This window comes from Dermacentor andersoni, chromosome 4, assembly GCF_023375885.2.
Source record: "Dermacentor andersoni chromosome 4, qqDerAnde1_hic_scaffold, whole genome shotgun sequence".
In the NCBI taxonomy this organism is placed as follows: domain Eukaryota; kingdom Metazoa; phylum Arthropoda; class Arachnida; order Ixodida; family Ixodidae; genus Dermacentor; species Dermacentor andersoni.
The window spans coordinates 53,581,632-53,843,626 of record NC_092817.1 but is presented as its reverse complement, the minus strand read 5'-3'; the positions used below and the strand labels follow the sequence as shown (position 1 = coordinate 53,843,626).

Genomic DNA, 261,995 nt, shown 5'->3' with positions numbered 1-261,995 from the left:
AAACAGAAAGAAAAAACAAATTTTTATATATATATCAGCGCAAATTTTCGCCATTACCCGGGAAGGAACCAATAACTAGAGCCCGTATTCACAGAAAGCTCTTGCGCTCGAATTGTTACAACCGAGCAACCGAGCCAATCCTGATGCTAGACATATTAGAGAAGGCGGCCAGCCAATGGCAAAAAAGTTATGAACGAAAAGCTTTGTGAATATTACCCTCGGGGTGGTTCGAATATAGATAAATTTGTGAATTGAATCAAATAAGAATAGTTGATAAAGCAACGTTCGAATAGCGATCTAATGCCGAATGTTTTCTTAACAAAGTATAAACGTTTGCTGGAGTCAAATTAACAAAAGAAAGAAAAGATTCATTTACCTTACGTGATACCTACATTGAACTGCATGTCACGTCAACTGAGAGGCTTGGAAACAACGCAAAGGTAAACGTATCTGGCGCACCAATGGTCCCGACAGTAATGAGCTCAAGACAACTTGTCTCTGTCTTTCTCGCCGTAGACCGCAACAACAGTTGGTTGTAATCCCTTGCAGTATTCGAACTTAAACAAATATTCGACAACCTCGAATAGCGAATTCTCGAATCGAATACGAATCGAACAACAAAGGCTGTTATATTCGTATTCCAAATTTCGAATATTCGCACACCCCTGCTAGTAATAGGCAATCCTGGCTCATGGGCATTTAAAAGCGACTCTTACTAATCGGCTGCCAAAGCCGCCTTCGCCATCGGAGTCCCCCGAATATTGTCGGTCACCCGACAAGTGCAGCTCCAGGAGTCCCATCAACGCGCTGGACGCGGCCAAACCAAGGGCGCCATAGTTGATCCCAGGAAGGCCGTCGGAGCCGAAGAATGGCGGCATCAGCAGCGCCTCCGGCACGGACAGCGTGTGTCCCTCCGAACTGAACGTCACCTCGGTGCTCATCGGTAACGCGTGCGACGGCGACGTCCTGTTCAGCTGGCAAGACCTGATCGTTGACGCCGCTGTGGCCCAAGCGAGAAGAGCGTTGGCGCTGGTTATGTTCTCAGAGTAGTCCTGCAGGCAATCTGGAGGTAAACGATCGGTCTCCTTTTAGCGTTCACATTTCCCAGCAGTGCGACGCAGGAGAAGCGCCTACGTTAAAGGTGCTGCGCCCACTCTGCTTCCCTCCGCCCTCCGAAAAGACAGGACATTCGTAAAAAAAAAAATGCTAAATTCGGATCGAATACGAATATTCGAAGAAAACACCTTCGAATATCGTATCAAATATCGAATAGTTTTTTTCTTAATTCTAAGCCAAGTAAAATATAAAGGTTACGTCGAGTCCATTTGATAAAGAGGAGATTTGTTTACATTATCTGATACATGTAATGCCGTTAACAGCTGAACGCCCGGTCTCCTGCGGAGCTTGTAAATAACGTATTCATTAGTGATCTTATCTACAGTGCACTATGACAATGACTGTGACGCGATAAAGAAAGAGAATACCATCAGATGCACGAAGAGTGTTGTGTTCGATGAAGTGCAATACGTACTACTCTACCACACATCGTTTTACGAGGACACGAACATGGTGAGGTTGGCCAAAGGATAACTTACCTTGCATCTATTGCGACTACAAATTTGCGGGCAGTCTAAAGTCGAGTAATCTTTACTGTACGAATGGAAATTATTGAACAGAAGTATGCTCCTTAAGTTCGGTCAAGAAACGGTTCTTCTTCGCAACAGTTGCTGCACTAGCAGCAGATACATTAGTCCCTACTCACATCAATCTTTCTCCCTGTAGACTCAAGAAAGAATCGTTATTTGTTATATACAAAAAGAAACGAGTATTCGAAAATTTTGAATAGTGAATTCTCGAAACAAATACGAATTGAATAGCCCGCGCTATTCGACTCGCATTCGAAATTTCAAATATTTGCACACGCTTATACCCGAGAAGGTAACCGTAAATGCTTCACGTTTCTCGCAGACACGGGGAGCAGCCTTTGCCGTTCTTCAGGGTGAAGCAGAAATAACTGTTGCAGCGCCTAGGGAAGGTGTGCTCAGCACTTACAAGTCATGCGCAATCATGCACACACAGCGCAGTGTCACAAAAGCAGTGCTGTCGTCGCACTGCAGCACGTTGCAGAGGTGTGCTAGCAGAGAAAAACGATGACGGAGTCGCTTTCGCGACGAAGGAACACCAATGCGCGCACACGGAGGTCGCAAACGAACAATGATGATTGGTTGGCGTATGAGAAACAAAAATGCACGCCTGCTACGAAGGGACGAGTGGGCGACAACTGTCGCCGACTGAGTATACTACCAGTCTCTGCAGACCTTTCTATAAACATTTCTGTAGACATGTCACTGACTATGCAACTTCACTTCGCTTGACGGCTGCCGGACCAAATCCGAGCCCATTCCGAATTTTTTTGCGAAGCATTCTTGACGAGTTCAACCCAGTTTACTGTAACGGGTATATGGCCGTTTTCGTGTGCCGATCCCTAAGATAGTACAGTCTAAATGTGTGGGCCGATTCTGAAGGTAACGCAGTCTAAAATGAGGGCCCCACTGGGCATGTGTGTCCCAGGGGCCATTGGGTGTGCGCCACTGGGTAGGTGTCGCTCTTCAATGAATCTCTTCGGCGCCGACTTGGGACACTGGGTCCCATAACAACAACATAAAACACCACGCGCTGCACTCCTCATCAGTTTGCAACACCTCGCAAAAGCATTAACCGTTCGCTGAAAAACAGTTAGACGATTCGTAGAAAACATTCTCTACCAAAACGTGAGTCTATTTCATTACGTAGATGCCAAATGGAGTTGAGTGTGCTCATCTATTTAACAGCGGAGCTCTGGTGTCAAGCAGAGGGGCAGGTTCCGGAGCTCACCGCCAGCGGGCGCGCCGAAGGTAGAAGCATATCTTCCCAGCGATCGATTTAGGCACCACTGGCCTCCCTGAAGCCCTTGAGGACCCGATCGGAAGATTGGTGGAAGAAAACTAGGGAAACAACAAACAACAGAGACGTACAAAAACTAAGTTCGCAATAGGGGGTCAGCAAATTTGGTTATGGAATTTCATAGTGGTTTTTTTTCCTTCTCTTTTTTCTTTTTTAACCTAGGTAGGATATTAGGCAGTATAATAGCAGGAGCTTGGTGGCGCAACCCATCGCCCCGTTCCAAAGGGGACGCTGATAACATCCATCCATCCATCCATCCATCCATCCATCCATCCATCCATCCATCCATCCATCCATCCATCCATCCGGAGACAACGGAGGTGTACAAAAACTAAGCCCACAGTAGAGATTCAGAACCTGGGATTATAAAATTAATCGTGTTTTTTTTTGTCTTTTTTTGCTTTTTTACCACAGGTAAGACATCAAGCAATATTATTAAGCAATATATATTAAGCAAGAGGTTGATGGCGCAACCCACCGCAACAGGGAAGCTCGTAACATTCACCCATACATCCATACATCCATCCATCCGTCCGTCCATCCATCCATCCATCCATCCATCCATCCATCCATCCATCCATCCATCCATCCATCCATCCATCCATCAATCAATCCATCCATCCATCCATCCATCCATCCATCTGGGGCCCCGCCGATATGAGAGGGGACCAATCAGAGGGCACACCGGGGGAGGGGAGAGGAGAGGGGTACAGGAGCAGGTGTTTCGCCGGCGCCAGCCCTTTCGCCCCATGCATTCCGCTCGGCGCGAGCGGCAGCGCCGACGTCGCGCAAATCCCGAGCTTCGAGAGCGAGAAGCGCAAGCAAAGGGCCAGCGGAGGAAAGCCGCTACCGCCGAGGATCGAGAACGGGAAGCGCAAGCCAAGAGGCAGTGGAGGCAAGCCAACCCGCACTTTCAAGAGAAGGCAACTGAAGCCAAGCGCCAGCAGAGGCAAGCTAACCCCCAACTTCGAAAGTATAGAAGGCCGAGCAGAGACATCGACGCAGAGATACTCCTCCCACGGAGGTTGTCAGTGGACGGTTCAAGAGAGAATTCGTCGACCGTGGGTGCGGCCACAGCTGCAAGGTGTGCGATAGACTGTGGTTTGATCACAACCTCGTGCATCTGAAGAGTGCTCAATCCGGAACAGAAGCTCGAATCTGGCAACATGATGACAACTAGCCAAAATAATTTCATGAAAATCACGCTAAACGCGAGTTCAAACTTGCGAAAATGACCACCAGCTTCGCTGTTTTGACAGCTTTCACTGCGCGGAACTTGCTTTACTTTTGTTTCATACGTTGACCTGTATTATTGTTATTACACTGTATACTATTAGCAGCTAAGCTTTCACAACTCACTATGGCATCAAATGAGTACTTTTTGTAGAAGACTTCAATGTTGAGCAGCACACCTATACTACTCGCCACAAATATAACGAAATGACTATCTTCTGAATTTGTTTTACTCGCACGAGAAATATTTAGTTTGTTATAAGTAACAATTTAACACCATGAAATCTAAAGCCGCCGACTTTTTTGTTTATTCTTTTCGTCTTCGGATCCCACCACTGTTGGCAATCGTTTCTCGAGGGAAAGGAAGCTCCGACCGAAATATACACGTTAATATTTTCAATGCCGCTGTTAGCAGGTGCGATGAAATTGACCTTTATTTTAAACAGATATTCCAAATAAGTTGCCGCACAGACCGGATATAGCGGGAAAATAACATCCATTGGCATGGCGTTAATCGACCATAAATATGCATGTGTGGTACCGGCTTGGAAAAAAGTAGCATAGTTAGCATCTAAACAAGCGAACATGTGCGTACACCATGCTGTGCCACCAAACTATCCTTTTTCTTTTACGTAATATAATAATTGGTAGGACAAGAGCAATCGCGTATTGTTTATCACATAATTTCCAGACAGCCACTGAGGTTGGTAGCTAATAGCACGCTCTTAACTGCGTGATTTGCTTCGGTAGTGGGAACCACATAAGTCAAGGACGTGGTTTTTCCGAGGGGAAAAAGAAAATTAGGCTACATGTTACACTCCTGTAACACGTGAAGGCGAAAGCCTGCTGGCACATTTGGTAATGCGCCGTCTCGCATCGTCGCGTTGCTGCTTTCGCAGTTCGACTTCTTCGGCTCGTTTTCGACGCTCAGCTGCGGCTTCGCGCACTCGTATAGCGGGGTAAGACTCAAGCCAACGCCGTTTCTCTTCGACTTTACGTTACACCCTCCCAGCAGGGAATGGAAACTTATGCTGTTCTGTGCGTTGAATCGTTGATTTCAATGAATATGTATGCACTGTTGGATTCACTTTGCTGAACACTTGTAGCCTCAGCCTTACAGGGGTATGAGGCATTGAGAAGGTCACGTGTTTATTTTTTTGTGCCATTCGACTAGATGCCGCGTTTCTGTACGTTTTATGCTTCATTTCAATGTATGCACTGTACGCTCCACTTTGATAAGTGCTTGTAGCCTCTGCATTACGAGAGGTATGAGCCGTTGCATTTTTTTGCTTGCTTGTGGGGGTATGAGCCATTGCTGATGATGATAGTTTTTGCACCATTGGACCGGACGATGCGTTTTTTTTTTTTTTGAGAGCCATCGGGGGTATGAGCCACTTAAGGCTTTCGCCTTAAAAAAAGAAGGTAGCGGCAGGTTCATATCGTATACAACACAGACATGTCTTTTTATCAGACATGTCTGTGTTGTATACGATAAGTGACATCCTTGCTTTGCGCATGCTATGTTAAAATTTAAGCATTTGTCGTCGACATTCCCCACGCTTAACGTTACGAAGTATTTGATTCTGCGTAATTATCTTTCATGAATCGGTCGCGAACGCCTGTGTCGTTATACATACAGTAAACGCACTGGTGAGTCATGCGTTAAAATTTGTTTTATTAGCAACTGCAGTCTCCTTTCCCGTCTCCAATATTGAAAGCTCAGTGGAAAAGAGTCAGCGACGTAGTACAGGAGTCAGCAACGTCATCGAAACAGCGCACCATCAGATAGAGCGCCTGACAGTGTCACTGCGCCGCAATCTGGGTACCCAAATCGTCAGATGCCGTAAAGATAATCGTGTAGCACGTTTCGCTAAAATCGACTCTTCTTTAACTTTCTTTCTGTTTGTTGAAGAAAAATTCAGTATAAATTTCCTTGGGAGACACAGCTAAAGGGTGCGGAAATACGTGGTTTTATGTGGTTTACCGATGTTCCTTGAATCGTAATCAGTTTTGTTGTTTTGTTAGTTGCCATGGCAACTAACACTAGTTTCAGCGCACTAAAGTTAGCAAGAGCTTGTGAAAAGAAACTGCTAATTTTATCACCGCGTCTTTTTTTTTTTTTTAGCAGCGAGGCTGTATATCACTAGGGTTCCGTGCATTTTTGTTCTCCGTGAACAAAAACTATCATCATCAATGGCTCGTACCCCCGTAATCATGTAACGACTCTAATCGCTCATAGCCCCGTAAGGTAGAGCCTATAAGCACTCAGCAGTAGGAAGTGAACAGTGCTTACATTCTTTGGAATCACGCGTACAGCATACAGAACAGCATGTTGACAACTGTCATTATTAATGGCTCATACCCCCGTAAGGCAGAGGCTACAAGCACTCAGCAAAATGCAGCGAACAGTGCATACATTCTTTGTTTTGTTTTGAAAACACATATGCATTTGACAGCGAAGGGGAAGCGAGGAGCAGGCTGCCAACTGCCACCGGAAGAGGCGCAACGCCTGCCTATATACTCTTCAGAAAGGAGGGGACAGAAACAGAAAATCACTCGTAGAACATACAGAACAGCATACGTTTCAATATAGGTCAAATTAAAAAAAAAAAAAGACATTTGAAGCACATTATTGATAAGGCGCTCGTGATAGCAATGCGAAGCACGTAGCGCTTCCCGCAACGTTTTCCGGTAAAGATCCCCTTCACATTTGACACGCTATGGCGTTCTGCAGCTGATCACGCCGTCACAGGAGCAATTCCTAGCCTGGGGGGCCGCACTTCAATGCCCGCAAAATGCAAAAAGGCTTGCGTACTTAGGTTTAGGTCCACATTACCAAACATTAGACATTAGATGGCCAAATAATCTGGAGGCTCTCGTTGCTCATTGTACAGTTTCGGGGATGTGAAACCCACTTTTTTGTATTAATAACATTGGTTTTAATCTTCGTTTACGCGACCTTAAGATATGAATCAATGCGCATCCGCTCGGCTTTCCATTCTGCCGATGATCGACCGAGTCGAAAGGCAAGCAGCTACAGCGATACACTTGACTATAATGACTGCGTCGGAGTTGAGTGCGCTTACCAAGCTCTTGCGAGAGATGGTAGTCTGTAACGCGCGCTTTCTTGGTCAGTGCCAGGCGAATACTGATCTTCTGGCTCACGCTCATCCAGCTGCTTGCGTCGACCAAGGAGAGAGTTGAGCGCAGGATGATGTTGATCATGGCTGAGGCCTCGCGCGTCGCGGCACCTCCGGCCGCCCCGACGCTATCCAGGAAGCGTCTGGATAGTGCGTAGCGCAGCAGTCGCTCCAGCGTGGTGTAGCAGTAGTAGTGCCGCAGCTCCATTGGCTCCAGGAGGGTCGGCTCGGCGATGGGAACGATGCGACGCAGCACCGACCACTGCACGTACCTGCGACCGGCCCAGGAATGCACGACAGAACGTTATAAAACCCTCAAGACAAACACTTCATCGATCTAGGCGTCTACTTTAGCCCACTAAGAAACGTTTTTCTTACGCCAAATGTGTGTGCCGAAACGCTTCACAAAGCACTTGTCTTATGTCCTATAGAGTTTACTTCGAAAACGTTGTCCGCTGTTGATACTTCCGTTGGCTTGCAATCGCACATAGGCAGGCAAGCAAGTCGTACCACACTGTGCGCTGAACTGGAGAGTCTGTGGAAATTTGTTTATGTTTGCCAATATAGCTTGACTATGCATAATCTTCTAATTAGATGAACTTGCGCGAAGGTATACACTGAAAGCCAATTGTTTGCTGTAGCGTGGACGCATGATACGAAGAACCCAAAACGGACGCAGAAAGTCAGGATTGAAGCGACATGTGTCTACGCGGCAAGGAGAAGCTAGCAGTGGTGCTACAGGGACTACTTGAAAAAACAATCAAGGATAGGTGCGATGCTACATCACTCGCACGACGTTTTGTCTCTCACCTCGCAGCTAATACATGCATAATAAGTCTTATGAAGCTCACGTTATTAGAGTCAAAGTATGTCCGCCTCGCCTAGGAACTCGCATGCAAAAATACCACGTTTGTTACGCTCAATACTTCTTTATAAAAAATCTGTATGGCTTAAGAAAAAAACACGCTTTATATAGGCAACGATGACAGCGACAGCAGTCGTCAAGGAAGAACAGACATTGCGAGCAAAAACATCGCTCCGCTTTAGATCACCATTTCTCACCTGTTCAGCTGCGTCGTGCTGAACTTTGAGAGAATCTCTTCGACCAGCTGGATAATGTGGATCGACGCGACCACTATGCAGTCCTCGACGTCGAACTGGATGTCCAGCGTCTCGCCGAGGTAGAGGAACATGTCGGCCACGGTCACATTGGCCGCGAAGAAGCCTCCTTTTCCGAGCTGGAACGCTCTTCTCACGGGCAACCAGGTGAAGCGGTGAAGCAGGCTCACCAGGAACGCGTCGACGCGGATGATGTCGCGGAGCACTGCTGCGGGAATTTCCTTCCCCTTCACTAGCTCGAACGCCCTCTTGATGAAGTGGGCGCTGCCCGTCAGGTCTTCGATGAAGGGCGCGTGCGTGTGGACGTCGACCTTCTCGAACACGAACGTCCAGTTGGCGCCGCTGCACTGGGCGACGGCGTCACTCCGGCCTCGTCCGACGTTGAAGATCGTCTCGAAGCCGTAGTGGACGTTCAGGTGCACAATGTGCTTCAGCGGGTGCTCGCCCGACTCGTCATCATCGTCCAGGGTGACGCCCTCGATGCGCATGAACTCCCTGAGCGCCTCCACGTTGCGCTTCGGCTGCATGCAGGTCCAGTACAGGTCGACCGCCTTCGCCTCCGAGGGGCTGGTAGCCACGGAGTGCGGGAGCTCGTCCAGGACGCGGCTCATGAGCGCGACGATGCGGTGCCGGTGTTCCGCCTTGACGGTGTACTCGTGCGGCAGCCGCAAGCTCCAGCGCTTGCAGACGAACTGGTAGAAGTCCGAACAGGGTTCCTGGTCGTAGGAGAGTGCGTCCTGGAAGATGCTGGAGAACTGTTCGCAGCTGGGCGACGTGCAGACGAGCGACGGCGCGGTCGCTTGCGTTGGCCGGCCGCTCACCTTTGCCGGCTTGGTCGCGCTGTCGTTCTCGGCCTTGAGCAGGGCTCCGGCCTTGTGCCGGTAAGAAACTTCGAGCACGTGCCACATGGCGTAGATGGCGATCGAAAGGACCATGCTGGCGACGAGTGAGACGATCATGCTTCGCCTGACGCCACCCTGTGTGTAGGCGAAGCTTGCTAAATGCGCGGCTACGTAGAGTAGTGAACGAAAAGATATGATATTTTGCTTTTGCATCCTGCTAGGCAAGCTGCTCAGATCATTGGAGCTGCGTTATGCCAAACCGCTAGCTTTTAGGGCAATGGTTTCTTGAACACGCACTACCATCGTACTTTGTTCACACCGCATATAGCCCAACCACCGGCCGTGTACGTAATCTGGGTATTCCAAGAATCCATGACAAGGAAACCGTAATAACCACCAATATTATAAATACGTACGCGCTGGTTAGATAAACGTTAATGATAGGCGGGCGTTTAGCTGAACAAAAGGTTTGGCGTGCTACTACAGGATTGATATACCGGGTGTTTCAGCGAACGCTTTCAAAAAATTTGAAGGTTTGCCTGTGACAGATAGCACAATTCTGATACATGAGCTGGTCTACTGAAAGAGGCGGACATCACTTGCACAAACAAATTAAATGCATAAGAATAATTTACAGAAATTCACTAATTAAGTTTTAACTAGTTATCTTATAGCACATGTTGCAATTTACAAATTCCAGCCGGGGTGTTGGCAAGGCGGATCCACCTGAAACGATTTCTCAAGATGACACCAGTTTGGCGATATTAATTTCCGAATATTTCAGAGAAATGTATTAGCGTCCCAGTTAATTTTATGCTTCAATGAATAAAACAACGTTTTGTTAAGAAACTAAGTAACGACAGTGCGCTTTCGCCGCAAGTTTGACGGCGAATATCTCGCAAATGGTGTCATCCACACAATCCTTTTCAAACAGACATGCCTTGCAGTCTCAGTAGCTAGAATTTCTAAAGTGCAATATGTACCACAACGTTACATTAGAACACAATTAGTTAGAACATAATTAGTGAATTTTCGGTAATTAGTCGATTATGCATTTCAAATTTTTTGTGCATGTCCGCTTCTTCGAGTAGACCAGCTCATGGACTATAATTGCGCTACCTGCCGCAGGCAACTTTCTTTTTTTTTAAGTGAAAGGGTTCGCTGGAACACCCTGTACAACAAGAGATCAAAGGACGAACGATAAAGAAAGAAAAAAAGCACAGTGATGACCATGAAATGAACAAGGTGGAAAGTGGAGCTTTATGCGTGACACCGTCAATTGCCAAAATGTTATGCATTTCTGTAGTGCAAACAAAGGGACAGAGATGGATAACATTTTGTTTATTGACGGTGCCGTAGAGGTCCACTTTCCACCTTGTTCATGTCATGGTGCTCATCCCTGTCCCTTTCTGAATTTTTGTGAAAGTGGATGCGCGTGCGTTTCTTTTCTTCTTCTACTTCTTTTCTCGAGCTCGAGCACGCACTTGACCGAGGACGGGAAGGGGAAGGGCTACGCCCCTGTAAGTCACTAACAGTTTATCTTGAAGTTCATTATCTTTTATCTTATCATTCTATCTCATTGGGATAATATAGAGAAGAAAAAAAAAAACACGCACACACAATTAAGCTTGGAGCACATTAGCAATTTCCCTGTCTGCTAAAGAGTTAGCATTTCTAAGTTTATGTGATACACGTGTGGAATAAGGTTAGGCGCTCTGGTTGCTAATCTGCAAATGCGATGTTTCTTGGCATGCATGTGCAGTGAACCATTTGTCTGGTACTAAAACGGTCAGGAGCTTTTGAATAAGCTGTCGTGAATTAGCGACAAAGTTTATGTGATGTCACTTTTGCGCGCGTCCACAGCCCGCTACGTCTACTGCGTAATCGATCATCAACAAACCCAAATCTCCACCTCAGTAAATCAGTGTTCTTTTTTTTCCCTTAGACAGTACAGATTTTGGTCAACAAAGCTAAGACCATGAGACTACATCTGTCGTCTTTAGCACGCGAGCTCTACGATGAGGAGGAGATACTTTGTGTCTGCTTAAGTTACTCCAAAAAGACTAATTACATAAAATGTGTTAAAATTAACTTTTTGGTTACTAGCTTGAGGTCAGTTGCTTACATGAAAAACTTGTAGGGCGTGACAATTTGTGGTATAACTATTTTTTAGGAATCCAAGAAATCGCTCGCAATTTGATATATTCATCATGGAAATTGAAGGACAAATGCAGGCAGTTTCGAGACTGAGCGCGTCTCGATGTGCGTCAAACGGCAACGTGCGGGGCGAAGTTTGAATCATGGCATGGCCGCGGCTAATCCTGACCCGACACACAACCAAGACACAGCGGCACATGCTTGCCAGACAAAGAGTGCCGTATCAGTGTAGGGATGGTCGATTAATTTTTACAGCGAATCTGTATACCTTACCGTCCAAAGAAATTTTCGTGACGTTGGGGCAAGCAAAAAAAATCTCCCCATACGTGGGCCGATCCTGGAGACAGTGCAATGCCAAGCCGACCCACGGGGGAGGTGAAGCAGGCGTTAAGCACTCCCCATACGTGGGCCGATCCCGGAGATCATGCAATGACGGTCCGACCCGCGGCAGAGGTGAAGCAGGCGTTAAGCACTCCCCATACGTGGGCCGATCCCGGAGATAGTGAAATGCCTGCCCGTTCCGCGGTGGACGGTGAAGCAGGAGTTAAGCCGTGGGCCGATCCCGGAGATAGTCTACTGCCGGGCGGACTCGTGGCGGAGGTGAAGCAGGCTAAAGCACTCCCTCTACGTGGGCCCCGGAAGATGGTGCAATGCCGAGCCGACCCGCGGCGGAGGTTTAAATTAAAATTAAATTATGGGGATTTACGTGCCAAAACCACTTTCTGATTATGAGGCATGCCGTAGTGGAGGACTCCAAAAATTTCGACCACCTGGGGTTCTTTAACGTGCACCTAAATCTAAGTACGCGGGTATTTTCGCATTTCGCGCCCATCGAGATGCGGCCGCCGTGGCCGGGATTCGATCCCGCGACCTTGTGCTCAGCAGCCTAACACCATAGCCACTGAGCAACCACGGCGGGTCGCGGCAAAGGTGAAGCAGGCGTTAAGCACTCCCCGTATGTGGACCGATCCCGGAGGTAGTGCAATGATTGCCCGACCCGTGGCGGAGGTGCAGCAGGCGTTTAGCACTCCCCATCGTGGGCCCCCGAAAATGGTGTATTGCCGAGCCGACCCGCGGCGGAGGTGAAGCAGGCGTTAAGAACTCCCCACACGTGGGTCGATGCCGAAGATAGTGCAATGCCAGGCCGACCCGCGGCGGAGGTGCAGTTCGCCATCAAGGGGCCCACATACACAGCTTCGCTGGTAATCCTTCACAGAGTGGAAGGGCACTGAACTTTTTTTGTTCTATTAAGGGTCAATCATTCATCCTTTTAGCCTATAATCGAATAATGGCTTTCGATTCAGAGTTTTTCATCGATTAGTTGATTAATCGAAGTTTTTGATAGGCACTTTGAAAAGTTTTGAACACAGTTATCTACTTTTGTAGCAGCCTGTTCTGAAGTTTGATCGGTGTTACCAAGTTAGAAATACAAGTATATAAAGTTTGATGAAGAATAATACAGACTAAATAGAGTTTGCACTACTGGCATTTGAAAAGATAAACAATGTATGTTACAAAATGGCACTTTGAGCAGAATTAAACAAGAGACATGACACTAGTGAAGCCCCGTACACTACAGTTAAACAAGAAATAAGAAAAACGGCAAAAGTTAAAGGCGAAGTCCAACTAAATTATGCAAGAAATTGCAAAATGCGCAGACGAAAAGAAAATTGTTGGTTTAGGATTTTAAGCCACCTGCTCTTTTCTACAGAGCAAAGGAATGTCTATTGGCAGCGACGTTTGGGTGAAACGGGCACCTGTGAATGGCCAGATAACGAGCACGAGAGAAGTGACGCTCGGAAGCTACAGATTTGCTGGAATCGACGTGAACTCCATCGCTATATGTCAAATACATGCTCCAAACCGGCGCGAATGCTATGCCACGTATTTAGTGGACTGGGATTGACACGACGATCTGCGACTGGGTTGCTATAGTATGCTTTGGATTGCGAGGGCATTTCAAGACTCCGGCTTTGGGCGGCGTGGTGGCGTGTGGGGGAAGAGAGGGGAAGAGGCGCTCGGCTCGGCATCACTCGGGACTAGCAATAACAGTCGGCAGTCGCTGTACCACAGGCCCACAGTCACTGCCAGTGCTCCGCATTTGTAGTACGATTTCAAACTTTCCGCGCCACCTATGTCTAACTCTCGAAAATGATTAATCGAACATGTCTAATCGATTAACTCGATCAAATGAACGGTGGACATCGATGAAGATTAATTGAATTGCGGGATACGTTTAATTGATTAATCGTTCATCGGTATTACCAACCCTATTGGCGGCAAGGACTTACGGAGTCGCCATCAGTCGGAAGCCTCTCGCTTGCGTAGTATGAGGGATAACGCGGCGCGCGCTCCTCGTAGGTTTGGCTGTCGGCGCTCAATGAAAACACCACGCAGGAGCCCTCCTGGACATTTCTGTAAGTACTCTCGAAATGACAGAAGTATTTTACCGCCAAAATAATGATGTTGGGCCAACGGAAAGCACAAAACGATTTGCGGACGCTATCTCTTTGCCGAATACGTACTGTGTGTGCACTCTGTGCGCGGTCGCCGCGATGGAGTCGTCCGAACCGGTTTATTGCGTGAACGGTAGTCAAACACCGAGTGAACTATGTGAAATGTGTTATTATAGTGGGCTATCTGCATAACGAACTGGAGCACAGAAACTGATGCAGCTTCAATGCAGCGATCGCACGGGTTCGCAGAGACCGACTGCGCATGCATGTGTGCGCACAATGTTTCGCTTTCGCTGCGAGCGCGTTTTTGCACCGTGCCGTGAACTTAGGCCGCAGCATATAAACAGTTGACACTACACAAGTCACCACTGTTGCGCGGAAGCTATCAGATCTGTTTAAAAATGATTTCATTATAACTACGGACTTCGACTCCTACGGCGACCTGCAATGTGCGGTCGAGGTAATTCAATCTCTTTTTTTTTTTTTCTTCTAGATTCTTTGACGTTTAAATATCATTATTTCTCAAGTTGCACCACACTGTATGTTTATCGGTATTCTCAGTGAGCAATTTCCTGCTGCTTCTTTTTCTTAATCCAGTAAATTCATAGTTTGGTGCTGACACAAACATGAGCATATGCCATGATTGTTTTAATGATCATCTTGCCGTTCCCTATCCCTTGCAATAAACTTACTAGTAGCTAACATCAAGAAGTTCATCTTTTCTGCGCTCCCGGCGCACTCAGTTTCAATATTGCCGGGATTTACAGTTGATATTTGATGATAAATGTCTCGAATTAGATGCGACTCTCAAGTTAAAAAAATAAAAAGTGGGTATGCCATAAATTGTGCCACCCTACAAATCTTCCATATAAACAACTGCCCTCAAGTTCCAAGAAAAAAATGTTAATTAAAAATGTTGTTAACCATGCAGTCTTTTCGGAGTAACTTAAGCAGCGGCAAAGTATTTCCGCCTCGCCGTAGAGTTCGTGTGCGGAGACGGCAGGTCTCTGACGGTCATAGCTCTTTCATAAAAAATCTGTATCGCCTAAAAAAAAGCATCATTTTACTGGAGTCTGCCTCGCGTGCCTGTCACGGTGCACTAGTAGTAATTATTAATGATAATATTGATACTAGAAATTGTTTAGCAGACAGTCTACTAAACGGAAAACTTTTATCCACGATTACGCCCTAATGCGAAATTTCAGCTCAACTCTATACTTGTTTTCACTTCGAGATACATTGGCTGGCGCGGACAGTCTGTCTCGTGCGGCACGTTGCAACGGAGCGAAGTTTGGCGCGACTGCCTCGCTTATCGGGCGATCACTAGAGGCAGCGCGTGGGTGACGCGCGGGCGCGATTGGCAGCAGCCGCCGCACACAGACCTCCGCTCGTGCAGCGCTTTTTCAGACAGACGACGCGCGCTACTCTGGCGCCATCTCGGAGCCATCGTCGTCGCAAAGCCCGTCTTGCGCAGCGCTACGCTTTTTTTCTGACGCTTTCGCCTTGCCCTCCTCCTCCACTTTCCTCCTCCTGCTCTCTTCGCTATCGCCGTTTTTCATCTCCTGCTGCGCTCCGTGTTTTCATCGTTCGCTGTGCTCGTTCGCTCGGTTACGAGGGACAACGCTGACACTCGCCGCAGGAACGGGGGCCTAAGAGCTGCGCTTAAAAAAAAAAAGAAACAAGAATTTAAAGCTGCCAAAAGAAGAGGTAAAGAAAAGAAACAGTTTTTACTAGGTGAATGAAATGAAACTTAAAAGAAGTGCTAATCTCAAGTTAGCGCAGCAATGTTTTTTGTCACGAACAGCATAGCACATGGCCAGGCAAAACACCCACGTGGCTACACAGGTCCAGAGTCAAGGACCCGAGAAAAAGGATAATCGAGACAGTGAGAGAGGGCGCGTCGTACCTCTTCGTTGTCATCAGGTTGACACGGATGGTGTTCCTCGCCAGCCACTCCCCCGATCCCAGTCTGGCTGAGGCGCCTAAGAGAGTCATTCGAGGGCGGTGCCGGCAGACGGGCGCTCTGGAACTCCGCCGGTTTCGACAACGTGTCTCCGCCGATCCACGCGTTCATGGCTCGTCGCGTTGCTCTTCTTCTTCCTTCTTCTTCGTGGTCTCGTTCCCAATCCTTACTTAAACAGGCTTCTGGCCCAAGAGCAGGTGCTAAGAGAAAAAAATATGAGAAGAAATATAAAGCATGATTTCCGTAAAGAATTATGGCTGAAAATTTAAATCAATAATGTTACAGTACTAAATTAAAGGCATGCACTGCTGGCAGCGAGGCACTGATACCAGAATAATTTCTAGAAACACATGAATCTGAAATGAATGAGTAAACGAATGAATAACATATCTTTATTGACAATGCTGGCACTTTAGCCTATGCTGGGGTCAGGAAAATTAAGGTATAGAAATAGGTGGAAAGGGAAGGGTAACTGGCTTAGCACATTTCAATGGTCAGTCAATGGCCAGCGCATACTTTACAGCGTAATGTGAGAAACAAAGCCCATATATGCTAGCGTTTTCACACGCTGAAGCGAATCTGCAGTTTTGGATAGTTCAGCAAACAAATGACTAATTTATTGATTGCTGCAGAAATTAGGTTCGAACTACAAAAATAGATTTTTTTTTTTTTTGTACTGATGTAGCCCCCATGACCGGTGCAATAAAGGTGCCAAGTTGTTCGGGAATGGTGTTCGGACTTTCTGTGGTTAAATTGTAATAGTACGCTTTCGCATTAGTAGCTCAGATACACGCGTTAGCTGCATCGAAAGTGATGTTGAAAACATCGATTCGTTGCACCTCACCAACGAGGAACAGGGCCGGCGGTGGAAACCTACACCTATAAGCCTGTGAAGCTTACTAGCTCATCTTACACTTGCAGTTACAGAGCTTATTGCTGTATAGTTCATCGGCTGTGAAGAGATATATTTTTCTAGATACACTCTTCTCTTCAGCCTGAGACATTTTCTGCGCACGAAAGTAAGGCTCCGCATCACCGCAGGACATGGGTTTGATCCCAAATGGCAGTGATGGGTGAAGTTTTGTCTTTGTTTGCTATATGATGACAATTTGTGGCCCCATTTGGTAGTTGTCCTTGTCTGGACGCCACGCAGTGAATCCTATCGTTGTGGCACTTTCTCTCACGTTCTGGGAACGTACGTGAGCAACGCGACTATGGTTGCGCGTTGCATACAGTTTCATGCAAGAAATCTAGCTCTATGAAGCGTTATGCAATTATTGGTACGATATACCCAAGCAGGTTACAAAAAGAAATTCTGGAGTGGCAGCCCTCGCAGATTCTTACCAGCAGAGGTGAAGCCAGCGTTTGCCCCTACTTCACCCTTGAAAGCGTGCTGAACTACATGGAGAACAGTCGCAGTTCAACTACTGTTGATCTGTTATATAGTTTAGACTAATTGGAAAATAATGGATTTTTGTTTCGGTGTAATATATATTCATGGGCTGAATAGTGGCTCCCTGATCTCCCATACTTTCAAGCTTAATCCTAAAACCAGTGACACAGACAGGCACATCGAGAAGCATCTGTACGTCAAAACTGGCCTTGTGAAAGTAATTGGAAGTGACTAAAAAAAAAAAAAAAAACGCTTCTTGTTCTCAGCCAAATGGCAACGTTATACGATTCCCCTCGTAAGATGGAGGTCGCCGGCTTCACCTTTAGGACATCGTCTCGACCACGGCCTACTGTTCTCCACTCGAGAAGTTTTTTTAAACATCCTTGGATATACTGATCAAAGGCCTTAGGCGTAGCGCTCCCCACAGAGTTTCATACAATAATTGTATAAAACTCTACGGCGCTCCCGACACAGGACAAAAGAAAGCGACACACACGCGCGCGCGCACACGCGCGTATACAAAAATCACGTCCTGAGGAGGTCGTGATTTTCGGTGAAGCCGGCCACTTCCATGTTACCAGGGAAATCGATTAACGCTGGCATTTGGCGGACAATAGGAAGCGTTTTCTTCTCACTTCCAATTACTTTCACAAAGCCAATTTTGCCGTACAGATGCTTCTCAACATGTCTGTCTGTGACGCAGGTTTTAGGATGAAGCTTGAAAGTCTTGGCAGCTCGTATATGGGAGATCGGGATGTCGCTACTCAGCCTATGGCAACATTTTAGCTCAAAACAACATTCCATTATTTTCCAATTAGTTTAAAATTTATAGTAACAGATCAAGAGCAGTTGAATCGTTGAAGTGTGGCTGTTCTCCGTATAGCTCAGCACGCTTTCAATAGTGAAGTAGGGGCAAGTGCTTCACCTCTGCTGGTAAGAACCTACGAGGGCTGCCACTCCAGAATTTCTTTTTATAACCTCCTTAGTCATGGGCCACGCGATGGCCCCGCGGGTCGAGTCGCTACAAGCTATGTGCGTGTATATGATCGAGCGCGCAAATGCTGTTCATTTCTGTACACTTCCTTCTAAGCAAATGCGGCAAATGTTGTTCGCGTGCAAAAGCTCATACCGAAACCAGAAGCAGAAAACAATTGTAACACGTTATATGCTATGACTAATATGCACTGTCACAATAATAGTATTTTTGTCACTTTAAAGTATGTTAAGTAGAAACATTACTTGATTTTTAAATCAGCTAACAACATAGAGTTTCTAAATAAATATAAAACTCTATGGCTAACGACCATCATCACCAACGTAGAAAATTAAAAATGGACGCGCCCAGTTTCTCAGTACGTGAAACCTGTGGTGCAGCTGTGAAAATAGAATGATTTAAAATCTTAATTTCGTAATAATTTGTGCCTCGCTTACGAGCCGTAGTGCAGCCTTTGCCTGCAATACTGTTGTTCTCGAGTTGGGCAACGTACTGTTGGGGAGCTGCTTAACTGAAGGGTAGAAGCCAATCATCGGCAGTGGTATTAGCCCGCAGCCACTGCAGTATGCCTCGGAACTCCGTAAGGTGGGCGTTTAACGTTCGTGCATGGCAACCGACTCGAGAACAGTGGCTGTACGCCTTGCGGTGTGTTCAACCCGAAGAAAAAGAGCGCATCCAAAAGTTTGTGTTCACTAAGGATGCCAAAGCATCAATGGTTAGTGAAGCATCGTGACGTGTTGTTTGGCTGCTAAACTGACGTGTTGACTGTCTTTACGAATATATTTGTTGATGCACACCTCTCCCTTTTTGTTCTTCATTGCTCCTCAAATGTTTCTAATAAAGATGCTGGCAGAACCCATCTAACGGTAAATGTTGACGTTAACGCGATTAGCGTAGCAATGTATCGATTGCCACCGCACACACACGAAGTGGCAATTTCACTGCCAACCACAATGCCAAATAATACCACGACACAGTATGTCTTGTGATCGCTGCACCCTAGTTAAAGCTCAGTAGTATACCTGTATCATGGCTACACATCCCTTGTGTCACGTTGGCACACCATCTCTGGGGGACTGGCCAAGAATGGGCACATACCGGTGTCACATAGGTAGCGCCGAATTCGTCTATTTGGGCACATACCCAATGACCCAAGTTGTCTACTAGGCCAGACAGTAGCCAGCAGAAAATTATACCTAGTGGCCTAAGCTATAGTAGACAACTTGGGTCACTGGGTATGTTAAAGAGGCTAGATACAGACAGACACATAGACATTCCCCCCAAGAATGCCAATTGTATTAACAAATATGACAGCCAGCTTGGTAGGTTATCATTGCTGCCCACACTAAGGTGCACCAATGCTTTGCACTGCTGGTAAGCCAACTGCACCTTTTTTCTCTCTGCTCACGTTTGCATGATTGTTTTCTCAAATGTCTGTGGCACATGGTCACGTATAAGAGTGGCTATGAGCAGGGTGCTTAAGAGAAACAGACATTACCCATTTTAAAAAGTTATGGTTGCTATGTTTTCTTTTTGTATCTAATAGATCGGCAGACTTCTGCTCAGAAAATGCATCAGTGAACTTCGTGGCGTGCCCTACCACGACATCCACTTCGGTCGAAATGAGCATAACAGGCCCGTCTTAAAACATCCGGAACTTACAGTTCACTCTTTTGACTTCAATGTCTCACATCAAGGGGATTTTGCAGTGTTGGCAGCCGACGACTACCCCAATGTCGGCGTTGACGTCATGAAAACAGAGTATTCCGGTGAACAGCACTGAATGTGTTTGCATAAACATTTTGCTTCCATTGATGAAAGCATTTGATGACCAAACACTTTTCAGTGCAGGCGGCAAAACGATACACGAGTTCTTCGCAGTCATGGAGAGGCAGTTCACTCCAAAAGAATGGAGCTTCATTGAGCAGCCAGGCACCGAGAGTGACTTGCTTAGACGTTTTTGTCGACTTTGGGCAAGTACATTTTTTTTTTCCAACTACGAAACACACTTGGCAGAATGTCCTTGAGCTTTTTTTTACAGTGCTTGAAGGAGAGCTTTGTCAAGGCTACAGGCGCTGGACTGACTATTGATCTGCAGCGGTTGAATTTCAATTGCCCAACAAAAGACCTCAAGCAGGGCATAATGACAAGTGACACGAAGCTGTATTTTGACAACCAGCTGCTTAACGACTGGATATTTCAAGAGACAATGCTTGATCATGACCACTGCGTCTGTACAGCCCTCAACGTAAGTTCTGCCCTGCACCCCACTGTATTTTGTCTTGGTATCTCGGGAATTGCAAGTGATATAGTGAAACCATAAATAAAAATGAACTGTCCTCCTGTTCATACATAGCTGGCAGCTACGAAGGCTAGGGAGCTGTCTCACTGCTCGCATTACTGACTGAAAAGTAATGAGTCACACATTGAAATGTACATTGGGGGGAGGTATTCCGTGAGTGTCCGCCTAATGAACATGTTCATGTTGTCTGCTGCTGAAATTTTGATTGGCTGTGGGCACCTGCCCAGCCAATCAGCACTTCCGCAGCCTACTAAATGGACATATTTCTGAGATTGAAGCCATTACAGATCTGAACGTATTTACCACCGAATGAGCAGAGTGACGCGGTTCTCAGACTAGTGGCCACTGCTCGCGCTCATGACCACAAAATTGTACATTGCATGCTGGAAGCACAAAGATGCAAATACATATGACATAACGCTACAAGTTGCAATATATGCAGTAGTTATTCCATAGAAAAATCCAGAGTATATGCATGATATAGATCAGCTTATTGCCATATATAGAATTCTGCATGTACTGCATTTTCTCAGCTTAACACTCACCTTCTTGCATGCTTTCTAGCAAGGCACAATGATGTGGTGCTTGCATGTCATGCAATTTACTTTTGCATGAGTGCATAAAGATGGCTGCTGTCTTTTGTGCAGACTGTAGTGCACTAATTATAACAAGAACAAAGTAAAATGTCAATCTGTAGGCTAACCAGTACATGAGAGAATTATTCTGTCAGCCAGCTTTGGAGATTGACTTAAAGAAAAGAATTGAGGACAAAATTACATAATATACAGAAGGCTAATCTAATGCTCAGCAGCCTGGGAAAAACATAATAGTTTGTGCTTATACTACTGCAGAAGTACATAGTGAAAGATTATATTTATCTACATGCACTAGCTGTGCCCAGCCCCGGCAGCAAGAAAAGGCTACAAGAACAGGCCAAGGATGCACTTGGTAGGCACTCTGAACTCATGAACAGCAGCTTACCTTGGATAGCAAAATGTTGGGTACAGTGCACTCTCAACTCTTTTCAAGGTGTAGAAAACTCAAGAACTTACCAAAACTTTTGCTTGGCAGGAGTGTACTGTATATATGGGAAATTATACAATGGTCCCCCAACTGTCTGGCTTAACATTCAGTTTGCTTTAATACTGTATTTTAACAGTACACACCTATGTGGCTGATTGCTAAAAGCTGACCAAACATCCTGGAAGGAAGCCATGAACTGTGCAAGGAGCCGTGAATGAAAAAAGAAAGATGGGAACATTATGAAGCAAGAGTTGTTGATATTCTAATTCAGAATAAGAGAAAGAAGTCCAGTTGGGCAGGCCATGCATAAAACAAAGTAACTGGTGGCACATTTGTGTTCACAGACTGGACCAATAGTTGTATGTCATCTGTGGACCATGTGATCAAGCAATACCTATTCCTACTGTGCTTGTCTCGTCCTAGCGGAGAAATTCATAATGTTGCTGTAACTTAAAGCCCCCAATTTTGGATCGCAAGAAAAATATCTCGGGAACTTTGAGTTTGGTTTGAGAGCAAGACCCACTCACCTGTACTGTCCGACATCCTTTTGTCATGTGAATGCTCACACCCTAGTCATCGCACAATCTATGGTCTGCCATGTAAACCTAACTTTGAAGTAACGGAATTGATGTTTATAGATAGGAGCAGCAATTTGGGACAGCAGAATAAGATGGACTGGTGAGGTTATGAAGTTTGCTGGCATAGGGCACGGCTGGTGGTGGTAGGTTTGTTGACAGAGGCCTTTGTGTTGCAGTGATAATAATGACACGATCGTGCTTGCAGTTTGGAAACGAGACCACTTCACCAGATTGCAAGCACTTCACCGTGCTGACCTTCGATGAACTTACCAGTGGAAGTCATCCTTTGGGTTCTTCAAATGACTTTGACTGGACCCAGTTCGTAGAAAAGTCAGAATTTCCAAGCTGAACCAAAAGAATATTACACTATTAAATATCCTGCGCACAGTTTATTCTTCATGTAAATAAAAGCATTTTCAGAAATTTACAGTCACCTTGACGCGTCAGACAGCCGCAGTGCTAGTCGAGTAGGCGTCATTTAGTAAAAAAAGATGTGTAAACACCTTTCTGTCCAGTTTGCACGTTTTGTTCACCAGGTACTTAGAAAAGTGCAAACATTCTCTGACAGAAACACAATATCATCACTCGGAATGTCGTCACACACTGAAAGCTGCACAGCAGTGCACCCAAATATTTCTTTGATCAGCAAGGATTTCCAGTAGATTTTCTGTGCGCTCTTCACATTGGAAATACACGAGCAGATCTCAATATGATGACACTGCTTGAATGTTTCATTTCTTTTTCTGCAGCGCATTCAAGCGTGACGCTATACAAACTATATGCCTGGCACACAAAACATGATCGCATGCAAAACAAGCAAATGCTCTACCATATTCAATGGACAAGCAAATCACTTGTAAAGAATAACAACCTCTGGCCATGGGAGGCAGAAGCCAAAAGATAACGCTACAGCATCATTAGTTCTCTCTTGTTCTTTAAGGTGTCCCAGTGACTAGGCTAGCACATCTCTCTCTATGGGCATTTGCGGCGAAAAATAAAAAAATAAGCAACCCCCACAGAGAGGAAGAGTACCCGCAGAAAGCATCAAGTACATTGATACAGATGGCCAGCGATGAACATGCCATCCTATTTTACGTGAAAGGTGTGACCTTGCAGTCCTTTGAACACAACAGTTATTTCCTTGGCAACTTGCATATGTTGTACACAGTACCCTAACAGTTTCATAAACACATGATAGCACGTATTTACACAACCTAGGCATGGCAAGCACGGCCACTATGGTAACGTAACTACACGTGCGGTACGCCATGATGGACGCACACATTCGTGGCAACGCCTACCAACTGATGCATACACACAGATGCCAACCACCCAAAGGTGTGATCTGTTCGACCTACATTGCTACGGTCTGTAGTTCACGCGCGCACAAATTTTCCAGTACGAGTACCCTCGCACAGCCCTGCAATGATGATACTTGTACAAAGGCTCTGTTGAAGTCACAGGAGGGACGAGTTTCCAATGTGCATAACATTTTCGGAAGAAACATCAGAGTGTCCCAGTCTTGTGACCCACAGGCGAGGCAATTTAGCCGCCTTATAGGCGTTTCTTTCTTCTCCTGGAGAGAACTTGGTATCCGACACCATTTAAGACAGGCTTTCCACAAAGGCGGCGGGAAAGATTCCCTCACTAGAAGTTGATCCCAGCAGCCGCCCTTGCCACCAGTCGTTGTTGACCTTGCAGGTCACCTGGACTTTGTCTCCGGGGCGCAAGGTGAGTTCATCCGCGTGCTGGGCTTCAAATGCAAATGCAGCTCGGTAGATGTCCACACCCTGTTTACAGAAAACACAGGACATGCTGCTTCATAACACAGTCATCAGGCAGAAGCAATAAGAAATAGGTAGAATACTGAATAACCTGATGAGCACACTGAGCAACTGCAGTAAGTTGAAAAAGTTCCACTCTTGGAGGGATTTTGTTGTTGATGGTGACATGCAGTCGGGAGATGGCATTTCTTGTACACTAGTGACTTGCTAGTGCACGCTGCTTGGGTATGGATGGTGTATGTTTTGTAAAACAAGGAACTTGGCAACAACATTTCTAAAGTGACTAGCTTTATCTGGCTCTTTCGCCGTTTTTGTGGTTGGCGGCGGTCGATGGTCGGACTTTAAAAAAAAAAAATTATGGGGTTTTACATGCTAAAACCACGATCTGATTATGAAGCATGCCATAGTGGGGGACGCCGGAAATTTGGACCACCTGGGGTTCTTTAACATGCACCTATATCTAAGTACACGGGTGTTTTCGCATTTCACTCCCATCGAAATGCGGCTGGTAAAATGTGGCCGCCGTGGCCGGGGTTCAACCCTGCGACCCCGTGCGTAGCAGCCCAACACCACAGCCACCAAACAATCATGGCGAGTGATGGTTGGACTTTCGATACAAAGGTGCTGAGGGAAAGGGCGTGCGCTCGCATGCAACTGAGTTGTGGAGAAGGGCAAGGCTGTCATGTGAGACCTCTAGTGCAACAGAGCTGAAAGAATGGGCAAGAGGGAGGGGATGGACGGGGGAGGGGACTGTTGCTTGTTCGCTGGGGCTATTCGCTTATGTTGACAATCATCGTCGACAGTTCCTGCACATTTTATTTAGTTATTAACACTCTGACAAAAATGAACCACAATGATGTGCACAGGCATCTCTTGGTTGATAGCGCTCCATATGCATGAATGGTTTCATATGGCCATCTGCCAGGAGAGTACTCTAGTGCTGCTATGTGCATTACTTGCTTGGAGTGCTTGCGACATGTATGCAGGTTGCAGTACAAGTTCATAATATATTTACTTTGCGTTTTCCTCAGGTAAATTACTTTAGCACTGACACTAAATTATGATGAATTTTTTTCAGCTTACCTGAAGCTGCTATGTATGAGCAGGAAATTGACCACTATTTTTAGTGCCCCTTTCATTAGTACAGTTTCACAACTCTGAAAAATTTCTTACCCTCATGCAAAAATTTTCCTTTAATGCTCAGGCTTTCACTGAAAATTCTCCATATGAAACTAACTTGACAACAACCCATATACTGTATTTTCACGATTCTAACATGTACATGATTGTAAGGCACAGGTAAGTTACGTGCAGAAATTAAGAAAATGTAATTTGATCCAAATTCTACCTTGCAGATATAAAAAAAATTAAGTTTGACACCACGTACCTGACACGACAAGTTTTATTTGATGCACACAACCGTCCCACCATTGACACAACTAGCATTACAAGTCTGTGTCGGATTCCGGCGAATATTCCTTGTCACTCAGCTGACCACTTGCTTCCATTCAGGGCATTAGAAATGCTCAACTTCTTGAATGAATGTGACACCATTGCTCACAGGAGTGCCTTCCACATTCCTTAAATCCACTTCATGAGGTCTGCCAGCACTGGCCTTTCATTCCCCCAGTCAGCGTCAATGCGTGTTCACCTCCAAGCAGCCAATCATTGTATGCCACATGTACCCTGTCCTTGGCAGGTTTATTACCACACGTCTAACACACGTCTAACAGATGATTGCGAGGTTGCTGTGGCAGGCCACAAGCTTCTCCTTAACATGGTTAGAGTGTACTAGAAACTTTTTTGCATGGTCTGATCATGCCTCTCTGACACATTCTGTGTCACCTGTAGCATCACCACTACAGTCGCTAACAATTGAAGATTACACTATGGGTGAAATGTGTCACACATTGCAGTGGAGGAGGGGGGAGGCATGGTTGGGTGTTTGACCAGACACACGCTCCAGACCGGCCATGAGTAGAGCTACTGTTTACTAGAAGCATTCAATAGTTAGCGACGATGACAACGTCGCTGCTACAAGCCACACAGCGCGCCACACGTGATAAGGCACGAGGCATGTCGGTTGGCGCACTAGCCATATATTCTGGTTCATTGGAACACGGTCATTGACGTGACACCTGAATGAATCAAGAACTAGCACGGCACGCACACCCAGGTCTGCAACGGGCCTCTTCCCCCACACGTCTATCCAGTTGATCATCAGATCAACATCTATCCACCCTTTCAGATGCATCCGCACTAACACATCTTTTGGAAATGTGACACCTGCTGGCAATGTTTCCTATTTGAAGATTAGGTAGGGCTTCAGCTTGTGCCAATCGACCAAGCAGCACAGCAGTGCTGTCACTCTGGTCTTTTTCTTCCCAGAAGAAAGTACTTACACTTGCTTCGTGCTTTGTGCTTCCGCCATGTAGTTTGACAGCATGTAAAAAAAAACACTGGCATCTGCTCTGCATTTCCGATCATGCCGATTGGGTAGCCGTGGAAATGTCAGAACTTAGTTACAAGCATCTGGAAGGCAACCAGCTTTTCTTCATACACCTCCGGTAGTTTCTGAAAAATGCTTGTTTTTTTGGTGCAGTGAAAATTCCTTATGCTTCATGAAGTTGGCGATCCAGCTCCTGCTAGCTTTAAAACGAGAACAAGAGATGTTCAAGTTGATCGCAAGCAGAAACTCCTTAACTTTCATCATTTGTGAAGTGACTGGCAGTTGGATAAGTCATTGCTCCTTGATGAAATCTGTGAGGTAGTCTTCAAGTTCCAGAAAATGTTGCTGCTTCGGACTGGTAAATCTCTTGCAGGAAGCCATGCATGAAAAGATGGCATTGCTTTGTTTCCGCCAATCGCCCACAAGTCTCCGGGACACCTAAAACACGCGATGTCGCTTGGTTTCCTTCCTTCTTCTCGACAAGTCAAATGACTTCTTGCTTAAGGGATGCCTCATAGTGCAACTCCTTTGAAGCCATTGCGACTAAATCAAATGATGAGAGAGACGAGCCAGGAGTGGCAGCGGCGACAGCACAGGCACATATATGAGGGCGAAAAAATTTACTTGCTTGATGTTGATTGGGCTGTCCCGTCTAAATGTTTAGGGAGAGTTAACATCCATGGCGATGCTACTAGATATTTTGCAGCCGGTTTTTTTACATTTTCTGAAACCATTCTTACTTTTGCGCCAGACTAATGCACACACGAATGAGAGCTATTTTCAGAGGAAAAAAGTGCATATTAGAATCATGTAGATATGGTACACAAACTACTCCATGCCTCTTCAAGCTGTCCCTGGAACACTTTATATGCACGCATGTGCATAGCTCAGTAAAGCAAAGGTAGAAAAAGTAGTCACTGCAATGTTTTGGTACTAAACAAGGAACACACCACGAAAAAACATGAAGTTCCAGTCTGAAAAGCATTCAGGCTGCTCCATGAGGAATGGTAAAGTACCTTTGTGGAGGGGCTCTTTGATATTGGTTGCACAAAGGAAGCCGGGAACTGCCCTCTTTTGTCTCCGTTTTCTCCATACAGCCAGTCCTTGTTGATTCGAGAAAGCACGACCACCGTGTCTCCTTCCTGCAAACCAGATTGTGTCACTTGGCAGCTTCTTTGGACGACAAACACAAGTGAAAGCAATGTGAAAGCAATACGTACCGAGAATCCCAAATCGCCATCTTGTTCTGCATTAAAGCTGTACAGTGCAATTGCTGGGCACCCTAGAAAAAATAAAGGAACGTCATACACACAGTTCCCACTTATGTACACAGTCAAATTGAAGTCTGGGTGGTTAACATGCTCAAACCACAATGTGATTATGAGGCTACACCACAGAGGACAATTCCGGACTAATTTTGACCACCTGGGGTTCCTTAATGTGCACCTAAATCTAAGTACATAAGCATTTTTTGCATTTCGCCTTGACTGAAATGCAGTCACCATGGCTGAGATTGAACCTGCAATCTCGCACTCAGCAACATGAAACCGTTAACTACTAAGCTACCACTGCGGGTCTACGCATACAGCTTCAGATCTCAACGAAGCAAAGGATGCTTTAAAGAAGCACCCCAATACTTTTTGAACAAGGTAAGAAAATTATGCATAGACAATGCTGACATGCAAGCCACTCACATGCCTGCCAACCTGTGAGTGTTTAATTTGGTAAAAATCCCGCGGATAGAACACCATGGGTAGTGAGGCACGTAGCACACATTTTAAGAAGTTATTCCTGAGCCCACGCCTTTCATGGAATACATACACACTTTATTAATGATTATTATTTAATGATGAACCTTCGGCACAAATATTTCATACAACTTCACACAATATTTGCAAAACCGTAGGAAAGCCCAAATTCATAAACATTACGCAAAATTTGGAAGAGTTGGCAGGTATGCAAATATTATTCTGCAGCGGGGAACCTACAATTTTGCATTACACTGATTACAACACATTTTCTCTCTCCTGCAACATTAGAAAACACCCCGTTTATTTTACGCTTTGAGATTTGTTAGTGATGACATTTCGTGAAGCACAATGACCTATAGATGCCAGCCATTAGGCATGGACATGCACACCAGGCTGTAAATTTTCAAATCCTCTTACAGACAAAAATATTGTACTCTTGTTCAAAGCAAGTGCACTTAATCTCCACCACCACCACCATCTGTCGACCCGGCCTACACAGAGGCTGTGGGTTTGCGATAGGGCAGCTGACAGCAAAGTTGTGATGAGTGAACTCTGGCGGCAAGCATGTGATTAGAAAATGCCGAGTGCTATCACGGCCATTTTCTTCAGCCAGTTCTAGCGGCCCATGCAAAAGATGGCTGCCACCTACAAGCGCTGCAGATTCTAGTCTATAGGCAAATGTGACTCGGTACCCCAGACAATCCCAGCTCCAAATTGTTGGATGAGCATTGGCACAAGAGAATGCAGAAGATCTGGAACAATTCCGGAGAGAGGTGTCTTGCATAAGATGTTTGTTCACTGACATTTCACATAAACAGTGTCAGCCTGTATCAGTGGGAAACACTACTTGCCTGATGGCTGGGCTTCGGGCTCCAGGAATGCAAGAGGAAAACGGCCCCTCCTTCCATGGGCTTCTCCAAGGGCCCAGTCGCCGTCCAAGACACCGAGGAGGCGCACGACATCCCCTTGCCGAATGTTCAGCTCCTGACTGGACTCTGCCTCGAAGTCGTACAGAGCTCGGCGGTATGCCACTGAAACACCCTGTGAAAAGAACACCAGAGAGGGGAAAAAGCACCCAAGCAGGTTTAGCGAACAAGTGCGTGGTCAACACTAAAACTAAATAAGCCATTTTTAGGGGTGTTTTATTAACGAAATTTCGTAATCGAATGCAAATATTAAGCAGAAACGCCCTTCGAATATCAGGTTGAATACAAAACAGTTTCTCTGTTTCAAGTGAAGTGAAATACATATTTAGCGTATTGTGGAGTCCATGTTGTAAAAAGAATATTGATACACACGATGCTGTTCGAAACCGCCGCTTCCTTGCAGTAGAATAACTTGTACAGTCAAAACTCGCTTATTCAACAATTGCTAAAGGTGCAGGCATTATTTAATGGCAGCAAACTTTTCTAAACACGAATGTATTTGGCGGTGCACCAGTTAACTTCAATGACCCTTGGAACGCGCAGAGCGCCAGAAATACAGTAAACTTACGTTGAGTCGACTCCAGTCACAGAGAAAGAAATATTTGAGGAGAGGAACTTGCTAGGTTGCGACAGCACGTGCGGTCGGGCGAGGAGGAAATGACCGCAGCACGCCCGACACGTCATCTGTAGTGCTACAGTGAAAACTGCGTTTATATGTTCTTCTATAGATGTGACACACAAAAATCGCGATATCGTCTGATATATTGCCTCTTCAGAGAGCGCGCCACACGTATTTTGCCTTATCAGCGAGCGGACTCACGACAGAGGGCATGTCAGCCAAGTGCCCGATGCCGCGACTTTATTGGGACGCCCAAGTGAGTGCTGTTTCCCCTCCTCATCAAGTCTTGCTTAGCGACTGTTTAATTCGATCCCGACCGAAGGTCCTAGCCAGTGTCCATACATTTCTATGGGCCGAAACTTCCGTTATTTTGATCTCAAAATTGGCCTTTGCCAAATAGTTCTAACTTGATTGGTCAGCTTCGCCCCAATACAGCTGGTGAAGCATGCACAATTTATTGAGGTGAAGCATGCTAAGAATGAAAAATTCAGTGTCCTTCCACTCTGTGAAGAAAGATGACCAGCGAAGCTGTGAGTGTGGGCCCCTTAATGGCGAACCGCACCTCCGCCGCAGGTTGGCCCGGCATTACACTGTCTTCGGGATCGGCCTATGTATGGGGAGTGCTTAATGCCTGCTTCACCTCCGCCGCAGGTAGGCCCAACATTGTACTAAAATCGGCCCACATATGGCAAGTGTTTAACGCCTGCTTCGCCTCTGCCGCATGTCGGCCCAGCATTGCACTATCTTCGGGATCGGCACATGTATGAAAAATTGTTGATCTATGTCCACGGAGACGAGATCTGCCAGAACCTAGCCATAAAGAGCTTTGCTGCAAAAGAGCCAGTCACGGGACACAGTACGAGTTTCTTAATTATACAGCTGCACACACGCTGTCTCCGGTAACAGTATGAGTGCCTAGATGCCTAATAAACATACTGGCGCCCACTCAGAGCTGTTTCTGACATTGTTGTGGTGCTTCGAGCCCTTGTTTCGCCTGCCGTGAATTTCATATGAAACTGTCCGCAGGACATAGTACACGCTCCTTAAGTATACATGAGCACGCACTGTGCGCCAGGAAGCAAAGAAAAACCATCTGTGTTTTGGGAAAGTTAGCGAAGAAGAAGACGGCAAAATGAAAAAAAAAAAAAAAAGACAGTTGAGGGGATGTTTAAGGGGGGAGGTTGGGATCAGATGTAACTTTTTTTTTCTTTGACCTAGAGCAGCGAAATTTGGCAGCCACACTCGAAAGTGTCTCAAATAAAGAAATGTGCAGTTTCATTACGATACCTTGACTAGTTTTCAAGTTATAAAAAGTTACACATGTTCTGCTTGTGGAAAACCTGGCACTTTCAAGAAACATGCCAGGGAGCTGCCTGTAGTTTTAATCTTTACTCAAAAGAGCACTACAGGTTACAACAGTTCAAAAGCTTTTTAACCGTTTTGTTTTTTTTACACAGAACATCATGTTCACCTTCACTAATTGTACCAGAACTTGTCGTTCACAAATTAGCATTCAGAAGGAAAACTAAGCCCTCAGCAAGATTCTGAAGACTGTCATACCCTCAAGCACACTTCAGGGTATACATAAAAACAAACAGGATCAAAATTGGTCCAGGCATTCCCTTGCTACCTTTTCCACAGACAATGCAGAATTCCCAAAACACACTTTTGAGAAAACGTCTCCCAAAGCTTTTGGAGAAGTTCACATCTCTCAAAATGCACCAGGATTGTAGTTTTTGCTATCTTTGCTTACAGGTGGTCCTTTGGGTCTCTGCCCTTTGATATCGTGCACACGAGACGATTTTCTGGCTCATTGACGGCCGATGCTCAATGTGCTTATTCGCACAGGTTGAAGTGCTGACGCGCAAAGTACCTAGCTGCGCAGTCCGAGGTGCCGACGCGCGAAATGCCTAGACGTGGGCTCGAGGAGTCGACACTTGATGTGCTTAGTCGCGCAGTCCGAGGTGCTGAAGCACGAAGTACTTAGCCATGCAATCCGAGGTGCCAATGTGCGAAATGCCTAGTCATGGGCTCAAGGAGCTGACATTCGATGTGTTTAGTCGCGCAGTCCGAGGTGCTGACGCATGAAATTACTACCCGCGGGCTCGAGGAGTCGACACTTGATGTGCTTAGCCGCGCAGTCTGAGGTGACGACGCGCAAAATGCCTAGACGCGAGCTCGAGGAGTCAACGCTCTATGTAATCAGACGCGCAGTCGGAGGTGCCGATGCACAAAATGCTTAGGCAAGGGTCCCAGATGTCCGCACGCGATGTGCTTGATCGCCAAGTCAGACTCCTATGTGGGAAATGCTTAGCTGCGGGTCTGAGGATTGCGTGTGCGATGTGCTTAGTCACGAATTCTGAAACAGCGATTTCTGAAAGGCTCAGCCACGTGTCCGAGTATTCTGCGTGTAAATCGTGCTCACGATCTCTGCGTCGCCGATGCTTGGTATGCTTAGCCGCAGGTCTGAGATGTCCACCCACAAACATAGGGATCAGCCACACTACTGCAATGTACGCATAGCACCCGTTTTGGCATGTCAAGATTATGGCGAGTGGAGACTTCCAGACTCGCGAGGTGCAAAGAGCCGAGCAGATGACGCGAGCACCGGACCAATGGCAAACCGCGCTGGAATCACGAGGTGGGCGCGGCCAATCGCAGACTCCGGCATGACCTTCAATCATTTGCTTTTTGTGTGCTTGTTTCTGTATGGAGGAGGTAGCTGAAGTGGCAAATGTGAAGACGGAGAAATGCGCTTTCCGATGACACCAACATGGCAGCGCTCGGTTGCATCGTTCCGGAGATATTGTGGCTTGAAAAATGCTGTTCTTTCTTGACTTCCACGAAATTTTTCACCACCTTGGCTGATAAAACAAATTTTTTAGAGCACTTCTACGTGGTTTACAGTGTCAATATTTCAAAATCAGACAGAAAAGGAGTTACAAAAACTGAAAATAAATGAGAAGAAAGGGGGTCAACCGAGGGGCCCGATTTTGATTAGTCATATCATAAGAAGCCAACAAACACTGACACCAAGGACAACATCGGGGAAATTACTTGTGCTTAATAAATGAAATAAAGAAATGATAAATTAATGGAAATTAAAGTGGATGAAAGAACAACTTGCCGCAGGTGGGAACCAAACCCACGAAGGTTGTGGGTTCGGTTCCCACCTGCGGCAAGTTGTTTTTTCATCCACTTTAATTTCCATTCATTCCAATCCTTTGTTAAATACGCCGTCGAGCTACACTGGTCTTTCTCACGGCGTGCGTAGCTGCGCAAATGGTGGTGCTGCACAAGCAGCAACTCACCATTGCACTTCTCTCACTGCAACAGCCTGTGCGGAGGCTCTTTCTCTATGGCAGGGTAAAAGGAAGATTATCTAGGAAGTTTGGAAGCAGTGCGACTCTGGATACACTAGTTCATTCATTTATTGGAAAATTTTTAGATTGTTTAAAAAGTACTTCCTTTTCATACTTCACATTCTCGCTTCAAACTTGATATCGCAAAGTCATGAAAAGTAGTACACTGTCCATCGTTATGAATAGCCGACCAGCTCCTGTTAGGGTCGCACTGGCCACACCAGCAATGCAACCTACATTTTCCATGGGACTTCTCCTTGGAGGAACCAGTACGTCCAGGCAGCTCTTGGGTACCAGGCCTTCCTCATTGCCGCAGCGACCTCGGTACCAATCGGCACCCTCTTCAGAAAGGAGGGCAACGAGGTCATGAACCTAGAAAATTAAGCATTGCAACATAAGAAGTCAATTCAGATGAGAAAACAAAAGAACTAGCGAAATCACAATGCAGTTTCTCACAATAACCAGGTACTGCTATCAAGTAGAGTAACAACCTAAGTGATATACGGTTAAACCTCAATATAACATGCTCTGATATAACGAAATTCTTGATATAACAAAGTGTGTTTATACACAATATCAATATAATAAAATTTCACTTGCAGTGGCAAAGGAATACCGAGACAATAAATGGAAACTTCTGCAGAGACAGATGGTCAAATTAAAAGTGGATGCTTGCAGATGCACCTCTCAAACAGCGTGCACATGATCAAAAGTGACCACCGAAGCGGAGCAGCGTCGTGTTTCATATAAAGATCCTATCAAGCCCCCGTGATGTATGTTTTAGTGCAAGCGAAAAGGTGGGAGAGGGAGCTGAGAAGGATGGTGCTTGATGAGCACCATCTCCCTGTATGAGCAAGAGGAAAGGGCAGGAGGGGAGCTAGCTCGCAGCAACGCAAACAAGTGTGCACAAGGGAAAGGGGAGGAAGTGGGGGAGGGGGCAGGCTGGCAGGTCTTTTCTTTTCTAGGGTGGCTGAGGGCATACACAGCCCATGCATACACAGCTTGCGTGTCCTGTTTTAGAGGTACTTTACAGCTTGCGCAAAGAGGCGTGGCGCCACATGCATTGTCTCCCCGCATGTTCAGTACTGGAGGTTGCGCAATGTCAGGTTTCCGAGACACGTTGAAGCGACAGGCAGACGAAGCATTCAGTTCCTGCTGCAATCTTTTCATGATAGCACTGTCCTACTGCTGGCGACACTGTCAGCCGAGGGGGCGGAGTGGATGCAGAAAAATGGCTGGTCTCGCCTCGTACTACCAATGTAAAGATACCGTTGAATCTCAAATACAACAAAATGAATTTTTTTTTCCATTCTAGTTCGCCTTTTCCAACTGCCCGATTATTAAAAATTTTTGGCCCCTTCCGTGTAGGAAAAATTAATCGGCAACTGTAATCATTTGCATAAAAAGTCGAATTTCAGCACAATGAAATTTCAATATAATGCAGCAAATTTCCAATTCTACCAACTTCGTTATACTGAGGTTTAACTGTATCTCTTACGCTGTACTTGCACACTTCCCAACACATCAGCCTACATAACAAGCAAAGATTCCAGAAAGAAAAGCTATCAAATCTTTGTATGCTGCACTTATGTTTAATCCCATTGCCTACATCATCCATGCCTCAATATACATGCTTTGCACTTTGCACGCACTGACTTGCAACATCCGAGAATACCACATTTTCAGTACTTATCATGCCTCTGTTTTGCCACACCACACTCAACGCCGCGAGAAAAGCAGAGGGAAAAAAGGAAAAGTTCTATGTGTGTAACCACATGTACAGTGGAAATTCACACTTTTATAAAATCAGTCAAGCACGATTTTATCCCAAGGCAAAAGCAGATGCAATCCCAATGTAAATCCCAAGGCAAAGCTATATTTTCACCATCGCTGCTTCCACTGCTGCTCTCCAATAAAATGTAGCACGGCTTGAAAGCAATTAGAAGCAGTTTTAAAGGGCCCCTCACCAGGCCACATAGCAAATTTGGTTATAAGCTGGAAGTTGTGACTTGCCTCTCGGGAGTATGCTACTGCAAGAATTTTTCAAATTGGTTCATTAATAGCCCTGATGGAAATATTTCAGTACCGCGAACTCATGATTTGAAGAGGCGAGCGTCACCGCCAACAAGGACACTCTCTCCACTTGCCCCGTCTAGCCTCCACAAGTGAAATTCCTTCCCTACGTTCTCCCATAGCAGAGCTGGAGGATCGTGTGAACGATACATCATGGGCCCTGCCTTTTTTCTTTTCTTTTTCCTCTCTTGCTTTATTGCTGTGCAGCGCACTTTCACTGATGGTTGTGCATGCGAGCTATTGCATTTGTCTCACTTTGCGCAGTGCACGATTTTGCGTGCTGTGCACGAGAATGCCTGACAGCGGCATAAGTCAGTGCTACACAAACACTGAGGCAGAAGCAAGCAGATCACAGAGCATGACCGTGTGCCGAAACACGGTAGAAAATGAAAGTTTCGCTCTCAGCATGCACGATGACATGGGAACAAGCAGACAAAATGAAAGTACACCTCTCGCTGTTTTGTGAAGTAAAACAAGAATATGCAGACATTCGGGTTGTGTGTTTTATTATTTCTCTAAACTTTAATTTGTCCATTAAAGCAACAGATTACACAAATGACAGATGTTGCCTTTACTAACTCTCAAGGTGTCATGTGTCACTATGAGCGATGTCACAGCATACACATGTACGTAGGTGCACTTGCTATCTATCTAGCCCGCGAGGAGAAGTGCAAACAGCATTTAGTCTGAAATTTCAGCTCTTTCTGCAGCATGTAGCAATTTAATTCTTAGCATACATGATTGTGAGCGCGCATTGTAAGCACTGCGCTTGTCAGCTCAAAATGTTCACACCTGGTGAGAGGCCCTTTAAGAGGGCGCTACAACACTTCTTTAACAAGGTAAGGAAACATTCACACACTGTAGGCAATGGTGCCATGAGCATGCAAGTCAAATATTACAGACCCGTGAAGCAAGACAAACTTATTTCAGTACTGCCGGTCTAGGTTCAGACTATAGGCAGGAGTGGGTTACAATTATTGTTTTCATACGTACAAATCAGAAGACTGTACGGCAAAGTTACAAAACATATATATATATAATACAAGGAAAAGTTCTGTAGGTCTGGTGCATAGGTAGCTGAAAAAACGAAGGAGCACACTTACGAAAATTGCATTTTTAATGGTTTAACGTTTCGGCCGTCGCACGGCCTTCGTCAGAATCACGAAGGCCGTGCCACGGCCGAAACGTTAAACCATTAAAAATGCGATTTTTGTAAGTGTGCTCCTTCGTTTCTTCAACTAACTACACATATATATATATATATATATATATATATATATATATATATATATATATATATATATATATATATATATATATATATATAATGAGATGCAAAAATTAACATCAAGGTTTATGTAGCACATGAGAGTTATATGTTATCGAATTGAAAGCATGTAAATAAAATGATGTTGTCGGGCATTCAACTATAGCTGCTGGAAGTGAATTCCAATTGGTTATATTTCTTGGGAAAAAGGAATATCGGAATAAGTTGGTGTTACATGAAAGCTCAGTTACCTTTTCAGTGTGATAGGAGTGAGTGGGCCATCGGTTTACGTCGCTTTAATATGTATCCTTCATTATGCCTAATTGTCTGTGGTAAAGGAGATAAAAAAGTTTCATTCTCTCATGGTGTCGCCTAACTTCTAGTTTTTCAAGTTTAGCATTTTCTAAGAGAGCTGTAGGTGATGCTTGCCAACTGTATTTGTTATAAACAAATCTAAACCGATTTCCTCTGTATTTTTTTCAATATTGAAACGCTTCTTTTTGTGTATGGATTCCATACAGCTGCGGAGTATTCTAGTAGTGGCTGAATAAAGGTTTTGTATTCTAGAAGCTTAATTTCTTGTGTAGACTGACCCAAACACCTCCTGAAGTATCCTAGTTTTTTCATCGCCTTCTTTTGGATATAGTCAATGTGGTCGTTCATGTAAGATTGTTAGAAATGATGACTCCCAAATACTTATACTTGGTTAGTACTGTTAAAGGTTGATTATCAAAGCTCTACGAGAAATTTATGGGATACTTTTTGCGAGTAATAGTCATTGCGACGGTTTTTCTTTTTGTTAATGGTGATCTGCCACTCTGAATCCCTATATGTACTCGATCCAGAGGTGCGTTTAGTAAAACCTGGTCATTAGGTGCCCTGAACCCCATGTATGTATTCGATCCAGAGGTATGTTTAGTAAAACCTAGTCATTAGGTGAAGTAATTTCCTGATATGTAATGCAATCATCGGCAAAGAGCCGTATCTTGACAAGTATGTTCTGAATAATGTCATTAATGTACACGAGGAAAAAGAGAGGACTAATGATGGCTCCTTGTGGAATGCCTGAAAGTACTGAAATACCTAAACAAGAAAGGGGGTTAACCGAGGGGCCCGATTTTTTTGGCTTCTTATGATATGAAAGTACTCAAATGGCACGTGAATTTACACCGCCAATGGACACACAACTTACCATCTATGTATGTGATAGGTAAGATTCTATCCAAGCTAGTAAGGTGATGTTTTTCAGCATTGGTTTTAGCTTCAATGATAGTTTTCGATGAGAAACATGGCCTTTTCAAAATCTAGAAATATAATGTCAATCTGGTTATGTCTGTCTAGGGCAGCTGCTATATCATGGATAGTCTCGATGAGCTCAGCTATTGAGTAACCATGGTGAAAACCAAGCTAGAAGCAACATATTAGGCTTTCATTTTCAAGAAAAGCAGATATATGTTTAAAAATTATGTGCTCCAAGAGCTTTGCACATGTGCATAATAAAGACATCAGTCTATATGATGACACATCTGAAGGTGCGCTGGCTTTAGGCATTGGGGCGATTTTCATGCATTTCTAGTCGCTCGGAAACTCCCCATTAAACAGCGATTTCTTAAATTGCAAAACAAATATTTTGAGCACCATTCTACATAATGTGTTAAAAATACATTAGGTATACCATCTATACCTGGTGATTTCTTGACACCTATTTTAAGAACGGCATAAGTATGCTTTCTTCAAGGATACATAATTCATTAATAGCTCCTACGTTATCAAACTTCTGAATTCTGGTGTACGGCCATCATCGACAGAAAATACAGAAACAAAATAAGTATTAAGTGCTTCGGGAATTACTGTGTTATCTATCACAGGGATACCATCGATGGAAAGAGTAGGGGTGGATTTCTTTTTTGGCAAAATATGTCGCTATAACTTATCGGGTGATGACATAAGGAAATTTTTTAGGTGAATGCTTTTATAAGAACCATTGGCCTTTCTTATGGTACCCTTTAATTGTTCCCATAATTCCAATATTTTATCTGAACCGCCGGAACACGGACACAATTTGAGCTGTGTCCTTACTTTGTTTAGTTTGCACCAATGGCATGCAGTCTCCTTAGTCATCCTTGGATTATGTGTATGCTGTAATTTAAGTTTGTGTGGAACAAAGTTTTTACACAAGTTAATACAAGATTCTTAAAAAGAACGCCACATATATTCAACAGAATATGCATCCGGTTCACACAATGAGCTAAAGAAAGAAAATGAAGTATCTAAAGCATCTAATATATCGACGTCACTAGCACGTGAGAACACAGGAACAATACATTCCTTTTTTTTTTTTGTCAACCTCGATCGGACTTTCACTTCCAGATTTAAGCACAACAGTTTATGGTCCGAGATTCCTTTGAATATATCAATGTTCGGGTCGCGGTCAAGTATACTGCTGCTTACAAGAAAAAGATTCAAAATTTATTGGCTGTCATTTTGTATTCACATAGGTGCTTTTATTACCTGTGTTAAGCCATGTCAAAAAACAATGTCTATAAGTGGTTCAGCGGAACTAGAAAGTGCTTCAGGAAAATCGCCATCCCAGTTCACTGATGGAATGTCAAAGTCACTAGTAAGCCATTAGGCAATTCTTCATGACCATGAATTTCCCTAGCGAAAGCTCACACATGCGTGCACACATCTCCAATCGTCCAGCAAAATGGAAAGCGGCAGTTGTTTACTCATCCCACCCTTTCTGTCAATGCTTCTTTTTTGCTCTCCGATGCCTATGTCATAGAGGGACAAACAGCCTCGAAGACAACCGTGGAAGATTATTTGGAGGACAACCTTGAAGGGTTACTATAAGTGCACCAGGGAAAGAAGAAAAGTAAAAAAGGAGCAATAGGTAGGGTACTTCTATAGGAACCACCTCAGCAGGGAGGAAGCATGTTGAGGGGAAATGGAGAAAGCAAACATTTCACTCTTTGTGTCTCAGTTATTTTTAAATCTTTTTGCAGGAATACTATATTCAATGAAATGCGTTGCATTCACTCTAGTGTAGTATCAGTTTTGAAGGAAAGGCGCTGTAGTCAAGAAATCTGCATTCAGGTAAGAATTCAAAGAAACCGAGCATATGGCTGTGAAGCAACATGGGAAGGTGAAATTTATGGACAACCCTGCACCTGATGGAATAAATTTATTGAATCTGGCAAGAGTAATATAGGAGAAAATAGAATACAGCAGATTTCCGTTCATTTGACTCCAGTTAATATGATCCCGATTGAAGGTCCCGGTCGGCGTCCGTGTATTTCCATAGGCCCAAACTTTTGTTACTTTGATCCTAAAATTGACCTTTGCTGGATAATTAGAACTTGACCAATTAACACGCATGTGTCCGACTCTTATGGTGATCCCAACAGCAACCCCTCTAGTGGCGGTGTTCACCTCGGCAAAGCTTAGGGGACAGTGAATGCGTTGAGGACACATTAAAAGAACCTCCAATGGAAAATGCTTATTTTCGGCCTGTCCAAGGAGGATTTTCACACAATAGCCATAGCTCACAATGTTAGATTATATGCGTAACAGTATTTACCCGATTCTAACGTGTGCTTTTTTTTTTTCTTTGTAATAATTGGGCTGAATATTGCCAGCGCAATTAATCGGACCCGAAACCAAATCTGCCTCCGCGGTGTTTGTGTGCTTTGTCGCATAACACAAATGTATTGCAGCGATGCCGACTAAAATAATTGCGTGGCGCAGCTGGCTTTAAGTGGCCGCCAATTTGCAAAGCACAGATTAGACCCCTACCCATTTTTCGTGCTAAAAAATCAGGTGCGCATTAGATTTCTACTCTGTTTCGGAGCTTTAATGTTATTCCTACATTAGGTTTCTACTTCAGACTAAAAAAACAGTGGGTGCGCATTTATATCCGCGGGCGCGTTAAGTAGAGCAAATACTGCCAAATGATTGGCGTTGTGTTTTAGCACTTTTTCTGCACCTTGTTCAATTACACCCACTGGATAATTAAATCAATTTCGTCAGTCCTGTCAGGGTCAAATTAACAGAAGTCGACTGTAGTACTTGCTTCATGCTTTGCACTTGCTCTCTGCTATTTCCAGCATTACTCAACCTAAAAAAAAGAAAAATCCATGTGACTATGTTATTAATCTAGCAGTTGTTCCAAGCCTATGCAATTTTCGTATGAACTCAACTTATGACTATAGTTTCTTTGCAAAGAGAGAGTCTTGAAGCTTTAGATCAAGAGAATAGATGTAAGCGACAACTGCAGCTCTTGAGCAAGGCCAGAATTCAGAAAACTAGTGTAATTTAGCTAAGATGACAGCAGAAATTGTTGTTGTACAGGCTCAGACAGTTTCCTTATCGTCAAAAGCATACTGATCAGCTTGTGGAACTAATAGAAAGAACCGCAATTTATTGCACCAATAAAACGTTTCAAGGTGGCTAAAAAACTGCTGTGGTTGAAGATGTTCCAAACAACCTGGTAGTATTCCATATGACGTTACAGATTGTCTCGATAGCATAAGAAAAAACCATGAAGAAGAACCTGGAAAAAAGCACGTAGAAGCTTCTGAAAATATGTTAGAAGGCAGAGCACCACAGCCATCATAAATGCTTTTTTGAATTTTTCAGTACTTAACGATGATGATGATGAAGATGATTAGATATGATTAACTGGTTTTATATGGCGCAGCATCCAATTCAACTATAACATACCACAGGTACTTGCATAATATTGTTGATGGCTGCAAAGTGTTCTTTAAGGGGGTGTTGCCCTACTGCAGATAAAACTGACACTTGCCTTTAGCGAGAGCTGTCCAGGTGCAGATGCCTGGTAGTCGTGCCTTGCTACAGCTGCTCCTGAAAGGTCCTGCATAATACAATTGGAGAGCGCGAATAAGATTGGTAGAAAAGGGGGTCCTGCCACACCTTTCAAGAAATGTGCAGAAAGTGTTCTAATGTTAAAGGACATGACCTCAGAAATACCATATTTACTCATGTGATCCCCACAATTTCTTTTATGGGGTGTAGGTCTCAAAAGAGGTGGGCTGTTGGATACTCACTGAAGAACAAAACCGCGCTCTGACTGCTATGCAGAATAGGGCAACAACTGGCGGCCAACTATGAACACACATACAGTTGCTGACCGACTTTTCGGACACAGACAATGCCACGAGAATGCCCGAACAATCAGGCAGTCCTAAAGAAGAGATTGCAACAGTAAAATTAATTTTGTTGTGTTTTAGAGCACTAGCACAGTAGAAAATTCGTTCACAAGCTATTGCTCAGCGGTGTGCTCCATTAAAACAAAAATTCACTTGAAAGCTCGTGATGGTCGAGACCATGAGTGAGTTTCACGTTCCCTCATTGAGCAGCATGATTTGTGCTGTGGGCCACAGTAAAGTGCAAATATTGTGCACACAGCCTTGACTATGTGACACTGTCAGTTTCGGCTGAGCTGTGCAAAATTACTATGGAACATTATTAACTTTATGTGCACATGCAAGCTTAAGGGGGGGACGTGGCTTTGAAAATTAACTTCCTTATTTCTTCATGGATCTTGATGAAAATTGGCACAAATGTTTAGAATGTCTCCCTGATGCTCCCATAGAAGTTTCAGAGCGATACTTTGAGAAAATTCTGTTGAATTTTATTGAGCAGAATTTTTCTCCCTCAAGCTTTCTGGAGGGCCTGGCAAGCTTAGAGAATGCAATAGAAGGCTCGTTGAGTATTGACTGCATAGCTAAATGTGTGCTGAAGGTCGTGACAGTCCTGCTTTTCTTTTTTCACAACACAAATTTTTTGGAGCGTCATTTTTTATGTTACCTTCACATCAAGCATACGTTCGAGGTAGATGAACAGCCACATCATAAATTTATAAAAAGTCAAGAAAGCGACACTGTCACGGCCTACACTAGCCCAAGGAGAGGGACAAAAAGAACGGAGTTAAAATATGCTAAACGGTAACAAAGAAATCAGCTCCAGAAACTAAGCAGAAAAGAAAAAAAAAAAGACAGTTTTGAGAAAACAGCTCTCAAACTTTCATTTTCTCTTCACTTCTCTAAAAGGCCCCAAATTTGCATTCTTTGGGGTGTTTTGTGATGTGGGGCTTGTTGTACATGTGGCCTCTGGTCTGGTGTGCCTTTGTTCCCCCCCACCCCCCCCCCCTTCTTTTTTTGTATGGCATCTTTTGCTGCTGCTCTACAAAGAGTGTGGTGCCTGGGTTTCATACCAAGTAAGGTGCAGAACTCTGTGTGGGCATGAATATAGCTCCAGTGTTGTACCTGCAGGCTGCCTCGTTGGTAGCAGTCTCCAGTACAATCAGCGAGCAATATTTTTCTTTTGGTAGAATCGACCATGTTAGTGAATGAAGGTTCCGAGTCTCAGCAGCCTTCCAACAGCGAGGCATTTTTTTCTTTTGGTGAAATTGACCATGTTAGTGAATGAAGGCTCCGAGTCTTAGAAGCCTTTTAAGAGGAAGCTCTAGCTAGGGTCCAACTGTTATGCGGCCTATTCAAATACATGTAAAACGCAAAATTGTTTTTATGAGATAACCCCTGGACTGATTTTAATGAAATTTGTTGCATTTGAAAGAGAAAGTTAAATTCTAGTGACTGTTGGAAGCGGAATTTCAATTTAGGGCTTGAATTTTCTTTAAAAAATTTTCAAATATATGACCATTTGAAAAAAATAGAAGCACGAAGTTTACAAATTCATAGCTCTGCATCAAGAACTGATATCGTGGTTCTGTAAACGGCATCTATTAGATCATTCAAAGCAGACAAATTCGATATGTCATTTACATCTTACGTGAATTCGTTACGTTGGTTACAAGGGTTCTGCGAAAGTTGTATTTCCCTATTACTAAATTTTTTTATATTCATCTGTAACATATCAATTTTGTCCGCTTTAGATGTACTATTAGATGCAATTCACAGAATTGTATTATAATTTTTCGTTGCTGAGTTACAAAGTTGTAAACTTGATAGTTTCATATTTTGAAAGTGTTCAATTTTTGCCAATTTTTAATAAAAAATTGACGACCTAACTCAAAAATTCGAAACCAACAGTCACTAAATTTTAAGTTTTTCTTTTAAATTCAACAAACCTCGTCAACTCTGGTGCAGTGGTTCCAGAGAAAAACGAATTCTCCTTTTACATGTATTTAGATAGGAGCACCCGAGCTAAAGCTTCCCCTTAAGTCATCTTCCCTTGACAGTGGCTGTGGAAATCAGGATCAGAGAGCCAGTGATAGATATGCAGCTGCTAGGTGCTTTCCAGCTTGTACTTTTGTATGATGCCTAGATCACTTCTGCAGCCAGATGTCTGTGCCAGCCAAAAGGGCCTAGTGAACTGAGCTCATGATGAGGTTCTCTTTATGAAGGGGTGGTATGACATCATGTTGTCACAATATCTCGTAACAATATCTAATAGAGTGAATGCGTAATGTGCTTGGTTGCGGGTCCAAGGTGCCAACACCTTATATGCCTAGCCGCAGATACAAGGAGTCAACGATCGACGTGCTTAATCATGCAGTCTGAGGTGCCGATGCGCAAAATGCCTAGTCGCGGGCTCGAGAAGTCAACACTTGATGTGCTTAGTCGTGCAGTCCGAGGTGCCAACACACAAAATTACTGGCCACGGGCTCGAGGAGTTGGCACTCAATGTGCTTAGCCGCGCAGTCCGAGGTGCCGATGCGCGAAATGCCTAGATGCGAGCATGAGGAGTCAACGCTTGATGTACTTAGTTGTGCAGTCGGAGGCACCAATGCACAGAATTCTTAGGCAAGGGTCTGAGATGTCCGCGCGTGATGTGCTTGATCACCGAATCGTAGACTCCTGTACGCGAAATGCTTAGCCACGGGTCCGAGGATTGCATGCACAATGTGCTTGGTCACGAATTTCAAAACACCGAGTGCTGAAAGGCTTAGCCACGTGTCAGAGAATTCCGCAAGTGATTCTTGGTCCCATGCGATGTCTGCATTGCTGATGCTCAGTATGCTTAGCTGCGGGTCTGAGACGTTCACAAACGTAGGGTTTGGCCACACTACTGCGATGTCTGTTAAGTGCCCGTTTTGACACGTCGAGATTACGGCAAGTGGAGACGGCCAGATTCGTGAGGTGCAAAGAGCCGAGCAGACGGCGCGATCGCCGGACCAATGGCAAACCGTGCTGGACCCATATGGCGGGCGCGGCGAATCGCAACCTCCGGCACAACCTTCAATCATTCTTCTGTGTGCTTGTTTCTGTATGGAGGAGATAGCTGAAGCAGCAGATTTGAAGACCAAGACAGCGGTGCTCGGTTGCGCCATTCCGGAGATATTGCGACCTGAAGAACGCTGTTCTTTCTTAATTTCCGTGAAATCTTTTTGCCACCTTAGCTGATAAAACAGAATTTTTTATAGCACTTCTATGTGGTTTACAGTGATGATATTTCGGAATAAGATAGAAAAAGAGTTATAGAAACTGAAAATGTGATTTTAAAAAAAGAAATTAATATTTTGGCTATTTTTCGCAATGCAAAAGCTGTGTACCCCCATAAGCTATTTTGTCTAGCAAATGTACACATGAACTTGGTAGGCATCCGCTGTAGTTGCCGACTGATGGACCACAATGCAAACACTGCCTCACGCACATGGCCGTCAGTCCAGCCCGTGATCTTACACCTGATCACTGATATGCTCTACGACATTTTAAAGGCAAACTTCCTGCAACGGTCTGCCACCCGTCTTACGCACTGGCTAAGCCTAACCAGTGCCGCTTCATCAGAGTCAGCAACAAAAGTTGTGGCCTGGTCCAACCTCAGTTACTCCATCACATCTCTGGCACTTCAATACGGGATACCATGGCGGTGATAACGCCACTGTCGTCAGTATGACTAACACCATCCAGTAGTAGCTAGTGGAAATTAGCCAGCATGTTGCCTTGTGTGTGATGCTCAGTGAAGCCCTCTCTTTTCCCCAATAGTTTTCACTCCAGCCTGAGGTGCTCAGACAAGGGCAGGCCTAACACGAGTAAATATGGCACTTTTCAACAAAAAGTTTTCATATGCAATGTTGTACAGTCGAACCCACTTATAACGATACCAGTTTTAACAATATATCAGTTACAACTATGAGAAGCTGCTGCACCGTCAACCTTTGCATGTCTTCCATGGTGATAATAACCCGCTTACTACAATGTTTGATGCTGCATTATCGGTTAGAAAGATGAAGTTTGGCTGCTGGGTGTCCGAGCCGAAAGGTAGGGAAATGTGAAATCCTTGAAAAGTAAAAAAAGAGAGAGAAATTCGAGCTGCTGCATGATGGGCCACTGCTCCAACAACTGTGCACTGATTTTCTAGCCATCTTCACACTCCTCCCTACTGTCGCCCTTCTCCCCCTCTGAACACGAATGGGCTGCACACACAGCTCGGCTGTGCCTACAGCTCTACGCCGCCCCACCCTCTGAAACACGAATGGACCACGCCAACTGCGCGGCTCGCAGGTTGCTTGCATGTTGCTCGCTGGCTCCTAATTCTGCTTTCTGCAAACAGCTTAATCGCTCGCATTGGTCTTCGTTATTTGTGACGAAATCATTGCTGGCCACGCAGTTTCTCGCCGCCAAAACGGAACATGGCTGATCCGCCCGCTGATCATCGGCAATGTACGACGTTGTCGGTGAAAAGAAAGTGCACGGCTGTAGGTTTGGAAACTAAGTGCTTCTAACCGATGAGGTGGTCGTCGCGACCGTGCTTGCATCAGATAGCGATGGCAGCAATGACGCGGCAGAGCAGGCTGCCTAATGAGGCGATCGTCACAAACGTGCTTGCATCAGATAGCGACAGCGACGACGGCAGCGATGACACAGTAGGGCAGGCTGCCTCAACGTTGTCCTCACAGGAGGTCCGGCAGATGATTCAGTCGCTCAGGGGCTTCGTTTTCGCGAGGAACCTTCCGCTGCACTACGTGGGGCACCTGGATGCTTTGGAGAAGGATGTCGGCAAGCTTCGCGTAAAGCATGCAAGGCTGAGGGACCTAGGGACTTGCAAACCAGTGAAAAGCTTGTCGAAATGCTTGTGGCGATCTCGCCTCAGCATTTCTTCTGGATTGCTCAAGCTGACAGGCTGCCACGGCAGCACTCTTTCAAGCTTTAAAAGTCCCCTTTTGGTGCCACCAATACGATGCCTCGGCAGTACTCGCATATCGCTTGCCACCCGTAACGCCTTTTTGCAGTTGTTATAGCAGTGTCATTCTTTAATGTCGACAGCCGCGGCTTGTTACACGCGATCAGAGCGCCCAGGAAGCAGTTAAACAAGTGAACACCATCAGCAGCCAGATGGAGGAAGGTGGTGGGGAGGGGCACTGGCCTCCCCGCCATTATAGTTTTCTCACAACAGCTCTGCCATCCCCCTATTTTGTTTTTTCATGCAACCCGGTTATAACAATTATTGGTTATAACAATGGAATTTTCGTGGCACCTGAATATTTTTATCAATAGGTTCGACTATACAAGTTAGTGGCAGAGAAATGCTCCCCTGACATCCCGTTCTAGCTCGCATTGTTCTGGTCATTATCACACTGACATGGAATGGCCACCACACTCCGTTTCATGCAAGCAGGCAACGCTGTGGAGGCCACGCAGATAAAAAAAACTCACTCCACAGGTTTCGTTGTGCGGTTCTTTTTTATCTGCAAAACTTTCTCCAGAATAACTACTTCCTATACCACAACTACAACATTAAGTACATTGAATCATGCACTATCTTTGCTATTTCGTGCTTCCTGTACACAACATACTATGTTTTGGTTCTAAGAAAAAGCAGTGCGTTGTGGTCGCTGGTCGCAGGAATGAGTCACACCACTCGTTTGGTGCTGAAAGGTTCAGATTTGCAATGCCCTCCATGTAATATAATTAAGTCATATGTTGCAACATTAAAAGTACGAAACTTAATGTTACGTCAAATTACATAAGCATACATAACACTTTTTTTTTTATACATGAACACTACTTTTTGTTTGCAAAGGCGAACAGTGACAGCCTTCCTCGCACTGCCTGTCATGTGTGAAACGGAGAATAAGATTTACCTGTCATGCCACCCAATATTGCGGACCATTATTTATACAATTTGATGGCACCCCTGACTGAACAGCTAAGGGGCTTCTCCACTTTCGCTGCTGTCTAAGGCACACCTTAGTTGCAGTATCTACGATAAACTACTGCGAATTCGACTCTTGTTAACTTCAAAAATCATATAATCTAAACTTGCCATCCAGTTCCAGCAAACATATGCATTATTCACTTGCATCAAATTCTGATTAATTTGCAGGAATTCGGCTGTGCACTGCTTAATTTAGACAAGCCACAGAGCATGGCGAGCACTGAACAAAGCAAGTGTGCAATGCAAAAGCAGCGCTAGCGCCCAAATAAAATTCAGCAGAGAGGTATGCACCACTACAGCTGTCATTTGGAATTGTGTGTGCACTGCGCATGAAAGTGCCAAAGCTGTGCGCAATGTCAACAGTTGAAGCTGTCCTTTCACCTAGATGCAAGGTTACAAATGCATGAACTTGCTAGATGTGTTCGTCTGTCTTTGGTTGGAGACCCATGAACCCGAAAAGTGCCTCTATTGCCATCAGACTAGAATGTTTGTGTGATGGCAAACTCCACCACCAATGAGCCACTTTGCACGAACAGTTAGTGGCGAACTTCCTGCAACCGCTTGCCGCCAGCGGCCACATTGCCAGGTCTAACCAGCTCTGCTTTATCGGGTTTCTGCAACGAAAGTAACCATTTGGTGCCAGGTCAATGCGGGCCTATTCGCAGTGGCCATACGGCAGTTGGAAAGCCGAAGAACTACCCCACCAAGTAAATCGAAGGCAGAATAGCTACAATCTGAATAGCACTAAATTTGATTGTGGCTGCCGTTTTTGTGACATCGAGCGTGGATCATGCCCAAAAGCCAAGCAAGAGCATGGCGCCCAAAATTTCAATTACCGTTACACTTTTGTTCTACAGAGAATCTGGCAGTGCTGCAGAAAAGCCCAAATACAGAAGAATTTCGTTCACATTTTTAAAAAAAACATGAGAAAAAACATACTAAGTGGGAAAACGTATGATCCAAAGCAACTAAAAAATTTGACAGACTCCACTCTTGTTGACATCTACATAATGCAAAGCATTGTGTGGATCGTTGCGGCAAAAGGCGCCGAAGCGCGCCAAACTGGTGGTGCTTGGGTGGCCCGAGACGCATCTTGTTTTCCTATTGCATGGTGTTTTAAAGTGGCAGCGGGAAACCAAAACGAAATCCGGGTGATGCCGGATGCTGCTGAAGTGAAATGCGATGGCCACATCGCGCTGCCTACAGCAGGGAACGGCAGCGCGTTTGGATTATCACCTACTAAAAGCATGCGCCACGAAGCTCTGTGGAAGAGATGAATGAAGATGCTTATCGCAATAGGACTGGCGGTGATAGCTGTGCATGCTGCGTGCAACGACTCCGGAGATTTGCTGGCACTGAAATGAGAAACTTGGTACGCGCAGGCGTTCTCACGGGACACGGGCGGGCAAGTATTGCGGTGAAGCTGCCACGGTGGGCAGCTATATACTGTTTTCGATGGCGCGCACCTCGCACATTTTCTTGTTTACATGGGATCTAATGGCCGGAAAATGTATCATACTATTGCAGTTTGGCAACATACTGAATGTTGGTGCCGAAAAATTGTGTTTTCCAGAAACGTATGAATCAGTAAAAAATGAGCACAACTCTATTTGGTCAGTTCTCAATTGCAAACGTTGGCACCGGGAAAACATACGTAATGGGAATGTATCAACAAGTTTCTACTGTAACTGAGTGGATCTTAAAAATTTACATGACCAAAAAAAATTGGCCAGCAACTGTAATGCCCTACTCTGTCTTGGCAGGGATGGCTCCACAACACCACCACGCCATCTTTGTACTGTCCAGCCTTTCACATGCTTGCAATGAACATTGCAATGAATTGATGTCTGCATTTTTTCACCTGCTGAGCGCTATCCTCTTCCAAAGGTGGTGCCGGTGGTGGGTGCATTGGTGGAGGTGGAGACCACTCCTCCGTCGGAGAGCTGCAGAAAGGAAATAATCTTAAGAACCATGTGCAATCTTTATTAAAAATGTTGTTACGCCCATTCTGCTGTTATTTTGCTTTCATCAGCATAATCACTCCCTACCAGCCACGGTAGCCAGTAGATGTGGCATTGCACTAGTCAGCTCGAGGTCACGGGTTCAATCCCAGCATCGACAGCTTATTCAATGCCATCACATACAACTTCTGTTGCAGCAGCCTGCAAAAGTGTTACAGCTCATCAGAGATGTTTTACAGTTGCCGCACAACCTTTGTGCAAAGCTACTGCAAGCCATGACATCCATGGTGGCATTAAAGACGTTTTCAACAGAACATATGAAAAATGGTGCTTCATCCACTGCTCATCTTATGACTTGGCTTCGCTACTGATGTAAGCTTTTTACAGTAATGCTGGAGGCATGGACAATAATGCCATTAAATAGTCGTATTTTGTTTGTTGAGGGGGTTACATTTGCGATCTAAAAGAAAAGTCACACGAAAGTTAGAGCCAGGTTTGACAGGCAAAAAAAACCAATTCAGTTATTTCTCAATGCCCCTTGCAGGTTTTTTGCCCACTTGTCAATCTAGTACAGTCGATTCCCATTAATTCGACTCTGACAGGACTGACGAAATTGACTGAATCATCTGGCGGGTCAAATTAAATAAGAAGCAGAAAAAAACACCAAAACACATTGTCGATTCATTCGTCAGTATTTGCCCGATTCTAACACACCACCGAATCAAATGCAGGCCTACTTTCTATGTCTCCAAAGTAGAAAGGTAACCTAGAAATTACGTTAAAGCTCCTAAACAAAGTAGAAACCTTATGTGAACTTGATTTGTTAGCAATAAAAATCGGCAAGAGTCTGATTTGTGTTACACTGCAGCGGCCTGTTTCCTAAAGTCCACTTCGCCGCAGTATGATAGTGTTATGCGGTAAAGCATACAAACCAGCTTAGACACAGTCAGTAGCCCAACATTTTCTAGCTTTTTAGACCAAGTTTCTGGTAAAATAAAATACTGCTTAATAAGCATAAATATTCTTTAGAAATTGGATACTGCTGCTGGCACCACAAGCTCATGATGCTTGCTTTTTGTACAGCGTTCTGCTGTGCGAAAATACAACTACCAGTGGTAACAAAGGTGTAATTTCCACTTCCATGACAATAATCTGAGTACATTATTTACCACTGTGAAAAAAAAAATTAAATAGAGAAGTTAAACCCCTAGAAAAAAAGCATTTGTTTGTACAAAACACTTTCATGACAACTATTACCACCAAAGCTGATGGCTCTCGCGCATCAAATGGATACGAGTGAAAGAAACTGGTCATAAAGGGAGCCCCATGGCTACATGCTTTACTCTTTCTTGCACTGTGCCTCACTGCACCGAAAATTGGCCAACTGCTACAGCCATTCTTTAAAACTGATAGTGATGGTAGCACCAACTAGCCCAGCACCAAGTTTTATTGCTACAGCCATGTTCCCAGTTCGCTGATTCTAGCGTGGACAGAGCAGTGACAAGCTCCAGAAGAAACAGAAATACAATTTTAACAACAGAATGTGTGACATTCTAGATTGCACAGGACACAGCACAGCGCATTCAAATCCCATGCCTCGGCAATACCATGGTTAGTGTCCAGACAGTTTTCGACAGTCTGAGGCCACTATCCACTCCATGGCATCCCCTGCAGCTACTGCTACTCGTTTTTGCTAAATTAATGTGACTTGCGGTGATGCAAGGCTTGTTAAATGGCGATTTTTGTATTCAGGGGGTTAATAACTAAAACAACTCGCTGCTTGTTCACCTGAAAAAAAAAAAAAAAACGTTCCAGCTTCCACTTCAAGAAAGAAAAGGAATTGTGTGTGCTGGTGTATTTTTCCCATGAACATTATTTTCATGCTGCATTATAGTCAAGAAACTAAAACGCTTATAGTATGTTGGGCAGAATTTACGTCAACATTATGAGCAACACCTGTTTTTGCACCGAGGCAATGCGTTAGACGGACCCCACAGAATAAAATACGTAACACAGTAAGAGTTTTGTCAAAACAAATACAAGAAAAAACATATTGAATTCTGGCATTTTACATATTAAAACCATGATCTGGCAATGAAGCACAGCATAGCAGGGGACTGCACATTAATTTTGAACACATCTTTAACATACATCTAAATCTAAGAACAGTAAAACTTTGTTAATTTGACACTTGTTAATTTGGCAAATTAAATCATTCGGACTTGTCCTTTGGTCCCGGCAGGCGTATGCATTATTTTTTGCATTGAAGCTCTCGTTAATTCGGACGTATTTGGCCGCAGATAGGTTGATTCGGACAATTGTTGGTGCTCAGCGAGCCCTGGAGTGCTGCAAATGTGCAACACAAAAGAGCGAAAATGGCATTAGCATCCACCAAAACGAAGTGGCAAAGTCCGCATCGCCATAGGCGTCAGTGGAAATCATATGTGAATGACAGCAACACCACAAAAGCTTTGTGCCTAGTTGTGCCTCTAAAACCTTGGGTTTACCGCCACGCATAACACTGCGCTGGCCATGTACAGTGCTCACGGAATGAAATAGGACACGGAGCATTTAGTAGAGCCCTACATATGTGCAAAGTACGCGAGAGCACCATGTCATGTCGCTAGGAATTTGGTCACCAAACGTGACGACGACTCCGGTGTACGCGTTCGCGCCAAAATTACATCGATGTGACACGAACTGCAGCCGGTTGAAACGAAAGTATGCGCACTACTTAGCCCTAAATTGACGCGTTTCATTCAGTGAGCACTGTACCTTCATGACTGCATAGTCGCCATCCATGATCGCATCAATAGCGGCCGCGGTTTCGTCCGCAGTGGTTGCAGCTTTTGTTTTGGCAAACTTTTGAGGATGAAGAGCATTGGATACATCATGATGAACGGCGACCAGCTCACTGGTGAAAAAATCGGGATGTATGAGTGGTAGTAAAGTAGTCTGCCTCAGATGAAGAGCCGTGCCACGGCTGCACTGTGAAGGAAGTCACGTGGCCTTTGTTGCTGCGAGGGCTAATCAGCCACGAGATGACAAGAATGGAAGCTTCCGCACCATTTTCGTACAAAATAGAGACAGGATTGGCTCATTCATTCCGTAAATAAAGCAAATAAAAGCATGTTGACGTGGTAAGCATTTATTTATTGTTTCTTTGATACCCTTGATAATTCGACATTCGGTTAATTAGGACATATCTTTTTTGGTCCCGTGAAATCCAGATTAACGAGGTCTTACTGTACCAAAGCGTTTTTGCATTTTGCCCCCATCAAAATAGAGACATCACAGCCGGAATCGAACCTGTGACCTCAAGCTCAGCCCCAACGCCATAACCACTAAGCTACCACGGCGGGTGAATTTGAGGGGACCTAAATGTGATTTGCCTTACCAAAACATCAACTTAGAGTGAACTGGTTTTATGAGAAACTAAAAGCAAACGCCCACAAACTGCCCAGCTTATTTCTAGAATCAACCATTAGAGTCCATCTCAAGGGAACTTACTGCATCACCAAAGGTCACTCAGTAGGGGCGCAGTGGCGGTAAGCTGCTAACCTGTCATCCTGGGTGGCCTTGTTGGCTTCAGGAAAGCTCCAAGGGTCGCACGGAGCAGGCAGGCTTGCCTCCTGGGACAAGCTGGGCAGGGATGTGTTCCGGGGAAAGTTCCAGGCATCATCCTGCGCTGCATCACCAGCACCCCCCTCGTGGTGGGACATTCCCCAGAAAGTCGTTTGCGAGTGGGGCAGGCCACGTGCTCCAGACCATGGCACATCCTTCAACAAAGCAAGAATCCCACAGATCTCGAGTATCTGTTGATTACTCTTTGTGCCATTTATTCACAAGTGCATCAAAGGTGCACTAAAGAGAAACACAAGTCAGTTTAGACAGATGAATTATTGTTTCACATCTCTATTTTCAATAGTTTCCATGCAAGAGATTGATTGCTAGAAGAGAAAATGAAGGCCGAAACTTCATTTCCTTTCGCACTGAAACCTGAGGCATGAGAAAATGCCATAGAAGCTGAAAATGTCACGGCAACATGGTGCAGGAACTTCAAGGCAGCATCGCTACCCATGTGCAGTTTTTGAGTCTTTTGTAGCTTACTAAGCCTGTTCTCGCAGTGACAGCAGCTTTTTTTCAGTATTTTAAAAGCATAATTTTGTAATACACAGCTTATCTTGGTATCTTTATCTTTAGTGTGCCTTACCATATGGCAAGGTTTTATATCCCGATGCTGTGCAGGGAACAACACGACGAAGATTACGCACGAATCTGTGTTGCTGGTTGACACAGCTCATAGATCCAAAACGCAACTTCAAGCTCACACATCACACTCCAAACACAGTTTCTCTCAAGAATGATATGTGCCTCGAGAAAGGCCCAGATCTAAAACTTCCATTTCCTTTCTTGGAGGCCACGAGCAGCAAGAGCTACACAGACGCAGTTCCTATAGAAACAAGGATGTTTGGTCTGCCAGTCCCAGTGCTCCTTTGTGAAAAACAGCATACAACTTTTGCAACACTCTCTCCAACACAGCCGGGCTGGTCGAGGCTTCTCACAAGCTTTCCTTGTTCCATGGTTTTAAAATAACAGCTACTAAGGAACTGCCATTTGCTGCACCAGATAGTGATCCAGTATTCTCAGAAAGAAACGGTGTCCTCGAGCACTACAGTCAACAGTTTGCTCTCTAGTAAACAGGCCCGAGCAAACATTCCCTTGTGAGACGTACCTGCAATGGGGGCACATCCAAGTCAAGTAGCGACACAGAACCTCCATTGCTAACAGCTGGGCCACCACCTGACGCTGCGCTGCTGGCACCAGACGAGCCACTGTTTACCGAACAGGTCGGTGATGCTGGCGGAGAATCAAAGCTGATCAGCAGCGCCCCATTGTCTTTGCCTGCAGCACCAGAGAGAGCCACACGATGGGGTGGCACGGGGGGTGCAGGTGCTGCACCTTTGCGAAATGAGCTTCTGGCTGCACCTGCCGCAGGCTGCTTCGGTGCAGGCCCTTTCTTTGCTTGCGCACCCTTTTGCTGTCCTTTTCCTGTTGAGCCAAAGAGGTTCAGCTGGCCACGTACAAATCCAGTCCGCCGGGAGAACAGGCTCGAAGACGTCCCATTGGGCACCGTAGTCCAAGAGGAGTCTTTCTTCGCTGACGAACCGAAAAATGCATCAATCTCTGCTGCTGCAGTGTTGCTCTGCGAGAGATAAGGATGCCAGTGTTTAGACGGTGAACTGTTAGCTTAAGCTGAATTGTGGTCAACTAAGTATGTTTGATTAACAAGATTTTCTAATAGATTCAAATATGTTACAAAAACATGGGCTCTTGATACTGAATCAAATGCCAAACAGCTTTCTCAATTCTCAAAATGGGGAAACAAACATGGACAGGAAGTAAGGTAAGAAAATGTTTACTTCTCTGAAAACATGTAAGGCAACTGTGCAGCCTACCGCAGAAGTGTCTTGTACACAGAAATCAAACCAAGGAAGAAGATTGGCTGCTCTCGCAGCTCAAGCAGTGTGCCTGAAGCTAAAAGAGCCCCTGCAAGTAGATATGTGATCCCTGCAATGTGCTGATCAATTGCAAACTGCATGCACCGGTCTTAAGAAAAATCAAAGTTTTTTCTCAGTTCCCATGATCTGTAATCGTCTGTGAGAAATGAGACAAGGACAGGATGAAGTAGTGCATGGAGAGTGGAATACTGAACTGTGATTGAAGAAAAAGAAGATACAAAGGCTAATGCTAGTACATTGAACCCCGTACGAATCGTTTGTGCAATGACTCAAAGCTGATAATGTGTACAATTGTTTTCAAAACTAGGCACATTCATGCCTACCTGGTTACAACAGTGTGCATGCTGTACTTACACCAATGTGAGATTCATTGTGCGCAGAGTTCCTTTGTGAATGGAAGCCACCAACCTTAGGTGGTGCTGAAAAAGAAAAATATTACATACTGTACATCAAGCATCTGAATAAAGAAGATAAAAAACAGCACTGAGGCTTAGCAACAGGACTCTAACGAAATGTGAAATAACCAAACATATGATCAAGGCAACCCGAATCCAGTATCTTATGCTGAATCATATTGTAAATCACAACATACAATAGGCCACACAACATAATGAATCATACACTGGGTTTCTTGGGTTACATTCTTGCCAAACAAGATCTGGTATGTGAATATGTATGGTGCAACTCAAATAGACAACCAAAAATACTATGGTCAGCCATACACTGCTAGCAGCCTCTACATGTGGTGTCGTTCTTGTGTACTGCGTTACTTCACCAATGCTTTCAAAGCTCATATTACGGTCAATGTTTGCACATTTTTCTGACCAAATTTTGCTTTTAGTTCTACAAGAACATCGGAAGTTTTAATTGTAAAGTGCCATACTGAGCCACAGCATCTCCATTTGGTTCCCTGTTGGATTCTCTGTGGAGCTTTGGCTACGGATTGTGCATGTTTTCTGTGCTACAAAACACTATACATAATGGGATGGAAAAAAAATTGCGTGGTTCTTCACACTGTTAGTTTGACTGAAGAAGACTGGCATTAAACGAAGATGTGACAGCGAGCTCGCGACGACAGCGAGCCCATCCTCTTCCATACACAAATTGATACATGCGCTTGTTTATTAAATTATGTTGTCTATTTATGTGTACATGCACATGTTTAAGTATCACATATAAGACGTTCAGTTCACGGTTCATGCATGTGCCATTCGTTGCACTTATTTCATGACATATAGCTCTCATTGATGAGCCACTCCTGCAGGCTATATACCAGTTTTATCTCCAAAGATGTGAGAGGTTTCTATAGTGGGTAATTGTGAAAAGACTAACTGCATGAACTGGTTAATGAGAGTAAAAAAGAAAACTAATGAAAAGATAACAGGAAGACAAGGCCGAAAAAGTAACTTTAACGAATGGCTTATGCAACAAATGGCAAGGTAAGAGGGTAACAGTGGGGCACTCACGAGGTCGTGGAGGTGGCTTCTTCTTGGGTGTATGGACGACCTTTGGCCGAATAACTGTGGGCCGGCTTGGTGCAACGCCATTTTTCCGCTCATTCTAGAATGTTCAAATAGTCAGTGTTTATTTCCTCTTAAGCTGTGCATATGCAGGTAGTACTTTCTGCCAGGTGACAACAGGGCAACAGGGTTTAAGTGAAAAAATAGGTTAATCAAGGGGCAAAAGTAAGAAAGCAGGGACCGCCATATTTACACGCATAAGATCAGCATTTCTGATCCCCACTAAGGCCAATCAACACAGAGTGTGGTCAAAGCATAAAGCATGGGCAAGTATACCAGCAACGAAGTCAGAAAACTTGTTTCAAGATTTTACTTGCCAAAAGCACAATCTGATTATAAGGCACGCAATTGTAGGGAACTCTATTAATAAATTCGGCCACCTGGGGCTTTTTGCCGTATACTAGCACTTTTACATTATGCTTCCATCGGAATGCATGAGGCCGCTATGGCCAACATCAAACTCACAAACTCGTGCTCAGCAGCACGACACCATAGCAACTGAGTTACCACGACAGATAGCACCAAAGTCAAGTGTGCTGGAAAACGATACAAAGTGGTACATCTGAACTGAGTTCTACTTGCACTGAGTAAAGCCCAATAAAAAGTGTCCTTGCGACAGTACCTTTAAATCATAGAACTATGATAAACAGCGGTATCTTAAAGGTCTACTAAACTTGTGAAACGTATCATAAAAGTATGATATGTTAGCAACAAAAATTACATGCCTGTATATATGACATCCCCAACAACACTTTTTCAATAGACCAATCTACACACAGCACTGCAGCTCCCACAGAGGTGAACAAGGAATAAGATCTTTACTATACACAAATGAAATAATCATGCCAGTCAGTGAAAAAAACAAAAACAGCTTTTTAATGAGATGGCAAATTTATCTTGCTTTGAAGTTAACTTGCAGCCAAACAAAGTAGAAAAGAAGTACCTCGTGCTAAAAAAAAAAAAATTTAAATTAAATTATGGGGTTTTACGTGCCAAAACCACTTTCTGATTATGAGGCACGCCGTAGTGGAGGACTCCGGAAGTCTCGGTCACCTACCTCGTGCTACCAATTGCATTCGCATTTCGATGACTGTTGGCATCTGTAGCTCTGCCACTTACAGGATGTAACGACAGTGATCATGATGTCAACATGTTCATTCACTTCTTATTGCCAGAAGAAATGCACTTAATTGCACATAAAGGTACTTGTACGCAGTGTTAGAACATTAAAAATTAGCTTCGCACATGAATTGTTACCCGAAAGTGACATTTGTGGGTTTGTTGAAAAAAAAAAAAAATTTAACAGGAGTCACAAAAGAAGGACTCTATATTAACATGCTTTTACGTCTTATGACTTCAAAGGCACACCTTGTTGCATTTTAAGTGCAGCCTGTAAGACAGTACTGCAGAGGTGACCACTATGGTTTGTGCACCAGCGGACGCAGTGGACGTAGCCTCGGACGGTCACTTTTGGCGATGTCACTTTCAGTGCACAATTATTCATTAGTTAAGCAAATCCAGATGAGCTGATTGGCTGGTTGAGCGCTGTCATGTCAAGGGGATGGAATTGCCAAAAGTGACTGTCCAAGAATACGTCCCCTGATGGATGCAATGTCTTGGAAGCATTCAGCGTATTTAGAAACACCGAGTACAGAATGGTTTCTGAGCAAGAGTTGGCGACACACTGAGATGCTTTCATTTGACAAGCACACATGACATCAGTCGTGCTTTGTCTCACTCAAGTGCCGCTTTCCAATACAGAAGTTCGGAACCAGTACGTCATGAATTCATGGCAACCAGCTAGAATAGTTTAATGTATCCCAGACAAGTACAACTGTAAATAAAAACTTGCTTTGAAAAATGATGCAGTTCACCAAATTCCTTGAGCCTCTTTTTATTTATTTATTATTTCACGACCAAGGAAAGGGACCTTAACGGAAAATTTTTCAGAAAATGGCTTACCTTGTTATTGTTGCTATCTCTTTGAGCTAGTGGCGGCGCTTGAGCTTGTGCACTGAAATGAATCCAGAATGAAAATCAGCGTAAGCTAATGTATTACGGCCTTATAAAGAAAGGGTCCAGGCGATATAGCATGGATGAATGAGAAGTATTTTCCAGAGGCAAATAACGCCGTTTGCTAACCAGACTACCTTACCTAGCTTTCGGCACTGGTGGTGGCGGCGCAGGGCGGAGCGGTTTTGTGGCCATAGGCACACATAGGGTCGGAGCTGCGACGAGGAAAAAACGGCCAGAGAACTTTAGTGACGAGAACACCTTGATTGCTCGTTGGCGAGCGTTCATAAGCAGGCCATCGCACACACTATTCACTGCGTACCAAACTGCTGACTCTATCTTTATCTATGCGGAAGGCTGACGGACAGTGATAAGTTAAACGAACGGAAACAAGACCTACCAGAAGCCAATTTAATTGCGCGAGTTGTGCTCTGGGCGCGATAACAGAGCCTGCCGGCAGCTGACTCGAACGTACTACGACGATAAGATCATGCAGAAAAAAAATCGAAAAGAAAACGGTCATATGCGCCTGAAACTTACGAATGAGACACTCTAACGGACGGCGCGACCTAACGTTATAGTAGCCAACACCTGTCGCGCTACACAGGGTGACATCAGCCACCAAGGACGCACATGTTGGCAGAATGAGGTCAAAAAGAGACACTAAGGCAACTGTACTTTCGAAAATGAACGTAGCAAAAGTCAATAATATTACATTCTGCTGATTTACGTGGACGACTCCCTTGGTTTACAGCAACTGACCAGACGCGCCTGGTCAGCAGTGTCAGTTGAGAGGCGATGTGTGATACCGTCGGTAAAATCGAACTCACCTGATAGCGTTCTGTATACAACGAGTCGAACAGCGAAGTGAACACGCCAAACAATCACTAACACAAGTTAGTAATTGACGACTCTTAAGTACGAGAGTGCTCCACCAACGGTCAGAAACTCACGCACCTACGCCATTATTAAAGGGGCACGCTGGTAGCGCCGCCTGCGCATAAGAATCACCCGAGTTCTGCGTCCAATACGCGAATTTTGCGAACTCTCAGTCAACAGCAGAAATAGCTCATTATGACGTTTCACGATAAAATAGTTATAAAAGAAAGGCGCTCTACATACATCATGCACAGTGGCGACAGCGCAGTTTATTCGGGGCCCCAGGACGTATAGGTAAAGCCCCTCAATTTTTACGTATAGGGCCTCCATTTTAATGGCATATTCGACTTGCTTCTACCGCGCTTCAACTTGCAGTGATGCGGGACTCACTCGAGATCGGACAGAGAAAGCTGGGGGATGGGGGAGAAGGACTTGCAAACACTGATTCTTTCCGCTAGAAGTGGCTAGATTGAATTAAAGACTTTAACAAACGTTTAGCTAGAACCGCAGTGTAGTTTCACGGTGAAAAACAGCGTATGTGGACATTTGACAAGATCGACTGACCCACTAAAAAAAGAAAGCGATCGACGAGGGCGAACACCTGTATGATTATTCACAATAATTAATTTGCAACTAAAATTAATTGATAGACACCATGAGTGCTTGTACGAACGACCATGTATATGATATACCGTGTGTTCCAGCTTACATTAGCCAATTACGCTGTTCAATGATATATATATAAAGAACATATTATGCTAGATAGAAACCAACAGTGTTCAGTTGCCAGAGCTCTCACAACAGCAATGCAATAGGCCATAAATTCGTATCTTGCGCCATGTTTTTAAATCTTTTTGTTTCGTTGAACAGCTTGGCTAACGTTAACTGATACACCCAATATAAGCTATACAATTACTTTAGTTGAGCGTGACAAACAAAAAGTAGGGGAAGGAAGCACCGATATCACAATCAACAGTTTCTGATGCGTTTTGTAATTCTCTCTTAAGCTTCTCGTTTTATTATAAGTTTTCACGTATACACGACACGTTAGGATCGTGTTGTTCCTAACAAAGTGAACATTTTATAGCGAAGCTGTTAAGGTCTACTTTCCCCACTATCGTGTCCGCGTGTAGAAAAAAAGATCCGAAGATAGTGCAATGCTGGGCCGAGCCGCGGTGGAGGCGAAGCAGGCGTTAAACACTCCCCATGCGTGAGCCGATCCCGAAGATAGTGCAATGCCGGGCCGACCCGCGGCGGAAGTACAGGTAGCCATTAAGAGGCCCCCATACACAGCTTCGCTCGTCATCCTACTTCACAGAGTGGAAGGGCACTGAGTTTTTTTACACCATTGTATGAGAAAGTGGGCTACTACGAACTATTTGTTCGTCCTCTCTTAATTTCCATATGTTTACAGATATTACATTTTGCCCCAGATTCTTGCCTATACGTTTCTGTTTTCCACTAATGACTTTTTCTTACGCTTTTTCTGTATTATTATGATACCCCCTCTCGGGTGAAACGCGCTCGCAGTGTCAGCTGCTTTATTGCATAGCTATTGCTGCAGCCGCTTTTACGTATATAGAGGTCACGTACTATCAGTGTACATGCTAGCTTTGAGCAACTGCTATAACTGTCGCAATCATTAGAACAACGTGCGTCGACGCCCCATGTAAATAGGGACAAGACGTGTGTAAACTGTGCACAGGATTCAACAATCATCTACCGTGTTTTATCTAATTACGCAGGGTTGATTCAAAACGTGCAGTACTGGTGTGAACGCACACCGAGTGCATTGAGCATCGCAGGAAAGCTTCCTAGAACATTTGGCCTAGTGACGCTGTCTGAGCTAGTTTATTGTAAAAAGACAACGAAACCGGAAAAAAAAGGAGGGCGAAAAGAAAAAGAAAAGGAGGGGGGAGGGAGCTTAAAGTCGCATTGAGCACATTTACACTGTGAAAATGGCAAAGTGATGTCGAAGGCCACCAGTCATCACGACCACACAACATATATTGCAGTAGATTATTATTGAAGGGGCATATGCTACGTGAGCGATCCCGAAAAAAAAAAAAATAATGGATAAATTGAGATGACATGAACATCATCACACGGCTGTGTGGGTCAGTGGACTTGGTGCTCTGCTCCTGAGTACAAAAATTGACATTGATGAAATGAAAAAAAAAATCGTATAGTTAAGTATGGCTTCATCCTAAAAAGCCTGCCTGGCGGACATTAATCAGCCTTCCTGTACACAGAAATCTATCTAGCCACCAGCGTCGCTTTTTGGAAGTCGAATCGCACGGTTCATATATACTGCTGGTTTACAACTCGTTGGCATATACAGGGTGTCCCACGTGACTTTAGGCTCCTAACCTTAAAAAATATGCGAATGCCACGTAGCTGGACAGAACAAAGGGAAATGTTGTTGCCGTCTCTTGAAGATGCTCAGACTATGTATTTTTTTTTCGCCTAATTACATAATTAGTCTTAATTAAATAATCAGCTTCTCAAATATTATAATGAGACGAAAAGTGTCAATGAAGAAATTGTAGAGCAACATGAAAAACTCCCGATAAAGCTTTCTGTTGCTCAATGCGTGCCACGTAAAAGTGCTTTTCCGAGCGTGAAAGAAGTCCGCGAATACACGCAAAAATTGCCGCGCGACTGGCCGCTCGAGGCACTTTGCAGGTACTTGCGAGCTTCTTTCATATAAAAAACACAATGAGAACAACACCGTAAATTAAAAAGAAAAAAAAATAGAAAATAAATAAATAAATGCTATGGTTGGGAGTGGAGAACAATCAGCCTAACATGGTAATCGATTAGATTCAATAAGATAATTTTGGACTGCCAGAGAGCGGTATTTATTATGACAGAAAAGCGGAGAGGTCGGCCTGAATCAATGCTCTGACCTGCTACTCGGCGTTGGGGGAAGGGGGAAAGGGTGTAGAACGAAAGAATAGAGAAGACGTTGATTATGAGGTCGAAGATGGTGGTGAAAATCTTGCACGCTCCAAGACTCTTCAGTCTCTTGTCCAGTCCGCTCTCATACAAAAATTTGTTGAGAGCTTTCAGACTATCAGGCTGGTGACGAGGATCAGGAGAAGGTCCCAATATAACATTTTCAGTTAATGATCCAACGGCACATTTTGGCAAGATATCTGTCAGCAAACATTTGTGTGGCTGAAACAAAAAATAGAGGCTCAGAAAGACAGAATTACAGGCACGCATTAATCTGAGCAAATATTAATTGCTAAGCCGAATTTGCACTAATCCTTTTCTTATTGCAGAAAAATGTCTACAAGAGAATAATAAATTATCTATTGTCTCCGCTTCGGAACAGAAATAGGACGAACATGTGGGGACCAGACCAGACCTGTGTTGAAAAGCATTTTAACGTAGGCATACGGCAGCGCAGCCTCGGGATGGACACCTTGACTTTTCGTGTTCGGCAAAAATTTGTGCCAGGAGTATAAAGGATGTCAGTAATCCACATGTAGAGTTAGTGATTGCGGCGCCTGACAATGCCTGCATAATGACGCTCCTATGAAATCTAGCAGCAGTGACATAAGCAGACAAAGGACAATAGGGAAGAATTGGGCTGCTTATAGGTACCTTGGAGACAATCTGCAATTTCATTTATAAGTAGTCCTTTATGGCCAGGTACCTAATTTAAAGGCAAACTTCTCAAGTATCCGGGTACCAATTAGTGAAACGCGTCCTAATTACACAAGAGTCACGAGAAGCGGCAAGGGATGATCACAAAGATAAGGAATCGGTGACTACCCCGGCTGCGTCGTTGATGAACTTAATTTGCATACAGACAGCACAACTGCCGTGAATTCGGCTAGAAAGATGGGTATGATATCTGGCACCCGAAGAGAAAACGTCCTGTCATGAATTGGGCAAAATAAACCTACACCTGACTTTCTTCACATTGCGAAGCATCTGTCGCCATTACGATGCTTGTTTCAAGGCTCTACAGATGATATTGTAATAGATCGTCTAGAATAAGATGGGGTAGTTATTGTTCATTATTAGCAACATATCATCGAAAGGAGTATCTGCGCCAGGGGGGGGGTGGTGGTGGTGGTGGTGGTGGTGGTGGTGGTGGTGGTGGTGGTGGTGGTGGTGGTGATGATGATGAAGAAGAAGAAGAAGAAGAAGAAGAAGAAGAAGAAGAAGAAGAAGAAGAAGATGATGATGATGATGATGATGATGATGATGATGATGATGATGCCTCTCAATTAATGGCACAAACCCACTATGGGGGACAGTCCATGAATCGGGTGGTAATATGACTAAAAAATAAAATAAACTAGTTAACAAATAAATAAGCCACACAGAAAAAGCAAAATAAATCAATAATACAAGATGAGAAATAAACTGCTAATGAATGAGAGAAAGTAGTGATTAATATGATAGTCAGCCTTGCCCTGATAGGAGTAGCAACAAAAACTTATTACTGAAATACATAAAGTAAAGGATATACTGAAACGTGAACAAGTTAAATTTTGAATGTTAATATTAATAAGATTTTAACTGTGAATTTGTGTTCTTATTTTTTGAATGTTCTAAATTGAAGTAGAAGTAAATCAATTATGGAAACTGCGAAATATTAATAAGGTAGTCTTTTTGTGTCACAGAAAACCACAAATGGCTAGGCAAACGTTCCTGTGGCTCTATCCTAATACCGCTGCTCCAAGGGAGAGTATAACAGTACTGCTTAAAGGCAGTCCTAGATTTCGAAGCGGAACTTCTAGACATCGTTTTCAATGAGGAGAAAGCCGCCGACACGACAATAAGAAAAATGATTCTTGGATTTTGGCTCATTGCAGAGGCAGCATAAAGGGGATACCGCCAGACCACATCTGTGCAAGTAAAAATTAAGTGTTGGATTACGGCAATGCAACCTTGTAAATGATACTTCGAATTGCCGGTTAGGACACCATTGTTGGTTCCAAGAATAACTTAGGTACATAAAATCTGTAGGTTTTGCTAATGACAGGGCTTTGTTGTCTTCAGTTAAAGAAGATTGCCTATATCTGGCTGCAGTCATGTGCGCAGTTGCCGGCAGCACAGATATCACCGCACCTGTTAAAGAAACTCGTGCTAAAGAATCGGCTATTTCATTGATATTAATGTCTCGGTGGCCTGGGACCCATACTAAATGAACTAAACTTAAGCGGGGCGGAGCTAATGTATAAAACGTGTTCAATGCTGTCGAATCTGTAGATGCATTAAGCGCGCTGCATACAGATAATCTGTGACGATAATAAATTTGTAGTATAATTTTGTAGTATATTTTGTAGTAATAGCTTTTGTACGTCATTGAGGAACAAGGACCACCACCTTTTCGTCATCCTCTCGGTGAGCGGACACCTGATTAAGTGTCAAAAGAGACAAAAATGCGAAGACTGTGCGATGTAAAAAAAAAAAAAAAAATCCACCGCACATTTTGCAATCGGTCAAATAAATGCTTTACAACTAACGGCGAAGCGTACAATCTTATCATTTTCATCCTATGCAAACCGTAATCTCATGGAATGTGTATGTTTATCCACCACAAAGGTTGCAACTTTTCTGTGACGGAATTTTCACGTTTATGCGCGGCGTCGTTTACACGCTGTGCCGAAATGCAAACTCAAATTCAGGCGAATGCACAGTGAGAGACGTATATGCGCTTCAGTGTTTCTACTTAATTATGGCACAGAGGTACTACTTTGCAGTAGTTTCACGTTTTAATACCCCGTTTACTAACATACCCGCTTTGTTCCAGCAGAACCTCAGAACGCGTCGTCTAGCAATGTGTCGATTTTGTTGCAACGAAACGGTGGCGATATCTATCGCCTCAGCGGTGGGGGGGCACACCTTTCAGCCAAGCGGCAATATCGCGATAGTAATATTATAGAGTGCACACTGTTCAACCTTCGTCTAACAATTAAAGCTCATTCTCGGAAGGGAAAATAAGTAACACTGCATTTTGCATTTCCATTTTGTGTATGGAAATGCAAAACATGGAGCTATACTTTTAAAGAACACATGCTTCTGCTCAAACACATATCCGTATTTCTCGCTCGAAAAACAGATGTATCGCGCCGCAACACAGTTCGAAATTGTTTTTACCTACACACGACTCGTGTCATGAAGGCTGCTCCGGCAACAAGCTAGCTATGCATGCCCCCATCGTATGCTCACAGGTCATCGATATATGCTCCGTCTGAATTTAATGTACACAAACCGCCAGCGGGCACAGTCGGTTCTTTTCAAAACGCATATAACAGCATATTGGTTCCTAGATTTGCGCGACTTGTACGTGTCCTGTTCATTCGATGCCATGTTGTTCCATATATAGCGCGCTAATTGTAATATGTACAAGTTGACCTTCCGTATATCGCCAACGGTGAGGTCTTTGAGAACGTGTAACGGTAGCCTGCACTGCTGCCAGGTGTGTCTGGTGTAGCAACTTGCTGAGGTGCTGCAGGCACAATCGGTGACCTCTTCTCGCCGTGCATACACCATCAGTGCAGTGTTGTAAGGTCATTAAAGACGAATACGAAAGGGAACAGACCACAGACAGGGTGAGTCCTTACGCCTTTGTTCTTGTCAGTGCACTGATAGCACATTCCTCGTATATACAGGAGCGCTGTGCCGAAGTCGCGCCACTGAGCAACGAAGGGTGAGCTGAACGTCACGCGGGTCCTAAATATATACAAAAACTGCTGCAGGCAGTACTCCTCTGGATGCAGGAGCTTCGCGCGCGAAAGAAACACACAGGGAGCAGGCGCGTGAAACTCGCAGCAGCAGACACACGTGACAACTCACATGAACACCGAGAAAGAAAGAAAATAAACGCAGCGTATGCTATTTACAGTGGATAATCAGTCCCAAACATAGAAATAATATGAAAAAACGACCGTTATCGCGAAAACACGGAGGAAGGTGGAAACAAAGACGAGCCCATGTGTTGAGAGCACACGCGCGTCGGACCTAGACCTCCGGCGCCGTCTGGTTCCGCTTGGTAAGCGGCCCGATGGCCTCCTTGAGATAGAGGTAGTCCCAGCACCACGTATTGTACGCCAGCAGCACGATCAGCGCGCAGCCGATCTTCATGGCGATGCCTGGCAGGACGAACTCGTTCTCGAGAAGGTCTCCGTAGTCGGTGACGTACTCGCTCACGGGCGTCGCAGTGGATGCCATGAAGCCGAAGTAGCAGCTGAAGGTGAACGGCATGAGCAGGTACAGCGGGTGCACCTTGAGCGCGTCTGAAATGTGGCAGATGAGCGGTGCGAAGATCACGATGTTGTTCAGCGAGTTGTTGATCTCGGCCAGCAGCAGGGCGACGAACGCGACCAGCAGCTGCAGGTGGAAGGCCGACGTGATCGCGTGGTGCGGCAGCAGCCAGTCGAAGGACTGCTGCAGGTTGTAGTGCGCGGTGAGCTTGGCCACGCACACACCGGCGCCCATGGTGATGACGAAGGCCCACGAGATCTTCATGACGGCGTGTTGCGCCGTCTCGCCGTGGAAGCGACGTCGCGACCGGCCGCGCCCATAGTAGTAGAGACTGGGCACCGCGTGCAGGACAAAAGCCAAGAAGAAGATGCACGCCGTCTCGTTAAAGGTGGACTCCGCAGCCTCGATATTCAGCGCTTCGGCGTAGTGGTGCGAGCCGACGATGGCCGCGGCCATGCAAAGGAAGGTGATGATGGTAGCCATCTCGGTGAAGCTGACTGCTCCCAGCTCGGCAAAGTGCCGGTAGATGATGTCCTCGAAGGCCCGCTTGGAGATGTGGTCACTGGACACCACGTCGCTCGCGTAGCACACGGACAGCACGAACCACAGCAGGAACGAGCAGAGCACCGTCAGGGGCAGGTGGCACTGAACCCACTGGTAGATGGTGATGCGGCGGTAGTTGTACATCTGCTCCAGGAAGGCCTTGACGAACAGGTTGCCGCCGCAGCCGACCACGGAGCCCATGCTTCCCAGCACGGCGGAGTACGATATGCCGATGAGCAGGCCCTTCTTGACGGTGAAGAACTCGCTCAGGATGCGTATCACGTCCGGCATGACGACGCCGCCTTCGATGAGGTAGCGGGCCTCCATGATGGGCGTGCCGATGCCCGCAGTGCGGCGGACGTAGCGCGTGCGCAGCTCGAGCAGGTGGAATAGCCGGTTGTCCTGGATGTGCTGCAACGCCTCCATGGCGATGGGCAGCACGATGGCCGCGGTGCGCACGGCATTGGTCCACATCGAAACCAGTATGGTGGTGATGACGAAGCCGCCGATGATGAAGCCCGACTTGCCGCCGAACACCAGCAGCGACGTCAGGATGACTCGTTTGTGCAGGTTCGTCGCTTCGACTCCGTGCACGATGAGGGCGTACCTGAAAGGAGAGGGGCCGGTGTTAATTGCCTGTGTGTGTGTGTGTGTAAACTTGCTTACAAAACGCCCTTTGAATAAATGGCGGAACTGGGAATATAGTTCATCGCCTTTCCCCCTGTAGACTGAGACCTCTCAGCTTTGCAATAATTTCAGTTAGGAAAAAAAAAAAAAGAAAGCAGGAAGAACCCCATACGAGCCCATAAACATTGCGTACGTGATACACAGAAACTTGCAGATGAAACTTTTATTATACTCTGGTTATATTTAACTTTGTTATTACAGGTCTTGTGAAAGGCGCTCAAACAATTATTTTCTTGTTGACACAACTCAACTTACTGTAAAAGGGGACCAACTTGAACATAACGTATCGATAGCAACGCCACGTATTTCTTGCTGAATTATGTAAAGCTGAATATTCTTATTTACTAAGAAAACAAAATTAAGGAGTTGGTTTTAGTAAGTTGCGTAAATCATATTCTGCAACATGTTTTTGGACAGCAATTACTCTAATCACGTCTGCCAACTTTTTCAATTACACATGTGTGATCTTGTGGGGCAAAACACAAAGCGGCAAGAGAACATAACTTGCGTGTTGAGCCCTTGTAGACGCCAGTACTTTCAATATCAGCATTACAAAACTTCCTCGGAGAAGAGGCTACAAGAGCGCAGTCATATAGACTGAAGCAGCGTATATGATAGGAACGTGGCTGAGGGTGCTGAACGAAGTAAATGTGATCCAATTCACAGAAGACAAGCGGTGCGTACCCGACATACAGCAGCATCGTTTCGGAGGTGTAATACTCCAGAAGCTCGGAAGTTGAGTAATTGAGAAACGCTGGGGCCAGAATTATCGGGAGGAACGACACGATGGCTGGTGGGATGGACTGTGGCAAAAGAAAAGAAAAAAAATAATTAGAAGAAGCAAGCTTATGATGCTCTTGGGCCGGACAACTTTCCGAAGTTCGGCTTGTATAGAAGTTTTTCTTGCCTTACTGTCCGTGAATAAGCTACCTGCACATCGATTTGCAGCGCCCTCAGTAGTACCTCTTATGCTAGCACAACCCGACTATCTGACTTGCTACTGCAGCTAGATTGCAGACTTCTCGCACCAGGCGCTGACCAATCGTCATGGTGAACATGCTATAGCGAACATATTAAGGAAAACGGCGGGCGATGAAGATTGGCTACGATTACTTTTGTTACATGTCGTTGAGACAGCGCTGTTGTACGCGAACGATTGAAATCCCAGCAATTCACACAGGAAAGCAAATAAAATATTTTCCATCGCATGCGTAATTCACAATTTTATGCGGAACAAAATGTAGTGCCGCCATTGGTCTCCGGACTTTTGCTCGCGGGTGTACATTTACGACCGCGAAGGATACCTTCCTGCGTGAAAAGCATGTGATCCCTATGGCTTTGGACTCGTATTCACAAAATTTCAGGCACGTAACTGCTTTCCACACTTAGTCATTGCAGAGTCGGATGCAGCGTTAACATGGCGATCGCTATCATGACTGACTGATACTCAAACGCTGGCTATAGTGACAACGCTCTCACGCAAGAGAGAAAGAAAATGAACTTTAATTACAAGGATAGCTTAGTGGGTCTAAGCAGGAGTGATGATCAGTGGTGAGGATCATGAACGAAATAAATAAAAGTACACACTCGTAACCTGCTGGTCAAGTCATCGGCACGAAATTCCATAGATGCGTAAAAATTAGCGCGCACACGTAAACAGGGAGTCAGGCATACACGACACGACAGCACTGTTTTTCGTGCCTCAGAGATGCACCAACAAGCACAAGTGTTTAACCCATTAAAGTTTGTAGTTTGCAGGGTATCCGCATACCGACAATATCAGTTTGCAGGGTATCTTTCATGCATCTAATGAGGTAACGCCACGTCACTTGCGTTTCTGTCTAACTATCGCGAGACCGGGAGAAATGCTTGTTAATGTATGGTCCCCCGACGGCCATTTACACTGCTGTACAGTGAGTCGTTTCTCGCAGTTCCAGCATTTGGGTTACTATGAAACCGGTGCGTGTGCCGTAACCTTCGATTCGGCAGATGCGATGCTATGGGCGTGTACCTGGAATAGCCAGAGCAAGACTACGTAGAGGACGATGAAAGCGCAGTGGCTGTCGGCCGAGCGTTGCCACAGCAGCGGCGTCAGGCAGACCGGGATGAAGTACATGGCGAAGGCGCGCACGTAGAAGCCGATGGTCATGAAGCGGTCGGGCAGTCTGTGCCGCACCAGGTCCGTCAACGAGAGGTCCTCCGGACTCGCAATGTGCTCTATCATGGTTCTGCTTCTCGGCCGTCACTGAAGTTCCCCGACTCGTGAATCTCGGAAGGATGTTGCACCTGCGTGAGCGTGGGACACATGCGCGTCAGCTATTACAGCAAAGCTGTTCAGAGCGCGTTGTAACGCTTTTCGTGCGGCGCGACTCCCGTGATGAAAGGCCAAAGTGTCGTGCGGAGGCGTGGTCGGTACCGAATGTCAGTCAAACAGCCCGAAACGCAGCCTGCTTCGAAGCTGCCGTATGCGACCAGAACGTGAGAACGCGCACCTATTGCACAGTTGCCACACGGCGCACTTTCAATCGTGATCGAGCTCGATCGGCATTGAATTTCTCGGTCGCGACTGGCCCATTTACGCAAGCTGTGGGAGGGAGCCAATCGCGGTCAAGGATTTCGATCCGGATTGGGCTCGATCGCAATCGAAAGTGGCCATGTGACGTCGTGTAAGCGTGTAAGGTCGGGTACACAGCCCTACCAGGCCGTCGGAATGCGCAACCAGACTCCGGCGTCGGTTAAACTTGCGCAGCATGCATTGTACCTCGCCTAGCTCGCCCTGCTTACTCGCCCCAGCTTCTGTACTTCTACGATTCACTGTACGTACATAACAGAGAATGCAGAAGTACTGCTCGGACATTGTGAGGAACTTGAAAAGCCTTGAAAATAAAGTAAAGCGTTAGCGAAGTCTTGGGTAGATTTCAGAGAGTGTAAGGACAGACCACTAGAACTTCCGAAAAGTGGGACAACTCCCTCATGCAGCTTCACTGCCTTTGATGTACAAGTTGCTCGGATTGGCGTACATCTGCGAATTTATGAAGGTATAAAGGTTGTTCGTGTGTGTAGTTTTACCAAAGAAGCTAGCAAACTACTAAATAAACGAGCAAGAAACGACGATCAAACAGTAATCCGAGCAAGTATCTGACACTTGGCAATCAGAATAAACATCTCGAAGCTTCTATAGCGGCGTCAGATCATTGTGAAACTGCATATCAATCCGAGAAGTCATTTTTTTGTCGAGGAATGCTTACACTCATGCAGCTGTGTTCGTAAGAGGATGCTTTAGCTTGGGGAAAACGACATATTCTCTATTTTAAAAAGGTGCAATACTTCAAAAATACTCTCATTACATGACAACTGAACAAATTTGCATGCAATATTTTACTTTAAAAAAGAAGGGTCCAGTTATAACTAGTATAAAAGCAGAATCCGTGCAAATATCCCCCCCCCCCCCCCCCCAAAAAAAAATTATGAGGTTTTACGTGCCAAAACCACTTTCTGATTATGAGGCACGCCGTAGTGGAGGACTACGGAAATTTCGACCACCTGAGATTCTTTATTGTTCACTTAAATCTAATAAGTACACGGGTGTTTTGGCATTTCACCTCCATCGAAATGCGGCCGCCGTGGCTGGAATTCGAGCCCGCGACCTCGTGCTCAGCAGCCCAACGCCATAGCCACTTAGCAACCACGGAGGGTTGCAAATATTCCACAAAATTGACGAAAATTCTAAATATCCATAAAAGTGCGTAACCTAACACTACCTAACACTATCTAACTTAACCTAACCTAACCTAGTACCATAATAACTCCGTCACACACAAAAATAATAATATATCGCAGTTCTTAAAACATCACTGCTGTTATAAGTGATGTAGAGGTCTTTATTGGTTTCTGCGTTCGCACAAATCTAGATTTCTGTGTGTGGAGAGAGAAAGCGAATGGAGGCCAAGCGCTGTCGAATGCCACTGAGGACAAAAGACGTCGACGTTGACGAAGGTTCGCGCTAACTTTTTTCTTGCCGACCTACGAGAATCCGCAGCATATGAAACGGAGGTGTTCGATAGCTCACCTCACAGTGATAATGCCTCGTGTGTGCTGCCGTGATAGTCGTAGAAACCAAACGTAGAACTTGGGCATTAGCCGTCAATTAGGAGCGTCCTCGGCTGTAGCAGCGTGCCGTGTCTCGCGCCTTGAGCTGCGCGTTCTTCTTCTTCTTCTTTTACTCGTTTGCTACTGTCTGAAATGCTTTACGCTAGTGATGACAATGATGATTCCAGAGATTGGCTCATACCCACAGACCACAAAGAGACTTCGGCCGAGAGCCACCAGAAATGAGTACTGGTGTAATATGAATGTTGAATGTCAAAGCCAGAGTATATTATCATAATTATTTAGGTTTTTATTTTACGTTTCTAAGGTAAACCGCAATATTATAGTATGTGCACTTCTTATTCTTGTTTGTTGATGTATACAGAATGTCCCAACTATTATGCACCAATATTTAAAAATATGCAAATCCCACCTAGCTGGGCAGAACCACGGTAATGTTGTTTGAATTCCACCTACTTACATAACTAGTCTTCGATTCCGATTACACACCTCAGTCGTATATAGCATGCATGCTCGAGGGGGAAACAATCTGTAATAAAGAGTAACTGCCACTTAGACGCCACTTTTGCCACCAGTAAAAAAAAATTCGCCGATAAATTACGATGCTCCCTAATGCGAAATTTGAGCGCAGCTGAATACGTGTTTTCATTTCATGATATATTGGCTGGCGCTGACAATCTGTCTCGTGTGGCACGTTGCAAACGGAGCGAAGTGTGGTGCGATTGCCTCGCCAATCACGACACGTAGGCACGATTCACAGCAGCCGCCACAGACAAACTCCGCTCATGCAGCGCTTTGTTTCCATACAGACGACGCGCACTACTCTGACGCCATCTCGTAGCCATCGTCCCCGCAAAGCCCGTTGTGCGCTGTGCTACGCTTTTCTCACGCTTTCGCCATACCCTCCTCCTCCGCCTTCCGCCTCATGGTTCCGCTGCAGCCTCCTCTTGCACTTTCCTCCTCGCGCTCTCTTCGCTATCCCCGTCTTTCATCTTCCGCTGTCGCTCCGCCTTCCCTCTCATCTTACACTGTGTTAGTTCGCTCGGTTACGAGGTAGGACGCCGAAGCCGACACTCGCCGCAGGAACGGGCGCCTAAAATCTGCGCTTCTAAAATAAGTGCGACCTACGCATATAGCTTAATGAGATTCGGCCCTTCACGTTAAACATGTTTGTTTCAAAAGCTAGAAGAAATTATGTACCTTTAAGGATTTGTTTCTGATTCGCTTTCTTTTTAGAAAATGCCGCCCGATGTACTTCATGAATAACAGCATCGCAACGTTTCAATAAGAAATAAACAGCATTCATGAAAAATTTGCAAGGCTGTTTTGGTATGAAACGAGCAATGCATAACAAAAGTGAATACAATTTGGTAGCCTGTATATATTTTTAGGGCGTCGGGGTAGAGGGGGGAAGGATCTTTAGTTGTTAGTAAGAACACTAAGGCGCCTCACCAATCGTGCTTTCGAATATTAATTTCATCGTTCTGTACGACGCCTATAGACACTTGTCTGAAGAGAATATAAATAATACAGGCCTTATAAATATAGAAAGAAGGGAAATTATTAAAGGCAGTGACGTAAGCCAGGTTCGCGCCCGTTTGACTGCTGAGCAGAGAAAATATAACAGATATGAAGACAAAAAGCGGAGGCAAAAACGTAAATGAATGCACGAGTGTACTCGTGCATTCCCCCCCCCCCCCCCCCCCCTCCCGTGAGAAGGGGTCGCACAATCCATTTGTCTTGTATATTCGGCAGCAGTGCCCCCAATAGCTGTCCGCGTAGATGACCATCGAGGCCAAGGTCCTCAATTATTTTGTACCGCGAGTAGTCAGTCGTACCACTGAAGCCGAGGCTATAGAACAGAGCGAAGCTCTTTGGCCTTCAAAAAAAGTGAAGTGACAGGTGGGGTATTTCGTACAGCCGCTTCGCCACGACAAGACCAGCCCGCGGCACTGTCTGTCCTAAATGAAAAGGCATTTGTGAACGCTAACACGGTGACAATAGGGGAGAGCTTTAGGTGGTAGTACAACTAACAGGATAGGTTAACAAGAAGCTGTAGCTCGGGGGCAGCTGCGATCTCTCTATTCGACCCGCAGAAATGCTTTCATGAGACAATCATCATCCTTTTCCTCCTCCTCATCATCAGCCCATTTTATGTCCACTGCAGGACGAAAGCCTCACCCTGTGATCTCCAATTACCCCTGTTCTGCGCCAACCGATTCGAATTAGCGCCCGCGAATTACCTGATTTCATCGCCCCACCTAGTTTTCTGCCGTCTTCGAGTGCGCTTACCTTCTCTTGGTATGCATTCTGTAACCCTAATGGTCCAACGGTTATCGAACCTGCGCATTACATGACCTGCCCAGCTCCATTTTTTTTCTCTTATTGTCAATCAGAATATCGGCTATACCCGTTTGCTCTCTGATCAAAACCGCTCTCTTTGTCTCTTAACGTTATGCCTAGCATTCTTCGCTCCATCGTTCTTTGCGCGGTCCTTAACTTGTTCTCAGGCTTCTTTGTCAGTCTCCAAGTTTCTGCCCATATGTCAGCACCGGTAAAATTCACTGATTGTACACCTTCCTTTTCAATGATAATGATAAGCTTCCAGTCGGGAGCTGACAATGTCTGCCATATGCGCTCCAACCAATTTTTATTCTCCTGTGAATTTCCTTCTCATGATCAGAGTTCCCTGCGATTAATTGACCTAGGTAAACATACTCCTTTTCAGACTCTAGAGGCTGACTGGCAATCCCGAACTCTTGTTCCCTTGCCCGGCTATTGATCATTATCTTTGTCTTCTCCATATTAATCGTTAACCTCACTCTTACATCTGTTGAGGGCCTCAGTCACTTGTTGTAACTCGTCTGCAGTGTTGCTAAATAGAACAATGTCATTTGCAAACCAAATGTTGCTGAGATGTTCGCCGTCGATCCTTACTCCTAAGCCTTCTCAGTTTAATAGCTTCAATACTCCTTCCAAGCACGCAGTGAATAGCATTGGAGGGATTGTGTCTCCTTGTCTGACCCCTTTTTTTATACGTATCTTTCTGCTGTTCTTATGTAAAATTAAGGTAGCTGTGTAATCTCAATAGATATTTTCCAATATATTTACGTAAGTGGTCTGTTACGCAATTGATTACGTAATGCCTCTATGACTGCTGGCATCTCTACTGAATCAAATGCCTTTTCGTAATCTATGAAAACCATATAGAGAGGCTGATTGTACTCTGCGGATTTCTCGATTACCTGATTGACGACATGGATGTGACCCATTGTAGAGCATTCGTTCCTGAAACATGCCTGCTTTCTTGGGTGACTAAAGGCAAGTGTTTCCTTTATTCTATTGCAAATTATCTTGGTGAATATTTTATAAAATACTGGGAGTAAACTAATGAGCCTATTTTTTCAATTCTTTAACGTCTACATTTTTGTGGATTAGCATAATGTTTGCATTCTTCCAGTTTTCTAGGACCCTTGAAGTCGATATACACTTCGTATGGAGAGCCGCTAGTTTTTCAAGCATTATGTCTCCTCCATCTTTGATTAAATCGGCTGTTATTCCATTTTCTCCTGCTGCTTTTCCCCGTATCATGCCTCCCAAGGCCCTTCTGACCTCATCGCTAGTTATAGGAGCAGTCTCTGCAACGTGTTCATTACTGCTTCGAATGGAGGTACCGTGGCTTCTCTGGGTACTGTACAGGTCGGTATAGAATTCTTCTACTGCTTTTCTATATCTTCTAGATTGCTGATGATGTTACCCTGCTTATCTTTCAGTGCATGCATCTTGGTTTGTCCTATGCCAAGTTTCTTTCTCACCGGTTTCAGGCTGCGTCCCTTTTCTTACGGCTTCTTCAGCCTTTTCCACGTTATAGCTTTGAGTATCCCTTATTTTTAATTTGTTTATCAGTTTTGAGAGTTCCGCGAATTCTATCCTTTCTCTTAAGTTGGACACTTTCATTTTTGTCGTTTCTTTATTAGGTCTTTTGTTACTTGGGAGAGCTTGCCAACTGGCTGCCTTGGTGCCTTGCCTCCCACTTCAATAGCTGCCTCTGAAGCCAGCATAGTTACGTTTGCATTCATTACCTCTGTGTCATCCTCATGTAAGGCTGCATATTCGTTTGCAAGTACCAGGCTGAATTTGTCTGCTTTTACCCTTACTGCCTCTAGGTTGACCTATTTCTTCTTGACCAATATTACTGTTTCTCTCTTTAAATTTAGGTTAATCCTAGCGCTCACTAACCTATGATCACTGCACTTTACCCTACCTGACACTTCTACATCCTGCACTATGCTGGGATCGGCAGAAAGTATGAAATTGATTTCATTCCTTGTTTCACCATTAGGGCTTTTCCAGGTCTACTTTCGGTTGCTACGCTTCCTGAAAAAGGTGTTCATTATTCGCAGCTTATTCATTTCTGCGAATTGTATTAGCACCTCTCTTCTAGCCTTCGTAGAATCGACGCCGTAGTTGCCAATTGCTTGTTCACCAGCCTGCTTTTTCCTCACTTTTGCATTGAAGCCGCCCATTACTACAGTATACTGAGTTTGCACTTTTGTCATCGCTAATTCAACATCTTCATAAAACTGATCTACTTCATCAGCATCGCGACTGGATGTTGGAGCGTAGGCTTGTACTACCTTTAATCGATACCTCTTGTTAAGTTTGATTGCGACTATTGCTACCCTCTCATTAATGTTGCAGAATTCGTCAATTTTGCCCGATGTCCTTATGGACCCCGTGTTGCTTCTTATCTGGGAGACTACTATAGCAGAGGACATCGCCATTAGTCAGGACTGTATAAGCCTCACTAGTTCTTTTAATCTCACCAAGGCCGGTGATATCCCAAACAATGTCGGATAGTTCTTCAAAGAGTTCTGCTAAGCTAGCTTCACTCAAGAGAGTTCAGGACTTATACGTTGTCAAGGTCAGTTTCCATTGGCGGCCTGTCCAGGTCCAGAGATTCTTAGCACCTTCTGCTGCGTTTCAGGTCTGATCGCCTCCTTGGTCAGGTGCTCCGCAGCTGCTGGGGACTGAGGGCCATTGGTTGATGGAATGAGTCATTTGGGAGGGAGAGGCCGAATACTGCACCAGGAAGACCAATTCCTGTTCTGGTGAGGGAGTGCCTTTTGTTGAAACTTAGTGGGTCTTCCTAATTTGGTTGTAGCTGGCTTAGTACAGCCCCACTCGCTATCGGCAGCTTTTGCTGATGTCACGCGCCACTCGAAGCTTGGAGATGTAGTGCACTGGAGGAGGTGAAATTCTTGCTCACCTTCGTCAAATTAAATAAAAAAGGTTTTCATACGACGATTCGAAGTTCCGACTATGACAACCGAGCATCCGACATAACTCAGTCAGATAATCGGCGGCGAGGCTACCTTATCGCGGAAAAGTCCAGCCCTGAGGGCCTTACATGCCTAAGAGATCCCTTGATTTATCCGCCATCGAGTTCCCGAGAACGCAAACGGAAATACGAAATAACGAATAAGTGCAAATGTCGACGAAAGGTACGGTCATAAATACGACTGTTCTGACGTGATGAAAATCTGTGTTTACTTTACAAGTGGCATCGCTACGTCCTTAAGAATCACCAGACCGATTTGAATTAGACTTAGTGCATTTGGGGGAGAAAGGTACATTTTAGCAACGAAAAATCATAATTTGTATTTAGGACCTGCAATTTTTGGCAAAAACTGCCGAAAATAGGTAAGCCCTGAAACAGTATATGATATATCCTCTTAAGCTGGCAAATTGATATACGACTTTCCAGTTTACGTGAAATTGGTAAAATGTTTAGGTTCTTGCAAAAGTTCTCACAAATTAGGGGTATAATTCAGAGCAGTGGATAATACAACAACCTTATCCGCTTTAGAGGGCATTATTAGTTGCAGTTTACAGAATTGCGGTTTAGTTTTTCGTTGCTCAGTTAGTTGTAAGACCGATACTCGACTTTTAAGAAATTGTGCACTTTTTAGGAATAAAGAGAAATTGAATGCATAAATGAAAATTGAATTGTACAAGCACAAGATCTTAAATTTTGTCTTTAAATGTAACAAGCGTCAAAATTGGTGCAGTGGTTGCCAAGAAAAACGATTTCTGCGTGCTCATGCATTTGCATAGCAGCTCTCGAGCTAAAGCTTCGGCTCAGGTGAGCTTCGTATGGCGTGCAAATAAGTAAAGTTGTGGGCCTACATACGTTCTCGACAAGGCGAGTGGCGCTTCCCCTTGAAGCCAAGTATTTTAACTCGGCTCTTTCCGCATGCCGCTTCAGGGCCCGAGTAATGGATGCATAAAACCACGGGTAATCATTGCTTTTCTTGTTTACAGTTCACCTATACCATGCTAAATTGTAGGGCCAGCGCAAGAACACCAAATACAAAACATCGGTATAGCGCCTATACGCCTACGTCGCTATAGTGCAGGACGTGGTCAAGCTGCATTGTTTTGTTGCTTTTGACACAGTAAAGTGGCCCTTTTTTGCTGCCAAAGGGCCCAGTGGTGAGAATACTACACGTGTAAAATCTGAAAAATATATCTCAATAATTTTTGTTCAATGTGCGAAACGAGAGGTTCGTGGTTTCTATAAATCTGCACTAGTGGGCATGGATTATTTAATGTTTAAAAAGCGACCGTCACTGATCCACACACACACACACAAAAAGCCTGCTTTATAGAAGTGAGGGAGAAACGCGTTGCGAGCAGAGAGATCCGCAGTACACGGTTTTGCACCGCTTCTTTGACTGAAGGTACGCAGCTCCCATGGAGTCACGCTGTTTGAAAGAAAACGCAAGAGGGAACTAGCACTGTTACGTGAACAGGACAATGGGCGAGGTGATGCAACTGGGGCGATGGCAGAAACGACGCTGCAGGGGTGTGGGCGACAGTGCGCAACGGCGTGTTCTTGCGTCATACCGCGACGTACTTGTAGCACGCCGACTCTCTAGCATTCAGTGGTGACCGAAACTACGTGCTCTATTGATCCCCGCCGCTGCTGTGGACGGAAACCACAGAAAGTTTCACATTAAACCCAGCACAAAGGTGCCCTTGAAAAATAAGCCCATATTCAAATTTAAAGGTAGCAGCAATGCAACCAACAGTGAAAACTGACGTTATCGTTGTTATATTTCAACACTAGGTTACGCGGAAGAACAAAACTTAGTGCAGCAACTTAGAGAGAATCGCGGCGCCAGATATCTTGTTAGAGAAGGTTTAACGACATTGCCCCCTCAGTTACCGTGCAAAGGGTTGCAATATATTCTCCGATTTATCTTATATTTAGACCTGGCGAAAAAAAAAAAGAAATACGCGAGATCAGTGCTAGTAACCCTTGTTTCAGGCAGCACCACGTAAATGTGACAATCCGCACTTTAAAGATGATCGCGATAAAATTTTTAAGCTGTCTAGTCAATGACATAGGAGTCGATTTCTTACCGCACATGAATTTCAACATCACAGACACACTTTGCCGATCTTTACCGATGTACCATCTTTACACACTTTACCGAAGTCACAGGTTCTCTAGTCAAAAGAAGAGGATGACAATCTCTATTATGCGCCTGCTTACGAACAGAGTGCGCAAACGAATCAAATGTTCCGGAGTGAAGACACGCTTCACTGTACATCTCCTTGAGCTCGATGTGCCCGTCTGCATTGAGAACATTGAAAACCGTGTCTGTGATCAAAACCGAGTTCTCTTTTGCAACGGTCTTTGTCAGGATCTACATGCAGTGTTGTCAAAACAAACTGGAACTTTATCGTTGTAGCAACACTTCGTTAAGCAAAATCAAACTTTGTTGCAAGCAGAGCAAACAGCAGAATCATATGAACTCTCGCCTATAGGCCACTGCCACTCGGAGTTAGAAAAACGTGCCACATGCTTATAGACAGGTGGTTCGTCGTTACGAAACTAAACATGAGAGTAGCATACTAAGTAACAATATTAGTTTAATTTTTTCAAACAACAATATGAGTGCAGAGAGTCAGAAAGGGACGATTCGATTGTACGCCCTTAATGGCGACAGGAGGTTGACCCTGGCCCACATGATGGCTTCGCTTAGCGATATGCTCGTTCCACCGTCGTCCAGGTAGTAGACAGGGCCCTGCAGGGAGATAAAATGAAGATAATAATATCATGAACAAGAGACAATTCAATACAGAGTTTCTGTTTACATTACAACCGCTCCTAAACGCTTTATAAGCATAAGCTGAAGCATACTAAACTCCCGCTCGAGACAAATTAAAATTTTTAATGTTTAAATGCAGATGAAACGCAGAAATGCTCAGAAAGCAGCCGCCGAACTGATCCGATAAAGTTGGTTGCATTTAGCAGAGGAAACAAAATTGTACCAAATATTGGATGCACAGTTCTAATTTAGTCTCAAATGTTCCTGAATTAGAAAAGTGGCGTGAAGTTCGCAACGCCATAATTCTGTAACCCAACTACTTGCCGGAAATAGATATTAGGATACTGCAAACTGTACTTCTTAGATTGCCCATAATCGACAAACACATTAGTTTGCAGCCCAATTGAAGTCGTTCGTTGTTTACGAGAGCTGTGCTTAAGAGGAAGCTTTAGCTCGGGTGCTCCTATCTAAATACATGTAAAAGGAGAATTCGTTTTTCTCGGCAACCACTGCACCAAATTTGACGGGGTTTGCTGCATTTAAAAGAAAAACTTAAAATCTAGTGACTGTTGGTTTCGAATTTTTGAGTTAGGTCGTAAATTTTTTATTAAAAATTGGCAAAAATTGAAAACTTTCAAAATACGAAACTATCAAGTTTACAACTCTGTAACTCAACCACTAAAAATGACAATACAATTCTGTGAATTGCATCTAATAGTACATCTAAAGCGGACAAAATTGATATGTTACACATGAATATAAAAAAATTTAATCATAGAGAAATACAACTTTTGCAAAACCGTTGTAACCAACGTAACAAATTCACGTAAGATGTAAAATGACATATTGAATTTGTCTGCTTTGAATGATCTAATGGATGCCGTTTACAGAACCGCGATATCAGTTCTTGATGCAGAGCTATGAATTTGTAAACTTCGTGCTTCTATTTTTTTCAAACGGTCAAATATTTGAAAATCGTTTTAAGAAAATTCAAGCCCTAAATCGAAATTCCACTTCCAACAGTCACTAGAATTTAACTTTTTCTTTTATATGCAACAAATTTCATCAATATCGGTCCAGGGGTTATCTCATAAAAACGTTTTTGCGTTTTTACATGTATTTGAATAGGCCGCGTCGGAGTTGGGCCCGAGCTAAAGCTTCCTCTTAAGTTCTATTCACAATTAGTGGTATAATTCAGAGCGGCTTATGATTCTTTTGTGCTTTGGTTGACCGAATTGATGCAGTTTACTTACTGGGACATCGTTTTTCTTTCTGAGTTACGGTTGAAAACTTGATGTTTTATACATATAAAAATATTCTACTTGTCGAAATGCTTGAAAAAAAAAATAGCGCTTAAAAATGAATTATCTGCTGGAGACAGAGTAACGTTTTCTTCTAAATGTGAGAGAGTGAAATTAAAGGTGGTTCAGTGAATGCAGAGTTAGAATCTTTTCATGTATATATAGAAGTTGTCGACTTAAAGCCAAGGCGCACACAAACATACACACACTCACATACATGAAGGAAGTGTAAAACTGCGCGAAAAAACGAGGACAAGCGGAAAGAACACACAAAACACCACGAGCGCAGTGTGTTCCTTCAGCCTGTCCTCGTTTTTTGGAGCAATTTTAACCTTCTTTCAAGTATGAACCAAGTAACAAGCAAGATCGTTCTACTAGCATGCACTAAAGTATACTGCGTGCAAATGAGAAAACGCGGGCGTTTTCAGTTTATTTACACTTTTGGTGTGTCAGTTTCAGCTACATACCAAATTTACATGCCTAATTTAGACAGGCTTTGCACATAACTGGAATGGGAACGTGCGCTTTCATTGAAAGACTAAAGTTCTTTACTATGAAGCGTTCGCCACTCGACGCCATGAAACTACAGACAACAAAGTTTCAAAATCATTTACAGACATACGTATGAAACTTGGGCAAACGAACGTGTGCGGGGAAATTCAAATAAGAAAATCGAAATCGGAAGGTTAAACGAGGTGAGGCATAACAGTATGTGCGCTTTATTAGACTTGTAACCCCCCGTAACTGTTTTCAATAAAATTTCATCGAATGTGTTTTTTTTTTTGCATTCGGGTCAGTTTTGTTCCCGTTTAACTTGTTCGCGATAATATTGCATGCCTCGTCTTTCTGGAACGTCGGTCAGTAAATATATCACTCAAGTAATGACAAATACATAGTGCTTCTTAGTTAATGAGCCGGGCACTGTGGTCTTACAGCTGCAAAGTAATAAGTAAGACCATTATCCTGAATTTATGTCTGAAGATCTAGTCTGCGTAAGCAAGGAATAAACTGCTTTTCAAGTTAAAAAAAATATACAAGCACGCTATAACATCTGTGCGATCTGTCGCACATCATTCATGGCCCCAAAAGCAGTTGTAGGTGCTGTTTTTCCAATTTCCGCTTGAATTGACAGCTTTCAAGGTATATCTTCGTAGCTGGCTTTCCCTAATTGCAGTGATAATTAGCAACGACTGAAGAACGACTTCCTAATTGCAGTAATTATTAGTTACAAGCGAAAAACGACTTCGACTTTACTTGGAAGAGCACTTCTGTGGGAAACATCGATCGTGCGGAGACCACATCCAAGATTTACACTTTAAGAGGGTCGATTTTCATCTTTAGCTATGAAAAAAAAAAATCGAACGTTTACATTAAAGAGAAACAAAATGGCGACCAGGTTTTCGAGCAGATTGCCTGCAAGGGTGACTGTTCTACAAGGCATGTACTTTGACGCTACACGAATGCATACCAATACCAAAGATGTGCCTAAGCAAAAGAAAAACTAAGTCCTCGAATCAGCTTGCTGCGTATTAATATAGTTGACTGGGATTACAATATTATAACTAAGTGTTCATTAGCACAAATTTATTTCACTGAATGTTCCGACAACCTGTTATGTACAGAAAACTGAATTTCTGATTTGAACCCAATACAGCAGAATTCGTCGCAATAAAAAGCAATTTCACGTAGCAAATTCCCTTAAAAAGAAACGTTGAAAGTTTAACGAAGAGAAAGACAAAGCCATTCCGGCTACTCAACCATACTGTGGCGCAATGAGCTAGCTTAGAGAGCTTTTGGTGCGTTGAAAAACTATGGCAGGTTAATCGGATTAACGCGCATTATGAGACGGGTTCTGCCTTAATTTCTTTGTCTCCTCTTGCAGCGCGAAACGCAATGTTTAGCAGGTAATTTTTTTCTTTTGCCTGAGTGGTCGTCGAATTGTTACGCTGATTTCGAGCATGCTTTTGCTGCTGCGCTGAATATTGCACTGCACATTTGCGAAAAAAAAAATTGTTCTAAAAGTTACATTCGAGCAGTCAATGCATTGAAAAAGACATTCGATACTTTGAAGGGACAAAATAGAAAGTAAAAGCTTAGCGTATACAGATAAAGTATTCTTTCAAAATTCCGTTTTCGTTCATTTTGCGGTAATACGCTTATTATTAGAAGTAAAAATGAAGGTCTAAGCTTATTTATTTCAATCTTGCAATCAAACTTTAGCGCTGGTGCGTCACCGAGACGTCATAGATTTGCAATTATTTTCATATTTACGCCACTGCAGCCCAGTAAAAGTTCTTTTAGAATGCAATGTAGTTTACACGTAAAAAAAAATGAATAAATGAGGCTCCATCAGCCGCCGCCAAAATCCGTAACGTTCGGGATAGCTGGTGCAGGAACTTCAAATTTTCATTATCGCGTCTTTTCTGGGTTACCAGGCCTCTCACGGCAAGACATTTTTTTATGTAGAATGATTATTTACTAACACAGCCCAAGTTATTTTTCTATTGTGTTCATTTACATGCTTTGTATCGTTGGTTCTTTAAATGCATTCGAAAAAAATGTATTCCAATTACTTGCGCCTTCATTACCGTTCAAGCACGGCGAATACGTGCACTGCATCTCTTGAGTCTGTAACGGGCAAATTCGCACGTAGCAGAGCTGCGCGCGTTACCTGGATTGGCTTTCCGGTGAAGATCGAGCGCCGTTGGTCCGAATGCCTGGGCAGATGTGAACCAGCGACAAGGACCTCCCCAAAGTTTCCTTGTTCTGATAGCTTGCATCCTAGTTTCTCAGCCAAACGCTCACTGTGAAAGACTTGACTCTGCAGTACGCCAATCCTGCAAGAAAAAAAATCTGACTTTACCGTTTCCTCCAGTTCTGAAGAAGTTTACTACTTGGAAGTCGTTTTACCGCAAGTGGGCCAGGACGAGAAGACGTTGACACAGCATTGCCTTCTTGCCCTTGTATCCGAGCACTAAAACATTTTTTAAAAACGTTTACCAACGTGACCAATACACAGCTGCACTAACTTACTGCAAGAGCAGTGTGCATCTCATCAAGTACACCACCATAAACAAATTCTTTAGACAGTTTTCATTATAAATAGCGCAAGTCCTGTCGTATGTGTTCCTTTCATCTTTGTTTTAACATATCTTTTATGAAAACTGTCGAGATGAACCAACTCGCCCAAACCAAGGTACTGTTGCAATCTCTTTGCTTTGCGCACAATGTCGAGTTCGTCAGAAGAGTATACTGTTGAGACGAACACGAGATTGTTTGCAAAGCAAGAAAGAAAAAGCAAAACATTGTTTATGGAGGCGTACGTATAGTGAGAGCCTTGCTGTTGTCGCAGTAAGTTGGTGCAGCTGTGCGTCGGTCATTTGGATAAACATTGCGGTGATGCTCGACTCTCACGCGTCCCTTGACGCTTTCCCTGCATGGCTCTTGTGCCTTCTGCAATCCGGCTTCTCCCCGTAGCTAAGCGCCTGCAGCAGTCGGCGCGGTTGCAGCATATTACGAGAGGTGGCGCGAGTGTTGTGCTGCTAACGCCACCTAACGGCGAGGCTAGCCCTGCACAACAGGGAGTAGGCTCTTCTGCTTTGGCTCGGATTCGGAAAGCCGCGCGAACGTTCTGCGCTTGCGCCGATCCATGCTTCTACGAGACCGTACCGCGAGGCCTAGGAGCAGGACACCGGAATGGACGAACACGACCGTTCGTACGTGCCACCGTTCGCATGACAGTACACGCGAACGACCAGGCGTTGATGTCCAGTATGGCGCGAGCACATTCGATCGATATGCAATCGCGATCAGTCGGAATTCCTAAAGTCGTCGCGCGCCCATCGGCACGCTCTGTGGATAGCAATTCGGCTAGCAGGTATTAGTGCATGAAAGGTGCAGTAAACGCCCTAGTGCTTGTCTGCACTACTGTGTGGCCGTTCCTTTGTCCCTAGATAACGTGTGAGACTCCACAACGTATAGCCGGCTACGGCCTCTGAAATACATGCGCAGACTCCGCCGCTCTCAGTCTGCGTAAGGCACAAAGCGCTGGGACAAATGGTCATTTGCCAGTGTTAATTGCATGATAGCTCAAGGGTTAGCGCATCCGGCTCCAAACTGCAGATTCCAGAGGGTTATTGAGTGATTCCAAAAGACGGTCCTGGGCGTTTTTTTTTTTTCGTCATGTGATAAGGGGGAAGCTGTGAATGAGATGAGATAGCTTGACCACATGACTACGGTGGCGGCGGCGTGGTGACGTCGGGTAAGGACAGACGTACAGACGCAGCGATCCCAGCTTCAATCTCTTAACTGCTGTCACAGCAAAGAAAACAAGTTTCAACTTCCTACATGCTCGGAAAGCGCTATACAAACCCGTTCGCTTTTTGAGACAGCTTGAGCCAACGCGGGCGCTTAAGGCTGCGACTATACACGCCGTCGCTAATTGGCGCCAGCCGCTGCGCTCAGCAGCGAACGAAAAGCTGAAACAAGGATTCGACCTTTTTCACCGCTGTTCTCGGCAGCGGTGGCTCGAAACAAGAGCCGTCCTCGTTAGTAGGAGCACGCTTAGGACAGGGTTCAAGCTTGCAAGCCTGCTCTATGAATGCGCGACGTGAGAGGACCGTATAGTTCGATAAAGAAAAACTTTCCGTTGAACAACGTCAGTAGTACTCTCATTTAGCGCCTCAGGATTATCTCGTATAGCTGCAAATGACTGCGAAAGGCGAAAGAAAATAAATAGTGAGGGAGGAACATTCCTAGCGTTGAGCATTCGGAATGAATATTAATAATAACCGGCGCAACACTTATTATTGGAACGTTATTAAAAATAATTGGGGGACGCTTAAGCTTTGCCTTTCAAGTTAGAACGCGATAGCATTAAAGGGTTCCTGACACAGAAGATTCATTCGTTTAAGTACAATTAAGCACCCGAACACTCGCGTTCACTTCGATCTTGTTAGGCCATTCCTAATTACCGTATACTCACAAACAGTACATTTCTCTAAGACGCCTTACAAATTCAAAGACCACAAATAATTCACTACTACGCCCTCTAACCCGCTTGAAGCAACGAGGCTTCATGGCCATTTCGCATTCCGAAGGTCATGGGTTTGATTTCCACCTAAAACCCAATGTTGTTCTCAGCTCAATTACTTTCGTTTGCTTACAGGAACCTCCCTGAGAAACTTGGCGTCCATGCGAACATTATTTGACCTGTTAAGGAATTTGAATAATTCTTTGCTTCCATCTGGTTTTCGCTCATGTCCAACGCAAGAACAACGTCGATGCCGCCGTATTTTCTGCGTAAAGGGGCCCTTAACGCTGTCGCCGTAAAATAATGCTGACATTTGTATCTCTCAGACAGATAACCCACACGTGTTCTACGGCTAGCTAGATTCCAGAAAAACAAGTATTCACGTGCATGACAACTGGGCCCAGACTTAAGATGTTAGACAAAGAGAGAAGCTCCCTAAAGGAAACACAAGGCGTTGCTAGACTAATAATCTCGCTTGTATTAGTTAGTTCGCACCCCGCTGTCGGCGAAATTTGAGGAATATTGTTTGGGCGGCACACATGCTCGTCCGTCACTAAGTAAACATTAGGAAATATTATCAGCCCAAGAAATTCGCTTACATACAGCTAACGTCGTAAAATGACTAGGAGCTTCATATCGGTTTGTAATGAAGGTATAAGCAGGCAGGGTGCTTCAGCGAGCACTTAATTTTTGCGGTTGCCTGTGGCAGACAGCCCAATTCTAGTTCATCAGCTGGTCTATTCGAAGAGGCAGGCATTACTTGCACAAAAACTGAAATGTATAATCGACTAATTAAAAAAATCCCTAATTAAGTTTTTATCTAATTGCCCTATGACCCATATTGCAATTTAGAAATTCTAGCCGTGGAGTTCGCAAGACGGATCCACTTGGCACGTATTCTCAGGATGGCACCAGTTTCGAGATATTAATTCCCGAAATTTGCGGAAAGATGCATCGGCGTACCAGTTACATTTGTGCTTGAATGCATAAAAGGACGTTTTGTTAAGAAAGTAGCTTGAACACCAATGAGCGGGAGGAAGTGGAAATGGAGGAAGTGCACTGAAAATTTTTAGTAGGTCGCTCTCGAACGCAGCGCATAGATTCGTGCCACAAACAGGTGCTTTATTTTTCCAACTTTCAAAGAAAATCCTTCTGTCATAAGTAGACGAAACTCAGTTATCATCTGCGATACTACGAAATGGCAGGTAAGAAAAGCTCGCCTGAAGTGGTTAATTCGACGAACTCGAAGCAATGTGACATTTGCGCGCTTTCTTCGTATAATAACGTGACACCTCATGATGTGTTGTGTGTTCTCCGGCGTTGTGTCTTTGTAGTACATTTCCCGCCCAGTAGTTGCGCAAAATTGTCTAGGCGGAGCTCTGTTCATACTCACCTCTTGTCGTCGCTGATATGAGTTATTGTTTCACTGTCGTCCATTAGTACTTCATTTTCTAGTAACGACTCCAACAACTTATTTGTCTTGAGCAATTCTCTGAAACAGAAGAAAAAAAGAAACCTCGTCATTCATGCAATACTGACCAACGGTCACGAGCCACTCCTCAACCAACCTCGCGTGGGTCAAAAGAGGTGTCGCGACGGCCCAGTAACCGTCACGAAGAGCTTTCAGTGCACCGACGTACGCAGAAAAAAACCGGAGCTCCTTGTACAACCTAGGTGGGTGGAGAAAACACGGGATGCATTTATCACCATGTGGTAACGGGCGAAATGTTTGAGACAGAGAGGGAAAGAAGTAATAAGCGGAAGGCCGGACCAGGCTGAGCCCGTTTGGCTATACTCCGCTCTATGAAAGGGTAAAATGTGGCTGAAAGATGAGATGGAGGAGAGAAGTTGACACTTGACGCACGGACACACAAGCAAGAAGCCTTCCATAGTTCAGTTCATCGCAAGCGGTCGTACAAGCTGGTGCATCTCAAGAAGCGTAACCCGCTGTGGGGGCGTATAGCGGTTATATAGTGTTGCGCTGCTACGCACATGGTCGCGGTATCAAATCCCGGCCGCCGCGGCAGCATTTCGATGGAGGCGAAATGCAAAACCTGCCGTGTCCTGTGCAATGGGGGCACGTTAAAGATCCCCTGGTGGTCAAGATTAACCCGGAGTCACCTACTACGGCGGGCCTCAATCAAATCGCGGTTTTGGCAGGTAAAGAGAATCCGATTCAAGAAGCGCGGCATGCAGCGCTTTTGCAACTTTGGGCATACACACGAGGCCACAGCCCCAAATACTCGCCAGTAAAAGGCCTGTCGTCTAAGTGCTCTAAAGCTGTCCGAAGGGGCAAGCCTTTCATCTTAGTACCTTGAGCAGTCGCACAGGAGGTGTGCGCGGCCGGCCATGTGATACGCCTTGCGACGGCCGCCACCATAGGAATTTTCCCGTTCTTCGCGTTTTCCGTGTTTTGATATTCAAAATCTGAGCGTAAAAGTGTAACGGTTGATAATACCGACACCACTTTATAAATTCATACAGCCTATGGCAAATCTCATTTTTCCAGCGGTAGTGCACTCGAAGCATATTTGTTCGCATGAATGTGGTCGTGGCATAAGGTGCATGCAGTTTTACAGCACTCCTGCATTTTCGCGGGACGAAAATTGACGGCTCAAATGTCAATAAGTGCTAGGAAACAGTAAGCTACGCTTTCTTATTGCATTCTCAACAAACACTGATATTCGCCTCCCCGGTTCCCACTAACTCATTGCTCCAAGAAACCCGTGAAAGTGATGTTTGCAATAACTGTGGCCAGATTTGCAATGGAAGTTCACGCGCACGCAGAGCACAAAAAAGTCAGTGAAGGCAAGGATTTCTCCGCCAATGCGCGTGACTGTCATTGCTTGAGTCTCAGCTGGGCGAGACGGTTGATCATGGTGAAAGCAGCGTAAAAATAACGACTACACAAGGCGCTCATCCTGTGTATTTCTCTGTCTTATGTTACCGTTGTTTGAGCTGCTTTTGCCATGATTGTCTAGAACAGTGTTTCAAACTCATGGAGTCATGGGGGTCACATGTTTATGGGGGTCACGGAGGGTCCAACATTCTGCTCGCCGGAATAGATGGATTTTCAGTCTCGGCATCCATACTCTTTCAACGCCGTTTTCTTCAAGATTAATATAAGCATCACCCATTGAATGATATTTATTACGCAGATTGTAATAGTTTTGTCCACAAGATGGGCGGCGAAACGGTAAGACAAACGGCGATCAAGGCCATTGGTGCCCACAACAAAACCGAACACGGCACCCAACCGCAGTAACTTTAGTCTCACTGCAACGGTAGAATTGAGTTTCGGCAGACGTGGTTGGAAATGAACGACGGCGCTCCTGCACGGACTTTTTTTTAAGCTGCAAAAAATGTACCTTCATTGTCAGCTGCTTATTGAAATGTTGGATATAGAGACGAATCGATCCCTTTCAAACGTATTCATTTGGTAGTATCAAGAAAGCAAGCACATCCTCATAATATGCATGATTAAACTAATCCTTGTTTAAAACTGTTAACAAACATCAATGGTAGCTTTCTTTCCCTGATTCGGTTAATGTACCTTAATTTAAATTGTAAATGTATCTACGTCACTGAAAAAAAAACAAATTTCAGAAGGCTGATGAAGGTGGGGAGTTCATGGTAGGTTTGATTCTACTAAAAGGGACCACGTGCTCGAAAAGTTTGAGAAACGTTGCGCTAAAGCAACGTTACTAGAAGTAACGTAGATCTAGAGGACTGCATCAAAGCTCTAACCGCGCTAATACTGTCATTACGCGGTCTCTTTGTGCTCTGTTTTGTGTAGTGCGTCCTCGTTCATGACAAGAGAACTAACCAAACAATTTCTTTTTCCCTATCTGAGATGAACTTGCAGTGTCGACCTCTTACACGACAAATTTAAGGCTCCGACCGACTCCAAAGCGCGGTTAGCGGTGATTCGGTTGTGTGTTAAATTCACTCACTCGTCGTTCTTCTCTTGGGACAAGATCCTCGGATGTAAACTTTGCATCCAGCGCACCGGCCTCCAGAGAGAGTCAAGCGTCCAGTCTTTAGACAATATGCTCTCTGAGAAACGAGAGAGAAAGAAGGTGAAGCGAGTCGTTCTACATGTCTTTGGGAACGTGAAAATCTGTTCATAAAGGTAACTAAAGCAAGCCAGTCGGATAATACATGCAGCATTTTCTTCTGACGAACACGTTGGAGCACCCGTATTTTGATTTTCTTGCTTGTTAAACCCTTCAATTTTAATGCTGATGGGTTGAACACGCGAGCTCAGTAATTTACATCTGTATTGTTACAGAAGCTTGCTCGGTGAGTCAACCCAAACTTACACTTAGTAATTATACGAAGCGCACGGGAAAAATGTCCTCGAGTTTATTTTTGACCGTACATGTGTCAAAGCATGCTTTTTTTTTTCCGCAGCAGGCACCTGCTTTCTCCCTATATGAAGAGGAATATCGTCACCGACGTAGCAGTAGCATGAAGCTACAAAGCAAGCCCATACGAGTTCCCAAGAAAGAAACCAAAGTAGTTGAAGAAAAACTCGTCCCTGTCTAGGCGATTCAACCCGGCACCAACGTCCTTTGTGGCCGCCGCTCTACAATCTGAGCTAACAAGGAGGCTAGCAGATTGCAGATCGAGGCCGAATTATACGAGAACTAGAAACACAATGACATTGAATATGCTAAAGCTGTTGTGAAGAAACGCGCAAGGTGAAGATCCTTGGTGCAACACTAAGGTTGATGAAAATTTCCTTTTTACTAAAGATATTCCCCAAAACATGAGAATTTTAGCGAAGACTATTTTGTCCCTTCCTTCTTTGTACTTTGCGGTCTCACGCTACGTTCACGGCGCGCACGCTCTGATCGCGGGCGCCGGACGATCACCGCAGGTTTGAGCACACCGAGCCGCCATGCATCCTTGGTGCCGCCGCCGCGCCGCTGTGCTCGTACGCCCCCAGCAGGCCCCGGCTGTAGGGGAGCCCGTGCAAGCAGCAAGGGAGACCCTATAGGCGAAGCTCTCCGGAAAGAACAAAGAATTCCGCTGGGGTTCGATACAAACACTAGTTTGGGCAACATGTCTAACTGTGAATCTAATTGCAACACAAAACGTGACCAAATGGTCACCTGTGGCCGCTAATCGGCCCGTCTAACGGGCCCCTTGAGCGTGCGTACTCGCAGCTCACGCAAGCAGGACCCGAATCCCACCAAAAAACTTGGCCAACGAGTGAAGCCCGTTGGCCTTCCAGTGGGCGGGGCGATAGCCAAGTAACAGCGCTTTATGACTCGCTGGCATCCCGTCCAGGCAGGGAGGTGAGGGAAACGGAGCCCTCGGAAAAGGAACGCAATAGAACGGCGTCGCGCAAATCCCCTGCGAGTGCTCAAAAACTCCACCGCTTTTACCAGTGAGACATGCTCTTTGGCCGTGGTAGGGCAGCTAAGGATCGTAATCGTCGTCACCATAATAATCCCTGCAGCATGAAGGCCTCCCTGAGATCTCCGAGTACAACTGTGGAGTTTCAACCTTTGTTCTATCTTCTCAGTTCGCTTATGTTTCTGCTGCTCTGAAATGTGCTTACCTTTCTTTGTATAAGCTTTATTGCAGCGCATATTAATAAGATTAGCATTCGTAGGACGCCGCACGCATTTCCCGGTGTCTATTTGTTTGTCTGTCTGTCTGCCTGTCTTATGCGCGGATCCAACCATTTGCCGCAACCCACAAACGTGGGCCACTGAGTAGTCCAGGTCGAATCGGCTACTGTGCTGAGGGAGAAGTGTTTGAAGTGAACCCTCGAGTCAACTTGGGTCCCTGTATGTGCCGCCCATCAATGAACCTCTTTCACGCCAAATTCGGTCACTCTCTTACAAAAAATTTTATGGAAAGTCTATAGAAGTCTGTAGACTGTCTATAGACTTTCCATAAAACTTTTTGTAAGGGCTAAGTACGTACCACTAATTATTTGTCACTTTTCAATGAACTTTTACACCAACATAGGTCACTGTGTAGGTACAGCTGGGTATGTGCTGCCGCACATCAAGAAACCTCTTTTAAATCAGCTTGGCTCACTGGATGCGTCGCTATTCACAATAATCATTATAACATAGAAAACACAAGATTGCCGATTACACACGCACCGTGGGCTAGATTGCTAATCGCATTACGTCGCCGATCCCCTCTGGAGGATGAATGCACTCCAATTTAGTTTCTTCCGCAAAGAAAACAGGAAATCTTAACTCTTACTTACCTTTAACGTAGCTCATTCCTACCCTGAGCGCCTCGGATTGAGTTTCGGAGATAACGTAATACTGAACGGCTGCCACACTGTCGCCGTCTTTCTCATGTTGGTGGGCAAGAGCTGTGCACTCTTCGACAGAAGGCAGGGAGACCTGGAAGGAAAAATTTACCGTTTCGCTTTGGGCAGCTGCTTTTGGCTAAGGACGTCACAATCTGACTCTGAACTCGTTCAGTTTAGGTCTTTAAACCTTAAAATGCAATGATTCTTGACACGAATTTGTAGTTGGTTCGTTTCAAGACTGTTGAAACTCGGATCATTGAAATCGTTACGCCGCGTCCTAGCAATTACGAAAGCACTATGTTGGGACGAGCGCAGGCGTGCGCTTGTTCTGCCTTCTTTCTGTGGTCGCCGTCAGTTTGTGCGGTGCTCAAGATGAACAGGTTCTAACTCACCCAATTAATATTTTATTGCACAGCTACATACGATTGGTTGATTGAACGGCCCAACCCCCTATGGGCTATTGGCCACAAATTTGGCAGTACGAAGCCTCAATGAGATTGATAAATTTCGAGTTAAAAAGTTGAACGAAAATTAGTAACTGAATACAGTGAAATAAAAAGTGACCTGATATTGATTTGAAATGAATATTAAGTAAATATTACAGTAAAGAAGTACGACAATCCTAAAAAAAATAAGACGGAAGTTTAGCATGCAATTCTTGTATTGCACAGAAAATAGATGCACCAAGCTTGTGATAACATTTTTTTTTTTACTGCAACTGTGCTGTCTTCAATATGCTCTCTCAATTACATTGTACGCAACGAAGAGCCCAGCGTTTTTTAACTTCCCATGCTTACTTTGTTACAGTGTAAAATTTAATTTGAAGAAAACAAGAACTGGAAATAACAACAACCCTCTAAGGGTCTTCAATTCTGCATCACTTATTCTGCCCCTTTTGAAATGATTTTGACCAAGTGAACGCACAAGTGTAGCGGTCGTAACTGTACGTGTGCTTGAAAGTTTCAAAAGTTATTGTCCTAAATTTTTTTGAAGCTTTACGAAACCCCGCAACATCCCCAAATGTCAAATATTAGCATGTCGTACATCTTGCGTTGATGGCTCTTTAATGCGACACATACCAGCTGGGCCGTGTTCGATTAAAAAAAAAAAAAAGAGTACGAGAAGGAGGGATGAAGGAAACTAAACCTGGGGACGAGCAAAACAAAAAGCGGACTAGTCTGAGCTGTGTACGCAGTATGCATTTATATTTTTTTAGAGAAGGAAAGAACAACAGTAATTGGTGCGAAACTATGCAATATGCGCAAAGAAAACAGAATGAGACGCTACAAAGCCTGCCTTATCTCTAACTTGCGAAATATTCAAAACGGCCTTGCGGCGTTCACAAGAAGAGCGAAGCAGCTAGGATTACCTTCTCATGAAGGGCGTTCCTCTCGGCCATTGAGCATCCGCAGCCGGCGAGGATTTCGAGCCGTTCCACCTGCGCCTCGTCGCACAGGCCCAGCAGGTCCATGGCCAATTCCCTGGAACGATCCCCAACATCGACGCCCCGGAGCCACCTCACTATCAAACGGGCGGTGAGAGACCGCAGAACTTTTTCGTCGCTTGGATACAGCCATGTATGCGAGCCACGGGAACTTGCTCATGCGTTTTTTTTTTTTTTTTGCTAAAAAAAGAAACGAGGAGTGGCGCGAAGAAACAGGAAAGCCTGCGATGGCGAATCAATGCGCGAAAGAAGCCCGCGCGCCTTCACGATGGTGGCAGGGAGAGAGCGTCTCAAACTGATGAAAATTTCATCGCAAGTATATGTAATACACAGACACGCGCACGCACGTGTCCAAGGAAAACAGACTTTCTGCAATCTGCTCGATGTCCGAGTGCTGCTCTTACGGAGATTGTACGGGGTTTTCTCGGCCGTTTGGACGCACCCTGTTTGGCTCAGCGTCTCATAGTCGCCGCGCTGGAGCGTGCTATATACGCGAGTATCTCACCGCTGTAGTGCAAATAAATCAAGACCCTTCAGTGACCGCAGTGCATCGCTTATCTAAGCGCCGCCTCCTGGAGGATAGCTTCATTTGTTCTCTCATGGAAGCCCGGTTATGTCGGTTTCGCGTGGTCCATTGTGGAAGTGGAAGCGCTCACGCCAGCGCATGACGAGGACTCCACGAATTCTCTTCCGCAAGGAAGGCAGACGGAAGGAGCACGCGGAGTGCTCCTGCAAGTGGGGGTTGTTGACAGGTGAACCGGTTGCGCGGCAGGATAGCGCGCACACCGGATGCAGCGAGTGCTCGCTTTACACGTTAAGAATCATACACAGAGCCCGACTTACGTAGGCGGTTTTCGCTATGGCGTAATTAAATGAGTGGGAGTTAGCAGAGCGGGCTTTCGCGAATGGTCGTTGGCGACGGTAAAAAAACTTTACTTGAAATTGAAATCTGCGTAATACGCAGCAGACTTGAAGCAATAAGTGCATCCGGTAAGTGTACCTTGCACGATGCACTCTTTAAAGTGAAACCCAAAGCCGTTAGTCGCGTTACGGCATGTATTGAATGAAGAAGCCCACGGACATTTTCAGCGTACTATTCTGCATACATTGGACTGCGCATTAAGTGTGTAATATTGTAGCGCGACCTAAGGAAATTCAATAGCGCCTTCTTTTGTTCATTCCAGAATGTTTTTTTTTTACATTACCATTAGGTTGAATAAATCGGACCTAACTGCGTCTACAGCTACTTAGGCAAGCTTAACAAGAAAGCCCAGTTAACCTAGACGAACTCATATTTGAACTGGTCTGAAACTGAAACACGTTATCCAGCTACCCACACGGCTGGCTTACTTGGCGCGCCTCGCTCGTATCAATGCAGACTAAAAAAAGCGTTCTAAATTTCAATGGATGACGATTTTTTTTTTTAGACAGTTCAGACTCAAAGGGAAAAAAGCGCTATTTACTTTTTCTAATTCGGGACTAAAAGCAATTGTTTGTGTATTTTTCTCGCAACGTTCCTCGGTTGTATTCCCATTTAACAGCATCTTTCTCAAATTTTGAGACTCGAGAGCTGGCAGCAAAATAGTATCACGAACATTGAATGCCGAGGTGAGACGCCTGTTTGGGTGTGTTTCAAGACGAGTCAATGTACAATAATAAATCAGTAACTAACATATCAAACGGTCGTTACATACGGGTAAGAGCTTGTAAATACCATATGTCGAGCACGCACCTTGGAGTTTCTTGTAAGCGGGTTTACCGCTCTTAAACATTAAAAAATACTTGGGAGTAGAAAACCTTTACATTTAAATATAGATAAGACATCTCACTGGGGATTCTTTCAGTGAGTCTGGAGTTCTGAACAATAACTTCTATGGTTGTGAAGGTGCTATCAACCAATAATGTTTTCTATAGCGAGGAGCGGGGGTTTAGTTTTGGTTGACTGCGCGAAAATAATGTAGCACGTAACGTAACCACGTTTTATTGCACTTTTCTGTTTCAAGGAAGAAGCGAGTAAGAAAATTGTAGCTTCACAAGAAATGTAACACAGAAGACAGAGAGTCATGTCGTTTTCCTCTGGGAATAGTCGAGTGCTGTGTGGAACATCGTCCACTTCAGAGAACGCAAGCGTGGACTTCCTCGATCAGATATTTCACGCATGATAGCTTTCGCAGAACGCCGTTGCGCGTTTTGTGACGGCAAACGCAAGTAAAAAAGTGACGCTGAACTTATGAAAGCAGTTGCTTACTCATCTGTATGATGTGTGAAAAGGATGTATATCGAAGGCGCGCCATCAAAAATTGGTCAAACATGGCCCTCCTCCACATGAAAAAGAAAGAAAGATAGAAAGAAAGAAAGAAAGAAAGAAAGAAAGAAAGAAAGAAAGAAAGAAAGAAAAAACCAGAAAAAAGGAATTGATCGGTCTTTTAAGCCCGATGGCAGTGTCCTGAAACAAGCGTTATATCAAGTAAACATTCCGAAATGTGTTTGTATGAGTGGCGAAATTTAGTGGCTATTCTTCCTCTATTCGACATCGAACTTTCTTTTATTTCATGCGGTTTTACGCAATTTCGTAGAAGGCGCAAATACTTTAGCCGATTGCTCGCTTACAGAAGCGGGTCGTCCCGACAGCCTCTTATAGAGACGATTATGCATCGACGCAGTGCAGCGCCCTACCGGACGACGTTGTATGCACAGCCCTCCCAGACTTGATGCGTATGCCAAGCAGCCTTCAGTTGGGAATTTGGGAACGGTTGCGATAATTGAACGACTATTGGTTAAAAATCCTAAAGAAAAACAAACAAGGAGAATCGCCCCTTGAAGATTTTTGGGAAACCAAAGTCCTTAGTATATTTCAATTTGCCGCGGCAAGCGTGCCTTTGTATAAACGTGCGAAATTGTCAGAGCATATTCCGATTCCAATCGAATAGTGGTCCCTTAAGGCCTTTTATAGACTTATATAAGATATTCTCGCAGTACTATATTTAAAAAAATTATACGTGACGTAATACATAATATAATGTAATATCTTAAATCTTAAAAACGAATAAACAAGCACTATACAGCAATCAATCATACTCGCTAAATGTTACAATGTGGCATGGTCGTTTGAGCAACTGTTGAGCTTCCCGACAGTTCTGCGCACGTCTTTGCTTTTATTTCTACGAAAATTCAAACAATAATTTGACGATCTGACTGTCCTCGTATATCAGAATTTCTTTAAACATATAGGCGTCTGGCAGCACGCCAGAACACGAAATCAAATCATTGCCCGCCATCCTTCCACTGAGCGTTCCCAAATTAAGGTTGCCATCGTTACTGCACCGCCCCTACATTTGAACTCCAGTCAAAATAGTCAAATTGTTAGATTTGAACTTGAAAAGTAACACGCGAGCTACAAAGGACGTCGCATTGAAGGGCTCCTTAATAATATTTACCAACTGAGGTGTTTAAGCGGGAACTAGAAGCAGAGTGGTTAACTAGACGGCTCATTTTGCTACCCTACGCGATGGGAAGTGGAGGAGGAAGTAAAAGAGAGAAAAGACAAGAGTTCAAATTATACGGGCGCATTGAAAGATGCCTAGCATTAGCTTGGCCCCTATCAGCTAATGTAGAAGAGCGTTAACGCGAACCGCACCTAAACCTAAGCGCACGGGAGTTTTGGCATTCCGCACCCAATCAGAGCGCGGCCGCCGCGGTCACATTCCCATGACGTCGATGTGTTCTTTTGGCCTCTTTTTTGCGCCATAATGCTTCTACCAGTATATTTAGGCTCACGCAAAAGCTCTGCGGGAATCGAACCCAGGACCTGGCGTTCAGCCATAAAACGCACTAACGGCTGAACTATCGCGGCGGTAAGCTAACAGAAAGTTTAGGATAAAATCAGTGTAGAAGTTTTTTCTTTTTTTAATTTCGAAGCAGGTACTTTACATGAGCGTAAGCTTCATCAGGGCACACATCGACAAAAGAAGCTTTTCGCTTTTCGGATTGACACTGCGCTCGGCAGCCAAGAGAAGTAGTGCACGCGCTCGCTCACCAGTTTCCGGTGTGGGAACACCTCCAGGCAAGCCAGGAGCAGAGTGACGCTGCCTGCGCCGGCTCCTCGCAGCCCGAATGCAGGATGACGCTGAGCGCCAGTTCGAGTTCGTTGCCGCGTATCAGGGCCCGCAGGGCACCCTGGACGACAGTCACGGGAAAAATCACGACCGAGGGAACTATAACACGAAGACGATTAACTAATTGATTGAAGAATGTCACCGACCAAAGAAAAAAAGAAGCAAGCTTGCGCATGTGTCGACGAGACCAAGCGAATGAATCAGCTCGTCAACGTGAAAGACTCTTTCCTGCTCAATGTATCTGCGGGAATAGTTTTACAAGATTCCCTCTGCAGATAACGAATCCGTCTAAATCAGAGAAACGGGAAACTTCTAAAGGATACTGAAACAACACGAAGCTGACTTTGCCAAGAACCACGTATAGCGTCAAATGCCACTGCAGAGCACGTTCAAAACACGCGTCACGCAATAAACTGGTAGGAGGCAAATGCCATTATCACGGTACATATCGCGGTACAGATCACGGAACATAAAAGCAAGACTACGTCTTGAATCGCAGGTTATCATAACCACTGAAAGCCCGCAAAACAGAACGCAGGACAATCTGAAGAAACGTCCAATTTTGAACCATGTGGCGAGTGTTCAAACATATACGGCATGTAAGCGAATTTTGCAGGGACCGGCTCATTGTGAACAAGGGTGTATTTACAGATGCCACAAAGTTGTTTCTTCTTTCTTCTTACATTGGTTAGTTACCTGTTCTATTAACGATGGTGTTCCGTCGAACTCGTGATTACAGAAGAGGGCAAATGTAACGTTTGGACCGATTGCGTAGGTAATGTTAAATGGAGTCCTACTGGAGAGGTTGGAAGCAATTTCGGGCTATTCACTTTCACTTATATAAAAAATATAAGTTTGATTAATCAAATCTGTAAATTATAAGCAATAAAATTAACAATAAAAATGACACTCAGGCACGTACAAGCTCTAACGCATATACGAGAGGGAGAATAAGAAACGCGAAAAAGGTGAACTGCATAAAATCGTCCCTAGTATTTTTGAGCACATGTCCGTACTTTAACCTCACTGAAAGGTATCATTTCAATACTAGTTCAAGTACCGTCCCATGTGACAACGGATGTCCGGAGCAATAAGCTTGTAACGTAACTTGCCTCGAATGAGTGACTTCATTCTGGCTAAAGTAGGCAAGGAGAGCAACTAATTAAGTCACCGCCTCCTTTACAACGGCGTGTTAATTTATAAAATGACGAGTGACAAAATGAAAGCATTAGAACAACAAGGCCGTTTAGCTGATATGAACAGACATCTTTTTTTGCATAAAAACGGAAACGATAACAAAGAAACAAGAGAAAAAAGTGATAGGAGAGCAAGTTTTATAGTTCATGTGAGTTCAAGCCTTATAGTTAAAAAAAATTAAATTATGGGGTTTTACGTGCCAAAACCACTTTCTGATTGTGAGGCACGCCGTAGTGGAGGACTCCGGAAATTTCGACCACCTGTGGTTCTTTAACGTGCACCTAAATCTAAGTACACGGGTGTTTTAGCATTTCGCCTCCATCGAAATACGGCCGCCGTAGCCGTCAAGCCTTATAGTTAAAGCCTCCAAAATACGCTAACGAGAGTTTCAACTTTGTCAGTGTTACTTATGGGATTTGTTGATGTGCCCGTTGGTCTTAAGTGATGGTATAACAGCATGGAAAGAGCAGTCGAGTTTGACAAGACGGTGACCTTTAGTCAGTCTTTATTCGCCGTAAAACTTCATTTGGGCCTAGTTGGTACATAATTATGAACTTAAACTTACAGCGCAAACACCTAAGAGGGTGTTGATAGTATCGACACCTTTTTAAAAGAAAGAGGCATGAGTATTTCATACGCAAAGACAGCCGTACTTCCTTTCACTAGACGACAGATAAATAATTTCCAACTTACACTTAATGGGCAAAATTTGATGTTTGTGAAAGAGCACAAATTTCTTGGAGTTATTCTTGACCGCCAGCTAACATGGGCATCACACATCCGCGCAATTGAAAAGCAGACCAATGCAGTAATAAACGTACTTTGGCGACTCGCCGGCACGACGTGGGGGGGGGGGGGGGGGGATCAGTCTCTTCGCTACTACAAGTTCATAACGCACTCATAAAACAAAAAATTGCTTACTCGGCCCCTATTCTCCATGGTTTGTCACAAACTTCTGAGGAACGTCTTCAACGTTTACTAGCAAGGGGGCTACGAGTGTGTCTTGGGGTTCCGCAGGCTACCTCGAGTTCTTTAGTAATTGCTGAAGCTCGTCACCCACCATTTCCAGTCATACGAAGGGTTGAAACATGCCGACATATTTATCGGATCTTAACCCAACACGAGAATCATCCATTAAACCTCGCGCTCACCGAAAGAAACAAAAGCAAAATTCACGACGTTGTTCGAGAACAAAGCATTATTATCAAGATTTGAATTATGCAAAGTGGATGTTAGTTACCCTCCCTGGATGTTAACATGCCCTAAAATAGAATTATCGGTTGACGGTTTTATATCAAAGAGAGACATGTTCATAGTAGCCGCACAGCAACTGGCACTCTTCCAAATTTACTCATTATATCCCCAGTACATCCACGTTTATACAGATGGTTCATGTCATAAAAATTCCTCGACTTCAGCATTCGTCATTCCACATTTAGCACTAGAGCAAACATTTAAATTATCCCGGGAGACATCTTCCACCATGGCAGAACTATTTGCAATCCTGTGTGCTTTGCGTTTCATAACGTCAGAAAAACATTCGCAAAAATGGGCTATCTTTAGCGATTCGCAAGCCGCTCTCACATTACTGCAGAGCAATAAGAAAAATTCTTTGAACACTTCGCTATTGTATGAGACGCTCAAAGAACTTACAAAAGCAAGCGCAATGAACCATGTAATTGCATTTCAGTGGATACCTGGGCACTGCAATATTCCTGGTAATATTGCAGCGGAGGCAGCTGCGAATCGAGCGCACAATAACGCAGAGACAACCAATCTTCCCCTATTGCGTAGTGAAGTCCGTCTGATCCTGAGACAGATTTCTTGTCGCCTCAGCGAAACTACCTGGTTTGACCAGCAAACTAAAAACTCGGAGTTATACTCTTTAGACCCATGTATAAACTTATCAATGCCGGAAACTCCAAGAGACAACAGAAAATTTGAAACATTGGTACACCGGCTGCGTCTTGGTACTGCATTTACGAAACACTTCTTGCACAGGATAAAACGTATCTCTAGTCCACAGTGTTCTTGTGGCCATCCAGACGAAGATGTGCATCATCTTCTTCTCGAATGCACGAAATACAATACACAAAGAACGGTACTGCAAGCTAGTTTGTTTTTATTAGACAGAAGACGATTCACTCGTAAAAAGATACTTGGCCCATGGCCAACTGCGGGCCTTCAAAAGAGAGCACTTCTTGCTCTGAAAAAGTTTTTAGAGGACGCCAACATTTTGAGAAAATATTAAGTATCAGATGATCCGAATACGCTAAATGAGTTACATAAACGTTGTTCATGGTTCATAATTGGTTTATGGGGTGATCGCATCTTTTACGCAATATGTTTAATTCTGTTCTGTACTTGCAGTGTATTACACGTGTTGTGTGTTTTGGCTGTTCAAAACATCTGACTTTATATATGCGTACGTGGACTGAACTAGTGCACAGAACTTTGCGACTCATGTACTGCTGGACTGTATATTTCTTATTGATCCGGTGTTCTACTGAGTGATACTTTGTGTCGCTATTCTTCCTTTGTACGCAAATTTGTTTCGTTTGTCAAGTGACAAGGAGTAGCCGGTGCCACCATAAAGGCGCCAACCTCTCCTAACATGCACTTCAATAAATAAAAAAAAAGACGGACCACAAAAGGAAGATACGACACACACTGGCGCCAGTGTGTGCCGTATCTTCCTTTTGTGGTCAGTCTTAGTTTCAGTTTAAGTTCAGAATCTACTCGCTGTGTTACACATTCACTATCATGCGCGAGAGTATCGAAACGACTATACAAGACGTACTGAAACGATTTAGAGAAAGGAAAAGAAGCAAACTGGCAACTTTGCCTTGCAAGTGGCTGCATTTTGGCTTATTGAAACGTTGAAAGAAACGAAAAAGAAAGAGAAAAATGACATCCGTCCAAACTGGAAGGTCTTAGATAAGTGGTTTTAAAAGAGCGATATAGGACATTTTTCGGGCCCACGACTAAGATGTCCTGGGCTGAGGAAGAGAGAGAGAGAGGGATAACATTTGTTGCAGCCGACAGCAACTTTTCTTGGTCAGCTTAGAGATAACATAATGCGAAATGGGAGACTGCAGTTGCTATCATAATTTTACCTCAGAATTTGCATGTCTTCTAGATGTGCCGCCTACATAGCTCTTACCAGCAGGCCACGTACTTTCGTACGTTTGAACGGCTTGACACGAAGCCGCGAGTAAGGACGTTCGAAATTGAGAGTTAATATAAAGACATACCCGGACGTCATCGACAGCCAAGTGACAACAGGCCGCCAGGGTAGGTGTTCCTTCCAAGAGGTACTTCTCAGAGATATCTTGAGTGCAATTTTGTACAAGTCTGGAAAGGTAAGTACCAGGCATTATGAAACCACGACCTCGCATATGTCTACATGTTGCGGGATCAGTCATGGGATGCGACAATATTAAACGCTATGACCATGACGTCCTCGAAAGTTTTACATCAAGTCGCAGTTGAGTATATGTCCACGACTGTGAAGCGAACACGTGGCTTATGCATGCCATTGTGGGCACTTTACCAGAGGTACCTGTACTTGACCACGTGTAGTCTGTTGTCGCGATTTCACGACATACCATATCCGAGCCCACAAATCTAAAGGGAACGTCTAAACGAAAGAAATCCAAATTTTGACGTCATGTATGATGATTCAGCAAAATGTGCCAGCGTGTCGTCATATATGGCACGGAAAACGACGATTTGCGCATGCTGCTTCCGAGGGTGAATAGACCAAGAAACTCGTGCATAAAATTCAGATGCATATATTGAGGCAACGATCTCTGCAATACTCAGTTTCACAGACTCATGAGATGCGAGACGGTTCCCCTGGTAAGTTTGTCCTGTGCGAAAACATGGGAATATACAGGCACTGTATTGTGCTAGAATGCAGTTCATGTATTATTTAAACGAGTCTACAAATCTCACCCGGGGTAGCGAATGGTGGGAGTAATTTTGGGTGCTCGCGCATTGGAATCGATTTCTACTGCAATTGGAATCTATTTAATCATCATACCTTGCTGGTGAAGCAGCGCACTGACACGGACAGAGTGAAGACAAACAAGAAAAGACGACACTCGCCGCTTTCCTGTGTGTCTTCACTGAGTCCGTATCAGTGCGCTGCTTCACCAGCAAGGTATGATGATTAATCACCAACTAGCCCAACTTTCACATTACTGGAATCTGTTTCTACAGGAAAAAGGAAATCAGGTAATGAGAGGTCAACTTCTAACCACAAAATAATGTGGCCCTTGTTAGAAAGCTACTAACTATGGTCAGGTGTTTGAGACTGCGTTCGAGACCGTGCTTGAAACTTAGCGGATGATGCCTCAACGCAGGAGGACACGTGACCAAGGGACGCAGGCATTCGTACGATCGCGCTCCTGACTGCGTGACTTCAATTGGGTGACGAACTTACTTTTCAGAATCGCTGGCTTCTTGCGACTGGCCATCTGCGGACATATCACCTTGGTTGCTGCTCTCGGAGCATGGCGCCTGTCTCGTGGCCAGAGCTAGAACGTAGGCGTTGTGGGCCTGTCCCCTGGTCCTGTGAAATACTGTGAGATCTGCTACGTTGCCTAGCGCCAGCATCAAGCCTACGGCTTCCGACCGATCTTCGCTCACAAGGAGATCGCACCTCCTGCAGGTATTAAAAAGTAAAAAAAGAACGGTCAAAAATGGAGCACAAGTAAAAAAAACGTATCGATTACAGTTCCAAAACTAAGTCATCGAGTACTCCTTCTGACGAGATATTTGATATCTGCATGTCTAAGTACTGAATGCACTCTTTTCTGAGAGGTTATTTGTTTAGCATGGTAGAAATAATGACTTAAACAATGCAGGTTACTAGTGTCGCTATACGGAGCTGGCATGATTACCTCTTTGCTAGGTGGCGCCAGTACTGGTAAGATACTCCCGGGGCTAAGGCAAGGGCCTCGTTCCACTGCAACGAAAAAAGCAAAATTTTCCTTTTCCCGAAAGGGAAAAAATCGCTGGAACAAGTCCTCAATGTAGAAACTGCATTCAGGTCATACAGGACAATGTTAAAAATTAAATTGTGGGGTTTTGCGCGCCAGAACTACGATCTGATTACGAGGCACGCCGTAATGGGGACTCCAGAATAATTTCGACCACCTGGGGTTCTTTAATGTGCACCTAAACTTAATTACATAGGTGTTTTCGCATTTCGCCCCCATCGAAATGCGGCCGCCGTGGCCGGGATTCGATCCCGCGACCTCGTGATTAGCAGGCCAACACCGCATATTGGACAACGTTGGGTTGGATTAGAATGAAGAATACATACTAAAGATTTAAAAATCATGGCGCGCATGCATTTCTTTCATCGGGGTCGTAACATTTAGTGCACTTAAATGCGTTTTAAATATTTATGTGGCCAGCCATCTAGATGGTACTGTCTCAAGGAACGAATTTCAAGAAAAGTTTGATAAATTGCTCCCATTAAAAATAAATTGCGACGCGGCGTGAATCAAGCAATGAATGGAAATGGCACAAAGGATCTCAACTTGCCGCTCCTAGTTCGGCGAGGATCTCGCAGTACTTGCGCAGGTTCCCCGTGGACAGGTAGAGCTGCGCCGCCTGTTGAAGAGACTGCTCCCGGCTAGGACCACCGAGGCCCGTGCCACCGAACCGGGTCGCGGTGACGAGCTCCAATTCGCGTGCCTTCGACTGCGCGCATGTTGAAGTCACGTAATTGCTGGGGAGTTCCGAGACTAAGCACTATCGTCACATCACAGGTTGCAAAAATATAGTGCATCAGCGTGCGAGGCACGTGATGGTAGTTCACTGCAGCACTATACATTTTCAACGCGGTTGCGAATTACGCTTTGTTGCGCTGAACGCTTTCAGTGCTTGGTAGAGAAAACAAGACCTTTGAGGTGTCACATCGCGTACGTGGGCCCAGAACTCGGATTCAAAGCTGGAAGCCAGCGGATGCTCGGAAAGTTAATCGTGTTTCTGCGGTATATGATACACAGTGAAGGACATTTGACGCAAAGAGGACACTAAGAAAAAAGGAAGACACATTGGCGATACACTGGCGGCACTTCCAAATTACTTAGGGTGCACACCCACGGATAAATTCGATAAACTACGCATGAGCACACTAATCGCAACTCTTGAGACAATTAGCGGTACAATAAGGTTATCTCCGATTCATGTAACAGGAGCAATGCATCACTTATAGACCGATGCTTTTGCTTTTTCTTACTTAGTACGCTTCCATTAACTCAAGTGCGAACTCATTATACACGGTGCCACCGCTAGCCTACATTGATGACGTCATGTCAATGAATGGGTAAACAAGTTGTGCAGTAATAAGCAGTGTTGATTAATCAGGTTGGAGAGAGAGAGAGAGATAAAGGATGCACGGAAAGGCAGGGAGGTTACGCAGAGGTAGTTCCGGTTAGCTATTCTGCACGGGGAAAAGGGTAGGGAAATAAAAATAGAAAGGGCGGAAGAGGAAAGATGGAAGGTATGTGACAAATGAGCACAAACGCTGTAACGATGTACGCTATAGAGCAGTAGCGGGTGGCGCTCTCTATGAAGGCTCATGGAGCGCAGGAATCTAAGTAGCGCAAACAAAGTCTTCTGTGCGATGTTTATCGGGGAACACTGGCCTACAACTTTTATTGCCGATAGTGGCCTTCACTGCTCCAGCACTCTGCCCATCACTTGCCTCTCGGCAGATAATGTGTGCGAGCGTCTAATCACAGCTGCTGTGTCGCACATGGGGCTGTTGGCCATTCCAACAAGGCAGGCGTAAATGTTTCTAAATGCGACGCCTAGCCCCAAGCGCCAACACATGGCCTGTTCACGTCGTGGTAACCCGGGCGGTGAATGTAGCTGCATATCCGGAGACAATGAACGTAGACGACCCATGGTGAGAACGTTCCTGTCCCCCCGGGGCAGCGTACAGTCATGGGACATCGATCGCAACCCAGTCTCAGTGTCGATTAGCGAAAGCGGAATCAATACACTATAACCGCTTTCCTGTGCAAATTGGGTGGCTTTATCGGCGTGGCCATTCCCGCCCATATTACTATGGCCCCGACGCCATTGAATGATTATGTCATGCCCCCTTGTCATGGTTGCGATGATAGGTCAGTCGAATATTTAGGCCACTTCATTGAGTCCGTTGAGCATTACGCTTTGTGTGCATTGAATGGCTGCCTTGGAATTACAGGAAACTGTCCATTGTTGCGTTGGCTCCCGATTGATGAAATCTAACGCAGTGTTGAGTGCAACAAGCCTCTGCAGCCATCGATGTGCTCAGACAATGTTTTCCGCTTCATTGCTTCAAAGTTCGCAGGGAGGATTAGTGTAGCAACAAAGATGAGTATTAAATTCTGGGGTCTTACGGGCCAAAATCACGTTACGATTATGAGACACCCATGTTCGAAGAGTTCGCATTAATTTTGATCGCAGGGGGTTCTTTCTTAGGGTACTTCACGTGCTTTCTGGAACCTATCTATCTATGTTTGCTTGTTTGTATCTAACCCTTTTCATGCCTACCTGGGTCGCTGGGTAGTCTGGTCGACTGGTTAGTGTATCAGCATGCTGCGCTGAAGTAACAGTGTTCGAAAATAACCGTCGGACCTGCTTGTGTCCCTGGGTATGTGGCAATGTGTGCATACGCTCGTATGAGCCGCACTTCGACGAACCTCTTTCACGCCGACATGGCTTCCTCTATAGGTATGGAACTGGGGTGGCTGTTCGAAGAACCTCTTTGACGCCGACTTCGGTATGTGCCACTGGGTCTGTGCTGGTCTTCAATGAACCTAGGGATTCCAACTTAGGTCACTGTGTGTGGGCCAATGGGTGTGTACCCTCTTAAATGAACGTCTTAATTGACGCCAACCTGGGTAACTAGGTATGTACCACTGGTAGTGTGCAGCTCTACAATGACGAGAAAAAAAATGTCTTGAATTCTCCGATACTGAGCCGAATCGAGCCCATGTCATAAGGGTTCCTCTAGGACCGCAACCCGACGCTTTAGCAGGTTGCGGCACGAATTCATTGAGTATGTGCCGCTTTTCAACTACTGTCTTTTACGCCAGCGCTTTAGCGAGTTGCGTCATGAATTCACTGGATATGTTCCGCTCTTCGCTGAACCTCTCGCCAACTTGGGTCTCTGATTATGTGCCACTGACCGTGTGGCAAGCAAGGGAACCATTCTCGGCGATCGCAGGCACCGGTACGCCGTGCTTCTCGTCTTCAAGGTCACGTCCGGGTTTCTCGGCAGTGCTACCAGATGGCGCAGCGTGTCCAGAAAGGAGCGTGAAAGAGGAGACTGGTTGCCGCATGACGTGTTTCTCAGCGTTCGCATGCACCAGCGCCACGCATTTCGGAGGCCACGTGCAGGCTATTCGGCAGCAGCGCCTGATTGCTCAGAGTGTTCTTAGGGATGCGCGAAAGAGGAGTCCCGCTGCAGAACACGCCTCATACATAAGTCGTTTCGACGGTGGCAAATACCTTGTGTCACTGTATTGATTCAATGCTAATGCATTACCATAGAAACTCATCGTGAGATGGGTTCCATCAATTTTTCGTTCAAGTGCGATACTTTCCTTCAGAAGAATAGTTTACGTGTTTTGTTGTTGTAAATACGTATTTGACTATGCTGCTGTGTTGATTGCTGTCAAGTGATGAAAAGGGGCGCCAGTCAAGCTGCTCTAAAAAGTGTACAGTACAACCTGTGATTAGGAAGACGAGGTAAAAGCAGCAGATTAGAGCAGCTTGACTGGCGCCCCTTTTCAACACTTGACAGCCATATATATATATATATATATATATATATATATATATATATATATATATATATATATATATATATATATATATATATATATATATATATATGTGCCATTTATGAAAGAAGTATTATCACAAAAAGCTTCTGGAAAACGAAAAGTTGGTAATGAGATTTCCAATTCTGATATTTAGACACCAAATTTGCATTTTGACTTCGGTTTATATTGGCCAGTGCGTTTGCTCGGATGATGTGTCATTGCGTCTTAATAAATGCCGAGTGTGACAGGACCACTTCGGCACTACTGCACAACCGTATAGTACGGACAGAAACGTCAGCGTTACAATGTTTTCGTTTTAGTTATTACCAAGCTCTTGCTTTACCTATGATTATTTTTCGCACACCACAATGTGTCAAAGCAACCATCTTGCGTAGCGGGCGTACAGCCACTACACGATAACGTGCTGCGGAGGGTCATACATGCATTCAGCGATTTGAAAAATTAAGACATGGTATAGAATTACTATTGAATTATTTTCTCCACGTTTACGCATTCTGCGTGGTGATTAATAATCATCAACTATGCACGCAGTGCCCTAATAGAGAAAATTCAACTTTACTTCCTGCTCCCTGAAAGCAGAGAAATTGTTTTTTATATTGATATGTGCATGACGGACTGCACAGTGCGATCGATGGACAGCAGGGTTCACCTACTATACAGATTGAAGCGAAAGTAACGTTCGCTTGAACTCTGGCAGCCCTGCAGCCAAATGATAGGCTTACTACAAGTCATATGCGAAACGCAGCAGTTGGTAGCTTGAAGCTTATTACGATTTTGACAATAAAAGCTTATCATGGCGCCGGAGCAAAAGGTGAGACTAGGCACGCCTGACTAGGCTCCTGGCGCCACGAGCACAGCAAACAACAGTGCAAAAAATATGTATACATATATACACATAATACACACATATATACATACTAATACATATATGCATATATACGAATGACACAATTATACATACAATAAATCAATGCAGCACAATAAGTATAAATAATGCAAATGAAGAAATAAAGTTCGTACAGAAAGATACAGAAAGCCCAAAGCCAAATGGAAGCAAAAAGTCTTGCAAAGCATGAAATTGCATATGAGTCGAAAATGAGGCAAATAAATTGGAGAAAAGCAGGTGTCAGTTGTCGAAAAAATACTGTTTCGATCTTTTTCTGAATATTTAAATGGTTGAGGAATCTTGAATGATATCAAATAAAGCATGCTCATCATTAAGTAAATTAGGAATCTGCCTATGAACAGTATACCGGAGATGGTTCAGTGTTTGGAAATAAGATATCGCGATTGCTTTGCTCCTCTACAAAAAAAAGCAGCTACGTTGACGCTACGCATTTTTTATTCACCACCGGGGGCACGCAGAGATAAATAATTACGCTTCAGATCGGTTAAAGCAACAACCACTGTCCGCGTAGCTTCTGTTGCTACCAGGCATGTCAAGAACAAAGCACTTGCTCTGCGCGCAGTGCAGCAGGGGTAGGTAATCGAGAAGGAATAATGGGAGAGCTGGCGGCACTCACCGCTTTCATTTTGACGAGATGGCTGCGGTGGAGCAGCAGTGAATCCTTGTACGATTCGGACACTTGGGCGTCCTCTCCTTTCGCGACTATGCTCAATAGATCCCAGAGGTTACCGACTCCCGGTGGATCCTGCAGGCAGAGGAAAAGATGCTTCCATCCTGCCTGTAACTGTTTCTCTACAAAAGTGTGCAGCGCCGTGAAGTATCTCTGACGCCAGGGAATTCAGTTCGTGCACAAGAACGTTTGTCGACTGGACGCCACCCTAGCTGTGGCCAAACACACTCGACGACCGTATATACTATGTATGGATCCGAGGCGCCAAACAATAACGGGCCACTCCCGTGTTTGAAGATGTAGGCATCTCTCGAATGTATACTGCCACATTGGCCGGCGCCAAACATTTCTACAATGCTGCACGCATATTGCGAGACAGAGGGCACGAGACGCTGTGGTCTTATATTTCGTCTCACTGGGTCTATATACTCACGCAGAAAAAGGTGGACCAAGCCCTGAGCGCGGCTTCACCTCGGGAAGACATGTGGGCGTTCTTCAGCTGCCTGGCCGCCGAGCCACATAGCACCTCCTTGCCTCTGCCGAGGGGCTGCTCTCCTGACCGCAACCGGAAAAGGGCCGAGCAACAGAGGAGGTGAGATTGGTAGGAAAACAACGCTGACTTACGTTAAGAGCGCGCCCGCTTGTTGTCCCTCTTTGGCTTTGTTGACCGCCAAGCTGATACGAATATTCAAGAAAAACTAATTTCCTGAACCGAAGCGTGTGCGCGATATTTGCAATGTAGCTACATTTCCCGAAGAGAGCGACAAACTAGACTTATGAATACACCTGCGGTTGGCCTATAGGCCATTGTCAGCATTTGACCTGCTGCTAGCAATATTTGTAGGGTACATCCATTCATCCATTCATTGATTTAATACTCTCAACCCTCTACTGGGGGTCATTACATTCTATACGAGTACTTTTGATCGAGTGGTTTATGTCCTATATCTCAAATAATTTCTTTCTTCCTATATGAGGACCATATGTTGTGGGAAGGTCAGCCACGAAGATCAACATTTTCAATACTATCAACTATGTCATTCAAATCAATAGTTACAGAGGATGCGAGAGCAAGTAAATAGCGGAAGCCGTGCGGAGCTTCGCACCATGTAGGACAGCAACATAACTAATAAAGCGACAAATGCAAAAAATGCAAGAAAGTGTTCAGATATGAAGCAAAAGTTTTCGAACTGCAATTTACACGTTAGCTTTTCTTAGCCCTCCAACCTCATCGCGAGTCATACAGCTTCGTCAACTTCTCCATGTTACTGCCGTGCTTTGCACGACATCCGATGGATCAGCGCGGAAAGCGATTTAAAACGGGACTGGGGTTGCTCACGAGTGTCCAAAAAAGAGCCACGGCACATTATTCTATTGTAGTTTGAATAACACACACACCTTGTGCCGCCACGACGCTGTTCAAGTCCCAGCCGCACAGGATGCGAAGGAACATGACAGAGGCCAAGGGCAGCATCGACCAAACACGGACCGTCGAGTCTCTCGACGAAGAGGCCACCACGAATGGCCTCCGTGGGTGACACGCTAGCGCTGTGCAAAAAACGATGGCCGCACGATAATCACTCGTCGCATTACTTCAACGCGAAGCATTACTGTTATGTGTTGCCTCAATCAGTGTCCCGCCCTAGTAGTTGCGTTTGGAAGACCACAGCAAAAGTCCTCGTAAATGCTATAGCGGGAGTTGTGTTTTGTCTTAAAATGCCCCATAAATAGGTGTCTAGTAAACATACCAGTAAATACCCTATATTCCGTCCCCAAACTCCGTGTAGTGCAGTGAAGCCTAGGGCCTGTGTCAGCCAATCAGCAACGAGAGCGTGTTTCAGTGAAAGGAGGGTTGTCCCAATGAAGTAATGAGGGAAAGTGAGAGAGGTTAACCAAGCTGAGCCCGGTAAGCTGCCCTGCTCTGGGGAATGGGGAGAGGGCATTGAAAGAGAAGGAAGAGAGGAGTTAACAATTTCCCCTGGTACACACATGATTACACGCATTTGTGGTACACACATTTGTGACTGACTCATTGCTGAGTCAGTCACAAACGGCCATTTACGCAGGTGCATTTCAAGAAACACAGCAGCGCTTTTGTGCACAGTAGACGCACGAGTCTACGGCCACAAGATCTCTTCTGTGGAAGTCCTGTTATCTGAGTGCCATAAAGCTGTCCGAAGGACAATCCTCTCATCTTCGTGCGTTGGACAGTCAGTCGGCCTCGCGCGGAGGGGGATTAGCGGCGGACCATGGAGGAGCGCTTCGTGTGGTTCTATGTTATGGTTGGCTGGCGCTTTCACATAATAGCTTTCGCCGCAGTGCACGGATTCAGTGAGATGGAATATGGGAATACGGAATGCTCTAGTTATAACGACAGTATAAGAATAAGACTATGCACCAGAATCGTAATCTCACACACATGTTTAGGGCAAGCGTACTTAATCTCGACCTCGGCAACCTTCTGTCCGCAAAGCTCGCGAGGGGCTGCCAATTTGATGACGAGGCAGCTGAACGATAAAGCCATGGCGAGCGAACACTGTTGGCAAGTATGCGACAAGAACAAGCTCAGCATTACGACGGTTGTCCTTTCATTCTTTCCGCCAGTTCATGCAGTCGCCAGCAAAAGCTGGCTGCCCCTATAGAAGCGCTGCAAATTATGGTCTATAGTAACGACGATATCAAAGGGATCTATTAAAGAGCAGTTACGAATGCACTCTAGTAAAAACTGGCATGACGAGCGCGCGTAAACGGAGCTCAAGTCATATAGGGCTACGCCCACTTAACGTACCGTAAATGTCGGCGCCATGGTCTAACAGCAGACAAAGGCAGACGCCGTCGCGCGTGTCCCATAGCCTGATGGTGGCGTCCCAGCTGCCAGAAAGCAGCAGGTGGCTCAGCTCGGTACTCCAAAGCACACTGCGCGTCAGGTCTTGATGGCCGCGCAGCACGCGAACGGCGGACTCGCACGTGTAGTTCCACACATGAATGGTGCTGCGTTCGGAAGAGTGCGGTCGCACAATTCGTGGTGCTTTCCTGTCCCACGCAGTACAACATGCCAATTCTCCGCGAACAGAACCTTTGTTATGATAGGGAGGGCTGAGTGGAAAGCGAGCATTTCCTCGAACATGCTCAACACCCGGCTCCTGCGTCTGCGGCGGACCCTCATCGCCTGCTGTGACTGCCGTGGTAGTCGGGATATAAAGCGCAAGATTCTCAGCAAGGTCTATCTCGAGCCTAGTGCTCCAGGAGACTATATCCAGTTCGATAACTGATAACTAATACCTAACCTCAATTGTGACATTACCTGCACCACACAGGAATGCATGCGTTTCTTTGATTTCCCTTTTCGTGCATATTTTAAATCTATGCCTTGCGGTAAATTCCCCACCCCCAGAAAAAAAAAAAAAAAACAGTTCAGAGAGAGAGCTCATCTCACAATTAAGTTTCTCACTGGAACTTTCTTAGTCGTTTACAGATCCGTATAGCGTGTACATTCGAGTACCAAGCCTTAAAAAGCCAAGGAGTTCAAGTGTGACGCTCAACATTGCTATCGCTATCAATGCTTCGCCCTTCAGGCGGAAGTGCAAAATTTATTACATGGATGGTAATTCGTTCAGGTTTTCACATTTTTATTTAAATATTTCACTGTTTGTTTTTATCTACACTTCCTAAACTGACGTTTAAGTGTTATATAACATGTGATATGCCAATTCCCGTTGCTTTCTTTTGATGTTTGAACGGGTATTAAAGCGTAGACCATGTGTATTCCTGTGAAATGTTCATTTCTCATATATGTAGTGATACGCTATAATCATGCATGTAATTTGTTACTGCTTCATTAGACCAGTACGTAGTCTTCGGCAATTGGTCCAAGCAGTTCTATGAAGTATTTTTTTTCTCTGAAGCATAGAAAACTAACTCCCTCCATTTCTTTACCACCTATATATTAGAATTTACTTCACGTATGCAGTCCCGCCATGAAAAGCCACCTTCCCCCTCTATTTTTTCCTCTATCCTCTTTCTTTCCACTTCCCTCTCACCACAGACCCCGAGCCGTGTTCGCATTGGGGCCCAAAAGTGTGTTTATCCTCTTCCCCTTGACCCCCTCTCGTTCCCCCTTTTTACTAGGACGGAAACTACAGAGAAGGGCGGTGGTTAACATGCGCCGTTAACAAGAAGGTTGGGAAAGTGCAACGCTTACCAGTCGTCGGAGGTGCTGCACAGCACACCGTCCCTGAGGGGCGACCACTTGACACGAAAGGCCTTCTGCTTGTGTCCTTCCAGCGTCTTCAGGGGCACACCCCCGTCCATGCCTAGGTAGTAGACACGGATCACACCGTCCTCGCATGCGGTGGCGATTATTCTCCTACGCACGTTTGGTTTATTTAGTTCTCTATATTTTCTCGCTATGTATTCCTAGTAAAGCAGCGGCTTTTTCAAAGCCCATTAGATCTTTAGTATAGAACAAAATGTAAGAGATCTCGGAAACACTCCCTCGAGTAACCTATTCGATTATCTTTCCCACGGGTACATGCTGAGAACAAAACAAATGAAATGAAATATTTGTACAACATGGGATGACGCTCGCTTCGCATTGCTCGGAAATCGATAAACATTTAGTGCGTTGCTAAAATGAAGGACGCTGTACGTTTTCGAGGGCGCAAAATTGCTGAGAGGCATTCCCGAGCATGACAGCTCTTGAGCGCTACGAACCATCGCTACTATGATGAACGCGATGCATCGTACTGTTCCTTGCGGCTGTGTTAAAATTTCTCGAAGTGAACATTCAGGGACAACAAAAATGAATATATGGTCCAGAGAACATAGAGCAGCGTTGGGGTATTACGCCCAAAGTGAAAGAGAGAGGAAGAACAAGGAATACCTGAACTGTAGGCTATGCCGTTAGTGTAGGATATTGGAAAATTACGACGACCAAAAGTACTTCAATGTGCACCAAGTCTAAGTACATGTGCGACTTCGCATTCCATCCCTTTTCGGAATGCCACATTCGAGGTCGGAATAGACCAATCTCATCTTAAGAGCACGTGTGCATCTACAATGCCAGCAGAATGATGTCTGTATAGCCTTACAGCCACTTTCTCGCTATACTTAAATTCAGGGCAACCATGATGAGAATGCTGAGGAGAGTGTCACTGCGGATTTCGCCAGATAATTTCTGGAGTAAGGGGGGGGGGGGGGGCGGAGTACTCGTGAACCACGCTGTTATCGTAGAATCATTTAACCATCACCTCCCTGCTTCTTCGCAAGGGTAAAGCCGGTTGTCACGGCGAAATAGAGATTGAAAGAAACAGAAGCTGCCTGCTTCAAACCATAGTTGGCCTTCTGTCCTACAAGGACGGTCTTCGCTGTTTTTCTCTGCGGCAACGGTGGTGTATTCGAACCCACGACCTCGTGCTCAGCGGAAGAATGCCATATAGCCATATATATAGCAACTGAGCTGCTGCCATGGGCAGTTGGCTGGGAAAAGCTATGCAAGCCACCAAGGGCATCACGAATTTCATAACAGTTTTCCCACACAGACAAAAAATGTGAGAATGAGTTAGGTACGCAACGAAGACGGAACTAGAAAAGCAAGATGGACCGCGGACACGTGAAGTTTCTCAGAAATGTTACTATCGCATTTTGTCCCCATTGTCAGGCACGCTCGCAACGTCGTTTAATGTCGACAGACTTACTCGTTATTCGGATTCCAGTCGCATCCGTACACAGTTGCGGGGTGGTGGAATGTCTGCACAAGCTTTCCATCAGCCCGGTGAACCATGCTAAAAAGAAATAACGGTGCCTGTTTTAGTTGGCCGTGACAAAAAAAAAAAACGAAACAAATGAATACGGAATAAAAAGCTTCCGCGCAAGTGTAACCATACTTGCCAGGTTGAGTCCGCTCCAGCCGACGCTATCATTCTGGAGTCCGTCTGATTCCACGCTACGCAGTAGATAGCCGTCTCTTTTCCATGCTGCACGGGAAGGAAACGCAGGTATAGGTTAGGATTAGGTGCGGAATAATAGATGGGGTCGCTGGAAGCGGTGCGTTGCCGGATGCCTGATTCTACGCACGGATGTAAAACGAAATATGTACTATATGGTGTCTGATAGGCTTACTGACTGGGGTACTAAAAGGTTTAAAAACATATGCACTTAGAATCAGTCTTCTGTCCTTGTGTTCTTTCATATATTCTCGCGCTCTGACGTGACGATCTTTAGTTCCAACCAGCCTCAAGATGAGAAACTGAAGATCGATGGTCATGCACCAATTATAGCAGTAAGTCTACGTAGCTGTAAACAGCTCCCATTTTTGCAATCTCCCAGAAAGTAACAAACCAAGTTAAAAAAAAAAAGGGGGGGGGGGGGGTAAAGAGCCTACATCAAAAACAAAAAAAGAAGAAAAGCTGTCGTAACAACTTACGCCTAGAATCACGCTCCTCGCGGCATTCTTCACAGTGTCCCAAATGAGAAGTCCGTCCTTTGATGTTCCCAAGGCTACGCAGTCTTGTCCAGATGGGGCCCAGGACAAGCAATATATTGTACTGGTCCTTGGTGGAGATGTCATCACCTGCACAAAATAACGTAAGATCTGTGGGGAATCATAAATGTGTCCATGCACTTCAGCCTCAGCTGACCGGATGCTAGAACATTTCCTGAAACAAAATATTCTTGGACCCTGGCCACATCCGTCCATAGCGCAGAAAGACATTCGTGCGCTACTGCAGGTTTTCGAAGAACGTCGTCCTCAGTGTCCGACGATAGCACTGCTGTGCGTCCTAAATACTGTGCCCACTCTCTCGCTCTTTTTCGTCTTTCTGTTCCTCTTTCCCTTACACCCAGTGTAGGGTAGCAAACAAGGCGCTCGTCTGGTTTACCACCCTGCCTTTCCTGTTCTTGTTTCTGTCTATCTCTCTGTCTCGGCGCACGGCAAAATATTTAATGCGGGTTGAAGTTCACCCACCTGAAGTTATACGTTTGTCGCACGGGCACATTCACTTCAATATTACAAGCAAGCCTGGCTCCAAACAGAACAAGTTGAAATATAGGGGGATTAGACTGGTGAAGCTATACTTCCGCTTCCTGTGCCTTTGTACGGTACACAGTATCGCTTGTTTTACGGAACAAGTAATTTTGGCATGGTTTTTCTACGGATAAGCTCTCATGAACAGCGCGTGAGAAGTGTGTGTTCATTTGTCACTGCATTGGCTGAGTGACATATTTTACAAGCCACTTGCAAACTCCATAAAATAAAAGTAAGAAAGAAAGAAAGAAAGAAAGAAAGAAAGAAAGAAGGAAAGAAAGAAAGATAGGCACAGGAAATTTTTTAGTGCGTCTTATCAAAGGAACAACAAAAGCTGGTTTTGAGAGCTCTGTCAGTGAGTAGATGGCGAAATCGGTATTTTCCTAAAGGTAACCTCATCAGGTCTGCAGAATGTAAACAAGCAAGCGTGGTTCGTAAACCACGCGGTGACGATCGAGTCTTCAAACTATTACACCATGGAGTGCACAAATTAATTAAATTAATTAATTTTGGGGTTTTACGAGACTTGAACACGATCTGATTGTGAAGCACGCCGTAGTGCGGGACTCCCGATTAATATTGACCGCCCTGTGGTTCTTTAACGTGCATTTTAATATATTTGTACCCGCACATTTCTTGCATTTGGCCCGCATCGAAATGCGGCCGCAGCGGCCAGTATAGAGCTCGCGGCCTCGGGCACAAGCAGCAAACCCTCATAGCCACTGGGGTACCGCGGCGGGGTCACAAGTCAACAACGCAGCACTCAGGCATTCCTGTGAAACACAGGGCGCGCCTAACCGCTACCGAAAATGTGCCACAAAGCAAGGGTAAAAAAAAATTGATTTCAGTGACCATCGATGATGATAGCCAAAGTAACTGAACAGCCGAATGCTTCAAGAAAGCCATTTTCTTCACTAAAACATTAAATGAAGGCCGTGGGCTCTTGACGGCTTATGGAATATTTAAGCAGCGTTCATTTTTTTTTTTTTTTTTTTGCGTGATATGGCGAACGGAGCAGCTAATACCGGACTAATTTTGGCCACCTGGTGTTCACTGGGTGCACCTCAGGTGGTCAACATTAATACGGAGTGCCCCAATAGGGAATGCCTCAGATCGTGATTCTTTCACGTAAAACCCAACTTTTTTTTCACCAGCATATCCTGTAGAGGTATCGTATAAATAGACAGCCCGTGGGTCTCATATTTAATGGCTGGCGTTTGCCAACGTAGGCTTCCTTCGCGTTGGTGCATTTGCACCGGCGGTGAAACTGTGACCGCCGACCACGAGAACGGGCGACGCATCCAAAGAAAGCTGATCTGAAGTGAAGGCGCGACAACGACAGTGGACGAAGAAGGAACACACTTCGTCCACCGTCGACACACTTCTTCGTCCACCGTCGTTGTCGCGCCTTCACTTCAGATCATGCTTAACCAGCACGCCCAACTATCCATCCTAACAAAGAAAGCGCTTCGCTTTAAAGAGAAAATGCGGCGGGTGTTGTGATGTAAATGTCATGACATGAGAGACAAACTGCTCCGGCATGGGAGATTGTATAGTAGGGAAGGAATATTGTGCTATAGCATGCGCTGGTCCAATGAACGGCACAGAGCGTCTGCTGCAGGGAGGGTAGCTTATGTCCTGGCAACATGGACCCACAACATTTTATTTGCTTCTATCTCCGTTACTACTAAAGACGCCTTTTCAAAAATTCGTTCATCAGAAAGCTCTTTGTACTGTGCTTTACAACGTAAATAACTTTAACTTCAACACATTAACTTAAACCACCTTACAACAATGAAAATTAAAATGGTTCCCGATAAGGAGCCCTTTACGCACAGTTAAGAAATATAAAAAAGAGCACTCTCTCCGTTTCTTGAACATTCTGGTTGCTTGCGAACTTACGCGCTAGAGATAAATTTCTTACGCGCTAGAGATAAATGACTACTACAACTCACAGCAGTCATGGTCTCTATGTTCCAGATCTTGAGGGTCCCGTCAAAGCCGGCGGTGGCAAGAAGGTTGCAGTTGTCGGGCTTGAACTGACAGTCAAATATCGTCTCGGTGTGCGCCTGTAATTAATGCAGACGACGTTAGCGCTTCCTTCTGCTACAGTGACCCTGGTTTTAGTTGAGTGTAATTTCTAAAAGATGGCAGAACAGATTTTACCAACTAATCCGTCGGCGAAATAAATTATAAACCCGTCTATTAGCGAAAGTGGCTTGTGTCGAGACTTATGTATATGTGTACATGGGATGAAACTATTCTATATACTTTTTCATTTTTAAAAATTTTTGATGAACTATATTTAGGAGACGTTGGTGCCTTCAGGTGGAGCCGGCTACTCTTTCTCATGAACAAGTATACAGTATAAATGCGACATTACAAACCTGCACTTAAACGAAATGCAACAACGAAGAAAATGTCAGACAGTCGGATGACGTAAATGCACTGAAACAGTTCGCCACAGAAATCACATCAACAACAAATTTGAACATAAAGGCATCTCACATAAATGTGTGTTGTGAGTTGTCTATTCTACAAGAATGCAAAGTCTGCTCGCATACAATAAATACAAATCACAAGCGATGTTATATAAGACACCCTAGAGCCAAATTCAGCTGTCATAGACTTAATACAGAAAACACGGAAGTTAGGTTACAGCAATTTGAATCGTTATGTGCACAGAAAGGAGTAGTCTGTCGTAAGCCGTTCCAGTTAAACGATGTGTGTTTTCCGGTCGTAAGTATTTCACCACCAAACACGTTTGACGAATACAAAAACTAAATGTTGTTTGGAACTTCAAATGGGTGCCATGGACGCGAACACCTACTATATGTACATTTTAGTGGCGCGTTCCTAAATAACTAGACATATTGAGCGGGCACCAGTGTGCTCAGAGCGCGTGCCGGAGAGCATTCGAAACACGCTGCGCAAGAAAAAAAAAAAAAACACGGCATTGCGCATTCTTGCACATAACGAGGGGAGGTGTTCTGAATTCCTCTAGGCCCTTTTGTTCTATAGGGACGCAGCAAAATTAATTCTGTGCACGAAGCAATTGTGTACAAAAGGAATAGGTGCCTACCCCTCGGGTATTGAGGCCTATACTTTTGTTTTAACTATAGCAAAGCTTTCGCAATCGTTTATACTTGGTGCTTTTCAGGCACTGTAGGCTTCACAAAGAACAGCAACCATGCTGTTACGTGCTGCACGGTGAACGGGTTGTTGGGGGAAGTAGTCGTAATGGACGTGGTTGTAGGAACGTGTAATGTCCAGAAAATATGGCCTGTTTTAACGCAAAAAACGGCATAGCGGATCCAAACCCAATTTACGCATCAAACGGTAACACTAACAGACCCTACTCGTGATTTCTGCACGTGAGGAGGCCAAGAAACTTGCGGGTACTTATATTCTGATTCAGCACCAACTCTGAAGCTTCTAATCGGGCAGTTACAGAACAGGAAAAATGAAAAACGTTCTAAATTTTCTTAGCAATTAAGGCGAAGATAAATGTAGCGGGTTAATGTCAGTGACTGCCCGCCTGAGCGTTTAATCCAAGGCTCAGTAGTGAGCTCGGGCTAAAACCTGAGAAGAAAGCCTCTTTCAAGCGCTTAATAGTCCCTAATTGCTCGCAGCACTGCCATATAGTTAGTCGTCTGACGTTGCGACCCTCCCGAGTCCAACGCCATGAAGCGTGGTGCGCGGTTTGTTATAATCACGGACAATTTCCTGTGGTAAAGGAAGCAAAGCAGCGGATGCAAAGCCCGCACAAGCAACAGTGCTCCATAAAATGTTCCAAGTTTCATTCCTGTTAGCTTAAACTAGGGAGAAACGAGAAATATCTTTATTACTATGCAAGGATTATTTTAAAATAAGGCAAGATACATCACTCAGTGCTAAATGTGACCTACACTTACGCTTTTTTCTGTTCTGACAAATGCGAAACTATCTCGCATGGAAGCTACGCTGGTTCGTTGTGCACTCCAAGCATGACTCCAAGAAACCGAAAGCACAGCCAAACTCTGTCGGTCTACTTAACTGGCGCAGTAACACGTCGGCAGGTGCTTCTTTGTTGTCACAGAAAGTTGAACGGTAGCACGTGACTCACGCTGCCGCCGACGCATCCTCAACAGTATGCTAATATGTGGCTCCGTGACGAACACCAGGAAAACGCAGTACGCGTGCACGAGTGATGGCTCTGGCAAGTTGCAGTTCTTTCGCAGGGCGCTTTTGACTGCATACGGGGGTGTTACGCATTCGAATGCTAGCATTCGAGTGCGCTCTCACTCGGCCCACAGCCTGCCGTTTCTTGCACTCCTTTAGCACCGCTCCTCTACCGCTTTTCACTGCCGGTTAACGCTGAATGTTGGCGCCTCCTTTTAGTAAAGACAAGAGTTCTTGTAGCGCAGAGCGTCGCTGATGCCTAGTTGCACGGCTGCCGCGGGAGACTGGAGCCTTTCTTTGTTTTCTCTGCCATATTAAAATGCATTACGAAGCTGCAGGTTGCCGTACCATCAGCGTGTGCTTCTTACCAGTAGATCTGGAAGCAAAAAAAAGTAAGATATGCGCCATCGCCGACTCTCGCAGACCGCCGCGCATTTTCCACTTGGTACGACCACCGCGTGTTACAATCACAGCAGTACCTGGAGCTTTTATGGGATACACGGCGCGGTTTTCGATTTCTTAATATTATTGTAATTATGTCATTTAGCAACAAATTACAAATAAACGTAGGTCGACGTGGTAAGAGATCTTTGGGCATCAAACGGTGTCTTTGCATTGTCGTGATGTTCTTTTGACTTGAATGGGATAGCGCAACATTGCTGTAACTATGTTGTAGAGTATGTTGTATGTACAATTAAAACTCCATCTAATGAAACCCAATTTTAAGAAGTTCCTGATCTAATTAATAAATTTGCATTCCCCGGCAGCTACTCAGTGTTCAATATCATAGTCAACCTGAATTAACGAAACAAACTTGGCCGAACTCGATGTAATTAAGCTTTTTCTGAAATAAATGAGTAAAATAAGCGGTGGTTTCTTTCTAATTTTGACACAGACGGGTTCTAAGACCGTGCGCTTTAGAGCTATCACGTTAAAACATCTAGGCGCCATGGTCACATCCCTAGTTTCATTTTGACGAGGCTGCACGTCGCGCCCATGCACGGAACAGCCGACTCAACACCGCCTCCTTAGTAACGGCGGTGGTTTCTTTCGTTATTTCATGGCTTATGCGACAGACGGCTGGATTAGCGGCAAATACAATGCCGCGTGTCGTTACGTTACGATTTTAAATTTCGAAGGACGAAAAACTTATTTCTCGATTTGACGAACTTCCCGATTTAGCGAAATATTTCGAGCGAAATATTTCACTCCGTTAAATTGAGTTTCAACTGTACCATCTATTCTAGAGACAAGGAGTAGCGGGATCCGTATTCGTGCGCCAACGTCTCGTTACATGATATATAATAAAAAAAGCTGTTTTGCTGGCATGGTGGTCGACGATCACGCACCGTGTCCCGCATGAAGTCCCAGGAGCGTCGCCGAATGTTGTAGAGACCGACGGCTCCATCCGCGAACAGGCACAACACACGCACGTTGCGTGGAAGGCGCACCGCGTTGCTCGCTGGCTGCTGCTGCTGCTGCTGCTGGGAGGCCACGCTATCCGGTGATGGCACGGGCGAGAAGCGCTCCTTGTCTGGGAAGCCGGTGCAGACGCACAGGGTGCGAAAACCAGCGCCGTGCAAAGGTAGGTTCTCCAGCGGGGTGTTGCGGGAGACGTTCCACACGCGCAGTGTCCCGCACGCTTTGTCTGTGACGGGAAAGCGTGGCGCCGAAAGGCATGTCAGGGTGGCGCAAATCGTGCACGCTAGCGCGTTCGCCACACGCCCGATTATTTCAGCCGTAGGCCAAAAGCTACTCGCAGAGTTACCGACCGCTACGCCACGCGTGAACTGAAGCATTTATTAATACCATTGCGCTGTCCGATTGACTACCACAGTCAAGTGCGTCTGTACATCCTTGGTACTCGTCTCTTTCGTCGATGCCCATTTATCGTTTCTAAGCAGGACAGGACCTGTCCAGTTTAACAGAGATAGAAAAGAAAAAGGAAAGGCCGGCAGTTTAGGGAGAGAGACGTCCGGTTGGCTACCCTGGTACTGCTGATAATTCATGAGGGATTGAAAGAAAGAAGAAAAAAGACATTAGACGAGAGTTCCCGCGCACAGCAGACAATGTGTCATCAGCGTCTTCTCAGGTGTATTGCCTTCAGAAAAGTCATTAAAGTGGGCGCAGCTTTCTCCGTTAACGTCTGAGGCAGTACACCCGAGATATTAGAATCGACCGTACAATCAGCTGTGCGCGCCTTCGGTTTTCTGTGCTGACTCCCAAAAAATAGCTAAAATTAAATGAAGAGGTCGACGTTGGATGTCGAAGCTCAACGTGCTGCTGCTCTCAATCTCTGAGAATATCACCCGCCCGCTTTTGATCTCCAATTTGAATAGCAGCCTGCCTGTCATTTTCCTTTACGTCCCTCGTTGACCAAGCCTTATCAAATCCTTAACCGTCTAATTTTCCAGGACACAGACGTATAGTGCCACTATTGAAATTGTTAGTAATGTATTAGCTCTATGAAACACTTGCACAATGTTCACACGTACGCCTGCCATTTGTGAGAGAGAGGGAGACAGAAACGCGAATTTAAAGGCAGGGAGGTTAACCCGAAAAGATTTTGGTTTGCTACTTTGCACTGGGGAAAGGGGAAATGAAAGAAAGAATAGCGGTGCGAACATGCAAAGGCGCCAAAAAGAAAGAGGAGATTGGGAACGTCCATGTGAACTATAGTATCTCTGATAGGCCACTCGAAATAAAAAGAAAAATCATAAGTGCCTTGATCGACTTGTGGTGTGACGACTGTATAGGCCAGCGTTCCAGGACTGTCTGCTTCGAAAGCGGCCGCTCGTCAATACGCGCCAATTGGCAAGACGATGTCGATCCAGACGGGTGTACGAAGACTTAAGCAACAATAGATATTGTAGCTTATTCTTTTACAGTTCGGTTAACTGTTGAACTATTGGGTAATATCGTAGGGTAAGTACAATTCACTCCCCTCATGGCTTACTGGGTTATGAATATACAGGTTAGGAATACCGTACGGGATATTTGCCCCTTTGTTTGAATCGGCCACCCCATACGTTAAATTTTGAGAACTGGGCCCTTCCTAGAAAAAAACAGAAATCCTGCAGATAATATAAGTCCATGCACACTTTTCTATGTAGTCTATAGATAACTTTAATACATCCTCAGGGCTTATGGTTTTACATCTATGTAATTTAATTACAGTCTGCCTAAAACAACCATTCGAAAATCTGTTTGTAGGGACTAAAGAAAATAAATTTAAAGACGTCTATAGGTAGAGAAGGCATTTTAGACGCCTACTGAACGTTCATATAGTCCGTATCAATCCCCTTTTATAAGGAACTTTTGTGGGCGTATGAGATAGATTTTGCAGATTTACGAAGCTCAGATGGAGTGACCCAAGTTCACTGCCTTTCTTGCACGAATTAATCTGTTTAGTCACAAACCAAGACAGACTTTCTTTAAGACATATTTATGTTTTAATTTTCACTATTGCGCTACCATAGATGATTCGCTCTTTCACAAAACGAACTAACTTATTCGTTACAAGTAGACCCGCCAGTTAGTAATGAGTCAATGACCTTGTTTTTCAATGAAGAACATTCGTTAGCTGTAATGAAACAGAGCAAAACGTCAAACTTACTGTTGAACTTGATAACGTCCCTCTAAATTATTTTCTAGACTGTGTAGTATGGACTGAGCTTCAACTGAGCTGTGTGTTCTGACCTGTTTCAGCGCGTAGAGGATTCTTGCAACAATAGCTAAAAATTGAAAAGTGCATATAGTATTTGGATATCGGCGCGGACAGACGCTTCGCGAGTATACACTGTCGCACCGGCATCCTTGTATTTATTATTGTTCTTATAACTGTTCAGTTAATATTATTAGCATTAACTTTCTTACTGTTGAGAAGATATAAATGCAGAAAGTGCAGTAGCAGAGGCACTTTCTGAAATGTTTCTCCAAAACAACCAGCAGCCGATTTATGTCTCACAGAACAGAACGGTACTTGGAAGACAGGAAGACATTCGTTGATCGACGTCGAGGTAAACTAGAGGTTGAATAGCCATCCAACTTTTGCAACTTTCTTCTTATTTATTTATTTATTTATTTACTTTTTGCAGTGGCTAAAGCAACGAGCAAAAGCAAGCGCCACTGAAGATGACAAAATGTGTCGCACCTCCAGTGAGGAACATTCCAGCCGCGCCGGGCACCCAGGCGAGGGAGGCGATGGTAGTGGCACGACTGGGGCAGGCGTACGTAGCCAGCACCTGCAGCTCGGTCGATGCCGACCAGTCGAGCAGGAACAGCTGGCCGCTGGGGAGCGCGGCCAGCAGATATCCCGGGGACAGGTCGTCCCAGCGCAGCGCCACCACGCTGCGGGTGTTCTCGTCCTCGCTGTCCGGAGGCACGTCGTGGAGCAGCCGCACGTGCTTCTGGCACGCGCCACCTGGTGGAGGGAGACCCGCCCGCCCGCCGCGAGTGCGATGTTAGTAGTTTACGCGAACCGTTGCGCGAGCAGGGACAGCTGGGCGAGTTGTTGCGGTAACATTACGAAACAGTGCTGTAAAGAACACAGGGGCGCCTGCTATTTCTTAGTTTTGCGTTCGTCTTTAGCGCTTTCACACGATGCTACGCGAACCACGCAAGAAGCTCTTCGAATGTGTGTAGGCTTGTCGAGATAAAATTTTGCCAATATGGCTCACTTACGCGCTACAGGCCATGTTGTGCCGATATGGGCATTGGCTACGTCCCGTGGATGTGTACAAGCTATGCATATCCAAGAGGTGACTGAGCAATACGGAGCAGCTAAGGTTGCAGCGCGACAGTGTTAAGTGCGCTAGCGTTGCTTTTTTTTTCCTTAGTATTTTTTTCAGCGATACGGTATAGGTGAGAGAGATAGGAGCTTTAGTTTACAAAGAACTTGTCCGAGCTGTTTTCGTTGGTAACGCGTGTGTAGCTTCTACGTTGGGATATTTTCTGGATGTGCTGTATGCGATTAGCTACGAGCCACCAAAACATGGGGTGGACGTGTTCTGGTAGTGCTGTTTAGCGAGCTCCACAATAGTTATCGCGCTGCGGCCGCAGCAATGTGTGGCGGCGTAGTCAGCACGGTACACAGTGGAGAGAAAGATAAAACGTTATTGTCGTTGAATAGTTGACGAGCAGGTAAGCCTCCACCACCTCTTTCAGCCTACTTCGGAGCGGGTGTGATGTGTGCTGCCAGATTTTCTTGCTAGGGAAGTGTAGTGGTCGCTGTCAGCCACTCAGGTTTTGGAGGTAGCTGCAGTGAGGTGGGATATGAGAGTGGGGAAGGTGGAGGATGACGTATGCATAAGATCGATGGTTGCTTGGGTGGCAGTCGCAGTGAACCCAAGGAGCGGGATCTTCTGTCAAAAGACCTTGGAGAAGGTGGATATGGGCTGTCAAAGGAAAGGTATTTGTGCCTTGGGGATGATTGTGTCGTGGTGCCGTGTGATTGTGCGGGGGAAGGACGCGGAACAAGCAGTGAGCTCGCCTGTATGGCTAGAGGGAAGGTAAAGTTGTGGAGTTCGAACAGTGGCGCAGTAAAGCCATGGAGCAGCGCAGAGGTACATGCGTGTGATATAGTGGAGAGCATAGAATTGTTAAATTCGGGTAAGGCGAAGTGCTTGAAAGGCTCGGGCATAGCGAAGGAATCACACCGGATATAGTGAAGTGTTTGTTAAGTCTTGCGTTTATTTCAGATAGTGGTACATTTGACCACTAGATCTTACGAAAGGTGCGAGGAATCCCTTGTATCACTCCGGTGTCTGATGCACGAGTTTCTCGAATTTCTACGCATCTGCAAAGTTGTTTTTCTCTAATGTGGAAATTTGTGTGACGGTTTGTCATTAAGATGTTACAATTAGGTCATGACACCCTTTTTTGAGGAAAGAGGTGTCGCGGTTAGTAGACGTCACTTACCTAACGTCATAGTGATATTTAATATCTGGGATATGATAGAGGAGGCATACGCAGTAAATACTTTAGCACCCGTACTAGTGCTAGTATGTCTCATGGCTAACACCCCTACCTTAGGAGGTAAGATCAATTTGTTGACGGGGACAAATTAAATGTTCTTTTTCAGTGACATATTGTGGCAAGTAAAACGATAGCTGCGACAGACGACACATACGTACGAAAAAAAAAAGAAATAAATAAACTTTGATACCTATCGCTTTGAAACTTTCGTATCAGGTACTCAGGGGTACACGAAGTGGTCAGAATTATTACAGTTTTCAACAACGGCTTCTCTCATCGTCGGAGCAGTTTGAGTTAACTGTCGTATTTAATTAAATTTGTCTCAGCCTTAAATGTAAGCGTGTTAGCCGTGTATTAAACCAGCGCCTAACCTTAAGGTGCAAAAATTGACTTTGCGAGTGGGACAATTTTTGGCGTTTCTTGAAAGCCAAATCACACCTGTACATGTAGTTAAGCACCAGGCCACGCTTACCCGTACATCCACTCATTCTTATTCATTCAATGACCCGTTCATTGATTAAATGATGGGCCGATTCATTCATTCATTCATTCATTTGTCGATTGATGGATCAAACGATCGATTGGTGACTCAACAAATAAAACTCATTAATCCATTTAGCTAAAAACTTACGTGTGAACGATTTCCTGCGGCTTCTTAAAAGTTACCAGCTCATCCTCACCACACTTACGTCACCAAGGCTTTCTTTTTTTCAGCATGTAGGCCTTCGGATCGTACTAAATAGTGGCTCCGCCGTAAATAAAACCTGAAAACAAAACATACGAAGAATGCACCACTGATGCGAAGTTTGACTAATGCCTGTGTATGTTTCGCCACTCCTTTGCACGTGATGTGCGGAAAATTATCTCCACAAGAGTGCGCGAAATAAGGTACTTCTAAGAACGCTTAGCCAGAAGGAGCTTCCTCTGTTGAATGCAGAGAGCACTCGAATCCTTTGATCTTATTAGTCAGCGGCATTTGCAAAGGCTTTGTGTTCTTCAATCTTAAATGAAAAAAAAAAGAAAGGGTGAATGATGTGTGCACAGCAAGAGTTAAGCAACATTCCTTACGTCAAAGGCACATAGGTGACCTGCAGACACGCAGGCACCACTTCTCGCGCAAATGTTTTTTTAACCTGACAGCTTCACAAAGGAAGTACTTGTAATGAGCTTCCTCTTCATCTCCCCCTGTCCGTTCCAGCTCCTCCCCCCCTCTCATTTCTATAGCGAGCGCGTCAAGGCACTGGGATCGCAATGCATACTGCGCTAGGATCAATAGCGAGAGAACCGGAACCACACCGGCCATCGCTAAAATGCGGGTATTGAATTTCTTTAACATGTCTTGTAAGTTTCGACTGCACTGAGCCGCGCGTGGCCACGCAATAACAGGCGAATTCCTGCGATGTCCGGACCCGCATGGTTGACCTGTGCCCGCTTGTTTGCTCATCGTTCATCGCGGTAAACGGCCCTGTCATATTCAAGAGTGACTGCCTCTTTCCCCTTGCCAGTGCGGCTCGCCCGACATGAAGAATCGATTTTATTCCGTTCCGCGGAAAAACGTCTGCGCTGAAACGCTCCAATATGTTGTGCAATAATTCCGTGCGTTCTTCATACGTTTTAGGTGCGATCTTTATGGAACTGATATAGACTATGTAAATTCCATCGTGTTTTTATTAAGAATGACACTGAAAAGATGGCATTATTGCTCTGCACGTGCAACGTTTCAGTAGGGAGTACGATAGAGAATATGGTGTAACTAGACAATACATGACTAGCTATATATATATATATATATATATATATATATATATATATATATATATATATATATATATATATATATATATATATATATATATATATATATGTTCGTAGCTCATTATATCACGCCATTCCTCGTTTTTGACACGGAACTACGCTTCGTGCGTGTCTAATGTCTTGGTTCTTTATGAGCGTGTTGAAAACACTGCTTTGCAGCGCAGTGTCCCATCATGTTAAGAGCAGCTTGAAAAGTGCTTGTTACAAGCTATCGACGGAGAAGAAAGCTTGGAAAAGATATACACAGATGTAAACACTGACTTCCGCGACTTTGCATCGAATGACTTGTCAATAAAATCTAGGGGGCATCATAAACCGCGAACACCGGCACGCGTTAACCACTCTAATATGCCGAGTAGCAAACCATGTGAAAAAAAAAAAAGGAAAGAGGGGCTCATATCATAATTTCAATCCCCTTTATTTTATTTATTTATTAATTATATGGTACTTAGGAGATGCCACCTTTAGATGGTGGCCGCTACTACTTTTCAAATGGAGATTAAAAGAAATCAACGCATTAAAACTAAAGGTCAACTCCAAATCATAAAAACCTAGAAATCCAGTCACAGAAGTACACTAAAGCCGCACTAAAACTGAACAGCTCGGAAAGACAGCTACACAAAGTCCAATCACATAGGTGCACTAAAGTAAACGCAAAGTCCGGTCACATAACTACACTAAAATTAGGGCACATGAAAAAGCACGGATTGGATTCTAATGAAGGTACTTTAATCCAGGTATTGAATTGGCCAATGTCGGGTAAAAAAAAAATCAATCCCATGGAATGAGCTTATCACATCTAAACACTCTACTCAACAGTTTTCGAGAATATTGCTCGCTTCTGGAAATCTTCGAAGAGCCAGTAAAGCTCATCTTTGCAATGAGTATGTTGGCCATGGACCTAAGATCTTCCTGAGGCTGAAGGTCCTGCGTTCTAGTGTCACTAAATTACGTTCTAAGCATTGTCTGTGTGCGTCGTGTGGTGGACATTATACCAAATAATGCTATACATCCTCATCCGCGTGGCCACAAGTGTATTCCGGACTATCAGCTCTTGAAATTTTATGTAGCAAGTGTTTTGTGTATGCGGTACCGAGCCGCAGACGGTGAATGAGTGTTTCAAGGGCGCTGGTTGTATCTAATGTGGACGGGAATTCAAATGGAAGCGATGGGTCAATGTGAAAAAAAAAAAAATCTGAAGTTTTCGAGTTCTGATCAAATCATGTCACTTTGCAACCACGTTCTGAGATCCGTCTTAGTATGTGGAGCAATTCGTCTTATGTTAGAGGGAGACTATGTGTGGCGTCATTAACATATGCTTGTCCAGCTGCCTTTCCCGCTGCACGATTTCCAGGGATATTGCAGGGGCCAGGTTTCGCCTATTTGCTGGTTAATTATTGTATCGTGTTTCGTGGCAAAGAGCGGTCGGTTTCTAGGGCTCTACTTCGCTTATTAAATCGATAGTTTTTGAACATTATCAATAACGTTGACCTATTTCGTATTTTAGAACAATGAATTTATTTAGTAGGAATATTATAATGTACAAATAACAAACCCACAACCTTCGCGAAATGCGAAGGTTGTGGGTTCGGTTCCTACCTGCGGCAAGTTGTTTTTTCATCCACTTTAATTTCCATTAATTTATCGTTACATTATTTCATTTATTAAGCACAAGTAATTTCCCCTATGTTGTCCTTGGTGTCAGTGTTTGTTGGCTTCTCATGATGACTTATAAAAATCGGGCCCCTCGGTTAACCCCCTTTCTTCTCGTTTAAAACATTGAGCTAGCTAGCTTGTATGGTACAAAGATAGGGATGTGTGTTCCGCGTACGTAGGATATGTTAGAAGATGACGGAAGAAAAAGGTTCCAGAGTGTTTTGCCCTTCCATGTTCTTACATTTCGCACGCCTTCTTTGTCACAGCCAACAACCATGGTAAAATCTTAGATTTGTTAACACGTGGTGTTTGTTTACATGCATTCTATTTTGGAATTCCTTTTTACTTCTAGTTGTTTCGTTAGAGTTCTAACATCTGAAGCGAAACTAGGTCGGTTGGCGCCTTCCATCGTTTGCATAACGGGGTTTACTGATAAGCGAAATGTGCGACCACTTCAAAACACACATCACGCATAGCTTGATGTCTATGCCGTGAGTAAGGTTAGGTCGGTTGTTTGTGTGCCTAGAAAGATACGAATTCATTCGGGAGAAATATATGACCCGTTGTTCGTTAGTGCACAAAAACGATGACGAATGAATTACGCTTGTCAGTCTGATAATGGGTCGGAGAACACAAGCATAAATATTTGATTATTTGCCCAAATATTTGATTATTATTATGCATAAATATTTGATCATTATTGGCCCAATCATGCATGATTGGGCAAATAATGATGAAGTCATTTTTCATTAATGCATCGAGGCAAATTGAGGCCAACTTCGCATATTTATTTTTGAGAGATAGCGTATGGTACCGCACTAATTGTAAGTCACCGGCACATTTCTGCTGCCTCAGGGCCGGATGTGCTAGTTTCCCGTGCAAAGAACGAAAATTTTAGATCCACAGGCGCCGAATACGAGGGGGTGGAGCGAGCTCCGCGCCCCGAGCCGCCTCCGAAGTTTTCACAGGCGTGAGGGGCGATGCGAAAGACAGCTCCCTCCCCCTCCCTCTAAAGTATCATTAGAAGAGTTCCACATCATTTGAGATGTTTTTTGAGTTGCCTCTTCCTTTTCACTTAAAATTTTATTGTGGCTAAAAGCTTACTGCACCATTGTTGGCGCGGATGTACTCTGCTTTTAATTCATACCTTCGCTTTATTTATGCAGATCCTGACAACAAGAGGGCAAGCGCATTGAAGGCACCAGCGGTTGCTGCCTCATCCTTATTTTTTCACTTCATCTTTTTTTTTTATTTCCACTGTCAACACCATGCACAGACACAATATATTGAAATATACACACAGGACAAAGTTTATTATATTTTTCAAAGAGAAGGAGGTAGCCAACTAACAATTATTTTTAACGGTATGGATAGCAAATGCCTAGAGAATGGATATGTTGCTGTATGTTCACCTCGCTTCCAGTTTATTTGCGTGCTTCTTTGACCCTGTAAACAACCTGCAGACTTCAGTGACCCCTTGGGCAGTCTTACCCACGGCGTGTGAAATGCACGTGAATGATGTAAACGAGAAGAAAGGCGCGCGGGGTTTAACTGAAGGGCCCGATTTTTATTCAGCATATTATAAGAAGCCAACAAACATTCACACCAAGGACAACATAGGGGAAATTACTTATACTTACTAAACGAATTAAAGAAAATGTCAAATTAATGGAAATGAAAGTGGATGAAAGAACAACTTGCCGCAGGTGGAGAACGATCCCACGTCTTCGCATTACGCGCGCGTTGCTCTACCAATTGAGCTCAATCGGTAGAGCATCGCACGCGTAATGCCAAGACCTGGGATCGTTTGCCACGTGCGGCAAGGGTCGTCCTAATAAACAGTGTCTTTCTATCAAGTATTAGTGTTTTTCAGCTTACTGAGGATGCCTGCAAAATGCAATAAAAATACCACGTGACATACCCGCTTGCGCGCCGTGATTGCAGCGCTCCCAACCTGTCCGCGTACAAGCGAACATAGCATCTAGCAGGACGCGCTGTCGCTTAAACGGCGACAGCGCAGTGACTAAGGCGTTGGCTGCACGATTTACGCCAGCGAATCTACGCCTCGCTGCGGTTGATGATAGCGATAAGCAGACGCAGCGGTAGCACGCCCGGCTAAATAGTTGGTTTAATCAATCTTGACTAATTACCTAATTAAGCCAAATACAACAATAGCGCGACACACTGTATACAAAAGGGAGTACCATGCATTTGGTCGCGTCGTCTTAGAGTGCATCCGCACACTTTGACACTCTGGCTAAAGTTAGCTAAAACACCCTTATATATATATGCGGGGGGGGGGGGGGGGGGGAGTATGCGCTTGGTGTTCAGAAAGCCCCCCCCTCCCGCCCTTCCTTTACGCTAAAATGAAAAGTTACCGCCTATTTGTTCAGTTTCATACTAAACGTCCATAAGGCTGCTGCTATTATTTTTATTACCATAGATCGTATGTGGGTAGCTCAGGTATGCATATTTCTAACACAAGTCTGATTTTGTTATGAGTGGCTTGTGGTTTTTTATGTAGATATGTGTGGATTCTTCTGCCGTCTCATCTACAAAAATGTCAACTTATGCGAGTGTTTTCGAACTCGTATGTTTAGGGAACTGTGTGCCTCTTAGGGATCTCTCACTCTTTTTTTTTTACTTCCTTTATTTTTGTGCGGGCACATGTTTGTGATAATTGACTGCTAATATTTTAGTGCTTTTGTTTTCCTTGCGCTGCAAAGAAAAGTAGCCGGCGCCATTAAAGGCGCCAGCCTCTCCTTCAATTACATATCCATAAAAAGGCGGTTGTATTACACATGGGGCAGTACTACCAGTCAGCCAGCAGGAGTGATATCCTGAGCACCAAGAGAAGTATCTAGAAACAGAGGTATTTGTATATCAATAGGGATGCTTAGGAAATTCAAAGCTTTTATTAACATTTAGAGCGCTGATGAGAACTACGGTGTGCAAACTTAAAATCATCTGCAAGAACTTCGTTAGGCTGCGTGAACTGCAGGCAAACGTTTGTTGCGCTCTAAACGGGACAACAAAAACACATCTATTACAAAGGCGTTGGAATCACCATAGCATCATGGCAGAAGAGCGCGGAACATCGCCTGCCTGCCCTCGATTTCAACAGGCCGAAATGATGGAGATTGGCATGACGCCGGAAGGCTCAATTCCTACAGGCACCAGGCAATAATCGACGAACGCACTATGCTATTCGTATTTGCATTGTTTTCATGGCCCCGTTTTATTTCATTGTTCACATTTAAGCTAACAGAAGGCAAGTAGTAGATATGCAGAACACATCGTACGATTCAGAGCTAATAGCACACAATACAACACAATACAATTGAGATTCACAGTCCTGATTTATTGCTTTTGGTGATAGATTACTCTCGGCATAATTGAATTGGCTAAACCAGCGAAAAAAAAATACAGCGGGAAATCAATCCTTTTTTTTTTAATAGTTATTTACACGTCCCAAAGTTATCGACTTCGGCACTTTTACTGCCGAACACAAAGTCGCGTGTCCGATGCGGCCGGCCTAGCCGAATGTTCAGCCAAATTATTTGAAGCCCACCGCTGCGGCGTCTTTCATAGTCCACAAGTAGCATTGGAACATTGAAACCATATAATAGATTAACATGCTGTCGTGCGATAGTACTGGCGAAAGTGGTCAAATTCGGTGCCTGCGTGCCTCTACTATACTGTAAGTGGAGAAGGAAACTCTCCGTTAGTCTATAGCAGTTAGATTTGGTAAATAATTCATTAAGTTTAACGTCTCGAAGCGACACAAGAAGTGCGAAGGGCGTCACATAGTGAAGGAGAACTCGGGTTAACTTTGACCACCATGGAGGTATTTAACGCAAGCACAATGCACGGTACACTCTTTTTTGCCTTTTGCTTTTACGCCGCAGCCGGGAATCGAACCCGAACCTACGAAACGCCATCACTACAAAGTCACCGCGGCCACAAGTTACATATGAAAGGCGGCGCTCTGAAGACGAAAACGCCAGCGGCCAACGAAATGTATAGGCTTATCAGAGTCGAGGGCAAGCTCCACCTCCAAAGCCGTAACGCAGCCTTCGCAAGGCGCACGAATCTCACCGCTCTGCAGGACGGACAGGGAGCCGTCCTGGTGTCCGAAGGCCAGCTTTCCCGACGGGTGCCACGCCATCTGAGTGATGACGCTCGAGAACTGCGCCGTCTCCCGCCACGGCTCGCGCGGGCCCTCGGGCACGGACCAGGAGTGGAGCGGGCCGCGACCCGACAGGTAGGCGATCGTGTCGGGAGCGTCGGGTCGCCACGACAGCAGCAGGGGCAGGCAGAGGGGCTCACGCAGCGATGCCACCAGCTGTCGCTTGCCGATGTCCCAAATGCACACGACGGGGTCGAGGCTGCCGCTGGCGATCCATTCCTTGCGCGTCGGGTGCCAGTCGATGGCCGTAACGGTGCGCTTGTGCTCGGCCATGATGGCGCGCAGCTTGAACTCGCCGTTAGACTCGTCCATCTGCGCGCGCAGGTACAGTGTCTACGTGCGCGTACGGCAAGCAGCCATTTGAAATGCGCAAGTGACGAACGTTGTCACAACTCTCCCAGGGGTAATGCTGTACGCATGCACAAATACTCACGAAGAGGGGGAGGGGGGTGGAGAGGAGCGCGAGAGACCCCCGCGGAAGCTTAATTGATAAACCACTACACGCGTAATGTGGAAGATATGGGTTCAGGCTGCCATCTGCGGCAAGTTGTGTTTCCGTCCATTCTCGTTTCACGCTTCCTTATTATTTCTACATTACAACAAAGCGGTAACACTTAATTTCTCCTATGCTTTCTGCGTCTTAACTGCATGTCTGTTCCTTCCATGTGTTTGTAACTAACAACAGTCAAGCCCCTCTGGTGCCTTTATTCTCGCTCGTAAAATACAAAAATCCCCTTACGGCTGAAGCGTGATCTCTTGTCCTGTCAGAATAATAAAAGATATCGGGCCTGCGGTTGCATCGGCAAGTACAGGGCCGCTCACAGAACAGAAGATTTTGAAAAAGATTTTGTAAAATTTGCTTATGGGTAGATGGTGTCAGAAACAGGGCTAAACAACTTCAGCAAAGATATAAAGCACGCGGGAAAGCGCTGCCCCGCAAATAAATAAATAAATAATAAAAACAAAAAAAATAAAAAGGTGGCATTTGTGATCTAATGAACCGATCCGATTATGAGGCACGCCGTAGTGGGGAACTCCGAATTAGTTTTGACCACGTGGAGCAATTTAAAGTGCAACTATGTATAGTACACGAGCGTATACAATGCAACGCGTGCCCCCAAAGTATGCTGCCGCCACCACTGAGATCGAATCCGCCACGTCGAGCTCAGCAGCGCAAAAACCACCGCTTAGCTACTGTTAAATCACCCTTAAACCCCTTCCCCTGTGTAGGGTAGCAAACAGGACGTGCATCTGGTTGACCTCCTGTAACCTCCTCCTGAGCTACAGCAAAATAAATTTTGTCTCGGAAACACGACGCTCGTATAATTAGAAACTACACACAAAACGAAAAAAAGAAACAAAAAATATTTAACTTACCTAAAAGAAATAAATATATAGCGATGTGTCCCCGCGCATCATAGACGGACAACAGAACGGACACACAGCTTTGTGTTCATGTTATTGTCTAATGTGCTAGGAGACATCAATGATCAAAACTTCGTTTTTAGAGCTGAACTGGATTAACAGATAAGCTGCGGCCAACGATAAGCTCCGTATGGCGTCTCGAGAAAACCGGAATGCGCAAGGCTAAAAGTGGGAAACCAATTCAACTTATGCTCCGTTTCTACAAGCAGCGTCCAGGTGGTCGTTAAAGAAGAGAAGACCGTGTGTTTGCCAGATATTGTACCTCGTAGATGTAGACGGCGAGCGTGGCAGCATAAGCGAAACGATGGCCGCTGAAGCTTGCCACGTTGACGTGCCATGTCTGGCAGCCGGCGGCAAGCAGACCGATCTGGCGCATGACCGAACTCATCTTGCCAGCTTCACGCGTGCCCACTTCAGCACTGCTAGATGAGGGGAGGCATGCGGACCTAAAGAGAAAGCGTAAAACAGCGCTGAGTATATACCTCATAATCTTCTACACACTTAATGCAGACACGCAAGACGCACCCGCTGCGTTAGTCAATTAAATTGCAAATAAATTATTGAACCATCACATGTATACGTGATAGCAGACAGGAGTCCCCCGGTACAAGCATGACAAAGCCGTGAACACCTATATCTTGGCGGCATTGCAGCCGCATGGATCGGACGAAATATTAAGTAAACTAACATTCAGATGAAGTGCAACAACAGTAATAATACATATACATACATTAAAACATCGGTGATACTATATAATAATACAAAGTTCAACATTACACAAGCCAATACATCATCACTAAGAAGAAAAATTCAAGAGGTAAGTTCGCGAAATATTTCGCGACCAAAGAAACATTCAATATTAATGTAAAATAAACACAAGGAACCCAAGGTAATGCAAGAACGGTGGGAAGATTTTGTCGGTTTAATTACGTCAACATGCAGTGAACAAGTACAACCTGCGAAAAGCAGACGTCGACCCATTCGTAAAGAGGCCAGAGCATGTATTAACGTTACACTGGAAACATCGAGCTCCGTCAACAGCAGAAGTGATTCTTAAAAAAGCTGCCAAGGAGTGTTCTTGTTAAGTTTCGTGGGGGCGTTACGGCCTCTCCCCCACATTGTTTTTTAGAGGCTGCGCGCTTTTGCCTAGCTGATAATGCTACTGTTTTGATTTTCTTGCCGGACCAGTTGAACAGACGAAGTGACTTTCGACATAAACAATAAGGTCAGATGAAGAGCTTTCCGTTTGTGAGCATTTAGGCTAACATCGGCAGCTTTCGCTTTCTTACATTGTATGTTGTCTGATATTTCACTACACTGACCAAAGCATTCGCTGTTCTGCGTGAGCTACCATGATGGAACTCCTTTTAGGCGTCTAGAAAACATTTGTGGTCTGCGGGGGCTTAAGAAATGCGCGTCTAGATTTTCCTTCGAATGTTTTCTGTCTGACAGCCGATCTTAGAATACTTTTTCCGTACTTCGCGGCAGAAGACTATAGACAACGTTTCCTAAAGTCGCCTACACATCCTTTTACAGATATTTAAAACATGAACGTCATTGTCAAGTCATCGCAGAAGCTGTTAGCAACAAAAAAGAGGAGGCGACGGAGCGACCTCCGATTCGTGGCTAATAAAAATGTGCAGAAACCACGCACATCTTGGAACCTCTATGTGGAGCGAATCTTTCGTGAAACGGTTAATTCCATTTGTGCTTCTTTCGCGTAAAGGAAACTGACGCGCGCGAACGCGCTCTCGCACACCCGCCCTATGCATTGCGACACACGCGGCAATCCTTTAAAGTTAGTAGGCATTGGTATGGTAAAAGTATACCTGTGATTGTGGCATAATGGCTATAAGCATCGCTCTCACGACCGGGCACGTAATTAATTTTATTGTTAATTTTCAAGTATGAGCTTTTCGGCAAGGCAGAAGCACCCAGCAGCCACGGTCAGGAAAATCAGGGAGGGCTCGCAATGAAAGCTTCACTATAAAACAGCACACTGGAAACGGAGACGAATAGAGGCAAAACATAATACAAGCGCTTCTGTCGAGTCTACGCCTTTCCTCGTCTTCGGTTTCAGTACACTGTCTTTATCAGCCATGCACCAATATCAACTTGCCCAGTTGTTTATCCCCTCGAAACGCCGAGTTCGCTGCTTTGATTTGGTGGCGCAAGTAACTAGAGATTGTGGTTTAACGTTCAGGACCTTAAACCTGGAATGAAAGAGACATCCGTTTATGGAGGTCTCTGGATTTTGACTGCGCTAAGGTCACTTGTTGGGACAGTTGGTTTGAGGTCGACATTTTAACAACATGGACGGCAAGACGTCCATGTAACACGAACGGACAGAGGCGCTATCAACTGGCGGTTTTTTCACACAAATGAAGTATATGCCCAAGTCAGCGGCTGGAGGCTCAATAGCTTGATTGACGTTTGTGTTACGGCGCTTTCAGATTCTCTCCTTGTGTTTCCTGTGTCGCCACCCTTAATTGTACGCCATAGTTCCTGCAGTTCTCCCTTCTCGTGTGCTGACTTTAAATACTATCCGAGGACACCTAAGCATTTCTGATGAGTTGTGAATGCGAACGCAATAATGTCCAATTGAACGCTGCTGAGCGGTCCTTAGAGTTTTGCGCTGCGAGTAATGTACCATAGAGGTACGTGCTGGGCTAGCCAGAAAGCAGCAGCACCCAACGCCGCATGCCACTGACGTTTTGCGCGACGAGAGACCGAGGCAGCAGCGGCCACCAAGGCCGGCAGGCACGAGCAGCAGCTAAGCCCAGTGGGTGTGAGAAAGACAGGGACCGCGTGCCGGCTTCCAAGAGCGAGACGGCGGCAACCACACGGGCGTGTCACGCCTCGCCGACGACAACCCGTCTCGACCCGCGGCGTCGCATCGCAGTATCTGCTCCGTTGAGGCGCGCTCCTGATGCGGCTTTGCAGCCAATGAGAATTTAGGTGCCGTTTCGCTGCTACAGACACCGGATTCTTCGCTCAGTGGCTCATTTGATGCTTTCGCATCAATAAATTTTGACAACTCTAGGCTCCTGCACATAATCTCAAGTTCACAATCTGTTTAGCACTCCTTGCTTATAGGAATGCCGACAATGGCCAGGGACTCAAGCTCACGACCTCTTGCTCGAAGGCCAGAAACCATAGTCGCCGAGCTAAGCGCAGAATGGAGCGCAAAGTACAACCAACGCACAACTATTGCGAACTGTCAAGCTGAGCGTGTACGCAATTACTAAATGTACACGGAGAGGCAAGTGAAAGCACACGTGTGGGTCGTTGGTGAACGCGATTAACTTCCGGGCGGCTGACAGCGCCATCTGGCCGACACGCCCGGCGCTTATCAAGAGCGAGCCAGGCGCGGCCAAAAGCCGCCGACGCGCCGGGCTTAAGCCGTCGGTCAAACAGCTTCCACTTGCCGGCGCAAACGGCGCTCTAGCTCGGCTGACGCGCCCTGCAGGCGATGTTTGTTTTTTAAAGAGCACCGTTTGCAGAGTACGCCGCGCGAAAATTGTGCGAAAATCTTGTCTCAATGCGCACTTGGAAATGCTCGCAGCTCTGCATATTAATTGGGAACAGATTTGCCACTCGCGTGGCCTCCGGATTCGTACTCGGGGTCGTGGACTCATTGAATGTAAATTTATGACGGCTGAAAGAGTCGGATAGAAAGAAAGCTACTTCAAACGTGACTCCATGTCTGGAACCTCTGGCCGTAAGATGCCAGAATCTGCCGCGAAAAACAGCTTGCGAATGGCAGAGGAAGTGGAAGTGAAGTAGAATTGGCTTGGAATAAATGCTGCGAGGCAGGGGTCAGTTGAGGACAGAGGATCTAATTAGTAATACGAGTACGTGACTGCTGAGAGCGGCACAGCTCTATAACTTGAGAGTTGACGCTACCCTCTCAGATACATGCCAACCTGGTGAATGCGTGCAACTCCCGTGGCTACGGCCACAAGCAGCCTGAATTATCCTGCAGCCAGAAAGGCTCGCAGTTGGCCTGAACGACAGAGGTAACAGTAAGCAATAACTTTTTGCCGAATCTGTATGTCGTACATTTTGCCACAGAACCTCTTCTCCTTCAAGTGTGATATACGTGTTCAAAGCAGTGAAACGGACGACTTCTGTCACTGTTTTAATCGAAAGGCAGCAGGCTTGATGTTTTCTAAAGCATTTTAAGATAAAACAAGAGGTGGATGACAGAGATGATAACCAGACTAACTGTCGGGTTGGCTACTCAGGCTCTCATTTCAACATAGTCGCAGAGCTAAATACTAAAAGAAGATTTTTTTCTAATTCCTGCCAATGCACTAACTATACGGAACACAAATAAGCTGAATTGGTCAAGGTAAATGAGAAGGGTGCAAAACTATTTTTGTAGGTTTCGCTACATTTTTTATTAAGGCATGGATGTTAGTTGGGACACCATGTACATGAATACCTCTTCTAGAAACCCATAAAACTTCCAGAGAGACACAGTGCCAAAATAAAGCTTTGCAGTAGTTGGTTACCAGCGCTTAAGGCTTGAGGTGACTGTGTAATTATTGCTAATTACGGGAAAACATGTCTTCTATGATCACAGATAGGCAAATGTACGCATACGCGCTCACTCAGGAATAGTTTGAAGTTTTAACTTGTACATTGAGTACATGGAGATGACAGAGGAGAAGAAAACGGCATAAGAAGCTTGATAAGCCCCCTCGGCGCCTATTACACAGGCAGCGGTCCAGCTGTCGGCAACTAATCTTAGTAACATTATAAAATCATCGCAAGAAGAAGAAAAAGGAAAGAAAAAGACCCTTTGTAAGTTGTAACATTCTGCATCACAAACAAACGACAACACAAAGAAAAAGAAAGTAACTGACTTCATCTCACTTAGTCGTGTGAGCTAGAAGCAAACCGGGTGCTCTTCTGGTTGACCTCCCTGCCTTTCCTGTCATTGCTTTCTCTTCTCTTGACACATACAGGCAAAAGTTGAGCCACAAGCTTTATGACAGTGAACTCTGAAGATAGTGAGTAAGTGAGTGAGTAAAACGACACTGGAAATGTTGAAAAGCCGGCTTCTCCCCAAATAGATCGTTCAATGAGCAAAGGAGGATAACATGAGGAGATAAGAGAGGAAAAATTCAGAGCCATTTTCCTCTGTGAAGGTGTGGGACCAGTCGAGTTGTATATACGGTGATAAATATGTTCATAATAAATATGTTGATTGAAAATAAAAGACACGTACCACAATTCATTTCGTTTTTTTACATTTTTTTGTTGTTTTAATAAATTGCATATTCAATCCTTTTTTTTATTTTCAACCTTTTGTTCGCTTTTTGGGATTTACTGTTTTGTCGCCAAGGTGACTATCGCTTTATGATAGTCACCTTGGCGACAAAACGGCAAAATATACGGCCAGTGGCTCTGTCGCGACACCGAAAAGGTTCTTGGCCAATGTGAGGTCTATGCACGGCCGATGACGCGTCGTGGGGACACTGGTGTTTGTGTAACTTTGAATGCCGAACCTTTCCAAGAGATACGCCACGAACTACTTTCCGTCTGGCCGAGACACGTCTATCTTGAAATCACCCACAATTACGATGGGAGTGGAGTCGGCAGGGATGATCTAACCAATGGTGCGTACGCTTGGCGTTTGCGGCATGATCTTCGTCCATATTACGTGCCGCCCGCCATCGCCTCGCACATTACCGCTTCTGCTCACGACGGTGTTCTTCTTAGGCGTGCTGTTCTTCCACAGTTCTCGCCGTACGCGGCCTACCCAGTGCACGGGTGGAAGGGAACTGAGATAAGATTACGTGGTTTGCCTGTAGAGCCCGTGACGTCAAGTCGCAATCCATACTAAATTGTCTTACGGTTTTACTCTTTTTTTATTGCTATATTTTTTTAATCACAGCACGTTTTGCCACTTGTCGCGATTGAACGAAGCTGCGGCATACCTGCTTATACGCTTTTGCTTTATGTTTTAGCTCTTTTAGCTCTGGAGTTGCCACCAGCTTTTTTGCCTACGCGCAAAAACCGCCAGAACCTAGCGTATAACAGCTTCGCTGTAAAAACAAGCACTCTGACGAGCAGCTCACGCGCTCTCGTAGTATGTACGCTTAGAAATGATCGGGTTTCACGTGCCAAAACCACGATTTGCTTATGAGGAACGCCGTAGCGGAGGGCTGCGGAATAATTTGGACCACCTGGGGTTCTTTGAGTAGTACCTAAATCTAAGCACACGGGTGTTATCGCACGTCGTCCTCATCTAAATGCGGCCGCCGAGGCCGGGATTCGCTCTCGCGACCTCGCGCTTAGCAGCCCAAGAGCATAGCCACTAAGCAACCGCGGCGAGTGAATAGTCATCTTTATGGAAGGGAACACGCGAGGGCCTGGGTAAATAGCTTCGTCTTCAAACGTGTCGTGCTGCCCTGCGGCGAGATGTGAAAAGGAGAAGGTGGTGCCGTTCTTTCTACTGCCTGCACACCTGCTTGCGCGTTTCCTTCTTTCTGTGTCGATACTGCACGCGAACGAAGAACGGATGAATCTGATAAGGAAGTCAAGCTAGTGGCCGTGCTCACTGTTTTCGAAGTTTCGATCTCAATTTCAAGCAATATAATTGTCTGCAGGCGCGTGCAAGAAGGATTAAGGTAAAAAAAAGAAAGCAAGTGGGCCGGGGCGCTAGCAGAATACGGAACTGTGTGCACCTCTGCTTTCGTATCCCACTGCGGTGCCACACTGCATGTGGTCGATGAGGCTGTTTCCCACGAGCTCACGTGTTTCCTTTTATGAAGATTGTGCATTAGTCTTAAGTTATCCAAATTAAGCGGTGACAAAGTCAAGTTTTCTACTTCATAAGCTGGGTCGGGAAGAACTGCATGGCAGAACTGAAAGACAAAGACAGAACATGGGCGTCCGTGCAGTGTCTTTCCACGTTGAAGTGAAGCCTTTTGCACTATCCTTCAGAAACATGCTTTCGCATCGACTAGCACGGCCGTTTCCAAGCGCTGTTGCCTTGTGAAATTTCCGTGAAGTAGATGCGATGGAGCCTTCAGTTGTCTTAATGCACTCGGCCAGATTAGGAAAAAGAAAACAGAAAAGAAAAAATCTTTTCATGCTTCTATCTGTTGCCTGCCATGCTACAACAGCTAATGAGCGACGCTGCGGAGCAAAAGCAGGCGTCAGAGAATGCAACAAATAGAAAAAGATAAGACACACACGCAAGCACACAAAAAAACAAAAAACCAAGGAAAGTCGAGGTGAAAAACTAACCGGTCGGCCGACGACGTGGCTCCGGGTCTTCGCCGAGTTCACGTCCGCAGGAATTAAATCCAGGCCTGGGGGGAGGACACGCTGGCTACGCTGCTGCTGTATACGGTCCGCCTGTATACCCTCGGCCCTTGGGGACCGTCGCACAACAATGAAGCAACAGCAGCAAGCACCGGCCAGCCAACGATCCGGCCAACGGAACTGGCGCTGCACTAAACGCCTGCAGCGGTGTCCAGCGGCGAAGCTGTGCCTCTTCTCTTTCCGGCCGGGCTTGTTGGGTGGCGTCGTGTCGTGCCGAGAGCGCCGTAGTGTGTATGTGTGTGTTCATGGGGGCCAGCGGGTTTTTTGTCGTGCCCGGCACCTACGGTGGCTGCCATGGCGACTCATTGATTGCGGCCGCTAAAAAAGTGCGCTCATTCGTGAGTCGGTCGGCGATCGTCGACGGATGAGTGCCGTGGGCGTTCGGCCGCGGCCACAAGGGCGGTGCGACCCTTGATGGGCCTCCCGCTGCTTCCCGAAATGATGCCCCCGACACTTACCGGGGCTGTTTTGCACGCTGTGTAAGCGGCAGAGTGTAGAGTGGTACGGGGACCACGGTGAAAGCGGGCGTTGGAGCGGCCTTTCTCCCATTTGGGAGATGGACGGGAACTGGGGGACGTATAGAAGTTACGTCCGGCATGATGATGAAAGCGGGACAGAACAAGTCGTGGCCCCAATTTTATAGAGCGCCGAGTGCTCCGAATACCGGGCGTCAATTTTCACGACTTATGGATTATTTTTCTTAGTGCAGAGCCGTTGACGCCTCGATACTGAAGCAAAGAAGAAGAAAGAAAAGGAAAGCGTCCAGTGTATTCATAGCCTCGGGTTTATAACTTATTTACTTTTCTTCACTTATGCTGCGTTATTCTTGTTTTCGAACGTCTGGCCTTAACATTTATTTGTTTAAGAGGGTCATTACGGGACCACACGCACCCGGTCGCCCGCATTAATGTAGTTGATTGAACTATTATTATTATTATTATTATTATTATTATTATTATTATTAATATTATTATTATTATTCATTGATTGATTGATCGACTATTATATTAAGTTTACGCCCATGTATGCCCAAATTTCTTCGACATCATTTTTCCGGTGTTGGTGGTGGCGACAACCTTATTGGAAATCCGGCAAATTCGTGGCCTGGGCCTAGACCGCCCCTGAGGAGGTCCGGAGATCCTGTCTCCCCACCACCTAACGGGATTGCTGAATGGCCCAGAATTGATCTTGGAGGTTTGAGCTGTGCGGCGCGGCCGTCTACCGTGCCGCAACTTCATCTGGGGAGACTGCATTTTCTCTGCCTATAACCTCCCATTCCCAGAGAATGTGTCTAAGAGATGCGTGAGCCCTGCCGCATAGTTTGCAGTTATCATCTGAATAGATGTCTGGATATATCCTCCTGAGATGAACAGGGTTAGGGAAGGTCTTGGTTCGTAACTGCCTCCAGTCTACCGCTTGGGCCTTGCCGAGTTTGGGGTTAGGGGGTGGATAAACACGAATGGAGTTTTGATAAAATTTTGTAATGTCACAGTCCCTGGTCATTCTGTCCCTCTCTGTCCATGCCTCCGTTGGATTTCCAACCCCCGGAAAGGATCCTTCCACGCGAGCGCGGAATATGAGACCTCGCGCTACGCGGTGGACTTCCTCGTTGAGGTTGGGTAAAGCGGTGTCGGGGGACGTGTGGGCCGGGAACCATATAATGTGCCGTTCCTCCGTCTCCTCGGAGGTGACATAGTTGGCATTGACTTTGAGCATAGCCTCAGCCTTCGGCGAAAAGCTGCCTTGTGCATAGTTTCTGACCGCCGTCTGCGAGTCACTAAGTACGTATCTGCTACCGGGGTCAACGATGGCCAGGGCTATCGCCACCTCTTCCGCTACCTCGGGGTTTTTGCCGCGTATACTACACGAACTGACCAAACGCTATGCGTGTCCTCAAGTTCCTATTGCGTCTTAAATTTGTTTCTGCCACCTGGCCTGTAGTGATCGTTTGCCCTCCGACATGTGCACCAGGCGGCTGTCGATCTTCTCGACTGGGAGTTCTGGCGTTAATTCGAGGCCCGTGCCGGCCTCGAATTCTTCTTGGGAAATGTTCTCCTCTTGCACGAGAACCTCCATTTCTTCCGTCTGCGAGCGAGCGTGGGTGCGCGCCAGGTGTACTCTTCTTTCCACAGGTGCGCCTATAGGCCTAGGCTCGGGGTAGCCGCCACCACGATTTCCGGTGTGCCACAGACGAAAATTTGACGTAAAAAGTCCAAAAAATGGATTCCCACCTTGGAGTTGGTATCAGCAGAATTCTGGTAACTTGCTGCGTGAGATGGTAGCCAAATTTTGGTGATTTTTGATGATTTCCCTGCAATATCATTGACGGAAGACGAAGCCGTCGTTAAGTGCGTCTGCTCCCTTCGGCCACCTCTTCTTCTCTTTTCTGGTGTTGACGCAAAAAGCTTTCTCGTGGCACGCACAGTTGCTGAGAGCCGCCAAGTTCTCTGAGCCCTTCCAGTTGCGAGTCCTCATCAGTTCGGTTTGACGAAACCGATGAGGACTGAACCGATCAAGAAAAGAAGTTAGACCGATGGTTGGTGTAACTTTCTTTTTTTCTTTTTTTTTACCACCCGCAGTCATCAGTCACTGGTAATATTATTCTCCCGGTGCATATCGATCGAACATAGCGCAACGTGAGCAGCAAGTTATTTGCCGGTACGATTGCCTGCCACGAGGTTCCCAGTCGTGACACGGTCATGACACAACATAGGATGCGTGCTTACATCGCTCAAGGGCTTTAGCGCCATCACATACGTCAAATCAGTATTCTGGTAAGAGAATCCATGGGGTTCGAAGCCCTCCGTGAACAGCCTAACCTGTCCATCGTTATGTTCAACAAGGCCTTTTGTTTTGTCTGCCTTTCAGTGCGGCATAGAGTTAGTCACCGCATAACGGATCAATATGCGTCGTTCGGCATTGAAGCTGCAGTGAGGTCTGCCACAAAGATCAAGCAACAATCTACGAACTCAAAAATTGATAATACAGCAGCGTGTGTAACAGCTTGGACTGACCAAGTACGCATGAACCAGGCCGCATTGCTTGATATTTTACGTAATTAACGTAGTCCGACTTACCTTTCTGTTCATTTAATGACTAGGTCGATTTGAATAAGTGACCACTCAGAAAACCTCATATAGCGGTATTTCGGCCGCCGTAAGACGCCCTCAACTGCATATTTTACAGAGGTGCCTAAAGCAATGCGGGTGCGCCTTTCTCTGTGCTCAGCCAGCTGTATGACATGCCGCATGAATAAGCGCACAAGAAGTGAGTTAGAAACATCCTAACGGTCATTGTACTCTTTTGACCGGTATAGTGCGCTGAGGAATGTTCGAAAGCGAGATGGAGACTTGAACGCAGCACAACGAACATTCAGGAAAGCGTATACTGCTGAATAAAAAAAAAATGAAACAATAAAATTTGACCTCTCGGGGAAAGGAATACAAGGCCAGGTTTTCTAAAAAGTAATATTCGACGTTTTCTTCTTCTTCTAACGTCAAGTGAGTAAGCAAACATTAGTACAAGTCAACGTTTGCCATGAAAACGAGGAGAGCGTAACAAAGAAAAAAGTTTACTGGATTAGTTCGATCTCGGCTGCAGCTGGTATCAATTCAGAATATGCTCGAGAATTAATGTTCCAGTTCATTAGAATTTCAAATGACCATGTGCGCCATTGGCGCTTTGAATATATGCAGAGGGTTCACTCTTGGTTCGATCAGTAAATCTCTCTCTCTCTCTCTCTCTTTCTTTGTCGAACCGACGAAGCGGAAACGAGAATAGGTATGTCAGGCAGGACACATCTGTCGCGTAATTATGTTCTGCACGAACGGCTGGAGTAAGAAAGTAGTAAGAAGGCGTGCAAGTGAGTTTACTAGGTCTAGCTGATGATGTTCTCACCCGTTGTCATGACGACCATCGCCACATCTGTGATGATTTTTTCACAACGCCTCCTAGTTAAAAAATAAAAAAAAGATTTTGGCCGGATTATAGTTTGATGCCTAGCGCTACGCAAAACGCTGATTTATGTAAATATACGCACCCCCTTATAATGCTGTTAATCATCAGTGTATAGGGTGTCCCAGCTAATGTTAGCCAAACTGTTCAAAGAAAAGAAAGATTGAAATACGGGGCAAGATACGATTATAAGACCTACGGTGAACGGTCGTGAGACCTTTGCCAACCGAACAGCGTAGGTCTCATAATCGTACTTTCCAGCACGCTTTTTTCATGTTTCTTTTTTTTATATAGCTTGGCTAATAGCTGGGACACCCTATTCACTATACGCTGTCACCGAATTATAATATTTTAAATCAGCAATTCCCAGGAATGCGACGTTACAGTGACGAAGTTCCCTAGCTTCAAAAATAAAAGGGGGGAAGGGGGGGGGGGGGTATTGCACCATACGTTTCACAAGGGATTTTGGTTAACTGAACAACATTAACGACAGAAAGCAAAAAATTGCGCTGGACACCGTACTGGAGGGCTTCTTACTGATTTTCGATACCCGCGGTTCTGTCAACGTACGACTTAACGAAAGTACATAACCGTTCTTACATGCTACCGGTCCGGCCGGGTCTTGAACCCGTGTCCTCGTGACATCACGTCATAACTTCTGCGCCACTTAACACGGTGATCTTCTTAAATTTAAGAGAGAGAGAGAGAGAGAGAGAGAGAGAGAGAGAGAGAGAGAGAACGGCAAAGGAAAGACAGGGAAGTTAACCAGAGATTATATCTGGTTGGCTACCTGTACTGGGGGAGGGGCAGAGAGATGCGATGAAACTTTATAGTTAAAGTTTTACGTTGGGCCAGCGGGATGAGGATGGCCAGGCTAATGAAAGGCTTACTTGGCTTTCTTGTTCGCCTTGTTAAACACCGCGTTGCTCGGCCACTCACGAATTAGCCGAGGTAAACGAAGCGCTATATGGCCACCAACGTTAATCCTGCGCTACTTCCACACGTGCGAGTCTGACAGTGGAAGCCTTCTCGTGCACCGAGCACGGCCACTATTCACGTGGATCCCTTTCCGTTAAAGAGAATCGCCCGACCCGACGCTAACAAGCATCGGCTTCCCGCTGTGCACTTTTTTTTTTTTTTTTTTGCGCACGCTCCAGCGGTCGGTCACCACGGACCGACCTGCATCGCTCGGCTCGCGGCAGAGCATGCGTCGTTATCGAAGCAGGATCCGCGCTTCGCTTGGCTTAGATTGCTGCCTCGTGGGGGTGCGACTGAGAGGCGCCAAGGTAAGGGCGCAAAGCGAGCCCTCTTGGGCGTCAGTCTTCGACTCTCATATTGTCGAGTTCGATAACTATCAAGACGGTGACTTCAACCATGCTCAACTGACGTGGGTAAGCGTTCCAGAAGAGAGGAGCAGCCACACTAGAGTTTGATATGATTAATAAGCGGTCGTTGCTCGGAAGGAAAAAAACAAGCGGAAGAATGCTAGCGGTTGTGCGCTGTCGTCACGCTATAGGCACCTTACAGCGGCCGGTGGGCGCTACGACCCTTTTATTTATCTCGTTAGTGTCAGCGACATCGGCCGCTAGGGATGCGAAAAAGATGGGATGAGAGGGAGAGAGAGAGAAACGAGCTTTATGAGATGCTGGCGATTTTAGCATTGAGATCTCAATGTCAGCCAATTGCAATACTGCCCACCTGCAATTACCACGACAACAACAGCGAAAATATCATGTAAACAGTGAAAACAAACTAATCGGTGACGTGATACTACCTACTAATCCTCAAAAAAAAAAAAAGCACACAGAACAAGATGGCAAATGACAAGAACGACCAAGACCCGTTGTTCATCACTCACCTGATGTTGCGCGCCGAGCTTTGCCAAGCTCAATTTCGGCAATGTTCGCCTTTCTTATCTGGACATCTAACACGCCAAACTCAGGTCTTGGAAACTCTTGTCTTGTGATAAGTGATCGGAGATGTCACCGCGAGTGTTCATCGCGTGCCTACCATTTTCCTACCACTGCTCGCTAGGTTATGTGTTCTGGCATTGGTATCAATTCTGAAAAACATCAGCACATCAAGATGTAAGGAAGGCAGGTATGTTAACCAGTCAAGTAGCTAACCAGTCTGGTTGACTACCCTACGCTGGGAGAAGGGAGAAGGGGAAGAGAGAGAAGGGAGAGAGAGAGGGCATAGAGACGTGCACAGACAGTGATTGAGTAAAAGCCACTCGTGCAAACCAGACGTTCTCAGAAAGCACAAAGACGCCCATAAAAGCAGCGGCTTCTTATCGAAAGTTTCGCGATGACAAGGTTGGGATAGTGCTGCACCGTCATAGGTATAGACGTTCCTGCCACAATAATAAATGTGCCGTGAGATATGAGGAGTGTTCTGCGTTGCACATTTCGCGCCGCTCGGACCTCTATCTTCCTATACACTTATAACACATGCAGTAAATGCAGTCAACATGAGCATCGTGGGCGCACCAGCGGGGGTTGCAACGAACGCCAGTTCTGGTCTAACGCATCTACTATGCGTTTTGAAGCGAATGTTTAGTTTTGAACCCACCGGGAGTTTCCCGATCGTGGCTGCCGGGGGCTGCTGTCCTGCTGAATGGTTCATACATAAGGAAGAAAAAAAAACTAGTCATGTACCCGACGGTGGGACCGAACCTAGTTCCCCCAACACATCAACACGATGCTCTATCCATTGGGCCCGAATCGTGCGCACACTTTCGCCGTGCCAACGTCAACTAGTTTTTTCAGATGATAGCCACGTGTGTAACATTGAGTGGCCCGGGTGCGCAAGAGCACATGCGTGGAGGCAAGTTTGAAATGGGCAAATTATGGCATTTTGTCATTAAGGAAAATCAATTCAGCGGACGCTCGCAAGAATGTTCGCGGAAGGAAAAAAAAATTTCAACCAGCGGATAACAGCAAGAAGCTACAAAGGAAACCCATACGTGTTTCTCAAAAAGAAAGCTTCGCAGTGAAGAAAAATTCATCCTGGACGGGTTGTTTTAATTTTCAAGCATTTGATTAATCGATTCCCTAGCTTCGCTTCACATAGATTCGAACATGTACATTGCATCTCCATTATATTATGTTAAGGTGAATGCGTTATATAGCCGGTTTTTCTTTAATATAATGAACAGATTAGATTAGATTATGGGGTTTTACGTGCCAAAACCAATTTCCGATTATGAGGCACGCCGTAGTGGAGGACTCCGGAAATTTCGACCACCTGGGGTTCTTTAACGTGCACCTAAATCTAAGCACACGGGTGTTTTCGCATTTCGCCCCCATCGAAATGCGGCCGCCGTGGCCGGGATTCGATCCCGCGACCTCGTGCTCAGCAGCCCAACACCATACCCACTGAGCAACCACGGCGGGTGAATATAATGAACAGAGCTTCGGTATTCACAAAATACTGGATTCTCATTGTCATCGTTGCCAAGCGGGCGCGTGTTCTCAATTCACATGATTCGCTCATGTGCATCTATGGGCTTCATTTAATGTTAAGCGCATTTATCACAGGCAACTCAAGACCGCTCTCAAGGATAAGTTTGACATCTTAAATCGCGCTGCACAAAGCTTCAAAAAAGGAAAAAAAAAGGGGCGCTTCAAGGTGCACTTAGTTATCCCTACGTGGATGAATGCGAAAGCATTGCGGCCACGTCAGCAGAACCGCAGCGACGTCCGGTGGCGCCACTGGCGGAATCACGTGATTCAAGCGGCTATGTCAGCGGAAGCGCCGCGACGTCAAGTGCCTAACGGTGTTCGTCACAAGGTGCGCACAACGCAAAGTCATGGATTCGACTCCCACCAAAGGTTGTGGGTTCGAGTGCGTCAATTAACTGTACCCTAATTAAGCTTCCCTTAACACCAAAGGTTGTGCGGTTATGTGTACTAAGTATTTCTTAATTAACTGTGCCCTAATTAACACCAACGTTCGTGGATTCGACTCCCACCAATGGTCGAAGATTCATAGCCTTCTTGGACCATCGTGTGGTCACGCCGACGCCGACAACGCAGGATTTTCCGCCTCATGAACCATTTAATGCTTTCGCATTAAAGAGGCTCCGGCAAAACCCACCTCAGGATGAATGTTGACGTCAATGCGATTACCATTGAAACGATGTAGCGACACAACGTAGAGCCAACACCGAGGCGGCGCGTCATGCGTGTATGCAACATGGCTCGCGCTTCCCACTGCACACGCTGCGCCATCTAACGGTGCGCCGCGAAGCCCGTCCACGGAGCGTGTATGAATATACATTCAGACAAGATTGTTTGAACATATATTGTGGGGTTTCGATGCCGCCCAGCATCAAATACAGTTTAAAGTTTTTTTTTTCTTCTTCTTTTTTTTGTTTTTGTCGAAGAGCGAGACATACCCACTGGTACACACACAGCGACCCAAGTCGACGTCACAGAAGTTCATTATAGAACTGCGCGTACCTAGTGGCACATATCCAGCGACCCCATTTGGCGTGAAAGAGGTTCATTAAAGCGTCGCATACACCCAGTGGTCCAAGTTGGTCCCACGCTTGGTTTCGAGCCCTGTTTCCTCTGCACAGCCGCCCGTTGCCCAACTCATTAGACAATGAACTACCCAATAACTCATGTTAGCGGGAAAGGCGTTAGATTTCGACAAACAAGCAGACGCACAAACATGCCGCAAACTGGGTGAAGTTCCCGAACAATGATAATCGCATATTATCTTTGTCCATGGCGAGGTTCAAACTCACGACTGTTCCTTTGCAATCCAGGTGTTCTAACCAGTTAACTACGGCGATTAGACTAAAATGACTAAATGACATTTTTTTTTTCAGCTTGATGCATGTTCGGCGAGGTACTGAGGCGCACCACTTCGCGCTTACTTCGCGGGAGACAAAAATCTTCTATTGTAAGCGTGCACGTAGTGCGCTACAATGAAAACGAATATTTCTTTTTCTCTTGGGCTGCAAGAGTATTCGTTTCATTAGTAATAATCCTGTAACACGTGTGAAAGGGAATGTCAGTGAATTAGTAGTGTCTGCCAATCTGATAGGGAGTCAGCGCCCGTTGTGAGGTACACAAAATCTTTACGAATTGCTTGTGTAAGTGCATTATTAATGCAAACGTGGGTACCCCTCTTCTGTCTTCTGTATGTCCCATTCTCTTTCAAAAATAAGTATTTTGTAGTTCTTCCCTCTCTTTCTTTTCTTATTTTCTCCCAATGCTCAGTTTCACGTTTATGGCACTCTGTTTAAAATGTTCTACGACCTGCCAAAATTAAATTGTTACATGGCGTTCTTGAGTGCAGTAATCCCTCCTTCGCCATACTGGCGGTGTGTTCTTCAACACGTGCTCTGAATGGCAGGAATGTAGGCTGCGATTTAGTTTTTCAAACCTTGCGGCCGCGGTACTACAGAAAATGAAAGAACAGAAGAACCGACCAGATCACTCTTGTCTGCGAAGAAAGAAAAAAAAACGAATGAAATTTGTTTTTAGTAGATTGTCTATTCAAAGGCTGTAACATCGCTCCCATACGTCTTCAAATTAAAAAAGAACGAAAGATGAGCATATAGATTTAAAATTATGATGGTCTGTTCAGTACTACAGATGGGTAGTTCTTTGCCTGCACTCTGAGATCCTAAAGCTTTAAGTATTTTAACTTATTTTTCTTTTAATATAAGCTCGTCGGAGTTTTATTGCATCTCGTTCAGAGCGTCTCACACTCCAACGTCCGCATCATCATCACCGCAATGTAATATAGAAAGCTAGGCGTGAAAGTTGGGCTAGGCGAAAATATTGGCAGTAAGCAAAGGCCGGAGGCATGTTCCGTCGTCCCGCCAAGTTTGATTTTTACCCCTTAATGTGACTACGTTCGAACTACGGACCATGTGTTGTCTGTTTCTTTCTAGATGTTCAACGAAATAAGTGCCCTGGCCTGCAAACACGAAAGCCTATTCAACATCACAAAATGTAATGTCAGAAATAGCCGCAGGTGTACGAGCCTCCTCACTGAGTGTAACCGATGGAAGCTGTTGATGCTACGCGTGGAACCATTAATCACGGATATATCCTACTTTGCTGACAGATGTTTTCATTGTCCAGGAAAAAAAAAAAGAAGACATGGAGCATTTTTCATATTTTATTAGACCAATTTCTTCCATGCATCAACTCTACAACAGCCTCCTGAACACTTACGACATGAGCTCTATCGGTCATACCTTGTAACTGTTTGGCAAAAATTTCATAGCATAACCAAATATTAATAACACGAAAATTTATTGAACTTGCGAAATGGTTGATTTTACGATCACCTAGCTCTCGATCCTGAGGAATCTAGTCGTATTTCGAATAAACAGCGAAAAAAAAAATACCGATGCGTTTACTGGCCACTGCGCAATGGCAATGCTTCAGTGAATATAACTATTGCAAACGGAGGAAACACAGAAAAGTTTAGCGTTTATAATTGCAGTGAACGCGCAGGAGCCCAGTGGCGAGCAATGACCATGATCCGCTGTAATGAAACATACACCGTAAACGACGAAGCCCGTGAACAGATATCGGCGAGCGGGATAAGATGTGACGGGGTTCCTCAGTGGTAACATGTGCTTACGGTCATACCAAATCTTAAGTATTCAAAATGCACGCAATGAAATACTCCGACTTTCCGGAACAATAAAGCTGGCAGCTGCCACGGTATGAAATGGACACGCACACAAACAGCTGAAAGCTTTTCAAGCATCACACTCGAAACCCTGTCAATTATGTGGCGGATGCTCAACATACGAATTACACCATAGACGTCACTACCAACATGCTAAAACACTAGTCTTCCTTCGTGCGCGACGTTCACCAAACAAGTGCGTTTCGTTTCTAACTGCTAATTGCAATACTGGCCACGTGCAATTACCAAGACAACAACAGCGAACATTTCATGTCAACAGCGATAACAAACTAGTCGGTAACGTTATCCTACGTAGAAATCTTCCCGAAAAAGAAAAGGAATGTACAACCATCTTGCTCTTTAGATGCTTGCTAAAACAAAGCCGCGCAGAGCTAAAGGCTTAGCCTACATTAGTAAAAATTAAAAACGAAATCTGAGCCTACTGCTATTATGTTCTCTGTATTTTGCTTTCAGCGCTCTATTGACAGCATGAATGTTGACAATAAAGCGCCTCATATACTTTTTTACCGTGAGAATCAGCCCCTCCCCCATTCCGCTGCTGGAGTTGAAGAAAAAATAAATAAATTTCGGAAACAGGAACAACGATAACAGCCCTCTTTAAACACATCTGAAATACGATAATTTCCTCCTGTTTGGGAGTTGTTGCCTTTGTTACTGTTCAATAAGAAATTGCATTCAATTTGTTATTCCCCGTGATCACCTGAGATACAGCAAATGATGTAAGAGAGCGCTTTTAGGACCAGCCGATATGAAGCCAGAGTTCATAATTATCATCACTTTATAAGGAACAATGGTGTACAGAAGATAATTTCAGCGACTTGACGAGAAGCAGACAGTACAACCCAATAAAAGCGATGTATCGTACTTATTAGTTTTCTCTTCTATGGCCAACTGGTTCCGTTATCAATTTTTATTCCCACATAGTAAACTGCTCTGATATGAAAGAGCGTAATGCTAAATTGCAGCGATTTTAATACCAGCTAAGTGCTTGGGGACCGGTAACGCTACACATAAAACACTGCATCGGCGTTTACTTTCACAAAACTTGCTGGGTAGCCTTCCCTTGCCCTGACATAAGCTCTACTGCAGGTGAACGACACTTTCGACATATGAAACTGAGCCGATATCACCAGCTGTCGTTCCACGTTGTCACAATGTTTTGTCTTCGTCCGTCAACATTGCGGCTTCCTCGAGAACAATGCCAAGGATAGTTCCGCTTCGGAATATACTGATGAATTCGCAAGTTTTTTTGAGGGTCCTTAAGTTTCACGTATGCGACTGGAGTCGAATCCACGACGCAATGCCAAAACTGCTTACGCGTGCTTCGGGTACACGCACGCTTTGGGACGTTCTACAGTAATCCATAAAATTAAAAAAAAAAAAGAAACACGCACACACAGTCTGCAGCAATTGACACAGCAACGCACTTGAAACAAACATGCCATGCCCTACCGGGCGTGAATTATTTTTCTACATTTATGCTTAGAGCGAACCTGGCTTTGCTTTTAGCCGACGGTTGTTAGCGCCCTCACGCACCGGACCACCAACGTGTGCGTAAACGCGCGCTGGAATCCGAACGCGACGGCCACTGTCAGCGCAGTTGCGTCCCGCAACAGCGCACACTTTGAGCAAGTCTCATTGAGCGTCAACGCTCCGAACGTTCCCGCTCTGCGTGCCCTTGAATTCCGACGCTTGGACGCGTCCCCTCGGCTATGCAGCACAGTCCACGCGCACATCTCAGGCCCACCCATCGTCGGCAGTGCTCGTAAAAAGAAAGGCGATCGGCAATTCCTTCGTGTCCCATAACCGCGTCGCGTGCCGCCCGTTCAGGCGAGCCAAGTCTGCGAGGCATCCATTCGCAGCTCGCGCTGGGCCTTTCGTATGTGTACGTCCAGTGGTTCGGCCGGGTCCAGTTTGGGGTGGAAGAATCCCTTAAGGAAGTGGCAGGTCCCCTTGATGTGCTCCGGGAAGCCGTCCGGCAAGCACTCGCGGGGCCGGGCTTCGAATCGAAAGCCTTCGGTGTGCACCAGTAACCTGCGAGAGACCACGCGTGATATTTGGACAGTTGTGTAGAAATCCACACAGCATGACGCTAATAGAGCACACCGAATTGTCTCGGACAACGCTCCCCCCATTCCTCAACTGCACCGGAATAAAGAGCGCGCGCACTGTAAGACGCCAACAAATTGTTTCTTGAGCAGAGAAGGCAGCGTTGTTCAGAACACAAAAGAAAGGCTGGCGGTACCGAAGTTGTCGATTTCGCATTGAAATCCCCGTATCCCGTATCATTGAACGGGTGAGACTTCGAGCATGATACCTGGATCGGAACCACGGTGCTAAATATTGCGATTTGCATTTTGTCGAGTTCGTTCTCTACGGAATCTCCCGACTATGGACCCAGCTCCACCACACACCAACATCTCTTATGTTTTATCGAAGTTCTTATTGTTCCATTTGTGAGCAGCAATGCACCCTAATACGAGCACCAGATGTAACTTATGACGTGGAAATTTGACTTACGTGATGCTTTCGCACAGCGGCCATGCAAGAGGCGCCACATTGGCGCGTCTTGCATGGCCGCTGGAAACATCAAGAGGAAAGCTTTCCTCTTGATGGAAACAAAAATTTCCATCAAGAGGAAAGCTGGCACTAACACAAAAAAGAGAACGTGTTCTCTCGGCCAGCAATGTTTTCCGTTTTTTTTGTACAGGCTGTTTGCTTCTCTCGCAGTACGCGTCACCTGCGTTCCGTACGATAGCAACATCAGCTTAGCAATCGCTCGCGCCCTCCAATTGATTTGTTGTCTGACCCGAACCACGAAACTGCAGTGCCGGTCCTCCTGGATAATCATTTCCGTTTATGGTACGCCACCACGTATGCACAGATCTCTTCCGTTTCTCGCCCACCCTAATTTCCCTTGATACTAATGCAAAATTCTTTGTCTTACTTGCGGCACCCATATTGGCCATCATCCTAACTATGTGGACGAGCTGCTTTTGCACCGTTTGTTATCTTCTGTGATTCGGGTCCCTGCTGGGAAACGTGTGTCCACGCGTTCACGAGTCTACGCGTGCCTGCGTGTGTGCGTGTATTTGATATATGGATGTATATACGATGGCGTCTGTGTGCGCCAGTGGGCGTTTAATTACCGTGGGTCAGCAGGCAGGCCGCGAGCCGGGTCTTCGCGGAACCTTAATTAGGGCAGGCGCGCTCCGCGTGGACGCCGGCGTTGCGGTGGCGTGTGGGCGAGCGGGTGGGGTCGAGTAAGGCGAGTAGAGGGCGGAGGAGGGAGAGGGGGGGGGCGGGGGTACGGTAGGCGAACAAGCTCAGCGCCGCGTAAAGTTTCTACCCGCCGAACGGCACAGCCCGAGGCAGCACCGCAGCAGCCGCGAAACGGAGCACGGATCAGCGGACGTCGTCGACGCGACTCGCTGAGCCAACGTTGCGTTGCTCCGCTCTTGCGCATCGGCGCGCTGCCTCCTTCCGTTCTTGGTTTTTATTTACATCTCTCTCTCTCTCTCTCTCTCTCTCTCCGGGTCTCCACCTACTCAGCAGGCATCGGAGCGAGCTAATGCTGGCCTTGCTACTGCCGGCAAGGGCCGCAGGGCTGCTTCCTTGCCTCGACGAGCTCCGAGATTCCAGCGGGAAGGCGGATGTTGGGGAAAGGGGAGATCGGCAGAGCAGAGGTGGGTCCTCGACTCGGGTAACAGGTGTCCGCTCCTAACTCGGCGTTTTCTGTTGCCGATTGCCGATGGCGTTTTGAGACCTCCCTTTTAAACTAATAGCTAAAAAGGCGTTCGGAAAGGACAGGTGACGTTGCAGCGAGTTGTTTAAACGCGATGCACTTTTAACTGCGCGGGCTAAGGATGTTAGAATGTAGGGACGCTCTCGGGATTTGCGTGCCGTATCTTAGGAGGGAATGCATCAAACACACTTAGCAACTTCCCTTTAGCGATTGCGCTGCTCTTACTTTAACGATGTAAAACACACCGAATTTCCCTAGACGAAAGGTTTTCCACTAATTTTCAGTTGATGCGAAGCACCGCTACGAAGAACCGCTGAAGACATCGTTTTTCGTAATGGCTAGAAAGGCTACCAACCAACCAGACAAATAACCACGCCCCACAATGGAAATAAAATACTTATTGCGCAGAGATTTGCTGATCATGCGTTATTTTCAGTGTAAAGAATACTCGTCCTAAATAGACAGGTTGCATGTTCACCAACAAAGGCAGGGCTGCAGCACGCTGTGCACAAAGCTGTTTATGTACTGCCTATGAGTGACGTCACGGGTTCTGTCTTCTCTCTAAATTTTGCTTCTCTGTTAACAGGCTGATGTAATGGTTGTGTTGTATCTATACATGTATACATGGAAAGACTTGTGCAGGCTCCTGTGTAACAAGTGACCGCACTTTAGGTACTGGACTGTTCTTTCGGTGTTGGTGCCCATAGAGACAATTTTCGTGCGCTTGAGTTCGTGCGTGTATAGTTTTTTATTTCAAATATATTTTCTTTCTGCCTTTCCTTTTTTATTGTTGCTCAGGTAACGAATTAGCAAGTTTGGGACAGCCGGCTCTGACCTAGTATACCTTTCCATGTTTCTACACCTAAAATAAATATAACTTAATTAAAGATAAAAGCGCTTACTTAGTGAAATTCGGAGCGTAGGCGAAAATAGCATGCGAATGCATTACCTCTGTAATTTACATTTTATTTAATGCATAACTGTCGGAAAATGCTAGCGCGTACATGAATGAACGGCTACCCGTCATCGCATGAAATGAATAAACAAAAATACCAACAGCATACATGAAAATGCATTAAACAAGACGCCACTGAGCAGAACACAGACCACAAAAATAACGACAATAAAAAAGGCACGTAGAAGCAAGTAAACGTAAGGTCTGGTGACAAATAAACACATAAAGTCAGGCCCAGTACCAAATTTCATTTAGTTGAAATCTTCGGACAAAGATATTTCAAGAATCGCTTAAGAATTGTGTTTTGTTGTTCTTCGAGAAAGAGAAAATAGTCGAGTTTTCGTATTAAGGCACACGCACACGTCAGTGAGGACAGCCATTGGTATTGCCCACACTAAGTTACTGTATTTACTGAAACCTAACCCGGCTTCGAACTAAACCGATGGCCAGAATTTGAAAGTTCATGAAAAAAAAATGATACAAAATAATTTTTTTTATTGCAAGCCGACGTGAACTTCAATAAAAGTAAAACGCTACACATTCTTACCTGTGCGTTCACGCATGATAGCGTTCAAATGGGTCCGCGGGGAAATTATTTAAAAGCATGTCAAGAGAGCTTCACTTATTGACGAAGCGGGTGAGAAATCTGGCGAAGCTTTCGTAATGACCTGCGTGTGAAGCTTCGTGCTATAAACTGATCCATTTAAATTCAAAAGCAGAAAACAGGGGTGATTATGAAACCAAATTTCGGACGTCGACTGTGGTGTAACCGAACCTCACAGCAGCACCTCTTTTTCCAGCCTGCATATACACCACCATTCTGACTCTTGGAGTGACATAAAAAACGCTTGAAATGTAATGCAGTAACTTGTTTTACGTGTTACAAAGATAGCTTGATGTCACTGTAGTGTGAGCAGGCCTAAGCGTGAAAAAAGAAACAAAGAAAGAAATAAAGGAAAAAGGAAACAAGCAAAGGTGCACTCTGACAAAATGTTTTTTTTTTTTGTACATTCTATTCAACGGCACGAAGCAGACGACACACAGAGGACGGGACACAGACCAGTTGCGCATTGTCTGCTTCGCGCTGCCGAAAACTATATGTGCAGAAAACCGCGCCAGCTTGAGCAGCACGAAATCCTTTTGAAATGTTTGAGGTGTTCGTCCACTCTGCACCGACCTGTGCGTGGTGGGGCTGACGTTGATGTGCATGGCGATGCTGCCAGACTCGAACCTGTTGGCGAGGGAGACGTCATTGCCGATGAGGCAGTAGCGGGGCATCTTGACGCCCACGACGCCCGCCAGCACGAGGCCCGTGTGCAGGCCGATGCGCATCTGCGTGTCACGTGACGCAAATCAAATTTCACTCGGAGTGAAACGCTTTCTTACGGGCTCCAACTAACGACACTCTGCGCCAACTTAACACGCCGCACATATGCGACTTCGCCATTTATATGACATGGAATAGCGCGACCGCGCTCATCTATTTGTTCGGTAAAGTTAAGCCTAACTTCTCAAATAATAATCAGAAGTCGCAGCTGCTTATTGCAATTCTAATACTGTACCTGTATAGAGAAGTCAGGAAAACGAGAAATTTTAGTCCCTCATTACCTTATGAATTTACATCTCGCTTCCAGTGAACCCCCCTGCTTTTCCCATCTTATTTCTCTCTCTCTCTCTCTGTTTCTCCTGCTTGCAAACGAAGGCCTTAGTTGACTTTATAGCGTTTGTTAATTTATTAGCTTTCAGTTTTGTCATTTAGTCCAAAGCAAAAATAACAAATTATGAGGAACTTGCAGAAACGCGCCGGCCCACTTGAGTATACGTGCTTCCAATAAAAAATTGGTAATGATCGATGCCTCTTGGCAGCCAGTAATGAAGAAGAAAAACGCTTCTCCAAAATAAGATTTAAAAAAAAGTTAATCTAGGAAAACTTCGGCCGCCGGGACGTATGAAGTCCATTTCGAAGGAGTTCTGCCCACGTCTTGGCACAAAATCTAAGACACCTAACCTGCCTGATCCGTTTGGGAATGGCTCTTGGAAAGTCGTAAAGTCGTAAACGCTTAATCAATGCAAAGAAGAAGAAGAAAATGAAAGCTCAAAAGTAAAGATAGAGCGATTACGATAAAAAAAAAAGAAATTGTTCGGCCTCGCTTTATTACCTTTTTATTTGAGTAATTCGCGCACGAGCGCGCACGCGGTGCACATGAGAGCGCACTAGCCTAGTCTGTCGCCTTAACACCTCAAGAGCGAAAGTGCGAAAAAAAAAAGAACAGAAAAGAAAGAAAATAAACAAATAGGCTTGAAGCAAGATGTGCGCTAAGTGCGGCGAGGGAAGGCCCCCAGGGAGTGCGCGAGCATGGCGAGTATAGTGCTGCCGAATATTCGTTAAATTTCAATCGCGGGGCCATTTCCCGTTCTCGGGCGGGCTCCCTCGGGAACGGCGTGATTAATTTAGATGAGATCGAGACCGCGAGAGCAGCCAACGCGCCGGCCTTCTCTTCGTCCACCGCTTCATTCTTCCGAGTGGCGGAATCTTCCTGCAGCGAAGCTCTTTCCTCGGCGAGCGATGGAGAGTGAGGTGGAGAGAGAGGGAGAGGGAGGAACGCTCAATTGGCGAGGCGGAAACGGCGCAAATTTGCCAAATCTGAACAGGCGAACCGCGCGCCGGCAGTTGGAAAACGCACACTATGCGCGAGATTGCTCGCGGCAAAGAGAGTGCGGCAGCCGCGCTAGGTGAACACGCGTGTTCGTTCTGGCTCGGAAGTAACGTTAAGCCGCTGACTGCCGCCGGCCAAAGCGGGAACTCTGTGCTCTGTTCACCCATAGGCACGGCTTCTGATTGGCCGCTCTCCCCGCGTTCACAAAGCGCAATAGCACGCTCTTTGTTTGCTTCTATGTGTGTGTGTGCGTGTGCGTGTAAGCGCGTGTATATGTGCATGCGTGTTACTATTATTAGTAGTTTTGAAAACATGTATTGACACATGGACTTGTTTATCTTTTACTGGTGAGCGCTTTTCACCGTCTAACAAATGTTATCGCTGAGCGCGGGACGCGTCCCCACGTATCGGAAGTTTCTCGAATATTATCGATCGTTCTGTTGCCACCGAAGCTTCTGCAATATGATTGCATGTGTGACGCGAATTGTGTAGAACGTTCGGGAAGACACACGGGCACCACCGATTACTCTTGAACCTTCGAGAACTCGTGTATAAAAGCCGGCGCCGACTGCGTTCGTTGCTGTCGCCGTTCTATCGCCCAATAAAACGAAAGTATCGTCATTGCCAGTTTTGCTTCTTTCTTCACCGTCACTGCTACGTGACAATATACACTTGACAGGAAATGGAAAGCGAGGAACAGGCTGGCAACTGGCCACCGGAAGGTCAAGATAGGAAGAAGGGGAGGAAAGAGGAACGAAAGAATAAGATGAAAAATCTCAAATATTTAAAGAGAACACACGCAGTGCAGGTCACCCACAGTAAGGCTGGTCCCTGCAGGCCACGCTACTAAAGTATGTTAAAATAGAAGAGATATTGTCTGAGGTATTGTCATCTGAAAACAGAAATAAGCTACAAATGAGAACCTAAGTTCGTTTCTTTCAAAAAATATGTAGAGCCCAATGCGCCTGATCGCGCCGAGACGCACAACCACTGGGGGTACAAACATTCGTTGAGTGTCGTACACCGCAGGACAAGGGGATGATAGCCCCTCACTAGCGGCGTGCGCTGCGCAATGCAAGCGGGACACTACAATATCAGGTGCGAAGTGTCTCGCATCAACCGCAAGACGTACACGATGGATTGGCCACACATCCTTGCCGGTATAAGCGTTCGAACGCTTTCGTACAGACAGCCCTTAGATTAAGCAGTTGTGCTCTAGCGCGACGAGGCAAGCCTCGACCGCGAAGGTGGGGCGGAAACGTTCATTTGCGACGCGATGGTCTAGTTGCTGCTTGAGTAGGGGGCGACAAATCAGCAGGAAAGCGTCATCAAGCTTTCACAAAATTTCGGGGCAAACACAGTCGTTACGAGCGAAACTTTAAGCCAGTCACCAGAATCTTCATTTCCTGCGATCCCTAAGCGTGAATGTATCCGTTGGGCAATGAGAGATACTCCATGCCATGCAATTTTGTTGGCAGAGTCAATAAGGCAGCGGACAACTGGTCAATCAATCTGACTGCGTTGTAATCTGCTAAGGGCAGCGCGGGAGTCGATAAAGATGGCAATCTTCGATATGGTTAACTCCTCTTTCACGTAATGCAGTGCAACATTAATCGCTGCTGGCTCCACGGTTGTGGACGAGGCAGGATGAGGTATATGAAATATACGCCGTACTTTAGTCGGAGGGCAGAAAATAGCTCCATAGGCGCCTTGACCGTCGCTGTGTACAGATGCATCTGTGAATACTTGAAGGCAACCTGGAAATCTTTCGGACATGTGCGACTGAGCCAATAGAAATATTGCCGAAACAGACATATCAGACTTATTGTGAATGTGAGGGATTGTGAGATAAATTAGGAATACGTGTTTGGCTGTATCTTTCGGAGGCGGCGGTGTAAACGAAGCAGCATATTCAGAAATGCCAGCGGCGATGTAGATAAATAATGCCGCCATTTTTTTTCATGCAAGAAAACGGGCGCTGAATCAATCGATCAGGGAGCGATTGATCATTGATCAGGGAGCTTTCTGGTCTGCTTCCAGCCTCAGGAGTAACTGATGCGCTTCAATGAGTAATGTAACAGATTGCGCCTCACGAGGTAACCCCAGCATTAGTCCAAAGGCAACGTGATGATCTCGTTCCAGTTGGGCCATCAAACTAGGTGGTATGTCCAGGACTGGTGACGCATACGTCATGCCTGAGAGTACAGAAGACTGGTACACCTGGAGAGCCGTTGTTTTGTCGCAGCCAGCACCTCTTGCAGTCAAGGCGGCCACATACTTAAGGAGGGAGTGAGATTTGCGTCGTAAAAATTTAACGGCAGGACGCCAAGAGATGCGATCATCCACAATTAGCCCCAAATAACGGTGTTGTCGCACCCACTGAGAGAAAGGAGTACGTACAGACGCAGTCAGTCGTGGGGAGGCTTGCGTGTGTTCATATGCATTCGTCCATGTCATACATAATAGGTTAGTATTCACGAGGCCATTGAGGCTAAGTAGCATTGTCCTCGATTACTGCTACTTGGTAGGGCGACCACCCAAAAATGTTGAGTGCTCTGCCTCCCAATTTGCTGTGGAATAGTTCAGATGTTCCACTTGCGCGAGATACCCACGGCGTACGTGGCGGAAGATTTCAACTTGCCCAATCCTTAGAAACTTGTTATGCCCGTGTTCTTCAATCGCCTGTGCTAACGTCTCATTAACCAAACTCATCTACGTTGGTGGTCGAATTTACAAAGTTTTCCCTTCTTAAGAATATTTTGTCGTCGGTGGGCAGCCTCCGCTATCAACATATTCGTTGTAAACACTGGACAGCGGGGCCTGTTCTTATTAACAGCTTTACACTACTGCAATAACGCGGACAGGCAGCATTCCAACAAGCAAAATGATGACCGTTTATTTCACAGTGCACTTATATAGACAAGGGATCACGTGGTTCGTACAAAAGGAATGCGCGCACTGGCTGCGCAGTGATATACGACTTCACGCTATAACAACTACAAATTGTTTTCTGAACACGGGATCTGCTTTCGAGCACTTTTTCTTCTTCTTCAAAAAAGAAAGAAAGGAAAACCATCCGTGGAGTGTCGCGATGTTTTGGGCGGGCCGTGAACGCATCGTGTCTTAGAAAACACTTCAAAAGCCTTCGAGCCACGACATGACATCTATAGCCGTCATTGATTCAGGACGATTTCTGTCACACAAACAGCCTGTGCTCGGAGGCAACCTAACCATTAAGCACGGACACATCCCACAAAACCGCACTGCACACGCGCTCCGTGGCTTCGCGCTACACAACATAATTCTCGAGAGACACTGATATTGAAAGAGGTTCGTCTCTGGACAGACGTCGCGGAAATGAAAGAATTTAATTTGCTGACGACTATGGTACGAATTCTCTGCAGGAGGGGGGAATGACGGTGTTTTGCCACTGTATCTTTAGGTTGTCACCAAGTATAGTGAATTTCTCCTCAAGTTAGCTGGGCTCCCGCAAAGTCCCCAGAACACTGCACGTTACTAATAAAATAGCTTTTGGGGGTTGGGGGGACAGGAAGCTGAGCTCCGACGGAGCGTGGATGAAGAAGGGGAAAACAGAGAAAAGAGGGAGTGTAAGGTAGTTGAGGAGGTATGCGGAAAAGGATCGACGAAAGTGAGGGGAACGAGCGAAGTGGCTGGCGAAGTGCAGACGGCACGTTAGAGCGCCCACATGCACGCGCGACCACCTCGAGCAGTCGCCCTCCTCTGTTCCGGGCGCCCTTCCGGTACGTATGCGCGCCTAGTTCGAGAGCGTAAAGATACGCAAGAACTTGGCGAAAAAAAAATGAAACGATGAGAATAAACAACGGAGAAAGGACGAGGAAGCAGCCGGGAGGGGAGGAGAAAGTTCTAGATGTACTAGCGCTCGAGGGTGGTCGAGGTTCCGGATAGGCACTTGCACACTAGGGAGTCAAAAAGAAAGAAAAGAAATGCCGGTAGAAACGTATTCGAGCGACACTTCGGGTGGGGTTTGGGCCAAGCACGCAACGAGAGAAGCGTGTAGAAGCGCGCTGTTACGTCAGAGATAACGGTTCCACCAGCCAGCTCGACAAGCCGCTCCTGCGGAAAAGCGAGAGGCGCACGCGCCCATTGCACGAGCGTTACGGCGCGCGTGCCCGACCCCCAAGAAAGGGAAACCAAAATAAAACTCGGAAGCCAAACACGGAGCGTAACAAAACGCGCGTGAAACGTGCCCACACACACGCACAGACGCTAACCGTTGGCATGTATAAATAACGCTACCGAGGCGGAACGGAAACGTGCGAAGGCAAAAGGAAGGAGGAAGAGCAGGAGTGAGGCAATACGAAGATCGACGCTCCGCCTCTGTATAATTGATCAACTTCGCGAGAAAAAAGAAAGGAAGCGAACGGGATCTCTACCGGAGCATGCTAATGATAGCGACGTGGCACGCGCGCGACGCTGTGCCGCTCGAACGCGGAGAGTCGGCACCACTATACATACACGCCTGGTTTCTAGTGCGTTCAGGCTGCTCTTCCAGTTGCTCAGTACCACCGGCCCATTTGGGGGCATTGTTTCTCGATAAGCAGTGGCAGTGTCCGCAACTGACGGATCGCGAGAAAGAAAACAGGTCTCGGTACGCAGAGTTGGACGAAGCTGACATACAAAAAAAAAAGGGGGGGGGGGGAGGAAATGAAGCACGTTGCGCGCGCATCAGTTTTTCTGCTGTTCGTCACGGTTCAAGCGAACCCGTAGCATGAATATAACAAAACTCGGGACAGTTTAATGAAATGAGTGGTTTCGCTCGGTCGTTCTTATCATCCGCCGTTCGAGGCTGTCCAATATCGGTAATAATGTGCGCATGGCACCTCTCTGACTATTGACGAAGTGCGAAATAGAGTAGCACTGGAACATAATTATGCTTGCCTCAATTTCATCAATGTCCGCACGAATATATTGTTACGGAGAAATCATCCACGCACGGATGCGTGGAGAGTAAGAGATGTTCAAATACTGTTTTACAACCGAGTGCCCGTGAAGGGCGACATTCTTAATGCAATGACAAATCGTCAAATGTTCTGTGATGTTTGAGGTGCGAAGGAAAAAAAATTACTTGCAATGTGTGCCGCGGCACAGGTTTTTTTTTTTTTTTTTTTTTCCACGAAGAAAGAAGTTGCTTGCCTTACGAACCAGTTTCATTATCCGTTATTTCACGAGAACGATGTACGAGTAACTTCGTGCAAAGCAAACAGTCTCACTATTGTTCTAATTCTTTTGCACATTGAGAAAAGAGGGAGATTTATTATGAGGGAGAAACTGAGAGGTCGGCCTTAACGAATACGTTCTAGCCTGCTACTCAGCGTTGGGGAAAGGGGAAAGGGAGACAAAAGGAAAAGGATAAATCGATGGTGATGATATGAAAAGTAAATGCATGAATAATGAATAACAATTAACCGTAAACACTTATTGCAAGCTTATATCCAGTTCGGCTTCTCTAAAAAAACACAATAGCCTTAATGACCTTGCTGTGCTTGTAAACAAAAAATAGGAATTGTAAAATTGCACTCATAATCTAGCACAAAGCACCGTACTCGCGAAATGCTACGTGAACGACCCATGGATACACCTTACGCACTAACTTGGCGATATAGGACTCAAAATGAGAGATAATAAAGTCATCTAAATCACAAAGAAGTGAAACTATTTCAGCTCGTGACAAGAATCTATTGCTGAAGTTTGGTAACTAGTATTACTTAACAGTATTCTGTTGGGTTGCTAAACTGTTGAACTGCGCGCTTGCTTGTTTAACATTTAAGCAGAGCTAGCAACTGCCACACAAGCAAGCAATTTGAAATGGGCTTCATTGTGCACACATAGAGTGCAATAATCTTTGTGATATCTCGTCATATCTTTATGAAAGTGCATGCTGCTCCTAGAAACTAACGAACAACTGCGTTTCATCTTTGTCAGTAAACCGATCCAACGTGTTTAGTTTTAGTCTTACTATTTGCAATGAAAGGAAAAAAGTTATAGTAAGGTATATTACGTGAGATTTACGAGCTTTCAGCGAGAAGAACTGAGGAGAGATGTGAGCGTGAATGATGAGGGGAATCGAGGGATTCGACTCTTCATAACAATCATGTGAAGTCAGCAGACATTGAAGCCAGGAAATCATAGATAAAATAAGCTTTCTCGTTGGCCTGCTGATTCTTTGTGTGTGAGATAAATTTACAATAAAAGTAACATTTTTAGCAAAGAAGTTTCAGTAAATTAAAAGATAACTTTGCCATTGGTGAGAGCTGCACTGAAAATCTCCTCGTGGCACTTACATGGCTCTACCAATTGAGCTGGGGCGACGAGTGTCCCTCCGGCCACATTATTAGGTATTTATGCAATGTACTTAAACCCAGCCTTCGGAGTTTTATCCAGGGCCACTCACAGCTACGGCATAAAATGTTGAGCACCTAATAAGCCCTGGTTTATTAAATAACAGTAAAATTAAAAAGTCAGTGTCTTCTATGCACTTTTTGACTTGATTTTTAAACACACAAAGAGAGATACTAGGATTGTTTAAAAAAAATCAGGAACGTATCTGTTGCCCGCAAGCGCAACATGGTCGAGCGAGTAACGCTGACTAGTGTTTACATTGCGCCACGCATAAAACGTCGTTCTATGCAAGGCGAAAAGCCTCCTGTCGCCATACGCTAAACAAGAAACGAGTCAGAACCCGCGAACGGCAAGCCCAGGTTCTTCGAATACTCCCCAGAAATACCTTTTATTTCTACGACAGTGTCCTTTTGAGCGCTGCCTTCTCAAACGTTTTTCTTTATTTAGGAGCAACGTATTGCGTGTACATCTGCTTTGCTCTCGTTACTATATCTGTTAGCCAACGTGCCTGTGGCGCTTGCGGAGTATTTTTGTCGTCGAGCCAGTGCTTACTATCGTGCCATGATTAAACTGCGGTGAATGAGAAGAAGTGGAACCGAGGGACTCATTTCTTTTTTTTTTTTTTTTTGGCAGGCACAATCATATAAAGGCAACAGAACAGCACTATGGAGGGCGCCCTCCACTACAGGCCAACCTCCACTACAGTGCCTCTACATCGTCGATTTGCTCCATTACCTTTAAGAGCTCTGTCGCTTTTTTTTCCCCTACGCTCTTTGCCATGACTACAGTGTGCTTCGCATTTTTTATCCCTCTCTGCTTTGCTCTCTTAGAGTAAACTTTGAGTTACCCTCTTTGAGCATTCCAAAGTCTTTCCTGTGATCAGGGACCTCATTTCTTTAAAGTTTGTTTTTTCTCAAGTACAACGTGCGTGCGGCGGTGCATGCTTTACAGGCGGCTGTTTCGCCAGTGAGGTTGAGTTTACCTCCTGAAAATGTCGAAAATAAACAAGTGAAACACATATACAACACAAGGGGAAAAAGTAAGAAAGAAAGGCAAAAACAACGCAATATCAACGACGCCGATGGTGAATAAGTAGGTAAGATGGAGGGAATCGTTTTCGAGGACCTCAACCTAACGTGTACAGTCGGAGGCGCTCTTCGCGGCACCGTTCGGCATGATAGAGCAACCATCTTTTAGTGAGTTGCAAAGTTCGCGAAGTCATTGTCACGGAATACAGCGCAGCGCTCTTGGAAACTAGTTATTCTTCACCCTAACGTCAAACCAGAGGAGCTTTAACTCGATCTGGTGCTTTCTTTTTTTCGTTTTCTTGAAAAGCCCTAACGCATTCTTTTAACAACTGTCGTAAAAACTGTACGAGTGGGCTGGTTTGGAAAAGTCACACAGTGACATAAACGCGCACGCATATGCCTGTAAGGCCGGGCAAGGTTGCAATTTCCTCCCCATTTGTAAAAAAAAGAAGAAGAAAATAACCAGCGTCGCTATTAAATAAACAGGATAAACGAAGTTGACGGCGTCATTTCAATGCGTGACGGGAAAGAGAAGGCAATAACAGTGGCATTTCAGAACAGGTTGTACTCGCGCCGCTGTGAATATTTCCTCGAGGCTAAAGCGCACGGAACACAGTGAGTCGTATATTTCGCGCAATAATGCGCCAGCTATCACTATTGCTGCTTTATAATTTTCGCAAGCTGAAGGTGGTTTGCTCTTCGAGCTGTTGTGTAAGCGATACGCTCGTCAAGCTGCTATGCAACTTTTTCTCATCGGCCCTCCCTATGTACTGGATAGGCAAATAAAAAAAATGACTTCAACCTCCATATTACGGTGCTGGCTTTAAATGTGAGTAAAAAAGTGATGTTGAAACACAAAACGATAACAAAAAGTGGTGATGAATGAGGAAAACCGGAGTATTTATTTTCCCCTAGGGCAAAAAAGGAAGGAACAACAGTTATATAGCTCACAGAAGAAATGGAATTATCACTACTTCCCTTCTTCTTATCGCAACTAGAAGTAAGCACTAATTGCACACATTCGCAGTCCCGCACTGCATTGTGTTGTTCATACACTTATCTCCTTGCTTATTTTTTTTTTCTCAGGTGTTTCTAGAACTATATTCTGCCACGTTTTCGGCGCCGCCCTCGCGATAAAAAATTTAATATGAGCGAACACCTCACAATCGGCTTGCTTCTGAGCACAAGACGGGAAAAAATGAGAGTACGTTGCAATCTCCGACCACAGAGTCTTCGACCCCCTCAACAATACACAGCAGCAACGAAACCGCCAAGATGAGGGCGCCCCTGATCTATGTAATTGTCTCCCGCATGGAAGTGGAGGAGCTTTTGCGGTAGTTCCAAAGGGTGGAGTTCCGAAACATGAAGCCATTTAGAAGCTTAGCTTGCGACGGCGTCGTAATCAGCGCGATGCGCTGCCAACCAACTGCAGCGCGAGGGTAACGTTGTGCCTTTGATAGCGGAGTTTGCTAGATAAATGACGCGTGCACTGCGTTGGCTGCTGCTCATACGTCTGCCACTTTGTTACAGGTGCAGGTGCATCCAACTACCTTACTATGCTTTATTTCTATTAAGAAAAAGTTAGACTTCCGAGTTAAAAAATGACCATGCGGCCATGCACGCGAGGTGTTCTCTGTAGGGTGACGCTATATCCAGCCCCTCCCCCCATTTCCCGTTTCTTTTATTGTTCCCCTTTTCCTCCCTTTATTTTTCTTTTTCTTTTGCTAGCGTTTTTCCATTAAGAGGAGGCATGTTTGCTTTTCTTGTTAAATATTCTAGCTGTGAGAAACGTTCCGCAACGCTGGATCAACTTTTGCTGTTAGAGACTAATGCAGATATTTGTCGCCATGCTGCGCTTGCGTGTTTATCTCTTTTATTTTTCATTGGGGAAACACCGCTTTCACTACCCTGTTCACTTTTTGTGTCACAATGTGGCTTCGCAGCATGAATAAATGCGGCTGCTTTTCTAACTACTCATTTGCAATTCAAACGCTTCGAACCCTGGTATTTTCTCGATACGTCTTTCTTCTTTCAAGGGTGCACTTTAAAATAGGAATAATAACAGCACGATATTAATGCCAGCATCGGTAAGAGGATAAAGCGATAGGACGGACAAGTATAAAACTCATGCGGAATCTTTGTGGATCGAAGGGGTAACATCTACGGGCAGAATAACGGAGAACTTATATATATATATATATATATATATATATATATATATATATATATATATATATATATATATATATATATATTGCAAGATAAAGAAACAGATGCAGGGAAATGAAAAGAAGGAAGGACGTATTCACGAAAATCGATAAGGCAGTCACTGAGCAACACTCAGCGACTGTCTTATGCCTATGGTAGCATAGTGAACGCACCTTAATTAAGAGCCTTAACACATAAGCAAGCCAAAGCAATATACCTCCGAAGAATTTTTCTTGTCCGTTTTATCACTACACTGGAAGCGGTAAATGTGTGCGAAAACGCGCCATACAGAAATTCCCAGACGTTATGTACATTATCACGGTCGCAGAGTACGTTGCCGAATTTGCGTCTCGCGCTGCTTTGCCATATTCGTTGTAGGCGAGCGATAAGTTGTTAGCTCTTGGACATGTACAGCTGCTTAACCCTTGACAAAATACACTGTTGGGAGATTCGGTCATTAATGTTCAGACTAAACAAAGAACACACAAATAATATATTGCAATTAGAACGTAGACAGGGAACATACAGGTAAATCTACACGTAAAGTCATTAGCGCAGTGGTTGTCGCAAAACCGGCAGTCCAAAGTAACAATTAGTTGCAAGTCAAGCACAGACCCCATATTATTCTCGTAATTGTTGTAGTTATGCTCATTTCGTTTTATTTCCACCTTTTTTACGAGCAGTTAAACAAGGTATAGTAGTTGTATAGTTACGCTCGTCCTATATATATTTCTCTTTATTCTTTTTTCTTTTGCAAGCTGTTAAACTCTGTAAGGGGCATAACGAACTCTAACTTGAGCGAAACCATACAGCTACAAGGACTACGGCACCAGATGCGTGTATCTTTACTTCTCGGCAATAAATTCAGTACGAGAAGCGCAGACTGCAGCGAAAGCCACGTTTAGCAGTTATAGCTGCCTGACTCCGGGTAAAGTAACATTGATTGTAAAGAAGTTGCGCTTATAAACGAAATCAAGGTGAGAAGCGTTTCGAAACGCGTACGGGTTCCGAAACGCCTCGGCGTGTTGTTGTTGTTGTTTTCACCTCGACTCGGTCAGTGTCCGCAACTTCACCATGTAATCCGACTGGACGAATTTTCGCCGAAATCCTCAAAACATTGATTGTACCACGGTGTCACCAGTAGATCGCAGTGAGGTCATGCACTTAGCGTGACTGAACGTACCTGTATAGGCTTCCCATCGTGCGAGTGGACCTGTCCGGCGGCGGCCATCATCTTGAGCGCCATCCAGGCGGCCTGCTGTGCGTGCGTGTGCACCTGCTTGCGCAGTCCACTGGCCACGCAGTACGCGTCTCCGACCGTCTCGATCTGCGAGGACGCGGTGCGTGCTTCACGTTACAAGCATCACTCGGTAGGAGTGCCGAGCGCCACGCTAGCAGAATGACAAGTTTGGGGTAGCTTAGATGCTGCACCAACTGGTAATATTCCATAATACCGCAGTGGCTCTACGGCTGTGATAATATGTGTAAGTGTTCGAAGGAGCTTACTGGCACATTCACGATGTCAAGTTTGCAGACATTCAGTGGGAAATAACCGTTGTTGTAAACCACTCTAGCGTCCCCGTTTATATTGCTTGTGGTTGAACTCCCAGCAAGGACAGGCTCGGCCGCATCGCCGTACCAAAAAACTTTGGAGCATGTGCTGGTAGGTGTCTTCGAACCAACACATCAACACCTAAATAGCTAGGCGAGATGCTGAGGCCATAGCAGCAGATGACCTACAACAACAGTGATTAAATACGACTGACAAAAACATGATTAAATACGACTGGTCACCTGAGCATCTTATTGCCTTCAATGCTTGCTACGCTGAGCTCAAGCGTATTTTTGTGAAAGTTCAGGCGAAAATCGGAAGACGCAAGAAGATTCTTCGTCTAATTTTTTTGCTCAGGACCGGCAGAACAACCACGAAGTTCACTTTGCACTTACGTCTGCAGACACCACAATTCACCTGTCAGTTTCAGACGGTCCAGTTTGGCTGAAACGAAATAGCTTCTTTCATAGCCCACGCGCCCCGTCTATTTTGTTGTGGGTGACAGTTAAGGTATAGGTAAATCGGAAGGAAGTAAAACCAAGTAAAACCTTCGCGCTTGTCACCTGAAATTGTCAATAAGTTGGGAGAATCCACGACACTTATTCCCGACGATCCATTTTTTTTAAATGAACCTTACACCTTAATTACAGCAATGATTACCCCTATGACGAAATAAACACTCTCTTGAGACTGCCACTTTTTGTTTACTCAGCTTTTATGTCTTTGCTCTCAGCGCGGAAGCACTACAGATAGGAGTGCGGTTTACAATACATAATAAATAACACACTGGATATGTTTTAACCATTGCTATCAAGCCAAGGCTTGCACGACATATTAAAAATTGAGGTTGTTATGTGCCAAAACCACTTTCTGATTCTGAGGCGCGCCGTATTGGGAGAGTCCGAAAATTTGGACCACCTTGGGGTTCTTTAACGTGCACCTAAATCTAAGTACACGGGTGCTTTCGCATTTCGCCCCCACCAAAATGCGGCCGCCGTGGCCGGGATTCGATCCCGCGACCTCGTGCTTAGCACCCCAACACCACAGCCACTAAGCAACCACGGCGGCTGACGACTTCCTCGATAAGTTTAAAACACTGTCACATTTGCGTTATCTGGACGAAGTGTACATCTATGAGCACTTGAGTTTGTTACATCGTGCGAGCTGCCCATCCCTGCTGCAGGTGATAATCGGGATGTTTAGAAACCATGAATCACATCTCACCATAATTACGCGCGTATCGCAAGAGACATCAAACTTAGTACACTGCGCAAATGAAAATGATTGATGACGTTCCTCTGGCGGCTACTGCAGTATTGGGCTCCAACCACCTGCTTTCTAAAGCGTCGTCATGCTTTGATTTTCTTGCTGTTGTATGCCTATGTCACCTTTGGGAATATTTCCTTGTTGCACTAAACATATGCGTGTAGTGCAGCGAACACACGTGAGAAATAATTGTAGCGCAAATGCACACACGTGGCATTATTTGGTTGCTTAGCTGCAAGTGTACACTTTTGCCACGTCCCGTCGACCCGCGCGGCCCCATGTTGTACCCCTCCAACGATCAGACTGGCTTTGAATCGTAACAGATTTCTCAATGGTATTAAGTCGGAAGCCAATATTCAAGTAGGAGGAAGAGCAGGTGGAAAAACAGAAAGAAGTGCAAGGAAGTTTATCCAGTGTAAAAGCGGTTGGCCGCCCTGCGTTGGGGTAATGGGCGTACAGAAACCGGGAGAACCCATTTCTCTATGATTGTCAACGGTAACGCGGTCAGCATTGAAGAAATGTAGCGACACATCGTGTCGACAAATTGTTCACTTCTGCGAGGCCGACTTCTTCAGTTTTCTGTTGCCGTAATCTTCACTTCTCTGTAGCCGAACGCACCTCGCTCAACGCACGCTCTGATCCCATTCTGTTCACTTCCCTTCCTCTTCCACAATCGGCTGCGTTTCACGCCGACTCCTTAACTCCTTGCCTCTCGTTTCGCTTCTATATATGGTCACCCACTATGTGGCACATAACCATTCTGGATGACTGGCCAAGAGTATTCCCACACCTAGTGTCACAGGACCCCTTGCACATACCCAATGACCCAGGTAGTTTACCTTCACGCAGTCTATTCGGGCACTTACCCAGTGGCATATACCCACGGACCAAAGGTTAGCGTGAAAGAGCTTCGACACGAACGTCATACCGAAAACTGCGCGAAGTTTCCGAATGATATTATATGTAATAAAAGTAAAGGTAATATGAGACGGAGAGAGAAGTAAAAGGAAGTGTGCGGACAGCGCGACGCAGTATGTGAACACTCAAAGACTGTCACAAAACCTGCACGTCCTCAGGAACCGGAGGAATGCGTTTAAGGCCTTCTGGGATGACGAAAATCTAGATCGGTGTGCCAAGGTTCACTTCTCCGACGTGGCGTGACTGTCCGATTTGTTTTGCGCAGTGCAGAGTTGTTTTCTTTGCACGCTGTCGCAACGTATGGCCGTTACAGATAAGATGTTCGATCGTCTCCTCGACCTCGAACTTTGCCGCATGCAGAACTGTTGGCCATTCCAACGCGGTATGAGTAGTAGTTGGCGGCTGCCACGCTGAACCACGGAAGGCAGCAACGAAGCTTTGCTTCGGAGCATGTTATCGCAGGTGGAATATACAGTGCTGCAGATGCGTGCACGAACTGTGGAGGCGAGTGTTCGTGAATTGGGTTGAGTTTCCACTGTGTCAAACTCACGCGCCAGCGAGCCAAGTCTTGTAGCTGGATCCTTCCTCGAAGGTGGTAGTGTTATACATTTTACACTGTCGTGGGAAGAACGGGTGGACTTATCAGCGCCATATCCAAAGGCGTCAAGCACAGTAGTTGGCATCGGTAGTCTCAGTGACTGTAAAGGTAGCATGTTTGCAAATAACGCAAGTGCGCACATATGTATTTATTTGCTTACACCGCGCACGTCGCACGGCTAATCTGAATGAACAAATCACAAAAGACACTGGCGATATTTCTTTCGCGGACGCGATTCCTTTTCATCGGTTCGAGACAACCCAACGGGAGCTGTGACATTTGTGTTTGTAGAATGCCCGTGCTTGTTGAGCAATAGTCGATTACAACTGACACTCGCCAGCGTTGCTTGCGGCGTTTCTACAGCCTGTGCTGTTATAAGACTCCTTTGTTAGTATAAATTTCGTGAGCGGAGTTTGTGGTAATGTCGACACGCGTAATGCAATGGCCGCCACACAAAGACCGGCGTGCTATACACAAAACGCCGGCGGAGTGCTTATAGCTTTGTTCAAATGATTGCATCAACCCGACCCTAAAGACAGTCACACGGGCCGCTTCTCGCGATGGACAGGAAGGAACTCGTGCGCTGCCAAAATATGCTTGCGGCTTCCCTTAGAAAAAGGCTTTTCTTCCAGCGAACCGTTTCACGCATCGCCGCTCTCTTAAACGACGGGCAGAAAATGTCTGCCTGAAGGAAGGCCTGCTTACAAAGGGCTATATGAGATCCCTTCAGCACATGACTCGAGCAACATTTTCCTTCTTTCCTCGAATCCTTCATTTTAAAAATATGCCAGCGATGCTGGCGCAGTCCACAGGAAGAAATATTATATTATTGCCGCCTTTGCAAAATCAAACAAAACGAACGCCATACCTGGGCAGCTGAGGGATTCATGCGCTTTAAACAAGCTTATGAGCTTTATTGTCAAGCGTGCCGAGCGTTACCATAATCGCATTTCCCGCTCGGCATACGTTCCCCGCTAGCGGTTATTCATTTATTTTTATTTTTTTGCTGCCCTCGAAATCAAATATGAACGCCATGCCAAGGGCCCACGAGCAAAAAGCTACTCGAGCACGTCAATCGATAACGACGGTTCGTTTGCCGGCTCCAAAACAAATCTTAACACTCATCTGTCGTGAAGACCCCCTTGGAAACAGTCTCTTCGTAATATCACAGCGAAACGCGCACAGATACTTGGACAAAGTTATATGTACAGCGAACTTAAGCAAATGGCAGTGGCTGAACAATGGGCGTTAGGTTCGTATTTATCCAGCGATACGTCGACATACTCGTAAAACGGGGGAGGAATTGAAAAAAGCTCCCACGCGAGAGCGGCTTATTCATGAACGCTGCGCGGGCGTCAGCATCATTTGCATTGCTCAAAGGCAGAGCGCGTGAGCCAGACCAGACAAATTATTTGTCTCCCCTTCCCGACTCCTCTTTCCTTTTCTTTCTTGTTTCTTTTCAGATGCGCGGGTGCATGGTTGTAAGGTGGCGTCCCGACACCTCAACGCGCCATCCTGAATGCTCCTGGCATGACGCCAATATCGTAGCACGCTCGAACTTCTCGAACATGATTGAAATTCATCCCTAGAGCTGTTGCCTTCCTGTGCGATTTTTTCCTCCTTGTTGTCACATTTTCTTTCTTCTTTTGTCCTTTTCGTTATCCCTCATTAAAAAAGTGCTGTATAAGGTTCTATCCTTTTCATCTTTTCTATGCGCCTGGACGGCAAACAACGCGCTTTTTGATCCCTAGGGTGCGATGTGTTTGTGGCGTTAAAGAACAAACACTAAATCAAACTCATTAATTCGACGCAAACCTAATTACCTTCCCAACGTCTGACGACGCAAGTTCTGCCGGAAACAATGAGCAAATCAGCAGAATCTTTACTCTGAAACTTTGCTCTTGAGCATAAGAGAGAGAAGCAAAAGAAAAGCAGGTATGTTAACCAGTCAAGAGGACGGTTGGCTGTCCTACGCTGGGGAAAGGGAGAAGATGAATATAAATAATAAAGAGAGGGGTAGAGACACGTGTACGGACAGCACTACAGAGTCAAAGGCGCTCGCATAAGACCGACGTTCTCAGAAAGCACAAAAGCACCTTCACTGCCTTCTGAGCCATTGATCGAAAGGGACGGTGTTTTAGTATTGTCTGTCCACTCAGAGGACGATCATGTAGTTTCCTGAATGCGTTAGACATAAATTGTCTTTGTGCTTCAAATTGAGGACAGTGGCACAACAGGTGGTCAACGTTCTCCTCGCAGCCGCAGACTTACACTTGCAGGAATACCAGTCATTCCAATTCATGCCGAATACGCGTTTGTGAAGGCAACTCCCAACCACAACCGACACAGAAGAGACGCTTCGCGTTGATGTATTTCGGCCGGACGTCCGAGTTGCAGCGAAGAGTTTAGTCTGTGCAGTCTGGTTCACCTCGCATGTACGGTATTTAGTGTGCGCGCTAGGATTCGAAGCAGCCTCGCGGTGTCTGTACTTGAGAGAGGAATGGGGATCCAGTGGTCTTCTTGGTTTGACGTCCGAGGTGCCTTATCTACGTCATCATATTCTATGATACCGCAATGGCCTGTTATCTCTTGGAAAGAGATACCATGGCCTTTTTCTCTCAAGTGATGGATAAGATTCACGATTTCGCACGTCTGTTGATCGGGAGTTCCATGTCGGAGAAACGACTGTATACATTGCAGGGCCGGCCTTGAATCGCAGAAGATTGCCCATTTTTCAGGACGATCTGTGTTGATCACATGGAGCAGACCGCGAAGAGCATAAAATTGTTAAAATAACGGCAAAGGCATTACGCCAATTTTTTAATGAACAAGCTTTTAGTTTCTCATGCACGAACTCGGCGACAAACCGGTCTTATCTCTGATTTTTCGAGTCGTCATTGACGTATATAGTTCCGATTGCGAAAATTCAAGGAGGCCCTAGATATAAAGAACGGCAAACGAAATACGTTTAAGGGTGGTGCGATGTAAATTTTTTTTCCAATTGGCGTACAGACGAGATGTTGAATTGAACAAATGAAATTCGTCTGCTAATTCCGGGGGGAATGCAGATTCACCATCCAATACTTAGGACTGCTGCGTGGCTATATTGTGGGTGTTTTTCAAATATGTATATTGTTCTAATAGCACGAATAACTCTGAATAACTGCAACTTTAGTAAACGACGACATGCTTTTTATTAGTATACATTGTAAGATCGTATTCTGCGGCCCTGTTTTCTTTGATGTTGTGCAAGTTATAATCTAAAGCCAGACAATCTATGCTAACCATTGCTTTGCACGTGTACGGTCGGGTCTGTAGAAGTTTCCTTCGTCTATTACACTATTTATTTATTTAATTATTTATTTATTTATTTACTTATTTATTTATTTATTTATTTATTTATTTATTTATTTATTTATTTATTTATTTATTTATTTATTTATTTATTTATGTTAACGTATCAAAGCAACTCCGTGGCTAATAAAGACGCTGTAGTGGAGGGCTCAAGACTGATTTTGACTGTCTGGGGTTCCTTAAGATGCGCCTAAAGGTAAATACACGAGCGTTTTATTCTCGTCATTTCGCCATAAAGTAGCAACATCCCACGACTTGTACACGCAGTGAGGTCTCGAAATAAACGTGCGTTAAGGCAAGCTGTTCTTCCAGTAAGTAATCGAACACATATCCCCACACTCAGTGAGCTGTATCATAGTGTGAGCTGAGTACGAATAAGAAACTAGTGTCACTTATATCCCTACTCTGAGGGTGACATGCGCTGACACGGTTCACTAAGCAGCTCAAAAGGAGTACAGTGCTATCTCATCAATCTCGTTTTCAGCAGGGTCTTTTTTTTTTCGCATAGCGTCGACGTTCTTCTCATTCATTGGCGTTTTTCAATTAGAGAGAGTTTTTCAACTTGGGGCAGAGCGCAGTGCAAGTTGGCTCAAGAGAGAACTGTCTCTCTAGCGCGCGTGTAGCATGGCGGCCTGTGCAAACTGCCTCTGCGGGCCATGACAGCAGGAGCGTCTCGCGAAGCACAAAGGCTGTGAGACAGCTGGCGTGGACGTGCAGCCACTGCGAACGCTGCCGCCGCCGCTCAGTTCTGTTTGCTCGTACCCGCAGAACCCGCCACGCCGCGTATAGAACGAGAAAGAATGGTCGAAATGCGCGCGCATTTCGGCATCACCACGTTCACGTTTACCAAGCACACACGGCAGCCTGTAAGAAGAAGACGAAGGAAAGCCACCGGCGCGCCGCAGATGACGGTGCACGAAGGAAGCGAGCGGACGTGAACGAACCCAGAGATAGGCAAATCGAGGTGCTTGCTTCCACCACGTGTCCCCCCACCCGCTTTTCCCCCTCCCCTGCACACCTCTCCTCTTTCTGCCCGTTCACAGCCTTCGGCATGCGAAGACGAACGTAACCACCACTGACCCTCTTCCTTGCTTATTTTGTTTTATTTTCTTCCTAGAAATCCCTACGACTCGGAATAAGGCAACGCGAAAAAGGAAAGACGCCCAACGACAAATCGGATTTTGGAAGGACTTCCCGTCCCGCGTTCCCGAGGCTTTTCTGCAGTCTTATCGGAATATTTTCCGCTGCAGCGTTACCGGTGTTTTGCTCTGCTTTCTCGGTTTTATATACTGCCCTCGAGCCTTTCTTCGTCCTTTTTTTTCTTTTCGGATTCCTCCTGTAATATTCGTTGGTTTCTACGACGTGAAGCGGCTGGCCGTAGCTTACATAACAAGTTGGGAGACTTGCGCGGCGCGCGAAACGAGCGCCACCACGTGGCGGACTCGGTGCTCGCACGCGCGTGACGCCCGGCGTATGCATGCACGTGCGTTGCCCGCTTTGGGATTCAGGGCACGCAGCGGCCTTCCGTTATCGAGGCGTCGCCCGCCATCGGGCCGGGCCCAGATTCGTATTCCAGTTGTATTATGGAAAGCCAGGAGGTTATTATGCGGCGCGGGGCGAGAAGTGCTTACGCCACTCTTGGAGGAGAGCGGATTAGCTTTTCTTTTCTTTTTATGTGATGTACTTCTAATTTTTTGTTTTGTTTTCGTGCCACAGAACGTAATAAGAATGCACCGTTCGCGTTTCTTTTTCTTTCGGGTACTCGAAGAAGTGATTCTATTTCGAAACTATGCAAATAGCACAGAACTTGCAACAAAGAAAAAGAGGAGAATTCAATTTTTCCCATTTGCTCGTAAGAGTGCTTAGGCTGTACATAAAGCCAGATATTTAAACCCCTTTGAGAACAAATAGTTATACGTCACGTCGCTAAAAGAAAAATGCAAATTAAGAAAATTGTTGGCTCTCCCGTAGCTGAAAGTGGATGTAAGCATGAAATGGCAACGAGCAAAGCAGATTGGTTGGAGATGACACCAGCCACAATCTTAAAATGGATGTGGTGCATGTTCACAGCGGCACACCCCACCACACCACACCACACCACACCATACCATACTGCGCACTGGTCCATATGGACTCTGCCCAGCTAGAAGGAGAAAACCAGCTGAACGCCGCACGACAGGAAGCGAAAGCCGCCAGGGACACAGGGCGCACTGCCCAGCTAGATGAACAATGAACTGAATTCTGGGATTTTACGTGCCGAAACCACGAGTTCATTACGACGCCCGCCGTAGTGGGGGGCTCTGGATTAACTTTGACCACCAGGGTATCTTTAACGCGCCCCTAATACACGGCATACCACCGTTTTTGCATTTCGCCTCCATCGAAATGTGGTCACCACGGCCGGGATTTGATCCCGCGACCTCGTGCTTAGCAGCGCAACACCAGAACCGCTAAGCCACGGCGGCGTGTAGAAGCCCCTGAAGGAGACGCCACGCAGCGTGGCGCCATCTCTCGTGATGACGCAAAACCCACGCCGCGGAGCTCGTGGGCCGCTGGCGTTCAGCGCTCAGCGCCAAAAGATGACACGGAAGTCTATAATTTCCTGTATCTGGCTTTTGAGCGTGGCCATTGGAAAGGACAAATAAAAATTCAGCCTACTAGAAGTTACAGCTTGAGTGATATTGTGAACATTAGGAAGAACTCGGAAGCAATATTTTTGTAACTTGTTTGGGCAGTAACTAGCGTATGTAATGCGCTCCTGTATAAATGGTTGGGGGCCAGAGACCACATTTTTTAAGTTTTGATTGGTTGCCCGGATGATCTCGTTTTGTTCTCGGAACTTCACAGGATGGTCTCGTTTGCATTCCCGGATATTCTCGTTTGAGTGCCCGGATAGCGGCTCTGGCTTTTGGCTCAAGGTCACTTGAAGGTCGCCTGCAAAGGGAGCTAGAAGCATTTCAGCTTAAAAACAAATACATTTTCGCTTTTCTCAAGATAGTTGCTCATTAATAAGGCGACCGCTTGAAGCAGGAAAGCGAGGTTGGAAAGGCAGCGATGGTATACAGATATATATATATATATATATATATATATATATATATATATATATATATATATATATATATATATATATATATATATATATATATATATATTATGGGGTTTTACGCGCCAAAACCACTTTCTGATTATGAGGCACGCCGTTGTGGAGGACTCCGGAAATTTTGACCACCTGGGGTTCTTTAACGTGCACCTAAATCTAAGTACACGGGTGCTTTCGCATTTCGCCCCCATCGAAATGCGGCCGCCGTGGCCGGGATTCGATCCCGCAACCTCGTGCTCAGCAGGTATTCAGAAATCTGATATGTTTCCTATCTTATATGGAAGAAAAGAGATACAGGACAAAGAAAAGAGAGAAGTAGAAAGAACGCAAACCTCGAACCCGAATCTAATGTGGCACGTAGACAGCATAAAACAAAGAAGGATACTCGCAAGCAGATGTCTATTGCGATTACTGTCAATGTAGCCTGACTGTTGGCGGCCAGGACTTATGTAGGACTCTTGTAGAAAAAGCTATTGTTGACCCATGCCTGAGCAAAATGTAGCAATGTTACGCCCAGAGAGGGGCAACTGTTGCAAAAGTGTGGCATATTCAACAGCTCCCTGCGTGTTGCTTTCGGCATGGATGCGTTCGGGACGAGGCCCAACCGAAATTACGGCTGGTTATAAACGACTAGTACGTGAGCTTCATTGGAGTGGAGAGAGCATACGCCCTCTTCCTTCTTCACTTCACTGTAAGGAGCATCTCACTACATAGCAATAACCACAAGGAAAGCTTCCCATAGCAGGATTTTGAGTGGTGTAGACCCAAAGTGCACAAAATCTAACCTTTTTTTTATCTTGGCAGTTATTGGCAGTGCTTGTTGCCAATATAGAAATAAGCCATTTCATGCTGAGAGGAGTAACGAAATAACTCACTTTCGCCTTCTACACAGAATAATATGCTGCTAATGAGATCAGTACCTATATTAATCACTTTTTGCTTCTAAATCACACCAGCCGATATTCGGCAAGTTCATTTTGGTGTTTGGATCGAGCAAGTGGGGAAACTGTCCACTCCACGGACACAAGTGTTGTCCACGCTTTCGTCGGCTCCCGAGTACAGACGTATCCGTAAGCGACACATTGGTGCTGTTGTACTCAGAACTAGGCAGTTCTGTTCCTTCCATGTATATTCGGTGTCCAGGCCCTCAGTTTTTTTCTATTTCTCTTTTTGTCCTTGGTGGTCTTCATCACCGCACTTTCCCCCCTACTGAATCCATCCTGTATGCAACGCGCTCTTGGAAGGAAGTGAGCGTAGCATAGCACTGAACGTCCATCTTTTAACGAACCTTACAAAGAAGTCTTGTCTTTGCATGCCCATGACATTAGATTTCTCTCGGCTGAAAACGAGGATGAGGCACCGTTTTATTCAATCATGTTACTGGACTAACGCAGTGCACGGCAGTCTTAAAATGGCGGTGCATAGCGCTAATGATGATGCATGCCTGGATCAAGAGTACTTCGTCTAGTGCGTACGTTCATTTGTGAGAGCACAAAGAGCCCAATTAGACGTACCTGAATGGCTCCTAAGGGCTAAAGGCGTACTTCATGCGAAAAAAGCAAATTTGAGTTAAACTGTACGAATACAATGACGGGCTATTTATTTTATGTTTCCCGTGTAGAATTATCCTATTTAGGCGGCATCTCCAAAACTGTGTCGTACATAAGCAGCAAAGTCAGAAAAACGAGCGCATGGCCCAGTTGACAGAGTGCCGGAATCAGGAGCGAGCAAGGTCCGGCTCTTCGCCAAGCCAACTGTATGCACAGTATGTGGGTCTCTTTGCTTTCTTACCCATTGTGAAGAATAGTGTTTGACGAGATTGCCCAAGAGCTTAGGTGAAGACGGCTACATACAGGCTATGGGAGTTTTGCGTTGTAATTTAAGCACTAAGCCACAAGAACTGCAACAAAGCGAAACAAAGTCAGCACCGTAGTTATGACAGTAAGAACTCTATGCGGCTGAATAAAACTGCAAAAGAAAGGGAAAATATAATACATATACTTTTAAAACGACAGCTCAATGAATGTTTCAACGATGTAAGCTTACGGAAAAGCAACTCAGAACTAAGAGCAACACTACATGCGAAAACAAATTAATTTACAAGACAATAGCAATATGAACGACGGAGGCAGCAAATATCTGCCCTCTGGCTGCCAAGTCATATTAAAAAAAAGAAAAAGGACAATGACAAAACACATAGTAGTACGGAATGATTCCGATGCGAAGCAATATTAGAGCGCAGTACTTAATAAACAAAACGTCATAAAAAATAAAGATCTAGAGAACCAACCTTGTAGACGTCCAGCTCTCCACAGAACTGGTCAAACTGCGTGTAGAGGGCATTGAGCATATTGATGACCATCATGGGAGTGGCCGTGGAGCAAATGGCCGTGAAGCCCACGATGTCCGAGAACAGCAGCGTCACCTGGTCATGTTGCTGCGCCTCCATTGATTCTCCTGCACAGTGACACCATAATGTGGTAACCAGAACAGATGTGCGTTGTGAGTATCCATGCGCTCTCAGTGGCTGATTTTTTTTTTTTTTAGATATTTAACTAATAGGCGGTTTTCGTACAACTGGCGCTCAGTTTATTTAAAAGAAATAAAGCTGGCGTTATGCAAGGCGTGACGACACTGTTACGATAACGATCCCACAAAAATGAAACAGCGGTTACGCTATCAAACACATCACACGCGTAATAGAAATCATTAATTAGAACAAAATAATTATAAAACGTGCAAACCCTGCATTCGCCGCTAGACAGCTTCGGCGGATGGTTTAAATTTTTCTCCGTAGCGGGGCACTTCGTGCTTTCGCATCAGCTTGTCATTCGCTTTTCGTAGTCATTTCGCTTCCAATCAAATATTGCATCCACATCTTTATTTTCGGCGTTCCTAATCTTTTCGTCCCAAACACACAAAGCTCATTAGAGCGACTGTGTAGGTCGTGTAACTTGTGAACGGAGTCACTAGAAAGACTATATAGGTTGTAGGAGGGAGCTCTTACGTGTCCACGCGTCTTACGACATAGAAGCGTGGATAAGACATTGACGAGTACCATTACCTGACAAACTAGCCAGTGAAGATTCGGGTTCCAGTTACTATTGAATGTCTCTACAACGAACACCTCTACAACGAAATGACCTGTATAATGAAGCATTCATTATGTCCCAGCCGAATTCCTATGTGTCTATATCTATTGTGAGCGCCTTTACAACGAAGACCACCATCACAACGAGTTTGTCTGTACAGTGAGGTAATTTAGGCGTCCCCGACGGCTGATTTGTTATTTTACAACGAGCGTCACGTAGTGGCGCAGTCAGTGCGCTCCGAAGGCGCCACTGAACTACGCTCTGCGCTGCTGCTAACAGCAGCGCTAGCGAGGCTACGAGCCAGCGAGTGTTACAGTCCAGCTGCACTGCTCTAGGAATCGCTCAACACATAGGCTGTTTGTTACAACGCACCAGAGGGTGCGACGTACGACGAATGCGTCGCAGGTGATGACGACGCGATAACATAATCTTAACTGACGACCGACGACGTCATCAGAGCCATCTATGGCGGAAAGGACGCGAGTGTCAGCGAAGACAACAGTGTTGAAGGACTTCTAAACGACCCACAAATTCTGACAGCGACGGAGGTGCGATGGGGGGCTTTCACGATGTGCAACTTTACCTTGTGACTATTCCGCGTTTTTGCCGCGGAGCACGAACTTGCAAGTAAGGTCGACTGCAGTCGCATGTTCCGTCAGACGAAGTGTGCACAAAACAATGAGCGGCTAATTTCACTACCTCTCTCTTGAGGTAATGCTAAATAAATGTTTTTTTTTGTAAAATTCAAAACCGGCACAGTGAGAGACTATGCTGCTCAGCTCAAACCAGTGAGACCAGAGGTCTGGGCCATTCAGTTAGCCGAAGTAGCCGCTCAGAACCAGGGGATCTCGGCCGTCTGCTAGGCGGAGGCAGGCTGCGTCCGCCCTCGTGATTGCTGGCATCAATAAAAGTTGACTCTCTCTCTCGTATTTCTCATCAATCACTCCGTATCTTGCGACAAGCCCCGCATTCGTCTGAAAATCAAATCACCCTCGTCTGCATCCCAGCACACGCCGGCGTTGTCCACCCGCACCTCACCAACCTAGGTTACACACTCCGTAGCACGAGGACTAGTCAACCGTGCCGGAGACGGTGCAGGTGCACCCGCAGGACGCGACCGCCTTACAAGATACAACGACCTTGTGAAGTCATTTTACCTCGCAAGAAGAACCTTCCCCACCCCTCACCGCAAGTTAAACAGGGCACAGGCAACCACCCTTTGCCTGTTACAGACGAATACATACCCCTCCCTCACACGCTATCACACTATAGACATCTACCCGAGCCAGACGTGCAAAGTCTGTAAAACTGAATCGGCAACACTCCACCACATGCTATGGGAGTGCAAACATCAATACCCAGACCTTAATCCCGTGACCCTCTCGTCGAGATGGCACGCCGCCCTGTGCAGCTCCAATCTCGACGACCAATTCTGGGCGACCCAGCAGGCCTACGAAGCGGCGAAAAGGCAAGACCTCGACGTCCCATCGTGGGAGGCCTAGGCCCAGCCGACTGAACTGCTGGTGCTCATTGAAGTTCTCTCTACCTCTCTCTCTCTCTCTCTCTCTCTCTCTCTCTTGTTAAACGTACTTACTGTGCTCTACAAGCGGTACGGTGCGCAATCTCTACAACGAAGTAGTCTGTGTTAAGAAGATTATCGGAAGTCCCAAGCACTTCGTTATAAAGGCTTTTGACTGCGCGTGCAAGGTGTAGTGTAGGCAAAAAATCAGCTGACTGCGTTTCTTCAGTATTAGTCGTTATGAAGAATAACCTTCTCGAGCAGCTAGCTACCCAAGACATGTCACCCAAGTATTAAGCTTGTCTTTCGAGAAAGAGCTAATGTCAATAAAGTATGTTTTCAACCACTTTTCCTTTCATCAAAATTTACATTTGATACCAGCGGATTGGCCCCTCCGACGTCCCTTCGTACGCGACTGTTGCGTCACCCTCAAATAACGACGTACACCTCAGCAAGAATGTACGCTGCAGGATTGTAATGGCTGGTGATCGGCGGGCTCGCTGGAATGTCGCAAGTTTCCGTTGCAGTTTCACTGTGCGGCACCAATTGAACTTGAATGAAAAGGGCTCGTGGCGACGTTACGTGGCATTTTTTATGTTATTCCAGCTTACAGGAAACAAATGTCATGATGTAGATCCAGGAAAGGAGGAAGACGGCCACTATAAACATCAATGAGTTATTGCTGCGGTGGATAGATAGAGCGAGTTCGTGAGAGTAGCTTGTTGGGCTAGTTGGTACATGGTTGTACTAGGAGAATGCCAGCAAACTTGAGAGTAGAAAAAAATCAAGAGGCAGACATAGACAAAGAGACAGGAAGGTGGCTGGACTAACAACTGAACTTCATTCATGAAAATGACGTCTCCCAAGTCCGTACTGAACATGCGCAGGCACAACAAAACAAAAACACGGTCAACACCTTATCTATACACGTCTACAGTTATCAAGAAATAAAGGCTCTTCCTGTTTCTTTGTCTATGTCTGCCTCTTGATTTTCTTTCTACTCTCAAGTTTGCCGGCATTCTCCTAGTACAACAGATAGAGTGAGAAAGGGAAAGGAGTGATAAGGGAAAGGCCAAGAGGTCAACCAGTCTCAGCCCCGGTTAACCTTCTTAACTCTGCACTGGGAATGGGAAAGGAGTGAAACATGAAAAGGAGGAAACTATAGTTCGTGGTGGTGATGGTTCATAGTACCCAAACACCCTACACACAAACGCACACACACACACACGCACACGCACGCACGCACACACACACGCACGCACGCACGCACACACACACGAACACACACACACACATGCGCAAGCGCTCATTGTTGAGTCTCTTGCAATGGAACTATAAGTTGGTGGATCTCAAGAAGCGCCGCAGCGCTTGCATGCCCTCCCACATCGCAGATGCGTGAGACTACAAACCCAGGATCTTTAATTCTGTAAAGGGCCCGTCATCTAAGTTCCCTAAAACAGTCCTGTTACAGCTCTCACTCACCCGGTCTTACTCGACGTGAAGCTTCTCTACTATATCGCCTGAGAATGGGTGTTCTTTACGAACGCCTATTCATTATTAATGGGACATGCGGACAGTGACCATTGTGACACTTGTGGCACAGAAGAAACCCTGAAGCACCATTTTCGTGACTGCCTGTCACACGAAGATTGATAACATGCCCTTCGGGCTATGGCGCGTGAGCGCTCGCTCACCGAGCCACAGTTTCCGCGCCACCCTTGGCGGGAAGATGAGGTGCAGCAGGTCGACGTTCTTCTGCCGCTCCTCTTCTACGGCCAGGTTAGCCTCCTGAATGGAGGCACGTATCTTGTCCATGCGCCGCTTGAGGCCGTCCTGGGCGCGGCTCTGCTCCTCCACGAGCAGAATGTCGCGCGTGGCGTCGTGCACCGGCACGTCCGAGATGTAGAGGCCGCGGCGCAGCATGGCCGACAGGCCGCCGTCCACCACGGGCGAGCCCAGGAAGAGCAGTGCGCGGGACTCCGGACAGTGGACCATCTGGCCCTTGATCTCCATGCCCTGAGAGCGAGACAGAAGGCGCCGGTCAGGCGACGAAGCCGGGGGAAGAAATCCATATGCAGGCTCATTCATTCATTCATTCATTCATTCATTCATTCATTCATTCATTCATTCATTCTACAAAGATTCGATGAACAACCTGAAAGCCTTCCAGATAGTGCACTTATCTAAGCGCAATTACAAAAATAATGAGCCGCAAAATAGGCAGACGGATTGTGCCAAAAAAGTTTCCAAAACTTCTGAAATAAACAATATGACGCAGAACGAATGAATATTGATTTAAACGAGACTAAAGGGTGAAGACAATTTCCTGTTCTTTGTGCGCGTGACCGGTAGTCTCATATGGAATATTTTATTTCCTACACCTAGCGTCTAGAGGAGTGCTGGATAGAAATATGTAATCGTGTTTTTATTTCGTTCAGGACTAAGACAAAGCAAGTAAATGACGGGAAATTTCTCGCGTCCACAGAAAATAGTACCTCAAGTCTTTAGTGGTCATGAAGCGAGGAACGTCATTGTTGCCCGGTTGACGGCTTAATGGCGTTTCTGACTCATGAAAAACTTAGAGCTTACTTCAAGTCCTAACACTGATAGGCTAAAGGCTTTCGTTGAAACATTTATGCAGGTAAATGTGATAATGATTAGCTAAATGCGATTTTGCAATCATTTTCTGTGGAGGCCGAAAATCCTCCGCTATTTGTCTTTTTTCGGAGTGCGAGAATGAAACCACGGTTTCAGATCTCTTCTTGGAACTTCAAAAACTGCCATGTTCAGGCAACTAAGAATTTTCTACAATATCGGCGAAGAGCGAAAAGAAGATAAAACGATCCTCCCTTGGCTTTCTGTCAACTAAAAATTTATCATTTCTTCTCACGCCGGTAGTTTCGCGTTCCTTGTGTCCTATTACCACACATCTCGGTACCACTATTTCACTGCCCCAAATACTCTCATATATAATTTCGTGAACTCTGGTTCGGTTACGTGCACAAAAAAAAAGTCAGCCGTGTTCATAAGACGAGCTAATCATTACATTTATTCTGCATACTTGCAACCGTAGAACATTTCGGAGCATGGTATTTGTGAAAGGAGCAAAATTTTGTCGTTTATTAATTTGTCATGTTATTTGTCGTGTTATTTTCAGAAGTTTCAAGTTTAGTACACACTCTCTTGTGCGACCAATCACACTGCACCTCTGACTTCCATTTACAGTGCCGAACGAGCGTCACTGAAATGTCGATTTTACAGCAGATGCTCAAAAAATTACTTTTTGCACTTGGAAGCCAGAATTATTTCATACTTCTTTCGCTTGTAGAACGTACGCGGAAATGCGCGCATATATTTATTGGAGATTTTCAATCCATCAAGAAAAGTGACTTTCTTTTGCTTTGAATATGGTATTCCTTATAAGAGCTGCGGTATTTAGGAGTCCTTCTTGCAAAAATTTTCAGAACACGCGTTTTACAATGCACCCTTTGTATTTTTTCTTGCTGCGTACGTATGCAACCTTTTCAAGAAATGAAGTGGTGCATATCTGCGCAAGTATTTCTCATATATCAATATATTAGATGCGAAATATATTGGAACAATTAAAGCAACACCCATACTCGCTATAACCAGCACAAGCATAGATCAGTAGTGTGACACATTGCTGAAAGGAAATGTCCTACTGCACAACCTGGAATGGTTTTCGCAGATAATGGAAGCCTTTCCATTTGCCAGCAAAATGTTTTTATAGCTTAAGTAGTGCACGAAATCTACTTTAACAAGTCACCAAACCGCATAGAAGCTTTCACTCTTATCCGCGATGATTAATTGCACTATAGTCGTTGTGTTAACTCTTAACTCTATTCTACGAGGCACAATGTACATGCTACGCCAGTGTGCAAGGGAACACTTAGTCTGTGTTCAAAATTAAAACAGCGATTCTTGTAACCATGTGAGTCAGAACCTCTCATTTCTATTTGCTATCGCTGTGCTTGTACAGAAGAATCCGGCCCATCGAGTTGTGTGCGTACACACAAGAAAAACTCCCGACTTCAAGCGCACATATCGTATTGGTGCACCGTGCACAAACACCGACAGAGAACGGTGAAAGCAAACTAAGAACTGCTGCATTTGCCTGCCAAAAATGTAATACAAAACGTTATTCGTCGCTTGCTGTGCTTGTTTGCACGGCTATTTTCGAGTCCAGCCTATTTTCGCCGGCAAAGGAAATCTACAGGGCTCTGAAAATAGATCACCCTGTCAAGAACTTGCTTCACAAAAAGACACATACATGCACAGACACATGTTGTAAACTAAACGAAGACAAGTGACCTTAATAGGTGTTCGATAATGCTATTACCGTACGAGTACACAACAGACAACAGCGCTCTTTTTCTTTTCTACGAGCAAGTTTTGACTTTAACTTCCGTCTGATGATGCGCACACGCCTCGATTTACCGATAATGATACTCGCCTGAAATAACTTTGGTGCTGACGTTTTCTTAAAGTGCTCCCTGTTTTCGTCAAGGATTTCGCGATGAAATATACAGCTGAAAGCTGCCTTTTAACAACTCCATTCCCTCATTCATCGAAATGGCTGACTTTCCGAAGTGTGACATTTAGTGACTCCAATATAAGGAACTTTAGTAGACGTTCTGACGTCTCCGTTTTTGTGCTTTCCTTTGTTCCTTTTCTTTGAGATTTCTCTGTTTTCTTCTCCTGTGCCCACCCGGCCCACCCTATCATTTAGGTTCAAGAGAGGCGGGCGTTGTGCCCCTTCCGTCGGAAGTTGTCAGCCCATCCAGCGGGCCGTAGAATCCGCCAGAGCTCAAGAGTTCCTGACTGACTGACACCTAGGCGGGGATATTCGCCCAATCCCCAAATAAGTCGCCGGACCATTCAATAAAGTTATTCTTTTTCCTCTTCTTTTGCGTGGAGTATATCTAACTAACATTAATAATAAAAGATAATGAGTCCATACAGTCTTCCCGTTCGCGCGACTGATTTGTACCCTTACACTCTTAAGCGCATCGCGCTGAGCTGATTATACAGGGTGTCCCAGCTTAATTTAGCCAGATTTTAAGAATATGCAAATGCCACCTAGCTGGACAGAACCAAGGTAATGTTGTTAGGCGTCGCTTGGAGATATTCCAATTATTTCTGTCTTCGTTCCGCCTAATTAGATAATTAGACTTAATTAATTATTCAACTTCTCAAATATTATATTTAGATGAAAAGTGTCAATGAGAAAATTGTAAAGCGACATAAAAAACTTCCGATCCAGCTTTCTGTTGCTCAGTATGTGGTACATAAATATGTTTTTCCAAGCGCGAAAGAAGCCCGCAAATACACGCAGAGTGCCTCGAGCAGCCAGTCGTGCGGCAATTTTCCGTGCATTTGCGGAATTCTTTCACTCTCGGAAAAACACTTTTTTGTAACATCTATTGAGCAACAGAAGGCTGTATCGGGAGTATTTCATGTCGCTCTACAATTTTATCCTGGACACTTTTCATCTTATAATATTTTAGAAGTTATTTAATTGATTGATTGATTGATTGATTGATTGATTGATTGATTGATTGATTGATTGATTGATTGATTGATTGATTGATTGATTGATTGATTGATTGATTGATTGATTGATTGATTGATTGATTGATACTACTTATCTAATTAGGAGGAATGAAAAAATAGTTTGAGTAGCTCCAAGCGACTGAAAACAACATTACATTTGCTCTGTCCAGCTAGGTGGCATTTGCATATCTTTAAACTCTGGGACGCCCTGAATCACGAAAGCACAGATTCTAAAAGCAAGGACGTTAGGCCCTATAACGTGAGTATATTCCAATTTGGTTTTGTTCCAATCTCATGACGTCAAATTTACGTAACCGCCAGCGCAAGCATCGGGCGGTGACCCGTAGAGTTGTCTGAACAGTCCAATCAAACGCTCCTCCCGTTTATAGGAGGACACTTTTGTTTGCTTTCAAAACAAACAAAATTGCCTACATTCACCGATTTTTTTTATCTAGTTGACTGACAAGGAGCGAGGAGCACGCTCAAGTGGAGAGGGTTTGAATGGGGCCGAGTCAGCGCAGTGAAAATAGGTAATCAGAAGAGGAGGGCGGTGCCGGCGTCTGCCATTGGTCTGCTTCCCCTTACTTAGTTTGCAGTGACCTGTCGAAAATCACAGAGGCATGATTGCCACTAAGAGTGCCACTAAAACTGATCCTCCGCAAAGAAGAGTTGGCATAGCGATGTCGTATACGTGCAAAAAAGCACGATAACGTTATACTGCTACCCAAAAAGTTTTATTATGAGCCAAATAAGTACATGCCCTCCTCCGGCAGGTGCGAGTAGCCAGTGCCTGAGTGATCGGTGGGCAGCCATCTTATATTCCTTTCGGAACGCGGTAATGTCCGGCTATTCAGAAAAAAAAATCAGTTTTGTTCGGCATAATAGTGCATCTTCAACGCGTATACGTCATTTTGACGCGGTCAGTTTTTGTGGTTTTGTGACGAGAGACAGACGAAGTGGGTGCAGCCAGAAAACTTAGCAGAAGCCTAATGGTGAAAAAGCATCGAATCAGAAATAATTTGTTATTTTTTTCTGTTCCGTGTAATTGTGCATAATCAGCGTCTACACGTCATATCACGGTTTTCGTGACATCGCGGGACAGACAGCCGAAATGGAGCTGGCCCAAAAATGTTTTGACCAAAGCTGCAGGGCTGATTGGAATAAAAATGTTTGGAAGTGATTTACGTTATAGGACCCATTATGTGTGCAGGAAGGGCCCGTATTCACAAACAACTCCTACGATAGAATTGTCAGCAAACGGCAAGTTCTGGGCCATGCTGATGTTGTACATATTTTTAGGGAATGCGGTAAACCAACGAGAAATGGCACTTGCGAACGAAAAGCTTTGCGAGTTCGGCCAGCGATGAAATCGCCTTTGTGACCGACAAGGACACACAGGAGACATCCACTCGCTCACCTTGTACCGTTCGTGCTTGATGGCGTCGTCGCGCACCTGCAGCAGGAACGGCAGGTTGATGTTGGCCACGACGTGGTCGAAGCGCATCTCTATCCGGGGCTCAACGAACGTGAAGAGCGCCGGCAGCGTGCTCGCCCGGCCGCGGCCGCCGAAGAAACGCGCCAGCCCCAAGCCGAGCTGCGTCAGCTTCAGCTGCCGGTCGCACACGAAGTGGAAAGGAAACGCCCGGCAGAAGGTCGCCACCGACACGGCCAGGTCCTCCGGGTTGGCGCTGGCCACGGGCGCGGCCGCCACGCCGCCGGCGGGCGCCGACAGCGACAGCGCCGGGCTCCCCTGCGGCTGCAGGACGAGCGTGGCCTGCTGCGCCTTTGAGCCGGCGACGCTGACGCGCACGTCGAGCCGGAAGAGCTGCGAGGCGAGCCGGCGCAGCGAGCCCGCGAGTAGCCTGAGCAGCGGCTCGCCCCTGGACGCGCACTGGAGCACGAGGCGGCCGTGCTCCTCGCGCACTCCGCTGAGACGGCCGCCCCGCAGAGGCAGGCCGGCGCGCTCGAGGACAACGTGCAGCGACTCGAGGTTGACGAGGAAGTCGGCCAGCGAGCCGCCCAAGAAGCGAAGCGCGTTGCCGTGCCAGTCCAGGGTGGAGGAAGCGTGCGCCTCACCGGCGCTTTCCAGGACGGCGTCCAGGGTGAGGCCTGGCGCCGGGCATGACAATGAACTATATCACTCTGCAGGGGCACTGCTACAACTATGTCTGCTGGAACAACTGCTAACTGCTTGTCGCGTGTTTAAACCCATTTTGTAAGGCGAGAGGCTGTTTTCGCGATAAACAACGGGGTTTCCTCGGCCAAAATAGCGAATCTCTGGCTTGCCATTCCACACTGAGGTAAAAGGAAAAGGAGTGGTACTAAAGCATGGACAGAGATGCTATTTCACAAATCATTATTATATTGTGCGACAGCTATGTTTGCAGTGTATGGAGTGCATTTTAGAAAGCTCTAGTATAGACCGCGGAGCAGTACATTGCCTCTTCCAATGAAGCACATTCACTCCATGTAAAATGAATTTAACACACAGGGAAGCGCATGAGAATTCTCCAACAATAATCCGAATATGAATAAAGGCGTCAATACTGCACAAGATGTGGCCTGTACTCCCTTTGTTCTTAATTTTCTTAAAAGAGTGATTCCGGCAAGAAATCACGTTTGGCAAATATCCCTCATGACTTTACACTCGGCACGATTCAAAATAACGCTGGAAAGAGTGGCGAGTCCTAGCGTTGGTTTCGACATCTCCGCTCGGTTTTGGCAAGGGAATGTGCTAGACTGCTCACCTGTAATGGCGGCCACTTCTTGCGACAACCGCAGTAAGAATTGTTGCTGGGCGTCGCCTTCTTCTACCCCAGCCAGACTGTCATCGTCTCGCAGGTCGTCGTGCAGTAGCGACGCCTCGCGGGCGTTGAGGCCGTCGTCCATTGCCCGCCTGCGAACCAACAGGTTAGTTACGTGCAGTGGGTTTCCTTCGAAAGGGAAGACGTGAGCTATTGCCCCTCCAGACTTATCTGGGATAAGTTTCGATAGTCACATACACACTCGAGAAAAACATATTTTTTATTGGTCAGTTGATACCAGCCCATAGCAACCTGTAGGTGGTCCACTCCAAAACAAGTGTCTGCAGTGATAGTTGTGCTAGAATGTAGAGTTGAAGCGGTGGGCTCTCGGTCAGAGACCAGTGAAAGGTAAAGGTCTAAAACATCCTGAATATTCGCTGGAGGCCATCGGCAGGTCCCAATGGTACTGGGCAGTAGAGCAGAACTTCGTCGGCCCTACTTGTCATACCGTAGGCAGTTACAGTAAAGGCGAGTCATCAAGGCCTGGTTGAGGCACGATGAACCAGTGGCCGAATTCATAAACCTTTTCCTTCACAGGTGAGATTTATGACTTGCCAGCCCCCTTCGCTAATAAAACCTCCTCTGTTTTAACAATACCACCTTCTGTAATATTAATGTGTAATAATAATGCTAGGTGGGGGCCGCAGTATGTGTCTTGTGTCTGGGTTTCCGCCGTAGTTCCCGGACCAAGGTGGAGGCTCTGCATCCTACAACCAGATAAGATGCTTGGTCAGTGATTTTATATTTAAACGTTCTATAATCAAACCATGTTCACTGCGTTCGGTCCAAGCATAATATCCAAGCAGCTAAGCATCGAGCCTTCCGTTTCTTTGACATGTCTTTGCATTTGAAACCTCGACATAAGTTCGCTCTGGAAAGGTTCTCACTTCCGATCAATTACGTTCGAGGTAATTTCGAGGCTGCCTTAATGAAACTCTTCACATATTGAAGATTACAAAATAATGCGCATTGTGTTTCCGCATACAGCTGCCGAAAGAAGCAGCCGCAGCAATTTGTGTGTACGGTCTTGAGTTCTGCGGTCGCGCCATTTTTTCTATGAAAGCAATAATAAAAGAGAGAGATAGGAAGGGGAGAATGCCGGCGTCCTAGTTATTTTGCCCCTATACGTTGTGATCACGAAACTTTTTCTCGTGCATCGGCATATGCGCAATCAAATAAGTTTCACGCGTGCTCTGACTTAAACCGGGCGCGAAACTCGATTTGCTGCCAGCAGCGGCAAAAATAAAACGCGTGACGTCGCCGTCTTTCAAAGGGGGCATCTTCTGTTTTCTTTTCTTTTTTGTCTCGTTACGAGGATAAATATGTGGACAGAGACGGTGATTCCGGCGCAATGGATTTACGCAGGAAGTTAGGTGGTCGTCGCATGAGGGCTGTTTCTTTTTCTTCTCCTTTTTCTTATGGGTAGCAAAAAAACGCGTAATAACTTGAGTGTTTTGTGGAAGTTCTTGCAGCTGTTACTTTCTCCAGGCGTGCTAGCTCCATCGAAACTAAGAATAAATTTTTTTACCCTTTTACTGGAACTGTGGCCCATACAATTTTTCTAATCCTTTATTCGTCGATTTTGCTTTTGATGAGTGACAGTGACAAGTTATTCATGTTTTCATGAATATTATTGCTGTAACTGGTTCATGTATTGAGTTTATTGTAGCTGCTATTTGAGCTAAGGCACATGTGTTTTGTTACTATTTTCCTGTTTGGGAAGTTACCCCTGACTCTATACCCAGATTGGTTAGGATGCGGTCAGCAGGCTATCTCTGTTTTTCCTTTCTGTCTCGGCCGCAATACACGAGCATTACTAGACGCCAGCAATCACAGCAGCAGAAGCAGGCTCCCTTATGGATATCGAACCAAAACACTATGACAACGCATTAGGAAAGTTGCAAAAAGTCGTGAAGGAAATGGGGCCAGGCATTCTTTTGCTTAGTCCGACTCTTTCATGCGGCAACTTTATGTGTGTGATGCGCAAGATAAATTATGTACCACATAACTACTAGCAATGTATCTGCTATGGAAATGACACCTTGTGAATTTAACATGTTCGCACCCTTATACAGACGAAAGAGGGAAGACGGGATGACCACATGAAGATGAGGTATGACAATGACGATGATGTATGACGATGACCATTAGCCATAATGACGGCGATGAATTACGTTGTGGATGCGGGTAAACGAACGGACAGGGAATCAATAATGATTCATTTTGCCCTATTTCGCATCTCTATGCAGGTTGAAGCACGTTCGGCGTTCTTTTCTTTTTTTTTGTACGGTAACATTGGCGCTTTCCCGCACAACGAAATGACTCAAATCTTTCTGATGACACCGTAAAAACCTTTTAGTTTGTCTTAGTAACAGTACACATGAGGACTTCACCTGTTGACAGCTAGTGCTGCGAGTCAAGTAACTCGTTAATTTAGAACATTCTGAATATACTCACACAAGGTCATCCCACAATGCAGGATCTTTATCGGACACCACTTGACGCAGAGCCTTGACCACTGCTGACGGCTGCGAACAAGAACAAAAAAAGCTACGAATGAATAATGATACTAAATGATACTCACAGACTTGTTGCTTAGCGGTAAATGAACATAAGCAAAAGCATTTCTTTTATGTGAACGCAGCAGACAAACTGACAGGCACGCGCACACACACACACACACACACTCAAGCACGCACATGCACACACGTACTCATACGTAGATACACACATACACACACACACACGCACACAAATGTATATATAGAATGACGAAGGTACTACATCGCGGAGCATAGTTTCGCGTCAGCTGTGCTCAATTTCCGACGCGGGAGCCCCTACAGTGAAGTGACAAACAAAATGAAACAACTGAGGCAGTGCGTCTTGCTCATGGTCACTTCGGGATTTCTTATTTGAAATCTGGAACAATTTACTTCTTTTAATGACACTTATTAAGAGTATACGTTTCATATGTTAAGAGCCATATGAGCTAGAACTGACACTTGTTCCTTATCCGTAAGGCAAGCATATAGAAAACAAATATTACAGTATGGCTGCTCAGCAAGTTCGTTGCAGCACCGCTATCTAATTAAGAAGTTCCCTGGTGTCACTCAAATTTTGAAAAATGACGCTGCAGAAAGAAAGTCATTAAGCACAACCTTAAGTAAAGGTGTACAATATTTGAAAACTATTAGGTTTATAATACAGGATTGCTGTTGCAAAAAATAAATAAGCTTTGGATACGTGAGAGCTAAAGGCAGTTCTTGTGGGTACGCAAAATTTTTGATGAGGGCAGTTGCTGCATATGTGTATAATCTTCGAGCAATTATTTTTTATTTTGTTTTCTTGGAACTTCTGATGAACTACGCGCAAGCATCTGTGACGAGGGATTCCACTTTCCCAAGATGGTAATCCGCCATCGCGAGCCAGGCATTAAAAAAGGTAATAAGGCGCTTCGGAAGCTAAGAGTGTCCACCCAAGGTAAAAACCACATGAGACTGCGGCGGTAATTAATCCTCTTTTCGGTCTTTGTACGTTGCATTGTCATAATCACGCAGCGATAACATCTTTCGCTGTTCAAGTATATTTCTTTTTTTACAGTGGCGCTTTTAAAACCTCGCTGGGTTTCTCTTTACGTCCGCAACTTCGCCGAGCTGAGGGAGAGAGAGCTGAGAGAGCGAAAGCAGAGCATAAAACTAGCATCGTGCAGCATAGCGACGCACCGAGGGTGGGTGGAGCCTTGCGGGGGAGAAGGAGCGGAGCGCACGCGATCGAGCGAGTAACGCGGCCCGGATGCGTGCCCTCTCCTGTAGTGCGTGAGGCAGGACACTCAGGCAAGGGAGGAGGGGCATTCTTCTCCGGCGGCTGCTAGGATGCCTCGCCCGCCGCTCCCTACAGAGTGGAGACAACCGCGACGTCTACTACGGCGTTGACCACGCAGAGGAGGCGCTGGCCACGCGAATTGCGGACACCATAGTAGCCGCCTTTGGCGGGCGCCGTAGGGACGCGTTGCCGGCGTTCGTGCGTCTTGTGTGCGGTTTGGCACTACTTTACTGGCCTTCCCCCAGCTCCACTGGTCTCTGGCGTTTGCGATAGCAGAACCACGTATATTTTTTTTTTTTGCCCTTACCCTACACACAGTCATGCTGACTACTGACTTGTTTCGTGGTGCGCGGGGAGAAATTAAAGATGAACGCATTAATCAGTTGGATGCAGATATAGCTCTCTGTCACGGCCTTCTTATCCTTACTATCGTGATCTTTATTGTCACTTTTCTATTCATTTTAAATATTCGCCTAAGTTATTCCTTTCTGTAGAGCAGAGAAAAACTAAGTAGGCCGAGGTATCTTTTCACCAGAATTTGCCCCCAAGTAAGAGGACAGACCATGGAAAAGCAAATTTATTACGAGTTAGAACAGAACAATCTTAAATGTTATACATACATGTGCACGGGCGCGAATGTAAGTGTGCGTGTACATGTGCGTGTGAGCGTGTTTGAAGTAGTACTCAGTTTAGAAACCGATGGCGTAGGCGAGGTCTAACACAGAAGTGAAGCCAATATGAAGGTCGATGTCGTAAGCACAAAGAGAGTCAACGAGGTAAAGTGATGTGGACATTAGTCAAACTGCAATGTGATTTTATTTTGCTTTTTTTTATTATTCTATGCACAAGAACATATATAGCAAAGTGAGATAGCATTTTCAAAGAGTGGCCGGTTCTATAAGGATTAAAGAAGGGTTGAGGAACATCCGGTTAGGTTTCGCGTAGGCACGTTGGGCGAACTGGAATGTTCAAGACATACTGCAAGTTGCTGTCAGACTGAACTAGGTTCACGCGACCCTAGGATGGCGTATTTGTCAAGGTGAGAGTCAGTCGAGTAGTGGTCTGTTATTTTGAGGCTATTCCCAGTCGGAAGAGGGATTATTCAAATCACCAAAACCGCACTGAGCGTGCCCCTTTTGACTCCCATATTTGGGAAATAAAAGCAAAGTGTCGGAGTCCACGAGCTGTGCGTCAATGTAATCTATGTCTTAGAGATATCTTTAGGTCTAACATATTTAAGGGAAACCAAGCAGGATGGTCATTAACCCTTCTTTAACATGTCTGTAACCAGCGACTTTACGCAATTGCTAACTCACATTACACATTGACTAATGTCCAATCTGCCCTCATAGCGACATCAGTTTGGTACGTTAACTCTCTTCGCTTGCTAGATCGACTTTCCTGTCGACTTCACTTTTGTCTTAGAACGCGCCTACAGTTTCGCTTTCGATACTCAGTACGACTTTAAACATGTACACGACCACGTGTGCACGTAACAGACTCGCACCCGCAGGCACTCACACACCCTCAATTGCATGAGGGTGTGTATGAGGGCTCCCTAGCACAGAATAGAGTCACTGTATATGGCTTTCGTCGGGAGCCATAAGCATATTCACAACTCTGGTGCCGAGTATATTACAGTGCGGCTCTTCGAGTGGAGAGAAAGTTGTGCTATTTTTATAACGTTCATGAAAGGATGAGTAGTTTCGTCAGAAACAAACGTTCACTTCAATGTACTTGACTAGACGCGACGAGTTGGGGGTCACTGAACATTCACCCAGAAATTACTATGGAGAGCTGCCTTCCGCTATCTCGAGAAGATGGGAAGTGTCCAGTGAAGGAACGTTCAAGAATATACGGAGGCTGGCCACTTGACAATAGAGGCAAATTTTCCTTTTGCCCAGAATTAATAAAGGAATATAATAATTATAAAGAAAAGGCTACTCGCTACGAGGACCGCAAGTCTAGCACAAAGCGATCTAAGAAAAGTAAACGAAGTCTCGATGTATTCTGAGATAAGCAGAAACCAATAGATACAAGAGTCGGAGACAGGTTGCACTGTATAATGTAAAATGTGTCCCAAGGAACTGATGAGGCATATGAGCTGGCCATGGGGTGTGATATGTACGGGCACACAGACTAGGATGAGGCACGGCAGATGAGATATGATAAGACACGCATACGGTTAGAAGAGGTGAAAGCGGGTAGCACAGTTAAAAACACGCATGAGAATGATGCGCATATGATCGCATAAACGCACGTGGCAATACTGTACCGACATCACTGTCGCGCGGCTCTGCTAGAGTATTTTCCGCGTCACCGCTGCGTACGGCGAGGCACGTCTTCCACGTATATGCGCCGCACATGCGTGGGATGCACATGTATATAACCAGTGTGGGATGTGCATATAAACGGCCTGCGTGCCCCCGTGATCCACTGCTCGCCATACGCCATACGGACCGCCAGGACGGCTGTGACTACGGTCGAATGCGCCCGTTTCTTCGCGCAATTTCAAGAAGACTTAAACCAACTCTTGCACCAAATTTTGGGATTCGGTGTCCTGCGCCGATGCTCGAATTCTATACACGCGCATATGACGTCGTAGAAATCTGTGACGTAACGAATATCAGGCGGCCGAGCACGAAGGCAATTCGTCCTTTGCGTCCTATTCGGAATGCCTATAGCCTGCACTCAAAAAATACGGACCTATACGCAATTTCGAAAATCTGGTGTAACAAGTTTTTTTGTTTGTTATTGTTCCTCTGATCAGATGCCTCTGTTCGAGAGGCTTCACGAATCCCGCTCCTGACTAATTCACGCCGGCCACAACGCCGCTAGATTTTACAATGAGACACCCCCCCGTTCGATGACGTTTCTTTGACGCACTTACACGCGGCGCCGGCGCCGGCGCTGGCTTCGCCGAGAAGCTAACTTGGAGCGACGGCGGCCGCTCTACATAGCGGGCGAGTCGTGCAGCACGCTTGGAATGCGAGTCTGCCGGCTCACGGGTTGTGCGCATAGCGCATGCCTAGGCGCGCGCGTGCACGTACACTCGGTTCTGCGCCGCCGGCGCAGAATGCGCGCCGAGGCTTGTCGGAATGTCGCGCAGGGCGCGTACAAAAGCCGCATCCCCGCGAGAGCAGCGATCAATTTTCGTAGAGCTCGGCTGCGAAGGTTTGGGAGGGGAGGACGCAAACGGAGACAATGTGAGACGCGAGCTGTTGATACACGGTGAGGAAACACAGTGTGGCCGCGCTAGTGTAACAATTACAATTAGGTGTAATAAACGTAATAAACTACACTTTGCTTGGCACGTGTCGCTAGATGCAGGCTGAAACCGGAGTCAGAAATGAGGGAAAGTCGACGAGTAATGGAGCTGCGCAGTCCGGGAAGTTCTAGTTATAAAGAAAGGACAGAATGGAAGCCAACAACTAGGGATAGGGAAAGGCAATGATTCGAGGAGAGCATTAGGCAACCACGCTCTACAGACTGCAAGCACGTGAGAGAGAAAAAGGAGGAAAGACACGATTCTCAAAGTCTGCTATTTCTGTTTATTTGTTTCGCTCCAGGCTGTCGTCAACGCAACCGCAATACAGCTCTATGCGTTACCCAGTAAAGTGCATGCACCGCTTCGACGCCTAGCTCTTGGTTGAGCCGCAAGTTCTTATTGTTGCCTCAAAAAATAGCTCATATCCACGAAGGGAATTGGCAAAACAGAAAGTGATGAAAACTACACACCACGAAGACAAACGAAACAAACAAGTCCATTCTCTATTTCTTTTCCTGCTCCTCCTGCTCATCCTCCTCCTCCTTCTTCGTCTACTTCGTCTTCTTCCTCTTCTTCTTCTTCTTCTTCTTCTTCTTCTTCTTCTTCTTCTTCTTCTTCTTGTGCTGTTGCCATCGTTTCTTCTTTTTCGAGACTGTCTCTAAAGTGCCTTTATTCTACAGCAACCACAATTATTTTTGATCTTGTGTTGTTTCGGAAGCAACCGGAGACGACACTAGGTTTTACTTGGCAGGCCTTGTTAGATGCACGCTGAAACCAGAGTCAGGAATGAGGGAAAGTCGACGAGTAATGGAGCTACGCAGTCCGGGAATTTCTAGTTACAAAGAAAGGTCAGAAAGGAAGCCAACAGCTGGAATAGGGAAGGGCAACGACTCGAGGAGAGCATTAGGCAGCCACACTCTAGAGGCTGCAAGCACGTGGGAGAGATAAAGGAGGAAGGACGCGTTCCTCCAACACTTCTGTTTCTATTTCTTTGTTTCGCTCCAGGCTGTCGTCGACGTAACCGCAACAGTGATGCAAGAGGCATGTCGCCAAACTTGTTGCGCTAGGCGACAGACCAAAGCGGAAAAGTTTAGCAGAGTCTTTGAAGCTGCTACTTATTCTTCTTTTTTAGAGTTTGATTAGCGAGAACTGGAATGCGAACGTGAGAAATGATCCCGCTCGTTCTTTTTTTTTCCTCCTATTTTATCTGTCTGGTAAAGTTGCAGTGCCGCGCTGACGCGACTGCGTTTGCGACTTGATTGATTGATTGATTGATTGATTGATTGATTGATTGATTGATTGATTGATTGATTGATTGATTGATTGATTGATTGATTGATTGATTGATTGATTGATTGATTGATTGATTGATTGAAAACATGAAGAAGCGCGGCAGACATTGCAGTGCACAATGTAGAGTACTTTAGTGGGCACTCAAAGCGACTTCGCATTTAACCGCCATCTCAGTGCTATCGTCGCCGTCGAGAACCGAGCCCACGACCATGTGTTGAGTAGCAGGACGGCAAGGCCACCAGCGGCAGCTACAGCGTAGCGGAGTATCTGGCTTGGTCCTATCCACCGTTCTGCTGGCTAGAAATTAAACTGGCCATTTATATTCGCTTATCGAGCTCCCAGACGAAAGTACGTAAATTGACAGACGTGTTAGTATTTGTAAGCTGCCTACTCAGTACAGTTTTGCCGCTTTAACTGCACCATTGACTGTCACCTATGACTGTCACCTATGACTGTCACCAATGACTGTCACTAGTAAATCGTCATCGGCGCCTGCTGTGGTATTCTCCAATTGTTAGCTATCGAAGCGACAGTTTCACCCCACCGGTGGCGCTTATAAGCGCATAGCCCGCACGCTGTAAAGCTCACAAGAACAAAAAGCAGCAAATAGAGCAAAGTGAACGATGAAGTGTAAGACCGCTCAAGCTCTACCGTTCGCATACGTTCGTGGGAAGAAGGAAGCCGGCAGTGTTTTCCGTCAGCACATGGCACAGAGAGAAAATATGCACAGAGAGAAAACAAAAGAGAAAGAAGGCTTCGCCGGCGCTTGTAGTAAAGGGGCGTCTTCCTCAATAAGCCCGGACGCAAAGCCGAACGCTACCTTGTTTTCTTAGCTCGAGCGCGTCTCGGGTGTCGGAGAGATTGGCTTACACGATACATCGGGCGAAGAAAAAAGAAACGCATAAGTGGTCGATGGCAGACGGTATCGCCCGTGTCCCTTCTTAGCCCAGTATACGTGAGCACACGCCGTCGCTACAGTGCCGTCGTTTTGTTTCCTCTGCTCGCTTCTCTATCGAGCTCTATGGGCTTCTTCCGCCCGTTTTTGGCCTCACGAGAATAAATGGCTGACCTGAAACGCTGTCTCGCCCGGACAGTAATCACCGATCTACGCGAGACCGGAAACAAGGAGAAAATGACGGGGACCTCTCTTTTCCTTGAGACAAGGCTATAAGGCGAACACGTTGTCGGTAAAGTCTGACGTAAGGCCTGTAGTTAGTATAGTGCGACTGCCGCTCTATACAGCAGAGGCACCCTGTCCAGAGGACGGCGTCGCCTAACGGGTTGTGCTATCACTCGTGCGAAGCAATGCAGGAAATTGAGGATAATGCTTGCGACTAGTCAGGAAAGTAAGGAAAAAGCACACATGTTCATTTCTTCTTTTCTTTAAGTTTGAGTAATGACATTTCGACTTTTAAGGAAGCTCTGATTCCAAGGAAGTGCCGCAAGCGGCCAGTCGTGGGGCAATTTTGCGTGCATTTGTGGGCTTCTTTCAGGCTCGGTAAAACACTTTTATGTAGCACGTATTGAGCAACAGATAGCTGTATCGGGAGTTTTTCCTATCGCTCTACAATTTTCTCATTGACATTTTTTTATCTAATTATAATATTTGAGAAGTTGCTTGAGGAGTTGACACCATATGCGAATAACATAACAGTTAATATTTTATAATCAAAGAAGTCGAAGGCACTACTAAAGTGCATGAACAGGCCAAGATTAAATAATTTTTCATGAAAATTTTTTTATTACATACTGCTTTAGTTCTAATAACGCTAGTTCTGTTGATCGACATTTCCTGGTACTAAACTGTGCCTCATATAATATATGCCGCCTATTGACAAAACTAGTAAAGCGGCATGCAATGTGTTATTTTTTGGAAACAGATTGAGAATATAGGTATGACAGACACCGGCCGATAGTTTCCTGGTGCACCTTTTTCTTCCCCTTCTAACAAAACAAAGTAGCTGATACTCGTGATTTTTATAGCATCTCAAGATTCCCGGCATTCTACCGATAGCTTAAATATCTATGCCTACACAAGTATACTATACCCTAGGACATATTTTATAGCTTCGCTTGTAGGTTATTAAAATCTCGATCTTTGACGTTCGTTAAAGAAATAAATATTCTGTAAGCATCAAAAGGATCTCTATCCCTGTTTATCCGAAGTGTCAAGTCAGGTGGGTGCCCAGACAAACTTAATACTACAGTTTCCATTCATAGTAACATCACTCTGTTAGCGATAAAGCTACAAAAAAAAAATCAGCCAGGAAAAGAAACCCATCTGTGAGGGTAAAGAGCGGGGAAGTAATGACTGAACGTTATCGGAAACTGCCGGGCAGCGGCATTGTTTACGACCCTCTGTGCACACAAGTCCGTCTGTGCGCTTTTGTTTTCTGCTAAAGTGTAAAAAAGAAAAAAAGACATTACCCGCTCGTAAAACTTCCTTGTACACATTTTGGGTCGACCACTCTACCCTCGTAGCAACTCATGTGAATTATTGCATGTGGATACAATACGGCAACAATTCTCTACGTAGTGTAGAGCTTAGCCCAGATCAGTGCCATCAGTTCATAACTTTCTTCTTTGCTTCGCTGTAGTTCCCTTTCTTCTGATGAACCAGAAAAATAATCATCGCCATCAACAGCTTAATTTATGTCCACTGCAAGACGAAGGCCTCTCCCTGCGATCTCCAATTACCCTGTCCTGCGCCAACCTATTCCAGCTAGCACCTGCGAATCCCTTAATTTCATCACTCCACCTAACATTTCGACTGTATATTTCCTGATTACAGATCAATATGACGCTTTCTGATATAATGAAACCTCTTGGTATGAAAAATATAGATTTTCACGTATAGAATATTTGACAAAATACCTCAGACTTCTTTGTATTCTGGTGTCTCTCCACAAACTGGAAACGCAACTGAAAAGCAAAGCACGCAGACGAACTCTTTGAAGACGCTATTGTCCCATATGTCGTTCATAAAACAAAACGTAGGTTAATGTGAAGATTCACTGCACGGAACCTATTGCAATCATGGTCTCATTGTGAGCTGAAACCCTCATTTGCCATAAAAAGCGGCTGGAAGTAAGCCACCATGTTTATTGTGAAATAAACAAATATCTTGCGCTCGCAAGAACTTACGGGTGCAAAACAGTCGTCTCTCTCCAATAGACACATTGTGTAACTCGTTGGAAGCACTGCACTTAACTACAGCTGCACTGCCACCTTCCGGTAGGTTAATCGTAATTTATATTCTCATTTTGACAAATATGTCAACATTCTGGCAGCGCGCACATCTCTATTCTTTTACTTAGATGTAGAAATTTGAGAAGGCAGGCTATGTAAGAGCCGGCTATCCCAAAATCCAAAATTCGTTACTCCAGCAACAATAAAAAAGAGGGAGAAAGAAACGAAAATATCAAGAAGCACTTGAGAACACTGCACGAAATTCGACAATGCGACGAGAAGACAGGAAAGACACAGCGCTGAGTCTGCGCGCCTGTGTCCGTCCTGTGCTTCCTTTCGCACTGCGTAATTTCGCGCTCTAGCTTCAAGTGTGGATTACCAACACGCCCAGCCTGCGGTTCTCAAGAAGCGCTATGCACTCACGAACACAACAAGCGCAGAAAGAATGTGTCTATGGGCACTGCAGCACAAGCCCAGTCCAGTAGCTGCAGGAAGGTCACCTATTGCACACGACTGGGAGAGTCCCAAGAGTCTTTGCATGCATACATATACAGGGTGATCATTCTTAGGTTCTTGAAGTTGAGTGTTTGACGGAAGCCCGTCTGGTCGGGATGAAACATGGTTAAAAGGTAAAAAACCCGGGGCACTTCGCCGACCAAATAAAGACTTAAAAGAAAACAAGACGTGATTTTACCTGTGAACAAGGCTCCCGTGTGGTTGCCGAAACGTCTTGTTTTCTTTTAAGTCTTTATTTGGTCGGCGAAGTGCCCCGGGTTTTTTACCTTTTAACCATTCTTAGGTTCTATGGAACTTAAAAAGAATAGCCTGTGGCTGATGACAGAATTCTTATCCATGAGCTGGATTATTCGAAGAGGCGTACATTACTAGCACGAGAAATCGAAACACATATTCAACTAATTAACAAAAAATTCACTAATTAGGTTCATAATGATTTACTTTACGGCACTTATTGCAATTTACGAAATGTAGCCGGTGAGCTTGCAAGACGCATTCACTTGAAATGAGTATCCAGGATGATACCAGTTTCGATATATTATTTCCCAAATTGTGGAATGAAATACATGGGCGTTCCGGTTACATTGTATTTCAATGCATAAAAGAGCGTTTTGTTGAAAAAGTAAGTGGAACAACCATGCATTTTTACGGCAAGTTTGATGGCGCATATATCTAAACTGGCGCAATTCTGGAAATTAATTCCAAGTAGATACGCCTTGCAAGCTTGTGAGAGCGAAGTACCGTTGTCGTCGTCATCGTCGTTGTTGATGTCATCGTCGTCGTCGTTGTCATTGTTGTTGTTGTTGTTTTAGCCTGTCCTGTTTGGCCGGCAATCGTTCTGCCTGAGCATCTCATACGTTGTTAGCAAGGGTGCGTCACCAAACGTTGATCAACTCCGTGTCACGAAGAAAGGCAGTCAACAGTCGTAGAACATCCTTCCTGATTACTGCAGGCCTTTCAGGTCGCACTACGTCTTCAAAGCTCGCGTTGTGAAGCAAGCATTCTGGATATCCTGCGTATTTGTTGCTGCCCCTTTCACCCTATATCCCAAAGCTTTATCTCTGAAGTCTGGCGACAACTCCTCCGGCCTGTAGCAAAAGTCGTGTGCATCACTAATGTTTAACCAACGCTGTCCAACGCGGTAAACAAGTGCGATATCTTTTTCTAGTCTCCTGGAACAAAGCCTGAAGTTAGAGATTATTCCAGAGTTTAAATTTATTGATATATTACTACGAACGCGCGTGTATAATATTGTAGCTCCTGTGCCTCAAGAAGCGGCGGTACAGCACAGCTGACTGGATTTCCTGCTCCAACGGTCCCCATAAATATGATGGCTGCGACTTTTACGGCACCATCCCAATGCATTGTGTCAGCCATAAAACTGCTGCGATATAAATTGTAAGCTTGTTTCTTGTTTTAACGCTAAGCGCTGCCTGTGAACGTTTCATTTCGTTACATTCTTTTAGGAGCACAGAACCTGGCGAAGCATCGTAAGTTCAGTGCACCGGCCAAATATAAGAATAAAATAAAGGCAGACAGAAAGACAAGAACTTACAAAAATCTTTTGCGCCCGAATGTCTTCGTTCAGTCAAGGCGTCGGTCTTTTACTCGATCAGAATTTCGGGCAGACAGATGGCTACAGTCGTGTGTTGCAAACCACGAAGGTTGCGTTGTCCTCCCTGCGTCCCATCGGAAGTAGTTTCAAAAAGCAACTGAATGCAGGCGGCGAGGTTGGCTGTGCAGCCCCCACCCCCTTACGAATTATATATCCCCGCACGTTTTCGTAGCAAACAGCGGTCCCCTTCCACTGGGCAACCGAAGAAAGTGGCTGGGCGACATCGCCTTCACCCTTCTTATAACAGCTTAACAATCCCGGCTCGTATTCACAAAGCATTTTCGTTAATAAGTGCTATTTACCATTGGTCAATTACCTACACTTACGAAATGTGCGGCATCAGAATTCGCTGGAGTTTCTTTTTTTTTTTTTTTTAGCGTAGGAGGTTTCTCTTGTTTTTCTGTTTTTGTGAATACGGGTCAGGTGCGTTGACTGTGATTTAAGAGCACTTGAAACGTCTATACGAACAAGTACCTTGGTAACTTTATGTGTAGGTCCTAGTAAATATAGAACGGTTCCTTTCCTTTGTATTAACACAGAGTGCCGTGCTGCTCTTGACAAGGTTACGGGTTCACATTTATTGCTTTTGGTGTGGTTTAGCTAACAACTAACACAGTAAAGACCAAGTCATGGCAACTATCACTGACGGCCGAAAAACGAAGCTCGAGAGGGGCTTCTTTCTAACGGACGCCTTCAAATGAAAATGCGTACACCGAGGGCTGTTGGAAACACGATATAATATCTCGCACTGCAACTGTGCCCCTCACGCTGGCCAACCCGTGTTGACAAGATTGCAGTGCTGGCTGTGGTGTCACGAGGCTGCTCCTTCAAGATTGAGTAGGATGCCTCACCTCGGAAGTCCGCATCTGAATAAGGCGAAATGGCCGAGCTGTTTCGTGATACAATGAAAACTTTCAAGTTTATTACACTTAAGGAAATAGTTAAAACAACAATGGGTGGGAACACGCTTTGGATGTAGATCATACTTTTTTAAGAATTTTCCAGAATTGAAAATCTTGAGGTAATTGAAACATTAAATTTGCGATTCTGTAACATAGGAATGAAAAACGATACAGTAATTATGTAAGCAGCTCATTGGGAAATCCAAAGCAGTCAAAGTTCGTACATCATACGCTGAGCTCAAAACACCGCTAATTTGCAAGCAGATCATTTCCAAACCTCGTGCAAGCATGGTGATGATTTAACCTAAGTTGTAACCTAATATGTCATATTAGTTTGCCTTAGACGATCAAACAGATATTGTGTGCAGAATTGTTATATCTGTTGTGGCACAGAGTCGCGGAGTTCTAGACATTGCTTTAGAATTTATTCCAAGTTCCGCAGTTTCGTGAAATTTTTGGGAAAGCAATATTTATTTGGATAATCAATATACTACTTCTAGGTGACTCGACCTTTCTCTTTTAATTGCAATACATTTAATTGAAATTGTTCTTGCGGTTTGGAATCATTTCAGTGTTTATGTGTATTAAAGCAGGCAAGTCTGAATTGGCACCGGGCTAATGATTTCCCTTAGATATCCGTATAGCTTTCCGTACGAAAGGAGTGAAATTGGTTGAAGCGATGCGGCCATCTTTTAAGAACTTAAGAGAGCGAGGATAAGATCTTAAGTCATTCAGATAACAATTCTTTTTATTATTAGTGTTTCAACTATTATTTTTTTATTTCTACTAGTCAAAAAGGAACTAATTTCGACTTAGCTCCACCACTGTCAACAGAATATCGCATAAGACTGATGATGATCGTTTGTTTGCGAAGGTGGCGGGGTGAGGGGGGGGGGGGGGGGTAGATGAAAGCTCAACAAGGTGCAGTGGCAAACGTGTGTGCAGGCTTTTGTTAGAAACATTTCTTTACGTCTTTATGTAATGTGTTAGCGTCCTCGCACATAAACTCAATGTTTTAGTTCGCGTTTTAGGCTTGAATAACGCTTTGTAAGGTCCTTGAATTCTTCTCACTACATCCTAATGTTATATGCGCGCATATTCACTGTAACAAACGTTTCTTCTTACGTCAACCATATGTATACGCCATATGAGCATTAATGTGAATGTGTAGCACGCCCTGATCACCAGCTAAAAATTGGCCACTGCCATTAAAACGCGCCGATACATTTTCCTTATCATATCAGTGAAGAATTTAAAAAGTTGCGTGGTCTTCGTCAATTTAAGGCAATGGAAGTGGCCTACTTTATCTGTAGAATAATTATCCTTGCTACACTTTACCATCCTGAACTGCATTTGTAATAAAATCGTATAATATGGAAAGTTTCTCATAACAAAAGTAACTAAAAGCTTCGTCAGTTTAAACACCATACCACAATCAGCCTTGCTTTAGGCGACTTTAGCACAATATGGTAGAGCGTAACTATATGGACTGGCCACTTGCCAGGTCATCTCGTCGTGCCTCGAGTGTTCTCCCCCTTTGTACGCGGGCTTTCATATTTACGATCGGTGCACGAGCGTTCGAATCAGTAAACCTAATTTTCTTAATGGGGCCTTTGGAAGTTCTGGCAGGCAGCCAAACTGCTGACAGGGACACGACGAGCTTCAGCATAAGAGAAAACAGGGTAGGGGAAGTCAAGGAAGGCCACAGCTCTCGATTCGGCGTCAGAAGCACACGTATAGGCCCACCAATTCCTCCATCCCAACCCATCTTCTTTTTAAGCAAATTCTCTTCCAATCTGCAGTTTCTTTTAGATTAATGAGCTACATGCCTGTGCTAATAGTGGCAACTGAGGAGAAAGAATTCAAATTCCCAAATGGTGGGAATTGCATCCGGGCCCTCCTTGCGACGTTGTCATTCAGGAGAGAGAGAGAGAGAGAGAGAGAGAGGAAAGGCAGGGAGGCTAACCAGACGCATGTCCGGTTCGCAACCCTACACTGGGGGAAAGGGTATGGGGCCGAAGAGAGAGAGAGATAGAGGGAGAGAGATGAGATATAGAAAGAGACAGTTTCGCGTACATTTGAAGGTTCGCACCGAATGTACACATGGCTGCCAAGACCTGTCGACTTGAGATGCTTCAACAATGCTTTCGTGCCTTTCTGTGCCATCGACGGGTACGCGGCCATGGTCCAAGGATCTTCATTTCCGAAAATGGACTAGAGTCCAGCTGGTTCAATGCTGTCCGGAGAGCTCCACGTTCGACGTTGTACTGCGGACAGAGACATAGGATGTATTCAATCGTTTCTATGCTTCCACAAGAGTCGCACATGGGAGTATCCCTCATTCCAATGCGGAACGAGTAGGCCTTCTTAAACACCACCCCGAGCCAGAGGCGGCACAATACTGTCGCCTCAGAGCGGGAAGCTTTTGATTGCACTTGTCGCTTTAAGGATGGATCAAGCCTATGACAATGGCACTTCGGGAGGTTCGGAGAAGACCAGCATGTGTGTGTCACAGTTTTAGCCACTGTATGAAGCTTTCTTGCAGCGTCGGTTTTGGATAAGGGAATTGAACTGCTCGGGCTTCCAGATGGGCAGACCGGGTGACTTCGTCGGCGAGGTCATTACCAGCAATACCGGTATGTCCAGGTAGCAACTGGAATATAATTTGATGTCCTTTAGCAATAGTTTGGTGGTGGTCTTCTCTTATTTCATATGTCAGCTGCTCATGAGTCCTATGATACAGGGAAAAATGCAGACTCTGAAATGCTGCCTTAGAGTCGCAAAAGATGACCCATTTCTGAGGTGTCTGTTGCAGGAGGTATTTGACAGCAGCGCGCAAAGCAGCAAGCTCCGCCGCTGTTGATGTTGTCATGTGTGACGGTTTGCATAACACTGTGGTTTTCGTAGACGGGATGACAACGGCAGCTGAAGAGCTGGTAGGTGAGACCGAACCATCGGTATAGATGTGTATTCGGTCCCCATATGTCACATCGATTAATAGCAGCGTCATCTGTTTCAGAGCTAGATTTGGGTGATTGGCCTTCTTCTTTACACCCGGAATACTTATGCGCACCTGAGGCTGTTGGAGACACCACAAGGGCAATGAAGGCCTTGCCGCTGGTATGTATAGTAATGGAAGACAATCTGTATGAGTAATAATAACTTCTTGAAAACGTTGCACGCGGTCTCTGCCATGGCAAGAATGCCAAGTGACGACCGGGGACACGGGAATATGACGGATATACATCCTGAGACAATCGACAGCAACGTATGCTCGGATGGAAGGAAGGTTGGTGTACAGCGAGGAAGTCCTAAACACGTGCGCAATGCTTTGACCTGTAAGCTGTCTAATGAGCGAATATTTGACTTGCACGTACTGGGCAACACTGGAAGGCTGTAGTGTAAATAGTTTAGGAATAGATCTCTGTACAACTGAAGCATGGAGCGTGCAGATGTGCCCTATGTTTTCCCGCACATGAATCTCAGTACCTGAACAATCGACAACAGTTTTCTTCCCGTACGTGCCATGACGGCTCCGGGAAAGATTGCGGTCGATTATTACACCCAAGAATCGAGGGCTCTTTCCATAGGTGATAATGCGACGATTAATGGAGACTGGGTATGGTGTCATAGGTTTACGTGTGAATGCAAGCAATGCACATTTCTCGGTCGATAAGTCAAGCCTTGTGTTTGGAGGTATCCTGATGTCAAAGGTGCTGCCCGCTGCACTCGCGCGGGAACCTGAAGGCGAGTGGCCGCAGAAGTCCAAAAGCAGATGTCATCTGCGTATATCGAGGGGTAGATTGTTTTGAGTAAAACTTAATTCAGCTAGTCCAGTGAGTGTCGCATTAAACATTGTGGGACTCAATACTCCTCCTTGAAATGCGAAAACACCCGTGTACTTAGATTTAGGTGCACGCTAGAGAACCCCAGGTGGTACAAATTTCTGGAGTCCCCCACTGCGGCGTGCCTCACAATCAGAAAGTGGTTTTGGTACGTAAAACCCCATATTTTTTTTACTCCTCCTTGAGGCACGCCGCAGTAGGTGTAATATTCAGCTGTGGGGCCATCTTCTGTTTGTACAAAAAACGACCGGCGAGTTATGTAGTAGGATAACCAGCGAAGCATGCGGCCGCCTATTCCAATAGTCTCCACGGAGTTGATAGCGGCGTCATGCGCAACGTTGTCATATGCGCCTGTCACGTCGAGAAATAGCGCAACTGATATGCGCTCACGGCTTTTCTCCTGTTGCACAAACGTTGTCAGGTCAATGACGCTATCAAATGGGGAACGACCCAGACGAAATCCTGCCATGGAAGCGGGTAGATATTGTAACGCTCGAGATACCGTTGTAGACGTGCGAGGACCATCCTTTCCATCGCCTTTCCGATGCAGCTGGCCAGAGCGATAGGGTGACCTCCCGCCAAGTCCAACGCAGATTTTCCCGGCTTTAGAAAAGGAACAAGACGAGGTAACTTCCATTGCCGGGGAACTGTACCTATATGCCATGAGTTGTAGAAACTGTTCAGAAGCGCTCTTCTTGCCTCTTGTCCAAGGTGTCCCACGGCAGCATAGGTGACGCCGTCAGGGCCTGGAGAGGATGATCGTTTAGAAACGGTCAGGGGAACTTAAAAGGAAGCATGTGAGTTAGTTGCTGTTTACGATGGGCCTTCTTGAACAGTGGCACACTGGCTCTCTCGCGTTGCACGCAAACTGTACATCGGCCGTGCAATATGTCGTTAAAACGGCAATTGCTGCGCAGTTCCAGCGTGTCTCTCGGTTAATTTCATTCAATGGGACGGAAAGGAACGCTCAAAAGAAACAACGCGCAGTAATCATCGCTTTGGCAATGTGTCAGCCGCTATAGTTTGGACAGTTGCGCCTTTCTAAAGATATATTTCGAAATCGTCAATCAGAAGAATGCAATTTAAAGGTACGAGAAGGCACAATGAGCTTGGCTTAACGGCAGTGAGCTTCGCTGCATAAGGCTCGTCTTTCGGCCCGAGCACGGACCTTAATCGCCGTAATTTGGCAAATTCCACATCGGCACCACCTTTGTGGATAAGAAGTTCTGAGCACATAAGCGTCCTCTGCGTGTGTAAAGCAGCGCGCATTGCAGTAAATCGAACATGAGAGAAGGAAAGCAGCATTTAATGATGCGCAGAAGAGGTGTAAATATGTGTGGATTTTTTGCTCTTATAGAATCGTAAGCGTATTCAGAACCAAATTTCGAGGCCTTATGCTGGGGTATGGGGCACGGCATAAGACTATCCTCGATCTATTTACGAAGTTCACGAACTCTCGCTTTGTATAGTCTGACACACTGAAACTGAATCGAACTAGGCGTGTCTCTAGTTAGAATCCTTAGAAATACCGAATGCAAAGCGAGTTGCTCTTCTATGTCGACGAAAAATAGCACAAAAGAACAAGGGACGAGAAAGAAGCTCGATACGAGCACAGATTGGTAACTGTAGTTTGTAGTCAGAAACACGAATAAGAGCTTAACGATTAGCGGCTAAATAATAAAATTCTAGCTTATGCAGCATCGCATACGGCCTCGCAATGCGTATGTCACCTGTCTTGTGAATAAAGATTGATTCAACAATCTCCCGGGCAGTCCTATCTTCGTGCCTAAAGGGCACATTAATTTCATTCTGCTACGGTTTACACTTGCATTCTTTCCAATGTGACAGGTTGGTTGAGTGTGGAAAGGGTGTAGTGCATCGCATTCCCCGGTCCTGCGGGTAGTGGTCCATCGGCCAAGCCGGATTATGTTTGAACAACCGATTAATGGACCACAGAGCTTCGTTGAAAGGGCAGCCGTCGTCTAATTTGTGCATACATTGAAAAGAGTTCAATTGTAAACCATTGCTGGATGAAACTAAGGTGTCGTCTAGGCACAAATATAGAACTGCGCGGGAGATTGCTGAAGCATTCTTTATTCACAAGTCCGGTGAGATGTCCGTCGCGAGGCCGTTTGTGGTGCTGTATAAGCTAGAAATTGATCATTTAGCCTCTAATATTTAAGCTTTCACATGTGTTTGCGCAATGGCATGTATTTGTGTTTCTGACAATAAACTACAGTTACTAGTCTGCGCTCGTATCGAGCTTCTTTCTCGTCCCTTGCTTTTTCGCGCTATTTTTGTCACTTTGGAATCCTTGCAGCCTTCCAACCACAGGCTCCACGTTTCTTTACAAAATATGCGGGTTGAAATAACATTGGCGAGCCACATTGCCTCTAAGGTCATCCTTATGCGTAGTGGAACGGGGAACGCCAATATTATGGATACAATATAATCTTGCGGCATGTTTCTTTTGTCTTTGTTCTTCCGTGAGAGAGAGAAATAAATGAATAGAAGGCACTGAAAAGCGAGGAGGTTAACCAGAAGAACATCCGGTTTGTTATCCTGCACTGGGAGAAACGGGTAAAAGGTAAAAAGAGAGATTGAAGTAAAGAGAGAGAGAAGGCCACCTGGGGCGCACACTGGTAGGCGCACGCCAAGTGTATACAAACGGTAAAAGAGGTCTGCCGACTTCAAGTAGTGTAACAACGTCTTCGTTGCTTTGTTGCGATGTACATGGCCACGGTTCACGAATCTTGGCTTCAGAAAATAGTCTTGAGTCACGCCTGTTCGATGCTGTATAGAGAGGGCGACGCTGGACGTCATAACGAGAACAAAACATGGGACGTGTTTTGTAGCTTCTTCAGCCTCGCAGGAGTCAAGCAGGTGGGAGTGTTAGCCGTTTCAATGCGTCACGAGCAACGAGTATGGTTTTGTGAGTAGAACCCCGATCCATACCACACAGGAGTGTGCTAAAAAAATGAGTGGCTTTACCTATGCTTCTCTAAGCCCTGCGACACAAATGGAAGCCGTAACGCTACTATTTAACAAGCTAATTAAAACTGTAGGTTATAGTGATAGGTAGGATAACGAAATTGATAGGACAGGTCACATTCGGATGCTCAAATTTTGTTTTTGCTTTAGCGACATAACCAGAAGTAAAATGACACCCAAGCAGACATATCACTCACGCAAACGCCTACAAAGTAAACGTGCCCGCATACGGGCACGTTTAGGAAATTGAGCAGCTCATTTTGCGAGACAAGTGTCGACCATGCAAACTGCGCAACGGACTGACCTTCATTAAGCGTGGTTTAATGCCCAGGTAATTCCATCCGTCCTCCATTTGTCTCGTCTTGTCTCTCAAACACTGATGCATACCCCTCCACTTATTTTATTCTTTCTCGTCTTTTCTACTCTATGCTTCTTCTTCATTTTTTCCAACCGAAGATTTACTCCTGTTAACCTCCCCTTGTCCAAGCGAAAATTGTCCTTTACCTGACTGTAGATCAAACAGCTACATAAGGCAACCCCCATACGGGTTGCACAGAAATAAAGCTCCGCAGTTACGAAAGTATGTGTATGTTCGGGTAGGGAACCCGCCAACCCGCTTTTCCAAGACAGAGAATGAACATTTATATGGAGAATCAGCGTGAGAGAGTTCTCCTTTCTTCGCCCAGTGTGGGCGGCTCCTTTCGTCCAGGAAGCCTTTCAAAGAAGAAAAATTTAACCAGATTTGGGTATTGAACCCGCCGCCACTGCCTTTTCGAGGCATCCACTCTATCGCCATGACCTACATCAGGAGGCTGTCGGATGAGCTAACGGAGTTAAATATAGAATACTACCAAAAGAAGATAGAATTATTTGACGATTCGGGTGCATGAATGTTTTTCCTTTCATAAGACTTCCTCCTCCTTGCAGATTTGCTCAACCTTCCTAACTTTCCTTCTCTCTCTCTCTCTCTCTTCCTTTCTTTCTTTCTTTCTGGCCAACACTATGGCACTGCAACAGCTTTTTTCTCTTTTTTTTAGTGACAATGTCGCCGACTCATAAATCTGTGACATAGTTTCTAGTGCAAATAAGCATGTTAACGGAAACAAAGGTGGGAGAGCGTAGATCGCTATTCTCATCCGTTTATCTGTGCCCGCCGCAGTGGCTAAGCGGCTATGGTGTTGCGCTTCTAAGCACGAGGTCGCGGGATTAAATCCCGGCCACGGCGGCGGCATTTCTTTTTTTTTTTTTGGGGGGGGGGGAGACACGTTAAACATCCCCTGGCGGTCAAAATTAATCTGGAGTCTCACATTACGGCGTGTCTCATAATCAAATCGTGGTTCTGCAATGTAAAACCTCGGAATTTAATCCAATTCCATACCTGTGAAAAAAAAATTATTTTTTTTTTTTGCTATAAGTTGTGTCGCAGAAGAAGTTAACAGCACCAACTTACTAGACATGCAAGGTGTTTGGGGCAGTCAAGGAGCGCTCGCAACCAACAAGAGACGTACGTCGGTTGCGTCATTCATCGCAGCGGGCTCCGCCACGCCGCGCTCAGCCATGGCCGGTCTGTGCAGAGCGCGTCTCACGAGGCGTACATTTCACACCGGCTGTAGCTGTAGCCCAGCTAATTGCGGCGTTCGCGAGCCCGCGTTCGGGTATATGCCAAGTCACGGCCGGTCTCGAGCGCGCCATAGCGCGCGTCTAAACGCGCGGCGCGCGCTCCAGACCGGCAGGGGCCAGGGGCACTCCTCTTCACGCTCGACACGGGCACTCTTGCCTCGAGACGAGCGATGGCGGCCGGCATCGCAAACACGGAGTGCGCAAACCTTTTACCAATGGTTTGACTAACGTGCCCAGCCTACAGATTTCCCCACGTTGCTTAAAGGAACTGTGGCACTGCTATCGTTCAGCTACGGTGAAAATGGTGGTTAGTCCATATATTTGTCTAATCTTCGTGCTTGTGAATTCTAACGTTCTCGTGATGTTATTTATTACGACTTAAATTGCTTAATTTCCAAATAACCTTAGTTTTCTCAGTGCTGCAAAAGAATCAGTCCTTGCGAACATGCGTAATCATTGGGAATTGTTGCGTTTATAACGGAACATTCTGTAGAAAATTCGCAAAGCCACAAGAGCCACTTGAAGCCAGAAGGACGACGGTTTAGGCAAATTCACGCACTGCTCAGCCTTCGAATGCTGCTCGAACCGCCATACTTGTAGCTCCAGTAGACACCATCAGAGTTCCCTCTATAGCAATTTTTGTAGCAAGCTCACAGTATGGTCCAGTCAAATGCGCTTCCTCTATACGTGCCCACTATGCGCTCTTGCGATTTGTTCAACGTGAACCACTTTCCCGCCGGTTACCGACACTCCATGCGGGTGCCGTAAAGATAGATCAGTGCGTGGTTAGCCCTGAGCGCCTCGTGCGCGTGATCTTGCTCGTTTTTTTTTTTTTTTTCCATGGCGCTTCCTGAAGGAAGCTTGGTTAAGATGTCTCGCAGAGGTCTTTTAGCGAGCTGCGTAAGTATACCACCGCGGAAGAAGAAAACGCCGATAAATGCCCAGCGTGGGAACTTTGTTCAAAGCAAGCTGCCCTTCCCCGAATTCGACAACTGCACCGAGGCACGTGTGTGTGGAAGGGGGGGTGGGGGGGGGTTGTTGCGGGAAGCTCCCTCGCTATCGGAACGGCTGCAAACGGCGGCCATCTTTTACGATCGGCCAGGTCAGCGCCGCGCAGCTTTGTCCCTCGTTTACGACCACCGCAGACACGTCCGGAGCCCGAAGATCGCCGCAGCATCGCGAGCATCGTTACGGCGGCTTGCCTGCTTTCCGCAGCGCGGTTACGCGAGCGCGTCCGTTCCCACCGAGACAACGTAATGGGGAAAACCTTCGCTCCGTAGCGTACGCCCTCTGAAACCCCTATATCAGCGCACCAACCGCTTTGCGGGCTGTCCTCGTTCTTCGGTGTTGCTCGCGAGATCGCATAACTTCTTGCCCGCGGGTGGTTCTTTCGAAACTGCGACCGCGCCTTCCCTCTGCCCATGCCTTGCAGACAACGTCACTACTGCGAAACGTTCACCACTCCTTTGCACGTAACGACACAACGGTTGGCACGTACCACGAGTGCCCGTAAGGACTGTTCCTCTCAGAAAAGACTCTAGATTCTTCACAACGCTCGGTAATGGTGGTACTTCAGTTAGAAATCACGCAACGAGAAGCGCTTGACTGGAAACTTCTTGCACAGATGCTCAAGTCGTTCAGGCTTCCGCCATATTCGCGCGCATTTTCCAGAATGGGACGCAGTTTTAAGTGCAACTTTGGCGTCCAGAATGGCGGTCGTTCTAAGTGAAAAAAACGGGTTAACTTGGGCGAAGGTAACGATGTAGGAAAGGGCGTTTCTATGCTTCCAAGCGAACCAAACAGCTTGTGCTTGGTGAGAGTTATTCATCAGATGAAACAAGTTCTGACAAGAGCCTCAAAATAATGATGAAGTTGTCGACAAAGTTTAGCACAGAGCATAAGTAACCGAAATAAGTAGTGACTAAGAAAACCATTAACATGTCCGGCTTTCCTTTAGTATTAACTTTATTTAATTAAGGATATGTTGGTGTCTTTTAGACGGTGCCGGCGACTCCTCCTAATTCATAAATGGGCTCGAAAAAATTTTTTATAGAAGGAATGTAGAAAGAAAATATGGTGACGACACTTCTAAGTTCGCATACACACACCATGGGTAATATGACGTAAGGCTATTCCAAATTTTTCTATTACAATTCTGCAATCAGCCCTCCGCGATTGGTCACAAATTTTTTGGACCGCCCCAACTTCGCCTGTCTGTCACGCGACGTCACGAAAACCGCGATAGCTCCCCATCTGTTATGACGCGTACTCATTGAATATGCATGATTGGACTGAACAAAAGAAAAATAATTATTTCTAATTCGACGTCTTTTCGCCATTAGACCATGGCTATTGGTCAAAGGTTTTAGGGCTGCATCCACTTCCCCTTTCTGTCCCGTGACGTCACAAAACCGCGAATTCTCACCGCGTCAAAGTGACGTGTACGCGTTACAGATGCATTAATATGCCAAACAAAACTGCATTTTTTTTTTCTGAATAGCCGCAGGCTGCCCCGTTCGGAAAGAGATAAAAGATGGCTGCCGCCGATCGCTCAGGCACTGGCTACTCGCACCTGCCGGAGAGCATTGGTTTTTCGCGTATAATAAAAACTTTTTGCGTGTCCGTGTGACGTTTTCGAGCACTTTTGGCACGTTTAATAGCTCGCTCTTCCAACTCTTCTTTGCTGAGGATCCGTTTTAGTAGCATTCTTAATCTTCCGTTGCATGCCGCCGCTATTTTGGACCAGCCCCCGCAAGCTAAGTAAGGGAAAGCGGACCAATCGCAGACGCCGGCACCACCCTCTTCATCCGGTTATGGATTTTCAGTGCACTGGCTCGGCCCTATCGAGTCCCTCTCCACTTGAGCGTGCTCCTCGCTTCTTGTCAGCCAATTAGATAACCCAAGCCGCTCAGTTTAGACTATGTAATTCGTTGTTAAAACCAACAAAAGCGACCTCCTATAAGTGAGGAGAGCGCTTGATTGGTCTCTTCAGAGAACCCTGCGGGTCACCGCCCGAGGCTTGCGTCGGCGGTTACACAAGTTTGACGTCACGAGATTGGATTAAAAAATATATTGGAATGGTTTCACTTTACAAGGCCCCATTTCTTTATTGCAACGCAGTCGTCAGTCGGCATCTAAGTACACCTCAAGCTTTAAAATATGACCCTATACAGACATATGCCCAGGAAATCCTGTCTTCTCATGCTCTTCTATTGCTCAACCCTTCACTCATTTTCATGGTGCGATGCGATTTATTGACTCCGCAATAAATCGTCTTAACTCATTTCAGGAGACTGGGGAGAAAAACTGTTGCTAGCTGCAGGCGCAGCCAGCCTTGCAAAAAGTGCAGGTATTATCAAGTGCGGTAGAGTCTGAAACAGCAGGTCGTATAGCACATACAGGCAAGACTCACGGCGAGGACGATGTTGAACCGGGGCTCAACATGCTGCTGGTGATCCGTTCCACCACATCCTGCTGACAAACTTACGTGGCTCACCCCTCGTACTTCAGATCTGAATCGCGGAGGAACTTGAGGAGCAGCCGAAATACCTCCCTCCTGAATATCCAGTGTGTTTGCGGCAACGCTGTATTATCACTTGCTATTGTGTGCGGAGATGTCCTACGCACAGTTCATGGCCTCCACTGGCGCTTACGCTCCTTAAAACGTATGCGCAACTCCAGCGTGACGGTGCAAGACAGGACTTAATGCGCTAACGTCATGTGTATATCGTCTAACTCTTGGGTAGCATTGAAAAATAGTTGTTAGAGTGCCCTGAATTCGACAGAAAGCATTTCGAGACATATTCAAGTATTCCAAGTGTAAGCAATGCGTAGTTCAGGCAGGCTTGTATAAAAAATAAAACAACGCCACCAATGCACCCCGCACAGATAGTAAACCAGCGAAGCTGAAATGTGCGGCCCCGGTGTTTATCGCTGGGCTAATTCCGACGGTTAATTAAGCTCTTTCTCAATTATTGCTTACGTCTTTGTGTTTCTTAACGAGATTACGCACGCATTTGTCTTGGGTTTATCACAATGTTTATTTCAAATGTCGCAGATTGGGCTTCGCATAATCACCATCATGGAGGGCTGCAATGAGCGGTTCATTGTGTTAATCCAGCGGGTTCATTAAAGTCTTTCTGAATTATGTTGCGCATTTGTGTTTCGTAATGCGGTAATCACACTGTTTATATACACTCGGTTATGCACTGTAGTTACCAAGTGACACACCTAGCCGGCAAATTTCGTTTAATTAAAGACGGGGACACCTTTTTGAATCGTGAATGCTCCGCCCGACATCGCCGCTGGCGATCTCGCTCGGCCGCGACGTCGGCGGCGTAGCGTCGCCACTTTAGCTCCGCCTCGCGAACGAGCTCGGCCGCACAAGCCGCCGGTTCGGCCCGACATTGCCGCTTGCGCTCCGAATCGCGGGCCCGATCTTCTGCCGAGGCGCTGTCGCTCGTAGGCCAGCTGCTCCTCGGGAGAGCGAAAGACGCGCGGCTGCTCCATTGCCAAGTCGGAAAGAGAAACGACGCCACTGTCGGCGTAGCCAATGGCGCGCCGCACTTTCCACCGGAGGGTTTCTGTGGTTGGACCGCGAGCGTTTTGCCTAGGCATATACAGCTTCTCTGTTAAAGTATTTCTTTAATTATGTCATCATGACAGTGTCTTAACCCCCCACCGGGCCACTCTGTGTCCCTTCCCTGCAATGATACGTAAATAAACGTTTCTTTTAAATGCGTAAGCATTTCTATGCCTACCCAACGAGAAATTTGTCCTTCCGTCACTTAAGAGGAATGCATTAGCTCGTACACGCCTAAAGAATGGCTCATACACCAGCAAGAGGGTTTCTGTGGTCGAAACACGAGCGTTTCGCATAGACATATACAGCATTGCTAAAAAAAAAAAAACAGAGCTGACTCTGAAGAACATATCCCCCCCGCATCCATCTATGTTTCCTCACCACAAACGCTCGCTAATATATCCTCATGCTTCTTGCCGCTAGAGCCAAACTGCACGCATGACCAAATACAAGATGAACTGGCAGCCTGTGCTTCATATTGAAGAGTGCTACACGAAACACGACCTCTCGAAACAGCGCGCTCGGCGGGCGCGGGGCTTCCGTCGATGTTTATGCAAGGCAGCTGCCTCTCGTCGGGTATTCCTCGTTTCTCATCCGACTCCGTACGTTACGCGCTGCCCGAGCTCTCCGTTCTATTCAATCTCTCGAAAGTTGCCGGCCGCTACCGCCACGTCGGCGTCGACGTCGGCCGTCGTCGCTGGGTGGCGGCAGCGGCGCGTAGCGTCAAATCGCGCTGCCAGCCCGTCTGTGACCAGCCGCTCTTTTCGAAGCGGGGCCCTTCCTTCTGCCCGCACCTCTCCACAACATCCCGCTCACTCGATACACGGCCCGCCGACGCGTCTGAGCGGCGCCGCCGATTTCCTCGCGCGCGTCAGATTTTCGTTCAGCCGTGTCCCCCCGCGAGACTCGCCGGAGCCAAGGAATAACGGGCTCCTTCCTTTCAGCACCACCCACCGCTTGCCTAAGGAGAAGCGCAATCAATATCTGTTTGCGGAGGAGCGAGAGCACAACGCACGTCTGTGTCTACTCGCGCGGCCTGGAACGATGTGAAGGGGCGATGAAGAGAGAGAGAGATAGAGAGATCGAGCACTGCTCGAAAAGACGGCGACGACGACGAACGAGACAAACGATCGCACGAGCATACAGCCCACGTACAGGTGGAAGGTTCAACACGTATGGGCGCGCGCGCACATACGGTTAACACTATACTCGCCGCACGGAAACCGTGCTCACGTGAGCGCGCACCCCACACGGGCGCATAAACACATACGTGCAAGCAAGCTCGCGGGTGGGCACTCATCCACGCCCACGCACCCGGAGAACAGCAAGAATTTAGGCGGCGGCGGATATAAACGGGTCTCGTTAGCGCGACGAGCCTGAAGGAGCGGCGCTCGTCATCGGAGCGTCGTTTATCTTGACCGGTCGACACCGAGCTTGACCCTCAGCGACGGGTACACCGCAGTCCGCGCCTCGGTTTCTCCGCTGGTCTCGCCGCTTAAGAAGCAGCTTACAGCGCCTTAGCGCTCGTTCCGCTGGAATGAACACGCGGTGGCTCGCTTTCTGACAAGCCGCCAAGACACGCGAGCGCATGTCCCGAGCTACGCGCTCCCGTCCGCGCAGACCTTGCTCGGCTGCGCTCGGCTCGTTAGCTGTGTTCTGGCGCTCCATCCGGCTTATATATTTCACGCTCGGTGGAACAATGTTTTAAGTACTCGCTTGCTTGGACGCAACCGATAAGTTATGCGCATTTTCCCGTTGTTCTCAGGTGTATCATATTTTATTCCTATCGAGTGAAGACCAGCCGCTGCATTTCAGTGCGTACAGCGTTCTCTTGCTGGGCCCAAATTCGTAGGTTTCATTACCGACCGCGGTACGCATTGCACTTGGCACTGAACGAAAAAAAAAAAAAAGATGCACGTGTGCTTAGATTCCAGTGAACGTTAGGAACTCCGAGCAGCCAAATTAATCGGAGCCCTACACCACGGCATCTCTAGCCTACGCACAGCTTTATGTATGATTTACAGCGTTTCTATATGAAAGAAAAAAAAGAAAGCAGCACAGGGGGAACGTTGGATAATAATGCCAAGTTTACCACAAGCTCTAACCTCTGCGTTAATCAGACCGACGGATCACTAATTGAATTAGTTAGTTTCTTTGATTCTTCAGAGAACAGTGATTTGCGAGACTGTCAAAGTTTTTGCTTCGGGGCCATACAGTACTGTTAACGCCTGTTAAAATGTAAACACGATGAGATCGCTGTTTGAGAGACATAGACGTGCTTTTTTCTTTTTTCAGAAACGTTCCAGAGCTAATCATTCTAAGTCAAGAATTCACAATTCGGTCGCTTTACCGCAGATTCCCAGTCTCACTACGATGCAAGTTCTGTCCAGAAAGGGCACGACTTTGTACTCTGACCTGAACTGAAACATTCTCGAAATCCAACAGGTAAGCACCACCTACGGCTCGGCTGCGCGCAATCTCTTTTCAGTAATAACATGACATTTTACAGGCGTGACCATCTTCAGAGACGCGACGATAATTCTTGTTAATACACGCACGAAAAGCCCGTAATTACGAGCCTCAAATATCTTTCTAAACAGTAATTAGAAGCTTATTTTTTTACTTAACATGTTTTTAATTGTTTGTTTGTTCTCATTTATGTATTCTGCGCAAATCACACATTAAATTCAGTTGGCAGTTGGAGTTCCTACATATTCATAAATCCAGTCTACGTTGTATTTTTGAAAGTTCGTTGTGCAATATTTTGTGCTCCTGCTGAAGTATCCCGACATGTTGAGATAATGAAAATCGAAAATCGTCAGAATAAACGTGCCACGAAAGAACTGAATTTTGCATTACCTATATATATATATATATATATATATATATATATATATACACACACACACACACACACACACACACACACACACACACACACATACATACATACATACATACATACATACATACATACATACATACATACATACATACATACATACATACATACATACATACATACATACATACATACATACATACATACACACACATACATACATACATACACACACATACATACAAACTTTAGCGACACAAAACGAAGTCTCATCAAATGCACTTGTTCGGGACGTAGTTCGAAGATGCAGGGTTCGGGATTACTTCAGCTAACTAAATTCTTTTTGTGAAACCACAGTATATCGCTTGAATGGTGGAACCACGTGAAGAAGAATATCAAATTATTCATCACGCGAAGTTTAAGTAACAGCAATGATAAGAGAAACCACAAAATCATCGGTAAATTGATAAGCCTTACAATGACAAGGACGATATACAGAATGTGACCACACGCAACTCACGCGCAGCATGTAAGACCAACTGGCCCAAACTACTACAGCCTTGCGCAAAAGTGCAGCAGGCGAGTTCCACTGCGTAACCACTGCCTCAAAGCATACGAGTAACAGTAGTCTTTAGTGGGCTGAAGGAGAACTACAACAAGATGCGCGTTGTGTTTGCACCATGGGACATAGCTAACAGCGACAACTTAGCGCTCTTGATCCAAAAGGCAGGAAGGTGAAGATGAAATGGTTCTACAAAGGAATGGCGTTGAGGAGACTCACTTCCAACTTCCCTCTAATATTCACCGAAAAAGATTTAACCAATGTCACTTGTCCTTGGCATTCCCATTCATGTTGACTTGAAGTATAGCGGGAAACAGCGACAAGTACTGCCATAATGGCGCCGGGAGGGTGGCTGCACGTGCGCTCTGAACGCGGTGAAATCTGTTTATTCGCTCAACAGCTCAGATTCACGGCGCTGACACTTATTGCGATATTAGTTTCCAGATGGATATACAGACGGTAAGCTCTCTTTCCCCAACACAGACCCGCTGAGTCATTGCAAAAAAAAAAATGAACGTATCATTACTGTTGAGAATACGGCCTCACAGATTACCTCACGCACTTCGTCTTCCACGTGGCGTTCGATCGTCATCAGTAGTGAACACGAAGGAGGGCAGACCGGCCAACCGCGAAGCAGGATGAAAAAGCAAAAAAGACAGAGCAAAGTAACTTTCATCCCGATCCGTCGCGAAGCTCGCTTCTCGATGTTTGCGCGCGCGCAGAGTCAATAGCTGATTTTAGAATCCCGCGCGCAAGTCCCATCTCTGCGTGAAGTGCGGCACGCCACCTCACCGCCCGCACCGCGCGAGCTCCGCGTACCCAGGCGACCGCGCAGGTGCTCCCCAAAGTCCCTATGATGAGAGCTGCACTTCGTGGCACGCAGCCAAGGTCGATACACGCCACTAGGCTGGGAATTTTCGGCCCGCAGAACAGCCGTTGGACCTAGGCGGGTAAGGGAACAACAGTCACGCTTCTAATTTCATGCTCGTTTCCGAGAACGCCGGACCATATGGCGGATTTTTTTATCGGCGCCCCTTGCGGAGATCAAGGTCCGTCCTAACTATCCTGAAGTTACTCCTCGAAAGTTAGTGCATGTGTGTGTCTCTGTTTTTCTTATTCTACGCCATGTGCTATTTGTGCTACGGGGAAAGAACTGCAAAATGTTACGCCAACAAGCCCAACTATCTACACTGATGAAGTTGCCCGTTCGGCCGTCCGAATGTTCTGCGTTCATCCGGAAGTATATACAGGCAAGCATCAAAGCATGACGTCACGAAAGCGAGACGTCGCGGCCGTCACATTCCCTACAGACGAAACAGATATGAAAAAGAAAACGGAGTAAATTTGGACATTTCTACTTGAGTATAATTTTTTTTTCAGACAGTGTTAATAGACGCAGCGAAACGTTTAATTATTGCTTGTTCCCGAAGTCGACAAACCTCAGGGAGCAACTGTAGTTCCAATATCCGATATGCACGTCTGAACGTCTGGTTGACCTCCCTGCCTTTCCTACCCTTGTTTTCTCTCTCTCTCTCTCTCTGCCTTTTCGTTCCTTAAGGCCCTTTCCCCAGCGCAGGGTAGCAAACCGAACCTTTGCTGTTTGACATGCCTGCTTTTCCGTATTTCCTTTCTCTCCCTATCTCTTTCTCTTGCAAAAGCCACTTCGTCAAGCTTGTTGTTCCAAGCACCGAACAGCGACTGAGAAGTGCCAACGTAGTCGTTTGCTGCATGAGAGGGAAAAATTGTCATTCACACGAATGTAGCACGAAGCTACAAAGGAAACCCATACGGTTTTCCCAGAAGAACGCTTCGCAGCGTAACGAAAATTTGTCCTGATCCGGGATTTGAAACCACGACCAACTCCTTTCCGGGGCGGTAACTCTACCATCTGAGCTAACCAGGAGGCTAGTAGATCGCAGCTCGAGGGCGAATTAATCAACATCTTGAAGCACAGGGACATAGAATATGGCAAATCAGTTCTGCGGAATCCCGCAAGGTGGAGAAAGTATCATGAAAGGGAAAAAAATTTCCTCAACTGCGAAGCGTGCTATCTGAAAAACCCGTATGGCTTTCTTTTTTTTTTTTGTATTTTCGTCCACACCGATCATCGGCTCAGAAGACAATGAAGGCACTTCTATGCTTTCTGAAAACGTCTGATTTGTACGCGTGCCTTTGACTCTGTATACTGTCAGTTGTCTCGATACTTCTCTCTCTCCCTTCTCTTCCTTCCCCTTCTCCTTTCCCCCAGCGTAGGGTAGCCAACCGGACTCTTGACTGGTTAACATCCTTGCCTCCCTTATATCTTCTCTCTCTCTCTCTTTCTCTCTCTCTATCTCTCTCTCTTCCTGCTACATTCGGGTGGATGACAATTTTTACCTTTCATGATACTTCCTCCGCCTTGCGGGATTCCGAAGAACTGATATACCATCACCTGCTACGTTTCTTTTTTGTTTGTTTGTTTGTTTGTTTGTTTGTTTGTTTGTTTGTTTGTTTGTTTGTTTGTTTGTTTGTTTGTTTGTTTGTTTGTTTGTTTGTTTGTTTGTTTGTTTGCACGATGCCCGTTTGTGTAAAAAGGACAATGGATGTTTATCTACAGCCTGCAAATATCACACTCGCAGTTCACATATGTGCAAAGAGAAACTGCGAAAGATATTCTATTCCAATGTTATTTCTTTTCATGTTTCGCCAGTTGTCCGAGCTGCGCTCCACCCAAGTTATCGACAGGATCAGCCGGCTGTGAACGGCGGGTGTTAGGAAAGGAATAGAGCAAACGAAATCTTCAGATTACACCGGCCTAGTTACGCGTGTTTCAGTGTAAGAGAGGCAGCACAGTACACGCGTTGTCATATGAAAACTGCTTGTACGTGAAACTTACAGGGACCACTGTAGTTTCTGCAAAATGCGCTAGCTTTCGACCTGTATATGTTCTTTCTTTCGCCCTCTCATTTTTGTCTCTATTCTATCAGATATACTTTTGGCAGATCACGTGGAAAGGAAACCAAAAAGGAGGCGAAACAAAAGAGAGAAAAGGAACAATTTGCTTGGAGCTTTAAGTCGAGATAAAAGTGACGACGCGGGTCCGGTGCTCTGAGCCACACAATTGAAAAGCTACTACACTCTAAAAACTAAGGGAGTGCCGGGCACTCTCTTTGAGGGAGTAGCTGCTTGTCCCATATTTCACTCTCTTTTCGAGAGTAGATCGACCCTCTTTGAGAGAGAGTAGGTCAACTCCTCCTGACAGAGTTTTGTTACTCCACCGCAAGGGATTGCTAGTACTCTTCCGCAGAGTGCTAATACTCTCCCCGCAGGGTTAATAGTACACCGCCAGACCGAGTACTTCTACTCCCCCAAACAGAGTGCTTGTACTCCTTCAGAACAGAGTGCTAGTACTCTTCCCAATACCCTCTTAGCCAAGTCCTGGTCACGCATGCAGGCAGGAAATCTGATCAAATTAGGGCCGCTGATATACTGTTCCCTAGGCGGCTCCTCAGAGACACTGGCCCGATTCCAAGCGGCCTTCAGAATAGGCGTGAGCAAAGTTATGCAGGATTTTAAAGTCATTTTTTCCTGGCTATTTGCTGCCTACCGTCAGGCGTGACTGCTCTGAAGCGGCCGATGTGTATGCGTCACGAACGCCACTGAGGAGAAAAAAAAGCGAATTACCATTTAATCTGCAAATATCTTCGCAAATTTCACAATCAGAAGTCACACAATCTAATTAGAATACAATCGTCAAGGGAATCACAAACTTATCAAGAATCACAATGCTCTATACATCATGTGAATTCGAACCCGCGTACACTCGCATTTGTACAATCGAAAACACACATCATAACCATTACACCACAGCGCCGCCACGCCCAGTAGTGTTCTTTTAGGGGTTATATATATACCGAACGTATTTGATGAATCGGCTGTGGTGGGTGGGGTTTCTCTGTAGTGTGCTGTGCTGTTGTGTACTGGAATGCGTGTGCGTTTGCATCATTTCCATTCCTTGCTACGACTAACGAAGGAAGACAACGTAGACGACAACGTGAGAACTATTCACGGCTTGTCGTCACCGCAGGAAAATAACAAATGTGCCGTTCAGCTCATGATCGAGTGCTTCTCCAGTCCATGTTCTCCAAAATACGCGGATACTAAGTATTGCGCCAACCATCCACGTATGTGAATTTAATTCGCGCGTATACTGGTGAGCAACTGCGACGCCAGTACCAGGCATTTCGACGTGCCTCACGCTGCCGTGTAGGCGTTCTTTTCAAGTGCATTAGTTTAGAGTTTGGTTCAGTCCGCTGTGAGCTGTTGTCCTGCAATAGCAGCGGATCGTTAGCGTTTTGAAACGCATGCATTCCAGCATTTGGAGACTGCTTATGCCGATAGCCGCGTCAAATGCATTGGCACGCATGTTTAAATGACTAATGTGTCCACTTGTTACGCGTGCACTGCTCGTATCCTGTGGCAGTGCTCGTTCTAAAAGCTTCGAAGACCATCTACACTCATGCGTGTGTTCAATTTATATATGCACAGGATGGACTTGCCGGCTAGTTGGTTGAGCATTTTAGAAGAAACAGCGCAACACAAGGACAACGCAAAAACATGCCACACCACGAAGCGCTGGTGTGGTTGATGCTTTTTTTCGTCCTTGTGTTTGCGCTGTTTCTTCTTCCACGATACACGCACACCACAGGTACGCGAAAGTTTAGGAGCATAAGTGGTTAACTCTGTTTTCCCCGTTTTCTCTCAGTGTCAATGGCACAGTGCGTTGCCCGGAATTGTGCACGCTTACCCGCATATGCAGAAATGCATCATAACTTGAAGCCCATGCTTGACTTGATCTAAACGACGCAAGTCGTGAACGCACCAAAAGAAAGGCAGTGAGCGTCTTGGGGGACGTTCGCACCAGGCGTCGTTTATATCAAGTCAAGCATGAGCTTTGTATTAAGATACATTTCTGAATACGGGGCTAGACATCTGCTTCTTCCAGAAAATGTCGAAGAAACGCCCGCCAAAACCAGGCACATTCGCAAACTTAACTAGGCAATACGAAGCTCCATAGAAAAAAAGAAGAGTGGTATTAAAAGCTTTCAGTATTTTTCTTTACTCCAAAATAGTTGCGCTCTCGTGGCTTCACTGTACAGAGATAGTGCAGCGTTAGCTACAAAGCATGAATTTCCTAACTCCATGCCAAAATAAGCTTGTAAAATTATTTAGGTGCTAGAATCCAGGGTTTGTAGCGATCCTTGAAAATCCTTTATTTCTAAAATGCCATTTTCAAGGCATTGAAAACCCTTGAAATTTTAGAAGTACTGGAAAGTCCTTAAACTTTTACACTTGGCTAGACTTAGCAGACATTGCCAAGCGCTTTTTTTCCCTTCTGTGACACTCTTTCGCATGTCACAGAAAATTGTCTCTGGAGGTAATAGAAGGAAAGCGACATCCTTAAAGTTGAAATTACAAAGGAGCTGCAGATACCAGTTTTATTCACATGGAACCGGCGACAAATGTGCTTGGAGGAGCAGAAGCAGGAAGCTCAACAGTTGAGGCATTCGAAGAGAAGCCGTGAAGAGAAAATTGAGAGCGACAGACACAATAAAAAGACATTAGAAATGACTATTGCTTATTTGATGGTGAAAAAAGCTGAGGCAACAGATGACATCACATACACTGTCAAACCAAACAGTATTCAAAAACTGCAAACGTTGCAGGTCCAAGTAGTTAATTGTGCTATTGCAGAAAAACTTTGAGCGCTTTCTTGAAATGCTTCCTTGTGTGCGTTTAGTGGTGGGCGGTGAAAGGCAAATTAGCAGTCTTTCAAATGTTTGAAATCATTGAAATGCGATTTGTTTTGTTTTCTTTTGTTTGCATTAAAGTTAACGGTGTTCTTGAACAAGTTATTGCCTGTCCAAACTACTACACACATTGCACGAGGTCCTTGAAGTTACTGTGTCGGGGCCTCGAAAGTCCTTGAAAACCATTGAATTTTTTTCTTCAATATTGCTACGAACCCAGTAGAACAATTGTCATGGAGTAAAAACCTTGGCTGAACAGGGAACGCAGAGCACAGGAAGACTAGAAATGCAGTAGTAGGCATGGAGGGCCCTGAAAAAAATGTGCCACATCCGCTCGTCTGCCTTATGTTTCTGCACCGACTGTCGCATTTTTAATAGAAGTGCACTTTCTGTTCTACTCCAATAAACGCAACATTACGAACTCCAGTGTGGGGCAGTCCTTCAGCCAGTGCAGAACTTTTTCTGTACATCCGAGTCAGCTCTGTCATTTTTCCAGCATTGTAGTACAAGATTTGTTAAACTGGTTTAGCAGAATATGAGCAGTATACTCTTAAATTAGCTGTTTATTTGTATACACAAGTACAGGTCCTCAGTTTGGTTGCATGACAAATTGCCATACCTCAATAGATACAAGAAACAATTTTATTACAGTTTAATAAAATCCAAACAGTAATAATCACAACAATATAATGACACATTTCTTTTGGTACGTATACAGCCCATGTCTTGGCAGTGTATAAATTCAACTATACACCGCAAGTACTGTGTCCTGACCACTATTATTCACATGTGTAAAACCATCACAGCAATTCAACAAATATCACAGTAATTAGTGACATACACTTTGTAACTGCTTTACATGAGCATAATGTATACAAATGGTCCCTGTGTACCTACACATGACTAGTGCCACCCGAGTACTATTACTCACAGGTGTAAAACCAACAAAGCAGTTCTTTAAAAAATATCACAGCGCTTAGTGACGTACATGCTGTAACTCCCTTGTAGAAACTTAATACAAACACGTGAGGACACAGAAAGCTAGCAGTGGGCATACATGGGAATACCACCGCCTCAATACTAATTCACAAGTGTAAAACCAACCAAGCAGTTCTTTAAAGAATATCACAATGCTTAGTGACATACATTTTCTAACTAGCTTATATAAGCTTTATACAAACATGAGAACATACACAAAGCTAGCGGTGCACCCGCATAGAAGTGCGGCCATCTGAACACGATTATTTGCAAGTGTAAGCTCAACAGAACAGTTCGTTATAGTGACGCACATTTTGTAACTGCCTTACACAAGCTTAGTGCAAGCACAAGAATACAGAAAAATATAAATTAAAAACATGCTCTATGCATACACAAACAGATCAACACAAATGGTAAACACCGCTTTGAAGACAAATGTGACTGTGGCAAAGCGCAGTGCTGTGCCGGTTGAAATTGCCACCCACAAAAGTATTGAGCAATGCTTAAACCACAGGCAACAAAGTGCTGAAAGACTGCGTCTCTAACGTAACTATTTTAATTCAAATTTCTTGAATATAGGGCTCGCTTGCAGATAAGGCATCTGATCCAACTGACCTGATTTTACACCTGCTACATGCATACAATGCACTCAGATATAACTGGTAATAATATATAAAAGGCATTTAAAAACTTGATAGTATGATGAAGATGCATGACTAGAAAAGTTCTGTCCCCCTCGTACTTGTTAAAAAGGTGTAAGTATGACACATGTTCTTTTTTTCCTCAATTTTTGCATTAATGGACAGCCGGGAACCTCGAACCGACACAAAAAAAAAGATACTGCTATGTTAATAGTGTTATGAATAATTTTTTGTGAAAGCTTTTTTACAGACAAGTTGCAGTCTTGTTTCTGGAGGTTGAGCTGTACCTTGCAAAATAACTTGAAAAGTGGTCACATGGGAGCATGACACTATATCATAATGTTAGTTTCAGTTGACTCTCTTGCCCTACAAGTCGCTGCTCACTGTGGCCAGTGATGCAACAGCAGTGTCTGTGTGATTTTCATCACACTTCTGTCCTATGCCATTCTTACCAGAGTTGGCAGCACATAGATACCCAAATTTCGATAGTGTTGCTTTCTCAGGTGGTTGCTTTTGATTTGCTCAATATCAGTTGGCACTTCACCTGCATCAAACTTCTTTTTTACCTCTTCAACAACAACATCAACAACAATCTTATGACACCTGTGTTGTCCTTCTAGTTGCCTACAAAGACCAGTCAATCTAGCAACAACACTGACAGTCTCTACTATCTTGTAATGGGGGAGAGGTGTGTCCCACCATGTGTTCCACATTGTTGTCACTATGTGGGCTGGCTGGGAGGACAACAACTGTAATATGTTTGCATTTGCATATATTAAAGTGATGCTTGTACTGTGTTATAACACCTAACTTAGTCTTGCACTTGCTGCACAATAACACTGGCTCACAGTCGTGGTGAAAAGCTTTTGTATGTTGAGCAAATGAGTTGTATCCACTACAAAAAAAAGTCAGTGATAGCACACATGTTGCTCTACCAGGCCTGGTGGGGTTCCTTCTGACACTGCTGCTGATGCTGACGCGCTGCTGCTTGCCTCGTACACTGTTGCAGCTGCAGTAGACATGGCAGTCTCTGTATCTATTGCTGCCGTGTCATCTGTCATGGTAACTTCCAAGTGGTATCGGGCTCACTTCTGCAACAGAGATGTTGTTTGCCCCTTGAGGGCTCTCATGATCAGGGCCAATAATTTCGTAGGCATTGTCTCCTGCATCGAAGAACCAATAAGAACAGCACGAATTAATAAACATAGCTCTAAAAAGTACGGACATCAAGACTTAACCACAAGCTTTGCACATAAGTGACCGGGCTTAATGAATAATACTTGCAGGAGGAGTTACACAATTGTTTGTGTATATTACAGTAAAGCCTCATCAGAAGATATTTAAGAGGCACGGGAAACATGTCTCTCGAAACCAAAAATTTTGAGACACTGAGTAGCCAGACTAGATCACTTTATTATGCATCATCACTAAAGTATGTTTTAATACATCTGAAGGAATAAATGCTCAGGGTGGCTTAAAGGGCCCCTAGACCACTTCTCGACATTTTTTGAACATTTCAAGTAAACACGCGTATCGAAATCAGAATGCCGTCACGATCGACGAAGCCAAATGCCAGAGTGCGTAGCACTGCCGGAGCACCACAACATGAAGAATATGACCCCGTGCGCCTCTCTGGATCTATCCTGCACCCCCCCCAGTTTGTCCTGACGTCACCAGGCTGTCTCTGATGATGTCACCAGTTCCCGGTGCTGTCGATTGGTCGAACGAAAGAGTACGACTGCCGGCAAGGCCTGCAAGCAAATACACACACTCCTTCCTCGTCGCGTTGCGCGCGATGCCATTGTGGGCAGCCAATGGGGGCAAAGAACAAACGCCAACAGAAGGGTCTCCCTATGAGGCTCTTCAACACGAGTCACCATACAGTTCCGTTGTATTAGCGCCACCCCTCGCAGGACGACGGGCCAGCGCGGCAGCAACAGAGCTCATTGGTGTTGGCCTGTCCCGTAACATTTGGAGGTGTACTAGGCAAGGAAAAGACGATACTGTCCTTATGGCGTGTACCAGATGAAAGAGTGAAATGAGTGGGGACTACTTTTCGATAATCAAACACACGTAGCTCCACTATTACTGCACCGTTTCGAAAAATTCTCGTGGCTACCTGTTCATTGCCTTATTGTGTAGAACTGCAACACCGCAACTAAATTTCAACCTCGGTGGTTTAGGGGCCCTTTAAAGAAGACATTCACAGCTTTTTAGTGACTGTAGATTGTGTTAGCTTCCTTCCCAACTTCTGGAATTTAAACACTTCACTTTGCAAGCCTTGTTGCTCGCAGTACCTTTGAGGTGCTCTTAGGCGCTCGTCAGCTTCAACTGCCGACACTTTCTGCCCTGCACTGTCCTCGTTGCCCTCCTTTTCTGGTTCATGCTAAAAGAGACATGCGCGATTGACTTGTGTAAGGATTGCGTGATCTTTACGCCCTTCGGAGCACACAAGGTGCAAAAAGTGAATGTGTCTGGGTGGTGTCCCTTCGAAGTAGTGAATACTTAAAAAGTCATCCTTAGTAACAAAGGTGTCTCTTGTATACAGTATTGTTAACGTGGCAAACATCGGAAAACCAACCAAACCATTTTCAGATGTCTCTTACAACAAAGTGCATCTTGTAATGAGATTCTACTGTACTGAATATTTTTCAACTATGGATCATATGCATGTACATATAGTCACAAAGACATGTTGTGTGGAATGGCGAATCGGGAAACAGTTCGTACTCTTACTTTTTGTCCCTAACATAAGCAGCTGATAACAATATGATAAAAAAGCAGGCAATGAGGCTAGAATGGAACATAATCCTTCAGCTCTAAACAGTTTTTTGGGCCCACATCATTCCCTCATATGACATAAGGAAACAACTTGATAGCAGTAATGGCTGCATGTGATCTGAGTTGATTGAAACGAACTATACGTAAGGTTGTCTGGATGTAATTTTATCAGAGTGCTTTTTAGATGTCCTGCTGGTGATCCTGGCTGCGCGATGCTTCTCATGCTTTTTGGCACGATTCCTTTTTTTCCACTCCACTTTTTTTTTCAGATTTTCTCCCCTTTCCCTTTCCCATTGAGTAAATTAGCACACTTGAAGTATCAAATCTGTTGAACTAACGTGTGTATCAAACCTGTTAACATGTGTGCTTCTCTGTGGTCTGTGTTGTATTTTTGCGCTGCACAATTCAATTCAAGATGAAAGATGGAACGTCCCTGCCTTTAGTTTGTGTGTGTGTGTGTCTCTCTCATGTTTTGAAATATATGTACATTCAGGAGTGCCTGCATGCCCTTCTCTCCTGCTCCAGTGACGAAAAGGAGAGCCTGTTTATGTACCATAGTAAAAAATTCAAAGGTTTTCGCTGTGCCCATTACATCCCTTATCATATGGATCTGTCACAATACAGAGTAGCAGTGGTCCATAATACTAGCCCATCCCAACATAATTATAAATTAACACATACCGACACGCTGCGAAACAGCTGTTGCAAAGCCGCTGGTGAAGGCAATTTCCGCAGCACTGCAGTGGTACAGCCGAGCTCCACCTGTATAGTGACAAATCCATATGCGTGTTAGCAACTCAGTAGTTGCTGATGGTTTCATAAGCTTTACACTACACAATAAAGTAATCTAGACAACTTTGTTGGAACAAATGCAAATGATTAGGACACCACTTAAACACTAACACGATTAATTGCCCCCAATCTCTCACTCACTAAGGGATAATACTACTGAAACATCGGTGGAGAGCTCAGATTAACACAGCCCATAAAGGACAAGCGTTCTTTGAGGAAAACAGCTATAACAGCGGTTAGTTTTCTTGATCATTTTATGTGGTAGCTTTGATTTAAATGTCATGCAGTACTATAAAATACGAAGTGCCGCATTTCTAGCAGCAGAGGGCGTCGTCAGGCTCATGGTACAACAGATTTTTGCACTGTTTGTCAGTGAGCCGACACATACAAAGAAAACCGAATTCACACATACATATACAGTGTCAAGTGCACTTCTCCTTCTGAAAACGCAGCCACCAGTTCCAATGTTGCTGAAAGGAAAGGTTATATAAAGTGCGAGACTGCATGGAACTGCCACTTATGACTGTATATGTATGGTCTGCTGATTGCAGAGCTAGTCACATGCTATTTCTAGTCTCTTTTAGAAGCATTACTAAAGAATAAATTAAAATCTATTCATAAGTCACGAATTTCATGCATCCACAGTTTGGCTAAATAACCTGCGAGAAAAAGACATGTTTACCTGGAATAGCAACCTTTTTTCCTGCTGCAAAACTTTCCTTCGAATTAATGAAATAACTTTACAGCGTCATAATGCGTTTCTCGCAACTACTTGCCGGCAGTGGTGAGTTAGTGTTTATATCCGACTCATTGGGCGACAATACTGCCAAACACAAATGCTTCACGAACACGAGAACACGTCCCTCGCAGAGAATAGCAACCATATATGCCTCTGTGAGACATGATCGCACCTTTGTGGTCAAAATGTACATTAGAACGACATCACCATCTCAGTAAAAAAAAAAAGCCTCCGTACAAGGCAGCCGCCAACTGCATAATGTGAAATTGCAACTGATGTCCACTTACTGGTGGCCTGTGTTTGAGTCACTTTTGGCAGTTCACTGGGTGCTGAGAAATGCACGTGCTGGGTTGTCCCTGCAAGGCATACAGGGTTATGTCAAATGTTGAAAATATATATATGCCGGCATTTCATCAGTCGCAAAACAAACGAGTGAACTAATAAACAACTGTAATGTAAACAGAGTACACATCATAAGATAGGCTGTCAACTGTTAATGCATTACGCAAAAAACCTAATGCATAGGAAAGACTATATGTATACACACGAAGCTGACACACAATTTAATTCGCTCTAGGTTTTTCCGTGCAGTATATTCAAATTATTATGTCTCGTGGTTAGAGCAAAATTAGTGTAAATTACGAACTAAATTATCTACCCTGGAAACTTTTCTTCAATATGCACCTGTGCGCGCTTCGAACGAGTAGCGTTGTAAAATTTACGTACATGGCATTTAACATAGTTGCTGAACACTGATTTCCTTTGCCCTGTGTCGTGTACAGTGAGCTACATATATCTGCCCCCCCCCCCCCCCTTTTTTGTACTAGCCATAATGCGCGCCACTGCACCTACACGCACGTCAATAAACCTCACGACACAGAAATATAAAAAGCGCCAATCACCCATGCCTGCATGTTGTAGTGGGCCTAACCTAACCAAGCATGGGCTGTTGCTTTTTATAGTAAACAAAGGCACCGTGCTCATTGCAAGTATGTATCATGTCGCTAAGCAAATATGCAATTTCATTGTACCACTATTTTTTTATCACATGGATATATCTGTTGAGAGGCAAGACAAAAAGCAGTCACTTCTCAGAACTAATCAGCTTTCTTAAAACACATTTTTAACTTTTCAATGACACTTGCTGCTATGTGTTTGTCTCCAGAGAGCATACTTGATTTGACTTTCCAATCAGAGACATTACATAAATATACCATGTTAAGATGACTGCCTGGAGCACGTGAGAATTTTCATCTTCGTGTAACATACTGTATCTTGATTTTGTTGACATTTGGTCAAATGGTACACCCAATATACCCACATACTAGTTTTCTTGTCCAAATAACATGCCAATGTAGTTTGATTTTTTGGCATTGGCTCCTCTGCACTACGTGAAGTCGCGCTGCACTGGCTCTTTCACATCCTCGTGTCCTTGCAGCTGCCTTCTTGCGTTATATAAAGCGGGTGCCTGAAAAATATCGTATGCAAAAGTCAACACAAGGGCATGGTGCAAAACAACATCAAGACAGTCAAAGCCATGGCAATAAAAAAGTCTTAGCTCTTAGTCTTCCTAGTGAAATGCATGCAAAACATCCAAATGACTGCAACAGTCAACTGCTAAACTAACTTCAATTTTTAGATTTAAGCAAAAAAACAAATAAACCACAGTTCATCCTTGTTTTTCATGAATGTTAGAATACTCCTGCTAATGAATAGAATATTGGTCATTTTCAGACGTCATAGGTCTGTCATGAGTCTGGTGTATCGCAAACACCACTTGTGACACATCCTAAGCACCTGCCCAGTGTGCCCCCCCCCCCCCCCGCACCATCCCTGGTTGTGCCACTGCTGAAGCAATAATTTGAGGATTATAGCTGCAAACACGATGCTCAGTAGGGATGAAAATATTGTCCTTCAGCTCAATGGATATATGGGTGTGCCTATAAAAAAAGGGCAACAAGGCTTGTTATGGCAAGCTTACCCACATTTCAATACTAACAAGTTCACTGCGGCCTGCATCTAAGCTTACTAAAAGGCATGAACTTATTTTCATGCATGAGGTGCGCAGTGGAGTTCATTTTTGACAGACCCGACTACTGCTGCAGTTTGAAATCTAGCATTTTACATTCTTGTAGGCATGTAAAAGTTGCAGTTAAACCGCAGTTATTAGTTTATTACACCAACCTATTGTTCTGTGTACGACAGACTGGTAACACGGAATAAAAGCAACATTTTATTTTGATATTTTATTTCTCTACTAAAAATATTCAAGCGATAAACACATCTTGATCTGCCATGCTATAGCAAAATGCACACATTACGCTTGTAACCCCCAGAGGAAGGCTGATTTAGCTGTTCATATGACATAACTCTGACACGCCAACTCATATTAGCAAATGCACAGGCATGTCCAAAACAATAAGCGTATGCAAAGCGCCCCTGCAATTGTAATTCCACACAGCAGCCGTTATATTCGATGCCGATGCGTAACTAGGTGCTCGACAATTCACCGAGTTCGTAGACATAAGCATCCTTACAGTTTCGCACCGTGCACGAAAACCGCAACAGGAGACAAAACCAGACCTATAATCACACCATTTCAACATGAGCAAAAACAGTTCGGTCTTAGGGATAAACACTGTGAGAGCGATTTAGTGCGCGACGGCGACGAGCGACGGCTTCGAGCGACAAAACGGGCCGTCGCTTGAACAGATGGCTCGGTTCTGGAAATCTAGAAATCGTCGCTCGTCGCCCAGAAGTGCTATGAGCGACTAGCCAATAGCGCGAAGCCGGAACTGGATGTACATACATCGCTCAAATACTACCGATTGTCGCGCGGAACGAGCAAATGATTCAATTTTTATACGTGCAAGGATAAGAACGTACTGCAAGACCACCGGAAATATTTTATGCTACTTTTTATAGTAAAATACATCAACGTAAATTACTAAAGCACGCGTCACGCGTGACTGCAGCCCTCATGCCGGCAACACCGGGGAGGCGTCGCTCAAAATCGTCGCTCGCACGGAGTACGACTTGTAGGCGACGAGCGAACGCGACAGCCATCTCCGTCGCGTCGCTTGTAGCTGCCGCGCGCAAGATCGCTTATATGGGGTTTATACTTTTTTCAGCATAAAACATGAATTCCTCATGCGTTTTCAGTAAGTTCAAGATAACGCGCCCAACTGACCTCTTGCAGCATGCAGCTGAATGCCTGCGGCAAAGTTTCTAACTAGCACTGGTGCTGCACGTAACTTCAGTGGTCGCAGATTCCCCCTGCGCGAGACACCGTCAAGCGCGCGGTTTATTTATTAAAAAAAAGCATGCTGCCAGCAAAATGACGCCTTCTGTTATGTGATTCCTTAGTTCAACAGCGTTCCGTACACAGTAGACTGCCAAACTGAATAAATTCAAACACACAAAACGCACGCTAATCACGCTCCGCATAGGCTCGGAATCACGGGCTGGTGAACTAACCATTTTAAGCGTCCTCTCGCCTGGCGTCTTATTGAACATACCATAGTTCTGGCAGCGTTTGCGATTTTTAAAGCTCTTACGGACAGCGGCAAAGTGATAAAATCACATGCAGTTATCGCGACGACTGGCTTTTTCGATTGACATCGAGAGACAGCGCGTGCGCCTAGTCCTTTGTCAATCGCGTCGGCTAAGCGCAGCGACGACTTCCTGGCGATAGCATGACATATACGGAGAATGTGCACCTAAGTTAGAATTCACTTACCGTGGAGGATTTGTTGTTATATCCAAGGCATGACGAACGAATGTCGTGTTTTCGTGGCGGCGCGAGATGGCTGACACACGATCTCCCTCGGCTGGCCTTTGCTCGCTGGACGGATCTTCTTTCTCCAGTGCTGTGTTGTTCCGCGATCGTGAGCGCGCGCGCGCGCGGTGGAGCCACTCCGAGTGAAAAAGTAGAGCGCTCGCTACGCGTTCCTTTGAACTGCGGCGGCCTGTTCTCTTAGAAGCAAAACGATGTGTTCTTTGCTCAGCGTGCATGAATGATACATTGCCATGTTCGGGGCCAGCCACCTACAGTTGAAGCAGAAGATCACGCTACGTTTTGTTTTCTATTGCCGCAAGAGTCTCTCTTTTCTATTGTCGCAAGAGTCTTTTTACTCTCTCTCTCTGAAGGGGAGAGTGAAAAGCACATTTCACTCTCTCCTTGGTGACAGAGTGAACAATGCATTTCACTCTCCTCGACATTTTGCGAGAGTAAAACGACGCTTTGAAGAGTGAACCGGCAGCTTCACTCCTGCGATACCCTCCCTAGTTTTTAGAGTGTACCTGCCGACGTCAATATTTTTCTAGCAGCGATCCAAACTTTGAGGTCAATCTAGGGGTTCAAAGAACGGGTACAAAAGCGATACTTAATCATCGCTGCATTTCAACTGTTTTCCGACATCCTCCGATACGCGCAAACAGCGTGACGACACCGTCGTTCTTCTTGTTATTCTATAGCTTGCGACGGCCGTCCTATGCAGCACCGACGTACTCCGTTACTGTCAAGCCCTTGCAAACCCCCGACACCGTTGACAGAGTGAAACGGATCGCTAAAGCTTCCCTCTTTCATTTTTCTTTTATTTTGTGTGTGCGTGTATGCGCGTGTACGTGTGTGTGTGCATGTGCGTGTGTGTGCGTGCGTGTGTGTGTGTGTGTGTGTGTGTGCGTGTGCGTGTGCGCTTGTGCGTGTGCGTGTGTGTGCGTGTGCGTGTGCGTGTGTGTGTGTGTGTGTGTGTGTGTGTGTGTGTGTGTGTGTGTGTGTGTGTGTGTGTGTGTGTTTGTGTGTGTGTGTGCGCGCGTGTGCGTGTGCGCGTGTGCGTGAGCGTGCATGTGTGTGTGCCAAGCTGAGATTACGAAGCCCGCTCAGAGTGAAGGGCGTGCCGTGTCCCAGCTAGCTTGCTTTCGTTAAGTGCTTAATTTTTTTTTCAGCGATGCACGATGAACTCCTCGCGAGGTCCGTGGAAGTAGTGTCACGTCACACGAAGTCATGGACTTGACACTGGTGAACAGCTCAGTTCTCTCGGTAAGCAGCTCTCTCGGAGTCAACAAACTCATTTGTTTTGGTCTTTCAAAGGCATTACTTCGCGACCTTGGCATAAACTGGATATGTTTCAAGTGATTTACTTCCTGTGCAAAGGCCCGTTCATTGGTGCGGGAAGCCTCACTTTAGATGCTGCGTGCCGATCGCGCTGTAATATCGGCCGAAATCTGGGGCCCTATAGTATAAAACTATTCCAATGTGTTTTTATTCTAATCTCCTTACGTCAACATTGCGTAACTCCCGACGCAAGCAACGGGCGGTGACTCGCAGCGTTCTCTAAACAGACCACTCAAACGCACTCTTAGTTTATAGATCCTTTCTTTCAAAATGAATAACATTGCCTACGATGAGCGGTTTTTCGTTTGTAATTGGCTGCCAGGAAGCGAGGAGCACGCTGAAGTGGAGAGGGTTTCGATGGGGCCGAGCTGGGCACTGAAAATAGATAACCGAATGAATATGGTGGTGCCAACGTCTGCGATTGGTCCGCTTCCCCTAACTTAGCTTGCGGTGGCCGGGGAAAAATCGCGGCGGCGTACTACGGAAGGTTAAGAATGCCATTGAAGCGGATACTCAGCAAAGAAGAGTCAGTGGAACGAGGTCGTAGACGTGCCTAATGGAGTTCTACGCTTCCGAGAGAACCAAACGGCTTATGCTTAGTAAGCGTTATTCATCAGATAAAACAGAGGTTCTGACAGGAGCCTCAAAATAATGTACGCAAATAAAGCCATACTCTCCGGCAGACGTGAATGATCGGTGCCTGAGCGATCAGCGGCAGCCATCTTTTATTCCTATTGGAACGGGGCAGCCTGCGGCTATTAAAAAAAATCAGTTTTGTTTGGCATATTAATGCATCTTTAACGCGTCACGTTGACCACCACGTCACTTTGACGTGGTGAGTTTTCGCGGTTCCTTGACGTCGCGTGACAGGCAGGTGAAGTGGGTGCAACCGAAAACTTTTGAACAATACCAGAGGGCTAATGGCGAAAAGGCGTCGAATCAGAAATAACTATTTTTCTTTTGTTGGGTTCAATCATGCATAATCGTACACGTCATATCAGATCGCTATCGCTGTTTTCGTGACGTCGCGTGACAGACGGGCGAAGTGGGGGTGGTCTAAAAAAGGTTTTGACCAATCATGGAGGGCTGATTGCAGCATTGAAATAGAAATGTTTGTAATAAGTTTACGTTATAGCGCCCTAATAGCTTCACGTTATAGCACCCAGAGGCGCTATATCGTAAGGCTATTACAAACTTTTCTATTCCAATTTTGCAATCAGCCCTCCACGATTGGTAAAAAAATATTTCGGGCGACCACCCACTGTGCTTATCTGCCAAGTGACATCTCGAAAACCGCGAAAACGCCCCATCTGATATGATGTGTAGACACTGATTATGCATGATTGAACCCAACAAAAGAAAAATAATAATTGCTTATACGACGCCATCTTCGCCATCTTCGTTAGTGAAAAAGGCGTGGTTTGACCAATTGCCATCGGCCAAACTTTTTCGGCCTGCCTCCATTTCCCTGTCTGTCAAGCGAGGTCACAAAACCGCGAAAGCTCACCACGTCAGAGTGACGTGTACGCGTTAGAGACACATTAATATGCCGAACAAAGCTGCAAATGTTTCTGAATAGCCGGAGACTGCCCCGTTCCGAAAGGAACAGAAGATGGCTGCCCGCAGGTCACTGTGGCAGTGGCTACTTGGAGCTGCCGAGGAGCGTGGATTTATTTGCGTATAATAAATGATTTTGCATGACAGTGTAACGTTATCGAGACCTTTCAGTATGCATACGACACTGCGCTGCCCACACTACTTGGCTGAGTATCTGTGTCAACGGTATTTCTAACCTTCCCTTGCACGCCGTCGCGATTTTCGACCAGCCACGACAAGCTAAGTAAGGGGAAGCGGACCAGTTGCAGACGCCGGCCCAACCCTGCTCGACCGTTTATCTACTTTCACTCCGTTGACTCGGTCCCATCGAAACTCTCTCCACTTGCGCGTGCTCGGTGCCTCTTCTGAGCCAACTAGATAAGAAAATGCTATTCGCTTTGAAAGCAAAAGAAAGTGTCATCCTATAAACGAGAAGCGAGTTTGATTAGGCTTTTTCAAGAACCCTGCAGGTTACCACCCGATGCTTGCGTCGGTGGTTACATAAATTTGACGTCAGGAGATTGGAATAAAAACAAATTGGAGTAGTTTTACGCTATAGGGCTCCTGTTCGCTGCCGTCAAACAATAAAAACAATCACAATACCAAGCTGGCTATCACACGCTCTAAAATGAGCACAACAGTGGTGGGTGACATAACGCCGGTGGCACATCCATGAGGGAAAGTATACGAACCATAGGTTCGCCGAATGAACTGAAATTTCTTCATATTTCAGAGATACAAACTGAGACTGACGACTGCACTGGAAAGTTCGCAATGCCGAGTTTGAACTTCAGTCCTCACTTTCAAGGTACTTCCATAGACGGAGAATAAAATCGGCTTGATCGCGGAATCCCTCGTCGGTATTCTTTTGCTGAGGAGAGTACAGTAAAAATGCATTCAACATTGTCGCTGCTTGACAACTATCGCTGAGAAAGCCCTAGCAATTTTAAAGGGAGTTTTTTAGCCTATCCCTCGCAATCGCAACCGTCTCAGCAACTTGTCAGCCCGGTACGTGCTAGCTAAGCCACGCTACATTACGCGCGCGGATTTCTTTCATGTGCAGAGCTGGCAGTCGACAGAAGCCGTACCGGTAGCGACGCGCTAAGACTGTCGGATCACGCTGCCATTGACGCACAGTGGTTGGAAGTCTTTCGTTCCCACGCGCTTGCTCCGTTGTCAAGCGTGACTTTTCTGACGAAACGTTAGGAAAAGAGCGAGGGAATTCGTAGTAATCAACGCCTTGCGCTAACTAAAGCGCAAAAGGCCCTGACTGCCAGACATATGAGAAGAGGTGGCCCGAACAACGGGTCGCGGCGTGGGCCAAATGCCGTAGTCGTTGGAAACGCGCCTTAGGGGTAATTGCTTTACACGCAACCAATTTCGTTAAAGAGCTTCCCAATTAACGAACGTCTCGCCGCCTGGACCCGGTTCAGCTGACGTAGCAGCTGTGGAAATGTGCCTTTCGCGAGAGCCTGGATTATAAGAACGGCGGCGGCAATTTACTCCCCTGCTATATGGGAATGTGGCCAGGCGTGCGACAGTCCCTGCCACCGCTTCGATTCGCGCCGTTATTATTAATATTTTTTTTCTTTTGGTTTCACGAAGCGCGAATACAACAGAGTTCAGGTTATTCCGAGGCGTACGCAGCTTCGCATACTTAATTAACGCGCAATAGATATTTGGCGCGTTAATTAAGCTTTCACAGAGGCTCTAATGGAAATGACGGTGGAGCGCTGTTTCCTATTTCGTCAATGTTGTTGGCGTTTCTTTTTTTTTTGCGTGTTCAAGCAGAAAATGAAGATCTTCTTGTACATCATATTGACCGTATTACCCGCAAGCGTTCCAAGCGGCATATGGCACCATAGTTGTGCGTGCTAAAGCTTCTTTGCCGACCATGTTGGTACCGTTCAGTTCAATAAACACAGAAAAATATACACCTGTAAGCCGTTATCTATTATGCTCAACGTCGCAAAAAAACAAAGAAGGTAACACTCAAAATATGGGGGATGGCTAAGTAGAAAAAGTACATAATGTAAGAACATAACGTGCACGAAGTTAACAAGGCCTCCAGAAAACGTTCTTGGCAAAAAACAGATAAATATACATTTATTTATTTTCAAAACTGCGGCTCCCAATTTAGAGCATAGCGGGTGAGCTTCAGAATGAAACGAAGTCAAACGGCAAGAATTGGTCCACCGTTGGGCAATAATACAATCACGTGCAATAAACGTAAACGCAAAGAAAAAGATGCTAGAAATTAGTTGATGGACAAATCAATGTTACAATTAGTAACGAACAGGGGTTACATAATTCGAGACTGTATATTTGCACACTCATCTACTTCTGCGCTATATAATTGTACTCGAATTCACAGAAGGAAGATGCGGCGTTTACATAGGAAAGCGACTATGATGTTGTTCTCGATCTCCCCACTCCTCTCAATGTGTTTCATAAGACTTCTCGTTTTCTGAAAACCACATTTACGAGTTCCTCTAAATTCTATGCCGACCTTTCCTGCCTCAATTGCACAATACATTTCCTAGGCATCAACAACAACAACAAAAAACGTAAATCACGGGTCAAGCCGTTGCCCCTGGAATGATTCCTTCCTTGAAGAACGTTATTGTCTCCAGAGAAAACGCCAACGGCTTTCTCCCACCTTCTTTCCCTTTCCCACTTATATATACATATGTATGTTGTCTACAATTCTCAGCTTGCTTCGTTCGCAACAGCTTACATCCGTAGGCTTAGTACTTCACGATTAATGTTTCTCTGGGCAAAACTGGGCGCAAGCACTGCAAAGTGCAGCAATCATCTTCCTCCTTACCCCTTCTCGGCTCTTTCGTACAAAAAAAAAAAAACGCGAAAAGGGAGACAAACAGAGGCCATTAGCTTGAACGAGCAGCCGCGCCTGGTCGCGCGCAATCCAGTGGCGCAAGCGTGTAAACCCTACAGCAGCAACAACACCGGCACCCGTCCACCAAGTTGACACACGTGCCTTGACCAACCGCCAGCCGGAGCATTATTTTGACAGCGGCAACGTTGCCGAGCAAACACTCGCTTCGGGGCATCAACGTCGGCAGCAGACGCCTGCAAACGGACAACTCCCTTCCGGGCCCTTAACGCTACGTCGCTGCCGCTGGATTAGCGAAAAGAAAGAAAAACTCGTTCTATCCTGCCCCCAATGCGAAGAGACGGTACTGTGACCAGCCGGCTGGTTCTATTTTCCCGCCCAGTAGCCCACCTTCTTGCCGACGCCTCGGCTTCACGAGCCGTCGAGACTGTGTGCTGAAGTCTTCACGGTAAAATAAGAAGTCCTCGATGGAGGGCATTGTCGAGATTCCCAGAAATCCGAGCTTGTGTGGGCGACCCATGCAGATTGTTCTTTCTGTACGGAGCCGGAGTTAAAAATAAAAGCGCAGGTGCGATTGAGGGGAAGTGCGCATGGTTGTAAGGAGGAAACTGAGCTCATGTTCTCGTACTACAAGCTTCAATTAATGTCTCGCTTAGTTAGCGCGCCTCATTGCGCGTGCACTATATTCTTGCTGTGTCATCTGCACCTGTCTTGATCTGGAGAGCAGAATGACAAGCTTGTGGCCAAGCTCTACATCACCAGTGGATATCGAAGACTCGTTGGATCCAGCAAGTCAAAATATAAATGCGCCTTGCAAACAGCTCGGCATTACGCTTCGGGCTGCGCGTGCCACAACGATATCGAAGTTTAGCAATGCTAACGTTATTCGGGCGAGTGTTTCAAACATCATCTTCGCAGACAGCGCAGGTAAACGTAAACGCGAGTGTCCGTCATCTGTATTTCGTGTGAATGGCTGTTAGCGCAAACCTTCAACGATGAAGGATCGCTCTCCCGTATTCGCGATAGTTTGAACAGAAAGCTAAATAAAGAGCAACGTACGCGGCAATCGAGCGAGCAATATTCATGGTTCATTATGCGATAATGAGAAACGAAGCCAGCGTTCAGTTCTGCGCAGTCCATCTTCCTTTTGTGGGAAGTAACCCGTGGATACAGGGAGACAGAAAATGAGTGGTAAGAATAGAGAGGGAATAAGTGCAACTGCCAACGAGAGAGCCCACTCCTAGAGTGGCACTTTGGTCGATATATGCAGAAAGCCTTTTCCAACTCCGAACGGTCCGGCGCTTTCAGAGGCGGTGTGTTTCCAAAGAGGTGAATTGGTTCCTGCAGAGGGCAGTCATTGTGAAGCCGGCATGCCGGCTGCCAAGTTGCACCCCTTTCAATCTTGTCCTGACGCGGACTCGCACTCGATGGCCGATGAATAAAGACTTGCATGGCGCACGTGGCACAGCTTGGTGTGTGGTTGCCGTTTTGCGGCGGGCAAGTGAACATTTAGTTAGGTAGGGTTTTTGGAACAGGGAGCAAGAGACATAGCCGGTGAAACACTCTTTGTTTCTTCTTTTTGTACTACTACACATTTTGCTTATATTTTGGTTGGCGTATTCTCAAAACAGTAACTGTCTTTACTACTTGCTTCTTACGAAACGCCGTCCTTCTTCCAATCGTAGTATAAATTGCAGCCAGTCTGACGGCTCAAGTGTAAATACAGAACGGAATGAGTACAAGACGAGACACCAAGGCACCCTGGTCTGCTAATTTCCTCTTTTCTTTTTTTTGTCCTCTGCCCCAAGTTCCCCTCGTAAACTCACTTTATCTATAAGCCAACTAGATTACCTCAGGATTATTCTGTCGTAGAAGTGATTGCGACTGACGTAAAATTCTCTCATGCTGTAAGCTTAATTTGCGAGTGATTTCTTCAGGCCACCTAATGTTAGAAATGCCTCCTTTCTTGTTAATGCTAGGTTACTTCTTTCTTTCTTTCTTTCTTTCTTTCTCTCTTTCTTTCCTTTCTTTCTTTCTTTCTTTCTTTCTTTCTTTCTTTCTTGCTTGCTGTATTTCTTTCTTTCTATCTTAATTTCTTTCATTCCTTCTTTCAGGATAACACAACACCTTTTCCTCTCCTCTGCGCACAGTTTCTCTATTAGGACTTATAACACAACGGCCAAACGCTGAAGTTAGCAAAATGTTTCTTCGTAAAACAGACTATTGGGCTAAATAGTTGGTTCATAGCTGAGAAACCGAGCGCAGTATGAAAACAGGACAAAAGAGACTTGTCAAGTGTCTGGTCGCCTTTCTTGTTTTCGTTCTGTCCTCGGCCTCTTAGCTAACACTCTGGCCTCCCAGATTGTACTGGCGCAAATTCGCGCGTTGCGATTTCGGAGGTCTGGCTATGACCATCTTTCTTCGTAATATATAGAAGACCTGTAGTATTTAAAAAATACGAAGCCTGGTATTTGTGACATGTTAAGACGGAAACAAAAACACAAATGGTGGACCCGTTCCCTTTTCCTTCACCTCTTGGTTTCCTTATTTTTTTCCCATAGACGCACTCTTTCCTTCTCGAAGAAATGAAAATGAAGTTGAACGCTTGCACCGTTGTCTGTGCATTCTCGCTTTGCTTCTTTGCAAGCTCCAAGAGCTGTCGCTCCCTCGTTGTGGAAATATATGAAGATACTTCCAAGGGCCTTGCTGGCGCGCAGCCGTCAGGTCGTTTTAGGTCCGGGAAATGTGGGAGCGAGTCAAGCGGTACAGACAGCGAAGCCACCGAGTTGTACTCGGACAACTGTGACTAATCGGATGACGACTTCAAGGTTGTCATGAGCCGAAAGGCAGAAGGAAGACTGCTTCAGGTGTCATAACCAGCAAGTGTTTCAACCGTGAAGGATATGCCACAGCGCTGGCAATATGCCACACACTGTTCTCCCTTGCCCTTGAACCCTATGAGCAATTTGAGGCTCCCGAACAGGCAGGTTCACTATTTGTTACTCGAGGCAATCGCACCAAGTGAGATTAAAGACGTGAGAATAAGCTCATGGAAGAATGTCTTGGCTGTAGACGTTTTACATCTTAGCGCACTACAAAGCCTTCGGTATGTCATGGAAATCGATGAAGTAAAAGTGCAATTAACGATAATTGCAGGCGGTAACGGTACTGTTGGTGTCATTCGTGACGTCAGCGTCTCCATTTCGACCAACGACTTGCCAATATTAATAAAACCAACAACAGAAGGCACTCCCATTACGCATCTCACCACGCTCGGAAACACATGCTGCGTGAAGCATGTGTTTGAGGGAGACTTGCCTTCCATCTCACGTCAAAGTTGGCCATGTGCGCCATCCAGTTCGACCATACATACCGTAGCCCCTACAGTGTCACATGTGCTTCAATAGTGACCACATAATAAGCGTCTGTGTGAACAATATCGTGTGCCCGCGGTGCATGCGCTCACTGTCCTAAAGTGCCCTAATTGCCGTGGTTCCCACGAAGCCTCATCGAAGGACTGCCTACGGGTCCAGAATGAGTTCGCGGTTATAAAGCGTATGGTTTGGAATCATTCAATACACAGGGAAGGCTGCCGCTATACTTAGGCGACGGAAGTGTCACCACCGAAGAGCGCAACGAAAAGCCGCACCAAGCGACACGCCGTCTTCCTCCAACACGTCAGCTGCATCAACACGGAGTGCCACCAAGAAAGATACTGTGAAAACGAAGAAAGCGGCAAAACTCAATCATTCCGAAGAGTGGCCCGTACTGCTCAGCGCACACCCTGCCACGGAGACACCTCGCATACCACCGCCATTATCATCCTCACCAACCGCTGATGCAACGATGACTGATGATCGCCACGTCATAATCATGTTGCGGTCACTGATGGGGGCTATGCGCGTTCTACTCGGTAACATGAAAATCCCGTCGGCGCAGAGAGCGCTGCAGGTGCTTGACACTCTGGGTCCAGTGCTTGCTGCTTTAGGGTAAAGCAATTGCCCGCCATATTCCATCGTTTTGAAAGGAAGTCTAGAATGCATCTGTGTTTCAGCGGAATGCCAGAGCACTTACGTTGCGGATGTCCGGCTTTCGAAAGTTCGTATTCCTGAATCAGTTTCCCGTTATCGTCATTTGTGAGCCAATCGTGTCATCCACCATCAGACTGTACGGGTATGAGTGCATTATGTCCTCCAGCCGCGGGCAATGTAAAAATATACGTTCATCCCCATGTGTCACCTAACAAAAAACCAATACGCGTATTTAACTTTTAAGAAAAGCAAGGTCACTTTCACAATTATGGGAGCCTACTTATCACCATTAGGTCATCTAAAGTGAAAGCGTTTACGGAAAATCTTGACAACGACTCCACAGCCGTGGGTGATCACTAGAGATTTCAATGCCCACCATTATCTCTGGGGAAGCTCCAAGACTAACTCGAGGGGCAAAAGATTGGTGTCCGCTGCCTCTGACCGAGAACTTCGTTTGTTAAATGATGGAAGACCCACCTATCTGCGAGGAAGAGCGTGTAGTAGCTGCCTGGACCTTGCCTTTGTTTCGCGCGTCTTTAGCAGAATTATGCAATGGTTCTAGGGCTTGGAAACGCGGAGAAATTAGCACATCCCAACTTATTTGACGATTGAGGAGCTGACTAGTTCCAAGTTCTAGTTCCAATGCATCGATTGGCCGCAATTTAAATTAATCCTGGAAGGATGCTATCGAGACGACTGGCCATCCAGTCTAGGGACACAAGAAAAGGGGCCTTACAGGTTGCTTGCTACACGCACCATCTTCAATAGCTCCGCACGCATCGACTTCGACATGGAGCTAAAGAAACTTCGCCCAATTGGCTGCCTCGCTGAGCGAAGATAAAGACGCACAAACTCCATTAATGGTTTGAGGTTGGCCAGAGGCACACGGAAGAAAATACAGCGTCGTATGGACAAAGTGGCTACGCAGCGAGGGATTTCTTTCTGTGAGTCTCTGGATCACCAAAAGCCTTTGTCTCATATGGAGAACTGTTTGTGGCCTGCATGCAACTCCTATACAGCGCCACCCATTTAATTCCCTGGCTGTTTATCTATCTTTTATAGCGATTGAAGTCGCAGAATCCTTCTCTAGGAGGATCGCTGGCGAAACAAGTTCCCCTAGAACGCTGACTCCCGACCACTCACCGTTCTCACGTGATCCCCGTTCGGAGGGCCCTTTTTCCCTGAACAAACTAGAAGCTGCGCTTGTTTTATGCAGACGTTTTTCAGCGTCAGGGTCAGCTGGAATTACATACCGCGCTGTGTGTAACCTTGTTGAACGAGCTCGAAAGGCAATCCTGCTCCTGTGCAATGACTCCTGGCATACAGGCAAGGTTCCACAGGAATGGAAGTCAAGCCGCCTGGTTTCGCTCCTCAAAGCTGGAAAGTCGATTATGGACATTGCATCGTACCGTCCGATCGCGCTTGCTAGTTGTGTAGGGAAAATAATGAAACGAATGGTTCTAACGTGGCTAGAGTGCTACCTAGAACACTATGAAATTTATCCAGACGCGATGACAGGATTCCGACGCGGCCATTCATGTGTAGACGCGCGTCAAATTCCAGAGGGCCTGTAAACTCTTGTCTGCTCCTTGTTTCTAGACATTAAAGGTGTCGGCGACAATGTCAACCACGAAGCCATCTTTAAAGCGTTAGAAGTAATAAAACTTGGTGGCAAGATATATCTCTGGGTTCGTAGCTACCTACAAATGAGATCATTCTCATCAAACAACTCGGTTTACTCCTGTTGTACGAGAAATACAGCAGCCACGTACACATCTAACACTGACGGTTCGACTTCATTGGCCAGTTCTGGTGGTGCTGTGTTTACACCGACAAGATGAGTAACACTGCGATTCAAGACGTCACTCGTCGCGACTTCCGCGACTGCAAAACTCACGGCTCTGTGCGGTATACTTCAATTTATTGACACAGAAAGTCCTGGCACATGGGGCCTGTTTTCCGCTCGAGATCAGCTTTACATTCTATGCAGTCAGTTCTCCGACGCGGAGCTCACGAACAGCTAACCTATGAAATTGTCAAACTTAACTACTGCGTCATACAAAAAGGCTACGAAATTATTTTCCAGTGGCTACCTGGCCATTGCGAAATCAGTGGAAATGATCACGCCGAGTCACGTCAAGAAGAACACCGCGTTTCCATTCCTCTTTTCAGGCAAGACGCTGCAAGGCAGCTTCATCACCATGCAAGCAAGCTCTCTTTAACAAAGTGGAACACGCCAAATATAAGGTGCACCAGGTTACACGAACTGAACCATTCGCTCCAACTCCTACCTCTACCCGGGCTTCACCGAAGTGAGGCATCGCTTCTATACCGGCTGTGGTATGGGTGGCTTTCACGGAGTCGTACACTACTTTGATTGGAATGACCGACAGTGCTGCATGCGACATCTCCGGCAACGAAGAGAGCATCGAACACTTATTGTGCCACTGTCGTCGATTTCATCCGGAATGACAAACACTATCTATCGCATTGCGACGACTGGACGATCGGACATTGTCCGTGCAGGCGATACTTGAAGATGGCCCCCATCGCTCGTAGACCCACAAAACTGTGAAGGCCCTTTTGTCTTCCTTGAGGGCGACTAACCTGCGTGAATGCCTTTGACTTGGTGAGGCCCTCCGCGCGCGTGCGCGAATTCACCGCGTGTTTCCTCCTCCCCCATCTCTCAGTGTAGGGCAGCCAACCAGACGCATTTCTGTGTAGATTCTCTGCCTTCTCCGTTTCGTTCCTCCTCCTCCTCCTCCTCTAGAAGAAATGGCGTTTCCTGTTTTTTAACCATACCTACCTTTAATGTGTATTTTATTACTACAAGATCGAACAGTGTTATTATTATTGCTGCTGGATGGATAAATTTATGGCTCTTCGTTTCAAACTGACTGACATCCTCGCATACCCTATAATTGTTCTCTTTTTCTTTGATAGTCACGACAAGCATCCCAGAAGATTGAAACGATTGGGAGCTCCCCTCTGAAAATTATTCGCGCACGAAATGGCTCGCCGCTGACACCAGTTAATGTCAAACTGAAGTCGAACAAAAGCGGCCTTGTGACGGCGGCTTCTCAACTGATCGTCAACATGAACGATAGCGCAAATGTACGCACGTTCCAATTGGTTTGCGGAGCGCACTCTCGCGTACTTCATTTGTGCGCAGAACAGAACAACGTAACGCTGTTTACTTCCTAGCAATATAGCGCATGCAGCGCGAGTCTCCGCCACATTCGACTCGGCCGAAGAAAACGAGCCCAGCTGTCTGATGGGCCTGCGACAAGCAGTGAGCCAGAGCCAGCCTCGCGCGCCCGAGTTTTGCATAACAAAGTCAAATAAGTTCGCGCCACGCTCTGCGCCCCCGCGCGGCGTGGTTGCGCAGAGCATTCGGCCATCTGGCGCCCACAGCGCGAGCTGTCGCGGAGAAACGAGAACTCGCAATTACAGACGCGAAAGCGGCGCGGAGCGTAATAGGATCAGGAATTATTAATATCCTTCCTCTCTCCCACAAACACTCCCTTTGCGGCGCCGGTGGCGAAGGCAATTACGGTTACGGTTACGCGTTTTTGCTTTTAAACCGCTCGTTTTGCAGCGGTAAATTTTTCGCACTCGTCACCTTGAGCCTCGGAGTGGCCTATACAGCGTCGGTGTGGGAAAGGAGGGCGAAGTTTGAAGAAATGAGCGCGCTTGGTTAAGACAAATTGACAGACGGGAAAGTGGCGTGTGGTTTTTGAGGCACCGACCATTGCAGGTTTGCGTCGTTTTCGCCGTTTTCGCCTTGTTGCCTTCAAACCGTGATCATTTGACAGTCACAACTAGTTAACTTGCGAGCCTCTTTCCAGAAACCAGAACTCGGCACATTACGTGTTCGAGACCACCACGCCATGATCACTATTTAAGATATTCGGTAGTGGGTAGGCTGCCCGACAACAAGAAGCTGTTCTCATTTCGACCCCTGTACCATATACGCAATCCAAACTACTAGCCCGGATTGATTGATTGATTGATTGATTGATTGATTGATTGATTGATTGATTGATTGATTGATTGATTGATTGATTGATTGATTGATTGATTGATTGATTGATTGATTGATTGATTGATTGATTGATTGATTGATTGATTGGAGCGCCCTAACTGAACGAAATTAACGGCTCTACCTACCCGCGCACAAGGCAAGGCTTAGACTACAGGCGTATACAGCGTTGGATGTTTCATCAAAGCCACAAAGTATGTTGTGAAAAGAACTCGGCCACAACGGTTCACTCAACGCAGTGGATAGGAAACACTTCGAAGTTGACCTAAACTTAACGAGCAACTTGCCTACAAAAAATCGTCCATCGTGGACAGCACCACGACGAACGAACTTCCTTGTTTCCATTCCGTTGACAGCGCCGGATGCACTCGGCAATGACTGTCCCATTGCCGCGACCTCCTTTTGTCGTACATTGCCGTGTAACGCAGAGAAGGGTAAACTACAATTTCCCGCTGTCCTGGAGTATAACCACTGAAGCGCAGATGACTATACCGCGCGGGAAAAGCAAAATAACACGTTAAACACCCGGGTGGCGTCGGTCTGTCGCTTTTCCGGTGAGCTTTCGCGCTCGCTTGAGGAGAGCTTCGTCCCAGAGCCAGGAAAGGAGGGGGGGGGGGGGGGGGGGGGTGAATGGAATGAGTGCCTTTTCCGGTGGGCGTTCATGTCTCTCGGTGTGCTTAGGCCGGGCGAGAAGACAACGCAGAGTCGCTTGGCACACTGTGAGACCTTCGAGGGCCCGGAAGAAAGGGCTCACCAATTGTTTACCCGTCGCCCTCGTTGGACCGCACTCCAATGATCTAAAGACCCAGAGGACATCGAGGCAACAGTGTGGAGATTCAAACCAGAGACCACTTGCGGATGCGGCCTCGCAAACAACTGCACCAAAATACTTCTTTATACACAGCGTGACGAAAGGCACGGTTTCTGGCTCTTTGTTTCATCATTCTATTTCTTACCGCCACTTCTTTTCTTTTTCCTTTTAGGCGACAGGCTCTTTGTGTTGTGTATATGCTTCTAGGGATGCACGAGCAGTTGAGTGGGCTGTATGTTCTCTCTTTTTCTCTCTTTGCCCGTAATTGCTGCCATGTTTTTTGTGTTTAGTATTATTATATCTTTAACTTCACTAACGACACCAAACAATGACCTCTACAATTCCTGCCTTGTCTGTCAGCGCGTATAAGAGTCTTTATGACAGGCTTGTGGGGATGCGACCAACGTTTCGGCGAACTTGATGAAACGCAGCGCACAATTTGGGTGCGGCGTTGTTCCCCGGTTCAAGACCCAATACAAGCACTGCTGCGTACAGAGCAGGAGCCCATGAATTGCAGACAAGAACAAAATAAAACGTAGGAAATCTATTCAGTGAGACATGCCAACAGAGTCAAAGGTATTTGAAGTACGCGTAAAAGTAAGAAAGAGAAAGGACCAAGAGAAGCTGCACCGGCGACTAACGTACAAAAGAAGAGAGCAAAAATAAGGCACAGCTGATGAAAAGACATCCCGGAGGCTCGGACACGAAGCCGCAAAAAGGAAACGTTATTCTCGGGATTGCGGGACAGATGTAAGCGGACGAAGTTCGCAAATCTGATTACCCGGCACGCGCGGACATCGAGAGTGTGGCATTGGTGCCAGCATTCCAGCCTTTCGCTTCGGCGCGGTCCACCCGATCTCTTCGTTCACGACTCTTTCTTTTCTTTTTCTCACTTTGTTTCTATTTTCCCTTTGAGTGCATCTTAGACTGGACTCATGTCGGGAACGCTCAGTAAACAAAGTGCTGTCTCATCAGAGTCCAGCAAAGAGAATGTGCTATCTCGATCTTACTGACATTCACGCTTTCTTCTTCGGCAGCGATTCCTGCATTTACCGCGTTAATTTGCTCAGTGCTGTCCGACAACTTACCTCCTTAGGGGGGAGGAACGATCAGTTAGGAGCCACGCGACCCACGAGGTTAGCTCTAACGTTGGTTACAGAAACAGACTTTAGGCTGTAATGGCTGCCCTTGTTAGCTCGGCACCAAGAGAACTCCTGGAATGCGACGCCACCAGGAGTAGATTGCAGTTTACCTCCTTTGAAGATCACCCATGTCCCAATAAGAAATACTTTAGAAGAAAGAGATGTTCGGACATCAGTATCTTTTCTGTCATTTTTTTTACTCTGTGCGTGGATTGAAGTTCTCACAGGCTTTTCTATTCCGACCGCCCCAACCTGCCCACTTCCCTCCCTCTTAATCAACGTGTTAGATAGATAGATAGATAGATAGATAGATAGATAGATAGATAGATAGATAGATAGATAGATAGATAGATAGATAGATAGATAGATAGATAGATAGATAGATAGATAGATAGATAGATAGATAGATAGATAGATAGATAGATAGATAGATAGATAGATAGATAGATAGATAGATAGATAGATAGATAGATAGATAGATAGATAGATAGATAGATAGATAGATAGATAGATAGATAGATAGATAGATAGATAGATAGATAGATAGATAGATAGATAGATAGATAGATAGATAGATAGATAGATAGATAGATAGATAGATAGATAGATAGATAGATAGATAGATAGATAGATAGATAGATAGATAGATAGATAGATAGATAGATAGATAGATAGATAGATAGATAGATAGATAGATAGATAGATAGATAGATAGATAGATAGATAGATAGATAGATAGATAGATATTCCTGCATCTATACCTGTACACTGTAAATCTCGCGCAGCTTCTATACTTGGAGCAAGCAAAATAATACAAAAACTTTGCTGGACGCATACTTGTACAGGCTGCTGAGCTGAGTTCCGGGAGGCACGCCAAACTCTTTCTCGGAGTCACACACTCTCCTCTTCATTGCCCAGCACTCTTTTCAGGCCGATAGTACCTTAGGCAAGAACACAGTAGGCGCAGGGTGAATACTGAAAGCCAGACATAACTTTTATACCCCGTATACGGTGATTTCCGACTCAATCCTCATCTCCCTATTGGGCTGCTTATGACTCGCTCGAAAGAAGTTATCTTCGCACACTGTGTGCATTCTAGTAGCTAGATTCCTGTATCCGTAATTAATGGTTCGGGCTCATTGTTCCGTTATCGGCAGCGCGCGCCCCCAACGAGACATTAAGAAAAAAAAATGACTAGAACGAAAGACAAGACATGACGAAAGGGGTAGCCACCAGGAGGCGCCTGCATAATACGGCATTCATTGCTGTATCATTGCGGTGTTGCTCGGACGATAGAAACGTGAGACTGCGCGTCCCTCGTACCCTTTCACCCTTCGCAACGCGTCAACCGCAGTACCTGCCCCACTGCGGATGGCGCGCTGACACGCTGATTGATGAGCGCGGGCCCCAACTATATCGCCTGCCGAGGACAGCGAACGCCGGCGGCTCCCGAGGCAATTGAGGATCGCGTGGCCACACCCTGATATTCACGAAATAAATAAAAACAACGTGTGACGGGGACGACGGTGGAGGGCTTGGTGGAGGGGGCAGAGAAGTGCGGTCGGCCATTGGGGCCCATGCTGGTCTGGGACACGCCTCTCCTATACGGCGACAGAACCGACGCAGACGTGCCGTGCGTTTTAGGCGTTGCAGGTACAGTACGAGCGCCCGAGCGCGTGGTCCATTCGTATGCGTCCGCGTTTCTGTGCGTGACGTGCTTCGAAATGCGTGAGATAGTGAGAGAGAGAGAGAGAGAGAAAGAGAGAACGCTTGCGTCTGGGCGTACGGTTGCGTCCGTCTACGAAGGCAAGGAAGGGATGATATATAACAAAATATTTTATTCCTCCTTTTCGCGCTTCGTCAATGATCCGAAACGCGCTCCGCCTACGTTATCGCCGGGATCATCAGGTTCTGAAACGTAGATGATAGGAAAGACATAATACCGGCACAATTCTTCCAAGATCGCACGCAAGAAATCTAATCTACGCCAACAAAAAAGAAAAAGAAAAGAAATGAAACACGAGCAAAGGAGCATCTATATAAATTGCACTTACTAAATCTTGCAGCTTTGACAAGTGCATAAAATAGACAGCGCACTCAAGTGGCGCCTGTATATAGCCGTAGTCATATACTTAGCTTTAATAGTATTCGGTATCTGGCGGATCAGCGCTCGACTCTGCGCTCTATATCAGCAGATGGCTTCCTGACACGCTGGGACAAGTGGTTTAACAATCCGTGTACTTGCACGGTGGCGTTTTAGATTGCCTGACAGCAGTTGCAGCCCGCACGCACTTCATCGCAACATTAAAGCGCTACGTGAAACACGACTCCCTCTATGCGTATAACACACTCGGCAGGCCGCCGAGCAAGTACCCTAAGAGCAACCCTATTTTGAAGCGGGAGAGCATCGACACTCAATCAATATTATACAATACTTCGCTGTTTCCTTGGCAAAAGGGAGGGGCACGAGGCGTTATTTTTATACGTGTAGGGAAAATTGATCGCTCGACTATACCTAGCTCGTTGGTTCGGCAAGCAACGGGATGGAAATTTCGCTCGCGGCCACAGAGCACAGGTTTTTTTTAGCACACGTCGTTGACACGGCGTCGCAACAAGTAAGCGGCTTTGAAGTGTTTGCTTGATTTAATTGTTCTGTTTAGCGCCGCGAGGCAACACAGTCGCTATAAGAAACTCCGTGGTAGACAGCTCGGGATTAACATCGACCGACTGGGATTATTTGTTGTGCACCCGAAGCCCACGAGCGTTCTGCATCTGTCGAATTGCGGCCATCAATACCGACAGTCGAACCGGCGACCTCGTGCTTAGCGGAAAAGCGTAATTGCCATTAAGCTACCATGACATGTATATAGAGCGATATTAAAACACAGCAGGCCAACCTTAACTTACAGATTTGTTTCAGCTAAGCGCAATACAAATTACCGATGTTTCAGTTGCGCTTTGTCACATTCGTGTTATATATGTGCTATTACCATGGCATTTCGCGTTGCGATCAAAGTCCTACATAGGCGTAACCTAACCTAACCTAATCTAACTTAACCTAACTAGGCCACTGCGAACAAGGTTCATGAACACGTCCAGCCATAATTTGTGCGCTCCGTTGTATCCTGCGCGCAATGATGTATACCCACAGTACACAATGCACACGGGCAGCCTATTCCAAGTCTCGCGCGATTAATTAGCGCTATAGCACGCTGTAGAAGTTCGACATCGCTGCCAGATGCATCTTCAAGGTCACTCGCCCTCTCGGAATTTTTTCTAGCACTTCGTTCAATCTCAATATAGCACTCAAGCTTCACAAACATTAATAATCTTCTACAACTGCCCATTATAAAGTACAATGTCGCGACACCTTTTGCGACAGATTTCGAAAAAAAAACCACTCAGGAAACTTCACAAATTGAAAAATATTTACAAAATGTTTTGTGCAGGCGCACCAGTGCCACCGGCTTCAGTAAAGCCGCACACTCCTTCGGAGAGCAAAGGTTTATTGCTTCCATGTTCGAATGCATCAAAAAAAGAAAAAAAAAGAGGAACGCGCGCTGTGTGAAACTCTCCGATTTCTTTTCAACAGTGTACCTTGGGGATCGCGCTTCTTGCATGGTGGAAGTAGTTGCGAATGCCACAGTGGCATACCGAGAAAGAGAAAGGTTAGGCCGCCTGAGCAGAAAAGAGCCCGTTCTGCTACTCTGCATGGCGAGGAAAGGGAAAACGCAGATATGAAGAAAAAGAAAAGAGAGAGATCAGTAAATAAAGGTTAACCGCGCACGATGTGGACCAAGGCCATGCAACACTGTCAAAGGCAATCTCTCAGGCCCGTACGCCGTGCCAAGCGAACCATCTCACTATAGTTTCCTTTAGTAGAGACTCCCGTTCTGACAATTGTCCTAATATGTTATGTTTTCATAAAACGCATTCACGTGCTTATCCACACTGCGGCTTTGCGGCACCTTATCAGGCCTTATCCTGGCATCACCACCATGATGATGACGATCAGTCTGTTTATGCCCACTTCTAGAAGTAGGTCTCTCTCAGCGAACAGCCAATTAGCCTTTTAAGGTGACTTTTAAGGTGACTTGAAAATTTACTAATCTCATCAAACCGTGCAATTTTCTGCTGTCCTCGGCTGTTTGGAACGAGACCATAACGGCTGTCGCTGGAACGAATAAGAAAACAAAGGCTGCTCAATTGAATATCGGAAACGAAAACACTAACAAAAGAGCAACACCCCGCGAAACGGAATCTTGCCTTTTACGCTCACAGCGACGGGTCTCATGAGCACCACTCAAACGCTCCAAGCACGAGAACAAGCACAAGAGCGGCACTTGGCGCGAGAAAAACTCTCCCGACGACCGCCCTCGGTACGAAGACCTTCATAATTCAAAGGTGCGGCGCCAACGCTTGGCCTGAAACACATTTGCTGGCCGCCCCCTATCCCAGAGCACGAAACGGATGACGTCATGGGTGGGTCTGTTGTAGCGAGCTGGGCGTGAAACAAAGCAGCCGCACTTCCCGACACACTAATCTGCACTCGCTGTCATTGCTTATTAATGCTCCGACCGTGCGTATTTAATGCGAACGGGCGCTCGGACGATACCATCTGACGAAAACGCTGCGAGCCCCAGTTTGTATTATAGGCGACGAGAGCAGTGAGAATGGGTTCAATTTAAGCTTGCCATGAAGCGAGATTTGCTCATTTGATGGTGTTATACGGCGGATTAGACA

At 45.6% G+C, this 261,995-nt stretch overlaps 6 protein-coding genes and 1 long non-coding RNA gene across 11 annotated transcripts in view; 1 reads left to right on the top strand and 6 right to left on the bottom strand.

The window, feature by feature from the left end:
- LOC126536679 (membrane metallo-endopeptidase-like 1) overlaps window positions 1–9,395 on the bottom strand; it is a 10,892-nt gene extending 1,497 nt beyond the window's left edge. The window contains exons 1-3 of the mRNA XM_050183706.3: window positions 8,379–9,395; window positions 7,263–7,588; window positions 717–1,063 (exon numbers count right to left, since the gene is read on the bottom strand). Of these exons, the coding sequence (XP_050039663.2) occupies window positions 717–1,063; window positions 7,263–7,588; window positions 8,379–9,394 (1,689 nt within the window). The 5' untranslated portion in view covers window position 9,395. The remainder of the gene's footprint in view (window positions 1–716; window positions 1,064–7,262; window positions 7,589–8,378) is intronic.
- A 9,171-nt stretch (window positions 9,396–18,566) lies between these two features.
- LOC126537182 (L-aminoadipate-semialdehyde dehydrogenase-phosphopantetheinyl transferase) lies at window positions 18,567–22,566 on the top strand. 4 transcript variants are annotated; one of them, XM_055073775.1, is made up of 6 exons: window positions 18,567–18,955; window positions 19,787–20,009; window positions 20,092–20,213; window positions 20,282–20,488; window positions 21,434–21,543; window positions 22,349–22,432. In XM_055073775.1, exons 1-5 carry the CDS (start codon window positions 18,806–18,808, stop codon window positions 21,509–21,511), a joined length of 780 nt encoding a protein of 259 aa, XP_054929750.1. In that variant the 5' UTR covers window positions 18,567–18,805; the 3' UTR covers window positions 21,512–21,543; window positions 22,349–22,432. The 4 variants fall into 4 exon arrangements, with proteins under 4 accessions (XP_054929750.1, XP_050040326.1, XP_054929751.1 ...); XM_055073776.2 differs by lacking the exon at window positions 21,434–21,543 and having other exon boundaries at window positions 18,867–18,955; window positions 19,787–19,875; window positions 19,950–20,009; window positions 22,349–22,566; XM_055073777.2 differs by lacking the exons at window positions 18,567–18,955; window positions 21,434–21,543 and adding an exon at window positions 18,966–19,614 and having other exon boundaries at window positions 19,787–19,875; window positions 19,950–20,009; window positions 22,349–22,566.
- Window positions 22,518–59,509, bottom strand: LOC126537173 (uncharacterized). Its single transcript, XM_055073774.2, has 14 exons — window positions 59,366–59,509; window positions 58,678–58,750; window positions 58,485–58,536; window positions 56,469–56,562; window positions 55,357–55,421; window positions 54,216–54,686; window positions 53,042–53,259; window positions 49,381–49,462; window positions 41,182–41,250; window positions 33,272–33,406; window positions 28,979–29,168; window positions 27,597–27,658; window positions 27,393–27,518; window positions 22,518–23,933 (listed from the first exon to the last, which is right to left on the bottom strand). Exons 2-14 carry the CDS (start codon window positions 58,728–58,730, stop codon window positions 23,748–23,750), a joined length of 1,803 nt encoding a protein of 600 aa, XP_054929749.1. The 5' UTR covers window positions 58,731–58,750; window positions 59,366–59,509; the 3' UTR covers window positions 22,518–23,747.
- Window positions 59,510–66,251: 6,742 nt separating this feature from the next.
- Window positions 66,252–70,293, bottom strand: LOC126536678 (Na(+)/dicarboxylate cotransporter 3-like). Its single transcript, XM_050183705.2, has 3 exons — window positions 69,886–70,293; window positions 68,559–68,677; window positions 66,252–67,794 (listed from the first exon to the last, which is right to left on the bottom strand). Exons 1-3 carry the CDS (start codon window positions 70,096–70,098, stop codon window positions 66,402–66,404), a joined length of 1,725 nt encoding a protein of 574 aa, XP_050039662.1. The 5' UTR covers window positions 70,099–70,293; the 3' UTR covers window positions 66,252–66,401.
- Window positions 70,294–79,905: 9,612 nt separating this feature from the next.
- Window positions 79,906–143,681, bottom strand: LOC126536677 (WD repeat-containing protein 17-like). The gene is made up of 26 exons (XM_050183704.3): window positions 143,424–143,681; window positions 136,423–136,606; window positions 134,645–135,047; window positions 125,253–125,522; window positions 122,449–122,747; window positions 118,894–119,007; window positions 116,339–116,485; window positions 115,804–115,889; window positions 115,611–115,697; window positions 114,116–114,280; window positions 112,703–112,905; window positions 111,313–111,462; window positions 110,348–110,469; window positions 109,861–109,989; window positions 105,036–105,194; window positions 104,387–104,451; window positions 103,927–104,148; window positions 102,734–102,833; window positions 98,204–98,343; window positions 94,093–94,204; window positions 92,673–92,814; window positions 90,391–90,493; window positions 88,006–88,107; window positions 87,831–87,929; window positions 84,077–84,242; window positions 79,906–80,080 (listed from the first exon to the last, which is right to left on the bottom strand). Exons 2-26 carry the CDS (start codon window positions 136,546–136,548, stop codon window positions 79,961–79,963), a joined length of 3,831 nt encoding a protein of 1,276 aa, XP_050039661.2. The 5' UTR covers window positions 136,549–136,606; window positions 143,424–143,681; the 3' UTR covers window positions 79,906–79,960.
- A 9,901-nt stretch (window positions 143,682–153,582) lies between these two features.
- Gycalpha99B (guanylate cyclase 1 soluble subunit alpha 2) overlaps window positions 153,583–261,995 on the bottom strand; it is a 165,126-nt gene continuing 56,713 nt past the window's right edge. The window contains exons 3-10 of one of the 2 annotated variants that reach the window (XM_050184343.3): window positions 197,351–197,421; window positions 194,837–194,985; window positions 193,507–194,198; window positions 188,210–188,531; window positions 184,195–184,361; window positions 172,297–172,440; window positions 160,017–160,171; window positions 153,583–156,173 (exon numbers count right to left, since the gene is read on the bottom strand). In XM_050184343.3, coding sequence (XP_050040300.1) covers window positions 155,966–156,173; window positions 160,017–160,171; window positions 172,297–172,440; window positions 184,195–184,361; window positions 188,210–188,531; window positions 193,507–194,198; window positions 194,837–194,985; window positions 197,351–197,421 — 1,908 coding nt within the window. In that variant the 3' untranslated portion in view covers window positions 153,583–155,965. The remainder of the gene's footprint in view (window positions 156,174–160,016; window positions 160,172–172,296; window positions 172,441–184,194; window positions 184,362–188,209; window positions 188,532–193,506; window positions 194,199–194,836; window positions 194,986–197,350; window positions 197,422–261,995) is intronic. The other variant, XM_055073773.2, reaches the window with a different exon arrangement.
- On the bottom strand, window positions 232,275–238,482 carry LOC129386199 (uncharacterized). Its single transcript, XR_008613655.2, has 3 exons — window positions 237,948–238,482; window positions 236,811–236,891; window positions 232,275–234,511 (listed from the first exon to the last, which is right to left on the bottom strand). It is a non-coding gene; the product is annotated as an uncharacterized lncRNA (long non-coding RNA).

What these genes read in the sequence shown, in the direction of transcription:
- LOC126537182 (XM_050184369.3), top strand. Translation starts at nt 18,806, where the DNA reads ATGCCTCGGAACTCCGTAAGGTGGGCGTTTAACGTTCGTGCATGGCAA. An exon ending in CATGAAAACAGAGTATTCCG is followed by an intron (nt 20,010 to 20,091) that starts GTGAACAGCACT and finishes TTTTCAGTGCAG; the next exon opens with GCGGCAAAACGATACACGAG. An exon ending in GCGTCTGTACAGCCCTCAAC is followed by an intron (nt 20,489 to 22,348) that starts GTAAGTTCTGCC and finishes TCGTGCTTGCAG; the next exon opens with TTTGGAAACGAGACCACTTC.
- LOC126537173 (XM_055073774.2), bottom strand. Translation starts at nt 58,730, where the DNA reads ATGGCCACAAAACCGCTCCGCCCTGCGCCGCCACCACCAGTGCCGAAA. An exon ending in CCACCAGTGCCGAAAGCTAG is followed by an intron (nt 58,537 to 58,677) that starts GTAAGGTAGTCT and finishes GATTCATTTCAG; the next exon opens with TGCACAAGCTCAAGCGCCGC. An exon ending in AAGGCCACCCAGGATGACAG is followed by an intron (nt 49,463 to 53,041) that starts GTTAGCAGCTTA and finishes TCCTTTCTGCAG; the next exon opens with CTCTCCGACGGAGGAGTGGT.
- LOC126536678 (XM_050183705.2), bottom strand. Translation starts at nt 70,098, where the DNA reads ATGATAGAGCACATTGCGAGTCCGGAGGACCTCTCGTTGACGGACCTG. An exon ending in TCTTGCTCTGGCTATTCCAG is followed by an intron (nt 68,678 to 69,885) that starts GTACACGCCCAT and finishes CTTTTGCCACAG; the next exon opens with TCCATCCCACCAGCCATCGT. An exon ending in ACGATGCTGCTGTATGTCGG is followed by an intron (nt 67,795 to 68,558) that starts GTACGCACCGCT and finishes CTCTCCTTTCAG; the next exon opens with GTACGCCCTCATCGTGCACG.
- LOC126536677 (XM_050183704.3), bottom strand. Translation starts at nt 136,548, where the DNA reads ATGAGTTCGGTCATGCGCCAGATCGGTCTGCTTGCCGCCGGCTGCCAG. An exon ending in TGGAATGTTCCTCACTGGAG is followed by an intron (nt 122,748 to 125,252) that starts GTGCGACACATT and finishes TTCCCGTCACAG; the next exon opens with ACAAAGCGTGCGGGACACTG. An exon ending in GACTGGAATCCGAATAACGA is followed by an intron (nt 114,281 to 115,610) that starts GTAAGTCTGTCG and finishes AAACGTGCGTAG; the next exon opens with GAGAATAATCGCCACCGCAT.